Raw genomic sequence first — 282,363 nt, 5'->3', positions numbered from 1 at the left:
ACAAAGTGTGATGGTGCCTATTTTTAAGAATAAAGGGGATGTGCAGAATTGTGGAAACTATAGAGAGATAAAGTCAATGAATCATACAATGAAGTTAGAGGAAAGAGTAGTGAAAACTAGACTGAGAGCAGAAGTCAGCATTTCTGAACAACAGTATGGCTTCATGCCTAGGAAGAATACTACAGATGCAGTATTTGCGTTGAGAATGCTAATAGAGAAGTATAGAGAAGGCCAGAGGGAGCTGCATTGTGTTTTGTAGACCTAGAAAAAGTATATGACAGGGTGCCATGAGAGGAGCTCTGGTGTTGTATGAGGAAGTCTGGAGTGGCAGAGAGGTATGTTAGACTGGTGCAGGACATGTATGCTAGCTGTGAGACACTGGTACGGTGTGCTGTAGGGGTAACAGAGAAGTTCAAGGTGGAGGTGGGACTCCATCAGGGATCAGCTCTGAGGCTCTTCTTGTTAGCAATGGTGATGGACAGGCTGACAGATGAGGTTAGAGAGGAATCTCCATGGACCATGATGTTTGCAGACATTGTGATCTGTAGTTAGAGCAGGGAACAGGTTGAGGAAAATCTAGAGAGGGGGAAGTATGCTCTAGAAAAGAGAGGATGAAAGTCAGTCACTGCAAGACAGAATATATGTGTGTGAATGAGAGGAACTCAGGTGGAACGGTGAGGCTACAGGGAGTGGAGATCAAGAAGCTGGAGGATTTTAGGTACTTAGGGTCAACAGTCCAGAGCAACGGAGAGTGTGGAAAAGAGGTGAAGAGACGGGTCCAAGCTGGTTGGAATGGGTGGAGAAAAGTGTCAGGGGTACTATGTGATAGAAGACTTTCAGCCAGAATAAAAGGAAAGGTGTACAAGACAGTGGTGAGACCAGCGATGATGTATGGACTAGAAACTGTTACAATGACCAAAAGACAGCAGGCAGAACTAGAGGTTGCAGAGATGAAGATGTTGAGGTTCTCTTTGGGAGTGACCAGGATGGATAGGATCAGGAATGAGTCGATCAGAGGAACAGCACATGTTAGATGTTTTGGAGAGATGGTCAGAGAAGCCAGACTGAGATGGTTCGGTCATGTACAGAGAAGAGATAGTGAATATATTGGTAGACGGATGCTGGAATTGGAGCTGCCAGGCAAGAGGTCTCGAGGAAGACCAAAGAGAAGATTTATGGACGTAGTGAGAGAGGATATGAAGGTAGTTGGTGTGAGAGGGGAAGATGCAGAGAATAGGGTTAGATGGAGAAAGATGACTTGCTGTGGCGACCTCTGACGGGAAAAGCCGAAAGAAGAAGAAGAAGAAGGCTTCCTATTGGTCGGCCGTGCACCACGTGACCGGGGAGATGCGGAAGATGCATCAGCGATGTCGTTTGAAGTGAAGCTGACGGTGCACCCTCTCAAATTGCAAATAATAACAAATTCGATGGGAGACATCTCAAAGATCGTGGAGACGAATGTTTAACGTGCCATTTGGTGCGTCTACTTTATTATGTTGGTAGATGATAATGCAAAGAGGCAGGAGGGTTGTGGGTGACATGTGACATAAGTTTGTTAAATGGACAACCTGTCTCTACGCCTTGCTTCCGTGTACCGAAGTAAATTCCCACCAAGGAATCTGATCTTGGCGCAAATGGATTGTGTTTGACGACAAAAGACGACAGCCCCGATCCGTCCACCACACTGGTCGCGTTTAAAGACTGTCAGACCGGGATCGTGGCAAAGTTCTCCCGTTTGTAAAACAATAGAAACCAATTGTGGCATCAGGAGGATGGACGGAATGTGTTCTGTGTTCTGACTTCTTCATGAAAAATGAAGCGTCTGTGTCGTTTCGGTCATTCCGGCCCATCGGAACTCAGAGTTTTTCTTGTCGTTGAATGGCTGCGAGCAATGCATGACTCAAAAACGAGTCATGTTCTCTTACTTTTGTATTAGTGGCTGTATTTGTACTAAGGAATCAATTACATGCTTGTGGTCATGTGGCACTCTCGTCCGTTTTTTGTACACATTTTCATCTGCTTGTTCATATGGGAAACGAAAACATTATTATTGAAAATCTCTGGTAAAACTGTTAATTTTTTTTTTTTATTTTACTGAGTTCTAAATTCACCTTTCTGTGAAAAGGATTTTTTAATCATCTCTGAACAAGCAAGGCTGATTTATAGCAACTTGCACGAAGATCTACAGACACATTTTTAATTGCGTATTGTAAATGTGTAATACTGAAACACATCTCTTGTGTGTTTTGTAATAAATTTCAGGATGAGTAGAAAAGTCTGATGTTTACTACCTTTCAGGGGAGATCCTGCTTTTCCAATCCAATCTGTATCCTGTCCTACAACCCACTGAAGGGATTCAATGCAGCGTTGGTCTGTTCTGCATCTGAGGCTTCCACCATCCAAGGCTGGACCTGCAGCTCTGATATCAAAGGAATGGCTGTTTCAACGAGGTGGAACCGTGGCCAGTAAGCTTTCCTTTCACAATGGAAATGCTCCCTTACTTGTTGGCTTCCAACTTCTTCTTCCCCAGGTAGTGTTGGAGTGAAGCTTCTCCAGCTGGCATTTGGTAGAGGTGATGGTGGGGATCTAGGTGGTCATTTCGTGTTCTTTCACTGTTGTACTGGGGGGCTTTTCCAATAATTATTTGGAGGCACGAATCGGAGGCAGCCGCTGTCAAGCCTGCAGTAGCTCCCCTCCGTCGTTCCACCGAGATGCACCGATGATCATCTCCATTGCCATGGTAAAGGCTAGAGGGGATGTGGCGCAGCCTGCCCTGAAGCCCACTTCCAATGATCACCATATTTTGTACTCTGTGGTTGTTTTACAGAATAAGACATGCTGGAGGAAGCTTCTGACCAGGTTTGTGGTGGTTTCATGCACTTGGAAGAGGTTGAAGGCCTCCCAGAGGACAGATGTAGGGATGGATTAAGAAGCCTTGGCTCGGTTGAGGAATAAAACATGCAGGTCTCTTCTGTACCCTTTGAAGATTTTATTTGTTATTGTGTTTCAGGTAAGTTTGGAGTGAGAAGTTATGACTTGTTGTCACAAAGACATGCACCGGGGGTTCAAGATATGTTTAAAGAGGACAGAATTCACGCAGAGGTGCACTGTTTGTCATAGCTTCATTTTGACATTGATTTTCAGTCCAGTCAAGGTGCTGTGAGACTTCAGTGTGTTGTTGGTGCTGATTGCCATCACCCTGTTCATAGGTGAAACTAAAAACTTGAATGTCGTATTTGAATATTTGACAATTTGATTAAAATAAGCTCAAAATGATCATTACAGTCTAAATCAGCTCATTTTAAAATGTTGATTTGAATAGGTGTCAGTGCCCAGTATCCAGATAAAGTGGGGCAAAACAGTATTTAGTCAGCCAACAATTGTGCAAGTTCTCCCACTTAAAAACATGATGGAGGTCTTTCATTTTCATTATTGGTATACTTCAACTATGAGAGACAGAAAATCTCATTGTCTAATTTTTAACAAACTTATTTGGACATAATGATGGAGAATAAGTAGTTGGTCAGGAATAAACATTCATTGCAATACTTTCTGATATACCTTTTGCTGGCGATGACAGGTCAAAGGTTTTCTGAAAAGTCTTCATAAGGTATTCCAGGGGCGGGCAAACTTTTTGGCTCAGGGGCCGGATTGACTTTTAAAATTTGACAATACGATACATGTAAAACAAAAAATTGATTTGTGAACAGTACATATCAGACTCTTTTGATATTTGCTTTGAAAATAAAACCAACTTGGTTTTGAAGGCTCTGACATTTGCTTGCATTTCATTCGCAAACCGTTTTTTTGGTTGGATCTTCACATCCAGCTCATTCATGTGTGTCAGTAGGTCCACAGTAAATGTTAAATAACAGAGCCAATCCATGTCATTCAGGTCAGGATAAATTCTCAAGAGTTCTGAAGTAGCTCCAAAAATTGATAATCTCCACTTTGAGCTCCCACATTCATTGATCCAATCATACATATCAAGCATGAATTCTGTACCAATCTTTGATGGGCCAGATGTGGCCTGTTTAAGAATAAGAACAACTTTATTTATCCCAAAGGAAATGGTTGTGCCAGAGTTTCAAGTAAAACATGACAATAATAAATAAAGCGGGGATAAAAAATGGATGAACTTTTCCTTGTTTCATTCATAATGAACATTTTCCATCACCCGTGTTACAGGCACTGCTTTTCCAGGACATATTTGCAAATGTTAACAGTATGTATTTAATTAAAAGTAAAAAAAAAAAAAGGTTAATGTGTAAATATCTCGTTACAATGTGAACACCTGCAGTTCACAGACAAGTGCAGCTTATGTGTTTGTGTTTTTACCCGCTGTGGTTTATATTCACATGAGCTCCAGATGTCCAGATGTCATTTTCTAGGACTTTCAAGTTGCACAACAGTGCTCATTATCACAGCATCTCCTCTGGTCCTGCTCACTCTAGGTGAACAGCAGGGGGTCCAGGGCGGGTCGGTGTTGGATCTCAGGTAAGACAGAACAACAAGGTGCTCAGAGGACGTCAGTCACTCCTACAGAGCCAGGATGGGAGATCTGTACCCAGGGTCCTGTGGTTCTTTGTTTTCCTGCAGACGGGGATGATGTTGGAGGTCTTGGAGCAGACCGGCGCACAGAAGGAGACTCCTGGGCTGCTGGGTGACTGGACTTGGACCTGATTCATCAACAGTGTGTCAGAACTTCTCTCCATTCAGTGCATTTAAAAACGTCTGCATGTCATCGATGGTGGTCTGGCATCAGTTAAGCCACAGAATGCCAGTATAAGAGTACAGAGAAGCGGGACTCGGGATGAAAGTGTCCACGGAGGGGATTCCACAGGTCCCACATCTCTTTTCTTAATTCATAATTTAAAGTACAGTTAATTCATATTGTTAGAATTAGAATTAATTCATATAGTTTGAAGTAGAATTAATTTATGTAGTTCGAAGTAGAATTGAACCGAAGAGTTTATGGCCGTTTTCCGAACATACCCCGTTCACGGAAGTGAAGAAGGGAGCTGTCGGTCCCTGAAGGCTCCGGGGTTCCGCGATTTGTTCCCGGTCAAAAGCGCCGTCCAGCCCCGCGACGTAAGTTCACTTTTACAGAGAATAGTGACGATTTCTCGACCTACAATCGGATTGACCGTGTTTATAACAACCGCGAAGCAACTCCCGGTGATTTTTGACGGTAATTGAGGGCCTTTCGGCCTAGAAATCTTGACAACGTCACAGATTTCGTGAGCTGAGGTAAGGCTAGCTAACAACCTAGCTAGCGGCCTTCCGCCATCTTGCCTCGGAGAGCGTCGGTAATTGAGTGTTGGCGACTCAAACGACAACGATAAAGCGGTGGTCTAGCCGAGCGCGATCGGCTCCGTCCGACCAGCAGTCGTTGTAACAGCCGGTATTAGCTGGTGCGGGGCGGGGTTAGCGTTCAAGGCCGTCGAAGGCTGTTTGGGGTGCCGGGGTCCAGTGGGTGTTCGCCACGGGACGAGATGATTTACCGTCGTGTTTAGAAATTGTTCTGCTGGTAGTGACGAAAACATGAATATAATTAAATGTAAATGTGGATTTAAAACCATTTGCTGTTGTCTTGTGTTCGTGCCGTTTTTTGAATTGTGTTTCCCGGCGATGAGCAACGAGTCTCTGTGAGAGCTGGTCGCATCGATACGGTAACCAGACGGGTTCACAAGATGGCGCCCGTTTGCCGCGCTGTGTATCGTGAGCGGTTCAAACGTCCTGTTTCCACCTGTGTCTTTTCTCCTCACGGGCGACTTTTTCCCATATTCCAGGTTGATTTGAAGGGGACACGATTCCTAGGAGTCTGCTTGTTGAAGTCCTGGGTTTACTTTGATGCTTTGGCGTCCTGTAGGGGGGCCGTGCACCACGTGACCGGGCAGATGCGGAAGATGCTTTAGCCATGTTGTTTCTTGTCAAGCAGGAGCATCGGCCTCCACCGGGACCTCCGTCTCCGGGGCGATGGGGGCGATGGGGGAGATGCGCCGTCGCTCCGGGCCGAGCGGCTTAGACGGGGTGGGGGTTTATTTGGGAATGAAGTCGTGAGTGAAGCTGACGGTGCGGGGAATGCGCTGGCGTCGAGCGAGGGCGCGGGGCTATCGCTTCTCGGCCTTTTGGCTAAGATCAAGTGTAGTATCTGTTCTTATCAGTTTAATATCTGATACGTCCCCTATCCGGGGACCAAATATTAAATTGATTTTTGGAACAGGGAGATCCACTCCCTGTTCCCTGAGCCGTCCACTCCACGCATCGACCCGGTATTGCAGTGCCTCTGGGAACGGTGCACCCCCTGCTTTTGTGTCCGATGTCAAGGTTGCCATGTCCTCCAACAACGTCATACGTAACCAACATACACGGGACCCAGATCTTGTCTGTGCCCTGTGTGACCAGCGACACTGTCCCCGTTGTTTCTGCCGGTAGGGAACGGTAGATAGCGACACACGAGCGTGTCAGCCTGAAACCCTGTCCCTACCATTCGCCCCGTGCAGCCCGATAAAATCCCACTATGGACCAGAATTGAGCCTAAATGGATCGCATTTGAAACGGATGGATTGCCTTGTATAGACTGTGTCAGACTGGGCTCAGGGGGAAGTTCTCCCGGCCGTAGAGCGGCAGAAACCCCTCGCGGCATCAGGAAGACGGACGGAACGTGTTCCGGTTGTCCTCTGACTTCTTCGTGAAAATTGAAGCGTCCGTGTCGTTTTCGGCGTCCCGGCCCGTCAGAACTCAGAGTTGACGTTTTTTGGACGGAGTGTGTGTGTGTGAGAGATTCACGCGGGGCGGTGTGTGTGTGTGTGTGCGAGACGGATGGTGTGTGAGCTCCCGGATCCTGCAGTATTTGTGAAGAGTCCGCGTGGGTTCCCCCCCCCGATTGAGTACGCGGTGCATACCCCCACTTCTCTAGATTGACCTCCACCTGTTTTCTGCTCTCACTACAGATCACAACGGCATCCGCAAAGGTCACGGTCCGTGGAGATTCATGTCTACCCTCATCCGTCAGCCCGTCCGTCACCATTGCGACCAAGAAGGGGCTCAGGGCCTATCCCCGACGGAGTCCCGCTTCCACCTTGAACTTTTCTGCTATGGCCTTTGCTAGCTCCCTTTTTACCTTAGGCTGTAGCCTAAGGAGTGTCTGATGATTTTCGGTTCGAGTAGCCTCGGGCGCCACTGGCTGTAATCATGGAGACTAAATAGAAGGAGCTCCTGACAGATGTGGAAATGACTGGAGGTGGAAAAGACAGAGGACGGCTGCTTATAAAATGCCCTTCCGCGCGGGTCTCCCTCGTTTACGGCCATACCACCCTGAACACGCCCGATCTCGTCTGATCTCGGAAGCCAACCAGGGTCGGGCCTGGTTAGTACTTGGATGGGAGACCGCCTTGGAATACCAGGTGCCGTAAGCTTTTTCATGTTCGTCCTCTCTGTCCCCAGCAGGGGGTGCTGTCTCTCAAGAGCGCCAACATTTCACACACGGACACCCGCACTCATTCCCTTGTGTCTGTCCCACCGGAGTCACAGTGAAGCGCTCAGTCATAGTTCCTCGCCTTACCTTTCGGGTCACTTTCCGTTGTCTCGCCGTCTCTGTCTGTCGCTCGTCGCCTTTCTTGTCATCCCTGTACAGTATTTTTCCATGTGTGCTGTATTTCTTTTTCTTTTGAATCATCCAGTCGCTGACCTCCGTACCGCTGGCTCTCCTAGACACTTCCATGCCTCCACATGTACGGCATGTCATCAGGACCCACTGCCTTTGAACCCCTCATCCTCTTCGTTGCCTTCCTCGCTTCTTTTCTTAAGAATAAGAATAAGAATAAGAACAACTTTATTAATCCCAAAGGAAATTGCAGTGCCAGAGTTACAGAAAATATAACAGTAATAAATCATAAAAGAAAGGCAGAATTAGAAATAAAAATAAACTATAAACTATAAAGTGTCTCAGTGAAACTATAAAGTGTCTTAGTAAGCAGTGATAAAACTATAAGTGTCTTAGTAACAAGTGAGGTAAGGAGTGCACAATAGTATGATAGAAGGGAACATTGTAGTGTAGCTGTTATGAGATGAGATGAAATATGATGAAATATTGCACAGTGTAGCTGTTATGAGATGAAATATTGCACAGTTTCTGAATATTGCACAGAAATGAGATATTGCATATTTTTGTTTGTTTTTAAGTTAAAGATAGGTTGTTATGGTTGCCGGCGGCAGAATGGAGAGGAGTTAGAGGAGAGGAGTCTGATCGCCTCAGGAGGAAAGACCTCCTGTGGCGTTCAGTGGAGCTCCTCGGTGGTATCAGTCTACGGCTGAAAGAGCTCTGACAGGACGTCAGTGTGGCATGCAGGGCGTGATGGATGTTGTCCATGATGCTGAGGAGCTTCTTCAGCATCCTCCTCTCTGACACCTGCACCACAGACTCCTGCTCCACGCCCAGGACAGATCCAGCTCTCCTGATGAGCTTGTTGAGTCTGTTAGCATCAGCTGTCTTGAGCCTGCTGCCCCAGCACACAACAGCGTAGAAGATGACGCTGGACACCACCGAGAGGTAGAACATCTGCAGCATGGTCCTGCAGACATTGAAAGATCTGAGCCTCCTGAGGAAGAACAGGCGGCTCTGACCCTTTCTGAAGATGGCGTTTGTGTTAATAGTTGTAAAGTTGTAAATAGTTGACAAGTTGTAAATTACTTTGGAATTCTTTAAAGCTGGTGTCTGTTGCTGAAATATTACTGAACTGGACGTGAATTTATATTATATATGTCACATTTACTGAAATCCAGCCGCAAGTTAAAAAGATAAAGCCCTTTGGTTATTTTTTTTTTTTTTATCCCACCAAGTTGAAGCTTTTTGGAACAACTTTTAAATAAAAAGGGGATTTTTTTAAAATTGTGACCTTTGCAGAGATATGTTGAATAGGACGTGATCCTACATAATATATGTCACATTTACTAATCTCCAGCCGCAGGTTTAGACGATAAAGCCCAATGGACACAGAGTATTTATCCCACCGAGTTGAAGGTTTTTGGCAAAAGTTGTATATAACTTTGTAATTCTTTAGAGTTAGTGTCCGGTACTTAGATAGGATGTGAATATACACTATATATGTCACATTTACTGAAATCTCGCTGCATGTTTAAGGGATAAAGCCAGCGGGTTATATTTTTATCTTATGAAGTTGAAGCTTTTTGAATAAGTTTTAAGTAACAAGGGAATTCTTTAAAACTGGTGTCTGGTATTAAAATATGTCTAATATTACATGGTTCTTCAGAATATAGGTCACATTTACTTCAATCCAGACGCAGGTTTAAACTAGAGGGACTAAGGAGGGATCATTTGATCCCTAACCTTTGGAGACTACAGAGGGGTCATTTGATCCCCCTGCCATGGAATGTGGTCTGTCCAGTATGCTAATAATGTGGCAGCCCTCCTGCTGGGAGTTGAATGCAGTTTATCAGAGGAGCAGCTCTGGGAGGAGGGGGGAGAAAGAAGTGCGAATCAGTTTTACATGGATTTCACCTAATCAAGGGTAATTGTAACTTCATTGCTTCTGACTCTGATCTTTCTCTTGAAAGCTTGAATGTGCTTGTTTTTTTTTTTTGGAAATATTCTGCATTGCTTGATGCTGGATAACCACTTCTTGTGCAGGCTTGATACAGCACATGGGTGTTCAGGGTTGCCATGTCGACCATGTTATGGAACACAGTGCCTGGCCATTTTCGTGTTCCTGCCCGCAGGCTGTACTCGCGCACCATCTGATCCAAGGCAACGACACCGGATTTTGTGGAATGTTACTGGGTGATGGTGCTTGGCTTTCTTTTGTGGCTTTCCTCAGTCTGAACCACACCGTGTATACTGCTCATTACGTAGACAGTCTTCTTCCAGCTGGCTGCATACACTGTCAGGGTGGCGTCAGTCGTTGAAAACACCTGAGTGCTGAACTCATTGCATTTCATCTCCTGAGCCGAAGGGGGAATATCTCTGCAAATCTTATTGAGTGGCCCAAGACGGGTAGTTTTCCCGGTGAGCAACTTTTTGCAAGTGAAATTGAGGTGAAAAAAGTGTCCGTTGTGACAGTTCTGCCCTGGTTCAGAAATGGTCCCATCAACTTCATTACCACACTCTTGGACAGTCTCTCCTCTTTGGGACGACCAGGTTCTTTGCAAACATATGGAAAGACATTGCAGATATATTTTGATGTCAAATCACAAGCCACCCAGAACTTGATGCCAAACTTATCTGGTTTTGTAGCAATATATTGAATCAAAGGGCAACGTTTCTGATGGGTAAAGCTGTTCATCAATTGTGATGGGACGACCAGGTCTGTACAGTCATGGCCAAAAGTTTGGAGAATGACACAACAATAGAACCATCTGGCAAACACCTAAAAACCATGAAGGAACAGACATTGGGAAAGTGGCAATCTCAAAACTTTTGGCCATGACTGTAGAATGTGAAGACCACGGCCTCAGCTACATTTCACACCTTGCATTGTACTCCCAGCAAGTGGCTGCCTGCCATTAGTGCCATATTAGAATAAAAGCAGGTGGTCATCAGAAGGAAACCCCAAGGCTCAGGAATCTCATATCAGTTTCGAGCTGGTAAAGGGCAGTGTTTCCTCAAAGCGTCTCCGAGTGCTTGTTTATTCGGGAATGTGGGTATTTTGTAAGTCTTTCCAAAGAGTGTGGTTCAGTCCTGCTCTATATTTGTACAGCATCATGGAAACGCTGTGTTGGTGTTTGGTGCTATATGAATAATCAAATTTGATTGCTCGTGACTCAACTAAGCAAGCTTTTGTGGCTCGTTGGTCTAGGGGTATGATTCTCGCTTTGGGTGCGAGAGGTCCTGGGTTCAAATCTCGGACGAGCCCGAGCCCTTCCAATGCTACATTCTGCTGTGTCATACGGACGTATCCGGTCTACTCTTCGCACACACCTTGCATACTCTGCTTCAGCAGCGATGTTCAACCATCACAGACCTTTCCACCCAATGATTACCTATATAGAAGAAAAAACTCCCAAGTGTCAGCTTCACAAGGAAGACACCTTTGTAGTATTTGGTTCTCAGGACCACCTCGCTATAATGTCATCCAGAATGGTGAGACTGAAAATAGAGTCTACTCGTAAGCCCTTTAGTACCAGGGCTTACAATGGGCCCATGGCATTGCTGGCTACCTTCTCGTTTTCCATTGCAGTAACCAGGCACTTCACCGTTTGCTTGGGGCAACAGGTGAATCTGCCTTCAGATTTAGCATGCAGGCTCTGATTATTCTTCAGGGGAGCCTGGTCTTACAGCCCTCAAGGATTTTCTTTGGGATTGCTTCGGCAGGACACTGGAAACAGGCTGGATCCTCTCCAAAATACTTTTGTACTTTGGCAGGAGGGGGCAGGACATCATATATGTATCTGATGGTCAAGCTCAGCTTGTGGCCTCCATGTTCCACTGCCGCTCCAAAAGATCATACTACTTTTTACACCATCTCAGCTCACCCAGCGGCCATGCTTGGTGAGGGACAAAGCTCTGGCAATTCAGTCTGCTTCTTCCTGGTGGTGCATGTCCAGTACCACCAGCTGGTGCTGCTCAGCGGGAGAAGCCCTCCGTCATGTGGGATATTTTTGTTTTCCTGCACCTCTTGCCATGTTGAATTGGCCCACAATGTCCCTTTGTCTCACGGCAGACTTTGCCTTTGCTTTACTTTTCATTTTCTCCCAGTCTCTACGGTAGAAGCAGCACTGCCGCTGAAGAGCTGTTGGGACTCTTTGACATTGTCTCATGTCTTGCTTAGTAATACTTGTATTTCTCCACCAGGCCCAATTATGGTGGGGATAGGGCTCCATTGATTGTGATCAGCGTTGCAGAGAAAATCAAGTCACATCTCATTTGCCATTAGGTTTTCTCACATTCAATACCTTTTCAAGGGTGACATTTTACCAGTTCTTCGGTCTTCCCTGTCCGGTCAACGTCAAGGTACGCTCTCACCTATCAGTTGTCTTCAACGTAGGTATCCTGTGCAACAAAGGAGTCGGAGCTAATATCCCGGTTCAAATGACAACAAAACAAAACAAACTTACTTGCTCACATTACAGCGCTGTGAAAAAGTAGGAGCAAAGGAGATGAGAGTCAGGGAATCATCAGTGATATGAATCCGGGACCTCTCGCACCCTAAGCGAGAATCATACCCCAAGACCAACGAGCCACGCCCACTGCTTGCATGTTGACTGTTTTTCGCGCTTTATTAAATCTCTATTTTAGTTTGTTTTCTTTATTTATATTCCCTTCATCCACCTGGATGAGCCCATGAGGCGGGGCAGCTAAATGACTCTGGTGACAAGGAAGATGAAGAGGACAAAGGCAGAGCAGAGGACAAAGTGGTGGGAGCTGAAAAGGGAGGAGTGTTGCATGGTTTTAAGGGAGGAGTTGAGAAAGGGTCTGGGTGGTCACGGTGAGCTTACAGATGATTGGACAACAGCAGCTCGTGTTATCAGGGAGACAGATAGGAGAGTACTCGGTGTGTCATCTGGAAGAAAAGTAGACAAGGAGACTTGGTGGTGGAATGAGGAAGTGCAGGAGTGTATACAGAGAAAGCGGTTAGCGACGAAGAAGTGGGATACTGAGAGGACTGAAGAGAACAGACAGGAATTCAGAGAGATATAGCGAAAGGTAAAGATAGAGGTAGCAAAGGCAAAACAAAAAGCGTACGATGACTTGTATGCTCGGATGGATAGAAAAGAGGGTGAGAATGATCTATACAGGTTGGTGAAAACAGAGAGATAAAGATGGAAAGGATGTACAACAGGTCCGGGTGATTAAGGACAGAGAAGGAAATGCATTGACAGATGCTAGAAGAGTGATGGGAAGATGGAAAGAGTACTTTGAAGAGCTGATGAATGTGGAAAATGAAAGAGAGGCAAGGGTAGAAGAGGAGACTATTGTAGACCACAAAGTAGCACAAATTAGTAAAAGTGAAGTGAGGAAGGCATTGAAGAGGATGAAGAGGGGAAAAGCAGTTGGTCCTGATGATATACCTGTGGAGGTGTGGAAGTGTCTAGGAAAGGGAGCAGTAGATTTTCTGACTAGATTATTCAACAGGATCTTAGAGGGTGAGAAGATGCCTGAAGAATGGAGACAAAGTGTGATGGTGCCTATTTTTAAGAATAAAGGGGATGTGCACAATTGCGGCAACTATAGAGGGATAAAGTTGATGAGCCGTACAATGAAGTTATGGTAAAGAGTAGTGGAAACTAGACTGAGAGCAGAAGTCAGCATTTGTGAAAAGCAGTATGGCTTCATGCCGAGGAAGAGTACTACAGATGCAGTATTTGCGTTGAGAAAGCTAATAGAGAAGTACAGAGAAGGCCAGAGGGAGCTGCATTGTGTTTTTGTAGACCGAGAAAAAGCATATGACAGGGTGCCAAGAGAGGAGCTCTGGTATTATATGAGGAAATCTGGAATGGCAGAGAAGTATGTTAAACTGGTGCGCGACATGTATGCTAGCTGTGAGACATTGGTACGGTGCGCTGTAGGGGTAACAGAGAAGTTCAAGGTGGAGGAGGGACTCAACCAGGGATCAGCTCTGAGCCCGTTCTAGTACGCAATGGTGATAGACAGATGAGGTTAGACAGGAAACCCCTTGATGTTTGCGGATGACATTGTGATCTGTAGTGAGAGCAGAAAACAGGTAGAGGAAAATCTAGAGAGGTGGAGGTGTGCCCTGGAAGGGAGAGGAATGAAAGTTAGTTGCAGCAAGACAGAATATATGTGTGTGAATGAGAGGAACTCGGGTGGAACGGTGAGGCTACAGGGAGTGGAGATCAAGAAGTTGGAGGATTTCAGGTACTTGGGGTCAAAAGTCCAGAGTAACGGAGAGTGTGGAAAAGAGGTGAAGAGACGGGTCCAAGCAGGTTGGGATGGGATTGAGAAAAGTGTCAGGGGTACTATGTGATAGAAGACTATGGGCCAGAATGAAAGGAAAGGTGTACAAGACTGTGGTGAGACCAGCGATGCTGTATGGCCTAGAAATGTTTGGAACAAGGTGTAAATTACTTTGGAGTTCTTTAAAGAATTCTAAAATAATTTTAAACTTGTTCCATTAACCTTCAACTTGTTGAGATTAACGCTTTTTGACCAAATGGCTTAATCTTTTATCCCTGCGACTGGATTTCAGTAAATGTGACATATTGTAATAGAATTATGTCTTACTCAAAACATTCTAACTCCAGACACTAGTTTTAAAGACTTCCATTGTTATTTAAACTTGCTCAGAAAAGATTCAACTTGGTGAGATAAACACTTGCTGACTAATTTCCTTTATCTTTAATCCTGTTGCTGGTTTTCAGTAAATATGACATTTAATCTGTAGAATCACATTCTATTCATCATATATCAGCACCAGACACCAGCTATAAAAGAAGTACAAAATTAAAAAATGCTAAAAAAAAATGTGATGCTCAACAATATATAGTTTATATTTAATGAAATCCAGCCACATGTTTAAATGGTAAAGCAATTTGTTCAGGAAGTATTTATCTCACCAAATTGAAGGTTTTTGGCACAAGTTAAAAATAATTTTGGAAGTCTTTCAAGCTGGTGTCTGTTGCTGAAATATGCGTAATAGGACATGATTCAACACAATATATTTCATATTTACTAAAATCCAGCCGCAGGATTAAAGGATAAAGCCATTTGGTCAAAATTGTTTTTCTCATCAAGTTGATGGTTTTCGTGTCATTCTTTAGAGCTTGTGTCTGTTGATGAAATATGCAGATTTGGATGTGATTCTACACAATACAGAATCTACGCAATGTATGAATTCACTCTAATTTAGCCGCAAGAAGGAAAGATGAAGCCATTTGGTCAAAAATGTTTATCTCGCCAAATTTAAGGTTTTTTGAACAAGGTGTAAATTATTTCAGAATTCTTTAAAGGTAGTTACTCTTGTTGAAAAATTTTGAATAGGATGTAATTCTACACAATAAAAAATCTACACATTATATAAATTCACTAGAATCCAGCAGCAAGAATGAAATATAAAGCCATTTGTCCAATTATGTGTACCCTGCAAAGTGTAAGCTCTTTGGAACAAGTTGTAAATAACATTGGAATTCCTTAAAGCTGGTGTCTGGCGCTAAAATATGCTGATTAAGATGTGATTCTAGACAATATAAAATCTACAAAATGTATACATTCACTGAAATCCAGACGCAAGAAGGGAAGAGAAACCCATTTGATCAAAAATGTTTATTTCGCCAAATTGAAGGCATTTGGAACAAGTTGTAAATTGCTTTGGAATTCTTAAAAGCTGGTGTCTGTTGCTGAAAATTGTTGAATGTGATGTGAATTTGCACTCTATTGGTCAACTGTATTGAAATCCAGGCGGAAGTTTGAAAATAAAGGCATTTGGACCTAAAATGTTTATTTCACTAAGTTGAAGGTTGTTTGGCACAAGTTGTAAATATCTCTAATTCTTTAAAGCTGGTGACCGGTGATGAAATATGCTGATCTGGATGTGATGCTACACATGACAGAATCTACACAATGTATTAATTCCCTCAAATCCAGCCACAAGAAAGATGAAGCCATTTGGTCAAAAATGTTTTTCTTTTTTTTTTTGAACATTTATTAGAACAGGTTCCTTAACAGAGTTTTATACATTCTTACAAAACCTCATAACAAGATATACATTATACAATAATCTTTATAGGTCACTTATTTCCTCAATAGCAAGTGAAAAATAAAATAAAACTAAAAAAAAACAGAAAAAAAAAACAAAAAAAAAACAAAACCCAAACACCAAGAAAAGCATCTAACTCAGTCAAATAGAGATAATATCTTCAACTCTCCAAATATTTTTTAATGGGTGCCCATTTGTCAAGATATAGGTCTGTCTGAAGTCGTAAGTTTGCTGTTATGCGTTCCATGCAGTTTACATCCTTAAGTCTCTGACGCCACTGGTCCAGGGTAGGTGGGTGGGGTTTGAGCCAATTTACTGTGATCATTTTATGTGCAATTAATAGAAGAACTCTAAGCGTAAACACCTGTTTTTTCCTTAGGCCGCTTGTTGATGCTGTACCCATAATAAATTGCTGTGGATCAATTGGTCTGTTTAATTTTAAAATCTCACTTATTTGTTTTTTTACCTCTTCCCAGAATTTCATCAGTTTAGGGCAGTCCCAAAAACTGTGGGAAAAGTCCTCCGTTATGCCACAGCCACTCCAACACAGGGGAGAACAGTTATTATCATACGAAGCTATTATCAAGGGAGATTTAAAATACCTTATTCTTAACTTCCAGCTGAACTCCCTCCATGTTGGGCTGCTTAAACATTGTTGCCAGGGCAACCAAGAACTCTCCCGTTCTCCATCAGCAATCATGGCATTAGATTGCAGTTCCCACTTAGCTTTCACATCCAGTGTGTCTACTGAAGTGTCCATATGTATCCTGCCATATATATCTGATATTGTATTTTTAATGTTCATTTTGTTCTCAACTATCTCAGTCCAATATTGTTCAAAATTAGTTGAAGCTTCTTTAATATTGTCCCATTCTTTGTGTGTCATCAAATAATGTCGAATTTGAAAATATCAAAATAAATCCTTAGAATCAATGTCGTATTTTGCCTGAAGTTGTGAAAAAGCCCTCAGAGTTCTTCCTTCAAATAACTGATTTATTGTGATTAAACCTTTCCCTGCCCATCTAATGAAACCACCGTCCATCTTTGCTGGCAGAAAGTCACCTGCTGCTGTTATTTTTGCTGCCCTCGATAGAGCTAGAGGTAGATTCAGGAATCGTCTTGTCTTTTCCCAAACCTTAAGTGTATGGTTGACATATTCATTTTGTATCTTAAGTCCACGTCTTGCTTTTGAATTTAGAAAGGGGAGAGTTGAAAGCGAAACATTTTTAACTGAACCTTGCTCTATATGCACCCATCTTGTGTCCATATCTAGTTTTATCCATGAGACCATTTTTCCAAGTTGTGCTGCCAGGTAGTAACTTCTTAAGTGTGGCAAGGCCAATCCGCCCTTATCTCTGGGTGCACAGAGTATTTTCAATCTCACTCTGGGCCTCTTGTTCTGCCATATATATTTGGAAATGAGCTTATCCAGTAATGTAAAGGTAGATACAGGAACAGTGATAGGCAGAGCATTGAACAGAAACAGCATTCTAGGTAGGACATTCATCCTGATACTTTCTATCCTCCCAACTAAGGACAAAGGAAGCACCTCCCATCTTTCCATGTCATTTTTGATCTGAGAAATTAGTTTACCATAATTTGACTTATATAGCTGACTTGTGTCGTGTGTGAGAATGATTCCCAGGTATCTAAAGCCCCCTTTTGACCACTTGAATTTCACCTGTCCGTCCAAGCATGTCGGCCAGCATCCTGTTATCATCATTGCTTCTGATTTCCCCTCATTCACCTTGTACCCTGACACCTCCCCATAGTCCCTCAGGCATTGCATAAGGGCCGGTATAGATGACTGAGGGTTTCTTATAAACAAAAGAACGTCATCCGCGAACAATGAAATTTTGTGCATCTCCCCTTCTTCATCTACTATTCCCTCGATCTGATCGTTTGTCCTTATCAATTCAGCAAGCGGTTCGATACACAATGCGAAAAAATAGGCGAGATTGGGTTCCCCTGCCTAACTCCTTTTTTAAGGTGGAAAAATTGGGAGCGGTACCCATTCACCCTGACCCTTGATATTGGGTCTTTATTCAGTGCTTCAATCCATTTATAAATGTCATATTAAATCCCATTTGTTCGATAGTAAATTTCAGATATGTCCAGTCCACTCTGTCGAACGCCTTCTCAGCATCTAGACTGAGAAGCATTGACGGATGAACTGAATGTCTTGCCACTAATTGTACATTTAATGCTCTTCTAATATTTGCTCCTTGTCGACCTGGTATGAAACCAGTCTGGTCTGGATTAATCAATTCACCTAAATACTTCTGCATTCTATTTGCTAATATGGCACTAATAATCTTTACGTCATTCCCCAACAAACTGATTGGCCTATAGGCACCACAATCTAATGGATCTTTCCCCTCTTTGTGTATAACCGCTATTACTGCCTCAGACCAGGTCTTAGGTGGGTCAGATAGGTGGGTTTTCTCAGATAGGAGCTATTAATTCGTCCGCCTCAGATGCAGAGAGTTTTCTTAAATCAAGATTTTTGAATATATCTTCTAATTTCCTTTTGTCTTGTGTTTCTCCTGATGTATCATAAAGATTTTTATAGTAAGTTTGGAATGCCTCAGCTATCTCCTCTGGGTGGGAGACCTCGGTCAGAGAGGAGGGGTGTTTTATCTTAGGGACAATACGGCTTGATTGTTGTTTCCTCAGTTGAAAGGCAAGTAGCCGGCTTGCCCTATTTCCCTTTTCATAGTACCTTTGGCTTGTATATCAAAGTGCTCCCTCTGCTTTTTGTGTGAGAAGTTCATCCAAGGAGGTTTTACTTTCTTGTATTTGTTTAAAGACATTTTTGTCCCTTGTCATTTTGTGTTCATGTACTAGTCTTTGTATGTCACTTTCCAGCTGTTTTTCCTTTTCCATTCTCTGTCTGTTTAATCTAATCGCAATTTCAATACATTTCCCTCTCAGCACCACCTTTGCCCCCTCCCAAAGAGTCAAGGGGGATACTGATCCATTATCATTAATTTTGAAGTATTCATCAATTGTTTTTTTTATGTTTTCCTTTATACTTGAATCTGTCAACAATGAAATATTTAGTCTCCAGTATTTGAAGTGCCAACCAAAGCCTAAATTTAATTTCATATATACAGGACCATGATCAGATAGGGTACCAGGTTCAATAACATATTCTCTGACTTTATAGAAGCTTTGTTTTGAAATGCAAATCAAATCAATTCTTGAGTATGACCCATGTACCATGGACAGAAAGGTGAAATCTCTCGTGGTCGGGTTCTTAGCCCTCCAAACATCCACAAGTCCTAATTCTTCCAACATATGTTTTGCTGCCCTGGATTTCCTGCTAATGGGCCCATAATCATAAGGAGTTTTATCCAATTTTACATTTAAAACACAATTGAAGTCTCCTCCTAAAATTATAGTACCTCTGGCTTCTCTTGCCATTACAGTTGCCACTTCTTTAAAGAAATTGGGGTCATCTTCATTAGGGGCATAGATATTCATGATAGTTAGCTCTACTCCACCTACTGTTCCCATAATAAGTATATATCTCCCCACTTTATCCTTCACTTCTCTCTGAATTGCAAAACTAATTGAATGACTAATTAAAATTGCTACTCCCCTCTTTCTGCTGTTTGAACAAAAAGCATAGAATACCTGTGCAACCCAGTCTCTCAATTTCTTATGTTCTACCTCATTTAAGTGAGTTTCCTGTTGTAACACTATTGAGCAATTACATTTCTTCAACTGAGTCAGCATTTTCTTTCTTTTTATAGGATTATTTAATCCTTTGACATTATAACTGACAATCCCTACCTCTGACATAAATCGGCATTTCTTATTTTCATTTTACCCTCCCCAGATTCACCTTTGCATAAAGTAACTATCCTGCCCTCGTAGTAACAAAAATCACTTGTGCCGACATGTCAAGGAAATAAGAACTCTTAAAACACAGAACAGAAAAAATAAAGTAAACATATGTGACTTCCAATAGTCCAGCTGAGTACAGAGATCTGTCCAGCTCCTGTTGTAATGCAGGCAGAGGGTTGTGATTTAAGATTCCCTCTGGGCAAAGTGCACTGAGTGCTGTCCAAACCACAGACCAAAGAAAAAAAACAAAATCTTTGGTGAGGCGGTGATCCCAACACGGGTCTCATCGTAAAAAAATATTAATTGAAAATAATAGCAAAGTTAACTCTCCTCTCCTCTCAATAACTTTACAATATGATTCACTTAACTTCAGCATATTTGGCTGTTTAAACTATGAACAGTAATACACATAGAACTTTAAGATTGACAGTAATAACGTTATCTAATTATCTTAACATTACCCGGGCACAGTACTCCTCATCATTTTAGTCCAGCAAAACAGCCCGCAGGTCTGCGGCGGACAGTGATGTGTCCTTTCTTTCTCTCTTCCCACCATCCTGTCTTGTATGTATCATGTATCTTTTGAGAGTTCCCATTCCAGTCTCTCTCTCTTGCGAACCTGCAACTCGATGCCGAGCTTCTTCAACGTTGGCACAGCATCCACCAGCGGAGGAAATGTTTTCACTCCCGACTCCAAGTTGATTCTCAGCTGCGCCGGATAGCGGCACATTGCCCGGATCTCCTTCTCCTTCAGCTGCTTGATCACTCATCGGACCCGCGTTCTCTTCCTCTGTATTTCTGGAGAGTAATCCTGGTTAAAGTAAATCACTCCCTTCTGGAACTTCACTCGTTTTTGGGCCCATGCTTGTCGCAGCACTGCTTCCTTTACTGTATAATCCAGAAACCTCACGATAATGGAGCGCGGCGGCGCTGAACTCGCAGGCTTTAGCCCCAGTGATCTGTGTGCCCTCTCGATTTTTATATTTAGCTCGAGCGGGAGTTGTAGCGCCGTCTCAATTAAGTTCCTCACAAAACCAATCATGCCACCTTTCTCACTTTCCTCGGGGACTTGATAAATTCTCAGATTGTTGCGGCGCATCCGGTTCTGTAGATCATCGCACATGTTCTTCAGGGCCGCCTCCCGTTTCAACAGGTGCCTCAGCATCCTCTCATGGCGCTGGCTTGTGTCTTCCACCTGGCATACCCTGGTCTCCGCTTCCTCAGTTCTCTGCTCTAGCTTCTCCATCCTTTGAATCAAGTCCGTGACCGACACCTCCAGTCTAGTTAATTGTTCCTTAGTGTCTGCAAATGCTTGCTTATTTTCTTTCCTCAACTCTTTCAACTCGCGAAGAATGTTCTCCATGTTCTGTTCATCCGTTTTTCCACTCACCTGGCTTGGGGAAGATGGCGGCCGATTTTTTCCTTTCGCTTCTTCTTGCTGTTTTTGCTGTTTTGCTGTGTTCCGTGTGTCTCTGACCGTGCTCATCCCAATCTGCAATGCTTCAGACTCACTTTTCCACCATTAAACTGTCAAGTATTTTTTCATAAACAGCCGAATACTACCAATTTTCGGGAGAGCTCAACTCCGTGCCTGTGTCTCAGTACATTGCGTCACCGGAAGCCCCATGTGGAGGATTTTTGCTACAAGTCTCACTAGTGTTTGGCTTGCAGCCGATGACCTACAAGACAGACGAACGGAAGATAGCATATACCATCAGTCTACTCTCCGGAGCTGCACTACGCTGGGGGTCGGCGGTGTGGCGGAGAGACGGACTGCCGTGCCGGTCCTATGCCGCTTTCACCGGCGAGATGAGAGAAGTTTTCGACCACCCTCTCCAGGGAGACGACGCAGCGAAACGCTTGGGCGACCTCACCCAAGGGGGACAGAGTGTGGCTGAGTATGCTGTTGAGTTTCAGACCCTGGCGGCAGCGTGTGACTGGAACGACCTGGCACTACGATACGCCTTTCAGAGAGGACTCAATGATGAGCTGAAGGACGAGTTGGCGGGGAGGGACGGACCTCCGGACCTGCATGCACTGATCAACCTCGCAATCCGGATAGACAATCGGCTCCGTGAGAGGCGGCGGGAGAAGAAAGCCCCGGGACCCCCTTCGTACCGAACCTCAGCCCTGCCTCGCCCCTATCCCGGCTCCCGTAACCCCACTTCACCACTCCGCCCGAATTCCAGCCCCGGGTCCCGCCGCGTCAGGGGAGGAGCCCATGCAGCTGGGCCGAGCTGGATAATAATGAATTTATGCATTGTGTGGATTTAAGATTGTGTATAATCACATCCATTTCAACATATTTCAACAAAAGAAATGGGCCTCAAAGAATTCCAAAGTAATTAACAACTTGTTCCAAAACCTTTCAATTGTGAGATATTTTTTTTTTTAAATAATGGCTTTATCTTTCATTCTTGCAACTGGATTTTAGTGATTTTATACATTGTGTGGATTTGATGTTGTGAAGAATCAGCATATTTAATCCCCAGACACCAGGTTTAATGAATTACAAATTTATTGACAGCTTCTGCCAAAAACCTTCATGTTGGTGAGATAAACACTTACCGTCCAACTGGCTCTTTATTTTAAACCTGAGGCTGGATTTAAGTAAATATAATATATATAGTGTAGATTCACGTCCTATCCAGTATATGTCAGCAACAGACACCAGCTTTAAAGAATCCAAAAGTTATTTACAGTTTGTGCCAAAAATCTTCATCTTGGTAAGATAAACACTCTTGACCAAATGGCTATTTCTTTCATTCATATGGCTAGATTTGAGTGAATTTATACATTGTGTTTATTTTGTATTGTGTAGAACCACATCCTTATCAGCAAATTTCATTACCAGACACCAGCTTAAAAGAATGAAAAAATGATTACAACTTATTCCAAATGACTTCAATTTGGTGAGATAAATACTTGATGTCCAACTGGCTTTATCATTTAAACCTGCGGCTGGATTATTGTAAATTCAACATATATTGTGTAGAATCACGTTCAATTCGACATATTTAACCACCAGACACCAGTTTTAAAGAATTCCCTTGATATTTAAAACATTTCCCAAGATGCTTCAACTTGGTGAGATAAATAATTTTGACCAAATGGTTCTATCTTTTAAAACACAGGGCTGGATTTCAGTAAATGTAAAATATATAATGCAAAGTCCCGTCCAATCCAGCATATGTCAGCAACAAACACCAGATTTAAAGAATGCCTTCAACTTGGCAAGATAAACATTTTTTACCAAATGGCTTTATCTTCCATTCTTGGGACTGAATTTGAGTGAATTTATACAATATGTGGTTTTAATATTGTGTAGTCATTCCTAATCAGCATATTCGTTCACCAGATCTTCTTCTTCTTCTTCTTTTGGCTTTTCCCTTCAGGGGTCGCCACAGCGGGTCAACTTTCTCCATCTAACTCTATTCTCTTATCCTCCTCTCTCACACCAACTACCTTCATATCCTCTCTCACTACGTCCATAAATCATTACATTACATTACATTACATTGCATTTGGCAGACGCTTTTATCCAAAGCGACTTACAATAGAGGACATAGGGACTGCAAATACACTTGCAAATACACCTGCAAAATACACGATGCACATGAAATATACAGAACAGTAAGCTTGGGTTAGTGAGCTTTTTTTTTTTGTTTTTTTTTTGACAAAGACATACACATACGTACACACACACACACACACACACACACTGCATAGCCTAACTTGCTGCCTAACCTGACTTGGGGCATCAGCGCAGTAAAAAGTCCTGAAAGAGAACAGTTTTTACCTGTTTCTTGAAGGTTGAGAGAGATGATGCTAGTCTTGTTGCTTCTGGAAGTTTGTTCCACCACTGAGGTAGTAGAACTGAGAACAGTTTTGCCTGAGATCGCTTAGAGCGAGCAAAAGGTACTGCTAGTAGGTTTGTATTAGAGGAACGCAGCTCTCTGCCGGGAGCATAAGGTCTTATCATTTCGTTCAGATATGCTGGACCTGTTCCTGAGGTGGTTTTGAATGCCAGGGTCAGGGCCTTATGCTTGACACTTGGTGGCTTCCAACTTCTTCTTCCCCAGGTAGTGTTGGAGTGAAGCTTCTCCAGCTGGCATTTGGTAGAGGTGATGGTGGGGATCTAGGTGGTCATTTCATGTTCTTTGACTGTTGTACTGGGGGGCTTTTCCAATAATTATTTGGAGGCACGAAACGGAGGCAGCCGCTGTCAAGCCTGCAGTAGCTCCCCCCCGTCGTTCCACCGAGATGCACCGATGATCATCTCCATTGCCATGGTAAAGGCTAGAGGGGATGTGGCGCAGCCTGCCCTGAAGCCCACTTCCAATGATCACCATGTTTTGTACTCTGTGGTTGTTTTACAGAATAAGAAATGCTGGAGGAAGCTTCTGACCAGGTTTGTGGTGGTTTCATGCACTTGGAAGAGGTTGAAGGCCTCCCAGATGACAGATGTGGGGATGGATTAAGAAGCCTTGGTTCGGTTGAGGAATAAAACATGCAGGTCTCTTCTGTACCCTTTGAGGATTTGATTTGTTATTGTGTTTCAGGTAAGTTTGGAGTGAGAAGTTATGACTTCTTATCGCAAAGACATGCACCGGGGGTTCAAGATATGTTTAAAGAGGAAAGAATTCACGCAGAGGTGCACTGTTTGTCAAAGCTTAATTTTGACATTGATTTTCAGTCCAGTCAAGGTGCTGTGAGACTTCAGTGTGTTGTTGGTGCTGATTGCCATCACCCTGTTCATAGGTGAAACTAAAAACTTGAATGTTGTATTTGAATATTTGACAATTTGATTAAAATAAGCTCAAAATGATCATTACAGTCTAAATCAGCTCATTTTAAAATGTTGATTTGAATAGGTGTCAGTGCCCAGTATCCAGATAAAGTGGGGCAAAACAGTATTTAGTCAGCCAACAATTGTGCAAGTTCTCCCACTTAAAAACATGATGGAGGTCTTTCATTTTCATCATTGGCACACTTCAACTATGAGAGACAGAAAATCACATTGTCTGATTTTTAACAAACTTATTTGGACATAATGATGGAGAATAAGGAGTTGGTCAGGAACAAACATTCATTGCAATACTTTCTTATATACCTTTTGCTGGCAATGACAGGTCAAAGGTTTTCTGAAAAGTCTTCATAAGGTATTCCAAGGGCGGGCAAACTTTTTGGCTCAGGGGCCGGATTGACTTTTAAAATTTGACAATATGATACATGTAAAACAAAAAATGTATTTGTGAACAGTACATATCAGACTCTTTTGATATTCGCTTTGAAAATAAAACCGACTTGGTTTTGAAGGCTCTGACATTTGCTTGCATTTCATTCACAAACCGTTTTTTCGGTTGGATCTTCACGTCCAGCTCATTCATGTGTGTCAGTAGGTCCACAGTAAATGTTAAATAACAAAGCCAATCCGTGTCATTCAGTTCAGGATAAATTCTCAAGAGTTCTGAAGTAGCTCCAAAAATTGATAATCTCCAGTTTGAGCTCCCACATTCGTTGATCCAACCATACATATCAAGCATGAATTCTGTACCAATCTTTGATGGGCAAGATGTGGCCTGTTTAAGAATAAGAATAAGAATAAGAACACCTTTATTTATCCCAAAGGAAATTGTTATGCCAGAGTTTCAAGTAAAACATAACAATAATAAATAATAGTCGGAAGGAGGGAGAATAAGAAATACAAATAAAACCATAAAGTGTCAAAGGCAAGGCTATAAAGTGTTTTAAGGTCTTAAAACGTACAAAGATTTGAATATCCCCTTCGGCTGAAGGGTTTGCCTACCCTTGATGTATTCACAGGGTTTTTACACACTGTTGCTGGTAGTTTGGCCCATTCCTCCATGCAGACCTCTTACCTCTTGTAGATCCTGCCTACAAAGCCACTCCTTCATTGCCCGGGCGGTGTGTTTGGGATCATTGTCATGCTGAAACCCAGCCACGTTTCATCTTCAATGCTCCTGCAAATGGAAGGAGATTTTCACTCCAAATCTCAGAATCCATGGCCACATTAATTCTTTCCTTTCAGCCTTTCTGATCAGTCGTTTGGTCCCTTTGTAGAAAAACAGCCCCAAAGCAATACTTCACACTGGCAATGGTGTTATTTTGAATGTGATTCAGCATTCCTTCCCCCAGCTACGACACACTTAGCTTTTACTAAAAAGTTGTATTTTGGTTTCATCTGACCATAGGACATTCATAGTCCTCTTTTGGATCATCCAAATGCCCTCCAGTAAATTTAGATGACGCGATGGGACACATGCTATCTCAGTAGAGGGACACATCTGGCACTTCAGGGTTTGAGTACCTGGCAGCGTAGTGTGTTACTGATGGTAGCCTTTATTACTTTGGTCCCAGCTCTCTGCAGCTTATTCTCTAGGTCCCCCTGTGGGCGTCTCATCATTTTGAGCCCTCGGGGTGAGCTCTTGTGTGGAGCCCAAGATGGAGGGAGATTATCAGTGGTCTTGTATGTCTTCCATTTTCTAATAATTGCTCTCACAGTTGATGTCTTCACACCAAGCTGCTTTCCTAGTCCAGATTCAGTCTTCCCAGCCTGGTGCCGGTTTACATTTTTGTTTATGGTGTCCTTAGACAGCTCTTTGGTCTTGGCCTGATTGAGTTTGGAGTGTGACGGTTTGAGGTTGTGGACAGGTGTCTTCTATCCTGGTAACCAGTTCAAACAGGTGCCATTAATACAGGTAAGGTGTGGAGAACAGAGGGGCATCTTAAAAAAGAAGTTACAGGTCTGTGGGAGCTCTGTGATATCTTGTTTATTGGTAACCAAATACTTATTTTACTGAAGAATTTACCAGTTAATTTATTAAATCTCTTTAACCCCAGCACTGTCTCTCATAGTTGAATAGCAACAGAGAGTGAAATGTTCAAAGCCAAAAATGACTCGGATTGGGACAAAGTGGGGATAAAAAATGGATGAACTTTTCCTTGTTTTATTCATTATGAACATTTTCCATCAGCCGTGTTACAGGCACTGCTTTTCCAGGACATATTTGCAAATGTTAACAGTATGTATCTAATTAAAAGTTTAAAAAAAAAGGGTTAATGTGTAAATATCTCGTTACAATGTGAACACCTGCAGTTTACAGACAAGTGCAGCTTATGTGTTTGTGTTTTTACCCACTGTGGTTTATATTCAGATGAGCTCCAGATGTCCAGATGTCACTTTCTAGGACTTTCAAGTTGCACAACAGTGCTCATTATCACGGCATCTCCTCTGGTCCTGCTCACTCTAGGTGAACAGCAGGGGGTCCAGGGCGGGTCGGTGTTGGATCTCAGGTAAGACAGAACAACAAGGTGCTCAGAGGACGTCAGTCACTCCTACAGAGCCAGGATGGAAGATCTGTACCCAGGGTCCTGTGGTTCTTTGTTTTCCTGCAGACGGGGATGATGTTGGAGGTCTTGGAGCAGACCGGCGCACAGAAGGAGACTCCTGGGCTGCTGGGTGACTGGACTTGGACCTGATTCATCAACAGTGTGTCAGAACTTCTCTCCATTCCTCTCTTGGTATTGCAGTATCTCTGGGAACGGTGCACCCCCCGCTTTTGTGTCCGATGTCAAGGTTGCCGTGGCCTCCAACAACGTCATACGTAACCAACACACACGGGATCCAGATCTTGTCTGTGCCCTGCGGGACCAGCGACACTGTCCCCGTTGTTTCTGCCGGTAGGGAGCGGTAGATAGCGACACAAGAGCGTGTCTGCCTGAAACCCTGTCCCTACCATTCGCCCCGTGCAGCCCGATAAAATCCCACTATGGACCAGAACTGAGCCTAAATGGATCGCATTTGAAAGGGATGGATTGCCCCCGATAGACTGTGTCAGACTGGGCTCAGGGGGAAGTTCTCCCGGCCGTAGAGCGGCAGAAACCCCTCGCGGCATCAGGAGGACGGACGGAACGTGTTCCGGTTGTCCTCTGACTTCTTCGTGAAAATTGAAGCGTCCGTGTCGTTTTCGGCGTCCCGGCCCGTCAGAACTCAGAGTTGACGGTTTTTTGACGGAGTGTGTGTGTGCGTGTGTGCGCGTGCGTGTGTGTGTGTGTGTGTGTGTGTGTGTGTGTGTGTGTGTGTGTGCGCGCGCGAGAGGGATCGCGTGTGAGCTCCCGGAAGAGTCCGCGTGGGTTCCCCCCCGACTGAGAACGGCGTGCGTGTGAAAGCGGTCCGTGCGCGGGATGCGTGCGACTCATACTTACCTGGCAGGGGAGATACCGTGATCAAGAAGGTGGTTCACCCAGGGCGAGGCTCAGCCATTGCACTGCGGCTGTGCTGACCCCTGCGAATTCCCCAAATGTGGGAATCTCGACTGCATAATTTCTGGTAGTGGGGGACTGCGTCCGCGCTCTCCCCTGTCGTGCTGTTCAAGAGCAAGTCTGTGTCGCTGGAGGCCGGGTTCACTGTTTATGGTCGCGCGCGTCCACCCTCCCTGGCCGGGCTGTGACCCAACCAGGGAGTTGTCGTTGCACATGGCAGGTGCACCGCGAAAGCGTGGATTTACGATCGGGCCAGAAAACAATCCAGAGTGTCCAAGTCCCTGAAATGCTCCTGCTTCTTGATCTCCACTCCCTGTAGCCTCACCGTTCCACCCGAGTTCCTCTCATCCCCACACATGTATGCTGTCTTGCTGCGACTAACTTTCGTTCCTCTCCTTTCCAGAGCATACCCCCACCTCTCTATAGTTTCACCGAGACACTTTACAGTTTATAGTTTATTTTGATTTCTAATTCTGCCTTTTATTATTTATTACTGTTATATTTTCTGGAACTCTGGCACAACAGTTTCCTTCGGGATTAATAAAGTTGTTCTTATCTTATCTTATCTTATCTTATCTTATCTTATCTTATCTTATCTCGACCTCCACCTGTTTTCTGCTCTCACTACAGATCACAACGGCATCTGCGAAGGTCACGGTCCATGGAGATTCATGTCTACCCTCATCCGTCTGCCCGCCCGTCCGTCACCATTGCGAACAAGAAGGGGCTCAGGGCCTATCCCCGATGGAGTCCCGCTTCCACCTTGAATTTCTCTGGTACCGTCTTACAGCACACCGCACGCACCACTGTCTCCCAGCTAGCATACATGTCCTGCACCAGTGTAACACACTTCTCTGCCGCTCCAGACTTCCTCATTGGGATACCAGAGCTCCTCTCTTGGCAACCTGTCGTACGCCTTTTCGAGGTGTACAAAAAGGCAATGCGGCTCCCGCCGGCCCCCTCTGTACTTGTCTATGAGCATTCTGGGCGCAAATACTGCATCTGTGGTACTCTTCCCTTTTTCCATGTGTATTTTATTTAATTTTCTCTTTCTCTTGTCATGAACTGTCCCGCCGTACATACCAGTCCTGGTATGGCCTTTGGCAGCTCCCCCTTTACCTGAGGCTGCAGCCGAAGATAAAGAGTGTCTGATGATTTTTGGTTAGAGTAGCCTTGGGCGCCACTGGCTGTAATCATGGCGACTAAATAGAAGGAGCTCCTGGCAGATGTGGAAATGAAAGGAGGTGGACGGCTGCTTATAAAATGCCCTTCCGCGCGGTCATCTCTCGTTTACGGCCATACCACCCTGAACACGCCCGATCTCGTCTGATCTCGGAAGCCAAGCAGGGTCGGGCCTGGTTAGTACTTGGATGGGAGACTGCCTGGGAATACCAGGTGCTGTAAGCTTTTTTATGTTCGTCCTCTCTGTCCCCAGCAGGGGGCGCTGTCTCCCAAGAGCGCCAACATTTCACACACGGACACACGCCGCTCATTCCCTTGTGTCTGTCCCACCGGAGTCACCGTGAAGCCCGGCGCCACACGCGCTCGCTCAGTCATAGTTCCCCGCCTTACCTTCTTCGGTCACTTTCCGTTGTCTCGCCGCCTGCCTCCGTCCGTCGCTCGCCGCCTTTCTCGTCATCCCCTTACAGTATTTCTCCATGTGTGCTGAATTTCTTTTTCTCTCGTTTGTGCCTCTCGCTGTTGAATAATCCAGCCGCTGACCTCCGTACCGCTGGCTCTCCTAGACACTTCCATGCCTCCACCTGTACGCTACGTCATCGGGACCCACTGCCTTTGAACTCCTCATCCTCTTCGATGCCCTCCTCGCTTCTTTTTACACTTGTCTCTTCTCCTTTTGCGATCGCCAGTAATCAGCGCTTCTACCCTTGGCTCTCTTTCATTTTTCCCCATTCATTCATCAGATTCCTAGGAGTCTGGTTGTTGAAGTCCTGGGTTTACTTTGATGCTTTGGCGTCCTGTCGTGGGGCCGTGCACCACGTGACCGGGCAGATGCGGAAGATGCATCAGCCATGTTTTTTTTTTGTAAAGCAGGAACATCGGCCTCCACGGGGACCTCCGTCTCCGGGGCGAGACGGAGGTCTTATCTTATCTTATCTTGACCTCCACCTGTGTTCTGCTCTCACTGCAGATCACAACGGCATCTGCAAAGGTCACGGTCCGTGGAGATTCACGTCTACCCTCATCCGTCACCGTTGGGAACAAGAAGGGGCTCAGGGCCTATCCCCAACAGAGTCCCGCTTCCACCTTGAACTTCTCTGGTCCCGTCTTACAGCACACCGCACCACTGTCTCCCAGCTAGCATACATGTCCTGCACCAGTGTAACACACTTCTCTGCCATAGGATACCAGAGCTTCTCTCTTGGCAACCTGTCGTACGACTTTTCAAGGTGTACAAAAAGGCAATGGGGCTCCCACGGGCCTTCTCTGTACTTCTTTATGAGCATTCTCGGCGCAAATACTGCATCTGTAGTACTCTTCCTTTTTCCATGTGTATTTTATTTAATTTTCTCTTTCTCTTGTCATTAACTGTCCCGCCGTGCATACGAGTCCTGGTATGGCCTTTGATAGATCCCTCTTTACCTTAGGCTTTAGCCTTAGGCTGTAGCCTAAGGTAGAGAGTGTGTGATGATTTATGGTTAGAGCAGTGTAGCACCCAACCTCTCAGTTAATGTAGTGATAGTACAATGGTTACGGCCCTGGGAACGTTACTTAGATGAAATTTGTAATGGTAAATAGGAGAAACAATAATACCTAATTCTTTGATAACTTAAACTTATTTATGCTTTTTGATTATAGCGGTGCCTCCCTCTCCTAAGGATAAAATATGAATTAAGACAAACACAGATCTCTTTAAGTACAAATTTAAAGTTTAGTTTCACAAAATTAAAAGAAAGAAAAATGAAATAAAATTGGTAGTGCGTTCATTTGAGATTTTGTCGCTTTGCAACTACATAAACATATTCAAAAACCATGTACATCCCTTCAAGTTCAGTCCAGTTCAAAAACCATAACCTTAAAGTCCTTTTTGTTTTTCTCAGAAAGTTCAATCGTGGTAGGCCTGATTCGATGCTCGGGATCGTTGGACCAGAAAAACAGAAAATGTCCGTTTCACTTGTTCACAAGCCCCAAAATAAAATGCATGTGCTTTGATGTACTCACTAATCCTTTTGGTGTCGAAGCAATGGATAGTCAAATGTTGTCCATCACCATGCGATTCCCTCTCGGCAAACGGGTTAGCAATGACTTGGCATCACGGCATCACGAAGTGCACTCGGTGAAACTCATCGGTTAAGCCTCAGCAGAAACGTCCAGAGAATTCCTCTCGGTCCACTGAGCATCAAAGGTCTCCAATTCCAAGCTCATATACTTTACATACAGAGTATGAAATTAACTCGCGGTAAAATGCTAACAATGCTAACGCTCGATTAGCATCGCATATGTGCACTTAAACATATCGTCTAAGCATAAAAATCATATACATCGAGTACTCACTCATCACAGGGTTAAATAGTCGAAAACAGCAACGTAGACTCTGCATCCACAATGTTTTATGACCATTCTCCTTTCAGCTTAGCTTCACAAACTTCCCTCGGCAAACGCAGCAGTCGAATGCCTCGCGCCTAGATGTTCTATTGCCTTCCTCATTCAGATCCCGCCCTCACGCATGGAATTGGACACTAAGTGTACATCAACCAATACAATTCAAGAAAATACCATACTGACACTTAACAAGTTCGGATGCAAACAAAAGCACATGTTGAGCTGTACGTTTCACACAAGCTTGTGGCGATTAAAAGCACGATTCCCAAATAAATGACAAAAACCTTAGATAAGATTAAACCTTGTTTTTAACCATTTATGAACACATTTTAAACATGAAATATGAAATGTTTTACAGCCATTTCAGTCTTATTTAATTTTACTTAAATGTTAAAACATCTTTACATTTTAGCCTGTATGGTCTGTAATGAAATTTTAGACGGGCTACATCCTCCCCCTTCTAAAAGGTGTAGATGTCCTCATCTAACTGTACTGTTTAGACTTAGATCTGTAGGGGCATGTTTTAGGATGTTTCACAAGATCAGGGTTTCCTCTGGCACTGAGGTTCAAGTGAATGACCATGCTCTGGTGCACAATAGTCACAGGTTCCCCAGCTTGAGTTCCAGGTTTATCATAGGTCAAGCGGATCACTGGTTTTACTTCACGCATTGACTTTCTGCTTCTAGGGCTCGTTTGAGTTCTCAACTCCACATTAGTGTCTTCAGCTGTATCATTAGTATCTGCGTCCTCGTTGGAGGACTGATATTCCTCTTCCTGTGAACTGACAGAATGTACTTTCTCCACCTCCGGTTCACTCTCAGATGAGGGGAAATTTTCAAAGGGAGTATGCTCTGGGGTGGTTCGGTCTGGTATGGACAGTGGTTTCCTGACCTTATCATAGGTTGGGCACTCGTAGACACACTCATACTCAGATTCAGAGTTTGAAGAGATGTCAGATGTCTGATCATTTTGGTGATGTGTTTGATGTCTTAGAGTATGTTGTCTCCTGGTAACTGGTGTTCTGACTCTTTTAGTTTGTTCAGAGTTATCGGGAATCCTGACAAGATAACCAATTTGTAGAAGGTGGTCTCTGTGTTGAGTTTTGACACTTCCAGTTCCTTGTTCGGGTTTGACTCTGTCTACAGGTAAGTTGGAAAACTTTTTAATCACAATATAGGGTGTGGATTTCCATCTATCTTGTAGTTTATGTTTCCCAGTGAGGCCAACATTTCTTACGAGGACTCGGTCTCCTTTTTTTAGAGGTTGGTCTCTTACTGGTTGATCATAACAGGTTTTGTTTCTCAGATGGCTCTTGGTTGCACACTCTGCAGCTAAATGGTAAGCTTTTTGGAGTTCTTTTCTCATTTTGTCCACATACCGTAGGTGCGACGTCTCTGAATTACCGTCGAGAGTTGTACCAAAACAGAGGTCAACAGGCAATCTGGCATTGCGCCCGAACATTAAGTAGTATGGGGAATATCCAGTGGACTAATTTTTAGTGCAGTTATACGCATGTACTAACTGACTGATATGTTGACTCCAGTTTTGTTTCTGCACATTTTCAAGAGTTCCAAGCATTGAGAGAAGTGTTCTGTTGAAATGTTCTGGTTGAGCATCACCTTGCGGATGATAAGGTGAGGTGCGCGACTTTCTTACTCCAAGCATGGATAAGAGTTCTTTTATAAGGCGGCTTTCAAAATCTCTTCCTTGGTCTGAATGTATTCTAGCGGGTAGTCCATAATGAACAAAGTACTTTCCCACAATACTTTGGCAACTGTAACTGACTTTTGGTCCTTTGTAGGAAATGCCTGAGCATACCTTGTATAACAGACTTGGGCATTGTACGGCCCACGGGCCACATCCGGCCTGCGGGATGGCACTGACGGGCCTGTATGACAGACCTGGGCAATGTATGGCCCGGGCCACATACCTTTGGTTGACTCTGACCGCCAGTGTAAGGTTAATTGGAAATTACAAAATAAACATACTTTCTAATTTCACCTCATTCATGGGCTAAAGCTGCACTGCTTTTATTCTGAAGTTGTTGTTTTTTTAATTCACGCACATAATGACGTAATGCGTATATCAAGACATGCGCGCGATTGAATCACAAGACAACTTTCACCCTCGAAAATGTCCGCTCAGGCTAAAAAAAGAAAGGTAGATGCCGAATGTAGGATTTTCACCAAAAATTGGACAGCTAAGTATTTATTTACTGAAGTTGGAGGTAAAGCTGTGTGTTTAGTTTGCGGGGAGTAGATCGCCGTGTTTAAGGACTACAATTTGAGTCGGCATTACCAGACGAAACATGCAGAGAAATATAAAAACCTGACTGATGACGAAAGAACGCGGACATCGGAAGCTTTGCTAGCTAAGCTGCAAACGCAGCAAGACTTTTTTACCAAGCTTCATACATCCAGGGATGCAGCAACCAAGACCAGCTTCGTGATATCCCACAAAATAGCCAAAAACAGCAAGCCATTCGCAGAGGGGGAGTTTGTGAAAGAGTGCTTGGTAGACTCTGCAGCACTAATATGCCCTGAAAAAAAAGCGGCATTTGAGCAAGTCCCGCTGTCCAGGCGAACTGTGGCGAGAAGGATCGAGGACATTGCGGGGAATCTGGAGCTACAGCTGCAACGTGAAGTGCCAAGTTTTGACTTTTTCTCCTTGGCTTTGAACGAGAGTTGTGATGTCCGCGACACAGCCCAGCTACTCGTATTTGTCCGTGGGATAGCGCCGGACTTCAAGATTACGGAGGAGCTGGCAGCAATGCGGTCGTTAAAAGGGATGACGACAGGGAGCGATCTCTTCACTGAGGTAAATGCTTGTATGGACACGTTGGGACTGAAATGGGACAGACTGGCAGGTGTCACCAAGGACGGTTGTCCAAATCTTACAGGGAAAAATGTCGGACTTTTAAAACGCATGCAGGATAAAGTGACTGAAATTGACCCTGATCAGAAATTGGTATTTTTACATTGCATTTTACACCAACATGTGTTGTGCACATCAGTGCTAAAAATTAACCATGTTATCGATGTTGTTACTATAATAGTTAACTTCATCAGGGCGCGGGCACTGAATCACAGACAGTTTATAACACTTCTGGAGGAGCATGAGAGTGAGCACAGTGACATTGGCTACCACACTTCTGTGAGATGGCTCAGCCTGGGCAAAGTGCTAAAAAGAGTCTGGGATCTGAAAGCAGAAATCCAGGAGTTTTGTGAGACAAAAGGCAAGGCCATCCCAGAGCTTGCAGATGAGGACAGGATGGCAGATTTGCATTTGCTGTTGACGTGACTGCACTGATGAATGAACTGAACACCAAGCTGCAAGGCAAGGGCCTTTTTGTGCATGAAATGCACAGCCTGGTGAAGGCTTTCATGAGAAAGATACAGTTTCTTTCAAGACAACAGGAGAGCAACACTCTCACTCACATGCAAACCCTGAAAGAAGTCACACCATCAGCTGATAACCTCTGCAGGTACTCATCCATGTGAGGAGCATTGTATGGTGAGTTTTCAAGGCGATTTGAGGATCTTAGAACAATGAAGGATGAAACGCACATGATTTCCTCTCGCTTCCGTATGGATGATGCACCCAGTGATATTCAGCTGGAACTCATCGACCTGCAGTCTGATGTAGTACTGGCAGAGCACTTTAAGTCAGGATCTCTGCTGGATTTCTACTCTTCTCTCAAGGAGGAGAACTTTCCAAACATTAGGAGACATGCTCAGAAGATGTTTGTTCTCTTTGGCTCTACCTACATTTGTGAACAAACATTTTCAATGATGAAGTTTACAAAATCCAGGTATAGATCCTCTCTCACTGATGATCATCTGTCAGCTGTGCTTCACATCTCCACTTCAGACATTGAACCTGACTTAGATGCACTCGTTAAAGCCCAGCAGAGATTAGATTTCTCTCACTGAACAAGAAAGAAGAACTTTAAAACACCAAATGAGGTAGTTAGACCACAAATGTAGGCATGTTAAGGCACCAGATAACAGTGAACTGGGACACTTTTTCTCAAAATCACATTTCAGTGACAGTCAATATGGAACTCATAATGTGTTTTGAAGTGAATGTGACTGAAAATGTTCACTAATATGAGTCACAAATAGTAAAAAATGTTAAAATTTTGTCTACCATTGTGCTGAGAAATTTGAATGAATAAATTTTTGTAAGGCAACCTCATTTTTTCATTGCTTAACTTTAACATATACTCTTGCCAGCTTGTCAAAACAGTGCTATTTACTGCTTTTTATAGAGAAATACAATTAATATTATGCAGAATTGAGTTCAGCCTTTTGGCCCGGCCCTCCACAATATTTTATGTTTCTTATGTGGCCCCATGGAAAAAAATAATTGCCCACCCCTGGCCTAATGGGCTGTATGCCATGAGTCATGTTATGCTCTGGTATAAAAGTCATGGCGCTTCCTAATCGGCCCAAATTGCATGTGCCACACCAGTGTTGGGGCAGATACAGAAATGCTCATCTGCCACAAATCCATACATGTGTTTTTGGGCATGGATAACCGTATTTATGTGGGAATGCGAAAATCCTCCATGGCGGAATACCAAATTTGGTGAGGTTTGTTTCAATACCCAATAATGGTTTGAGGGCAGTCATATTCATGGCGCACGCATCCATTCTCCACTTTCCAACCTCACATATACTATTACTATAGTAGTCATAAGTTTTCCTAACTAGTCTATCCGTTTCCATATTTAGCACACTTAAGTTGGCCCAGATAATGATCCTTTTTACCACACTGTCGTTTCATGCAAAATGGTGGTGTCTTTTTCATTTTAATTAGAATGAATCCCTCAATAACAGCTCTGTTGGTTGCCATAGAATAATTAGCTGGCAATCGCCAATTTGATGGATTGTAAGGCAGAAAGGGAAGGACTGAGGTATTTGTTATATTCTGAAAAATTCAAAATCTCTGATTCAGTCCTTGGGAATACACCCATATTATGGACAAGGTTTCACGTTCATTAATTGGATGAGGTTGTATAGTCGGGTTAGGAGACACTGATATTGGCATTACAGTACAAACATAACAATCAGTTTGGTCTCCTGCTGTTATATTTATCAATCGCCACCAGAGACTGTCACGATGTGGAGCATTGTTCTCATTTCATAGTTCTTTATAAGTTTGAGATAGGCCCTTCTTTACTCATCAGACTTGTCATTGTTTGTCTCTGCCTTCTCCTGCTGGGTTGGGTGCTCCTGTTTTGGCTGGCTCATCCTGGATCCTTCCAACCTAAACGGTTAGGGATCTGGTGGTTTCTTCACTAATGCAGCCGATGCCTTGAGACGAGTAAGACTATCCTTCTTACTCCCCTTTGTAGTCAGCCTTCCCCTCTAGCCAGTGTTAGTAGGATCAACAGGGAGTACCTTACAGTGTGATTATGAATCCAAGTGGATCGTTCCGCAGTTTTCACTGCAGTCGGCGTGGTCAGAAGTACTTGGAATGGTCCTTCCCAGCGTGCTGAACTCCAACAGCTTCTCTTTATGACTTTCACGAAGATCCAATCACCAACTCGGACCTTCACCTGTGGAGCAGATTGAGATTCAGGCAGATCATTTGTGTCTGTTACATCTCGTTGCCTTAGTGTATTTCTAATGTATTCCACTAAGTTTCTTCTGTGTGGGCCTTCTCTAGGTCTGGATGTGTCATCGGTAACCTGAATGGTCCACCATGTATTATCTATAATGGTGTCAAACCATTCACAATGGTAACTATGTGCATAGACATTTTTATCATATATATGCACTCGTGCCATGTCTTTCCTGTATGTTCCATACATTTTCTTAGTATGTTTTTTACTGTTTCATTTGTTCTTTCCACTAACCCTGCAGTTTGTGGATGATAAGAACAATGTCTCTTTAAGTCAATATCCATAACTTGAGGTTAATGGTGTAGAAGTGTTTTGACATAAGTACCTCCAGCCCTCCTGTTGACACATGGGAAGGCCCATGAGTCAAAAGAGCTGCTGCTCTAAATAATGATTTGGGTAGGTTCAGTTTTGCATTTGTCACCAAATTCCAGAGAAGTTTGTTGCTTCCCGGAATTGTCTTTCAGCAGCTGACTAGTTTTCTTGTGCACCCATTAGTACATAATTGTCAGAAATGATAGTGTAGAAGCCAGTGTTTCAGCATGCATGCTGTATTTTTCTGTCTCCTTAGCTATTTTGTCAGCAAGGGCATTTCCTTTTGAAAAATTATCTGTTCTACAAACCACACACAACCATTAGGTAGTGGTGTGTCTTGCAAATCTGGTCTCGGTAGAACTACTTGTGATGTTTCTGTTATGCAATCATGAGGTGTGCCATCTATTGGTAAAGGTAAAAATGTAGCTGGATTGAGTTGTGTACATTGTTTGATGGTAAGATGTGGTTGACTTAGCAGCACCGCTGTAAAATTGATTTGTCAATTTGAGACAATTTGCTTGCAGTAGGAGAACATCAACTGCATGTGATATTGATAGTTCAAATGGATGAACTACATCAGCCGAATTTTCTACAGCTAGAGCGGCTGCTGCTACTGCTTGTACATATGGTGGGAAAGCCCTAGCGACACTGTCCAACTGTTTTGAGTGGTAAGCTACTGGTCTAAATTTATCCCCACATTTCTGTAAGAGTAAGAACATCATGTGTGACTGTTTACAGTCCACAGTTAGGATACATGGGTTCTTGTTGTGTAGATGTGCAAGTACGGATACACTACAAAGTTGTTGTTTGATTTCCGCAAACACTCCATCTGCTTCTGGTGTCCAGGTGAGAAAACATCATTCATAGCCAATGGGTTTTCACATACCACTTTCAAAAGCGGTGATGATTGCAAATTCTGCGATGAATGCTGTACAATAATTACATAAACCAAGGACAGACACCATTTCTTTCTTTGTTCTTGGTTTAGGAGCTTTCTTCACAGCGTTTTTTCCTGCTTCAGGCCGTAAATCAGCAATGACCTTTTGAATTTCTGCTGCAAAAATTAATGGACTTTCTACATACCCCTGTGGCATTCAGGTGTCCCGTGGCGGAAGCCACAAAAACGGACAGAAGCCACAATAAATGCCTTTATAGCAAATGTATGCGACACATGCAAAAAACCCAACCTTATAAGCTTTCCGTATTATTAAGGAAAATAGCAGTATTTTACTCACTCAAATTCTGATGATTTGTAGACAAAATCCATCCTCCTTCCTTTCCTCAAATAAAGTTCTATTATCCTGTCGCACAGATCATCCCTGCGCTTCGTCTCCAAGCACTCCCAGCAATACAATTTGCAGTGTACCTCGGAGCCTGTGACCCAGGGGTACCGGTCGTAGTTCGTGGCTTGGAAATGTTGGACAAATCCTTTTCCTGTTTGTGACAGGTTCACGAGCCTAGGAGTTGCCCGACCTTTCTTTACTATGTCCAGCTTTTCTTCAAAAAGAAAATCACTTTAACAATATGTTAGTAACTAAATCTGTTTCTTCTCCTCCTGCAGCCATTGTGGGTTGAAAAAAAACAAATTAAACAAACACAACTATATTTCTGTTCACAACTCGCTAGTACGCTTCTCCTCAAAATCTACGCCAGCTCAAAATCTGATTGGTTGAAGCAACAGCATCATCAACACTTTTTTTGCGTAAAGGGCTTGCAGAACCGATTGTGCAGGCCCCCCCCCAGGCAGACTCCTTTGACTATGACCCTGCCTAGCAACAGATTATGGCTGAAAAGTGTTTGGTTAAAAGCTTTAGTATGAAAATGCTTGTCTGGAAGCGGCACAACCAGGAGAAAAGCTATGAATGGAAGTGAACAGACCGTTTGGAATTATTTAATAAGTATTCATGGACAAATTTTAATTAACGTTTGTGATTCAGGTATTTTTTTAGGCCAGCAGAGAAGGCCTTGCAGGCCCTGACAGCCCACCACTGGTATATGGTTTAGAAATCCCTTTCTTTACAAGTCTCATTTAATCTTGAAGTTCTTTTCTATATTTTTCAATACCAATTACTTGTTAAAGTTTTGTGCCTTTGTAAGATCAGTGGGATCAGTTGCAATGCATACATGTGAATGATAAAAGTAAATTACACGTTTGTCCAAGGAAATATTTGGTGTTTCATGAAATGTTTTGTAAAAGGATTGTTCATTAAATTCCAAGATTTTCCAAATGTCCTTGTACTTCTTCACACCGAAACAGAGAAAAGATATGACATTATGATTATCTATTGCTGAGTATGCTATTTTTTCAATGTTCCGGCCCACTTGAGTTTGACCCTCCTGGTCTAAGGGCAGTTTTGATGTAGGGTTGATTAACACCCCGCCGTTCAAGCTTGCATTTAAACAAGAAATAATTATAACCCACAATATCCGTTTAAATCAGATGCAGCAGAGGGCATCCGTGAGACCATAGCCGGTTTGATAGAAGCTGGTGTGTTGCTTCCCACTAATTTGATATCAAACACCCCATTGCTGCCAGTTAGAAAACCCGATGGATTCTGGCGAACGGTACACGGCTTGAGGGAAGTCAATGCTCAGTGTATGACGGCTTTAGATGCCGTTACTAATCCACTGCTTATTCTTGGCACAATAACGCCAGCTCAAACATGGTTTAAGGCGCTCGATTTATCCAATGCTTTTTTGTATCCCACTGCATGACAACAGCCGAGACCAACTCACGTTTACGTGTTACAGAAACAAGTATATGTACACTCGTCTCCCTCAGGGCTTGGCTAATTCTCCAGGTATATTCAGTCATTGCCTGCGTGCTTTGTTGGATGACGTACAAATCCCTAATGAGGTTGAGGTCATCCAATATGTCGATGAGATCCTAATTGCAGCTACGAATCCCCAATAATGTCTCGAAGCCACCAGAAATATCCTACTGCCCCTAGCGGCCCATGGCTACAAGGTGTCTAGGAAAAGACTTTAATGTGTGCGTCAATCAGTGGTATTCCTCGGACGCCTACTTTCCCCAGCAGGGCTATCCCTTACAACCATCCAAATGACCTCGATTCTGCAATATGCTAAGCCAGAAACTGTACGTGATATGATGGGATTTCTTGGACTTCTGAACTATCACAGCCACCACATCCCTAATTTCGTGGACCAGACGGCTCCCATGAGACAGATGATGGCCAAGGCAGGATACTCTAACCTCCCAGCTCCCCTTTCGTGGACTACACAAATGGAGGTGCATTTCATCAAAAATTAAAGGCCTGATTAGCCAAGCAATCGCCCTTGCCGTGCCAGATTACTCTAAACCCTTTTGTTTGCTGAAAAAGAACGGCGTTGACAGCCACTTCCAGAGAGGGAGTGGACAGGCAAAGGATCAAAAAGAAGTGTTGATGTACTACAGCTCAAAATTGGACCCCACTGAAATGTCGCAGTGACAATGCATTACCCAGTGACACATGACAATGCATCACCCATTAATAGTGTATACAACACATGGGGTGCAAGCGTTCTTGGAGTCCACAGCCTTCTCCATGACATCGTTAAGGTGTCAAAGCAAAATATTGCTGAGGCCAAACGTCTCATTCCAAACACCTGACGTTCTGCTGGCAGATGAGATCTTGCTGTTTCCATTGCACAAGTGCACCCCAATTGTGCGCCAAGACGTGAAGTTCCGAACCGACCTCCGAGCTGACTCGCTACAAGGCGATAGAAGAGTACTGTACATCAATGGCTGTTGCCACGGCACAATGTGTGGCACGTATGAATTGAGAGCAGGCTACGCAATTGTGGAGAGAAGAGAAGGAACATGGCAGGTGTTTAAAGCGAAAACGCTGGAAGAGGATGAGAAACTTTCAGCCCAGAGAGCTGAACTACAGGTCATGGTGGGAGCACTCATAGAGCTCAAAGGTCAGAGAGGAGAGATCTGAACAGACTCCCAATATTTATATGGTTTATGCCATATAGGATCGGCAGGAATGTCCAGGTCTGGACGGACTATATCAGCAGGAACACCATGTAAGCACAGAGACCTGGTGATACGACTGGCACGAGAAATCCTGGAACCAGATGAACTGGCAGTCAGAAATATAACAGCACGCTCCGGGGGCCTGGATGAAGATTCACAAGGGAACGAACAAGCAGACAGATATGCGAAATTAGTTGCAGGATTTCCAGCGGATGGTGAACTACCGCTAATGCTAAATGAGATGGAGCAGGAAGCCTCCCAAGCGGAAATAGAACAAAGCGCCTGGACAAGCATGAACCCTGACTAACTAAAGCAGCTGCAAGAACCAGGCACCCCATGGGAAAAGTCTGTCTGGACGGGGCAAGAAAGAACAACGAAGGGTTCTGGCAGACACCGACGGGAGAAATGGTGCCCCCTTTGGAAGGCGCACATGGTGCATTTCGAGAAGCACACGGCCCAACTCACAATACAATAAAACAATAAGGTGGCTCAGGGGTTGGCGGTTGCCATATTTCAAACAAAAGATAAAGGAAACATTGGATGGTTGTACAGTATGTAACCAACGCAACCCCAAACCAGGACTAAGGACAAAGAAAGATCTGTTCCCACTACAAATTGACATGGCTTGAAGCATTAGTCATCGCACTGCATAATATCAGAAATAAAGCCCAGAATGATTGATATTGGTACACGCCGCACCAGCTTCCTACCAGAAGAGGGTATGAACATCCTGTTGGTGGGGTCCGGACAATGTCAGGACCCCTCCCGCTGTTAAAAAAAGCATATTGGGCTGCACTAACAGAATCTGTAGTGTTTCTGTCTTCTCCCAGGCCTGGACCAGACTGTCACGGGCTGGAGGCGGACTCAGGCAGGGTACCACACCACCAAGGCTGAAATCAGGGTAGGACCTCTTTTATTTAGGTAGGCAGGGTGTCGCAGGCAGAGTTACAGGAAGGGTCACAAGACAGGGTCTCGTAAGCAGGCTCACAGGCAAGATATCAATACAGAATCCCGATATATTTGCAATTCTCTGGTGCCAGAGCAGTGCGTGCCACTGCTCTTTATGGAGATTTTGATTAGCGGCAGCTGGCCGCTGCTGCAGCTGGCACTGATTTTTAATTGAACTCAGCTGTGTCTCCTCTCGGCTGCCGAGAGGAGATCCTGACAGTAGCCCCCCTCAACGGGCGCCTCCCGGCACCCCACGGAGCCGGCCTGGGTGGTCGCGGTGGAATTGCCGGATCAACGAGGGGGCCAGAATCTGCCGAGCCGGAACCCAGGATCTCTCCTCCAGACCATAGCCCTCCTAGTCCACCGGATATTGCAGCCCCCTACCCCGCCGGCGAACATCCAGGAGGCTGGAGATGGTGTAAATGGGATCACCATCTAGAACGCGAGGAGGAGGGGGAGTGGAAATGGGAGGGGCCAGGGGATCTTTACGGACCGGTTTGACCTGGGAAACGTGAAACGTGGGGTGGAGCTTTAGTGAAGGCGGGAGTCGGAGACGGATAGAAGACGGATTGATAATAGCAGTGATCTCAAATGGGCCAATGAATTGCGGGGAGAGTTTTTTGGGGGATGCCTTCAGAGGAAGGTCCCAGGTGGAGAGCCAGACTTTGTGACCGGGGGCGTAGATTGGCGCCTCGGATCGGCGGCGGTTAGCCTGGGTCTGAGTTCGCCGGGAAGCACGGAGGAGGGCGGCGCGTGCCTGGCGCCAGGTCCGAGCGCACCTGCGAAGATGGACGCCGACCGAGGGAACCAATCTCTCATTCGTGTTCGGGAAACAAGGGAGGCTGGTAACCGTACGCGCAATGGAAAGGCGAGGGCTGGGTAGCAGCGCTGGGGAGGGTGTTGTGCACGTACTCCACCCAGGGAAGGTGATCACTCCAGGAGCTGGGGTTTCTAGAGGTGACGCAGCGGAGGGCCACCTCCATCTCCTGGTTCAGCCGCTCCGTCTGGCCGTTACTTTGGGGGTGGAACCCGGACGACAGGCTGACCTTGGCCCCAATTGCTAAACAAAAGACCTTCCAAACGCTGGACGTGAACTGGGGACCTCTATCGGAAACGATGTCTACGGGGATGCCATGAGCGCGGAAAACGTGAGAAACTAATAATTTAGCCGTGTCTAGTGCAGAGGGAAGTTTGGGAAGTCGAATAAAGTGCGTGAATTTAGAAAAACGATCAATGATGGACAGGATAACTGTGTGCCCCTTAGAGGGGGGTAAACCTGTAACGAAATCTATGGCAATATGGGACCAAGGTCGCCAGAGAATCGGGAGGGGCAGTAGCCTCCCCGAGGTAGGTTGAGTAGAGGACTTAGACTGCTCTTAGACTGAGCAGGCTGAAATGTACCGGCACAAGGACATGGAGGGCCACCAGAATCTCTGCCGCGCCACCCTCAGAGTTCTGTACCTCCCTGGGTGGCATGATAGCTGGCTGGAGTGGGCCCACCGGAGGACGTCGGCCCGGGCTGTCTCCGGGACGAACGTCGTCCCCAGAGGACCGGCCTCCGGAAATACCTGGTTCTGTTGAGCCTGTCGAACCGCGGTTTCTACATCCCAGACCAAGCAGGCCAGGTGGCATGGAGACAGGATGGGCTCGGGGGGCTCGGAACCCCCCTCTTTAGAGTGGACACGGGACAGGGCATCAGGCTTAATGTTTCGATTACCAGGTCGGTATGACAAAGAGAAACTAAAACGATCGAAGAAGAGTGCCCACCTGGCCTGTCTGGGGTTCAATCTTTTGGCGGTCCGCAGGTACTCCAGGTTCCAGTGGTCGGTCCAGACCAGGAACAGCATCTCCGCCCCCTCCAGCCAGTGTCTCCACTCCTCCAGCGCCAGCTTGACGGCCAGCAGCTCCCTGCTTCCCAAGTCATAGTTCCGCTCAGCCGGCGACGGCTTTTTTGAAAAAAAAGGCACAGGGATGGAGCTTGCTGTCCCCGCCGGAGCGCTGAGACAGCACCGCCCCCACTCCGGTATCCGAGGCGTCGACCTCCATGATAAACTGATGTGAGGCGTCGGGTTGAGTGAGGATTCGGGCGGTGGTGAACTGAGTTTTGAGGGCCAGGAATGCGTTGCGGGCGGCCGGGGTCCATGAGAAGCGAATCTTGCTGGAGGTGAGTGCGGTGAGGGGTGCGGCAATTTGGCTGTAGTTCTGAATGAAGCGGAGGTAGAAATTGGCGAAGCCCAGGAACCGCTGTCACTGCTTGCGGTCCCCGGGCTCCAGCCAGTCCCTCACCGCCGCTATCTTGGAGGGGTCCATCCCGATCTTTCCCGCAGTGATGATGTAACCCAAGAAGGACACCGACGGCACGTGGAACGCACACCTCTCCACCTTTACGAAGAGGTGGTTCTCTAGAAGGCATTCCAACACCTGTCTCACGTGCCACCGGTGCTCTTCCTCGCCGCGGGAAAAGATCAGGATGTCATCTAGGTAAACAAAAACAAACCAGTCCAAGAAGTCCCGCAGGATGTCATTGACGAGATGCTGGAAGACGGCGGGGGCGTTGGTTTAGCCAAAGGGCACTACTAGATACTCAAAATGCCCCAGGGGCGTATTAAAGGCCGTCTTCCATTCCTTAAATCCAATTTTGTGAAAATCTGGGCTCCGTGGAGGGGGGTAAAAGCCGAATCGATAAGGGGAAGAGGGTACTTGTTCCGGATGGTGATCCTGTTCAGACCCCGGTAGTCCACGCAGGGTCTGAGGCCCCCATCCTTCTTCCCCACGAAGAAGAATCCCGCCCCGGCCAGAGAGGTGGATGGTCGAATCAAGCCCGTCGCCAGGGAATCTCTAATATACTCTTCCATGGCGGTTCTCTCGGGTCTTGACAGATTATATAATCGACCTCTGGGTAGAACTGCGTCCTGCTGGAGGTCTATGGCGCAGTCATAAGGCCGGTGAGGGGGGAGGGCCGGGGCATTATCCTTGTCAAGGACCGGAGCGAGGTCATGATACTCGGAAGGGACGCAGGATAGGTGTGGGGTTGACGGTCGATCTGGGGCTGCGGAACTACCGGGGGTGGGGCGGAGGTCAGGCAGGTTGCATGGCATGATGTGCTCCAGGTCCGGATTTTGCCAGCGGCCCAGTCGATGTGGGGATTGTGTAGTTGCAGCCAGGGGAACCCGAGCACCAGGGGGGAGTGAAGTCCAGACAGGATGGCGAAGGAGATTGATTTGGAATGGTTACCGGAAATCCGGATGCGGACGGGTGCGGTCTGGCGCTGTACATGGGCCAGCCGGCGGTTGTTCAATGACAGGGCGCAGCGGGGCGGTTGGATAGCTGTGGTGGGGATGAGGAGCTCTTTAACCAGGGCCTCGTCTATGAAGTTGCCCTCTGCCCCTGAGTCTACCAGCACCGAGACTGAGTGCTGGTGCATGCCCCACTCCAGCGAGGTTGACACCCGTAGGTGGGCCAGCGGGGGGAATCACCGTATGACTCACCAGGACCCTCCCAGTCACTGGCGAGCCTCGGCTCTTCCCAGCTTGGCCGAGCAGGTGGCGGCGTAGCGGCCCACCTCACTGCAGTAGAGACAGGCGTTCCGGCGCCACAGGGCAGTCTTCTCCTCAGCGGTGAGGTGCGCTCGGCCCAGCTGCATGGGCTCCTCCCCTGACGCGGCACGACCTGAGGCTGAGGGCAAAGGACGGGCAAATGAACTCGGGCGGAGTGGAGAAGTGGGGTTACGGGAGCCGGGATAGGGGCGAGGCAGGACTGGGGTTCGGGCTCGGTCCGAAGGGGGTCCCTGGGCTTTCTTCTCCCGCCGCCTCTCGCGGAGACGATTGTCTATCCAGATTGCGAGGTTGATCAATGCATGCAGGTCCGGAGGTCCATCCCTCGCCGCCAGCTCGTCCTTCAGCTCCTCATTGATTCCCCTCAGAAAGGCGTATTGTAGTGCTGGGTCGTTCCAGTCACAAGCTGCCGCCAGGGTCCAAAACTCAACAGCATACTCAGCGACACTCCGCCCCCCTTGGGTGAGGTCGCCCAAGCATTTCACTGTGTCGTCTCCCTGGAGAGGGTGGTCGAACACTTCTCTCATCTCGGCGGTGAAAGCGGCATAGGACCGACATGGCAGTCCGCCTCACCGCCGACCCCCAGCGTAGTGCAGCTCCGGTAAGTAAACTGATGGTGTAAGCTATTTTCTGTTCATCCCTCTGGTAGGTCATTGGCTGCAAGCCAAACACTAGTGAGACCTGTAGCAAAAATCCTCCACATTCAACTTGGTCTCGCGGGGGGTCTGGTACATGCGGTTCCTTTGCGGGTTGATGTCGAGGGGCGGGGGCTGGTTCCGGACCGGGGGTCGACGGAGTGGAAGGATTCTGCTGCAACGATCTCTGGGCTAGGACAGAGGAGATCTGGCTCAACCGGGCGAAGATGTTTTCCACTTGCCCCTGAGTCTGGTGTAGAGAGGCAGCCAGGTCGCGTAGTGTCTGGCTGTGCCTATCTAAGGTGTCCGGGGTGGTGGCTAGCTGCGCAAGCCTGTTGGAGATGGACTCCAACCTGCCATGGGCCTGACGTCCGGCATCTGCTAACTCTCCCAGAATACTCACGTGTTGTCCAAGCACTTGGCCTTGTATGGTCAGGGCGGCTTGGAGATCCATTTCGGGGCTGAGACCGGGTCCCAGTGGTGGGCTCCCCGAGTCCATATTGGCCAGAGAGTTCTGTCACAGGGCGGGGGTGGACTCGGGCCGGGAACCACACCACCAAGGCTGAAATCAGGGTAGGAACTCTTTTATTTAGGTAGGCAGGGTGTCTCAGGCAGGCAAGCAGGCAGGGTGTCTCAGGCAGGCAAGCAGGCAGGGTGTCTCAGGCAGGCAAGCAGGCAGGCAAGCAAGCGGGGTGTCTCAGGAAGAGTTACAGGACGGGTCCCAGGCAGAGTTATAGGAAGGGTCCCAGGCAGAGTTACAGAAAGGGTCCCAGGCAGAGTTACAGAAAGAGTGTTGCAAGACAGCATAGGATGGTGGTTTGTAGGATGACTCTGGTGACAAGGAACATGAAGAGGACAAAGGCAGAGCAGAGGACAAAGTGGTGGGAGCTGAAAAGGGAGGAGTGTTGCATGGTTTTCAGGGAGGAGTTGAGAAAGGGTCTGAGTGGTCAGGGTGAGCTTCCAGATGATTAAACAATTACAGCTAGTGTTATCAGGGAGAGAGGTAGAAGAGTACTTGGTGTGTCATCTGGAAGGAAAGTAGATAAGGAGACTTGGTGGTGGAATGAGGAAGTGCAGGAGTATATACAGAGACAGCGGTAAGCAAATAAGAAGTGGGATACTGAGAGGACTGAAGAGAACAGACAGGAGTTCAGGGAGATATAGCGAAAGGTAGAGATAGAGGTAGCAAAGGCAAAACAAAAAGCGTACGATGACTTGTATGCTCGGTTGATAGTAAGGAGGGTGAGAATGATCGATACAGGTTGGCGAAACAGAGTGATGATGATGGAAAGGATGTACAACAGGTCCAGGTGATTAAGGACAGAGAGGGAAATGTATTGACAGATGCTAGAAGAGTGATGGGAAGATGGAAAGAGTACTTTGAAGAGCTGATGAATGTGGAAAATGAAAGAGAGGCAAGGGTAGATGCCACAATTCCTCACATCCCCTTTATTCTTAAAAATAGGCACCATCACACTTTGTCTCCATTCTTCAGGCATCTTCTCACTCTCTAAGATCACATTACATCACATTGCATTTGGCAGACGCTTTTATCCAAAGCGACTTACAATAGAGGAAATAGGGACTGCAAATACACTTGCAAATACACGATGCACAGGAAATATACAGAACAGTAAGCTTGGGTTAGTGAGTTTTGTTTTTTTTTTGACAAAGACATACACAAACGTACACACACACACACACTGCATAGCCTAACTTGCTGCCTAACCTGATCTGGGGCATCAGCGCAGTAAAAAGTCCTGAAAGAGAACAGTTTTTACCTGTTTCTTGAAGGTTGAGATAGATGACGCTAGTCTTCTTGCTTCTGGAAGTTTGTTCCACCGCTGAGGTAGTAGAACTGAGAACAGTTTTGCCTGAGATCGCTTAGGGCGAGCAAAAGGTACTGCTAGTAGGTTTGTATTAGAGGAACGCAGCTCTCTGCCGGGAGCATAAGGTCTTATCATTTCGTTCAGATATGCTGGACCTGTTCCTGAGGTGGTTTTGAATGCCAGGGTCAGGGCCTTATGCTTGACACTTGTTGGCTTCCAACTTCTTCTTCCCCAGGTAGTGTTGGAATGAAGCTTCTCCAGCTGGCATTTGGTAGAGGTGATGGTGGGGATCTAGGTGGTCATTTCATGTTCTTTGACTGTTGTACTGGAGGGCTTTTCCAATAATTATTTGGAGGCACGAATCGGAGGCAGCCGCTGTCAAGCCTGCAGTAGCTCCCCTCCGTCGTTCCACCGAGATGCACCGGTGATCATCTCCATTGGCATAGTAAAGGCTAGAGGGGATGTGGCGCAGCCTGCCCTGAAGCCCACTTCCAATGATCACCATGTTTTGTACTCTGTGGTTGTTTACAGAATAAGAAATGCCGGAGGAAGCTTCTGACCACGTTAGTTGTGGTTTCATGCACTTGGAAGAGGTTGAAGGCCTCCCAGATGACAGATGTGGGGATGGATTAAGACGCCTTGGCTCGGTTGAGGAATAAAACATGCAGGTCTCTTCTGTACCCTTTGAAGATTTTATTTGTTATTGTGTTTCAGGTAAGTTTGGAGTGAGAAGTTATGACTTGTTATCGCAGAGACATGCACCGGGGGTTCAAGATATGTTTAAAGAGGACAGAATTCACGCAGAGGTTCACTGTTTGTCATAGCTTCATTTTGACATTGATTTTCAGTCCAGTCAAGGTGGTGTGAGACTTCAGTGTGTTGTTGGTGCTGATTGCCATCACCCTGTTCATAGGTGAAACTAAAAACTTGAATGTTGTATTTGAATATTTGACAATTTGATGAAAATAAGCTCAAAATGATCATTACAGTCTAAATCAGCTCATTTTAAAATGTTGAATTTTAAACCGTTTTTTCGGTTGGATCTTCACGTCCAGCTCATTCACGTGTGTCAGTAGGTCCACAGTAAATGTTAAATAATAAAGCCAATCCGTGTCATTCAGTTCAGGATAAATTCTCAAGAGTTCTGAAGTAGCTCCAAAAATTGATAATCTCCAGTTTGAGCTCCCACATTCGTTGATCCAATCATACATATCAAGCATGAATTCTGTACCAATCTTTGATGGGCCAGATGTGGCCTGTTTAAGAATAAGAATAAGAATAAGAACAACTGTATTTATCCTAAAGGAAATTGTTGTGCCAGAGTTTCAAGTAAAACATAACAATAATAAATAATAGTCGGAAGGAGGGAGAATAAGAAATACAAATAAAACCATAAAGTGTCAAAGGCAAGGCTATAAAGTGTTTTAAGGTCTTAAAAAGTACGAAGATTTGAATATCCCCTTCGGCTGAAGGGTTTGCCTACCCTTGATGTATTCACAGGGTTTTTACACACTGTTGCTGGTAGTTTGGCCCATTCCTCCATGCAGACCTCTTACCTCTTGTAGATCCTGCCTACAAAGCCACTCCTTCATTGCCCGGGCGGTGTGTTTGGGATCATTGTCATACTGAAACCCAGCCACGTTTCATCTTCAATGCTCCTGCAAATGGAAGGAGATTTTCACTCCAAATCTCAGAATCCATGGCCGTATTAATTCTTTCCTTTCAGCCTTTCTGATCAGTCGTTTGGTCCCTTTGTAGAAAAACAGCCCCAAAGCAATGCTTCACACTGGCAATGGTGTTATTTTGAATGTGATTCAGCATTCCTTCCCCCAGCTACGACACACTTAGCTTTTACTAAAAAGTTGTATTTTGGTTTCATCTGACCATAGGACATTCATAGTCCTCTTTTGGATCATCCAAATGCCCTCCAGTAAATTTTGATGATGTGATGGAACACATACTATCTCAGTAGAGGGACACATCTGGCACTTCAGGGTTTGAGTACCTGGCGGCGTAGTGTGTTACTGATGGTAGCCTTTATTACTTTGGTCCCAGCTCTCTGCAGCTCATTCTCTAGGTCCCCCTGTGGGTGTCTCATCATTTTGAGCCCTCGGGGTGAGCTCTTGTGTGGAGCCCAAGATGGAGGGAGATTATCAGTGGTCTTGTATGTCTTCCATTTTCTAATAATTGCTCCCACAGTTGATGTCTTCACACCAAGCTGCTTTCCTAGTCCAGATTCAGTCTTCCCAGCCTGGTGCCGGTTTACATTTTTGTTTATGGTGTCCTTAGACAGCTCTTTGGTCTTGGCCTGATTGAGTTTGGAGTGTGACGGTTTGAGGTTGTGGACAGGTGTCTTCTATCCTGGTAACCAGTTCAAACAGGTGCCATTAATACAGGTAAGGTGTGGAGAACAGAGGGGCATCTTAAAAAAGAAGTTACAGGTCTGTGGGAGCTCTGTGATATCTTGTTTATTGGTAACCAAATACTTATTTTACTGAAGAATTTACCAGTTAATTTATTAAATCTCTTTAACCCCAGCACTGTCTCTCATAGTTGAATAGCAACAGAGAGTGAAATGTGCAAAGCCAAAAATGACTCGGATTGGGACAAAGTGGGGATAAAAAATGGATGAACTTTTCCTTGTTTTATTCATTATGAACATTTTCCATCAGCCGTGTTACAGGCACTGCTTTTCCAGGACATATTTGCAAATGTTAACAGTATGTATCTAATTAAAAGTAAAAAAAAAAAGGTTAATGTGTAAATATCTCGTTACAATGTGAACACCTGCAGTTTACAGACAAGTGCAGCTTATGTGTTTGTGTTTTTACCCGCTGTGGTTTATATTCAGATGAGCTCCAGATGTCCAGATGTCACTTTCTAGGACTTTCAAGTTGCACAACAGTGCTCATTATCACGGCATCTCCTCTGGTCCTGCTCACTCTAGATGAACAGCAGGGGGCCCAGGGCGGGTCGGTGTTGGATCTCAGGTAAGACAGAACAACAAGGTGCTCAGAGGACGTCAGTCACTCCTACAGAGCCAGGATGGAAGATCTGTACCCAGGGTCCTGTGGTTCTTTGTTTTCCTGCAGACGGGGATGATGTTGGAGGTCTTGGAGCAGACCGGCGCACAGAAGGAGACTCCTGGGCTGCTGGGTGACTGGACTTGGACCTGATTCATCAACAGTGTGTCAGAACTTCTCTCCATTCAGTGCATTTAAAAACCTCTGCATGTCATCGATGGTGGTCTGGCATCAGTTAAGCCACAGAATGCCAGTATAAGAGTTCAGAGAAGCGGGACTCGGGATGAAAGTGTCCACGGAGGGGATTCCACAGGTCCCACATCTCTTTTCTTAATTCATAATTTAAAGTACAGTTAATTCATATGGTTAGAATTAGAATTAATTCATATAGTTTGAAGTAGAATTAATTTAAATAGTTCGAAGTAGAATTGAACCGAAGAGTTTATGACCGTTTATGTCGGTCACTGAAGGCTCCGGGGTTCCACGATGTGTTTCCGGTCAAGAGCGCTGTCTAGCCCCGCGACGTAAGTTCACTTTTACAGAGAATAGTGACGATTTCTCGACCTACAACCGAATTGACCGTGTTTATAACAACCGCGAAGCAACTCCCGGTGATTTTTGACGGTAATTTAGGTCCTTTCGGCCGAGAAATCTCGACGACGTCACAGATTTCGTGAGCTGAGGTAAGGCTAACTAAGCCGCTCCGCTAGCCAAACAGACTAGCTCGCGGCCTTCCGCCATCTTGCCTCGGAGCGCGTCGGTAATTGAGTGTTGGCGACTCAAATGACAACGAAAAAGCGGTGGTCTAACCGAGCGCGATCGGCTCCGTCCGGACCAGCAGTCGTCGTAACAGCCGGTATTAGCCGGTGCGGGGCGGGGTTAGTGTTCAAGGCCGTCGAAGGCTGTTTGGGGTGCCAGGGTCCAGTGGGTGTTCGCCACGGGACGAGATGATTTACCGTCGTGTTTAGAAATTGTTCTGCTGGTAGTGACGAAAACATGAATGTAATTAAATGTAAATGTGGATTTAAATCCATTTTACTGTTGTCTTGTGTTCGTGACGTTTTTTGAATTGTGTTTCCCGGCGATGAGCAACGAGTCTCTGTGAGAGCTGGTCGCAACGATGCGGTAACCAGACGGGTTCACAAGATGGCGCCCGTTTGCAGCCCAGTGTATCGTGAGCGGTGCAAACGTCCCGTTTCCACCTGTGTCTTTTCTCCTCACGGGCGACTTTTTGCCACATTCCAGGTGGATTTGAAGGGGACACGATTCCAAGAGTCTGGTTGTTGATGTCCTGGGTTTACTTTGATGCTTCGGCGTCCTGTCGGGGGGGCGTGCACCACGTGACCGGGCAAATGCGGAAGATGCTTCAGCCATGTTGTTTCTTGTATGAAGTCGTGAGTGAAGCTGACGGTGCGGGGAATGCGGTGGCATCGAGCGAGGGCGCGGGGCTATTGCTTCTCGGCCTTTTGGCTAAGTTTAAGTGTAGTATGTGTTCTTAGCAGTTAGATATCTGATATGTCCCCTGTCTGGGGACCAAATATTAAATTGATGTTTGGAACAGGGAGATGGAATAGGGGCTTGCTCTGTCCACTCTGCGCATTGACCCGGTATTGCAGTATCTCCGGGAACGGTGCACCCCCCGCTTTTGTGTCCGATGTCAAGGTTGCCGTGGCCTCCAATAACGTCATACGTAACCGACACACACGGGATCCAGATCTTGTCTGTGCCCTGCGTGACCAGCGACACTGTCCCCGTTGTTTCTGCCGGTAGGGAGCGGTAGATAGCGACACACGAGTGTGTCTGCCTGAAACCCTGTCCCTACCATTCGCCCCGTGCAGCCCGATAAAATCCCACTATGGACCAGAACTGAGCCTAAATGGATCGCATTTGAAACGGATGGATTGCCCCCGATAGACTGTGTCAGACTGGGCTCAGGGGGAAGTTCTCCCGGCCGTAGAGCGGCAGAAACCCCTCGCGGCATCAGGAGGACGGACGGAACGTGTTCCGGTTGTCCTCTGACTTCTTCGTGAAAATTGAAGCGTCCGTGTCGTTTTCGGCGTCCCGGCCCGTCAGAACTCAGAGTTGACGGTTTTTTGACGGAGTGTGTGTGTGTGCGTGTGTGCGCGTGTGCGTGTGTGCGTGTGTGTGTGTGTGTGTGTGTGTGTGTGTGTGTGTGTGTGTGTGTGTGTGTGTGTGTGTGTGTGTGTGCGCGCGCGAGAGGGATCGCGTGTGAGCTCCCGGAAGAGTCCGCGTGGGTTCCCCCCCGACTGAGAACGGTGTGCGTGTGAAAGCGGTCCGTGCGCGGGACGCGTGCGACTCATACTTACCTGGCAGGGGAGATACCATGATCAAGAAGGTGGTTCACCCAGGGCGAGGCTCAGCCATTGCACTGCGGCTGTGCTGACCCCTGCGAATTCCCCAAATGTGGGAATCTCGACTGCATAATTTCTGGTAGTGGGGGACTGCGTCCGCGCTCTCCCCTGTTGTGCTGTTCAAGAGCAAGTCTGTGTCGCTGGAGGCCGGGTTCACTGTTTATGGTCACACGCGCCGACCCTCCCTGGCCGGGCTGTGACCCAACCAGGGAGTTTTCGTTGCACATGGTAGGTGCACCGCGAAAGCGTGGATTTACGATCGGGCCAGAAAACAATCCAGAGTGTCCAAGTCCCTGAAATGCTCCTGCTTCTTGATCTCCACTCCCTGTAGCCTCACCGTTCCACCCGAGTTCCTCTCATCCCCACACATGTATGCTGTCTTGCTGCGACTAACTTTCGTTCCTCTCCTTTCCAGAGCATACCCCCACCTCTCTATAGTTTCACCGAGACACTTTACAGTTTATAGTTTATTTTGATTTCTAATTCTGCCTTTTATTATTTATTACTGTTATATTTTCTGGAACTCTGGCACAACAGTTTCCTTCGGGATTAATAAAGTTGTTCTTATCTTATCTTATCTTATCTTATCTTATCTTATCTTATCTTATCTTATCTCGACCTCCACCTGTTTTCTGCTCTCACTACAGATCACAACGGCATCTGCGAAGGTCACGGTCCGTGGAGATTCATGTCTACCCTCATCCGTCAGCCCGCCCGTGCGTCACCATTGCGAACAAGAAGGGGCTCAGGGCCTATCCCCGACGGAGTCCCGCTTCCACCTTGAACTTCTCTGGTACCGTCTTACAGCACACCGCACGCACCACTGTCTCCCAGCTAGCATACATGTCCTGCACCAGTGTAACACACTTCTCTGCCGCTCCAGACTTCCTCATAGGATACCAGAGCTCCTCTCTTGGCAACCTGTCGTAGGCCTTTTCTAGGTGTACAAAAAGGCAATGCGGCTCCCGCCGGCCCCCTCTGCATTTGTCTATGAGCATTCTGGGCGCAAATACTGCATCTGTAGTACTCGTCCTTTTTTCCATGTGTATTTTATTTATTTTTCTCTTTCTCTTGTCATGAACTGTCCCGCCGTGCATACCAGTCCTGGTATGGCCTTTGGCAGCTCCCCCTTTACCTTAGGCTGCAGCCGAAGGTAAAGAGTGTCTGATGATGTTCGTTTCGAGTAGCCTTGGGCGCCACTGGCTGTAATCATGGCGACTAAATAGAAGGAGCTCCTGACAGATGTGGAGATGACTGGAGGTGGAAAAGACAGCACACCGCACCCACCACTGTCTCCCAGCTAGCATACATGTCCTGCACCAGTGTAACACACTTCTCTGCCGCTCCAGACTTCCTCATAGGATACCAGAGCTCCTGTCGTAGGCCTTTTTTCCATGTGTATTTTATTTATTTTTCTCTTTCTCTTGTCATGAAGTGTCCCGCCGTGCATACCAGTCCTGGTATGGCCTTTGGCAGCTCCCCCTTTACCTTAGGCTGCAGCCGAAGGTAAAGAGTGTCTGATGATGTTGGGTTCGAGTAGCCTTGGGCGCCACTGGCTGTAATCATGGCGACTAAATAGAAGGAGCTCCTGACAGATGTGGAGATGACTGGAGGTGGAAAAGACAGAGGACGGCTGCTTATGAAATGTCCTTCCGCGTAGACTAGTCTGGTTTACGGCCATACCAACCAGAACACGCCCGATCTAGTCTGATCTCGGAAGCCAAGCAGGGTCGGGCCTGGTTAGTACTTGGATGGGAGACAGCCTGGGAATACCATGTGCCGTAAGCCTTTTTTATGTTCGTCCCCTCTGTCAACAGCAGGAGGTGCTGTCTCTCAAGAGCGCCAACATTTCACACAAGGACACACGCCGCTCATTCCCTTGTGTCTGTCCCACCGGAGTCACCGTGAAGCCCGGCGCGACACGCGCTCTGTCATAGTTCCCCGCCTTACCTTCTTCGGTCACTTTCCGTTGTCTCGCCGCCTGCCTCCGTCCGTCGCTCGCCGTCTTTCTCGTCATCCCCGTACAGTATTTCTCCATGTGTGCTGAATTTCTTTTTCTCTCGTTTGTGCCTCTCGCTGTTGAATAATCCAGCCGCTGACCTCCGTACCGCTGGCTCTCCTAGGCACTTCCAGGCCTCCACATGTACGGTACGTCATCAGGACCCCCTGCCTTTGAACTCCTCCTCCTCTTCGATGCCCTCCTCGCTTCTTTTTACACTCGTTTCTGATCCTTTTGCGATCGCCAGTAATCAGCGCTTCTACCCTTGGCTCTCTTTCATTTTTCCCCATTCATTCATCATATTCCTAGAAGTCTGGTTGTTGAAGTCCTGGGTTTACTTTGATGCTTTGGCGTCCTGTCGGGGGGCCGTGCACCACGTGACCGGGCAGATGCGGAAGATGCATCAGCCATGTTGTTTTTTTGTAAAGCAGGAACATCGGCCTCCACCGGGACCTCCGTCTCCGGGGCGAGACGGAGGTCTTATCTTATCTTATCTTGACCTCCACCTGTTTTCTGCTCTCACTACAGATCACAACGGCATCTATAAAGGTCACGGTCCGTGGAGATTCACGTCTACCCTCATCCGTCAGGCCGTCCGTCACCGTTGCGAACTAGAAGGGGCTCAGGGCCTATCCCCAACAGAGTCCCGTTTCCACCTTGAACTTCTCTGGTCCCGTCTTACAGCACACCGCACAACTGTCTCCCAGCTAGCATACATGTCCTGCACCAGTGCAACACACTTCTCTGCCATAGGATACCAGAGCTCCTCTCTTTGCAACCTGTCGTATGACTTTTCAAGGTGTACAAAAAGGCAATGCGGCTCCCACCGGCCTTCTCTGTACTTCTCTATGAGCATTCTCGGCGCAAATACTGCATCTGTAGTACTCTTCCTTTTTCCATGTGTATTTTATTTAATTTTCTCTTTCTCTTGTCATTAACTGTCCCGCCGTGCATACGAGTCCTGGTATGGCCTTTGATAGCTCCCTCTTTACCTTAGGCTTTAGCCTTAGGCTGTAGCCTAAGGTAAAGAGTGTCTGATGGTTTTTTGTTAGAGCAGTGTAGCACCCAACCTCTTAGTTATTGAAGTGATAGTACAATGGTTTGGGCCCTGGGAACGTTACTTAGATGAAATTTTCAATGGTAAACAGGAGAAACAATAATACCTAATTTTTTGATAACTTAAACGTATCTATGCTTTTTGATTATAGCGGTACCTCCATCTCCTCAGGATAAAATATGAATTAAGACAAACACAGATCTCTTTAAGTACAAATTTAAAGTTTAGTTTCACAAAATTAAAAGAAAGAAAAATGAAATAAAATTGGTAGTGCGTTCATTTGAGATTTTGTCGCTTTGCAACTACATAAACATATTCAAAAACCATGTACATCCCTTCAAGTTCAGTCCAGTTCAAAAACCATAACCTTAAAGTCCGTTTTGTTTTTCTCAGAAAGTTCAATCGTGGCAGGCCTGATTCGATGCTCGGGATCGTTGGACCAGAAAAACAGAAAATGTCCGTTTCACTTGTTCACAAGCCCCAAAATAAAATGCATGTGCTTTGATGTACTCACTAATCCTTTTGGTGTTGAAGCAATGGATAGTCAAATGTTGTCCATCACCATGCGATTCCCTCTCGGCAAACGGGTTAGCAATGACTTGGCATCACGGCATCACGAAGTGCACTCGGTGAAACTCATCGGTTAAGCCTCAGCAGAAACGTCCAGAGAATTCCTCTCGGTCCACTGAGCGTCAAAGGTCTCCAATTCCAAGCTCATATACTTTACATACAGAGTATGAAATTAACTCGCGGTAAAATGCTAACAATGCTAACGCTCGATTAGCATCGCATATGTGCACTTAAACATATCGTCTTAGCATAAAAATCATATACATCGAGTACTCACTCATCACAGGGTTAAATAGTCGAAAACAGCAACGTAGACTCTGCATCCACAATGTTTTATGACCATTCTCCTTTCAGCTTAGCTTCACAAACTTCCCTCGGCAAACGCAGCAGTCGAATGCCTCGCGCCTAGATGTTCTATTGCCTTCCTCATTCAGATCCCGCCCTCACGCATTGGATTGGACACTAAGTGTACATCAACCAATACAATTCAAGAAAATACCATATTGACACTTAACAAGTTCGGATGCAAGCAAAAGCACATGTTGAGCTGTACGTTTCACACAAGCTTGCGGCGATTAAAAGCACGATTCCCAAATAAATAACAAAAACCTTAGATAAGATTAAACCTTGTTTTTAACCATTTATGAACACATTTTAAACATGAAATATTAAATGTTTTACAGCCATTTCAGTCTTATTTAATTTTACTTAAATGTTAAAACATCTTTACATTTTAGCCTGTATGGTCTGTAATGAAATTTTAGACGGGCTACATCCTCCCCCTTCTAAAATATACATATACTGTAGATGTCCTCAACTAACTGTACTGTTTAGACTTAGATCTGTAGGGGCATGTTTTAGGATGTTTCACAAGATCAGGGTTTCCTCTGGCACTGAGGTTCAAGTGAATGACCATGCTCTGGTGCACAATAGTCACAGGTTCCCCAGCTTGAGTTCCAGGTTTATCATAGGTCAAGCGGATCACTGGTTTTACTTCACGCGTTGACTTTCTGCTTCTAGGGCTGGTTTGAGTTCTCAACTCCACATCAGTGTCTTCAGCTGTATCATTAGTATCTGCTTCCTCGTTGGAGGACTGATATTCCTCTTCCTGTGAACTGACAGAATGTACTTTCTCCACCTCCGGTTCACTCTCAGATGAGGGGAAATTTTCAAAGGGAGTATGCTCTGGGGTGGTTCGGTCTGGTATGGACAGTGGTTTCCTGACCTTATCATAGGTTGGACACTCGTAGACACGCTCATACTCAGATTCAGAGTTTGAAGAGATGTCAGATGTCTGATCATTTGGTGATGTGTTTGATGTCTTAGAGTATGTTGTCTCCTGGTAACTGGTGTTCTGACTCTTTCAGTTTGTTCAGAATTATCGGGAATCCTGACAAGATAACCAATTTGTAGAAGGTGGTCTCTGTGTTGAGTTTTGACACTTCCAGTTCCTTGTTCGGGTTTGACTCTGTCTACAGGTAAGTTGGAAAACTTTTTAATCACAATATAGGGTGTGGATTTCCATCTATCTTGTAGTTTATGTTTCCCAGTGAGGCCAACATTTCTTACGAGGACTCGGTCTCCTTCTTGTAGAGGTTGGTCTCTTACTCGGTGATCATAACAGGTTTTGTTTCTCAGATGGCTCTTAGTTGCACACTCTGCAGCTAAATGGTAAGCTTTTTGGAGTTCTTTTCTCATTTTGTCCACATACCGTAGGTGAGACGTCTCTGAATTACCGTCGAGAGCTGTACCAAAACAGAGGTCAACAGGCAATCTGGCATTGCGCCCGAACATTAAGTAGTATGGGGAATATCCAGTGGACTAATTTTTAGTGCAGTCATACGCATGTACTAACTGACTGATATGTTGACTCCAGTTTTGTTTCTGCACATTTTCAAGAGTTCCAAGCATTGAGAGAAGTGTTCTGTTGAAATGTTCTGGTTGAGCATCACCTTGCGGATGATAAGGTGAGGTGCGCGACTTTCTTACTCCAAGCATGGATAAGAGTTCTTTTATAAGGCGCCTTTCAAAATCTCTACCTTGGTCTGAATGTATTCTAGCGGGTAGTCCATAATGAACAAAGTACTTTCCCACAATACTTTGGCAACTGTAACTGACTTTTGGTCCTTTGTAGGAAATGCCTGAGCATACCTTGTATAACAGACCTGGGCATTGTACGGCCCACGGGCCACATCCGGCCTGCGGGATGGCACTGACGGGCCTGTATGACAGACCTGGGCAATGTATGGCCCGGGCCACATACCTTTGGTTGACTCTGACCGCCAGTGTAAGGTTAATTGGAAATTACAAAATAAACATACTTTCTAATTTCACCTCATTCATGGGCTAAAGCTGCACTGCTTTTATTCTGAAGTTGTTTTTTTTTTAATTCACGCACATAATGACGTAATGCGTATATCAAGACATGCGCGTGATTGAATCACAAGACAACTTTCACCCTCAAAAATGTCCGCTCAGGCTAAAAAAAGAAAGGTAGATGCCGAATGTAGGATTTTCAACAAAAATTGGACAGCTAAGTATTTATTTACTGAGGTTGGAGGTAAAGCTGTGTGTTTAGTTTGCGGGGAGCAGATCGCCGTGTTTAAGGACTACAATTTGAGTCGGCATTACCAGACGAAACATGCAGAGAAATATAAAAATCTGACTGATGACGAAAGAACACGGACATTGGAAGCTTTGCTAGCTAAGCTGCAAACGCAGCAAGGCTTTTTTACCAAGCTTCATACATCCAGGGATGCAGCAACAAAGACCAGCTTCGTGATATCCCACAAAATAGCCAAAAACAGCAAGCCATTCGCAGAGGGGGAGTTTGTGAAAAAGTGCTTGGTAGACTCTGCAGCACTAATATGCCCTGAAAAAAAGCGGCATTTGAGCAAGTCCCGCTGTCCAGGCGAACCTTGGCGAGAAGGATCGAGGACATTGCGGGGAATCTGGAGCTACAGCTGCAACGTGAAGTGCCAAGTTTTGACTTTTTCTCCTTGGCTTTGAACGAGAGTTGTGATGTCCGCGACACAGCCCAGCTACTCGTATTTGTCCGTGGGATAGCGCCGGACTTCAAGATTACGGAGGAGCTGGCAGCAATGCGGTCGTTAAAAGGGATGACGACAGGGAGCGATCTCTTCACTGAGGTAAATGCTTGTATGGACACGTTGGGACTGAAATGGGACAGACTGGCAGGTGTCACCAAGGACGGTTGTCCAAATCTTACAGGGAAAAATGTCGGACTTTTAAAACGCTTGCAGGATAAAGTGACTGAAATTGACCCTGATCAGAATTTGGTATTTTTACATTATATTTTACACCAACATGTGTTGTGCACATCAGTGCTAAAAATTAACCATGTTATCGATGTTGTTACTATAATAGTTAACTTCATCAGGGCGCGGGCACTGAATCACAGACAGTTTATAACACTTCTGGAGGTCCATGAGAGTGAGCACAGTGACATTGGCTACCACACTTCTGTGAGATGGCTCAGCCTGGGCAAAGTGCTAAAAAGAGTCTGGGATCTGAAAGCAGAAATCCAGGAGTTTTGTGAGACAAAAGGCAAGGCCATCCCAGAGCTTGCAGATGAGGACAGGATGGCAGATTTTGCATTTGCTGTTGATGTGACTGCACTGATAAATGAACTGAACACCAAGCTGCAAGGCAAGGGCCTTTTTGTGCATGAAATGCACAGCCCGGTGAAGGCTTTCATGAGAAAGATACAGCAAGACAAGACAACAGGAGAGCAACTCTCTCACTCACATGCTGACCCTGAAAGAAGTCACACCATCAGCTGATAACCTCTGCAGGTACTCATCCATGTGGGGAGCATCGTATGGTGAGTTTTCAAGGTGATTTGAGGATCTTACAGCAATGGAGGATGACATGCACATGATTTCTTCTCCCTTTACCTTCCGTGTGGATGATGCACCCAGTAATTTTCAGCTGGAACTCATTGACCTGCAGTCTGATGTCGTACTGGCAGAGCACTTTAAGTCAGGATCTCTGCTGGATTTCTACTCTTCTCTCAAGGAGGAGAACTTTCCAAACATTAGGAGACATGCTCAGAAGATGTTTGTTCTATTTGGCTCTACCTACATTTGTGAACAAACATTTTCAATGATGAAGTTTACAAAATCCAGGTATAGATCCTCTCACTGATGATCATCTGTCAGCTGTGCTTCACATCTCCACTTCAGAAATTCAACCTGACTTAGATGCACTTGTTAAAGCCTAGCAGAGATTAGATTTCTCTCACTGAACAAGAAAGAAGAACTTTAAAACACCATATGAGGTAGCTAGAGCTCCTCTCTTGGCAACCAGTCGTACGTCTTTTCTAGGTGTACAAAAAGGCAATGCGGCTCCCACCGGCCTTCTCTGTACTTCTCTATGAGCATTCTCGGCGCAAATACTGCATCTGTAGTACTCTTCCTTTTTCCATGTGTATTTTATTTAATTTTCTCTTTCTCTTGTCATTTACTGTCCCGCCGTGAATTCGAGTCCTGGTATGGCCTTTGCTAGCTCCCTCTTTACCTTAGGCTGCAGCCTAAGGTAAAGTGTGTCTGATGATTTTTGGTTATAGTAACCTTGGGTGCCACTGGCTGTAATCATGGAAACGCAATAGAAGGAGCTCCAGACAGATCTGGAAATGACTGGAGGTGGAAAAGACGGAGGACGGCTGCTTATATAATGCCCTTCCGCGTAAGCTAGTCTCGTTTACGGACATACCACCCTGAACACGCCCGATCTCGTCTGATCTCGGAAGCCAAGCAGCGTCGGGCCTGGTTAGTACTTGGATGGGAGACCGCCTGGGAATACCAGGTGCCGTAAGCTTTTTCATGTTCGTCCTCTCTGTCAACAGCAGGAGGTGCTGTCTCTCAAGAGCGCCAACATTTCACACACGGACACACGCCGCTCATGCCCTTGTGTCTGTCCCACCGGAGTCACCGTGAAGCCCGGCGCGACACGCGCTCAGTCATAGTTCCCCGCCTTACTTTCGGGTCACTTTCCGTTGTCTCGCCGCCTCGGTCCGTCGCTCGCCGCCTTTCTTGTCATCCCCGTTCAGTATTTCTCCAAGCATGCTGAATTTCTTTTTCTCTCGTTTGTGCCTCTCGCTGTTGAATAATCCAGCCGCTGACCTCCGTACCGCTTGCTCTCCCAGGCACTTCCAGGCCTCCACATGTACGGTACGTCATCAGGACCCACTGCCTTTGAACTCCTCATCCTCTTCGATGCCCTCCTCGCTTCTTTTTACACTTGTCTCTGCTCCTTTTGCGATCGCCAGTAATCAGCGCTTCTACCCTTGGCTCTCTTTCATTTTTCCCCATTCATTCATCATATTCCTAGGAGTCTGGTTGTTGAAGTCCTGGGTTTACTTTGATGCTTTGGCGTCCTGTCGGGGGGCCGTGCACCACGTGACCGGGCAGATGCGGAAGATGCATCAGCCATGTTTTTTTTTTGTAAAGCAGGAACATCGGCCTCCACCGGGACCTCCGTCTCCGGGGCGAGACGGAAGTCTTATCTTATCTTATCTTGACCTCCACCTGTTTTCTGCTCTCACTACAGATCACAACGGCATCTGCAAAGGTCACGGTCCATGGAGATTCACGTCTACCCTCATCCGTCAGGCCGTCCGTCACCGTTGCGAACAAGAAGGGGCTCAGGGCCTATCCCCAACAGAGTCCCGCTTCCACCTTGAACTTCTCTGGTCCCGTCTTACAGCACACCGCACAACTGTCTCCCAGCTAACATACATGTCCTGCACCAGTGCAACACACTTCTCTGCCATAGGATACCAGCGCTCCTCTCTTGGCAACCTGTTGTATGACTTTTCAAGGTGTACAAAAAGGCAATGCGGCTCCCACCGGCCTTCTCTGTACTTCTCTATGAGCATTCTCGGCGCAAATACTGCATCTGTAGTACTCTTCCTTTTTCCATGTGTATTTTATTTAATTTTCTCTTTCTCTTGTCATTAACTGTCCCGCCGTGCATTTGAGTCCTGGTATGGCCTTTGCTAGCTCCCTCTTTACCTTAGGCTGCAGTCTAAGGTGCAGTGTGTCTGATGATTTTTGGTTATAGTAACCTTGGGTGCCACTGGCTGTAATCATGGAAACGCAATAGAAGGAGCTCCTGACAGATGTGGAAATGACTGGAGGTGGAAAAGACGGAGGACAGCTGCTTATAAAATGCCCTTCCGCGTAGGCTAGTCTCGTTTACGGCCATACCACCCTGAACACGCCCGATCTCGTCTGATCTCGGAAGCCAAGCAGCGTCGGGCCTGGTTAGTACTTGGTTGGGAGGCCGCCTGGGAATACCAGGTGCCGTAAGCTTTTTCATGTTCGTTCCCTCTGTCAACAGCAGGAGGTGCTGTCTCTCAAGAGCGCCAACATTTCACACACGGACACACGCCGCTCATTCCCTTGTGTCTGTCCCACCGGAGTCACCGTGAAGCCCGGCGCGACACGCGCTCAGTCATAGTTCCCCGCCTTACTTTCGGGTCACTTTCCGTTGTCTCGCCGCCTCGGTCCGTCGCTCGCCGCCTTTCTTGTCATCCCCGTTCAGTATTTCTCATAGTATGCTGAATTTCTTTTTCTCTCGTTTGTGCCTCTCGCTGTTGAATAATCCAGCCGCTGACCTCCGTACCGCTTGCTCTCCCAGGCACTTCCAGGCCTCCACATGTACGGTACGTCATCAGGACCCACTGCCTTTGAACTCCTCATCCTCTTCGATGCCCTCCTCGCTTCTTTTTACACTTGTCTCTGCTCCTTTTGCGATCGCCAGTAATCAGCGCTTCTACCCTTGGCTCTCTTTCATTTTTCCCCATTCATTCATCATATTCCTAGGAGTCTGGTTGTTGAAGTCCTGGGTTTACTTTGATGCTTTGGCGTCCTGTCGGGGGGCCGTGCACCACGTGACCGGGCAGATGCGGAAGATGCATCAGCCATGTTTTTTTTTTGTAAAGCAGGAACATCGGCCTCCACCGGGACCTCCGTCTCCGGGGCGAGACGGAAGTCTTATCTTATCTTATCTTGACCTCCACCTGTTTTCTGCTCTCACTACAGATCACAACGGCATCTGCAAAGGTCACGGTCCATGGAGATTCACGTCTACCCTCATCCGTCAGGCCGTCCGTCACCGTTGCGAACAAGAAGGGGCTCAGGGCCTATCCCCAACAGAGTCCCGCTTCCACCTTGAACTTCTCTGGTCCCGTCTTACAGCACACCGCACAACTGTCTCCCAGCTAACATACATGTCTTGCACCAGTGCAACACACTTCTCTGCCATAGGATACCAGCGCTCCTCTCTTGGCAACCTGTCGTATGACTTTTCAAGGTGTACAAAAAGGCAATGCGGCTCCCACCGGCCTTCTCTGTACTTCTCTATGAGCATTCTCGGCGCAAATACTGCATCTGTAGTACTCTTCCTTTTTCCATGTGTATTTTATTTAATTTTCTCTTTCTCTTGTCATTAACTGTCCCGCCGTGCATTTGAGTCCTTGTATGGCTTTTGCTAGCTCCCTCTTTACCTTAGGCTGCAGCCTAAGGTGCAGTGTGTCTGATTATTTTTGGTTATAGTAACCTTGGGTGCCACTGGCTGTAATCATGGAAACGCAATAGAAGGAGCTCCTGACAGATGTGGAAATGACTGGAGGTGGAAAAGACGGAGGACGGCTGCTTATAAAATGCCCTTCCGCGTAGGCTAGTCTCGTTTACGGCCATACCACCCTGAACACGCCCGATCTCGTCTGATCTCGGAAGCCAAGCAGCGTCGGGCCTGGTTAGTACTTGGATGGGAGACCGCCTGGGAATACCAGGTGCCGTAAGCTTTTTCATGTTCGTTCCCTCTGTCAACAGCAGGAGGTGCTGTCTCTCAAGAGCGCCAACATTTCACACACGGACACACGCCGCTCATTCCCTTGTGTCTGTCCCACCGGAGTCACCGTGAAGCCTGGCGCGACACGCGCTCAGTCATAGTTCCCCGCATTACTTTCGGGTCACTTTCCGTTGTCTCGCCGCCTCGGTCCGTCGCTCGCCGCCTTTCTTGTCATCCCCGTACAGTATTTCTCCATGTGTGCTGAATTTCTTTTTCTCTCGTTTGTACCTGTCGCTGTTGAATAATCCAACCGCTGACCTCCGTACCGCTGGCTCTCCTAGGCACTTCCAGGACTCCACATGTACAGTACGTCATCAGGACCCCCTGCCTTTGAACTCCTCCTCCTCTTCGATGCCCTCCTCGCTTCTTTTTACATTTGTCTCTGCTCCTTTTGCGATCGCCAGTAATCAGCGCTTCTACCCTTGGCTCTCTTTCATTTTTCCCCATTCATTCATCATATTACTAGGAGTCTGGTTGTTGAAGTCCTGGGTTTACTTTGATGCTTTGGCGTCCTGTCGGGGGGCCGTGCACCACGTGACCGGGCAGATGCGGAAGATGCATCAGCCATGTTTTTTTTTTGTAAAGCAGGAACATCGGCCTCCACCGGGACCTCTGTCTCCGGGGCGAGACGGAGGTCTTATCTTATCTTATCTTGACCTCCACCTGTTTTCTGCTCTCACTACAGATCACAACGGCATCTGCAAAGGTCACGGTCCGTGGAGATTCACGTCTACCCTCATCCGTCAGGCCGTCCGTCACCGTTGCGAACAAGAAGGGGCTCAGGGCCTATCCCCAACAGAGTCCCGCTTCCACCTTGAACTTCTCTGGTCCCGTCTTACAGCACACCGCACAACTGTCTCCCAGCTAACATACATGTCTTGCACCAGTGCAACACACTTCTCTGCCATAGGATACCAGCGCTCCTCTCTTGGCAACCTGTCGTATGACTTTTCAAGGTGTACAAAAAGGCAATGCGGCTCCCACCGGCCTTCTCTGTACTTCTCTATGAGCATTCTCGGCGCAAATACTGCATCTGTAGTACTCTTCCTTTTTCCATGTGTATTTTATTTAATTTTCTCTTTCTCTTGTCATTAACTGTCCCGCCGTGCATTTGAGTCCTTGTATGGCTTTTGCTAGCTCCCTCTTTACCTTAGGCTGCAGCCTAAGGTGCAGTGTGTCTGATTATTTTTGGTTATAGTAACCTTGGGTGCCACTGGCTGTAATCATGGAAACGCAATAGAAGGAGCTCCTGACAGATGTGGAAATGACTGGAGGTGGAAAAGACGGAGGACGGCTGCTTATAAAATGCCCTTCCGCGTAGGCTAGTCTCGTTTACGGCCATACCACCCTGAACACGCCCGATCTCGTCTGATCTCGGAAGCCAAGCAGCGTCGGGCCTGGTTAGTACTTGGATGGGAGACCGCCTGGGAATACCAGGTGCCGTAAGCTTTTTCATGTTCGTTCCCTCTGTCAACAGCAGGAGGTGCTGTCTCTCAAGAGCGCCAACATTTCACACACGGACACACGCCGCTCATTCCCTTGTGTCTGTCCCACCGGAGTCACCGTGAAGCCTGGCGCGACACGCGCTCAGTCATAGTTCCCCGCATTACTTTCGGGTCACTTTCCGTTGTCTCGCCGCCTCGGTCCGTCGCTCGCCGCCTTTCTTGTCATCCCCGTACAGTATTTCTCCATGTGTGCTGAATTTCTTTTTCTCTCGTTTGTACCTGTCGCTGTTGAATAATCCAACCGCTGACCTCCGTACCGCTGGCTCTCCTAGGCACTTCCAGGACTCCACATGTACAGTACGTCATCAGGACCCCCTGCCTTTGAACTCCTCCTCCTCTTCGATGCCCTCCTCGCTTCTTTTTACATTTGTCTCTGCTCCTTTTGCGATCGCCAGTAATCAGCGCTTCTACCCTTGGCTCTCTTTCATTTTTCCCCATTCATTCATCATATTACTAGGAGTCTGGTTGTTGAAGTCCTGGGTTTACTTTGATGCTTTGGCGTCCTGTCGGGGGGCCGTGCACCACGTGACCGGGCAGATGCGGAAGATGCATCAGCCATGTTTTTTTTTTGTAAAGCAGGAACATCGGCCTCCACCGGGACCTCTGTCTCCGGGGCGAGACGGAGGTCTTATCTTATCTTATCTTGACCTCCACCTGTTTTCTGCTCTCACTACAGATCACAACGGCATCTGCAAAGGTCACGGTCCGTGGAGATTCACGTCTACCCTCATCCGTCAGGCCGTCCGTCACCGTTGCGAACAAGAAGGGGCTCAGGGCCTATCCCCGACGGAGTCCCGCTTCCACCTTGAACTTCTCTGGTCCAGTCTTACAGCACACCGCACCACTGTCTCCCAGCTAGCATACATGTCCTGCACCAGTGTAACACACTTCTCTGCCGCTCCAGACTTCCTCATAGGATACCAGAGCTCCTCTCTTGGCAACCTGTCGTAGGCCTTTTCTAGGTGTACAAAAAGGCAATGCGGCTCCCGCCGGCCCCCTCTGTACTTGTCTATGAGCATTCTGGGCGCCAATACTGCATCTGTGGTACTCGTCCTTTTTTCCATGTGTATTTTATTTATTTTTCTCTTTCTCTTGTCATGAACTGTCCCCGCGTGCATACCAGTCCTGATATGGCCTTTGGCAGCTCCCCCTTTACCTTAGGCTGCAGCCGAAGGTAAAGAGTGTCTGATGATTTTCGGTTCGCCGCCTTTCTTGTCATCCCTGTACAATGTTTCTCCATGTGCGCTGTATTTCTTTTTCTCTCGTTTGTGTCTCTCGCTGTTGAATAATCCAGCCGCTGACCTCCTTACCGCTGGCTCTCCTAGACACTTCCATTCCTTCACCTGTACGGTACGTCATCGGGACCCACTGCCTTTGAACACCTCATCCTCTTCGATGCCCTCCTCGCTTCTTTTTATGCTGGTCTCTGCTCCTTTGCGGTCGCCAGTAGTCACCGCTTCTACCCCTGGCTCTCTATCATTTTTCCCCATTCATTCATCAGGTTCCGAGGAGTCTGCTTGTTGAAGTCCTGGGTTTACTTTGATGCTTCGGCGTCCTGTCGGGGGGCCGTGCACCACGTGACCGGGCAGATGCGGAAGATGCATCAGCCATGTTGTTTCTTGTAAAGCAGGAACGTCGGCCTCCACCGGGACCTCCGTCTCCGGGGCGATGGGGGCGATGGGGGCGATGCGCCGTCGCTCCGGGCCGAGCGGCGGAGACGGCGTGGGGGTTTATTTGTGAATGAAGTCGTGAGTGAAGCTGACGGTGCGGGGAATGCGTTGGTGTCGAGCGAGGGCGCGGGGCTATCGCTCCTCGCCCTTTTGGCTCAGATCAAGTGTAGTATCTGTTTTTATCAGTTTAACATCTGGTACGTCCTCTATCCTTGGACCTAATATTAAATTGATTTTTGGAACAGGGAGATGGAATAGGGGCTTGCTCCGTCCACTCCGCGCATCGACCTGGTATTGCAGTATCTCCGGGAACGGTGCACCCCCCGCTTTTGTGTCCGGTGTCAAGGTTGCCGTGGCCTCCAACAACGTCATACGTAACCAACACACACGGGATCCAGATCTCGTCTGTGCCCTGCGTGACCAGCGACACTGTCCCCGTTGTTTCTGCCGGTAGGGAGCGGTAGATAGCGACACACGAGCGTGTCTGCCTGAAACCCTGTCCCTACCATTCGCCCCGTGCAGCCCAATAAAATCCCACTATGGACCAGAACTGAGCTTAAATGAATCGCATTTGAAACGGATGGATTGCCCCCGATAGACTGTGTCAGACTGGGCTCAGGGGGAAGTTCTCCCGGCCGTAGAGCGGCAGAAACCCCTGGCAGCATCAGGAGGACGGACGGAACGTGTTCCGGTTGTCCTCTGACTTCTTCGTGAAAATTGAAGCGTCCGTGTCGTTTTCGGCGTCCCGGCCCGTCAGAACTCAGAGTTGACGTTTTTTTGACGGAGCGTGTGTGTGTGAGAGATTCACGCAGGGCGGTGTGTGTGTGTGTGTGTGCGAGACGGATGGTGTTTGAGCTCCCGGATCCTGCAGTATTTGTGAAGAGTCCGCGTGGGTTCCCCCCCCCGATTGAGTACGCGGTGCATACCCCCACTTCTCTAGATTGACCTCCACCTGTTTTCTGCTCTCACTACAGATCACAACGGCATCCGCAAAGGTCACGGTCCGTGGAGATTCATGTCTACCCTCATCCGTCAGCCCGTCCGTCACCATTGCGACCAAGAAGGGGCTCAGGGCCTATCCCCGACAAAGTCCCGCTTCCACCTTGAACTTTTATGCTATGGCCTTTGCTAGCTCCCTTTTTACCTTAGGCTGTAGCCTAAGGAGTGTCTGATGATTTTCGGTTAGAGTAGCCTCGGGCGCCACTGGCTGTAATCATGGAGACGCAATAGAAGGAGCTCCTGACAGATGTGGAAATGACTGGAGGTGGAAAAGACAGAGGACGGCTGCTTATAAAATGCCCTTCCGCGCGGGTCTCCCTCGTTTACGGCCATACCACCCTGAACACGCCCGATCTCGTCTGATCTCGGAAGCCAACCAGGGTCGGGCCTGGTTAGTACTTGGATGGGAGACCGCCTTGGAATACCAGGTGCCGTAAGCTTTTTCATGTTCGTCCTCTCTTTCCCCAGCAGGGGGTGCTGTCTCTCAAGAGCGCCAACATTTCACATACGGACACCCGCGCTCATTCCCTTGTGTCTGTCCCACCGGAGTCACAGTGAAGCGCTCAGTCATAGTTCCTCGCCTTACCTTTCGGGTCACTTTCCGTTGTCTCGCCGTCTCTGTCTGTCGCTCGTCGCCTTTCTTGTCATCCCTGTACAGTATTTTTCCATGTGTGCTGTATTTCTTTTTCTTTTGAATCATCCAGTCGCTGACCTCCGTACCGCTGGCTCTCCTAGACACTTCCATGCCTCCACATGTACGGCATGTCATCAGGACCCACTGCCTTTGAACTCCTCATCCTCTTCGTTGCCTTCCTCGCTTCTTTTCTTAAGAATAAGAATAAGAATAAGAACAACTTTATTAATCCCGAAGGAAATTGCAGTGCCAGAGTTACAGAAAATATAACAGTAATAAATCATAAAAGAAAGGCAGAATTAGAAATAAAAATAAACTATAAACTATAAAGTGTCTCAGTGAAACTATAAAGTGTCTTAGTAAGCAGTGATAAAACTATAAGTGTCTTAGTAACAAGTGAGGTAAGGAGTGCACAATAGTATGATAGAAGGGAACATTGTAGTGTAGCTGTTATGAGATGAGATGAAATATGATGAAATATTGCACAGTGTGACTGTTATGAGATGAAAGATTGCACAGTTTCTGAATATTGCACAGAAATGAGATATTGCACATTTTTGTTTGTTTTTAAGTTAAAGATAGGTTGTTATGGTTGCCGGCGGCAGAATGGAGAGGAGTTAGAGGAGAGGAGTCTGATCGCCTCAGGAGGAAAGACCTCCTGTGGCGTTCAGTGGAGCTCCTCGGTGGTATCAGTCTACGGCTGAAAGAGCTCTGACAGGACGTCAGTGTGGCATGCAGGGCGTGATGGATGTTGTCCATGATGCTGAGGAGCTTCTTCAGCATCCTCCTCTCTGACACCTGCACCACAGACTCCTGCTCCACGCCCAGGACAGATCCAGCTCTCCTGATGAGCTTGTTGAGTCTGTTAGCATCAGCTGTCTTGAGCCTGCTGCCCCAGCACACAACAGCGTAGAAGATGACGCTGGACACCACCGACAGGTAGAACATCTGCAGCATGGTCCTGCAGACATTGAAAGATCTGAGCCTCCTGAGGAAGAACAGGCGGCTCTGACCCTTTCTGAAGATGGCGTTTGTGTTAATAGTTGTAAAGTTGTAAATAGTTGACAAGTTGTAAATTACTTTGGAATTCTTTAAAGCTGGTGTCTGTTGCTGAAATATTACTGAACTGGACGTGAATTTATATTATATATGTCACATTTACTGAAATCCAGCCGCAAGTTAAAAAGATAAAGCCCTTTGGTTATTCTTTTTTTTTTTATCCCACCAAGTTGAAGCTTTTTGGAACAACTTTTAAATAAAAAGGGGATTTTTTTAAAATTGTGACCTTTGCAGAGATATGTTGAATAGGACGTGATCCTACATAATATATGTCACATTTACTAATCTCCAGCCGCAGGTTTAGACGATAAAGCCCAATGGACACAGAGTATTTATCCCACCGAGTTGAAGGTTTTTGGCAAAAGTTGTATATAACTTTGTAATTCTTTAGAGTTAGTGTCCGGTACTTAGATAGGATGTGAATATACACTATATATGTCACATTTACTGAAATCTCGCTGCATGTTTAAGGGATAAAGCCAGCGGGTTATATTTTTATCTTATGAAGTTGGAGCTTTTTGAATAAGTTTTAAGTAACAAGGGAATTCTTTAAAACTGGTGCCTGGTATTAAAATATGTCTAATATTACATGGTTCTTCAGAATATAGGTCACATTTACTTCAATCCAGACGCAGGTTTAAACTAGAGGGACTAAGGAGGGATCATTTGATCCCTAATCTTTGGAGACTACAGAGGGGTCATTTGATCCCCCTGCCATGGAATGTGGTCTGTCCAGTATGCTAATAATGTGGCAGCCCTCCTGCTGGGAGTTGAATGCAGTTTATCAGAGGAGCAGCTCTGGGAGGAGGGGGGAGAAAGAAGTGCGAATCAGTTTTACATGGATTTCACCTAATCAAGGGTAATTGTAACTTCATTGCTTCTGACTCTGATCTTTCTCTTGAAAGCTTGAATGTGCTTGTTTTTTTTTGTTGGAAATATTCTGCATTGCTTGATGCTGAATAACCACTTCTTGTGCAGGCTTGATACAGCACATGGGTGTTCAGGGTTGCCATGTCGACCATGTTATGGAACACAGTGCCTGGCCATTTTCGTGTTCCTGCCCGCAGGCTGTACTCGCGCATCATCTGATCCAAGGCAACGACACCGGATTTTGTGGAATGTTACTGGGTGATGGTGCTTGGCTTTCTTTTGTGGCTGTCCTCAGTCTGAACCACACCGTGTATACTGCTCATTACGGAGACAGTCTTCTTCCAGCTGGCTGCATACACTGTCAGGGTGGCGTCAGTCGTTGAAAACACCTGAGTGCTGAACTCATTGCATTTCATCTCCTGAGCCGAAGGGGGAATATCTCTGCAAATCTTATTGAGTGGCCCAAGACGGGTAGTTTTCCCGGTGAGCAACTTTTTGCAAGTGAAATTGAGGTGAAAAAAGTGTCCGTTGTGACAGTTCTGCCTTGGTTCAGAAATGGTCCCATCAACTTCATTACCACACTCTCGGACAGTCTCTCCTCTTTGGGACGACCAGGTTCTTTGCAAACATATGGAAATACATTGCAGATATATTTAATGTCAAATCACAAGCCACCCAGAACTTGATGCCAAACTTATCTGGTTTTGTAGCAATATATTGAATCAAAGGGCAACGTTTCTGATGGGTAAAGCTGTTCATCAATTGTGATGTGACGACCAGGTCTGTACAGTCATGGCCAAAAGTTTGGAGAATGACACAACAATAGAACCATCTGGCAAACACCTAAAAACCATGAAGGAACAGACATTGTGAAAGTGGCAATCTCAAAACTTTTGGCCATGACTGTAGAATGTGAAGACCAAGGCCTCAGCTACATTTCACACCTTGCATTGTACTCCCAGCAAGTGGCTGCCTGCCATTAGTGCCATATTAGAATAAAAGCAGGTGGTCATCAGAAGGAAACCCCAAGGCTCAGGAATCTCATATCAGTTTCGAGCTGGTAAAGGGCAGTGTTTCCTCAAAGCGTCTCCAAGTGCTTGTTTATTCGGGAATGTGGGTATTCTGTAAGTCTTTCCAAAGAGTGTGGTTCAGTCCTGCTCTATATTTGTACAGCATCATGGAAACGCTGTGTTGGTGTTTGGTGCTATATGAATAATCAAATTTGATTGGTCGTGACTCAACTCAGCAAGCTTTTGTGGCTCGTTGGTCTAGGGGTATGATTCTCGCTTTGGGTGCGAGAGGTCCCGGGTTCAAATCCCGGACGAGCCCGAGCCCTTCCAATGCTACATTCTGCTGTGTCATACGGACGGATCCGGTCTACTCTTCGCACACACCTTGCATACTCTGCTTCAGCAGTGATGTTCAACCATCACAGACTTTTCCACCCAATGATTACTTATATAGAAGAAAAAACTCCCAAGTGTCAGCTTCACAAGGAAGACACCTTTGTAGTATTTGGTTCTCAGGACCACCTCGCTATAATGTCATCCAGAATGGTGAGACTGAAAATAGAGTCTACTCGTAAGCCCTTTAGTACCAGGGCTTACAATGGGCCCATGGCATTGCTGGCTACCTTCTCGTTTTCCATTGCAGTAACCAGGCACTTCACCGTTTGCTTGGGGCAACAGGTGAATCTGCCTTCAGATTTAGCATGCAGGCTCTGATTATTCTTCAGGGGAGCCTGGTCTTACAGCCCTCAAGGATTTTCTTTGGGATTGCTTCGGCAGGACACTGGAAACAGGCTGGATCCTCTCCAAAATACTTTTGTACTTTGGCAGGAGGGGGCAGGACATCATACATGGATCTGATGGTCAAGCTCAGCTTGTGGCCTCCATGTTCCACCGCCGCTCCAAAAGATCATACTACTTTTTACACCATCTCAGCTCACCCAGCGGCCATGCTTGGCGAGGGACAAAGCTCTGGCAATTCAGTCTGCTTCTTCCTGGTGGTGCATGTCCAGTACCACCAGCTGGTGCTGCTCAGCGGGAGAAGCCTTCCGTCATGTGGGATATTTTTGTTTTCCTGCACCTCTTGCCATGTTGAATTGGCCCACAATGTCCCTTTGTCTCACGGCAGACTTTGCCTTTGCTTTACTTTTCATTTTCTCCCAGTCTCTACGGTGGAAGCAGCACTGCCGCTGAAGAGATGTTGGGACTCTTTGACATTGTCTCATGTCTTGCTTAGTAATACTTGTATTTCTCCACCAGGCCCAATTATGGTGGGGATAGGGCTCCATTGATTGTGATCAGCGTTGCAGAGAAAATCAAGTCACATCTCATTTGCCATTAGGTTTTCTCACATTCAATACCTTTTCAAGGGTGACATTTTACCAGTTCTTCGGTCTTCCCTGTCCGGTCAACGTCAAGGTACGCTCTCACCTATCAGTTGTCTTCAACGTAGGTATCCTGTGCAACAAAGGAGTCGGAGCTAATATCCCGGTTCAAATGACAACAAAACAAAACAAACTTACTTGCTCACATTACAGCGCTGTGAAAAAGTAGGAACAAACAAGATGAGAGTCAGGGAATCATCAGTGCTTTGAATCCGGGACCTCTCGCACCCTAAGCGAGAATCATACCCCAAGACCAACGAGCCACGCCCACTGCTTGCATGTTGACTGTTTTTCGCGCTTTATTAAATCTCTATTATAGTTTGTTTTCTTTATTTATATTCCCTTCATCCACCTGGATGAGCCCATGAGGTGGGGCAGCTAAATGACTCTGGTGACAAGGAAGATGAAGAGGACAAAGGCAGAGCAGAGGACAAAGTGGTGGGAGCTGAAAAGGGAGGAGTGTTGCATGGTTTTAAGGGAGGAGTTGAGAAAGGGTCTGGGTGGTCACGGTGAGCTTACAGATGATTGGACAACAGCAGCTCGAGTTATCAGGGAGACAGATAGGAGAGTACTCGGTGTGTCATCTGGAAGAAAAGTAGACAAGGAGACTTGGTGGTGGAATGAGGAAGTGCAGGAGTGTATACAGAGAAAGCGGTTAGCAAAGAAGAAGTGGGATACTGAGAGGACTGAAGAGAACAGACAGGAATTCAGGGAGATATAGCGAAAGGTAAAGATAGAGGTAGCAAATGCAAAACAAAAAGCGTACGGTGACTTGTATGCTCGGATGGATAGAAAGGAGGGTGAGAATGATCTATACAGGTTGGCGAAAACAGAGAGATAAATATGGAAAGGATGTACAACAGGTCCGGGTGATTAAGGACAGAGAAGGAAATGCATTGACAGATGCTAGAAGAGTGATGAGAAGATGGAAAGAGTACTTTGAAGAGCTGATGAATGTGGAAAATGAAAGAGAGGCAAGGGTAGAAGAGGGGACTATTGTAGACCACAAAGTAGCACAAATTAGTAAAAGTGAAGTGAGGAAGGCATTGAAGAGGATGAAGAGGGGAAAAGCAGTTGGTCCTGATGATATACCTGTGGAGGTGTGGAAGTGTCTAGGAAAGGGAGCAGTAGATTTTCTGACTAGATTATTCAACAGGATCTTAGAGGGTGAGAAGATGCCTGAAGAATGGAGACAAAGTGTGATGGTGCCTATTTTTAAGAATATAGGGGATGTGCACAATTGCGGCAACTATAGAGGGATAAAGTTGATGAGCCGTACAATGAAGTTATGGTAAAGAGTAGTGGAAACTAGACTGAGAGCAGAAGTCAGCATTTGTGAAAAGCAGTATGGCTTCATGCCGAGGAAGAGTACTACAGATGCAGTATTTGCGTTGAGAATGCTAATAGAGAAGTACAGAGAAGGCCAGAGGGAGCTGCATTGTGTTTTTGTAGACCGAGAAAAAGCATATGACAGGGTGCCAAGAGAGGAGCTCTGGTATTATATGAGGAAATCTGGAGTGGCAGAGAAGTATGTTAAACTGGTGCGCGACATGTATGCTAGCTGTGAGACATTGGTACGGTGCGCTGTAGGGGTAACAGAGAAGTTCAAGGTGGAGGAGGGACTCAACCAGGGATCAGCTCTGAGCCCGTTCTAGTACGCAATGGTGATGGACAGATGAGGTTAGACAGGAAACCCCTTGATGTTTGCGGATGACATTGTGATCTGTAGTGAGAGCAGAAAACAGGTAGAGGAAAATCTAGAGAGGTGGAGGTATGCTCTGGAAGGGAGAGGAATGAAAGTTAGTTGCAGCAAGACAGAATATATGTGTGTGAATGAGAGGAACTCGGCTGGAACGGTGAGGCTACAGGGAGTGGAGATCAAGAAGTTTGAGGATTTCAGGTACTTGGGGTCAAAAGTCCAGAGTAACGGAGAGTGTGGAAAAGAGGTGAAGAGACGGGTCCAAGCAGGTTGGGATGGGATTGAGAAAAGTGTCAGGGGTACTATGTGATAGAAGACTATGGGCCAGAATGAAAGGAAAGGTGTACAAGACTGTGGTGAGACCAGCGATGCTGTATGGCCTAGAAATGTTTGGAACAAGGTGTAAATTACTTTGGAGTTCTTTAAAGAATTCTAAAATAATTTTAAACTTGTTCCATTAACCTTCAACTTGTTGAGATTAACGCTTTTTGACCAAATGGCTTAATCTTTTATCCCTGCGACTGGATTTCAGTAAATGTGACATATTGTAATAGAATTACGTCTTACTCAAAACATTCTAACTCCAGACACTAGTTTTAAAGACTTCCATTGTTATTTAAACTTGCTCAGAAAAGATTCAACTTGGTGAGATAAACACTTGCTGACTAATTTCCTTTATCTTTAATCCTGTTGCTGGTTTTCAGTAAATATGACATTTAATCTGTAGAGTCACATTCTATTCATCATATATCAGCACCAGACACCAGCTATAAAAGAAGTACAAAATTAAAAAATGCTAAAAAAAAATGTGATGCTCAACAATATATAGTTTATATTTAATGAAATCCAGCCACATGTTTAAATGGTAAAGCAATTTGTTCAGGAAGTATTTATCTCACCAAATTGAAGGTTTTTGGCACAAGTTGAAAATAATTTTGGAAGTCTTTCAAGCTGGTGTCTGTTGCTGAAATATGCGTAATAGGACATGATTCAACACAATATATTTCATATTTACTAAAATCCAGCCGCAGGATTAAAGGATAAAGCCATTTGGTCAAAATTGTTTTTCTCATCAAGTTGATGGTTTTCGTGTCATTCTTTAGAGCTTGTGTCTGTTGATGAAATATGCAGATTTGGATGTGATTCTACACAATACAGAATCTACGCAATGTATGAATTCACTCTAATTTAGCCGCAAGAAGGAAAGATGAAGCCATTTGGTCAAAAATGTTTATCTCGCCAAATTTAAGGTTTTTTGAACAAGGTGTAAATTATTTCAGAATTCTTTAAAGGTAGTTACTCTTGTTGAAAAATGTTGAATAGGATGTGATTCTACACAATAAAAAATCTACACATTATATAAATTCACTAGAATCCAGCAGCAAGAATGAAATATAAAGCCATTTGTCCAATTATGTGTACCCTGCAAAGTGTAAGCTCTTTGGAACAAGTTGTAAATAACATTGGAATTCCTTAAAGCTGGTGTCTGGCGCTAAAATATGCTGATTAAGATGTGATTCTAGACAATATAAAATCTACAAAATGTATACATTCACTGAAATCCAGACGCAAGAAGGGAAGAGAAACCCATTTGATCAAAAATGTTTATTTCGCCAAATTGAAGGCATTTGGAACAAGTTGTAAATTGCTTTGGAATTCTTAAAAGCTGGTGTCTGTTGCTGAAAATTGTTGAATGTGATGTGAATTTGCACTCTATTGGTCAACTGTATTGAAATCCAGGCGGAAGTTTGAAAATAAAGGCATTTGGACCTAAAATGTTTATTTCACTAAGTTGAAGGTTGTTTGGCACAAGTTGTAAATATCTCTAATTCTTTAAAGCTGGTGACCGGTGATGAAACATGCTGATCTGGATGTGATGCTACACATGACAGAATCTACACAATGTATTAATTCCCTCAAATCCAGCCACAAGAAAGATGAAGCCATTTGGTCAAAAATGTTTTTCTTTTTTTTTTTGAACATTTATTAGAACAGGTTCCTTAACAGAGTTTTATACATTCTTACAAAACCTCATAACAAGATATACATTATACAATACTCTTTATAGGTCACTTATTTCCTCAATAGCAAGTGAAAAATAAAATAAAACTAAAAAAAAAAACAGAAAAAAAAAAACAAAAAAAAAACAAAACACAAACACCAAGAAAAGCATCTAACTCAGTCAAATAGAGATAATATCTTCAACTCTCCAAATATTTTTTAATGGGTGCCCATTTGTCAAGATATAGGTCTGTCTGAAGTCGTAAGTTTGCTGTTATGCGTTCCATGCAGTTTACATCCTTAAGCCTCTGACGCCACTGGTCCAGGGTAGGTGGGTGGGGTTTGAGCCAATTTACTGTGATCATTTTATGTGCAATTAATAGAAGAACTCTAAGCGTAAACACCTGTTTTTTCCTTAGGCCGCTTGTTGATGCTGTACCCATAATAAATTGCTGTGGATCAATTGGTCTGTTTAATTTTAAAATCTCACTTATTTGTTTTTTTTATCTCTTCCCAGAATTTCATCAGTTTAGGGCAGTCCCAAAAAATGTGGGAAAAGTCCCCCGTTATGCCACAGCCCCTCCAACACAGGGGAGAACAGTTATTATCATACGAAGCTATTATCAAGGGAGATTTAAAATACCTTATTCTTAACTTCCAGCTGAACTCCCTCCATGTTGGGCTGCTTAAACATTGTTGCCAGGGCAACCAAGAACTCTCCCGTTCTCCATCAGCAATCATGGCATTAGATTGCAGTTCCCACTTAGCTTTCACATCCAGTGTGTCAACTGAAGTGTCCATATGTATCCTGCCATATATATCTGATATTGTATTTTTAATGTTCATTTTGTTCTCAACTATCTCAGTCCAATATTGTTCAAAATTAGTTGAAGCTTCTTTAATATTGTCCCATTCTTTGTGTGTCATCAAATAATGTCGAATTTGAAAATATCAAAATAAATCCTTAGAATCAATGTCGTATTTTGCCTGAAGTTGTGAAAAAGCCCTCAGAGTTCTTCCTTCAAATAACTGATTTATTGTGATTAAACCTTTCCCTGCCCATCTAATGAAACCACCGTCCATCTTTGCTGGCAGAAAGTCACCTGCTGCTGTTATTTTTGCTGCCCTCGATAGAGCTAGAGGTAGATTCAGGAATCGTCTTGTCTTTTCCCAAACCTTAAGTGTATGGTTGACATATTCATTTTGTATCTTAAGTCCACGTCTTGCTTTTGAATTTAGAAAGGGGAGAGTTGAAAGCGAAACATTTTTATCTGAACCTTGCTCTATATGCACCCATCTTGTGTCCATATCTAGTTTTATCCATGAGACCATTTTTCCAAGTTGTGCTGCCAGGTAGTAACTTCTTAAGTGTGGCAAGGCCAATCCGCCCTTATCTCTGGGTGCACAGAGTATTTTCAATCTCACTCTGGGCCTCTTGTTCTGCCATATATATTTGGAAATGAGCTTATCCAGTAATGTAAAGGTAGATACAGGAACAGTGATAGGCAGAGCATTGAACAGAAACAGCATTCTAGGTAGGACATTCATCCTGATACTTTCTATCCTCCCAACTAAGGACAAAGGAAGCACCTCCCATCTTTCCATGTCATTTTTGATCTGAGAAATTAGTTTGCCATAATTTGCCTTATATAGCTGACTTGTGTCGTGTGTGAGAATGATTCCCAGGTATCTAAAGCCCCCTTTTGACCACTTGAATTTCACCTGTCCGTCCAAGCATGTCGGCCAGCATCCTGTTATCATCATTGCTTCTGATTTCCCCTCATTCACCTTGTACCCTGACACCTCCCCATAGTCCCTCAGTCATCTATACCGGCCCTTATGCAATGCCTGAGGATTTCTTATAAACAAAAGAACGTCATCCGCGAACAACGAAATTCTGTGCATCTCCCCTCCTTCATCTACTATTCCCTCGATCTGATCGTTTGTCCTTATCAATTCAGCAAGCGGTTCGATACACAATGTGAGCAAAATAGGCGAGATTGGGTTCCCCTGCCTAACTCCATTTTAAGGTGAAAAAATTGGGAGCAGTACCCATTCACCCTGACCTTTGATATTGAGTCTTTATTCAGTGCTTCAATCCATTTTATAAATGTCATATTAAATCCCATTTGTTCCATAGTAAATTTCAGATATGTCCAGTCGAACGCCTTCTCAGCATCTAGACCAGTGGTTCTTAACCTTGTTGGAGGTACTGAACCCCACCTGTTTTACATGCGCATTCACCGAACCCTTCTTTATTGGATCGAGGATCGTTTCGTTGATGGGTACAAAGAACAGGCAGAGTAGCCTTTTCATCGAATCTGGCTCCCTTCACCTTGAATTCAGCAAGTGCTATGTTCTTGTAGTTCCCATCTCCATGCAGCTTAAGGAAGCTGTCCCTTAGTTTTGCCGGTGCTGGACTAGAATTGCTCATCTTGTCTTTGCAAATCATGCAGTTAGGACATCGATTCCAATCACGTTCCGTCATACATGTGAATACGTATTGTACGTGTTCTTCCGACCGCTTTCTTTTTTTGCCCGACATAATTAGTATGAAGGGATTAAAATATTAAGAAAGAAATCACATGACGTACCATCACGACAGTCACAAGTTACTACAACTGAGCGCGCCAAAATCCCTGCAGCACGGATAGGCCAAGCTATGTTGCGTGATCACCTGCAGCCAGTGATGTCATCACCAATGTGTGTCTTGACCTCCGCCGAACCCCTGAGACTGACCCACCGAACCCCTGGGGTTCGATCGAACCCAGGTTAAGAACCACTGGTTTAATCTAATCGCAATTTCAATACATTTCCCTCTCAGCACCACCTTTGCCCCCTCCCAAAGAGTCGAGGGGGATACTGATCCATTATCATTAATTTTGAAGTACTCATCAATTGTTTTTTTTATGTTTTCCTTTATATTTGGATCCGTCAACAATGAGATATTTAGTCTCCAGTATTTGAAGTGCCAACCAAAGCCTAAATTTAATTTCATATATACAGGACCATGATCAGATAGGGTACCAGGTTCAATAACACATTCTCTGACTTTATATAAGCTTTGTTTTGAAATGCAAATCAAATCAATTCTTGGGTATGACCCATGTACCATGGACAGAAAGGTGAAATCCCTCGTGGTCGGGTTCTTAGCCCTCCAAACATCCACAAGTCCTAATTCTTCCAACATATGTTTTGCTGCCCTGGATTTCCTGCTAATGGGCCCATAATCATAAGGAGTTTTATCCAATTTTACATTTAAAACACAATTGAAATCTCCTCCTAAAATTATAGTACCTCTGGCTTCTCTTGCCATTACAGTTGCCACTTCTTTAAATAAATTGGGGTCATCTTCATCAGGGGCATAGATATTCATGATAGTTAGCTCTACTCCACCCAAGGTTCCCATAATAAGTATATATCTCCCCGCTTTATCCTTCACTTCTGTCTGAATTGCAAAACTAATTGAATGACTAATTAAAATTGCTACTCCTCTTTCTGCTGTTTGAACAAAAAGCATAGAATACCTGTGCAACCCAGTCTCTCCTCAATTTCTTATGTTCTACCTAATTTAAGTGAGTTTCCTGTAGTAACGCTATTGAGCAATTAAATTTCTTCAACTGAGTCAGCATTTTCTTTCTTTTTATAGGATTATTTAATCCTTTGACATTATAACTGACAATCCCTACCTCTGACATAAATCGGTATTTCCTATTTTCATTTTACTCTCCCCAGATTCACCTTTGCATAAAGTAACTATCCTTGCCCTAGTAGTAACAAAAATCACTTGTGCCGACCTAACCGACATGTCAAGGAAATAAGAACTCTTAAAACACAGCTGGACGATTGGAAGTCACATATGTTTACTTTATTTTTTCTGTTCTGAGTACAGAGATCTGTCCAGCTCCTGTTGTAATGCAGGCAGAGGGTTGTGATTTAAGATTCCCTCTGGGCAAAGTGCACTGAGTGCTGTCCAAACCACAGACCAAAGAAAAAAACAAAATCTTTGGTGAGGCGGTGATCCCAACACGGGTCTCATTGTAGAAAAATATAAATTGAAAATAATAACAGAGTTAACTCTCCTCTCCTCTCAATAACTTTACAATATGATTCACTTAACTTCAGCATATTTGGCTGTTTAAACTATGAACAGTAATACACATAGAACTTCAAGATTGACAGTAATAATGTTATCTAATTATTTTAACATTACCCGGGCACAGTACTCCTCATCATTTTAGTCCAGCAAAACAGCCCGCAGGTCTGCGGCGGACATTGATGTGTCCTTTCTTTCTCTCTTCCCACCATCCTGTCTTGTATGTATCATGTATCTTTTGAGAGTTCCCATTCCAGTCTCTCTCTCTTGCTAACCTGCAACTCGATGCCCAGCTTCTTCAACGTTGGCACAGCATCCACCAGCGTAGGAAATGTTTTCACTCCCGACTCCAAGTTGATTCTCAGCTGCGCCGGATAGCGGCACATTGCCCGGATCTCCTTCTCCTTCAGCTGCTTGATCACTCCTCGGACCCGCGTTCTCTTCCTCTGTATTTCTGGAGAGTAATCCTGGTTAAAGTAAATCACTCCCTTTTGGAACTTCACTCGTTTTTGGGCCCATGCTTGTCGCAGCACTGCTTCCTTTACTGTATAATCAAAACCTCACGATAATGGAGCGCGGAGGCGCTGAACTCGCAGGCTTTAGCCCCAGTGATCTGTGTGCCCTCTCGATTTTTATATTTAGCTCGGGCGGGAGTTGTAGCGCCGTCTCAATTAAGTTCCTCACAAAACCAATCATGCCACCTTTCTCACTTTCCTCGGGGACTTGATAAATTCTCAGATTGTTGCGGCGCATCCGATTCTGTAGATCATCGCACATGTTCTTCAGGGCCGCCTCCCGTTTCAACAGGTGCCTCAGCATCCTCTCATGGCGCTGGCTTGTGTCCTCCACCTGGCATACCCTGGTCTCCGCTTCCTCAGTTCTCTGCTCTAGCTTCTCCATCCTTTGAATCAAGTCCGTGACTGACACCTCCAGTCTAGTTAATTGTTCCTTAGTGTCTGCAAATGCTTGCTTATTTTCTTTCCTCAACTCTTTCAACTCGCGAAGAATGTTCTCCATGTTCTGTTCATCCGTTTTTCCGCTCACCTGGCTTGGGGAAGATGGCGGCCGATGTTTTCCTTTCGCTTCTTCTTGCTGTTTTTGCTATTTTGCTGCGTTCCGTGTGTCTCTGACCGTGCTCATCCCAATCTGCAATGCTTCAGACTCACTTTTCCACCATTAAACTGTCAAGTATTTTTTCATAAACAGCCGAATACTACCAATTTTCGGGAGAGCTCAACTCCCTGCGTGTGTCTCAGTACATTGCGTCACCGGAAGCCCCATGTGGAGGATTTTTGCTACAAGTCTCACTAGTGTTTGGCTTGCAGCCGATGACCTACAAGACAGACGAACGGAAGATAGCATATACCATCAGTCTACTCTCCGGAGCTGCACTACGCTGGGGGTCGGCGGTGTGGCGGAGAGACGGACTGCCGTGCCGGTCCTATGCCGCTTTCACCGCAGAGATGAGAGAAGTTTTCGACCACCCTCTCCAGGGAGACGACGCAGCGAAACGCTTGGGCGACCTCACCCAAGGGGGACAGAGTGTGGCTGAGTATGCTGTTGAGTTTCAGACCCTGGCGGCAGCGTGTGACTGGAACGACCCGGCACTACGATACGCCTTTCAGAGGGGGCTCAATGATGAGCTGAAGGACGAGCTGGCGGGGAGGGACGGACCTCCGGACCTGCATGCACTGATCAACCTCGCAATCCGGATAGACAATCGGCTCCGCGAGAGGCGGCGGGAGAAGAAAGCCCCGGGACCCCCTTCGTACCGAACCCCAGCCCTGCCTCGCCCCTATCCCGGCTCCCGTAACCCCACTTCACCACTCCGCCCGAATTCCAGCCCCGGGTCCCGCCGCGTCAGGGGAGGAGCCCATGCAGCTGGGCCGAGCGCACCTCACCGCTGAGGAGAAGACTGCCCGGCGGCACCGGAACGCCTGTCTCTACTACGGTGAGGTGGGCCACTACACCGCCACCTGCTCGGCCAAGCTGGGAAAAGCCAAGGCTCGCCAGTGACTCGCCAGTGATCTCCTCCCCGCTGGCTCACCTACGGGTGCCAACCTCGCTGGAGTGGGGCATGCACCAGCGCTCGGTCTCGGCGCTGGTAGACTCAGGGGCAGAGGGCAACTTCATAGACGAGGCCCTGGTTAAAGAGCTCCTCATCCCCACCACAGCTATCCAACCACCCCGCTGCGCCCTGTCATTGAACAACCACCGGCTGGCCCATGTACAGCGCCAGACCGTCCCCGTTCGTATCCGGATTTCTGGTAACCATTCCGAATCAATCTCCTTCGCCATCCTGTCTGGACTTCACTCCCCCCCTGGTGCTCAGGTTCCCCTGGCTGCAACTACAAAATCCCCACATTGACTGGGCTGCCGGCAAAATCCGGACCTGGAGCACATCATGCCATGCAACCTGCCTGACCTCCGCCCCAACCCCCGGTAGTCCCGCTGCCCCAGGTCGACCATTAAACCCGGACCTATCCTGCGTCCCTTCCGAGTATCATGACCTCACCCGGGTCTTCGACGAGGACAAAGCCCTGACCCTCCCCCCTCACCGGCCTTATGACTGCGCCATAGACCTCCAGCAGGACGCAGTTCTACCCAGAGGTCGACTACATAATCTGTCAAGACCCGAGAGAACCGCCATGGAAGAGTATATCAGAGATTCCCTGGCGACGACCATCCACCTCTCCGGCCGGGGCGGGGTTCGTCTTCGTGGGGAAGAAGGATGGGGGCCTCAGATCCTGCGTGGACTACCGGGGTCTGAACAGGATCACCATCCGGAACAAGTACCCACTTCCCCTTATTGACTTGGCTTTTACTCTGCTCCACGGGGCCCAGATTTTCACGAAATTGGATTTAAGAAATGTGTATCATTTGCAATATCTGGTGGACTGGAAGGGCTATGGTCAGGAGGGAAGATCCTGGGTTCCGGCTCGGCGGATCCTGGACCCCTCGTTAATACGGCAATTCCACCCCGACCGCCCAGGCCGGCTCCGTGGGGCGCCGGGAGGCGCCCGTTGAGACACTATCCTCGGCAGCCGAGAGGAGACACGGCCGGGTCCAATTGAGAATCAGCGCCCAGCTGCAGCAGCGGCCAGCTGCCGCTAATCAACATCCCCATAAAGAGCAGCGGCACGCTCTGCCTGGCGCCAGAGAATTGTAACTCTGCTATAACTCTACTGAGACTCTGCTCTAAATAAAGAGATCGGATTCCAGCCCTGTTGGTGTGGTTCCCTGCCCGAGTCCGCCCCCGACCCGTGACACTATCCTTTCAACATATAGCATGATTTCAGTAAATGTGAAAGATAGCGTATAGAATCACATCCTATTCAGCATAATTCAGCACCAGACACCAGCATTAACCATTTCCAAAGTTATTTACAACTTGTGCCAAAATCTTTCAAATTCGTGAGACAAACACTTCTGGACCATATAGCTTTATCTCTGAAACCTGCGGATTGATTTCATTAAATCTGACAAAAATTTTGTAGAATCATATCTTGCTCAGCATATTTAAGCACCAGACACCAGCTTTAGAGAATTATCTTGTGATTTAAAAGGTGTTCCAATAAGCTTAAACTTGGTTAGATAAGCTATTTAACCAAATGGCTTTATCTTTTGAACCTGCGTCTGGATTTTGGGAATTGTGAAGTATTTTATGTAGTATCACATGCCATTAAGCATATTTCAGCACCAGACATCAGTTTTAATGATTTCCAAAGTTATTTTCAACTTGCGTGAAAAAGCTTCAAACTGTGGAGGTAAACACTTGTTTACCAAATGGGCTTATCCTTTAAACCTGATGCATGGTTTCAGTAAATGTGACATATATTTTATGGAATGATATTCTTTTAAACGTTTTTGACAACCACATACCTGCTTTAACGAATCGCGTAGTTATTTCCAACTTGTGCCAAAGTCTTTCAACTTTGTATGTTTAACACTTTTTGACCAAATGGCTTTATCTCTGAAACTTGCGGCTTGATTTCAGTTAATGTGACATAAATTGTGTAGAATCACATTCTATTCAGCATATTTCATCACCAGACACCAGCTTTAAAGAATTCCAAAGTTATTTACAACTTCTGCCTAAAACCTCAAACCTCTTGAGATAAACACATTTATTTTCCAAATGGCTTTATCCTCTTAACCTTCGGCTGGATTTAAGAATAAGAATAAGAATAAGAATAAGAACAACCTTATTAATCCCGAAGGAAATTGCTGTGCCAGAGTTACAGAAAAATATAACAGTAATAAATAATAAAGAAAGGCAGAATTAGAAATAAAAATAAACTATAAACTATAAAGTGTCTCAGTGAAACTATAAAGTGTCTTAGTAAGCAGTGATAAAACTATAAGTGTCTTAGTAACAAGTGAGGTAAGGAGTGCACAATAGTATGATAGAAGGGAACGTTGTAGTGTAGCTGTTATGAGATGAGATGAAATGTTGCACAGTGTAGCTGTTATGAGATGAGATGAAATATTGCACAGTGTAGCTGTTATGAGATGAAATATTGCACAGTTTCTGAATATTGCACAGAAATTAGATATTGCACATTTTTGTTTGTTTTTAGGTTAAAGATAGGATGTCTGATTTCAGTAAATGTGACATTAAGTGTGTAAAATCACTTCCTATCTAGCACATTTCAGAAACCGACACTTGCTTTAAAGAATCCAAAAGTAATTTACAACTTGTTCCAAATTCATTCAATTTGGCAAGATGAACATTTTTTACCAAATGGCTTTATCTTTCATTCTTCGGCTGGATAATAATGAATTTATGCATTGTGTGGATTTAAGATTGTGTATAATCACATCCATTTCAACATATTTCAACAAAAGAAACGAGCCTCAAAGAATTCCAAAGTAATTAACAACTTGTTCCAAAACCTTTCAATTGTGAGATAATTTTTTTGGAAATAATGGCTTTATCTTTCATTCTTGCAACTGGATTTTAGTGATTTTATACATTGTGTGGATTTGATGTTGTGAAGAATCAGATAAAATTCAGCATATCTAATCCCCAGACACCAGGTTTAATGAATTACAAATTTATTGACAGCTTCTGCCAAAAACCTTCATGTTGGGGAGATAAACACTTACCGTCCAACTGGCTCTTTATTTTAAACCTGAGGCTGGATTTAAGTAAATATAATATATATAGTGTAGATTCACATCCTATCCAGTATATGTCAGCAACAGACACCAGCTTTAAAGAATCCAAAAGTTATTTACAGTTTGTGCCAAAAATCTTCATCTTGGTAAGATAAACACTCTTGACCAAATGGCTATTTCTTTCATTCATATGGCTAGATTTGAGTGAATTTATACATTGTGTTTATTCTGTATTGTGTAGAACCACATCCTTATCAGCAAATTTCATTACCAGACACCAGCTTAAAAGAATGAAAAAATAATTACAACTTATTCCAAATGACTTCAATTTGGTGAGATATATACTTGATGTCCAACTGGCTTTATCATTTAAACCTGCGGCTGGATTATTGTAAATTCAACATACATTGTGTAGAATCACGTTCAATTCGACATATTTAACCACCAGACACCAGTTTTAAAGAATTCCCTTGATATTTAAAACATTTCCCAAGATGCTTCAACTTGGTGAGATAAATAATTTTGACCAAATGGTTCTATCTTTTAAAACACAGGGCTGGATTTCAGTAAATGTAAAATATATAATGCGAAGTCCCGTCCAATCCAGCATATGTCAGCAACAAACACCAGATTTAAAGAATGCCTTCAACTTGGCAAGATAAACATTTTTTACCAAATGGCTTTATCTTCCATTCTTGGGACTGAATTTGAGTGAATTTATACAGTATGTGGTTTTAATATTGTGCAGTCATTCCTGATCAGCATATTCGTTCACCAGATCTTCTTCTTCTTCTTCTTCTTTTGGCTTTTCCCTTCAGGGGTCGCCACAGCGGGTCAACTTTCTCCATCTAACTCTATTCTCTTATCCTCCTCTCTCACACCAACTACCTTCATATCCTCTCTCACTACGTCCATAAATCATTACATTACATTACATTACATTGCATTTGGCAGACGCTTTTATCCAAAGCGACTTACAATAGAGGACATAGGGACTGCAAATACACTTGCAAATACACCTGCAAAATACACGATGCACATGAAATATAAAGAACAGTAAGCTTGGGTTAGTGAGCTTTTTTTTTTTTGTTTTTTTTTTTTGACATAGACATACACAAACGTACACACACACACACACACACACTGCATAGCCTAACTTGCTGCCTAACCTGACTTGGGGCATCAGCGCAGTAAAAAGTCCTGAAAGAGAACAGTTTTTACCTGTTTCTTGAAGGTTGAGATAGATGATGCTAGTCTTGTTGCTTCTGGAAGTTTGTTCCACCACTGAGGTAGTAGAACTGAGAACAGTTTTGCCTGAGATCGCTTAGAGCGAGCAAAAGGTACTGCTAGTAGGTTTGTATTAGAGGAACGCAGCTCTCTGCCGGGAGCATAAGGTCTTATCATTTCGTTCAGATATGCTGGACCTGTTCCTGAGGTGGTTTTGAATGCCAGGGTCAGGGCCTTATGCTTGACACTTGTTGGCTTCCAACTTCTTCTTCCCCAGGTAGTGTTGGAGTGAAGCTTCTCCAGCTGGCATTTGGTAGAGGTGATGGTGGGGATCCAGGTGGTCATTTCATGTTCTTTGACTGTTGTACTGGGGGGCTTTTCCAATAATTATTTGGAGGCACGGATCGGAGGCAGCTGCTGTCAAGCCTGCAGTAGCTCCCCTCCGTCGTTCAACCGAGATGCACCGATGATCATCTCCATTGCCATGGTAAAGGCTAGAGGGGATGTGGCGCAGCCTGCCCTGAAGCCCACTTCCAATGATCACCATGTTTTATACTCTGTGGATATTTTACAGAAGAAGAAATGCTGGAGGAAGCTTCTGACCAGGTTTGTGGTGGTTTCATGCACTTGGAAGAGGTTGAAGGCCTCCCAGATGACAGATGTGGGGATGGATTAAGAAGCCTTGGCTCGGTTGAGGAATAAAACATGCAGGTCTCTTCTGTACCCTTTGAAGATTTTATTTGTTATTGTGTTTCAGGTAAGTTTGGAGTGAGAAGTTATGACTTGTTATCACAAAGACATGCACCGGGGGTTCAAGATATGTTTAAAGAGGACAGAATTCACGCAGAGGTGCACTGTTTGTCATAGCTTCATTTTGACATTGATTTTCAGTCCAGACAAGGTGCTGTGAGACTTCAGTGTGTTGTTGGTGCTGATTGCCATCACCCTGTTCATAGGTGAAACTAAAAACTTGAACGTTGTATTTGAATATTTGACAATTTGATTAAAATAAGCTCAAAATGATCATTACAGTCTAAATCAGCTCATTTTAAAATGTTGATTTGAATAGGTGTCAGTACCCAGTATCCAGATAAAGTGGGGCAAAACAGTATTTAGTCAGCCAACAATTGTGCAAGTTCTCCCACTTAAAAACATGATCGAGGTCTTTCATTTTCATCATTGGTATACTTCAACTATGAGAGACAGAAAATCACATTGTCTGATTTTTAACAAACTTATTTGGACATAATGATGGAGAATAAGTAGTTGGTCAGGAACAAACATTCATTGCAATACTTTCTTATGTACCTTTTGCTGGCAATGACAGGTCAAAGGTTTTCTGAAAGGCTTCATAAGGTATTCCAGGGGCGGGCAAACTTTTTGGCTCAGGGGCCGGATTGACTTTTAAAATTTGACAATATGATACATGTAAAACAAAAAATGGATTTGTGAACAGTACATATCAGACTCTTTTGATATTCGCTTTGAAAATAAAACCGACTTGGTTTTGAAGGCTCTGACATTTGCTTGCATTTCATTCACAAACCGTTTTTTCGGTTGGATCTTCACGTCCAGCTCATTCATGTGTGTCAGTAGGTCCACAGTAAATGTGAAATAACAAAGCCAATCCGTGTCATTCAGTTCAGGATAAATTCTCAAGAGTTCTGAAGTAGCTCCAAAAATTGATAATCTCCAGTTTGAGCTCCCACATTCGTTGATCCAATCATACATATCAAGCATGAATTCTGTACCAATCTTTGATGGGCCAGATGTGGCCTGTTTAAGAATAAGAATAAGAACAACTTTATTTATCCCAAAGGAAATTGTTGTGCCAGAGTTTCAAGTAAAACATAACAATAATAAATAATAGTCGGAAGGAGGGAGAATAAGAAATACAAATAAAACCATAAAGTGTCAAAGGCAAGGCTATAAAGTGTTTTAAGGTCTTAAAAAGTACAAAGATTTGAATATCCCCTTCGGCTGAAGGGTTTGCCTACCCTTGATGTATTCACAGGGTTTTTACACACTGCTGCTGGTAGTTTGGCCCATTCCTCCATGCAGACCTCTTACCTCTTGTAGATCCTGCCTACAAAGCCACTCCTTCATTGCCCGGGCGGTGTGTTTGGGATCATTGTCATGCTGAAACCCAGCCACGTTTCATCTTCAATGCTCCTGCAAATGGAAGGAGATTTTCACTCCAAATCTCAGAATCCATGGCCGCATTAATTCTTTCCTTTCAGCCTTTCTGATCAGTCGTTTGGTCCCTTTGTAGAAAAACAGCCCCAAAGCAATGCTTCACACTGGCAATGGTGTTATTTTGAATGTGATTCAGCATTCCTTCCCCCAGCTACAACACACTTAGCTTTTACTAAAAAGTTGTATTTTGGTTTCATCTGACCATAGGACATTCATAGTCCTCTTTTGGATCATCCAAATGCCCTCCAGTAAATTTAGATGACGCGATGGGACACATGCTATCTTAGTAGAGGGACACATCTGGCACTTCAGGGTTTGAGTACCTGGCGGCGTAGTGTGTTACTGATGGTAGCCTTTATTACTTTGGTCCCAGCTCTCTGCAGCTTATTCTCTAGGTCCCCCTGTGGGCGTCTCATCATTTTGAGCCCTCGGGGTGAGCTCTTGTGTGGAGCCCAAGATGGAGGGAGATTATCAGTGGTCTTGTATGTCTTCCATTTTCTAATAATTGCTCTCACAGTTGATGTCTTCACACCAAGCTGCTTTCCTAGTCCAGATTCAGTCTTCCCAGCCTGGTGCCGGTTTACATTTTTGTTTATGGTGTCCTTAGACAGCTCTTTGGTCTTGGCCTGATTGAGTTTGGAGTGTGACGGTTTGAGGTTGTGGACAGGTGTCTTCTATCCTGGTAACCAGTTCAAACAGGTGCCATTAATACAGGTAAGGTGTGGAGAACAGAGGGGCATCTTAAAAAAGAAGTTACAGGTCTGTGGGAGCTCTGTGATATCTTGTTTATTGGTATTTTACTGAAGAATTTACCAGTTAATTTATTAAAGATCTTTAACCCCAGCACTGTCTCTCATAGTTAAATAGCAACAGAGGGTCAAATGTGCAAAGCCAAAAATGACTCGGATTGGGACAAAGTGGGGATAAAAAATGGATGAACTTTTCCTTGTTTTATTCATTATGAACATTTTCCATCAGCCGTGTTACAGGCACTGCTTTTCCAGGACATATTTGCAAATGTTACCAGTATGTATTTAATTAAAAGTTAAAAAAAAAAAAGGTTAATGGGTAAATACCTCATTACAATGTGAACACCTGCAGTTCACAGACAAGTGCAGCTTATGTGTTTGTGTTTTTACCCGCTGTGGTTTATAATCAGATGAGCTCCAGATGTCCAGATGTCACTTTCTAGGACTTTCAAGTTGCTCAACAGTGCTCATTATCACGGCATCTCCTCTGGTCCTGCTCACTGTAGGTGAACAGCAGGGGGTCCAAGGCGGGTCGGTGTTGGATCTCAGGTAAGACAGAACAACAAGGTGCTCAGAGGACGTCAGTCACTCCTACAGAGCCAGGATGGGAGATCTGTACCCAGGGTCCTGTGGTTCTTTGTTTTCCTGCAGACGGGGATGATGTTGGAGGTCTTGGAGCAGACCGGCGCACAGAAGGAGACTCCTGGGCTGCTGGGTGACTGGACTTGGACCTGATTCATCAACAGTGTGTCAGAACTTCTCTCCATTCAGTGCATTTAAAAACCTCTGCATGTCAACGATGGTGGTCTGGCATCAGTTAAGCCACAGAATGCCAGTATAAGAGTACAGAGAAGCGGGACTCGGGATGAAAGTGTCCACGGAGGGGATTCCACAGGTCCCACATCTCTTTTCTGAATTCATAATTTAAAGTACAGTTAATTCATATGGTTAGAATTAGAATTAATTCATATAGTTTGAAGTAGAATTAATTTAAATAGTTCGAAGTAGAATTGAACCGAAGAGTTTATGACCGTTTATGTCGGTCCCTGAAGGCTCCGGGGTTCCACGATGTGTTTCCGGTCAAGAGCGCTGTCCAGCCCCGCGACGTAAGTTCACTTTTACAGAGAATAGTGACGATTTCTCGACCTACAACCGAATTGACCGTGTTTATAACAACCGCGAAGCAACTCCCGGTGATTTTTGACGGTAATTTAGGTCCTTTCGGCCGAGAAATCTCGACGACGTCACAGATTTCGTGAGCTGAGGTAAGGCTAACTAAGCCGCTCCGCTAGCCAAACAGACTAGCTCGCGGCCTTCCGCCATCTTGCCTCGGAGCGCGTCTGTAATTGAATGTCGGCAACTCAAACGACAACGAAAAAGCGGCGGTCTAACCGAGCGCGATCGGCTCCGTCCGGACCAGCAGTCGTCGTAACAGCCGGTATTAGCCGGTGCGGGGCGGGGTTAGCGTTCAAGGCCGTCGAAGGCTGTTTGGGGTGCCGGGGTCCAGTGGGTGTTCGCCACGGGACGAGATGATTTACCGTCGTGTTTAAAAATTGTTCTGCTGGTAGTGACGAAAACATGAATGTAATTAAATGTAAATGTGGATTTAAATCCATTTTACTGTTGTCTTGTGTTCGTGACGTTTTTTGAATTGTGTTTCCCGGCGATGAGCAACGAGTCTCTGTGAGAGCTGGTCGCAACGATGCGGTAACCAGACGGGTTCACAAGATGGCGCCCGTTTGCAGCCCAGTGTATCGTGAGCGGTGCAAACGTCCCTTTTCCACCTGTGTCTTTTCTCCTCACGGGCGACTTTTTGCCACATTCCAGGTGGATTTGAAGGGGACACGATTCCAAGAGTCTGGTTGTTGATGTCCTGGGTTTACTTTGATGCTTCGGCGTCCTGTCGGGGGGCGTGCACCACGTGACCGGGCAAATGCGGAAGATGCTTCAGCCATGTTGTTTCTTGTATGAAGTCGTGAGTGAAGCTGACGGTGCGGGGAATGCGGTGGCGTCGAGCGAGGGCGCGGTGTTAACGGTTCTCGCCCTTTTGGCTAAGATCAAGTGTAGTATCTGTTCTTATGAGTTTAATATCTGATACATCCCCTATCCGGGGACCAAATATAAAATTGGAACAGGGAGATGGAATAGGGGCTTGCTCCGTCCACTCCGCGCATCGACCCGGTATTGCAGTATCTGTGGGAATGGTGCACCACCCGCTTTTGTGTCCAATATCAAAGTTACCGTGGTTCCCAACAACGTTGTACGTAACCAACACACACGGGATCCAGATCTTGTCTGTGCCCTGCGTGACCAGCGACACTGTCCCCGTTGTTTCTGCCGGTAGGGAGCGGTAGATAGCGACACACGAGCGTGTCTGCCTGAAACCCTGTCCCTACCATTCGCCCCGTGCAGCCCAATAAAATCCCACTATGGACCAGAACTGAGCCTAAATGGATCGCATTTGAAAGGGATGGATTGCCCCCGATAGACTGTGTCAGACTGGGCTCAGGGGGAAGTTCTCCCGGCCGTAGAGCGGCAGAAACCCCTCGCGGCATCAGGAGGACGGACGGAACGTGTTCCGGTTGTCCTCTGACTTCTTCGTGAAAATTGAAGCGTCCGTGTCGTTTTCGGCGTCCCGGCCTGTCAGAACTCAGAGTTGACGGTTTTTTGACGGAGTGTGTGTGTGTGTGTGTGCGTGTGTGCGTGTGTGCGTGTGTGCGTGTGTGTGTGTGTGTGCGTGTGTGTGTGTGCGCGCGCGAGAGGGATCGCGTGTGAGCTCCCGGAAGAGTCCGCGTGGGTTCCCCCCCGACTGAGAACGGCGTGCGTGTGAAAGCGCTCCGTGCGCGGGACGCGTGCGACTCATACTTACCTGGCAGGGGAGATACCATGATCAAGAAGGTGGTTCACCCAGGGCGAGGCTCAGCCATTGCACTGCGGCTGTGCTGACCCCTGCGAATTCCCCAAATGTGGGAATCTCGACTGCATAATTTCTGGTAGTGGGGGACTGCGTCCGCGCTCTCCCCTGTCGTGCTGTTCAAGAGCAAGTCTGTGTCGCTGGAGGCCGGGTTCACTGTTTATGGTCGCGCGCGCCCACCCTCCCTGGCCGGGCTGTGACCCAACCAGGGAGTTGTCGTTGCACATGGCAGGTGCACCGCGAAAGCGTGGATTTACGATCGGGCCAGAAAACAATCCAGAGTGTCCAAGTCCCTGAAATGCTCCTGCTTCTTGATCTCCACTCCCTGTAGCCTCACCGTTCCACCCGAGTTCCTCTCATCCCCACACATGTATGCTGTCTTGCTGCGACTAACTTTCGTTCCTCTCCTTTCCAGAGCATACCCCCACCTCTCTATAGTTTCACCGAGACACTTTACAGTTTATAGTTTATTTTGATTTCTAATTCTGCCTTTTATTATTTATTACTGTTATATTTTCTGGAACTCTGGCACAACAGTTTCCTTCGGGATTAATAAAGTTGTTCTTATCTTATCTTATCTTATCTTATCTTATCTTATCTTATCTTATCTTATCTTATCTTATCTCGACCTCCACCTGTTTTCTGCTCTCACTACAGATCACAACGGCATCTGCGAAGGTCACGGTCCGTGGAGATTCATGTCTACCCTCATCCGTCAGCCCGCCCGTCCGTCACCATTGCGAACAAGAAGGGGCTCAGGGCCTATCCCCGACGGAGTCCCGCTTCCACCTTGAACTTCTCTGGTACCGTCTTACAGCACACCGCACGCAGCACTGTCTCCCAGCTAGCATACATGTCCTGCACCGGTGTAACACACTTCTCTGCCGCTCCAGACTTCCTCATAGGATACCAGAGCTCCTCTCTTGGCAACCTGTCGTAGGCCTTTTCTAGGTGTACAAAAAGGCAATGCGGCTCCCGCCGGCCCCCTCTGTACTTGTCTATGAGCATTCTGGGCGCAAATACTGCATCTGTGGTACTCGTCCTTTTTTCCATTTGTATTTTATTTATTTTTCTCTTTCTCTTGTCATGAAGTGTCCCACCGTGCATACCAGTCCTGATATGGCCTTTGGCAGCTCCCCCTTTACCTTAGGCTGCAGCCGAAGGTAAAGAGTGTCTGATGATTTTCGGTTCGCTGCCTTTCTTGTCATCTCTGTACAGTGGTTCTCCATGTGCGCTGTATTTCTTTTTCTCTCGTTTGTGTCTCTCGCTGTTGAATAATCCAGCCGCTGACCTCCGTACCGCTGGCTCTCCTAGACACTTCCATGCCTCCACCTGTACGCTACGTCATCGGGACCCACTGCCTTTGAACTCCTCATCCTCTTCGATGCCCTCCTCGCTTCTTTTTACGCTGGTCTCTGCTCCTTTGCGGTCGCCAGTAGTCACAGCTTCTACCCCTGGCTCTCTATCATTTTTCCCCATTCATTCATCAGGTTCCGAGGAGTCTGCTTGTTGAAGTCCTGGGTTTACTTTGATGCTCCGGCGTCCTGTCGGGGGGCCGCGCGCCACGTGAGCAGGCAGATGCGGAAGATGCATCAGCCATGTTGTTTCTTGTAAAGCAGGAACGTCGGCCTCCAACGTGACCTCCGTCTCCGGGGCGATGGGGGCGATGGGGGAGATGCGCCGTCGCTCCGGGCCGAGCGGCGGAGACGCGGTGCATACCCCCACTTCTCTAGATTGACCTCCACCTGTTTTCTGCTCTCACTACAGATCACAACGGCATCCGCAAAGGTCACGGTCCGTGGAGATTCATGTCTACCCTCATCCGTCAGCCCGTCCGTCACCATTGCGACCAAGAAGGGGCTCAGGGCCTATCCCCGACGGAGTCCCGCTTCCACCTTGAACTTTTCTGCTATGGCCTTTGCTCGCTCCCTTTTTACCTTAGGCTGTAGCGTAAGGAGTGTCTGATGATTTTCGGTTCGAGTAGCCTCGGGCGCCACTGGCTGTAGTCATGGAGACTAAATAGAAGGAGCTCCTGACAGATGTGGAAATGACTGGAGGTGGAAAAGACAGAGGACGGCTGCTTATAAAGAGCCCTTCCGCGCGGGCCTCCCTCGTTTACGGCCATACCACCCTGAACACGCCCGATCTCGTCTGATCTCGGAAGCCAACCAGGGTCGGGCCTGGTTAGTACTTGGATGGGAGACCGCCTTGGAATACCAGGTGCCGCAAGCTTTTTCATGTTCGTCCTCTCTGTCCCCAGCAGGGGGTGCTGTCTCTCAAGAGCGCCAACATTTCACACACGGACACCCGCGCTCATTCCCTTGTGTCTGTCCCACCGGAGTCACAGTGAAGCGCTCAGTCATAGTTCCTCGCCTTACCTTTGTCTCAGTCATAGTTGTCTCGCCGTCTCTGTCTGTCGCTCGTCGCCTTTCTTGTCATCCCTGTACAGTATTTTTCCATGTGTGCTGTATTTCTTTTTCTTTTGAATCATCCAGTCGCTGACCTCCGTACCGCTGGCTCTCCTAGACACTTCCATGCCTCCACATGTACGGCATGTCATCAGGACCCACTGCCTTTGAACTCCTCATCCTCTTCGTTGCCTTCCTCGCTTCTTTTCTTAAGAATAAGAATAAGAATAAGAACAACTTTATTAATCCCGAAGGAAATTGCAGTGCCAGAGTTACAGAAAATATAACAGTAATAAATCATAAAAGAAAGGCAGAATTAGAAATAAAAATAAACTATAAAGTGTCTCAGTGAAACTATAAAGTGTCTTAGTAAGCAGTGATAAAACTATAAGTGTCTTAGTAACAAGTGAGGTAAGGAGTGCACAATAGTATGATAGAAGGGAACATTGTAGTGTAGCTGTTACGAGATGAGATGAAATATGATGAAATATTGCACAGTTTCTGAATATTGCACAGAAATGAGATATTGCACATTTTTGTTTGTTTTTAGGTTAAAGATAGGTTGTTATGGTTGCCGGCGGCTGAATGGAGAGGAGTTAAAAAGTCTGATCGCCTCAGGAGGAAAGACCTCCTGTGGCGTTCATTGGAGCTCCTCGGTGGTATCAGTCTACGGCTGAAAGAGCTCTGACAGGACGTCAGTGTGGCATGCAGGGGGTGATGGATGTTGTCCATGATGCTGAGGAGCTTCTTCAGCATCCTCCTCTCTGACACCTGCACCACAGACTCCTGCTCCACGCCCAGGACAGATCCAGCTCTCCTGATGAGCTTGTTGAGTCTGTTAGCGTCAGCTGTCTTGAGCCTGCTGCCCCAGCACACAACAGCGTAGAAGATGACGCCGGACACCACCGAGTGGTAGAACATCTGCAGCATGGTCCTGCAGACATTGAAAGATCTGAGCCTCCTGAGGAAGAACAGGCGGCTCTGACCCTTTCTGAAGATGGCGTTTGTGTTAATAGTTGTAAAGTTGTAAATAGTTGACAAGTTGTAAATTACTTTGGAATTCTTTAAAGCTGGTGTTTGGTGGTTTGATGCCAAACTTATCTGGTTTTGTAGCAATATATTGAATCAAAGGGCAACGTTTCTGATGGGTAAAGCTGTTCATCAATTGTGATGTGACGACCAGGTCTGTACAGTCATGGCCAAAAGTTTGGAGAATGACACAACAATAGAACCATCTGGCAAACACCTAAAAACCATGAAGGAACAGACATTGTGAAAGTGGCAATCTCAAAACTTTTGGCCATGACTGTAGAATGTGAAGACCACGGCCTCAGCTACATTTCACACCTTGCATTGTACTCCCAGCAAGTGGCTGCCTGCCATTAGTGCCATATTAGAATAAAAGCAGGTGGTCATCAGAAGGAAACCCCAAGGCTCAGGAATCTCATATCAGTTTCGAGCTGGTAAAGGGCAGTGTTTCCTCAAAGCGTCTCCAAGTGCTTGTTTATTCGGGAATGTGGGTATTCTGTAAGTCTTTCCAAAGAGTGTGGTTCAGTCCTGCTCTATATTTGTACAGCATCATGGAAACGCTGTGTTGGTGTTTGGTGCTATATGAATAATCAAATTTGATTGGTCGTGACTCAACTCAGCAAGCTTTTGTGGCTCGTTGGTCTAGGGGTATGATTCTCGCTTTGGGTGCAAGAGGTCCCGGGTTCAAATCCCGGATGAGCCCGAGCCCTTCCAATGCTACATTCTGCTGTGTCATACGGACGTATCCGGTCTACTCTTCGCACACACCTTGCATCCTCTGCTTCAGCAGCGATGTTCAACCATCACAGACTTTTCCACCCAATGATTACTTATATAGAAGAAAAAACTCCCAAGTGTCAGCTTCACAAGGAAGACACCTTTGTAGTATTTGGTTTTCAGGACCACCTCGCTATAATGTCATCCAGAATGGTGAGACTGAAAATAGAGTCTACTCGTAAGCCCTTTAGTACCAGGGCTTACAATGGGCCCATGGCATTGCTGGCTACCTTCTCGTTTTCCATTGCAGTAACCAGGCACTTCACCGTTTGCTTGGGGCAACAGGTGAATCTGCCTTCAGATTAGCATGCAGGCTCTGATTATTCTTCAGGGGAGCCTGGTCTTACAGCCCTCAAGGATTTTCTTTGGGATTGCTTCGGCAGGACACTGGAAACAGGCTGGATCCTCTCCAAAATACTTTTGTACTTTGGCAGGAGGGGGCAGGACATCATACATGGATCTGATGGTCAAGCTCAGCTTGTGGCCTCCATGTTCCACTGCTGCTCCAAAAGATCATACTACTTTTTACACCATCTCAGCTCACCCAGCGGCCATGCTTGGCGAGGGACAAAGCTCTGGCAATTCAGTCTGCTTCTTCCTGGTGGTGCATGTCCAGTACCACCAGCTGGTGCTGCTCAGCGGGAGAAGCCTTCCGTCATGTGGGATATTTTTGTTTTCCTGCACCTCTTGCCATGTTGAATTGGCCCACAATGTCCCTTTGTCTCACGGCAGACTTTGCCTTTGCTTTACTTTTCATTTTCTCCCAGTCTCTACGGTAGAAGCAGCACTGCCGCTGAAGAGATGTTGGGACTCTTTGACATTGTCTTATGTCTTGCTTAGTAATACTTGTATTTCTCCACCAGGCCCAATTATGGTGGGGATAGGGCTCCATTGATTGTGATCAGCGTTGCAGAGAAAATCAAGTCACATCTCATTTGCCATTAGGTTTTCTCACATTCAATACCTTTTCAAGGGTGACATTTTACCAGTTCTTCGGTCTTCCCTGTCCGGTCAACGTCAAGGTACGCTCTCACCTATCAGTTGTCTTCAACGTAGGTATCCTGTGCAAAAAAGGAGTCGGAGCTAATATCCCGGTTCAAATGACAACAAAACAAAACAAACTTACTTGCTCACATTACAGCGCTGTGAAAAAGTAGGAGCAAACAAGATGAGAGTCAGGGAATCATCAGTGATTTGAATCCGGGACCTCTCGCACCCTAAGCGAGAATCATACCCCAAGACCAAAGAGCCACGCCCACTGCTTGCATGTTGACTGTTTTTCGCGCTTTATTAAATCTCTATTATAGTTTGTTTTCTTTATTTATATTCCCTTCATCCACCTGGATGAGCCCATGAGGTGGGGCAGCTAAATGACTCTGGTGACAAGGAAGATGAAGAGGACAAAGGCAGAGCAGAGGACAAAGTGGTGGGAGCTGAAAAGGGAGGAGTGTTGCATGGTTTTAAGGGAGGAGTTGAGAAAGGGTCTGGGTGGTCACGGTGAGCTTACAGATGATTGGACAACAGCAGCTCGAGTTATCAGGGAGACAGATAGGAGAGTACTCGGTGTGTCATCTGGAAGAAAAGTAGACAAGGAGACTTGGTGGTGGAATGAGGAAGTGCAGGAGTGTATACAGAGAAAGCGGTTAGCAAAGAAGAAGTGGGATACTGAGAGGACTGAAGAGAACAGACAGGAATTCAGGGAGATATAGCGAAAGGTAAAGATAGAGGTAGCAAATGCAAAACAAAAAGCGTACGGTGACTTGTATGCTCGGATGGATAGAAAGGAGGGTGAGAATGATCTATACAGGTTGGCGAAAACAGAGAGATAAATATGGAAAGGATGTACAACAGGTCCGGGTGATTAAGGACAGAGAAGGAAATGCATTGACAGATGCTAGAAGAGTGATGAGAAGATGGAAAGAGTACTTTGAAGAGCTGATGAATGGGGAAAATGAAAGAGGCAAGGGTAGAAGAGGGGACTATTGTAGACCACAAAGTAGCACAAATTAGTAAAAGTGAAGTGAGGAAGGCATTGAAGAGGATGAAGAGGGGAAAAGCAGTTGGTCCTGATGATATACCTGTGGAGGAGCTTGTGTCTGTTGATGAAATATGCAGATATGCATGTGATTCTACACAATACAGAATCTACGCAATGTATGAATTCACTCTAATTTAGCCTCAAGAAGGAAAGATGAAGCCATTTGGTCAAAAATGTTTATCTCGCCAAATTTAAGGTTTTTTGAACAAGGTGTAAATTATTTCAGAATTCTTTAAAGGTAGTTACTCTTGTTGAAAAATGTTGAATAGGATGTGATTCTACACAATAAAAAATCGACACATTATATAAATTCACTAGAATCCAGCAGCAAGAATGAAATATAAAGCCATTTGTCCAATTATGTGTACCCTGCAAAGTGTAAGCTCTTTGGAACAAGTTGTAAATAACATTGGAATTCCTTAAAGCTGGTGTCTGGCGCTGAAATATGCTGATTAAGATGTGATTCTAGACAATATAAAATCTACAAAATGTATACATTCACTGAAATCCAGACGCAAGAAGGGAAGAGAAACCCATTTGATCAAAAATGTTTATTTCGCCAAATTGAAGGCATTTGGAACAAGTTGTAAATTGCTTTCGAATTCTTAAAAGCTGGTGTCTGTTGCTGAAAATTGTTGAATGTGATGTGAATTTGCACTCTATTGGTCAACTGTAACGAAATCCAGGCGGAAGTTTGAAAATAAAGGCATTTGGACCTAAAATGTTTATTTCACTAAGTTGAAGGTTGTTTGGCACAAGTTGTAAATATCTCTAATTCTTTAAAGCTGGTGACCGGTGATGAAATATGCTGATCTGGATGTGATGCTACACATGACAGAATCTACACAATGTATTAATTCCCTCAAATCCAGCCACAAGAAAGATGAAGCCATTTGGTCAAAAATGTTTTTCTTTTTTTTTTTGAACATTTATTAGAACAGGTTCCTTAACAGAGTTTTATACATTCTTACAAAACCTCATAACAAGATATACATTATACAATAATCTTTATAGGTCACTTATTTCCTCAATAGCAAGTGAAAAATAAAATAAAACTAAAAAAAAAACAGAAAAAAAAACAAAAAAAAAACAAAACACAAACACCAAGAAAAGCATCTAACTCAGTCAAATAGAGATAATATCTTCAACTCTCCAAATATTTTTTAATGGGTGCCCATTTGTCAAGATATAGGTCTGTCTGAAGTCGTAAGTTTGCTGTTATGCGTTCCATGCAGTTTACATCCTTAAGCCTCTGACGCCACTGGTCCAGGGTAGGTGGGTGGGGTTTGAGCCAATTTACTGTGATCATTTTATGTGCAATTAATAGAAGAACTCTAAGCGTAAACACCTGTTTTTTCCTTAGGCCGCTTGTTGATGCTGTACCCATAATAAATTGCTGTGGATCAATTGGTCTGTTTAATTTTAAAATCTCACTTATTTGTTTTTTTTATCTCTTCCCAGAATTTCATCAGTTTAGGGCAGTCCCAAAAAATGTGGGAAAAGTCCCCCGTTATGCCACAGCCCCTCCAACACAGGGGAGAACAGTTATTATCATACGAAGCTATTATCAAGGGAGATTTAAAATACCTTATTCTTAACTTCCAGCTGAACTCCCTCCATGTTGGGCTGCTTAAACATTGTTGCCAGGGCAACCAAGAACTCTCCCGTTCTCCATCAGCAATCATGGCATTAGATTGCAGTTCCCACTTAGCTTTCACATCCAGTGTGTCTACTGAAGTGTCCATATGTATCCTGCCATATATATCTGATATTGTATTTTTAATGTTCATTTTGTTCTCAACTATCTCAGTCCAATATTGTTCAAAATTAGTTGAAGCGTCTTTAATATTGTCCCATTCTTTGTGTGTCATCAAATAATGTCGAATTTGAAAATATCAAAATAAATCCTTAGAATCAATGTCGTATTTTGCCTGAAGTTGGGAAAAAGCCCTCAGAGTTCTTCCTTCAAATAACTGATTTATTGTGATTAAACCTTTCCCTGCCCATCTAATGAAACCACCGTCCATCTTTGCTGGCAGAAAGTCACCTGCTGCTGTTATTTTTGCTGCCCTCGATAGAGCTAGAGGTAGATTCAGGAATCGTCTTGTCTTTTCCCAAACCTTAAGTGTATGGTTGACATATTCATTTTGTATCTTAAGTCCACGTCTTGCTTTTGAATTTAGAAAGGGGAGAGTTGAAAGCGAAACATTTTTAACTGAACCTTGCTCTATATGCACCCATCTTGTGTCCATATCTAGTTTTATCCATGAGACCATTTTTCCAAGTTGTGCTGCCAGGTAGTAACTTCTTAAGTGTGGCAAGGCCAATCCGCCCTTATCTCTGGGTGCACAGAGTATTTTCAATCTCACTCTGGGCCTCTTGTTCTGCCATATATATTTGGAAATGAGCTTATCCAGTGATGTAAAGGTAGATACAGGAACAGTGATAGGCAGAGCATTGAACAGAAACAGCATTCTAGGTAGGACATTCATCCTGATACTTTCTATCCTCCCAACTAAGGACAAAGGAAGCACCTCCCATCTTTCCATGTCATTTTTGATCTGAGAAATTAGTTTGCCATAATTTGCCTTATATAGCTGACTTGTGTCGTGTGTGAGAATGATTCCCAGGTATCTAAAGCCCCCTTTTGACCACTTGAATTTCACCTGTCCGTCCAAGCATGTCGGCCAGCATCCTGTTATCATCATTGCTTCTGATTTCCCCTCATTCACCTTGTACCCTGACACCTCCCCATAGTCCCTCAGGCATTGCATAAGGGCCGGTATAGATGACTGAGGGTTTCTTATAAACAAAAGAACGTCATCCGCGAACAACGAAATTTTGTGCATCTCCCCTTCTTCATCTACTATTCCCTCGATCTGATCGTTTGTCCTTATCAATTCAGCAAGCGGTTCGATACACAATGCGAAAAAATAGGCGAGATTGGGTTCCCCTGCCTGACTCCTTTTTTAAGGTGAAAAAATTGGGAGCGGTACCCATTCACCCTGACCCTTGATATTGGGTCTTTATTCAGTGCTTCAATCCATTTATAAATGTCATATTAAATCCCATTTGTTCCATAGTAAATTTCAGATATGTCCAGTCCACTCTGTCGAACGCCTTCTCAGCATCTAGACTGAGAAGCATTGACGGATGAACTGAATGTCTTGCCACTAATTGTACATTTAATGCTCTTCTAATATTTGCTCCTTGTCGACCTGGTATGAAACCAGTCTGGTCTGGATTAATCAATTCACCTAAATACTTCTGCATTCTATTTGCTAATATGGCACTAATAATCTTTACGTCATTCCCCAACAAACTGATTGGCCTATAGGCACCACAATCTAATGGATCTTTCCCCTCTTTGTGTATAACCGCTATTACTGCCTCAGACCAGGTCTTAGGTGGGTCAGATAGGTGGGTTTTCTCAGATAGGAGCTATTGATTCGTCCGCCTCAGATGCAGAGAGTTTTCTTAAATCAAGATTTTTGAATATATCTTCTAATTTCCTTTTGTCTTGTGTTTCTCCTGATGTATCATAAAGGTTTTTATAGTAAGTTTGGAATGCCTCAGCTATCTCCTCTGGGTGGGAGACCTCGGTCAGAGAGGAGGGGTGTTTTATCTTAGGGACAATACGGCTTGATTGTTGTTTCCTCAGTTGAAAGGCAAGTAGCCGGCTCGCCCTATTTCCCTTTTCATAGTACCTTTGGCTTGTGTATCGAAGTGCTCCCTCTGCTTTTTGTGTGAGAAGTTCATCCAAGGAGGTTTTACTTTCTTGTATTTGTTTAAAGACATTTTTGTCCCTTGTCATTTTGTGTTCATGTACTAGTCTTTTTATGTCACTTTCCAGCTGTTTTTCCTTTTCCATTCTCTGTCGGTTTAATCTAATCACAATTTCAATACATTTCCCTCTCAGCACCACCTTTGCCCCCTCCCAAAGAGTCGAGGGGGATACTGATCCATTATCATTAATTTTGAAGTACTCATCAATTGCTTTTTTTATGTTTTCCTTTATACTTGAATCTGTCAACAATGAAATATTTAGTCTCCAGTATTTGAAGTGCCAACCAAAGCCTAAATTTAATTTCATATATACAGGACCATGATCAGATAGGGTACCAGGTTCAATAACACATTCTCTGACTTTATATAAGCTTTGTTTTGAAATGCAAATCAAATCAATTCTTGGGTATGACCCATGGACCCATGGACAGAAAGGTGAAATCTCTCGTGGTCGGGTTCTTAGCCCTCCAAACATCCACAAGTCCTAATTCTTCCAACATATGTTTTGCTGCCCTGGATTTCCTGCTAATGGGCCCATAATCATAAGGAGTTTTATCCAATTTTACATTTAAAACACAACTGAAATCTCCTCCTAAAATTATAGTACCTCTGGCTTCTCTTGCCATTACAGTTGCCACTTCTTTAAAGAAATTGGGGTCATCTTCATTAGGGGCATAGATATTCATGATAGTTAGCTCTACTCCACCCAAGGTTCCCATAATAAGTATATATCTCCCCGCTTTATCCTTCACTTCTCTCTGAATTGCAAAACTAATTGAATGACTAATTAAAATTGCTACTCCTCTCTTTCTGCTGTTTGAACAAAAAGCATAGAATACCTGTGCAACCCAGTCTCTCCTCAATTTCTTATGTTCTACCTCATTTAAGTGAGTTTCCTGTAGTAACGCTATTGAGCAATTACATTTCTTCAACCGAGTCAGAATTTTCTTTCTTTTTATAGGATTATTTATTCCTTTGACATTATAACTGGCAATCCCTACCTCTGACATAAATCGGCATTTCTTATTTTCATTTTACTCTCCCCAGATTCACCTTTGCATAAAGTAACTATCCTTGCCCTCGTAGTAACAAAAATCACTTGTGCCGACCTAACCGACATGTCAAGGAAATAAGAACTCTTAAAACACAGAACAGAAAAAATAAAGTAAACATATGTGACTTCCAATAGTCCAGCTGAGTACAGAGATCTGTCCAGCTCCTGTTGTAATGCAGGCAGAGGGTTGTGATTTAAGATTCCCTCTGGGCAAAGTGCACTGAGTGCTGTCCAAACCACAGACCAAAGAAAAAAACAAAATCTTTGGTGAGGCGGTGATCCCAACACGGGTCTCATCGTAAAAAAATATTAATTGAAAATAATAGCAGAGTTAACTCTCCTCTCCTCTCAATAACTTTACAATATGATTCACTTAACTTCAGCATATTTGGCTGTTTAAACTATGAACAGTAATACACATAGAACTTTAAGATTGACAGTAATAACGTTATCTAATTATTTTAACATTACCCGGGCACAGTACTCCTCATCATTTTAGTCCAGCAAAACAGCCCGCAGGTCTGCGGCGGACAGTGATGTGTCCTTTCTTTCTCTCTTCCCACCATCCTGTCTTGTATGTATCATGTATCTTTTGAGAGTTCCCATTCCAGTCTCTCTCTCTTGCTAACCTGCAACTCGATGCCCAGCTTCTTCAACGTTGGCACAGCATCCACCAGCGTAGGAAATATTTTCACTCCCGACTCCAAGTTGATTCTCAGCTGCGCCGGATAGCGGCACATTGCCCGGATCTCCTTCTCCTTCAGCTGCTTGATCACTCCTCGGACCCGCGTTCTCTTCCTCTGTATTTCTGGAGAGTAATCCTGGTTAAAGTAAATCACTCCCTTTTGGAACTTCACTCGTTTTTGGGCCCATGCTTGTCGCAGCACTGCTTCCTTTACTGTATAATCCAGAAACCTCACGATAATGGAGCGCGGAGGCGCTGAACTCACAGGCTTTAGCCCCAGTGATCTGTGTGCCCTCTTGATTTTTATATTTAGCTCGGGCGGGAGTTGTAGCGCCGTCTCAATTAAGTTCCTCACAAAACCAATCATGCCACCTTTCTCACTTTCCTCGGGGACTTGATAAATTCTCAGATTGTTGCGGCGCATCCGATTCTGTAGATCGTCGCACATGTTCGTCAGGGACGCCTCCCGTTTCAACAGGTGCCTCAGCATCCTCTCATGGCGCTGGCTTGTGTCTTCCACCTGGCATACCCTGGTCTCCGCTTCCTCAGTTCTCCGCTCTAGCTTCTCCATCCTTTGAATCAAGTCCGTGACCGACACCTCCAGTCTAGTTAATTGTTCCTTAGTGTCTGCAAATGCTTGCTTATTTTCTTTCCTCAACTCTTTCAACTCGCGAAGAATGTTCTCCATGTTCTGTTCATCCGTTTTTCCGCTCACCTGGCTTGGGGAAGATGGCGGCCGATTTTTTCCTTTCGTTTCTTCTTGCTGTTTTTGCTGTTTTGCTGCGTTCCGTGTGTCTCTGACCGTGCTCATCCCAATCTGCAATGCTTCAGACTCACTTTTCCACCATTAAACTGTCAAGTATTTTTTCATAAACAGCCGAATACTACCAATTTTCGGGAGAGCTCAACTCCGTGCGTGTGTCTCAGTACATTGCGTCACCGGAAGCCCCATGTGGAGGATTTTTGCTACAAGTCTCACTAGTGTTTGGCTTGCAGCCGATGACCTACAAGACAGACGAACAGAAGATAGCATATACCATCAGTCTACTCACCGGTGCTGCACTATGCTGGGGGTCGGCGGTGTGGCGGAGAGACGGACTGCCGTGCCGGTCCTATGCCGCTTTCACCGCCGAGATGAGAGAAGTTTTCGACCACCCTCTCCAGGGAGACGACGCAGCGAAACGCTTGGGCGACCTCACCCAAGGGGGACAGAGTGTGGCTGAGTATGCTGTTGAGTTTCAGACCCTGGCGGCAGCGTGTGACTGGAACGACCCGGCACTACGATACGCCTTTCAGAGAGGACTCAATGATGAGCTGAAGGACGAGCTGGCGGGGAGGGACGGACCTCCGGACCTGCATGCACTGATCAACCTCGCAATCCGGATAGACAATCGGCTCCGCGAGAGGCGGCGGGAGAAGAAAGCCCCGGGACCCCCTTCGTACCGAACCTCAGCCCCGCCTCGCCCCTATCCCGGCTCCCGTAACCCCACTTCACCACTCCGCCCGAATTCCAGCCCCGGGTCCCGCCGCGTCAGGGGAGGAGCCCATGCAGCTGGGCCGAGCGCACCTCACCGCTGAGGAGAAGACTGCCCGGCGGCACCGGAACGCCTGTCTCTACTACGGTGAGGTGGGCCACTACACCGCCACCTGCTCGGCCAAGCTGGGAAAAGCCAAGGCTCGCCAGTGACTCGCCAGTGATCTCCTCCCCACTGGCTCACCTACGGGTGCCAACCTCGCTGGAGTGGGGCATGCACCAGCGCTCGGTCTCGGCGCTGGCAGACTCAGGGGCAGAGGGCAACTTCATAGACGAGGCCCTGGTTAAAGAGCTCCTCATCCCCACCACAGCTATCCAACCACCCCGCTGCGCCCTGTCATTGAACAACCGCCGGCTGGCCCATGTACAGCGCCAGACCGTCCCCGTTCGTATCCAGATTTCTGGTAACCATAACGAATCAATCTCCTTCGCCATCCTGTCTGGACTTCACTCCCCCCCCTGGTGCTCAGGTTCCCCTGGCTGCAACTACAAAATCCCCACATCAACTGGGCTGCCGGCAAAATCCGGACCTGGAGCACATCATGCCATGCAACCTGCCTGACCTCCGCCCCAACCCCCGGTAGTTCCGCAGCCCCAGATCGACCATTAACCCCGGACCTATCCTGCGTCCCTTCTGAGTATCATGATCTCGCCCAGGTCCTCGACAAGGATAAAGCCCTGACCCTCCCCCCTAACCGGCCTTATGACTGCGCCATAGACCTCCAGCAGGACGCAGTTCTACCCAGAGGTCGACTATATAATCTGTCAAGACCCGAGAGAACCGCCATAGAAGAGTATATCAGAGATTCCCTGGCGACGACCATCCACCTCTCCGGCCGGGGCGGGGTTCTTCTTCGTGGGGAAGAAGGATGGGGGCCTCAGACCCTGCGTGGACTACCGGGGTCTGAACAGGATCACCATCCGGAACAAGTACCCACTTCCCCTTATTGACTTGGTTTTTACTCTGCTCCACGGGGCCCAGATTTTCACGAAATTGGATTTAAGAAATGTGTATCATTTGCAATATCTGGTGGACTGGAAGGGCTACGGTCAGGAGGGAAGATCCTGGGTTTCGGCTCGGCGGATCCTGGACCCCTCGTTAATACGGCAATTCCACCCCTACCGCCCAGGCCGGCTCCGTGGGATACTATCCTCGGCAGCCGCGAGGAGACACGGCACGGTCCAATTGAGAATCAGCGGCCAGCTGCAGCAGCGGCCAGCTGCCGCTAATCAACATCCCCATAAAGAGCAGCGGCACGCACTGCCTGGCGCCAGAGAATTGTAACTCTGCTATAACTCTACTGAGACCCTGCCTAAATAAAGAGATCGGATTCCAGCCCTGTTGGTGTGGTTCCCTGCCCGAGTCCGCCCCCGACCCGTGACACTATCCTTTCAACATATAGCATGATTTCAGTAAATGTGAAATATAGCGTATAGAATCACATCCTATTCAGCATAATTCAGCACCAGACACCAGCATTAACCATTTCCAAAGTTATTTACAACTTGTGCCAAAATCTTTCAAATTCGTGAGACAAACACTTTTGGACCATATAGCTTTATCTCTGAAACCTGCGGATTGATTTCATTAAATCTGACAAAAATTTTGTAGAATCATATCTTGCTCAGCATATTTAAGCACCAGACACCAGCTTTAGAGAATTATCTTGTGATTTAAAAGGTGTTCCAATAAGCTTAAACTTGGTTAGATAAACTATTTAACCAAATGGCTTTATCTTTTGAACCTGCGTCTGGATTTTGGGAATTGTGAAGTATTTTACGTAGTATCACATGCCATTAAGCATATTTCAGCACCAGACATCATTTTAATGATTTCCAAAGTTATTTTCAACTTGCGTGAAAAAGCTTCAAACTGTGGAGGTAAACACTTGTTTACCAAATGGGCTTATCCTTTAAACCTGATGCATGGTTTCAGTAAATGCGACATATATTTTATGGAATGATATTCTTTTAAACGTTTTTGACCACCACATACCTGCTTTAACGAATCGCGTAGTTATTTCCAACTTGTGCCAAAGTCTTTCAACTTCATGTGTTTAACACTTTTTGACCAAATGCCTTTATCTCTGAAACTTGCGGCTTGATTTCAGTTAATGTGACATAAATTGTGTAGAATCACATTCTATTCAGCATATTTCATCACCAGACACCAGCTTTAAAGAATTCCAAAGTTATTTACAACTTCTGCCTAAAACCTCAAACCTCTTGAGATAAACACATTTTTTTTCCAAATGGCTTTATCCTCTTAACCTTCGGCTGGATTTAAGAATAAGAATAAGAATAAGAATAAGAACAACCTTATAAATCCCGAAGGAAATTGCTGTGCCAGAGTTACAGAAAAATATAACAGTAATAAATAATAAAGAAAGGCAGAATTAGAAATAAAAATAAACTATAAACTATAAAGTGTCTCAGTGAAACTATAAAGTGTCTTAGTAAGCAGTGATAAAACTATAAGTGTCTTAGTAACAAGTGAGGTAAGGAGTGCACAATAGTATGATAGAAGGGAACGTTGTAGTGTAGCTGTTATGAGATGAGATGAAATATTGCACAGTGTAGCTGTTATGAGATGAAATATTGCACAGTTTCTGAATATTGCACAGAAATGAGATATTGCACATTTTTGTTTGTTTTTAGGTTAAAGATAGGATGTCAGATTTCAGTAAATGTGACATTAAGTGTGTAAAATCACTTCCTATCTAGCACATTTCAGAAACCGACACTTGCTTTAAAGAATTCCAAAGTAATTTACAAATCATTTCAAATGCCTTTAATTTGGTGAGATAATCATTTTTGATCAAACGGCTTTATCTTTCATTCTTGTGGCTGAATTGAAGTGAATTATTACATTATGTAGATTCTGAATTGTGTATTGTGTATGAATTGTTGAGATTAACACTTGATGTCCAGCTGGCTTTATCTTTTAAACCTACGGCTGGATTTAATTAAATGTGACATGAAATGTGTCAATTCACAAGCTACTCAAAAATTTCAGCAACAGCTACCAGTTTTAAAGAATTCCAAAGTGATTTACAACTTGTTCCAAACAACTTGAACTTGACGCGATAATCATTTTTGATCCAATGGCTTTATCTTTCATTCTCACGGCTGAAATGGAGTGAAAGTATACATTGCGTAGATTCTGAATTGTATAGAATCACATCTTAATCAGCATTTTCATCACCAGACACCAGCTTTAAACAATTAAAAAGGTATTTACAACTCTTTCCAAATGTCTTCTACTTGTTGGAATAAATACTTTATGTCCAGCTGTCTTTATCTTTTAAACCTGCGACTGGATTACAGTAAATGTGACATATATTGTGTAGAACCACATTATTGTTTAAACCTAGGGTTGGATTACAGTAAATGTGTAGAATCATGTCCTATCCAGCATAGGTCAGCAACAGACACCAGCTTTAAAGAATCCCAAAGATGTGCCAAAAACCTTCAACTTGGTGAGTTAAACAGTCTTGACCAAATGGCTTTGTCTTCCATTCATGTGGCTACATTTGAGTGAATTTATAATTTATTGCATAGATTCTGTATTGTGTAGAATCACATCCTTAGCAGCATATGTCATCACCAGAAACCATCTTTAAAGAATTATAAAAATATTTCTAACTCTTTCCTAAAAGCTTCATCTTGGTGAGTGAAATACTTGATGTCCAACTGGCTTTATGGTTTAAACCTGCGGCTGGATTATAGTAAATGTGGCTTTTATTTTGTAGAATCACATCCATTTCAACATATTTTACCACCAGACACCAGTTTTAAAGAATTCTCTTGTAATTCAAAACCCTTTTCCGAAAATCTTCAACTACTTTAGATACATAATTTTGACCAAATGGCTCTATCTTTTAAACCTGCTGCTGGATTTCAGTGAATATAACATATATAATGTAGATTCACGTCTTATCCAGCACATGTCAGCAACAAACACCAGCTTTAAAGAATCCAAAAGTAATTTACAACTTGTTCCAAATTCATTCAATTTGGCAAGATGAACATTTTTTACCAAATGGCTTTATCTTTAATTCTTCGGCTGGATAATAATGAATTTATGCATTGTGTGGATTTAAGATTGTGTATAATCACATCCATTTCAACATATTTCAACAAAAGAAATGGGCCTCAAAGAATTCCAAAGTAATTAACAACTTGTTCCAAAACCTTTCAATTGTGAGATAATTTTTTTTGAAATAATGGCTTTATCTTTCATTCTTGCAACTGGATTTTAGTGATTTTATACATTGTGTGGATTTGATGTTGTGAAGAATCAGATAAAATTCAGCATATTTAATCCCCAGACACCAGGTTTAATGAATTACAAATTTATTGACAGCTTCTGCCAAAAACCTTCATGTTGGTGAGATAAACACTTACCGTCCAACTGGCTCTTTATTTTATACCTGAGGCTGGATTTAAGTAAATATAATATGCATAGTGTAGATTCACGTCCTATCCAGTATATGTCAGCAACAGACACCAGCTTTAAAGAATCCAAAAGTTATTTACAGTTTGTGCCAAAAATCTTCATCTTGGTAAGATAAACACTCTTGACCAAATGGCTATTTCTTTCATTCATATGGCTAGATTTGAGTGAATTTATACATTGTGTTTATTCTGTATTGTGTAGAACCACATCCTTATCAGCAAATTTCATTACCAGACACCAGCTTAAAAGAATGAAAAAATAATTACAACTTATTCCAAATGACTTCAATTTGGTGAGATAAATACTTGATGTCCAACTGGCTTTATCATTTAAACCTGCGGCTGGATTATTGTAAATTCAACATATATTGTGTAGAATCACGTTCAATTCGACATATTTAACCACCAGACACCAGTTTTAAAGAATTCCCTTGATATTTAAAACATTTCCCAAGATGCTTCAACTTGGTGAGATAAATAATTTTGACCAAATGGTTCTATCTTTTAAAACACAGGGCTGGATTTCAGTAAATGTAAAATATATAATGCGAAGTCCCGTCCAATCCAGCATATGTCAGCAACAAACACCAGATTTAAAGAATGCCTTCAACTTGGCAAGATAAACATTTTTTACCAAATGGCTTTATCTTCCATTCTTGGGACTGAATTTGAGTGAATTTATACAGTATGTGGTTTTAATATTGTGTAGTCATTCCTAATCAGCATATTCGTTCACCAGATCTTCTTCTTCTTCTTCTTCTTTCGGCTTTTCCCTTCAGGGGTCGCCACAGCGGGTCAACTTTCTTCATCTAACTCTATTCTCTTATCCTCCTCTCTCACACCAACTACCTTCATATCCTCTCTCACTACGTCCATAAATCATTACATTACATTACATTACATTGCATTTGGCAGACGCTTTTATCCAAAGCGACTTACAATAGAGGACATAGGGACTGCAAATACACTTGCAAATACACCTGCAAAATACACGATGCACATGAAATATACAGAACAGTAAGCTTGGGTTAGTGAGCTTTTTTTTTTTTGTTTTTTTTTTGACAAAGACATACACAAACGTACACACACACACACACACTGCATAGCCTAACTTGCTGCCTAACCTGACTTGGGGCATCAGCGCAGTAAAAAGTCCTGAAAGAGAAGAGTTTTTACCTGTTTCTTGAAGGTTGAGAGAGATGATGCTAGTCTTGTTGCTTCTGGAAGTTTGTTCCACCACTGAGGTAGTAGAACTGAGAACAGTTTTGCCTGAGATCGCTTAGAGCGAGCAAAAGGTACTGCTAGTAGGTTTGTATTAGAGGAACGCAGCTCTCTGCCGGGAGCATAAGGTCTTATCATTTCATTCAGATATGCTGGATCTGTTCCTGAGGTGGTTTTGAATGCCAGGGTCAGGGCCTTATGCTTGACACTTGGTGGCTTCCAACTTCTTCTTCCCCAGGTAGTGTTGGAGTGAAGCTTCTCCAGCTGGCATTTGGTAGAGGTGATGGTGGGGATCCAGGTGGTCATTTCATGTTCTTTGACTGTTGTACTGGGGGGCTTTTCCAATAATTATTTGGAGGCACGGATCGGAGGCAGCTGCTGTCAAGCCTGCAGTAGCTCCCCTCCGTCGTTCAACCGAGATGCACCGATGATCATCTCCATTGCCATGGTAAAGGCTAGAGGGGATGTGGCGCAGCCTGCCCTGAAGCCCACTTCCAATGATCACCATGTTTTGTACTCTGTGGATATTTTACAGAAGAAGAAATGCTGGAGGAAGCTTCTGACCAGGTTTGTGGTGGTTTCATGCACTTGGAAGAGGTTGAAGGCCTCCCAGATGACAGATGTGGGGATGGATTAAGAAGCCTTGGCTCGGTTGAGGAATAAAACATGCAGGTCTCTTCTGTGCCCTTTGAAGATTTTATTTGTTATTGTGTTTCAGGTAAGTTTGGAGTGAGAAGTTATGACTTGTTGTCACAAAGACATGCACCGGGGGTTCAAGATATGTTTAAAGAGGACAGAATTCACGCAGAGGTGCACTGTTTGTCATAGCTTCAGTTTGACATTGATTTTCAGTCCAGTCAAGGTGCTGTGAGACTTCAGTGTGTTGTTGGTGCTGATTGCCATCACCCTGTTCTTAGGTGAAACTAAAAACTTGAATGTTGTATTTGAATATTTGACAATTTGGTTAAAATAAGCTCAAAATGATCATAACAGTCTAAATCAGCTCATTTTAAAATGTTGATTTGAATAGGTGTCAGTGCCCAGTATCCAGATAAAGTGGGGCAAAACAGTATTTAGTCAGCCAACAATTGTGCAAGTTCTCCCACTTAAAAACATGATCGAGGTCTTTCATTTTCATCATTGGTATACTTCAACTGTGAGAGACAGAAAATCACCTTGTCTGATTTTTAACAAACTTATTTGGACATAATGATGGAGAATAAGTAGTTGGTCAGGAACAAACATTCATTGCAATACTTTCTTATATACCTTTTGCTGGCGATGACAGGTCAAAGGTTTTCTGAAAAGTCTTCATAAGGTATTCCAGGGGCGGGCAAACTTTTTGGCTCAGGGGCCGGATTGACTTTTAAAATTTGACAATATGATACATGTAAAACAAAAAATGTATTTGTGAACAGTACATATCAGACTCTTTTGATATTCGCTTTGAAAATAAAACCAACTTGGTTTTGAAGGCTCTGACATTTGCTTGCATTTCATTCACAAACCGTTTTTTTGGTTGGATCTTCACGTCCAGCTCATTCATGTGTGTCAGTAGGTCCACAGTAAATGTTAAATAACAAAGCCAATCCGTGTTATTCAGTTCAGGATAAATTCTCAAGAGTTCTGAAGTAGCTCCAAAAATTGATCATCTCCAGTTTGAGCTCCCACATTCGTTGATCCAATCATACATATCAAGCATGAATTCTGTACCAATCTTTGATGGGCCAGATGTGGCCTGTTTAAGAATAAGAATAAGAACAACTTTATTTATCCCAAAGGAAATTGTTGTGCCAGAGTTTCAAGTAAAACATAACAATAATAAATAATAGTCGGAAGGAGGGAGAATAAGAAATACATATATATTATATACAGGACATTCATAGTCCTCTTTTGGATCATCCAAATGCCCTCCAGTAAATTTAGATGACGCGATGGGACACATACTATCTCAGTAGAGACACCTTCGGCACTTCAGGGTTTGAGTACCTGGCGGCGTAGTGTGTTACTGATGGTAGCCTTTATTACTTTGGTCCCAGCTCTCTGCAGCTTATTCTCTAGGTCCCCCTGTGGGCGTCTCATCATTTTGAGCCCTCGGGGTGAGCTCTTGTGTGGAGCCCAAGATGGAGGGAGATTATCAGTGGTCTTGTATGTCTTCCATTTTCTAATAATTGCTCTCACAGTTGATGTCTTCACACCAAGCTGCTTTCCTAGTCCAGATTCAGTCTTCCCAGCCTGGAGCCGGTTTACATTTTTGTTTATGGTGTCCTTAGACAGTTCTTTGGTCTTGGCCTGATTGAGTTTGGAGTGTGACGGTTTGAGGTTGTGGACAGGTGTCTTCTATCCTGGTAACCAGTTCAAACAGGTGCCATTAATACAAGTAAGGTGTGGAGAACAGAGGGGCATCTTAAAAAAGAAGTTACAGGTCTGTGGGAGCTCTGTGATATCTTGTTTATTGGTAACCAAATACTTATTTTACTGAAGAATTTACCAGTTAATTTATTAAATATCTTTAACCCCAGCACTGTTTCTCATAGTTGAATAGCAACAGAGGTCAAATGTGCAAAGCCAAAAATGACTCGGATTGGGACAAAGCGGGGATAAAAAATGGATGAACTTTTCCTTGTTTTATTCATTATGAACATTTTCCATCAGCCGTGTTACAGGCACTGCTTTTCCAGGACATATTTGCAAATGTTAACAGTATGTATTTAATTAAAAGTAAAAAAAAAAAGGTTAATGTGTAAATATCTCGTTACAATGTGAACACCTGCAGTTTACAGACAAGTGCAGCTTATGTGTTTGTGTTTTTACCCACTGTGGTTTATATTCAGATGAGCTCCAGATGTCCAGATGTCACTTTCTAGGACTTTCAAGTTGCACAACAGTGCTCATTATCACGGCATCTCCTCTGGTCCTGCTCACTCTAGGTGAACAGCAGGGGGTCCAGGGCGGGCCGGTGTTGGATCTCAGGTAAGACAGAACAACAAGGTGCTCAGAGGACGTCAGTCACTCCTACAGAGCCAGGATGGGAGATCTGTACCCAGGGTCCTGTGGTTCTTTGTTTTCCTGCAGACGGGGATGATGTTGGAGGTTTTGGAGCAGACCGGCGCACAGAAGGAGACTCCTGGGCTGCTGGGTGACTGGACTTGGACCTGATTCATCAACAGTGTGTCAGAACTTCTCTCCATTCAGTGCATTTAAAAACCTCTGCATGTCATCGATGGTGGTCTGGCATCAGCTAAGCCACAGAATGCCAGTATAAGAGTACAGAGAAGCGGGACTCGGGATGAAAGTGTCCACGGAGGGGATTCCACAGGTCCCACATCTCTTTTCTTAATTCATAATTTAAAGTACAGTTAATTCATATGGTTAGAATTAGAATTAATTCATATAGTTTGAAGTAGAATTAATTTAAATAGTTCGAAGTAGAATTGAACCGAAGAGTTTATGACCGTTTATGTCGGTCACTGAAGGCTCCGGGGTTCCACGATGTGTTTCCGGTCAAGAGCGCTGTCCAGCCCCGCGACGTAAGTTCACTTTTACAGAGAATAGTGACGATTTCTCGACCTACAACCGAATTGACCGTGTTTATAACAACCGCGAAGCAACTCCCGGTGATTTTTGACGGTAATTTAGGTCCTTTCGGCCGAGAAATCTCGACGACGTCACAGATTTCATGAGCTGAGGTAAGGCTAACTAAGCCGCTCAGCTAGCCAAACAGACTAGCTCGCGGCCTTCCGCCATCTTGCCTCGGAGCGCGTCGGTAATTGAATGTTGGCGACTCAAACGACAACGAAAAAGCGGTGGTCTAACCGAGCGCGATCGGCTCCGTCCGGGCCAGCAGTCGTCGTAACAGCCGGTATTAGCCGGTGCGGGGCGGGGTTAGCGTTCAAGGCCGTCGAAGGCTGTTTGGGGTGCCGGGGTCCAGTGGGTGTTCGCCACGGGACGAGATGATTTACCGTCGTGTTTAAAAATTGTTCTGCTGGTAGTGACGAAAACATGAATGTAATTAAATGTAAATGTGGATTTAAATCCATTTTACTGTTGTCTTGTGTTCGTGACGTTTTTTGAATTGTGTTTCCCGGCGATGAGCAACGAGTCTCTGTGAGAGCTGGTCGCAACGATGCGGTAACCAGACGGGTTCACAAGATGGCGCCCGTTTGCAGCCCAGTGTATCGTGAGCGGTGCAAACGTCCCTTTTCCACCTGTGTCTTTTCTCCTCACGGGCGACTTTTTGCCACATTCCAGGTGGATTTGAAGGGGACACGATTCCAAGAGTCTGGTTGTTGATGTCCTGGGTTTACTTTGATGCTTCGGCGTCCTGTCGGGGGGCGTGCACCACGTGACCGGGCAAATGCGGAAGATGCTTCAGCCATGTTGTTTCTTGTATGAAGTCGTGAGTGAAGCTGACGGTGCGGGGGATGCGCTGGCGTCGAGCGAGGGCGCGGGGCTATCGCTTCTCGGCCTTTTGGCTAAGATCAAGTGTAGTATCTGTTCTTATCAGTTTAATATCTGATACGTCCCCTATCCGGGGACCAAATATTAAATTGATTTTTGGAACAGGGAGATGGAATAGGGGCTTGCTCCGTCCACTCCGCGCATCGACCCGGTATTGCAGTATCTCCGGGAACGGTGCACCCCCCGCTTTTGTGTCCGATGTCAAGGTTGCCGTGGCCTCCAACAACGTCATACACACGGGATCCAACACACACGGGATCCAGATCTTGTCTGTGCCCTGCGTGACCAGCGACACTGTCCCCGTTGTTTCTGCCGGTAGGGAGCGGTAGATAGCGACACACGAGCGTGTCTGCCTGAAACCCTGTCCCTACCATTCGCCCCGTGCAGCCCGATACTATGGACCAGAACTGAGCCTAAATGGATCGCATTTGAAAGGGATGGATTGCCCCCGATAGACTGTGTCAGACTGGGCTCAGGGGGAAGTTCTCCCGGCCGTAGAGCGGCAGAAACCCCTCGCGGCATCAGGAGGACGGACGGAACGTGTTCCGGTTGTCCTCTGACTTCTTCGTGAAAATTGAAGCGTCCGTGTCGTTTTCGGCGTCCCGGCCCGTCAGAACTCAAAGTTGACGGTTTTTTGACGGAGTGTGTGTGTGCGCGTGTGCGTGTGTGCGCGTGTACGTGTGTGTGTGCGTGCGCGCGCGCGCGAGAGGGATCGCGTGTGAGCTCCCGGAAGAGTCCGCGTGGGTTCCCCCCCGACTGAGAACGGCGTGCGTGTGAAAGCGGTCCGTGCGCGGGACGCGTGCGACTCATACTTACCTGGCAGGGGAGATACCATGATCAAGAAGGTGGTTCACCCAGGGCGAGGCTCAGCCATTGCACTGCGGCTGTGCTGACCCCTGCGAATTCCCCAAATGTGGGAATCTCGACTGCATAATTTCTGGTAGTGGGGGACTGCGTCCGCGCTCTCCCCTGTCGTGCTGTTCAAGAGCAAGTCTGTGTCGCCGGAGGCCGGGTTCACTGTTTATGGTCGCGCGCGCCCACCCTCCCTGGCCGGGCTGTGACCCAACCAGGGAGTTGTCGTTGCACATGGCAGGTGCACCGCGAAAGCGTGGATTTACGATCGGGCCAGAAAACAATCCAGAGTGTCCAAGTCCCTGAAATGCTCCTGCTTCTTGATCTCCACTCCCTGTAGCCTCACCGTTCCACCCGAGTTCCTCTCATCCCCACACATGTATGCTGTCTTGCTGCGACTAACTTTCGTTCCTCTCCTTTCCAGAGCATACCCCCACCTCTCTATAGTTTCACCGAGACACTTTACAGTTTATAGTTTATTTTGATTTCTAATTCTGCCTTTTATTATTTATTACTGTTATATTTTCTGGAACTCTGGCACAAGGAACAGTTTCCTTCGGGATTAATAAAGTTGTTCTTATCTTATCTTATCTTATCTTATCTTATCTTATCTTATCTTATCTTATCTCGACCTCCACCTGTTTTCTGCTCTCACTACAGATCACAACGGCATCTGCGAAGGTCACGGTCCGTGGAGATTCATGTCTACCCTCATCGGTCAGCCCGCCCGTGCGTCACCATTGCGAACAAGAAGGGGCTCAGGGCCCATCCCCGACGGAGTCCCGCTTCCACCTCGAACTTCTCTGGTACCGTCTTACAGCACACCGCACGCACCACTGTCTCCCAGCTAGCATACATGTCCTGCACCAGTGTAACACACTTCTCTGCCGCTCCAGACTTCCTCATAGGATACCAGAGCTCCTCTCTTGGCAACCTGTCGTAGGCCTTTTCTAGGTGTACAAAAAGGCAATGCGGCTCCCGCCGGCCCCCTCTGTACTTGTCTATGAGCATTCTGGGCGCAAATACTGCATCTGTGGTACTCGTCCTTTTTTTCCATGTGTATTTTATTTATTTTTCTCTTTCTCTTGTCATGAAGTGTCCCGCCGTGCATACCAGTCCTGGTATGGCCTTTGGCAGCTCCCCCTTTACCTTAGGCTGCAGCCGAAGGTAAAGAGTGTCTGATGATGTTCGGTTCGAGTAGCCTCGGGCGCCACTGGCTGTAATCATGGCGACTAAATAGAAGGAGCTCCTGACAGACGTGGAGATGACTGGAGGTGGAAAAGACAGAGGACGGCTGCTTATAAAGAGCCCTTCCGCGCGGGCCTCCCTCGTTTACGGCCATACCACCCTGAACACGCCCGATCTCGTCTGATCTCGGAAGCCAAGCAGGGTCGGGCCTGGTTAGTACTTGGATGGGAGACCGCCTGGGAATACCAGGTGCCGTAAGCTTTTTCATGGTCGTCCTCTCTGTCCCCAGCAGGGGGTGCTGTCTCTCAAGAGCGCCAACATTTCACACACGGACACACGCCGCTCATTCCCTTGTGTCTGTCCCACCGGAGTCACCGTGAAGCCCGGCGCCACACGCGCTCGCTCAGTCATAGTTCCCCGCCTTACCTTTCGGGTCACTTTCCGTTGTCTCGCCGCCTGCCTCCGTCCGTCGCTCGCCGCCTTTCTTCTCATCCCTGTACAGTGTTTCTCCATGTGCGCTGTATTTCTTTTTCTCTCGTTCGTGTCTCTCGCTGTTGAATAATCCAGCCGCCGACCTCCGTACCGCTGGCTCTCCTAGACACTTCCATGCCTCCACCTGTACGCTACGTCATCGGGACCCACTGCCTTTGAACTCCTCATCCTCTTCGATGCCCCCCTCGCTTCTTTTTACGCTGGTCTCTGCTCCTTTGCGGTCGCCAGTAGTCACCGCTTCTACCCCTGGCTCTCTTTCATTTTTCCCCATTCATTCATCAGGTTCCGAGGAGTCTGCTTGTTGAAGTCCTGGGTTTACTTTGATGCGCCACGTGACCGGGCAGATGCGGAAGATGCATCGGCCATGTTGTTTCTTGTAAAGCAGGAACGTCGGCCTCCACCGGGACCTCCGTCTCCGGGGCGATGGGGGCGATGGGGGAGATGCGCCGTCGCTCCGGGCCGAGCGGCGGAGACGGGGTGGGGGTTGATTTGTGAATGAAGTCGTGAGTGAAGCTGACGGTGCGGGGGATGCGCTGGCGTCGAGCGAGGGCGCGGGGCCATCGCTTCTCGGCCTTTTGGCTAAGATCAAGTGTAGTATCTGTTCTTATCAGTTTAATATCTGATACGTCCCCTATCCGGGGACCAAATATTAAATTGATTTTTGGAACAGGGAGATGGAATAGGGGCTTGCTCCGTCCACTCCGCGCATCGACCCGGTATTGCAGTATCTCCGGGAACGGTGCACCCCCCGCTTTTGTGTCCGATGTCAAGGTTGCCGTGGCCTCCAACAACGTCATACACACGGGATCCAACACACACGGGATCCAGATCTTGTCTGTGCCCTGCGTGACCAGCGACACTGTCCCCGTTGTTTCTGCCGGTAGGGAGCGGTAGATAGCGACACACGAGCGTGTCTGCCTGAAACCCTGTCCCTACCATTCGCCCCGTGCAGCCCGATACTATGGACCAGAACTGAGCCTAAATGGATCGCATTTGAAAGGGATGGATTGCCCCCGATAGACTGTGTCAGACTGGGCTCAGGGGGAAGTTCTCCCGGCCGTAGAGCGGCAGAAACCCCTCGCGGCATCAGGAGGACGGACGGAACGTGTTCCGGTTGTCCTCTGACTTCTTCGTGAAAATTGAAGCGTCCGTGTCGTTTTCGGCGTCCCGGCCCGTCAGAACTCAAAGTTGACGGTTTTTTGACGGAGTGTGTGTGTGCGCGTGTGCGTGTGTGCGCGTGTACGTGTGTGTGTGCGTGCGCGCGCGCGCGAGAGGGATCGCGTGTGAGCTCCCGGAAGAGTCCGCGTGGGTTCCCCCCCGACTGAGAACGGCGTGCGTGTGAAAGCGGTCCGTGCGCGGGACGCGTGCGACTCATACTTACCTGGCAGGGGAGATACCATGATCAAGAAGGTGGTTCACCCAGGGCGAGGCTCAGCCATTGCACTGCGGCTGTGCTGACCCCTGCGAATTCCCCAAATGTGGGAATCTCGACTGCATAATTTCTGGTAGTGGGGGACTGCGTCCGCGCTCTCCCCTGTCGTGCTGTTCAAGAGCAAGTCTGTGTCGCCGGAGGCCGGGTTCACTGTTTATGGTCGCGCGCGCCCACCCTCCCTGGCCGGGCTGTGACCCAACCAGGGAGTTGTCGTTGCACATGGCAGGTGCACCGCGAAAGCGTGGATTTACGATCGGGCCAGAAAACAATCCAGAGTGTCCAAGTCCCTGAAATGCTCCTGCTTCTTGATCTCCACTCCCTGTAGCCTCACCGTTCCACCCGAGTTCCTCTCATCCCCACACATGTATGCTGTCTTGCTGCGACTAACTTTCGTTCCTCTCCTTTCCAGAGCATACCCCCACCTCTCTATAGTTTCACCGAGACACTTTACAGTTTATAGTTTATTTTGATTTCTAATTCTGCCTTTTATTATTTATTACTGTTATATTTTCTGGAACTCTGGCACAAGGAACAGTTTCCTTCGGGATTAATAAAGTTGTTCTTATCTTATCTTATCTTATCTTATCTTATCTTATCTTATCTTATCTTATCTTATCTCGACCTCCACCTGTTTTCTGCTCTCACTACAGATCACAACGGCATCTGCGAAGGTCACGGTCCGTGGAGATTCATGTCTACCCTCATCGGTCAGCCCGCCCGTGCGTCACCATTGCGAACAAGAAGGGGCTCAGGGCCCATCCCCGACGGAGTCCCGCTTCCACCTCGAACTTCTCTGGTACCGTCTTACAGCACACCGCACGCACCACTGTCTCCCAGCTAGCATACATGTCCTGCACCAGTGTAACACACTTCTCTGCCGCTCCAGACTTCCTCATAGGATACCAGAGCTCCTCTCTTGGCAACCTGTCGTAGGCCTTTTCTAGGTGTACAAAAAGGCAATGCGGCTCCCGCCGGCCCCCTCTGTACTTGTCTATGAGCATTCTGGGCGCAAATACTGCATCTGTGGTACTCGTCCTTTTTTTCCATGTGTATTTTATTTATTTTTCTCTTTCTCTTGTCATGAAGTGTCCCGCCGTGCATACCAGTCCTGGTATGGCCTTTGGCAGCTCCCCCTTTACCTTAGGCTGCAGCCGAAGGTAAAGAGTGTCTGATGATGTTCGGTTCGAGTAGCCTCGGGCGCCACTGGCTGTAATCATGGCGACTAAATAGAAGGAGCTCCTGACAGACGTGGAGATGACTGGAGGTGGAAAAGACAGAGGACGGCTGCTTATAAAGAGCCCTTCCGCGCGGGCCTCCCTCGTTTACGGCCATACCACCCTGAACACGCCCGATCTCGTCTGATCTCGGAAGCCAAGCAGGGTCGGGCCTGGTTAGTACTTGGATGGGAGACCGCCTGGGAATACCAGGTGCCGTAAGCTTTTTCATGGTCGTCCTCTCTGTCCCCAGCAGGGGGTGCTGTCTCTCAAGAGCGCCAACATTTCACACACGGACACACGCCGCTCATTCCCTTGTGTCTGTCCCACCGGAGTCACCGTGAAGCCCGGCGCCACACGCGCTCGCTCAGTCATAGTTCCCCGCCTTACCTTTCGGGTCACTTTCCGTTGTCTCGCCGCCTGCCTCCGTCCGTCGCTCGCCGCCTTTCTTCTCATCCCTGTACAGTGTTTCTCCATGTGCGCTGTATTTCTTTTTCTCTCGTTCGTGTCTCTCGCTGTTGAATAATCCAGCCGCCGACCTCCGTACCGCTGGCTCTCCTAGACACTTCCATGCCTCCACCTGTACGCTACGTCATCGGGACCCACTGCCTTTGAACTCCTCATCCTCTTCGATGCCCCCCTCGCTTCTTTTTACGCTGGTCTCTGCTCCTTTGCGGTCGCCAGTAGTCACCGCTTCTACCCCTGGCTCTCTTTCATTTTTCCCCATTCATTCATCAGGTTCCGAGGAGTCTGCTTGTTGAAGTCCTGGGTTTACTTTGATGCGCCACGTGACCGGGCAGATGCGGAAGATGCATCGGCCATGTTGTTTCTTGTAAAGCAGGAACGTCGGCCTCCACCGGGACCTCCGTCTCCGGGGCGATGGGGGCGATGGGGGAGATGCGCCGTCGCTCCGGGCCGAGCGGCGGAGACGGGGTGGGGGTTGATTTGTGAATGAAGTCGTGAGTGAAGCTGACGGTGCGGGGGATGCGCTGGCGTCGAGCGAGGGCGCGGGGCCATCGCTTCTCGGCCTTTTGGCTAAGATCAAGTGTAGTATCTGTTCTTATCAGTTTAATATCTGATACGTCCCCTATCCGGGGACCAAATATTAAATTGATTTTTGGAACAGGGAGATGGAATAGGGGCTTGCTCCGTCCACTCCGCGCATCGACCCGGTATTGCAGTATCTCCGGGAACGGTGCACCCCCCGCTTTTGTGTCCGATGTCAAGGTTGCCGTGGCCTCCAACAACGTCATACACACGGGATCCAACACACACGGGATCCAGATCTTGTCTGTGCCCTGCGTGACCAGCGACACTGTCCCCGTTGTTTCTGCCGGTAGGGAGCGGTAGATAGCGACACACGAGCGTGTCTGCCTGAAACCCTGTCCCTACCATTCGCCCCGTGCAGCCCGATACTATGGACCAGAACTGAGCCTAAATGGATCGCATTTGAAAGGGATGGATTGCCCCCGATAGACTGTGTCAGACTGGGCTCAGGGGGAAGTTCTCCCGGCCGTAGAGCGGCAGAAACCCCTCGCGGCATCAGGAGGACGGACGGAACGTGTTCCGGTTGTCCTCTGACTTCTTCGTGAAAATTGAAGCGTCCGTGTCGTTTTCGGCGTCCCGGCCCGTCAGAACTCAAAGTTGACGGTTTTTTGACGGAGTGTGTGTGTGCGCGTGTGCGTGTGTGCGCGTGTACGTGTGTGTGTGCGTGCGCGCGCGCGCGAGAGGGATCGCGTGTGAGCTCCCGGAAGAGTCCGCGTGGGTTCCCCCCCGACTGAGAACGGCGTGCGTGTGAAAGCGGTCCGTGCGCGGGACGCGTGCGACTCATACTTACCTGGCAGGGGAGATACCATGATCAAGAAGGTGGTTCACCCAGGGCGAGGCTCAGCCATTGCACTGCGGCTGTGCTGACCCCTGCGAATTCCCCAAATGTGGGAATCTCGACTGCATAATTTCTGGTAGTGGGGGACTGCGTCCGCGCTCTCCCCTGTCGTGCTGTTCAAGAGCAAGTCTGTGTCGCCGGAGGCCGGGTTCACTGTTTATGGTCGCGCGCGCCCACCCTCCCTGGCCGGGCTGTGACCCAACCAGGGAGTTGTCGTTGCACATGGCAGGTGCACCGCGAAAGCGTGGATTTACGATCGGGCCAGAAAACAATCCAGAGTGTCCAAGTCCCTGAAATGCTCCTGCTTCTTGATCTCCACTCCCTGTAGCCTCACCGTTCCACCCGAGTTCCTCTCATCCCCACACATGTATGCTGTCTTGCTGCGACTAACTTTCGTTCCTCTCCTTTCCAGAGCATACCCCCACCTCTCTATAGTTTCACCGAGACACTTTACAGTTTATAGTTTATTTTGATTTCTAATTCTGCCTTTTATTATTTATTACTGTTATATTTTCTGGAACTCTGGCACAAGGAACAGTTTCCTTCGGGATTAATAAAGTTGTTCTTATCTTATCTTATCTTATCTTATCTTATCTTATCTTATCTTATCTTATCTCGACCTCCACCTGTTTTCTGCTCTCACTACAGATCACAACGGCATCTGCGAAGGTCACGGTCCGTGGAGATTCATGTCTACCCTCATCGGTCAGCCCGCCCGTGCGTCACCATTGCGAACAAGAAGGGGCTCAGGGCCCATCCCCGACGGAGTCCCGCTTCCACCTCGAACTTCTCTGGTACCGTCTTACAGCACACCGCACGCACCACTGTCTCCCAGCTAGCATACATGTCCTGCACCAGTGTAACACACTTCTCTGCCGCTCCAGACTTCCTCATAGGATACCAGAGCTCCTCTCTTGGCAACCTGTCGTAGGCCTTTTCTAGGTGTACAAAAAGGCAATGCGGCTCCCGCCGGCCCCCTCTGTACTTGTCTATGAGCATTCTGGGCGCAAATACTGCATCTGTGGTACTCGTCCTTTTTTTCCATGTGTATTTTATTTATTTTTCTCTTTCTCTTGTCATGAAGTGTCCCGCCGTGCATACCAGTCCTGGTATGGCCTTTGGCAGCTCCCCCTTTACCTTAGGCTGCAGCCGAAGGTAAAGAGTGTCTGATGATGTTCGGTTCGAGTAGCCTCGGGCGCCACTGGCTGTAATCATGGCGACTAAATAGAAGGAGCTCCTGACAGACGTGGAGATGACTGGAGGTGGAAAAGACAGAGGACGGCTGCTTATAAAGAGCCCTTCCGCGCGGGCCTCCCTCGTTTACGGCCATACCACCCTGAACACGCCCGATCTCGTCTGATCTCGGAAGCCAAGCAGGGTCGGGCCTGGTTAGTACTTGGATGGGAGACCGCCTGGGAATACCAGGTGCCGTAAGCTTTTTCATGGTCGTCCTCTCTGTCCCCAGCAGGGGGTGCTGTCTCTCAAGAGCGCCAACATTTCACACACGGACACACGCCGCTCATTCCCTTGTGTCTGTCCCACCGGAGTCACCGTGAAGCCCGGCGCCACACGCGCTCGCTCAGTCATAGTTCCCCGCCTTACCTTTCGGGTCACTTTCCGTTGTCTCGCCGCCTGCCTCCGTCCGTCGCTCGCCGCCTTTCTTCTCATCCCTGTACAGTGTTTCTCCATGTGCGCTGTATTTCTTTTTCTCTCGTTCGTGTCTCTCGCTGTTGAATAATCCAGCCGCCGACCTCCGTACCGCTGGCTCTCCTAGACACTTCCATGCCTCCACCTGTACGCTACGTCATCGGGACCCACTGCCTTTGAACTCCTCATCCTCTTCGATGCCCCCCTCGCTTCTTTTTACGCTGGTCTCTGCTCCTTTGCGGTCGCCAGTAGTCACCGCTTCTACCCCTGGCTCTCTTTCATTTTTCCCCATTCATTCATCAGGTTCCGAGGAGTCTGCTTGTTGAAGTCCTGGGTTTACTTTGATGCGCCACGTGACCGGGCAGATGCGGAAGATGCATCGGCCATGTTGTTTCTTGTAAAGCAGGAACGTCGGCCTCCACCGGGACCTCCGTCTCCGGGGCGATGGGGGCGATGGGGGAGATGCGCCGTCGCTCCGGGCCGAGCGGCGGAGACGGGGTGGGGGTTGATTTGTGAATGAAGTCGTGAGTGAAGCTGACGGTGCGGGGGATGCGCTGGCGTCGAGCGAGGGCGCGGGGCCATCGCTTCTCGGCCTTTTGGCTAAGATCAAGTGTAGTATCTGTTCTTATCAGTTTAATATCTGATACGTCCCCTATCCGGGGACCAAATATTAAATTGATTTTTGGAACAGGGAGATGGAATAGGGGCTTGCTCCGTCCACTCCGCGCATCGACCCGGTATTGCAGTATCTCCGGGAACGGTGCACCCCCCGCTTTTGTGTCCGATGTCAAGGTTGCCGTGGCCTCCAACAACGTCATACACACGGGATCCAACACACACGGGATCCAGATCTTGTCTGTGCCCTGCGTGACCAGCGACACTGTCCCCGTTGTTTCTGCCGGTAGGGAGCGGTAGATAGCGACACACGAGCGTGTCTGCCTGAAACCCTGTCCCTACCATTCGCCCCGTGCAGCCCGATACTATGGACCAGAACTGAGCCTAAATGGATCGCATTTGAAAGGGATGGATTGCCCCCGATAGACTGTGTCAGACTGGGCTCAGGGGGAAGTTCTCCCGGCCGTAGAGCGGCAGAAACCCCTCGCGGCATCAGGAGGACGGACGGAACGTGTTCCGGTTGTCCTCTGACTTCTTCGTGAAAATTGAAGCGTCCGTGTCGTTTTCGGCGTCCCGGCCCGTCAGAACTCAAAGTTGACGGTTTTTTGACGGAGTGTGTGTGTGCGCGTGTGCGTGTGTGCGCGTGTACGTGTGTGTGTGCGTGCGCGCGCGCGCGAGAGGGATCGCGTGTGAGCTCCCGGAAGAGTCCGCGTGGGTTCCCCCCCGACTGAGAACGGCGTGCGTGTGAAAGCGGTCCGTGCGCGGGACGCGTGCGACTCATACTTACCTGGCAGGGGAGATACCATGATCAAGAAGGTGGTTCACCCAGGGCGAGGCTCAGCCATTGCACTGCGGCTGTGCTGACCCCTGCGAATTCCCCAAATGTGGGAATCTCGACTGCATAATTTCTGGTAGTGGGGGACTGCGTCCGCGCTCTCCCCTGTCGTGCTGTTCAAGAGCAAGTCTGTGTCGCCGGAGGCCGGGTTCACTGTTTATGGTCGCGCGCGCCCACCCTCCCTGGCCGGGCTGTGACCCAACCAGGGAGTTGTCGTTGCACATGGCAGGTGCACCGCGAAAGCGTGGATTTACGATCGGGCCAGAAAACAATCCAGAGTGTCCAAGTCCCTGAAATGCTCCTGCTTCTTGATCTCCACTCCCTGTAGCCTCACCGTTCCACCCGAGTTCCTCTCATCCCCACACATGTATGCTGTCTTGCTGCGACTAACTTTCGTTCCTCTCCTTTCCAGAGCATACCCCCACCTCTCTATAGTTTCACCGAGACACTTTACAGTTTATAGTTTATTTTGATTTCTAATTCTGCCTTTTATTATTTATTACTGTTATATTTTCTGGAACTCTGGCACAAGGAACAGTTTCCTTCGGGATTAATAAAGTTGTTCTTATCTTATCTTATCTTATCTTATCTTATCTTATCTTATCTTATCTTATCTTATCTTATCTTATCTTATCTCGACCTCCACCTGTTTTCTGCTCTCACTACAGATCACAACGGCATCTGCGAAGGTCACGGTCCGTGGAGATTCATGTCTACCCTCATCGGTCAGCCCGCCCGTGCGTCACCATTGCGAACAAGAAGGGGCTCAGGGCCCATCCCCGACGGAGTCCCGCTTCCACCTCGAACTTCTCTGGTACCGTCTTACAGCACACCGCACGCACCACTGTCTCCCAGCTAGCATACATGTCCTGCACCAGTGTAACACACTTCTCTGCCGCTCCAGACTTCCTCATAGGATACCAGAGCTCCTCTCTTGGCAACCTGTCGTAGGCCTTTTCTAGGTGTACAAAAAGGCAATGCGGCTCCCGCCGGCCCCCTCTGTACTTGTCTATGAGCATTCTGGGCGCAAATACTGCATCTGTGGTACTCGTCCTTTTTTTCCATGTGTATTTTATTTATTTTTCTCTTTCTCTTGTCATGAAGTGTCCCGCCGTGCATACCAGTCCTGGTATGGCCTTTGGCAGCTCCCCCTTTACCTTAGGCTGCAGCCGAAGGTAAAGAGTGTCTGATGATGTTCGGTTCGAGTAGCCTCGGGCGCCACTGGCTGTAATCATGGCGACTAAATAGAAGGAGCTCCTGACAGACGTGGAGATGACTGGAGGTGGAAAAGACAGAGGACGGCTGCTTATAAAGAGCCCTTCCGCGCGGGCCTCCCTCGTTTACGGCCATACCACCCTGAACACGCCCGATCTCGTCTGATCTCGGAAGCCAAGCAGGGTCGGGCCTGGTTAGTACTTGGATGGGAGACCGCCTGGGAATACCAGGTGCCGTAAGCTTTTTCATGGTCGTCCTCTCTGTCCCCAGCAGGGGGTGCTGTCTCTCAAGAGCGCCAACATTTCACACACGGACACACGCCGCTCATTCCCTTGTGTCTGTCCCACCGGAGTCACCGTGAAGCCCGGCGCCACACGCGCTCGCTCAGTCATAGTTCCCCGCCTTACCTTTCGGGTCACTTTCCGTTGTCTCGCCGCCTGCCTCCGTCCGTCGCTCGCCGCCTTTCTTCTCATCCCTGTACAGTGTTTCTCCATGTGCGCTGTATTTCTTTTTCTCTCGTTCGTGTCTCTCGCTGTTGAATAATCCAGCCGCCGACCTCCGTACCGCTGGCTCTCCTAGACACTTCCATGCCTCCACCTGTACGCTACGTCATCGGGACCCACTGCCTTTGAACTCCTCATCCTCTTCGATGCCCCCCTCGCTTCTTTTTACGCTGGTCTCTGCTCCTTTGCGGTCGCCAGTAGTCACCGCTTCTACCCCTGGCTCTCTTTCATTTTTCCCCATTCATTCATCAGGTTCCGAGGAGTCTGCTTGTTGAAGTCCTGGGTTTACTTTGATGCGCCACGTGACCGGGCAGATGCGGAAGATGCATCGGCCATGTTGTTTCTTGTAAAGCAGGAACGTCGGCCTCCACCGGGACCTCCGTCTCCGGGGCGATGGGGGCGATGGGGGAGATGCGCCGTCGCTCCGGGCCGAGCGGCGGAGACGGGGTGGGGGTTGATTTGTGAATGAAGTCGTGAGTGAAGCTGACGGTGCGGGGGATGCGCTGGCGTCGAGCGAGGGCGCGGGGCCATCGCTTCTCGGCCTTTTGGCTAAGATCAAGTGTAGTATCTGTTCTTATCAGTTTAATATCTGATACGTCCCCTATCCGGGGACCAAATATTAAATTGATTTTTGGAACAGGGAGATGGAATAGGGGCTTGCTCCGTCCACTCCGCGCATCGACCCGGTATTGCAGTATCTCCGGGAACGGTGCACCCCCCGCTTTTGTGTCCGATGTCAAGGTTGCCGTGGCCTCCAACAACGTCATACACACGGGATCCAACACACACGGGATCCAGATCTTGTCTGTGCCCTGCGTGACCAGCGACACTGTCCCCGTTGTTTCTGCCGGTAGGGAGCGGTAGATAGCGACACACGAGCGTGTCTGCCTGAAACCCTGTCCCTACCATTCGCCCCGTGCAGCCCGATACTATGGACCAGAACTGAGCCTAAATGGATCGCATTTGAAAGGGATGGATTGCCCCCGATAGACTGTGTCAGACTGGGCTCAGGGGGAAGTTCTCCCGGCCGTAGAGCGGCAGAAACCCCTCGCGGCATCAGGAGGACGGACGGAACGTGTTCCGGTTGTCCTCTGACTTCTTCGTGAAAATTGAAGCGTCCGTGTCGTTTTCGGCGTCCCGGCCCGTCAGAACTCAAAGTTGACGGTTTTTTGACGGAGTGTGTGTGTGCGCGTGTGCGTGTGTGCGCGTGTACGTGTGTGTGTGCGTGCGCGCGCGCGCGAGAGGGATCGCGTGTGAGCTCCCGGAAGAGTCCGCGTGGGTTCCCCCCCGACTGAGAACGGCGTGCGTGTGAAAGCGGTCCGTGCGCGGGACGCGTGCGACTCATACTTACCTGGCAGGGGAGATACCATGATCAAGAAGGTGGTTCACCCAGGGCGAGGCTCAGCCATTGCACTGCGGCTGTGCTGACCCCTGCGAATTCCCCAAATGTGGGAATCTCGACTGCATAATTTCTGGTAGTGGGGGACTGCGTCCGCGCTCTCCCCTGTCGTGCTGTTCAAGAGCAAGTCTGTGTCGCCGGAGGCCGGGTTCACTGTTTATGGTCGCGCGCGCCCACCCTCCCTGGCCGGGCTGTGACCCAACCAGGGAGTTGTCGTTGCACATGGCAGGTGCACCGCGAAAGCGTGGATTTACGATCGGGCCAGAAAACAATCCAGAGTGTCCAAGTCCCTGAAATGCTCCTGCTTCTTGATCTCCACTCCCTGTAGCCTCACCGTTCCACCCGAGTTCCTCTCATCCCCACACATGTATGCTGTCTTGCTGCGACTAACTTTCGTTCCTCTCCTTTCCAGAGCATACCCCCACCTCTCTATAGTTTCACCGAGACACTTTACAGTTTATAGTTTATTTTGATTTCTAATTCTGCCTTTTATTATTTATTACTGTTATATTTTCTGGAACTCTGGCACAAGGAACAGTTTCCTTCGGGATTAATAAAGTTGTTCTTATCTTATCTTATCTTATCTTATCTTATCTTATCTTATCTTATCTTATCTTATCTTATCTTATCTCGACCTCCACCTGTTTTCTGCTCTCACTACAGATCACAACGGCATCTGCGAAGGTCACGGTCCGTGGAGATTCATGTCTACCCTCATCGGTCAGCCCGCCCGTGCGTCACCATTGCGAACAAGAAGGGGCTCAGGGCCCATCCCCGACGGAGTCCCGCTTCCACCTCGAACTTCTCTGGTACCGTCTTACAGCACACCGCACGCACCACTGTCTCCCAGCTAGCATACATGTCCTGCACCAGTGTAACACACTTCTCTGCCGCTCCAGACTTCCTCATAGGATACCAGAGCTCCTCTCTTGGCAACCTGTCGTCGGCCTTTTCTAGATGTACAAAAAGGCAATGCGGCTCCCGCCGGCCCCCTCTGTCTATGAGCATTCTGGGCGCATTCTGGGAGCATTCTGGGCGCACTTCCGGCGCTGCCTCGGGCGGCTGCCTGCCAGAGTTGCTCCTCACCGAGCGTCTCTCTCGTAAATCTTCTACTTTTCTTTTTAATTTTTATCCACTCTTCTCCTCAGTGACAATTTAGTTAAGGTTTTTGCCTCAGCACTAGATGATGTTCCATTCGCTCTTTCTTGTTTTCGCGGTGTTTGGAGCACTTTCTTCGAGCCGGATCCCGGTCCTGGCGGAGCGGCGCCATGGCGCAATGGCGCAATGGCTCAATTGTTTACACCCGGGACCAGCTGATGGAGCTTCGACACAGCGGCGAGATGGGGGAGAGGCACGAAATCCCTAAGGAGCTACGGAGGAAATACCGGGGTTGCAGGGCCGGGAGGAGACGGTGGGTGAGGAAGAGGAGATACAGACCGTATATCCCCTCCATTGTGATGGGAAACGTGAGATCGCTGGGCAACAAGTTGGAGGAGCTTACAGCGCTCACACGGAGCGACGGTGTGTTTCGTGAGGCCTCGGTGTTGTCCTTCACTGAGACTTGGCTAAACAACAACATACCGGACTCTGTGGTGAGTTTACCCGGCTTTCAGTTGGTGCGAGGGGACCGGAGTTGTGCCGGCAGCGGCAAGAAGAAGGGAGGAGGTGTCGCTGTGTTTGTAAACAACAAGTGGTGCAACCCCGGACACGTTACGGTGAAGGAGCGTGTTTGCTGCCCGGACATCGAACTGTTGGCGGTGAGTCTCCGGCCGTACTATCTGCCCAGAGAGTTTTCCCACGCAATCATGATCACTGTTTACATCCCACCGTCTGCCGATGCACCGCGGGCTAATGACGTCATCAGCTCCGCGGTCGCGAGACTCCAGACCCGGCACCCCAGTGCCTTCATAGCCATCTCTGGGGATTTCAACCACGCCACCCTGTCATCATCTCTGCCCACTTTCAAACAGTTTGTGGACTGCAAGACAAGAGACAATAAAACTCTGGACCTGCTGTATGCCAATGCCAAGGACGCATACAGCTGTACAGCTCTCCCTGCTCTGGGCAGGGCAGACCACAACCTGGTCCACTTGAAGCCTCGCTATGTCCCTGAGGTCCAGTGGCAACCTGTGATCACCAGAACTGTCCGGAGGTGGTCACAGGAGGCAGAACTGACTCTTCAGGGATGCTTCGAGACGACGGACTGGGATGTGCTCTGCGAAGACCAGGGAGACGACGTCAGGAAACTCTCCGACTGTATAACTGACTATGTTAACTTCTGCACGGACAACATCATCCCCACCAAGACTGTGCGTTGTTTCTCAAACAACAAACCCTGGGTGACTAAGGACATTAAGGACACGCTGAACAGGAAGAAGGCAGCATTCATGAGTGGAGACAAAGAGGAACTGAAGAAGGTGCAGACGGAGCTGAGGGAGAAGATCGCAGAGGGAAAGGACAGTTACAGGAGGAAGCTGGAGAGCAAACTCCAGCAGAACAACATGAGGGAGGTGTGGAGTGGGTTGAAAACCATCACTGGCCATGGAAAACAAGCAAGCCAGATGATGATGGAAGGAGACCTGCAGGAGGCAAACAAACTAAACCTGTTTTTTAACAGATTTGATGAAGGTGCCTCCGCCCACCCTCCCCCCAGCTCCTCTCAGGACTTTCCTTCCCCTGGGCCCTCACCCCTCACTCTAAGGAGCTTTCCCCCTCCCCCACGCACCTCTTCTGCTTCCCTGGACGATGTCTCGTTAACACCTCAGCCCTCCTGCCCCCCAATAGGACTCTCTCCACCCCCTCCTGTTGCCTTCACCGCTGAGGAGGTGAGAAAAGAGTTCAGCCGCCTCCGTCCCAGGAAAGCCGCCGGCCCTGACGGCCTTAGCCCCAGAGTGCTGAAAGGATGTGCCTCTCAGCTGTGTGGGATCTTCTCACATCTCTTCAACCTGAGCCTGACCCAGATGGTTGTCCCCGACCGGTGGAAAACCTCATGCCTGGTTCCAGTGCCCAAGGTGAAGCATCCCAGCACACACAGCGACTACAGACCGGTGGCCCTGACATCACACGTCATGAAGTCGCTGGAGAGGCTCGTCCTGAGGCACCTTCGCACAGTCGTCGGACCTTCGCTGGACCCCCTGCAGTTCGCATACCAGCCCCGGATAGGAGTGGAAGACGCCATCATCTATCTGCTGCACAGAATCTACACACACCTGGAGGAGGCAGGAAGAATTGTGAGAGTCATGTTCTTTGACTTCTCCAGTGCTTTTAACACCATTCGACCTGCCCTGCTGAACAGGAAGCTTCTGGACATGCAGGTAGATGCTCCACTCGCGGCCTGGATCAACAACTACCTCACAGGCCGGCCGCAGTACGTGAGGCTGGGGAACATCGCATCGGACACCATTGTGAGCAGCACGGGGGCTCCACAGGGGACAGTCCTGTCTCCCTTCCTGTTCACGCTCTACACCTCAGACTTCAGGTTCTCCTCGCAGTCCTGCCACCTGCAGAAATTCTCAGATGACTCTGCCATCGTGGGCTGCATCAACAGAGACCAGGAGGAGGAGTACAGGAGCGTGGTGGACAGGTTTGTGGAGTGGTGTAGACTGAACCACCTCCAGCTCAATGTCACAAAGACAAAGGAGCTGGTGGTGGATTTCAGGAAACAGAGGACCCATCCGACCCCAGTCACCATCAGGGGTACAGAGGTGGACATTGTGGACAGTTACAAGTACCTGGGTGTCCACTTGGACAATAAACTGGACTGGACTATTAACACCAACGCCATCTTCAAGAAGGGTCAGAGCCGCCTGTTCTTCCTCAGGAGGCTCAGATCTTTCAATGTCTGCAGGACCATGCTGCAGATGTTCTACCACTCGGTGGTGTCCGGCGTCATCTTCTACGCTGTTGTGTGCTGGGGCAGCAGGCTCAAGACAGCTGACGCTAACAGACTCAACAAGCTCATCAGGAGAGCTGGATCTGTCCTGGGCGTGGAGCTGGAGTCTGTGGTGCAGGTGTCAGAGAGGAGGATGCTGAAGAAGCTCCTCAGCATCATGGACAACATCCATCACCCCCTGCATGCCACACTGACGTCCTGTCAGAGCTCTTTCAGCCGTAGACTGATACCACCGAGGAGCTCCACTGAACGCCACAGGGGTCTTTCCTCCCTGAGGCGATCAGACTTTTTAATTCCTCTCCATTCAGCCGCCGGCAACCATAAAAACCTATCTTTAACCTAAAAACAAACAAAAATGTACAATATCTCATTTCTGTGCAATATTCAGAAACTGTGCAATATTTCATCTCATCTCAGAACAGCTACACTACAATGTTCCCTTCTATCATACTATTGTGCACTCCTTACCTCACTTGTTACTAAGACACTTATAGTTTTATCACTGCTTACTAAGACACTTTATAGTTTCACTGAGACACTTTATAGTTTATAGTTTATTTTATTTCTAATTCTGCCTTCTTTTATCATTTATTACTGTTATATTTTCTGTAACTCTGGCACAGCAATTTCCTTCGGGATTAATAAAGTTGTTCTTATTCTTATTCTTATTTTTAAAAGTTCCAAATAACTTTGTAATTCTTTAAAGCTGGTGTCAGGAGAAGATATATGCTGATTAGGATGTGATTTTACACAAAAAATATGTCATTATGCTGAAATCTAGCTGCAGGTTAAAAACGATAATTCCATTTGGCCAAAAAAGTTTATCTTACAAATTTGAAGGTTTTTAGATAAAGTTGTAAATAACTTTGTAATTCTTTAAAGCTTTAAAGTCATTTTACAGAACACAGAATCTTTACGATGTTTAAATTCACTCAAATCCAGCCGCAAGAATGAAAGATAGAGCCATTTGGTGAAAAATGTTTATTTCACCGTATGCCTTAAACTTGGTGAGATAAACATTTTTTACTAAACGGCTTTAAAAAGCTTGTGTCTGTTGATGAAATATGCATATTAGGATGTGATTCTACACAATGTAGAATCTACAAAATGTATAAGTTCAGTCAAAGCCAGCCACAAAAATGAAAGATAAAGCCATTTGGTCAAAAGTGTTTATATCGCCAAATCAAAGTTTTTTGGAACAAGTCGTAAATAACTAAGGAATTCTTTAAAGTTGGTGTTCAGTATTGAAATATGATTAGATATGATTCTATACAATTTAAATCTACACAATATTTAAAGTCACTCAAATCCAGCTGCAGGTTTGTAAGGTAAAGTCGTTTGGTAAATAAAATGTTTATCTCACCAAGTTTAAGGCATTTGGAACGAGTTGAAAATTACTTGGAATTCTTTAAAGCTGGTGTCTGTTGCTCAAATATGCTGAATAGGATGTGATTATACAAAATAAATGTCATATATACTGAAAACCAGCCGCACGTTTAAAAATAAAGCCATTGGAAACGGAGTGTTTATCTCACCAAGTAGAAGGATTTTGGATAAGATAAAGATAAAGCCATTTTGGTTTAAATTGTTCATTCCACCAATTTGAAGGATTTTGGCACAAGTTCTAAATAACATTGTAATTCTTTAAAGCTGGTGTCTGGAGAAGAAATATGCTGATTAGGATGTGATTTTTCATTAAATATGTTGTTATACTGAAATCTAGCTGCGGGTCAAAAAGATAATTCCAATTGGTCAAAAATTTTTATATTACCAATTTGAAGGTTTTTGGATCAAGTGGTAAATAAATTTGTAATTCTTTAAAGCTTTGGTCTGTTGCCGAAATTTGTTGAATAGGAGGTGATTCTACGCAATATATTTCACATGTGCTGAAATCCAGCTGCAGATTAAAACAATAAACCATTGAGAAATACAGTTTTTATCACACCAAGTTGAAGGTTTTTGGGCACAAGTTGTAAATAATTTTGTAATTCTTTAAAGCTGGTGTCTGGAAATGAAATATACTGATTAGGGTGTGATTCTATACAATGTAGAATCTACAAAAAGCATAAGTCAGTCAAATCCAGCCACAAAAATGAAAGATAAAGCCACATGGTCAAAAATGTTCATATCACTAAATTGAAATTTTTTGGAACACGTTGTAAATAACTAAGGAATTCTTTAAAGCTGATATCTGGTATTGAAATAAACTAAATTAGATATGATTTTATGCAATAAAAATATATGCGATATTTAAATTAACTCAAATCCAGCTGTAAGTTTGAAAAATTAAGCTGTTTGGTAAAAAATGTTCATCTCACCAAATTCGGGCATTTGGTTGAAAGTTGAAAATTACTTTGGAATTTTTTAAAGCTGGTGTCTGTTGCTGAAATATGTTCAATAGGATGCGATTCTACACAAAAAATGTCACATTTACTGAAATCTAGCCGCAGGTAGCTCCTCAGCATCATCGACAATGTTCATCACCCCCTGCATGCCACTGATGTCCTGTCAAAGCTCGATCAGCCGCAGAGTGATACCACCGAGAAGCTCCACTGAACGCCACAGGAGGTCTTTCCTACCTGAAGCTATCAGACTTTCTAATTCATCTCTCTTCAGCCGCAGGGAATCTCAAAATCTTAAACCTAAAAAACATAATAATAATTCTCACCCACTTCCTGTAAATTGTAATCATTTATCTGTATATACATTCCTAACTATGAAATATTTCATTTCATTACAGCTTCATGTACAATATTCTTTCATACTCTTGTGCACTCCTTATCTTTTACTTGGTACTTAAGACCTTAAGACACTTTATCATCTTCACTTGTTACTTAAGATACTTTATAGTTTATTTGTATTTCTTATTCTCCCCTTTTTTTCTATAACTGTTTATACAATTTTCTACTATTATTTATTATTGTTATGTTTTTCTTGTAACTCTGGCACAACAAATTCCTTCGGGATAAGTAAAGTTGTTCCTATTCTAATGCTAATTCTTACATTTACTTAAATCCAGCCGCAGGTTTAAAAGATAAAGCCATTTGGTCAAAATTGTTTATTGCACCATGTTTAACCTTTTTGAACACATTTCAAATAACAAGGGAATTCTTTAAAACTGATTTCTGGTGGTAAAATATGTTGAATAGAATGTGATTCTACACAATTACAGTATGTCACATTTACTGAAATGCAGCTGCAGGTTTCAGAGATAAAGCCTATTGGTCAAGAAGTGTTTATCTCACGAAGTTGAAAGATTTTGGCACAAGTTGTAAATAACTTGCTGGTGCCTGGTTGTGAAATATGTTGAATAGGATGTGATCCTACACAATATATGTAGCATTTATTGAAATCGTGCCGCATGTTTAAAGGATAAAGCCATTTGGTAAAAAAGTGTTTATCTCAAAGTTGAAGCTTTTTGGCACAAGTTGTACATAACTTTGGAATTCATTAAAGCTGGTGTCTGGTGCTGAAATTTGCTGAATAGGATGTGATTCTACACAATATATGTCACATTTACTGAAATCCAGCCACAGGATTAAAAGATAAAGCCATTTGGTCAAAATTGTTTACACTAGAACACTAATGTTGGGTTATTTTCACCCACACAATTTTCATCATATGATTTTCATTGTGTTGCCATTGCCCGAGTTTTGAGGGTCCTTGGGAGGCTTCAGGCTGCTCACTGATGTTATTAAGTGTATGATTGTGTCGCACCTCCCATCAGCCCATCTTTAAAATTGATGAAAGCTGTATTTTATCCAGGATATTGTATTGGGTAAAATATACCCAACGTTAGTGATTGTGTTACTAATTTTAACGTTCTAGGGTTAGTGTTCTAGGGTTATCTCACCAAGTTGAAGTGTTTGGAACAACTGTTAAATCAGAAGGGAATTCTTTAAAACTTGTATCTTTTGTTAAAATATGTTGAATAGGACGCAATTCCACACAATTTGTTGGAGCGTAATTCTAATTCATGCTGGTCTAAACTGAAGCCTGTAAAGAGGGACTGAGGCTATCAAATGAAATAAGCGACTATTCTTTTGAGTTCTGCAGAGGGGGAGACTTAGCGCCCTCTTTGGAGGCAAGATCCAGAGAATCCCACCGCGTTCCTCCTCGCTTGGTTTTTATTGTGTGAATGTGTTTATTTACATAACAATGTTCATTGGATACTATAGTTCATGCATATACTTATGTTGTCCAGGATGATATACAGGGGAGGGGAGGTTTCTGTCCTGAAGCATTTATGTCAATTAGAATTTACATTCAAGGGGGATAAATTCTTATCTAAATATGTTTATGACCATTGGAATCTAAGGTCATGGAAGACACAATTCCTGTTTAAGGACAAAGGTCATTTTAAGGACATAGGTCATGTGAGCAATCGAAATAACATAGTTATAAATAAAGAGAAAACTAATATATCCCTCCTGTCTATGAGATTACAAACAATGTTAGACACTTCTGCATCACCACGCCATGTTGGTACACAGTTTAAAGATAACACTTAATCCAACATCATCGTCGTCCTCCACAATCGAATCATTATAATTTTCTTTTTCTGAATCACTCATAGGCAGTCGCTCATATATTTGTCCATTGTAGTAAGTCCTTGGTTTGGTCTGCACTGCTATTATCTGTCACAGTCCAGGCGGAGTCGGGCAGGGAACCACACCACCAGGGCTGGAATCAGATCAGATCTCTTTATTTCAATGGCAAGATGGGGGGGGAGCCGATCAACAGGGTTAGGTGAAGAGTCACAGGCAGAGTCCCATGCAGGGTCCCACAATTCTCCGGACTCAGGCAGAGCGTGCCGCTGCTCTTTGAGATGTTGATTAGCGGCAGCTGGCAGCCGCATGGGAGTGGTGCCGCAGCTGGGTGCTGATTCTCAATTGGGACCCAGCCGTGTCTCCTCTCGGCAGCCGAGAGGAGATCCTGACATTATCGCCATCTGAACCAAGGCTGCGGAAGCCATTTTAGCAATCATGCATCTCAAACATGGAATAACGCACATAGTAAACAGACAAAACAGAATAAGAATCACAATTACAGGTGTTAGACATTTTAAAATTATTCGCTACCAAGTTCCGTTCACAATCCATCCAAGAGGGTCAAACTGTGAAAATGGCATTAAAGTGTCACTGTCCTCTTTACCCTCTAGCTCAGGCATGTCAAACATACGGCCCGCGGGCCGGACGCAGCCCGTTGGATGATTTAATCCGGCCCGGCATAAATTTCTGAGTATGTCAAAAACAGAAGCGAGTCTCTAGCTCATTTCTATCAAAAGTTGTGATTTTTTTTTTAAAATAAATACAAACCAAATGCTCCCTCCGGCCGCTAGAGGGCAGTAAATGTGTAAAAGCGCTCACGTCCAGCATGCGGCACTGACACAAGTTAGTCACAGGACATAAACATTCGCAACGTGATGTGTCCAAGTAAAATAAACCAGCAATCTTGCTTCACCATTCACCACTACTAAACAAGTTATCGGTCAACACACCCTTCCCAAAATGGCACTGTCAAAAAAAAGAAAAGTGGACACAGAGTGCAGAGTTTTCCAGGAAAAATGGACTGAGAAGTAGTTGTTCACAGAAGTGAATGCAAAACCAGTGTGCTTGGTATGTAATCAGCAAGTTGCAGTGTTCAAAGAGTTTAATATTCGGCGCCACTATGAGACTCATCATAAAGACAAGTATGACCACTTGAAAGGACAAATAAAGAAAGACGAGATAAACAAATTGGTCGCTGGTCTGAAGAAACAGCAGTCTGCTTTTAAGCGCAGCCGCGATATTGCTGATGCTGCTGTAAAAGTTAGCTACATCATTGCCAACGAGCTGGTGCAGGCATCCAAGCCATTTTCTGATGGGGAGTTTGTAAAAACATGCATGCTGAAGGCTGCAGAAGTCGTGTGCCCTGAAAAGCGACCTGCCTTTGCCAATATTAGTCTAACGAGGAACACTGTCGCAGATCGGGTGACAGAACTCTCAAGTGACTTGAGCAGCCAACTGAAAGAGAAAATCAAGTCATTTATCGCATTTTCAATTGCAATAGATGAGAGCAGCGATGTCACAGATATTGCTCAACTGTCCATATTCATTAGAGGTGTTGATGAAACTTTGACCATCACCGAGGAGCTGCTTGAATTGGTGCCCATGAATGACACCACAACAGCAGATGACATTTTCAGTGCTCTCGTTGGGGCGCTGGACAAGGTGGGAGCGGACTGGTCCCGTGCCGTGAGCCTGGCTACTGACGGTGCGCCATCAATGGTCGGAAGAAAGGCAGGCGTTGCCACAAAATTACGTGACAAAGTACAGACTGCAAATGGAGGACAAGAGTTTTGGACATTTCACTGTATTTTGCACCAGGAGGCGTTATGTTGCAAAACACTGCAAATGGACCATGTTATGAGTGTGGTTGTGAAAACTGTCAATTTCATCAGAGCACGCGGGCTAAATCACCGTCAGTTTGACGCATTTCTCAGTGACAATGACATTCATGCCGTCCTTCCATACCACACTGACGTGCGGTGGTTAAGCAGAGGTGCAGTACTCAAGCGCTTCTTTGAGCGACGAGGGGAAATTGGACAGTTCATGGAGAAGAAGGGACGCCCAGTAAAGGAACTTAAATGCAAGGAATGGGTGCAGGATCTCGGGTTTATGGTTGATATTACACAACACTGGAATATACTTAACACTACATTGCAGGGCCGTAACAGAGTTGTCACTCAATATTACGACAGCATAACTGCGTTCAAGATGAAACTGTCACTGTGGGAGTCGCAGCTATCCAACGGTGACACCGCGCATTTCTCTTGTCTCACAGCTGTGCATCCGAAGGCACCGGACCGTCCCGATAATGATTTGGAGAAATATAAAGACAACATAACAGATTTGCTGCAAGAGTTTGAGCAGAGGTTTCAGGTATTCAATGAACTTGAGAACAAATTTGGCTTTTTTCGCTCGCCATTTACAGTGAAGCCTTCTGATATGCCAGCTGACATTCAGCTCGAGCTTATTGACTTGCAGTGCGATTCCGCTATGAAGGATATATTTGGGTCCGTGGGATTGGGTACGTTTCATCAATATCTTGTGCCAGGTTACCCCAAATTAACAGCCATGGCTGCAAAGGTTCTATCCATGTTTGGGACTACTTATCTTTGTGGACAGGTGTTCTCTGTAATGAACAATAATAAAACAAAGCAGCGCTCAAGGTTAACAAATAAACACTTGAATGACATTGTTAAATGTGCTGCTACTCAGGATTTCACACCTAATATCAATGCACTTGTGAAGGCAAAAAGATGCCAAGTTTCAGGAGCCAGCAGCAGCAAGTAGACTGCAGGAGTGCAGTGAGAGAGAGAGAAAAAAAGTGTGATGACACAAAATTTGTTTGCACTCATAAATACAGATCATTAAGAATAAGATTAATCTGGTTTCTTATTAAAGACAATTAATATTGTGCAGTACATTCTCAGCTTCACTAAGCCCAGCCTAGTAGTTCGATCTGATGTAGTCTAATCTTATTGCCCATGCACTGCTATAACTTTTTATTTTATTTATTTATTTAATTTTATTTTGTAATTCTTTTTTTATTTATTTCAAAGCAGTATGACAAGGCAAAATTTTTTTTTTTTCATAGCTCCCACTTGAGTTTGTTTAGTGTGGTGAGTTGGTTCAGGTGTAAAACTACATTCACTCAAATGTTAAAATAAACCAGTTGTTAACACATTCACCGCCAAACATGAAAATATTTTTTTTCCATTGTTTGTGAATAAATGTGTTGTGCTTAGAAAAGATCCCTTGTCTTCCGTGATTATAATATGTAGGGTAGGCTACAAATGTAGGCTGAATGATAAAGCATAGTACAGAAAAACAAAGCTAAATATTTGGAGTTGACACTCTTTTATTGATCCGGCCCACCTGAGAACAGAAAGTCTGGATCCGGCCCCAGAGCCAAACTGAGTTTGACATGCCTGCTTTAGCTGGTTCTTTAATGTGGTCAATTTGTCATGAATAGCTGTGAAAATTATCTCGCATGTCTCGCCTTCCTTGGCTAGGATAATGTCTAAGGCCATACGATTTTGTAGAAGCATTTCTTTCATAGCCATAGTCTCTGGATTTTTTCATCACAGTCCATTCAATTCTTGAACAGTTGACGTTAGGTTCTCTAAGGTTGCCCAGATCTCATTCATTCGATGTCCCAGGTAGGCTACACCATAGTTAGGGAACATTGTCATAAGTTTTCCTCTAGTCACTTATCAAGGCTCTTCGACTACATCCATGTCCCGTCGGCCTAATGGGTTGTATGCCATGAGTCATGTTATGCTCTGGTATAAAAGTCATGGCACTTCCTAATCAGCCCAAATAGCATGTGCCACACCAGTGTTGGGGCAGATACAGAAATGCTCGTCTGCCACAAATCAATACATGTGTTTTTGGCATGGATAACCGTATTTATGTGGGAATGCGAAAATCCTCCATGGTGGAATACCAAATTTGGTGAGATTTGTTTCAGTACCCAACAATGGCTTGAGGGCAGTCAGATTCATGGCGCACGCATCCATTCCCCACTTTCCAACCTCACATATACTATTACTATAGGAGTCTATCCGTTTCCATATTTAGCACAGTGTCACACTTCAGTTGGCCCAGATAATGATCCTTTTTACCACACTGTCGTTTCATGCAAAATGGTGGTGTCTTTTTCATTTTAATCAGAATGAATCCCTCAATGACAGTTCTGTCGGTTGCCATAGAATAATTGCTGGTAATCGCCAATTTGATGGATTGTAAGGCAGAAAGGGAAGGACTGAGGTATTTGTTATATTCTGAAAAATTCAAAATCTCTGATTCAGTCCTCGGGAATACACTCATATTATGGACAAGGTTTCACGTTCATTAATTGGATGAGGTTGTATAGTCGGGTTAGGAGACACTGATATTGGCATTACAGTACAAACATAGCAATCAGTTTGGTCTCCTGCTGTTATATTTATCAATCGCCACCAGAGACTGTCACGGTGTGGAGCATTGTTCTCATTTCATAGTTCTTTATAAGTTTGAGATAGGCCCTTCTTTACTCATCAGACTTGTCATTGTTTGTCTCTGCCTTCTCCTGCTGGGTTGGGTGCTCCTGTTTTGGAGGGCTCATCCTGGATCCTTCCAACCTAAACGGTTAGGGACCTGGTGGTTTCTTCACAAATGCAGCTGATGCCTTGAGATGAGTAAGACTATCCTTCTTACTCCCCTTTGTAGTCAGCCTTCCCCTCTAGCCAGTGTTAGTAGGATCAACAGGGAGTACCTTACGGTGTGATTATGAATCCAAGTGGATCGTCCCGCAGTTTTCACTGCAGTCGGCGTGGTCAGAAGTACTTGGAATGGTCCTTCCCAGCGTGCTGAACTCCAACAGCTTCTCTTTATGACTTTCACGAAGATCCAATCGCCAACTTGGACCTTCACCTGTGGAGCAGATTGAGATTCGGGCAGATCATTTGCGTCTGTTACATCTCATTGCCTTAGTGTATTTCTAATGTATTCCACTAAGTTTCTTCTGTGTGGGCCTTCTCTAGGTCTGGATGTGTCATCGGTAACCTGAATGGTCCACCATGTATTATCTATAATGGTGTCAAACCATTCACTGTGGTAACTATGTGCATATACATTTTTACCATATATATGCACTCTCGCCATGTCTTTCCTGTATGTTCCATACATTTTCTTAGTCTGTTTTTTACTGTTTCATTTGTTCTTTCCACTAACCCTGCAGTTTGTGGATGATAAGAACAATGTCTCTTTAAGTCAACGTCCATAACTTGACCCATTGTATACAACTTCATTTATTCTCTGGGGTATGCCATGGGTTGACAGAATGTATTTACAGATAGGTTTAACTACAGCTTCTGCATCAGCTTTTGTAGTGGTTGTGTTGGACACGTGAATGATGATGATTCAGTGTGTAGGTTTTGCGGGTTTTGTTGTCGGCTGTAACACAGACATTAGCCACATTACTGGCGTCCAACACAGCACTGAACTAATGCTGTGACCGCGTCTCGGCAAACTAATCACAGTTGGTTTCACGCCATCCTGTGGTGGAATGTGGTACTCCATACTTACGAACAGTGAATGTGAGGAAAGGAGCAAGATGCTAACTCAGGAAATAAAATACATCAATATCCAAAAAAAGGGAGGGGGATGTCTGGTCTTTGCGCTCTCATAGTTGCAATTTGGATATAATATCTTTATCTCACCAAGTTGACAGTTTTTGGCACAAGTTGTAATTCTTAAGAGCTGGTGTCCGAAGCTCAAATTTCCCGATAAGGATGTGATTATACACAATACAGAATCTAAACAATGTATAAATTCACTCAAATCCAGCCGCAAGAATGAAAGATAAAGCCATTTATTCAAAAATGTTCATCACCCAAACTGAAGGTGTTTGGAACAAGTTGTAAATTACTTTGGAATTCTTTAAAGCTGGTTTCTGTTGTTGAAATATGTTAAATAGGATTTGAACTTACACAAAATATATCAAATGTATAAATATCACGTTGCAGGTTTAGTAGGTTTTAACAAGTTGTAAATTACTTTGGAATTCCTTAAAGCTGGCACCTGTTGTTGAAAATTATTGAATAGGATGTGATTCTGCACAGTATATATCATCTTTACTTAAATGCAGCTGACAGTTAGAAATATGAAGCCGTTTGGTCAATTTTTTATCTCAGCCAGTTGAGGGTTTTTTTGCAAAAGTTGTAAATAACTTTGTAATTCTTCAAAACTGGTGTCTGTTTTTGAAATATGCTGAATAGGATGTGATTCTAAACAATTAATGTCTGATCCACTAGCATCCAGCCAGATGTTTAAATGACAAAGGCATTTGGTTGAAAAGTTCTTACCTCACCAAGTTGAAGATTTTTGAAAAAAGTTTTGAATAAGAAGTGAATTGTTAAAAACTGGTGTTTGGTGCTGCAATATGTTAAATATGAAGTGATACTACACAATGTACAGTATGTTACATTTACTGAAATCCAGCTGCAGGTTTAAAACACACCCATTTGGACATAAAGTGTTTATCTCACCAGTTGAAGCTTTTTCCAAGTTTAAGGTTTTTGGCAAAGGTATTAAAAAACTTTGGAATTCTTTAAAGCTGGTGTCTGGTGCTGAAATTTCCCGATTAGGATGTGATAATACACTATCGAAACAATGTATAAATTCACTCAATCCCAGCCGAAAGAATGAAAGACAAAGCTATTTATTCAAAAATGTTTCACACCAAAATGAATTTTTTGGAACAAGTTGTAAATTACTTTGGAATTCTTTAAATCTGGTGTCTGTTTTTGGAATATGCTGAATAGGGCGTAATTCTACACAATATATGTCACATTTACTGAAATCCAGCCATTTGGACATCAAGTGTTTATCTTACCAATTGAAGCTTTTTAGAACAAGTTTTAAACAAGAAAAGAATTATTGAAAACTGGTGTCTGGTGCTAAAATATGTTGAAAAGGACATGATTCTACACAATATCTGCGACAGTTACTGATATGGAGCCACATCTTTAAAAGATAAACCCATTTGGTCAAAAAGTGTTTATCTTCCAAGTTTTAGATTTTTGGCACAGGTTGTAAATAACTTTAGAATTCTTAATGCTGGTGCCTGGTGCTGAATATGATGTGATTCTACACAAAGTATGTCATCTTTACCTAAATCTACCCAAAGGTTTAAACCATAAACCTATCTGGTCAAAACTCTTCATGTCATGATGTTGAAGCTTTTTGGACCAAGTTATAAATAACAAGTGAATTCTTAAAACTGGTGTCTGGTGATAAAATATGTTGAATAGGCCATGATTCTACACAATATACGTCACATTTATTGAAATCCAGCAGCAGGTTTAAAAGATAAAGCCATTTGGTCAAAAATGTTTATCTCACCAAGTTGAATGTTTATGGCACAAGTTGTAAATAACTTTGGAATTCTTAAAAGGTTGTGTCTTGTGCTGAAATATGCTGAATATTAAGGAATTCTACAAAATATAGAATCTACAAAATGAATAAATTCACTCAAATCCAGACTCAACAATGAAAGATAAAGGCATTTGGTCAAAAAGTTTTTATCTTCCAAGTTCAAGATTTTTGGCACATATTGAAAATAACCATGGTATTCTTAATGCTGGTATCTGGTGCTGAAATATGCTGAATATGACGTGATTCTACACAATGCCTTCACCTACTGCTGAAGGTTTTAACAATAAAGCCATCTAGTCAAAATTGTTTTGACTAGATGGCTTTATTGTGGTTTTATTGGCTTTATTGGGTCGAAGAACAAGAACGAGAAGAAGAGGAGTGCGTGTTCAGAAGCAGTGAGAGAGGAGGAAAGGAAAGAGCCTGGGAGTAGGGAGTAGGGAGAGTAGGGACTTTGAATATTGGGACTATGACAGGAAAAGGTAGAGAGTTGGTCGACATGATGCAGAGAAGGAAGGTGGATATACTGTTTGTCCAGGAGACCAGGTGGAAAGGTAGTAAGGCTAGAAGTTCAGGAGCAGGCTTTAAGTTGTACTATTATGGTATTGACAAGAAGAGAAGTGGAGTAGGAGTTATCTTGAAGGAGTTTGTTAGGAACGTCCTAGAGGTGAAAAGAATGTCAGATAGACTTATGAGTCTGAAATTGGAAATTGAAGGTGTGATGCTCAATGTTGTTAGTGTCTATGCCCCGCAGGTGGGATGTGAATCTGAAGAGAAGGAGAAGTTCTGGAATGAGGTGGATGAAGTGATGCAGAATATTCCCAGAAATGAGAGAGTGGTAATAGGTGCAGACTTCAATGGACATGTTGGCGAAGGCAATAGAGGGGATGAAGAAGTGATGGGCAGATTTGGTATCCAGGACAGGAATGCCGAGGGACAGATGGCGGTAAATTTTGCAAAAAGGATGGAAATGGCTGTAGTGAACACCTTTTTCCAGAAAAAACAGGAACATAGGGTAACTTATAAGAGTGGGGGTAGGAGCACGCAGGTAGACTACATCTTGTATAGATGCGGTAACCTGAAAGAGATCAGTGACTGCAAAGTAGTTGTAGTTGAGAGTGTTGCCAGACAGCATAGGATGATGGTTTGTAGGATGACTCTGGTGACAAGGAAGATGAAGAGGACAAAGGCAGAGCACAGGACAAAATGGTGGAAGCTGAAAAGGGAGGAGTGTTGCATGGTTTTCAGGGAGGAGTTGAGAAAGGGTCTGGGTGGTCACGGTGAGCTTCCAGATGATTGGACAACAGCAGCTCGTATTATCAAGGAGACAGATAGGAGAGTACTTGGTGTGTCATCTGGAAGGAAAATAGATAAGGAGACTTGGTGGTGGAATGAGGAAGTGCAGGAGTATATGCAGAGAAAGCGGTTAGCAAAGACGAAGTGGGATACTGAGAGGACTGAAGAGAACAGACAGGAGTTCAGGGAGATGTGGCGAAAGGTAAAGATACAGGTAGCAAAGGCAAAACAAAAAGCGTACGATGACTTGTATGCTCGGAGGGATAGAAAGGAGGGTGAGAATGATCTATACAGGTTGGCGAAACAGAGAGATAAAGATGGAATGGATGTACAACAGGTCCGGGTGATTAAGGACAGAGAGGGAAATGTATTGACAGATGCTAGAAGAGTGATGGGAAGATGGAAAGAGTACTTTGAAGAACTGATGAATGTGGAAAATGAAAGAGAGGCAAGGGTAGAAGAGGTGACTATTGTAGACCACAAAGTAGCAAAAATTAGTAAGAGTGAAGTGAGGAAGGCATTGAAGAAGATGAAGAGTGGAAAAGCAGTTGGCCCTGATGATATACCTGTGGAGGTATGGAAGTGTCGAGGAGAGGCAGCGGTAGATTTTCTGACTAGATTATTAAACAGGATCTTAGACAGTGAGAAGATGCCTGAAGACAAAGTGTGTTGGTGCCTATTTTTAAGAATACAGGGGATGTGCAGAATTGTGGCAACTATAGAGGGATAAAGTTGATGAGCCATACAATGAAGTTATGGGAAAGAGTAGTGGAAACTAGACTGAGAGCAGAAGTCAGCATCTGTGAACAGCAGTTTGGCTTTATGCCTAGGAAGAGTACTACAGATGCAGTATTTGCGTTGAGAATGCTAATAGAGAAGTACAGAGAAGGCCAGAGGGAGCTGCATTGTGTTTTTGTAGACCTAGAATAGGCATATGACAGGGTGCCAAGAGAGGAGCTCTGGTATTGTATGAGGAAGTCTGGAGTGGCAGAGAAGTATGTTAGACTGGTGCAGGACATGTATGCTAGCTGTGAGACACTGGTACGGTGTGCTGTAGGGGTAACAGAGAAGTTCAAGGTGGAGGTGGGACTCCATCAGGGATCAGCTCTGAGGCTCTTCTTGTTAGCAATGGTGATGGACAGGCTGACAGATGAGGCTAGACAGGAATCTCCATGGACCATGATGTTTCCAGACATTGTGATCTGTAGTTAGAGCAGGGAACAGGTTGAGGAAACTCTAGAGAGGTCGAAGTATGCTCTAGAAAAGAGAGGAATGAAAGTTAGTCGCAGCAAGACAGAATATATGTGTGTGAATGAGAGGAACTCAGGTGGAACGGTGAGGCTACAGGGAGTGGAGATCAAGAAGCTGGAGGATTTCAGGTACTTAGGGTCAACAGTCCAGAGCAACGGAGAGTGTGGAAAAGAGGTGAAGAGACGGGTCCAAGCAGATTGGAATGGGTGGAGAAAAGTGTCAGGGGTACTATGTGATAGAAGACTATCGGCCAGAATGAACGGAAAGGTGTACAAGACAGTGGTGAGACCAGCGATGATGTATGGACTAGAAACTGTTACAATGACCGAAAGATAGCAGGCAGAACTAGAAGTTGCAGAGATGAAGATGTTGAGGTTCTCTTTGGGAGTGACCAGGATGGATAGGATCAGGAATGAGTCCATCAGAGGGACGGCACATGTTCGATGTTTTGGAGAGAAGGTCAGAGAAGCCAGACTGAGATGGTTCGGTCATGTACAGAGAAGGGATAGAGAATATATTGGTAGACGCATTCTGGAATTGGAGCTGCCAGACAAGAGGTCTCGAGGAAGACTAAAGAGAAGATTTATGGATGTAGTGAGAGAGGATATGAAGGTAGTTGGTGTGAGAGAGGAAGACACAGAGAATAGGGTTAGATGGAGAAAGTTGACTCGCTGTGGCGACCCCTGACGGGAAAAGCCGAAAGAAGAAGAAGAAGAAGGCTTCCTATTGGTCGGCCGTGCACCACGTGACAGGGGAGATGCGGAAGATGCATCACCGATGTTGTTTTAAGTGAAGCTGATGGTGCACCCTCTCAAATTGCAAATAATAACAAATTTGATGGCAGACATCTCAAAGATCGTGAAGACGAATGTTTAACGTGCCATTTGGTGCGTCTACTGTATTATGTTGGTAGATGATAATGCAAAGAGGCAGGAGGGTTGTGGGTGACGTGTGACATAAGTTTGTTAAATGGACAACCTGTCTCTACGCCTTGCTTCCGTGTACCGAAGTAAATTCCCACCAAGGAATCTGATCTTAGCGCAAATGGATTGTGTTTGACGACAAAAGACGACAGCCCCGATCCGTCCACCACACTGGTCGCGTTTAAAGACTGTCAGACCGGGATCGTGGCAAAGTTCTCCCGTTTGTAAAACAATAGAAACCAATTGTGACATCAGGAGGATGGACGGAATGTGTTCTGTGTTCTGACTTCTTCATGAAAATTGAAGCGTCTGTGTCGTTTCGGTCATTCCGGCCTATCGGAACTCAGAGTTGACGTTTTTCTTGCCGTTGAATGGCTGCGATGGCTGACCCTGGATCAGCTTCTGAATGGAGCAATGCATGACTCAAAAACTTTTGTATTAGTGGTTGTATTTGTACTTAGGAATCAATTACATGCTTGTGGTCATGTGGCACTCTCGTCTGTTGTTTGTACACATTTTCATCTGCTTGTTCATATGGGAAACGAAAACATTATTATTGAAAATCTCTGGTAAAACTGTTACAATTTTTTTTTTTATTTTACTGAGTTCTAAATCCACCTTTCTGTGAAAAGGATTTTTTAATCATCTCGGAACAAGCAAGGCTGATTTGTAGCAACTTGCACAAAGATCTACAGACACATTTTTAATTGCGTATTGTAAATGTGTAATACTGAAACACATCTCTTGTGTGTTTTGTAATAAATTTCAGGATGAGTAGAAAAGTCTGATGTTTACTACCTTTCAAGGGAAATCCTGCTTTTCCAATCCAATCTGTATCCTGTCCTACAACCCACTGAAGGGATTCAATGCAGCGTTGGTCTGTTCTGCATCTGAGGCTTCCACCATCCAAGGCTGGACCTGCAGCTCTGATATCAAAGGAATGGCTGTTTCGACGAGGTGGAACCGTGGCCAGTAAGCTTTCCTTTCACGATGGAAATGCTCCCTTACTTGTTGGCTTCCAACTTCTTCTTCCCCAGGTAGTGTTGGAGTGAAGCTTCTCCAGCTGGCATTTGGTAGAGGTGATGGTGGGGATCTAGGTGGTCATTTCATGTTCTTCAACTGTTGTACTGGGGGGCTTTTCCAATAATTATTTGGAGGCACGAATCGGAGGCAGCCGCTGTCAAGCCTGCAGTAGCTCCCCTCCGTCGCTCCACCGAGATGCACCGATGATCATCTCCATTGCCATGGTAAAGGCTGGAGGGGATGTGACGCAGCCTGCCCTGAAGCCCACTTCCAATGATCACCATGTTTTGTACTCTGTGGTTGTTTTACAGAATAAGAAATGCTGGAGGAAGCTTCTGACCAGGTTTGTGGGGGGTTTCATGCACTTGGAAGAGGTTGAAGGCCTCCCAGAGGACAGATGTGGGGATGGATTAAGACGCCTTGGCTTTGTTGAGGAAAATACATGCAGGTCTCTTCTGTGCCCTTTGAAGATTTTATTTGTTTTTGTGTTTCAGGTAAGTTTGGAGTGAGAAGTTATGACTTGTTGTCACAAAGACATGCACCGGGGGTTCAAGATATGTTTAAAGAGGACAGAATTCACGCAGAGGTTCACTGTTTGTCATAGCTTAATTTTGACATTGATTTTCAGTCCAGTCAAGGTGCTGTGAGACTTCAGTGTGTTGTTGGTGCTGATTGCCATCACCCTGTTCATAGGTGAAACAAAAAACTTGAATGTCATATTTGAATATTTGACAATTTGATTAAAATAAGCTCAAAATGATCATTACAGTCTAAATCAGCTCATTTTAAAATGTTGATTTGAATAGGTGTCAGTACCCAGTATCCAGATAAAGTGGGGCAAAACAGTATTTAGTCAGCCAACAATTGTGCAAGTTCTCCCACTTAAAAACATGATAGAGGTCTTTCATTTTCATCATTGGTATACTTCAACTATGAGAGACAGAAAATATCATTGTCTGATTTTTAACAAACTTATTTGGACATAATGATGGAGAATAAGTAGTTGGTCAGGAACAAACATTCATTGCAATACTTTCTTATATACCTTTTGCTGCCAATGACAGGTCAAAGGTTTTCTGAAAAGTCTTCATAAGGTATTCCAGGGGCGGGCAAACTTTTTGGCTCAGGGGCCGGATTGACTTTTAAAATTTGACAATATGATACATGTAAAACAAAAAATGTATTTGTGAACAGTACATATCAGACTCTTTTGATATTTGCTTTGAAAATAAAACCAACTTGGTTTTGAAGGCTCTGACATTTCTTGCATTTCATTCACAAACCGTTTTTTTGGTTGGATCTTCACGTCCAGCTCATTCATGTGTGTCAGTAGGTCCACAGTAAATGTGAAATAACAAAGCCAATCCGTGTCATTCAGTTCAGGATAAATTCTCAAGAGTTCTGAAGTAGCTCCAAAAATTGCTAATCTCCAGTTTGAGCTCCCACATTCGTTGATCCAATCATACATATCAAGCATGAATTCTGTACCAATCTTTGATTGGCCAGATGTGGCCTGTTTAAGAATAAGAATATGAACAACTTTATTTATCTCAAAGGAAATGGTTGTGCCAGAGTTTCAAGTAAAACATAACAATAATAAATAAAGCGGGGATAAAAAATGGATGAACTTTTCCTTGTTTCATTCATAATGAACATTTTCCATCAGCCGTGTTACAGGCACTGCTTTTCCAGGACATATTTGCAAATGTTAACAGTATGTATTTAATTAAAAGTAAAAAAAAAAAAAGGTTAATGTGTAAATATCTGGTTACAATGTGAACACCTGCAGTTCACAGACAAGGGCAGCTTATGTGTTTGTGTTTTTACCCGCTGTGGTTTATATTCACATGAGCTCCAGATGTCCAGATGTCACTTTCTAGGACTTTCAAGTTGCACAACAGTGCTCATTATCACAGCATCTCCTCTGGTCCTGCTCACTCTAGGTGAACAGCAGGGGGTCCAGGGCGGGTCCAGCACTCCACGCATCGACCCGGTATTGCAGTGCCTCTGGGAACGGTGCACCCCCCGCTTTTGTGTCCAATGTCAAGGTTGCTGTGTCCTCCAACAACATCATACGTAACCAACATACACGGGATCCAGATCTTGTCTGTGCCCTGCGTGACCGGCGACACTGTCCCCGATGTTTCTGCCGGTAGGGAACGGTAGATAGCGACACACGAGCGTGTCTGCCTGAAACCCTGTCCCAACCATTCGCCCCGTGCAGCCCAATAAAATCCCACTATGGACTAGAATTGAGCCTAAATGGATCGCATTTGAAACGGATGGATTGCCTTGTATAGACTGTGTCAGACTGGGCTCAGGGGGAAGTTCACCCGGTCATAGAGCGGCAGAAACCCCTCGCGGCATCAGGAGGACGGACGGAACGTGTTCCGGTTGTCCTCTGACTTCTTCGTGAAAATTGAAGCGTCCGTGTCGTTTTCGGCGTCCCGGCCCGTCAGAACTCAGAGTTGACGTTTTTCTTTGACGGAGTGTGTGTGTGTGTGTGTGTTTGTGTGTGTGTGTGTGCGAGAGGGATCGTGTGTGAGCTCCCGGAACAGTCCGCGTGGGTTCCCCCCCGACTGAGAACGGCGTGCGTGTGAAAGCGGTCTGTGCGCGGGGCGCGTGCGACTCATACTTACCTGGCAGGGGAGATACCATGATCAAGAAGGTGGTTCACGCAGGGCGAGGCTCAGCCATTGCACTGCGGCTGTGCTGACCCTGCGAATTCCCCAAATGTGGTAATCTCAACTGCATAATTTCTGGTAGTGGGGGACTGCGTCCGCGCTCTCCCCTGTTGTGCTGTTCAAGAGCAAGTCTGTGTCGCCGGAGGCCGGGTTCACTGTTTATGGTCGCACGCGCCGACCCTCCCTGGCTGGGTTGTGACCCAACTAGGGAGTTGTCGTTGCACATGGCAGGTGCACCGCAAAAGCGTGGATTTACGATCGGGCCAAAAAACAATCCAGAGTGTCCAAGTCCCTGAAATGCTCCCGCTTCTTGATCTCCACTCCCTGTAGCCTCACCGTTCCACCCGAGTTCCTCTCATCCCCACACATGTATGCTGTCTTGCTGCGACTAACTTTCGTTCCTCTCCTTTCCAGAGCATACCCCCACCTCTCTATAGTTTCACCGAGACACTTTACAGTTTATAGTTTATTTTGATTTCTAATTCTGCCTTTTATTATTTATTACTGTTATATTTTCTGGAACTCTGGCACAACAGTTTCCTTCGGGATTAATAAAGTTGTTCTTATCTTATCTTATCTTATCTTATCTTATCTTATCTTATCTTATCTTATCTTATCTCGACCTCCACCTGTTTTCTGCTCTCACTACAGATCACAACGGCATCTGCGAAGGTCACGGTCCGTGGAGATTCATGTCTACCCTCATCCGTCAGCCCGCCCGTGCGTCACCATTGCGAACAAGAAGGGGCTCAGGGCCTATCCCCGACGGAGTCCCGCTTCCACCTTGAACTTCTCTGGTCCCATCTTACAGCACACCGCACAACTGTCTCCCAGCTAGCATACATCACCAGCATACAGCACCAGTGCAACACACTTCTCTGCCGCTCCAGACTTCCTCATAGGATACCAGAGCTCCTCTCTTGGCAACCTGTCGTACGACTTTTCAAGGTGTACAAAAAGGCAATGCGGCTCCCACCGGCCTTCTCTGTACTTCTCTATGAGCATTCTCGGCGCAAATACTGCATCGGTAGTACTCTTCCTTTTTCCATGTGTATTTTATTTAATTTTCTCTTTCTCTTGTCATTAACTGTCCCGCCATGCATTCGAGTCCTGGTATGGCCTTTGCTAGCTCCCTCTTTACCTTAGGCTGCAGCCTAAGGTAAAGTGTGTCTGATGATTTTTGGTTATAGTAACCTTGGGTGCCACTGGCTGTAATCATGGAAACGCAATAGAAGGAGCTCCAGACAGATCTGGAAATGACTGGAGGTGGAAAAGATGGAGGACGGCTGCTTATAAAATGCCCTTCCGCGTAGGGTAGTCTCGTTTACGGCCATACCACCCTGGACACGCCCGATCTCCTCTGATCTCGGAAGCCAAGCAGGGTTGTGCCAAGTTAGTACTTGGATGGGAGACCGCCTGGGAATACCAGGTGCCGCAAGCTTTTTTATGTTCGTCCCCTCTGTCAACAGCAGGAGGTGCTGTCTCTCAAGAGCGCCAACATTTCACACACGGACACACGCCGCTCATTCCCTTGTGTTTGTCCCACCGGAGTCACCGTGAAGCCCGGCGCGACACGCGCTCAGTCATAGTTCCCCGCCTTACCTTCTTCGGTCACTTTCCGTTGTCTCGCCGCCTCCATCCGTCGCTCGCCGCCTTTCTCGTCATCCCCGTTCAGTATTTCTCCATGTGTGCTGAATTTCTTTTTCTCTCGTTTGTGCCTCTCGCTGTTGAATAATCCAGCCGCTGACCTCCGTACCGCTGCCTCTCCTAGGCACTTCCAGGCCTCCACATGTACGGTACGTCATCAGGACCTACTGCCTTTGAACTCCTCATCCTCTTCGATGCCCTCCTCGCCTCTTTTTACACTTGTCTCTTCTCCTTTTGCGATCGCCAGTAATCAGCGCTTCTACCCTTGGTTCTCTTTCATTTTTCCCCATTCATTCATCATATTCCTAGGAGTCTGGTTGTTGAAGTCCCGGGTTTACTTTGATGCTTTGGCGTCCTGTCGGGGGGCCATGCACCACGTGACCGGACATATGCGGAAGATGCATCAGCCATGCTTTTTTTTTGTAAGGCAGGAACATCGGCCTCCACCGGGACCTCCGTCTCTGTGGCGAGACGGAGGTCTTATCTTCTCTTATCTTGACCTCCACCTGTTTTCTGCTCTCACTACAGATCACAACGGCATCTGCAAAGGTCACGGTCCGTGGAGATTCACGTCTACCCTCATCCGTCAGGCCGTCCGTCTCCGTTGCGAACAAGAAGGGGCTCAGGGCCTATCCCCAACAGAGTCCCGCTCCCACCTTGAACTTCTCTGGTCCCGTCTTACAGCACACCGCACAACTGTCTCCCAGCTAGCATACATGTCCTGCACCAGTGCAACACACTTCTCTGCCGCTCCAGACTTCCTCATAGGATACCAGAGCTCCTCTCTTGGCAACCTGTCGTATGACTTTTCAAGGTGTACAAAAAGGCAATGCGGCTCCCACCGGCCTTCTCTGTACTTCTCTATGAGCATTCTCGGCGCAAATACTGCATCGGTAGTACTCTTCCTTTTTCCATGTGTATTTTATTTAATTTTCTCTTTCTCTTGTCATTAACTGTCCCGCCGTGCATTCGAGTCCTGGTATGGCCTTTGCTAGCTCCCTCTTTACCTTAGGCTGCAGCCTAAGGTAAAGTGTGTCTGATGATGTTTGGTTATAGTAACCTTGGTTGCCACTGGCTGTAATCATGGAAACGCAATAGAAGGAGCTCCTGACAGATCTGGAAATGACTGGAGGTGGAAAAGACGGAGGACGGCTGCTTATAAAATGCCCTTCCGCGTAGGGTAGTCTTGTTTACGGCCATACCACCCTGAACACGCCCGATCTCGTTTGATCTCGGAAGCCAAGCAGGGTCGGGCCTGCTTAGTACTTGGATGGGAGACCGCCTGGGAATACCAGGTGCCGTAAGCTTTTTCATGTTCGTCCTCTCTGTCCCCAGCAGGGGGTGCTGTCTCTCAAGAGCGCCAACATTTCACACACGGACACACGCCGCTCATTCCCTTGTGTCTGTCCCACCGGAGTCACCGTGAAGCCCGGCGCGACACGCGCTCGCTCAGTCATAGTTCCCCGCCTTACCTTTCGGGTCACTTTCCGTTGTCTCGCCGCCTCCGTCCGTTGCTCGACGCCTTTCTCGTCATCCCCGTTCAGTATTTCTCCATGTGTGCTGAATTTCTTTTTCTCTTGTTTGTGCCTCTCGCTGTTGAATAATCCAGCCGCTGACCTCCGTACCGCTGGCTCTCCTAGGCACTTCCAGGCCTCCACATGTACGGTACGTCATCAGGACCCACTGCCTTTGAACTCCTCATCTACTTCGATGCCCTCCTCGCTTCTTTTTACACTTGTCTCTGCTCCTTTTGCGATCGCCAGTAATCAGCGCATCTACCCTTGGCTCTCTTTCATTTTTCCCCATTCATTCATCATATTCCTAGGAGTCTGGTTGTTGAAGTCCTGGGTTTACTTTGATGCTTCGGCGTCCTGTCGGGGGGCCGTGCAACACGTGACCGGGCAGATGCGGAAGATGCATCAGCCATGTTGTTTTTTTTTAAAGCAGGAACATCAGCCTCCACCGAGACCTCCGTGTCCGGGACGAGACGGAGGTCTTATCTTATCTTATCTTGACCTCCACCTGTTTTTTGCTCTCACTACAGATCACAACGGCATCTGCAAAGGTCACGGTCCGTTGAGATTCACGTCTATCTTCATCCGTCACCATTGCGAAAAAGAAGGATCTCAGGGCCTATCCCCGACGGAGTCCCGCTTCCACCTTTAACTTCTCTGGTCCCGTCTTACCGCACACCGCACCACTGTCTCCCAGCGAGCATACATGTCCTGCACCAGTGTAACACACTTCTCTGCCGCTCCAGACTTCCTCATAGGATACCAGAGCTCCTCTCTTGGCAACCTGTCGTACGCCTTTTCTAGGTGTACAAAAAGGCAATGGGGCTCCCACCGGCCTTCTCTGTACTTCTCTATGAGCATTCTCGGCGCAAATACTGCATCTGTAGTACTCTTCCTTTTTCCATGTGTATTTTATTTAATTTTCTCTTTCTCTTGTCGTTAACTGTCCCGCCGTGCATTCGAGTCCTGGTATGGGCTTTGCTAGCTCCCTCTTTACCTTAGGTAAAGAGTGTCTGATGATGTTTGGTTAGAGAAGCCTTGGGCGCCACTGGCTGTAATCATGGAGACTAAATAGAAGGAGCTCCTGACAGATGTGGAAATGACTGGACGTGGAAAAGATAGAGGACGGCTGCTTATAAAATGCCCTTCCGCGTAGGTTAGTCTCGTTTACGGCCATACCACCCTGAACACGCCCGCTTTCGTCTGATCTCGGAAGCCAAGCAGGGTTGCGCCAGGTTAGTACTTGGATGGGAGACCGCCTGGGAATACCAGGTGCCGTAAGCTTTTTCATGTTCGTCCTCTCTGTCTACAGCAGGGGGTGCTGTCTCTCAAGAGCGCCAACATTTCACACACGGACACACGCCGCTCATTCCCTTGTGTTTGTCCCACCGGAGTCACCGTGAAGCCCGGCGCGACATGCGCTCAGTCATAGTTCCCTGCTTACCTTTCGGGTCACTTTCCGTTGTCTCGCCGCCTCCGTCCGTCGCTTGCCGCCTTTCTTTTCTTCCCTGTACAGTATTTCTCCATGTGTGCTGAATTTCTTTTTCTCTCGTTTGTGCCTCTCGCTGTTGAATAATCCAGCCGCTGACCTCCGTACCGCTGGCTCTCCTAGGCACTTCCAAGCCTCCACATGTACGGTGAGTCATCAGGACCCACTGCCTTTGAACTCCTCATCTACTTCGATGCCCTCCTCGCTTCTTTTTACACTTGTCTCTGCTCCTTTTGCGATCGCCAGTAATCAGCGCATCTACCCTTGGCTCTCTTTCATTTTTCCCCATTCATTCATCATATTCCTAGGAGTCTGGTTGTTGAAGTCCTGGGTTTACTATGATGCTTCGGCGTCCTGTCGGAGGGCCGTGTACCACGTGACCGGGCAGATGCGGAAGATGCATCAGCCATGGTTTTTTTTTAAAGCAGGAACATCAGCCTCCACCGGGATGTCCGTGTCCGGGACGATACGGAGGTCTTATCTTATCTTATCTTGACCTCCACCTGTTTTCTGCTCTCACTACAGATCACAACGGCATCTGCAAAGGTCAGAGTCCGTGGAGATTCACGTCTACCTTCATCCGTCACCGTTGCGAACAAGAAGGGGCTCAGGGCCTATCCCCAACAGAGTCCCGCTTCCACCTTGAACTTCTCTGGTCCCGTCTTACAGCACACCGCACAACTGTCTCCCAGCTAGCATACATGTCCTGCACCAGTGCAACACACTTCTCTGCCGCTCCAGACTTCCTCATAGGATACCAGAGCTCTTCTCTTGGCAACCTGTCGTATGACTTTTCGAGTGTACAAAAAGGCAATGCGGCTCCCACCGGCCTTCTCTGTACTTCTCTATGAGCATTCTCGGCGCAAATACTGCATCTGTAGTACTCTTCCTTTTTCCATGTGTATTTTATTTAATTTTCTCTTTCTCTTGTCGTTAACTGTCCCGCCGTACATTCGAGTCCTGGTATGGGCTTTGCTAGCTCCCTCTTTACATTAGGTAAAGAGTGTCTGATGATGTTTGGTTAGAGAAGCCTTGGAGGTTGGGTGTATTTTATTTAATTTTCTCTTTCTCTTGTCATTAACTGTCCCGCCGTGCATACGAGTCCTGGTATGGCCTTTGATAGCTTCCTCTTTACCTTAGGCTTTATCCTTAGGCTGTAGCCTAAGGTAAAGAGTGTCTGATGATTTTTGGTTAGAGCAGTGTAGCACCCAACCTCTTAGTTATTGCAGTGATAGTACAATGGTTTGGGCCCTGGGAACGTTACTTCGATGAAATTTTCAATGGTAAACAGGAGAAACAATAATACCTAATTTTTTGATAACTTAAACTTATTTATGCTTTTTGATTATAGCGGTGCCTCCATCTCCTAAGGATAAAATATGAATTAAGACAAACACAGATCTCTTTAAGTACAAATTTAAAGTTTAGTTTCACAAAATTAAAAGAAAGAAAAATGAAATAGAATTGGTAGTGCGTTCATTTGAGATTTTGTCGCTTTGCAACTACATAAACATATTCAAAAACCATGTACATCCCTTCAAGTTCAGTCCTGTTCAAAAACCATAACCTTAAAGTCCTTTTTGTTTTTCTCAGAAAGTTCAATCGTGGCAGGCCTGATTCGATGCTCGGGATCGTTGGACCAGAAAAACAGAAAATGTCCGTTTCACTTGTTCACAAGCCCCAAAATAAAATGCATGTGCTTTGATGTACTCACTAATCCTTTTGGTGTTGAAGCAATGGATAGTCAAATGTTGTCCATCACCATGCGATTCCCTCTCGGCAAACAGGTTAGCAATGACTCGGCATCACGGCATCACGAAGTGCACTCGGTGAAACTCATCGGTTAAGCCTCAGCAGAAACGTCCAGAGAATTCCTCTCGGTCCACTGAGCATCAAAGGTCTCCAATTCCAAGCTCATATACTTTACATACAGAGTATGAAATTAACTTGCGGTAAAATGCTAACAATGCTAAGGCTCGATTAGCATCGCATATGTGCACTTAAACATATCGTCTAAGCATAAAAATCATATACATCGAGTACTCACTCATCACAGGGTTAAATAGTCGAAAACAGCAACGTAGGCTCTGCATCCACAATGTTTTATGACCATTCTCCTTTCAGCTTAGCTTCACAAACTTCCCTCGGCAAACGCAGCAGTCGAATGCCTCGCGCCTAGATGTTCTATTGCCTTCCTCATTCAGATCCCGCCCTCACGCATGGGTTCGGACACTAAGTGTACATCAACCAATACAATTAAAGAAAATACCATATTGACACTTAACAAGTTTGGATGCAAACAAAAGCACATGTTGAGCTGTACGTTTCACACAAGCTTGTGGCGATTAAAAGCACGATTCCCAAATAAATGACAACAACCTTAGATAAGATTAAACCTTGTTTTTAACCATTTATGAACACATTTTAAACATGAAATATTAAATGTTTTACAGCCATTTCAGTCTTATTTAATTTTACTTAAATGTTAAAACATCTTTACATTTTAGCCTGTATGGTCTGTAATGAAATTTTAGACGGGCTACATCCTCCCCCTTCTAAAAGGTGTAGATGTCCTCATCTAACTGTACTGTTTAGACTTAGATCTGTAGGGGCATGTTTTAGGATGTTTCACAAGATCAGGGTTTCCTCTGGCACTGAGGTTCAAGTGAATGACCATGCTCTGGTGCACAATAGTCACAGGTTCCCCAGCTTGAGTTCCAGGTTTATCATAGGTCAAGCGGATCACTGGTTTTACTTCACGCGTTGACTTTCTGCTTCTAGGGCTGGTTTGAGTTCTCAACTCCACATCAGTGTCTTCAGCTGTATCATTAGTATCTGCGTCCTCGTTGGAGGACTGATATTCCTCTTCCTGTGAACTGACAGAATGTACTTTCTCCACCTCCGGTTCACTCTCAGATGAGGGGAAATTTTCAAAGGGAGTATGCTCTGGGGTGGTTCGGTCTGGTATGGACAGTGGTTTCCTGACCTTATCATAGGTTGGGCACTCGTAGACACACTCATACTCAGATTCAGAGTTTGAAGAGATGTCAGATGTCTGATCATTTTGGTGATGTGTTTGATGTCTTAGAGTATGTTGTCTCCTGGTAACTGGTGTTCTGACTCTTTCAGTTTGTTCAGAATTATCTGGAATCCTGACAAGATAACCAATTTGTAGAAGGTGGTCTCTGTGTAGAGTTTTGACACTTCCAGTTCCTTGTTCGGGTTTGACTTGTCTACAGGTAAGTTTGAAAACTTTTTAATCACAATAGAGGGTGTGGATTTCCATCTATCTTGTAGTTTATGTTTCCCAGTGAGGCCAACATTTCTTACGAGGACTCGGTCTCCTTCTTGTAGAGGTTGGTCTCTTACTCGTTGATCATAACAGGTTTTGTTTCTCAGATGGCTCTTGGTTGCACACTCTGCAGCTAAATGGTAAGCTTTTTGGAGTTCTTTTCTCATTTTGTCCACATACTGTAGGTGAGACGTCTCTGAATTACCGTCGAGAGCTGTACCAAAACAGAGGTCAACAGGCAATCTGGCATTGCGCCTGAACATTAAGTAGTATGGGGAATATCCAGTGGAGTAATTTTTAGTGCAGTTATACGCATGTACTAACTGACTGATATGTTGACTCCAGTTTTGTTTCTGCACATTTCCAAGAGTTCCAAGCATTGAGAGAAGTGTTCTGTTGAAATGTTCTGGTTGAGCATCACCTTGCGGATGATAAGGTGAGGTGCGCGACTTTCTTACTCCAAGCATGGATAAGAGTTCTTTTATAAGGCGGCTTTCAAAATCTCTACCTTGGTCTGAATGTATTCTAGCGGGTAGTCCATAATGAACAAAGTACTTTCCCACAATACTTTGGCAACTGTAACTGACTTTTGGTCCTTTGTAGGAAATGCCTGAGCACACCTTGTATAACAGACCTGGGAATTGTACGGCCCACGGGCCACATCCGGCCTGCGGGATGGCACTGACGGGCCTGTATGACAGACCTGGGCAATGTATGGCCCGGGCCACATACCTTTGGTTGACTCTGACCGCCAGTGTAAGGTTAATTGGAAATTACAAAATAAACATACTTTCTAATTTCACCTCATTCATGGGCTAAAGCTGCACTGCTTTTATTCTGAAGTTGTTTTTTTTTTAATTCACGCACATAATGACGTAATGCGTATATCAAGACATGTGCGCGATTGAATCACAAGACAACTTTCACCCTCAAAAATGTCCGCTCAGGCTAAAAAAAGAAAGGTAGATGCCGAATGTAGGATTTTCAACAAAAATTGGACAGCTAAGTATTTATTTACTGAGGTTGGAGGTAAAGCTGTGTGTTTAGTTTGCGGGGAGCAGATCGCCGTGTTTAAGGACTACAATTTGAGTCGGCATTACCAGACGAAACATGCAGAGAAATATAAAAACCTGACTGATGATGAAAGAACGCGGACATTGGAAGCTTTGCTAGCTAAGCTGCAAACGCAGCAAGGCTTTTTTACCAAGCTTCATACATCCAGGGATGCAGCAACCAAGACCAGCTTCGTGATATCCCACAAAATAGCCAAAAACAGCAAGCCATTCGCAGAGGGGGAGTTCGTGAAAGAGTGCTTGGTAGACTCTGCAGCACTAATATGCCCTGAAAAAAAAGCGGCATTTGAGCAAGTCCCGCTGTCCAGGCGAACCGTGGCGAGAAGGATCGAGGACATTGCGGGGAATCTGGAGCTACAGCTGCAACGTGAAGTGCCAAGTTTTGACTTTTTCTCCTTGGCTTTGAACGAGAGTTGTGATGTCCGCGACACAGCCCAGCTACTCGTATTTGTCCGTGGGATAGCGCCGGACTTCAAGATTACGGAGGAGCTTGCAGCAATGCGGTCGTTAAAAGGGATGACGACAGGGAGCGATCTCTTCACTGAGGTAAATGCTTGTATGGACACGTTGGAACTGAAATGGGACAGACTGGCAGGTGTCACCAAGGACGGTTGTCCAAATCTTACAGGGAAAAATGTCGGGCTTTTAAAACGCATGCAGGATAAAGTGACTGAAATTGACCCTGATCAGAAATTGGTATTTTTACATTGCATTTTACACCAACATGTGTTGTGCACATCAGTGCTAAAAATTAACCATGTTATCGCTGTGTTACTATAATAGTTAACTTCATCAGGGCGCGGGCACTGAATCACAGACAGTTTATAACACTTCTGGAGGAGCATGAGAGTGAGCACAGTGACATTGGCTACCACTCTTCTGTGAGATGGCTCAGCCTGGGCAAAGTGCTAAAAAGAGTCTGGGATCTGAAAGCAGAAATCCAGGAGTTTTGTGAGACAAAAGGCAAGGCCATCCCAGAGCTTGCAGATGAGGACAGGATGGCAGATTTTGCATTTGCTGTTGATGTGACTGCACTGATGAATGAACTGAACACCAAGCTGCAAGGCAAGGGCCTTTTTGTGCATGAAATGCACAGCCCGGTGAAGGCTTTCATGAGAAAGATACAGCAAGACAAGACAACAGGAGAGCAACACTCTCACTCACATGCTGACCCTGAAAGAAGTCACACCATCAGCTGATAACCTCTGCAGGTACTCATCCATGTGGGGAGCATTGTATGGTCAGTTTTCAAGGTGATTTGAGGATCTTAGAGCAATGGAGGATGACATGCACATGATTTCTTCTCCCTTTACCTTCCGTGTGGATGATGCACCCAGTGATTTTCAGCTGGAACTCATTGACCTGCAGTCTGATGTAGTACTGGCAGAGCACTTTAAGTCAGGATCTCTGCTGGATTTCTACTCTTCTCTCAAGGAGGAGAACTTTCCAAACATTAGGAGACATGCTCAGAAGATGTTTGTTCTATTTGGCTCTACCTACATTTGTGAACAAACATTTTCAATGATGAAGTTTACAAAATCCAGGTATAGATCCTCTCACTGATGATCATCTGTCAGCTGTGCTTCGCATCTCCACTTCAGACATTCAACCTGCATTCGATGTACTCGTTAAAGCCCAGCAGAGATTAGATTTCTCTCACTGAACAAGAAAGAAGAACTTTAAAACACCAAATGAGGTAGCTAGACCACAAATGTAGGCATGTTAAGGCACCAGATAACAGTGAACTGGGACACTTTTTCTCAAAATCACAGTTCAGTGACAGTCAATATGGAACTCAAAATGTGTTTTGAAGTGAATGTGACTGAAAATGTTCACTAATATGAGTCACAAATAGTAAAAAATATTTAAATTTTGTCTACCATTGTGCTGAGAAATTTGAATGAATAAATTTTTGTAAGGCAACCTCATTTTTTCATTGCTTAACTTTAACATATACTCTTGCCAGCTTGTCAAAACAGTGCTATTTACTGCTTTTTATAAAGAAATACAATTAATATTATGCAGAATTGAGTTCAGCCTTTTGGCCCGGCCCTCCACAATATTTTATGTTTCTTATGTGGCCCCATGGAAAAAATAATTGCCCACCCCTGGCCTAATGGGTTGTATGCCATGAGTCATGTTATGCTGTGGTATAAAAGTCATGGCGCATCTTCATCGGGCCAAATTGCATGTGCCACACCAGTGTTGGGGCAGATACAGAAATGCTCATCTGCCACAAATCCATACATGTTTTTTTGGGCATGGAGAACCGTATTTATGTGGGAATGCGAAAATCCTCCATGGTGGAATACCAAATTTGGTGAGGTTTGTTTCAATACTGAATATTGTTTCAATAATGGCTTGAGGGCAGTCAGATTCATGGCGCACGCATCCATTCCCCACTTTCCAACCTCACATATACTATTACTATAGTAGTCATAAGTTTTCCTAACTAGTCTATCCGTTTCCATATTTAGCACAGTGTCACACTTAAGTTGGCCCGGATAATGATCCTTTTTACCACACTGTCGTTTCATGCAAAATGGTGGTGTCTTTTTCATTTTAATTAGAATGAATCCCTCAATGACAGTTCTGTTGGTTGCCATAGAATAATTGCTGGTAATCGCCAATTTGATGGATTGTAAGGCAGAAAGGGAAGGACTGAGGTATTTGTTATATTCTGAAAAATTCAAAATCTCTGATTCGGTCCTTGGGAATACACCCATATTATGGACAAGGTTTCACTTTCATTAATTGGATAAGGTTGTATAGTCGGGTTAGGAGACACTGATATTTGCATTACAGTACAAACATAGCAATCAGTTTGGTCTCCTGCTGTTATATTTATCAATCGCCACCAGAGACTGTCACGGTGTGGAGCATTGTTCTCATTTCATAGTTCTTTATAAGTTTGAGATAGGCCCTTCTTTACTCATCAGACTTGTCATTGTTTGTCTCTGCCTTCTCCTGCTGGGTTGGGTGCTCCTGTTTTGGAGGGCTCATCCTGGATCCTTCCAACCTAAACGGTTAGGGACCTGGTGGTTTCTTCACAAATGCAGCTGATGCCTTGAGATGAGTAAGACTATCCTTCTTACTCCCCTTTGTAGTCAGCCATCCCCTCTAGCCAGTGTTAGTAGGATCAACAGGGAGTACCTTACAGTGTGATTATGAATCCAAGTGGATCGTTCCGCAGTTTTCACTGCAGTCAGCGTGGTCAGAAGTACTTGGAATGGTCCTTCCCAGCGTGCTGAACTCCACAGCTTCTCTTTATGACTTTCACGAAGATCCAATCACCAACTCGGACCTTCACCTGTGGAGCAGATTGAGATTCAGGTAGATCATTTGCGTCTGTTACGTCTCGTTGCCTTAGTGTATTTCTAATGTATTCCACTAAATTTCTTCTGTGTGGGCCTTCTCTAGGTCTGGATGTGTCATCGGTAACCTGAATGGTCCACCATGTATTATCTATAATGGTGTCAAACCATTCACTGTGGTAACTATCTGCATATACATTTTTACCATATATATGCACTCTCGCCATGTCTTTCCTGTATGTTCCATACATTTTCTTAGTCTGTTTTTTACTGTTTCATTTGTTCTTTCCACTAACCCTGCAGTTTGTGGATGATAAGAACAATGTCTCTTTAAGTCAATGTCCATAACTTGACCCATTGTGTACAACTTCATTTATTCTCTGCAGTATGCCATGGGTTGGCAGAATATATTTACAGATAGGTTTAACTACAGCTTCTGCATCAGCTTTTGTAGTGGTTGTGTTGCACACGTGAATGATGATGATGATTCAGTGTGTAGGTTTTGCGGGTTTTGTTGTCGGCTGTAACACAGACATTAGCCACATTACTGGCTTCCAACCTCTTTGCCGCCGACACAGCACTGAACTAATGCTGTGACCGCGTCTCGGCAAACTAATCACAGTTTTCCTTATTTACAAATCCAGTATAGCAATTGCTCCCATTTCCCCTCTGCACACGTACATTTACACACATTCCAAACTGACACTCGGCTCCAATACACAGTAGTCCCGCCACGAGGCTACAGATAGCTAGCGATCGCATGCTATTAGCACTACCCAAGCTACTGCTGACCTCAACCCTACAAGTTAAACGGCCATTCACTCACTTCACCGGGACACTTTCGCTCGTTTTTACCTATTTACGTGTCGTTATAACTCTTTACCTGTAACGCAGACATTAGCCACATTACTGACGTCCAACCTCTTTGCCGCCGACACAGCACTGAACTAATGCTGTGACCGCGTCTCGGCAAACTAATCACAGTTGGTTTCACGTCATCCTGTGGTAGAATGTGGTACTACATACTTACGAACAGTGAATGTGAGGAAAGGAGCAAGTTGCTAACTCAGGAAATAAAATACATTAAATATAAAAAAAAGGGAGGGGGATGTCTGGTCTTTGCGCCGTCACAGTTGCAATTTCCACCCATTTGCTGTGGCTGTCAATCATTACCAAACAATATCTATATTTTCCTACAGAATTGAATTCAATAAAATCCATGTCCATCACTTCTAAAGGATATTGTGGATCTGGAAACCTTCCTTTCTTTGGTCTTAGTTTCCTTGAGTATTATTTTTAAAGCATGTTATACATTGTGCACACAAATTTTTTAAGTAGGAATTTAGGATAATGGTATAGAAGTGTTTTGACGTAAGTACCTCCATCCCTCCTGTTGACACATGGCAAGGCCCATGGGTCATTTTCATTTATCATCAAAATTCCATTGAAGTCTGTTGCTCCTCTCTTGAGCCAGGATTGTCTTTCAGCAGCTGACGCATTCTCCTGAGCATCTTTTAGTACATCATTGTCAATTAACGATGGTGCGGTAGATAGTTTTTCAGCATGCATGCTGTATTTTTGTTTTTCTGTTTCCTTTGCTATTTTGTCAGCAAAGGCATTTCCTTTTGTAAAATCATCTGTTCCTGAGTGATGTGCTCTGTATTTTACTACTTCTAATTTTCGTGGGAGCAGTATAACTTCTTGCAGTTTTCTTAAGAGTGCTGCATGCGTCACTGTTTTGCCTGTAGTCGTCACCATGCCTCGCTGTTGCCACATTTTTGCAAATACAAAGAGTGTGGAATAGGCATATTGGTAATCAGTGTAAATTGTTACATCAATCCCTTCTGCTACTTGGCAGGTTTCTATCAATGCTATAACTTCAGCTGCTTGGGCTGATAGTGATGTTGGTAACGCCCTCAACCCAGTGGCGCCCTTCTTCTAAAGCCAACTTGATGGCCAGGAGCTCTCTATTCCCAATATCATAGTTGCTCTCAGCTGAACTCATCTTCTTTGAAAAAAAGACACAGGCACGTAGGATTGCAGGTAGTTTAATTGGTTTTCAGTCCGGGACTTTCTACACAAGTGGAGATGAGGACAATACGAACTTCTTATCCTAATGAGATCAGACAATGACTGAACCTTTGGGTCCGCCTTTATACTCAGGCCTGTTTAGCGGGATTATTCCCTGGTGCGGTGTGGTCACCAGGTGCGGAGGATAATTGCTGTGATTGCTGTGCCGCTTGCCCGGGGACCCAATGAGTCGTGACACTCGGAGCCTGTGACCCAGGGGTACCGGTCGTAGTTTGTGGTTTGAAAATGTCGAACAAATCCTTTTCCTGGTTGTGACAGGTTCGCTAGCTTATGAGTTACCCAAGCTTTCTTTACTATGCCCAGCTTTTCTTCAAAACTCCATCTAGAAAACAGTTTTAACAATATATGAGCAACTGAATCCGTTTCTTCTCCTCCTGCAGCCATTGTGGGTTGACAATGCCAATATTAAACAAACACAACTATATTTCTGTCCGCAGCTTGCGAGTACGCTTCTCCTCGTTAATACACTTGTCCACTCTCTGACTATGCAATCAGAGGGTGTGAATATGCTGATGTTGCTATGGCCTGCTAGAAGGCTTTGATGTCGCCAACTCAAAATCTAATTGGTTGAAGCAACAGCGTCATCAACACTTATTATTTGCGTAAAGGGCTTGCAGAACTGATTGTGCAGGCCCCCCAACAGGCAGATTCCTTTGACTTTGACCCTGCCTGACAACCAATTATGGCTGGAATGTGATTGTTAATATGAAAGTATATGTCTGGAAGCGGCACAACCAGGGGGAAAGCTATGAAAGGAAGTGAACCGACCATTTGGAATTATTTAATAAAAATTCATGGACAAAATATAATTAACGTTTGTGATTCAGATATTTCTTAGGGCCAGCAGAGAAGGCCTTGCAGGCCCTGACAGCCCACCACTGCTTGGATCAATGATTATCTGTACTTGGCATGATCGGCTTGTATTTGGATGTGTCATATTAATCTTTTCAGTGAGTTTTTGTGTTTTGGTGTGTCCATGGGCACTTTGAACTTTTATCTTTGTGTTTGAATATTTTATTTTTGGAAGTGCTCTTGTCAAAACTGTTTTGCAAGCTCCTGTATCACACAGGAATTCTGTTAAGACTCCATTAACTTCCAAATTCATGTCGAGTTTTACTGTCAAATTATTCAGTAGTTCCCATGCACTTGCTATATTTATACTTTCTAGTCCTTCCTCTTCTTCATCATCATCACCTGAATGAGTTGGGGTGCGTGCACTTGGTAAGGGTGCTCTTGCCCACACTGTCGTGACCAATGGCCTGTTTTACCACAATGCCAACATGAGTCATCTCTGTCTATTTTGTCTTTTCTCAATTCCACTCTGATATCTAATTCTTCCTGTACTCCCTCTCTGGGGTCTTTGTCCTCTACGACCTCCTTGAAACATTACCAATCCTTCATCATCATCATCATCTTCCATTACATAAACTGATGTTTCTTTGGCTGTTTGTAATTCCTCCGCATGCCTTTGCATACACCATAACATTTTCTACTGTCTCTGTTTACCAATCAATCAGACATATAAGAATAAGAACTGTTGTCAGAGGTTATCTGAGCAGTAGATCTGCGTGTTACCCCTCAATACCGGCTTGGTCTTTTACGGAGGAATAATATGTGTGACACGTCTCATGCTTTGCAGAACTGGAAGAGGTTACGTTTATTTTCAAGCAAATAAAAACACAACGGACAGACCGGAAGCTGGGACTGGCCCTTCAAAATGAAACGGAAAATAATTGAGAGCATATTTCTCAGTTAACAGCACCCCCACTTGCTCTCATATTATTGGTATCTTTGCCCATTTACATCAAAATAAAATACTCATGACCCAAACAACAACTTTGAAAAATTCAACAACTTCAACTGTGATGCAGGCTTTGTCATAACATCTGCCAGCATCTCTTGTGTTGGACAATACTGTGGGGCTACCTTTCCACATATTCTCTTTGTGACATCTTAACACACTCTTCTGACTGATCAAAATCAATACCCAGAAAATATGTCAGTTTGCCCAAGTCCTTCATTTTAAATCTAGCTGTAAGCATGATTTTCACCTCTTTCATTACTTCCTCATCACTCGCAGCTATGATTAAATCATCTACCCATATTATGATGATGACTTTGTCATTTTGGTTTTTGTTGACATAGACACAATGATCTGCTTCATTCTGAATAAAGTCATTGTCAATCAAGTAAGAATGGAGCATCAGATTCCAATCACGACCTGCCTGTTTAAGGCCGTATAGTGACTTTTCGAGTTTACACATTAGCTTCTGTTTTGTATTTGTTACTTCATACCCTTCTGGTTGTTCTACATAGAGCTCACAATCTATGGGTGCATGAAGATAGGCTGTCTTTACGTCCATTTGGTGTCGTTGTCAGGGTTTCACACCTGATCCCGATTTGTAATCTGCGCCAGCTGCAGTAGATGCCGCTAATCAAGATCCCTATAAAGGGCAGCGGCACGCTCTGCCTGGCACTGGGGGATTGTGGTGCTCAGACCACTCCTTGCCTCCTTGCCTCCTTGCCTCCTTGCCTCCTTGCCTCCTTGCCTCCTTGCCTCCTTGCCTCCTTGCCTCCTTGCCTCCTTGCCTCCTTGCCTCCTTGCCTCCTTGCCTCCTTGCCTCCTTGCCTCCTTGCCTCCTTGCCTCCTTGCCTCCTTGCCTCCTTGCCTCCTTGCCTCCCGCTTTATATTTGTTTGTGCTATCTTAATTTCTTTTTAGTGCATACACCCACCTTCCCCCTACTGCACACTTGCCTTGGGGTAGCTGTGTTAGGGTGAATGTTGTTCTCTCTCAATGACGCCATCTCTTTGTCCATAGCTTTCATCCACTTGTCAGCATTAAGTGAACTCCTTGCCTCTTTAAATGTCTGTGGGACACCACACGCCAGTCTATAACAGTAGTCAATGTTAGTGAACACTTGGTCATCGTCAATAGCCCAAGTCACATAACCATTTAAGTAACTGGGCTTCTTTTTGGTTCTAGTTGATTGTCTCACATTGTCTGCACTGGTTGGCTGTGTCACATGGTCAGATACAGGGCTGCCCATTTCCATATGTTCCTGCACTCTTTCCTCTGTATGTGACTTTCTGTTTGGTCTCCCTGAGTCTAACTGATGATCATCATCCTGGTCTAAGCTCATCTCAATCTGGGTTTATTGCTCTGGAGATGACAAATTTTAGCAGTCTGTGTTTTAGTACTCTTTCACTATTTGGATAATAAACAAAATAAGCTGGACTATTTTTGTCATATCCAATGAAAATTACCTTCTCACCTCATGAGTCAAGTTTCTTTTTGTTGTGCTTGTAGGCATAGCACACAGCACCAAACTTTTGCATTTGTGACACATTTGGTTTTGTTTCCCGTCAACATAAAGTAAGCCGTCTGCTTATTGAATTATTAAAGCATCGGTTCTTGACCACTGCTGCTGTCTGCACTACATAGGTCCACAATGTTTTGGGTAGGTTGCTACCTAGTAACATGCACCACGCCATGTCGAATAAAGTCCGAATAAAGTTTCTCTCTGCTGTCCCGTTTTGGTGTGGTGAGTATGGCGCTGACGTTTCATGTCTAATACCCCGTTTAGTCATTAGTCCTTGGTACTCTTTTGACATAAACTCAGTACCATTGTCAGATCTCATACACTTAATCTTCCCATAAGGGGCAGTGTCTGCTAAGAATCTCTCTGTGGCACTCACTGTATCACTCTTTTGTTTGAGAAAGTCCACAAAAATTGTACTGGAATAATCATCAGTAAACGACAATGCAAATCTGTGTCCATCTATAGATATGGGATCTACTGGCCCTGCCAGATCTGTATGCACTAAATCAAACACCTCTGTTGCTCTTGCATCAGGCTCTCTGTTTCTGATCTGCACAAACTTCCCTTGAATACACACTTCACATGGTGATACAGGTTTTTCAGTTGTCCCTTTGATTACCATACCATCAACCACTTTTGTCAACTTTTGTACATCGCTATAATTAAAATGGCCGAAAATTTCATGCCATGTTTGTAAATCAAAACACCCTTTGCATTTGTCATTACTTTCATCTGCTGTAGATAGGTAGTAAAGTTTGTTCTGCACATTAATAGGAAATACAGTACCGTCACTCATTTTGACCATGTCTTTTCCTACATTGAAGATTACCGTTGCTCCGCTTGCTGTAGCGGCCATCACAGATAAAATGTCCTGTGGATAGGAAGGGATGAACAGCATGTTTCTCAGTGTTGCTGTGTGGTGACGTCCTCTGCTGTCTATGAGGATCACCTCTGCCTCTCCCCGCTGCTTCCCCACGCCTTGACACTTGGTCCCGTCTGCCAGCTCAACATGGTGTGTGTCAGCTCTGAAAGTCTCATCGAAGCTCTTGAACTTTGTCTCATCTGTGATGATGTGGGAAGTAGCGTCCACCATTAGGCCTTTCATCTTCACACCACGCTCTGGAACGATGTCCGCTCCCCGGTCTTCGGTCAAGAAAACATACGATGTGTTGCCCTCTCCCTCTGCGGCTTGTCTCGCTTGTTCACTTGTTAGACGACGCCTGCAGTTTGCATCTCTGTGCGTCGAGCTTTTGCAAAAACCGCACCACTGTCTTCTTTGGCATGTTCTTGCTTTGTGCCCCTTCACACCACATTTAAAGCACACCATATCCGCCATTGTGTTTTTGTCATTGCCCCTCAGAGTGTCATTTACTTTCGTGTTCACTTTCATAGCATTATCTGACACATGAGCGCAGAGTTTTTCAGTGTCTTCATGTGAACGCAATCTCCTTTTAAAATCAGCAAATTTGAGCTTTTCTTCACTTTGAGTCACATGAACTGCAAATGGTTTGAACGATTCTGGAAGTCCCTTTAGCACCATAGCTATGAGAAGATCATCACTCATGACTTCCTCTGCATTTCTTAGCGCCGTGATTATAGTCTCTGCCCTAATCACAAAGTCTGTTACGCTTTCATTGCTGCCTTTCGGCAGTTTGGTCAGGTCAGTATACAGGTTTATAATGCGAGGCTTCCCTTTACCTGCATAATACTCTCGTAGCATCTTCAGTGCCTTTCTCCCATCATCTGCAGCTCCGCGCATGACCAGGCCTAGACTTTTGTCATCTAAAAACTGGATCAGCTGGGCATAGGCCATTTCATTCTGCTCCTTGTCCTTCACCTCCTCGTCATCGTCATCAAATTCTGGAGTTTCACTCAGAATTGTGTCTTTGAGCCCCTGCAGCCGCATGTAGGCCAAGAATTTAGTCTCCCAGAGTTCATACTGCTTCTCATCTCCGGTAAAAACTAGCCGTGACCATCTACTTGGCCGCTCCATGGCTTGCTAGTTAGAGCACGTGGTAGCACTGTTAGCAGCTGCTAGCTAATCAAGCTAACCTTCACGCCGAGTTCGCAGTATCGTCGCTCTTCTCAGCGGCTCCAAACTGTCTTCAGCCGTCTTTGGGGGTTTCCTGGGCCATTAACCTGCTGTCAGAGGTTATCTGTGCAGTAGATCTGCGTGTTACCCCTCAATACCGGCTGGGTCTTTTACGGAGGAATAATATGTGTGAGACATCTCTTGCTTTGCAGAACTGGAAGAAGTTAAGTTTATTTTCAAGCAAATAAAAACACAACGGACAGACCGGAAAATAAAACGGAAAATAATTGAGAGCATATTTCTCAGTTAACAATAAGAACAACTTTATTTATCCCGAAGGAAATTGTTGTGCCAGAGTTTCAAGTAAAACATAACAATAATAAATACTAGTAGGAAATTGTGTAAACAGTATAAAAAAAAAAAAAAGGTGGGGAGAGTAAGAAACTATAACCATAAAGTGTCTAAGTTGCAAGTCAAGTCTATAAAGTGTCTTAAGGTCTTAAGTACAAAGATTTTGAGATTCCCTGTGGCTGAAGGGAGAGGAATTAAAAAGTCTGATCGCCTCAGGTAGGAAAGACCTCCTGTGGCATTCAGTGGAGCTCCTCGGTGGTCCTCTCAGCAGACCAAGTTTCAGATGTAGTTGGTAAGGAGAATTATCCTGCTCATTGAATTCTAATCCACTATGGTTTCCAAATTTCCCTTCATTGCGGAATTGAAACTGTGTAACAGTTTCTCCTGTTTCTTGTTTGCATGCTGCTTACTGTGCATGGGCTGCGGTGGCTGCATGCAGTGGTCTTGCTCTATTTAATACTGCTTGTACAGCAGCCAGATAATTTCCAACCATAGGACCATCTGTTGGATTTTGACAAATCTCTTGTTGGAGATTTCCTCCTTTGTAATCACCTCGATATCTTGCCCATTTTAATAGAAAGACAAGTTTGAATATTTGTTCTAACTCCAATCCAATCAAACTCTATGACTCAGCTAGATGGAAAACTGCATCTTGGAATGGCCCCCAGCCATTATCTGCAGCTTCTTTTACCTCAGTATGTGATATCTTTACACGTGGGGGTTTTCCGCATCGTGTGGATTCGGAAATTGTATGATAGGATATAATTTGGCCTCATCTACAATATAACTTTTGTTAAGGTTCTTTCTCCGTGTTTTGTATGGATGTGTTGGTTTTACTTTTACTTGTTCTTGTTTGTCTTTGTGTATGTCCTCATATGCTGGCAGCTTTTTAAGATCTGGGTATAATGGCTCTGGAACCCCTCCCACTGCGCCTTGTGGCATCTCCAGTGGTGGGGGTTGCTGCATCACAGCTTTGACGACTGTTCCATTATCCTCCTTCTGCACAAACATAGTTTCTTTACTCTGATCTTTAATTTGTTCTTTTTTTCTTCTTTTGTATACTTTGTGTTCGTTTCGTGGCTTGTGTAATCCATTTTTCAACTTTTCTCACTTCGTCAAACTTTTTGTCACTCTTTTTCTTGTTTTTGCATTTTTCATGTTCATCCATAAGTTTTTAATGATGCTAATCTTAATTTTCCATCCCAGATGTATTTCTTTTTCCATTTTCTTTAATATTTTATATCTTCTGGATCCAATTTGTGCATGAACTTCACATCCCCTTCCAAGGCTTTTTCATTTTTACTACTACAATAGTTTCCCATTTTTTTTACACTACAGGTTGTTGTGGTTAACTATCAGTCACAATGTTCACAGAGATCTTTGACCGTGCCAAGCTCCTATAGAACCTAATATTCTGCAGACACAGCTGTCACTGCAAACCAAGTTTCTCAATTTTAACCACAACCTAAAAATTACACTTACTTCAGAGACTGACTTTAGTCAGTATAAAAATCTCTTTGAAGTGACAACACACACATATATTCCAGTGCACCCTGCTGTTCTTTCTTTTCTTAGGGCTAAAAGTATAAACCTCTGTCTACTTTCTTTTGAAGGAAAAAGTATGAACCACACCTACTTTCTTTTCGCGAACAAAAGTATAAACCACATCGACTTTCTTTTAATGGACAAAACCATACTCAGTCTGTTAATTTGGTGTTTACTCCTTGGCCTTCTCGGTCCAGTCAGATCCTGTCAGTCCAGCGATGGCAGGTGTAAGGAGGAAGTTCTAACCACCGGTCTTTCTCTCAGATCACTAGATCTGGCAGTCATTTGGATATAATATCTTTATCTCACCAAGTTGACAGTTTTTGGCACAAGTTGTAATTCTTTAAAGCTGGTGTCTGAAGCTCAAATTTCCCGATAAGGATGTGATTATACACAATACAGAATCTAAACAATGTATAAATTCACTCAAATCCAGCCGCAAGAATGAAAGATAAAGCCATTTATTCAAAAATGTTCATCACCCAAATAGAAGGTTTTTGGAACAAGTTGTAAATTACTTTGGAATTCTTTGAAGCTGGTTTCTGTTTTTGAAATATGTTAAATAGGATTTGAACTTACACAAAATATGTCAAATATATAAATATCATGTTGCAGGTTTAGTAGATGAAGCAATTTGGTCTTTTTTTTTTTATTTCACCAAATTGAAGGTTTTTTAACAAGTTGTAAATTACTTTGGAATTCCTTAAAGCTGGCACCTGTGGTTGAAAATTATTGAACAGGATGTGATTCTGCACAGTATATATCATCTTTACTTAAATGCAGCCGACAGTTAGAAATATGAAGCAATTTGGTCAATTTTTTATCTCAGCCAGTCGAGGGTTTTTTTGCAAAAGTTGCAAATAACTTTGTAATTTCAAAATTGGTGTCTGTTTTTGAAATATGCTGAATAGGATGTGATTCTAAACAATTAATGTCTGATTCACTAGCATCCAGCCAGATGTTTAAACAATAAATGCATTTGGTTGAAAAGTTCTTACCTCACCAAGTTGAAGATTTTTGAAAAAAGTTTTGAATAAGAAGTGAATTGTTAAAAACTGGTGTTTGGTGCTGCAATATATTAAATATGAAGTGATACTACACAATATATGTCACATTTACTGAAATCCAGCTGCAGGTTTAAGACATAAACCCATTTGGACATAAAGTGTTTATCACACCAGTTGAGGCTTTTCAGAACAAGTTTTAAACAAGAAGGGAATTCTTTAAAACTGGTTTCTGATGCTAAAATATGTTGAAAAGGACATGATTCTACACAATACATGTGACAATTACTGATATGGAGTCGCATCTTCAAAAGATAAAGCCATTTGGTCAAAAAGTGTTTATCTTCCAAGTTTAAGGTTTTTGGCAATGGTATTAAAAAACTGGAATTCTTTAAAGCTGGTGTCTGGTGCTGAAATTTCCCGATAAGGATGTGATTATACACAATAAAGAATCTAAACAATGTATAAATTCAGTCAATCCCAGCCGAAAGAATGAAACACAAAGCTATTTATTCAAAAATGTTTATCACACCAAAATGAATTTTTTGGAACAAGTTTTAAATTACTTTGGAATTCTTTAAAGCTGGTAATTGTTGAAATATATTGAATAGGATGTGATTCTGCACAGTATATGTCATCTTTATTTAAATGCAGCCGAAGGTTAGAAAGATAAAGCAATTTGGTCAAAATGTTGTATCTCAACAAGTCGAAGGTTTTTTGCAAAAGTTATAAATAACTTTGTAATTCTTTAAATCTGGTGTCTGTTTTTGGAATATGCTGAATAGGGTGTAATTCTACACAATATATGTCACATTTACTGAAATCCAGCCATTTGGACATCAAGTGTTTATCTTACCAATTGAAGCTTTTTAGAACAAGTTTTAAACAAGAAAAGAATTATTGAAAACTGGTGTCTGGTGCTAAAATATGTTGAAAAGGACATGATTCTACACAATATCTGCGACAGTTACTGATATGGAGCCACATCTTTAAAAGATAAACCCATTTGGTCAAAAAGTGTTTATCTTCCAAGTTTAAGATGATTGGCACAGGTTGTAAATAACTTTGGAATTCTTAATGCTGGTGCCATGTGCTGAATTATGCTGAATATGATGTGATTCTACACAAAGTATGTCATCTTTACCTAAATCTACCCAAAGGTTTAAACCATAAACCTATCTGGTCAAAACTCTTCATGTCATGATGTTGAAGCTTTTTGGAACAAGTTATAAATACCAAGTGAATTCTTAAAACTGGTGTCTGGTGCTAAAATATGTTGAAAAGGCCATGATTCTACACAATATATGTCACATTTACTGAAATCCAGCAGCAGGTTTAAAAGATAAAGCCATTTGATCAAAAATGTTTATCTCACCAAGTCGAATGTTTATGGCACAAGTTGTAAATAACTTTGGAATTCTTTAGAGGTTGTGTCTTGTGCTGAAATATGCTGAATATTAAGGATTTCTACAAAATATAGAATCTACAAAATGAATAAATTCACTCAAATCCAGACTCAACAATGAAAGATAAAGGCATTTGGTCAAAAAGTTTTTATCTTCCAAGTTAAAGATTTTTGGCACATATTGTAAATAACCATGGAATTCTTAATCCTGGTATCTGGTGCTAAAATATGCTGAATAGGATGTGATTCTACACAATGTCTTCACCTACTGCTGAAGGTTTTAACGATAAAGCCATCTAGTCAAAATTGTTTTGATTAGATGGCTTTATTGTGGCTTTATTGGCTTTATTGGGTCGAAGAACAAGAACAAGAAGAAGAGGAGGAGTGTGTGTTCAGAAGCGGAGACAGAGGAGGAAAGAGCCTGGGAGTAGGGAGTAGGGAGAGTAGGGACTTTTATTATTGGGACTATGACAGGAAAAGGTAGAGAGTTGGTCGACATGATGCAGAGAAGGAAGGTGGATATACTGTTTGTCCAGAAGACCAGGTGGAAGGGTGGTAAGGCTAGAAGTTTAGGAGCAGGCTTTAAGTTGTACTATATGGTACTGACAAGAAGAGAAATGGAATAGGAGTTATCTTGAAGGAGGAGTTTGTTAGGAACGTCCTAGAGGTGAAAAGAATGTCAGATAGACTTATGAGTCCGAAATTGGAAATTGAAGGTGTGATGCTCAATGTTGTTAGTGGCTATGCCCCACAGGTGGGATGTGAATCTGAAGAGAAGGAGAAGTTCTGGAATGAGTTAGATGAAGTGATGCAGAATATTCCCAGAAATGAGAGAGTGGTAATTGGTGCAGACTTCAATGGACATGTTGGCAAAGGCAATAGAGGGGATGAAGAAGTGATGGGCAGATCTGGTATCCAGGATAGGAATGCAGAGGGACAGATGGTGGTAGATTTTGCTAAAAGGATGGAAATGGCTGTAGTGAACACCTTTTTCTGGAAAAAACAGGAACATAGGGTAACTTATAAGAGTGGAGGTAAGAGCACGCAGGTAGACTACATCTTGTATAGATGAGGTAACCTGAAAGAAATCAGTGACTGCAAAGTAGTTGTAGGTGGGAATGTTGCCAGACAGCAAAGGATGGTGGTTTGTAGGATGACTCTGGTGACAAGGAAGATGAAGAGGACAAAGGCAGAGCAGAGGACAAAATGGTGGAAGCTGAAAAGGGAGGAGTGTTGCATGGTTTTCAGGGAGGAGTTGAGAAAGGGTCTGGGTGGTAATGGTGAGCTTACAGATGATTGGACAACAGCAGCTCGTATTATCAGGGAGACAGATAGGAGAGTATTTGGTGTGTCATCTGGAAGGAAAGTAGATAAGGAGACTTCGTGGTGGAATGAGGAAGTGCAGGAGTATATGCAGAGAAAGTGGTTAGCAAAGACGAAGGGGGATACTGAGAGGACTGAAGAGAATAGACAGGAGTTCAGGGAGATGTGGCGAAAGGTAAAGATACAGGTAGCAAAGGCAAAACAAAGGGCGTACGATGACTTGTATGCTCGGTTGGATAGTAAGGAGGGTGAGAATGATCTATACAGGTTGGCGAAACAGAGATAAAGATGGAAAGGATGTACAACAGGTCCAGGTGATTAAGGACAGAGAGGGAAATGTATTGACAGATGCGAGAAGAGTGATGGGAAGATGGAAAGAGTACTTTGAAGAGCTGATGAATGTGGAAAACAAAAGAGAGGCAAGGGTAGAAGAGGGGACTATTGTAGGCCACAAAGTAGCACAAATTACTAAAAGGGAAGTGAGGAAGGCATTGAAGAGGATGAAGAGTGGAAAAGCAGTTGGTCCTGATGATACACCCGTGGAGGTGTGGAAGTGTCTAGGAGAGGCAGGGGTAGATTTTCTGACTAGATTATTCAATAGGATATTAGAGAGTGAGAAGATACCTGAAGAATGGAGACAAAGTGTGATGGTGCCTATTTTTAAGAATAAAGAGGATGTGCAGAATTGTGGCAACTATAGAGAGATAAAGTTGATAAATCATACAATGAAGTTAGAGGAAAGAGTAGTGGAAACTAGACTGAGAGCAGAAGTCAGCATTTGTGAACAACAGTATGGCTTCATGCCTAGGAAGAGTACTACAGATGCAGTATTTGCATTGAGAATGCTAATAGAAAAGTATAGAGAAGGCCAGAGGGAGCTGCATTGTGGTTTTGTAGACCTAGAAAAAGTATATGACAGGATGCCATGAGAGGAGCTCTGGTATTGTATGAGGAAGTCTGGAGTGGCAGAGAAGTATGTTCGACTGGTGCAGGACATGTATGCTACTTGTGAGACACTGGTATGGTGTGCTGTAGGGGTAACAGAGGAAGTTCAAGGTGGAGGTGGGACTCCATCAGGGATCAGCTCTGTGCCTCTTCTTGTTAGCAATGGTGATGGACAGGCTGACAGATGAGGCTAGACAGGAATCTCCATGGACCATGATGTTTGCAGACATTGTGATCTGTAGTGAGAGCAGACAACAGGTAGAGGAAACTCTAGAGAGGTCGAAGTATGCTCTAGAAAAGAGAGGAATGAAAGTTAGTCGCAGCAAGACAGAATATTTGTGTGTGAATGAGGGGAACTCGGGTGGAACAGTGAGGCTACAGGGAATGGAGATCAAGAAGCTGGAGGATTTCAGGTACTAAGGGTCAACAGTCCAGAGCAACGGAGAGTGTGGAAAAGCGGTGAAGAGACGGGTCAAAGCAGGTTGAAATGGGTGAAGAAAAGTGTCAGGCCTACTATGTGATAGAAGACTTTCAGCCAGAATAAAAGGAAAGGTGTACAAGACAGTGGTGAGACCAGCGATGATGTATGGACTAGAAACTGTTACAATGACCAAAAGACAGCAGGCAGAACTAGAGGTTGCAGAGATGAAGATGTTGAGGTTCTCTTTGGGAGTGACCAGGATGGATAGGATCAGGAATGAGTCTATCAGAGGGACGGCACATGTTAGATGTTTTGGAGAGAAGGTCAGAGAAGCCAGACTGAGATGGTTCGGTCATGTACAGAGAAGAGATAGTGAATATATTGGTAGACAGATGCTGGAATTGGAGCTGCCAGGCAAGAGGTCTTGAGGAAGACCAAAGAGAGGATTTATGGACGAGGTGAGAGAGGATATGAAGGTAGTTGGCGTGAGAGAGGAGGATACAGAGAATAGGGTTAGATGGAGAAAGTTGACTCGCTGTGGCGACCCCTGACGGGAAAAGCTGAACGAAGAAGAAGAAGAAGAAGAAGCCAAAATTGTTTATATCACAAAGTTGATAGCTTTTTGGAACAAGTTTTAAATGACAAGGGAATTCTTTAGGTACTGGTGTCTGGTGCTAAAATTTGTTGAATAGGACTTGACTCTACACAATATATGTCACAAAAGATAAGGATAAAGACATTTGGACATGAAGTGTTGAAGGTTATTGGCACAAGATGTTAATAACTTTGTCATTTTTTTAAAGCTGATGTATGTTGCTGAAATATGCTGAATAGGATGTGATTCTACACAATACAGAATCAACACAATATATAAACTCACTCCAATCCAGCAGCAAGAACGAAAGATATAGCCATTTGGTCAGAAAGGTTTATCTTACCAAATTGAAGGTTTTTTGAACAAGTTGTAAATCACTTTTCGAATTTGTTAAAGCTGTTTTTTTGTTGTTGAAATATGTTGAATGGATGTGATTCTACACAATATATGTCAAATTTTCATGATATCATGTTGCAGGTGAACAGATAAAGCCATTTGGTCAAAATTGTTTGTCCACAAGATAGCGCTCGTTCACCGTCCGGTGGATTTGAGGAGGATTTCCATGTGTCTGATTGTTGATTTTTTTTTTATGCTTCGGCGTCCTATTGGTTGGCCGTGCACCACATGACCGAGGAGATGCGGAAGACGCATCAGCGATGTTGTTTGAAGTGAAGATGACGGTGCACCCTCTCAAATTGCAAATAATAACATATTCGATGGGAGACATCTCAAAGATCGTGGAGACGAATGTTTAACGTACCATTTGGTGCGTCTACTGTATTATGTTGGTAGATGATAATGCAAAGAGGCAGGAGGGTTGTGGGTGACGTGTGACATAAGTTTGTTAACTGGACAACCTGTCTCTACGCCTTGCTTCCGTGTACCGAAGTAAATTCCCACCAAGGAATCCGATCTTAGCGCAAATGGATTGTGTTTGACGACCAAAGACGACAGCCCCGATCCGTCCACAACACTGGTCGCGTTTAAAGACTGTCAGACCGGGATCGTGGCAAAGTTCTCCCGTTTGTAAAACAATAGAAACCAATTGTGGCATCAGGAGGATGGACGGAATGTGTTCTGTGTTCTGACTTCTTCATGAAAATTGAAGCGTCTGTGTCGTTTCGGTCATTCCGGCCCATCGGAACTCAGAGTTTTTCTTGTCGTTGAATGGCTGCAATGGCTGACCCTGGATCAGCTTCTGAAAGGAGTCATGCATGACTCAAAAACGAGTCATGTTCTCTGACTTTTGTATTAGTGGCTGTATTTGTACTAAGGAATCAATTACATGCTTGTGGTCATGTGGCACTCTCGTCTGTTGTTTGTACACATTTTCATCTGCTTGTTCATATGGGAAACGAAAACATTATTATTGAAAATCTCTGGTCAAACTGTTATAATGTTTTTTTATTTTACTAAGTTCTAAATTCACCTTCCTGTGAAAAGGATTTTTTAATCATCTCTGAACAAGCAAGGCTGATTTGTAGCAACTTGCACAAAGATCTACAGACACATTTTTAATTGCGTATTGTAAATGTGTAATACTGAAACACATCTCTTGTGTGTTTTGTAATAAATTTCAGGATGAGTAGAAAAGTCTGATGTTTACTACCTTTCAGGGGAAATCCTGCTTTTCCAATCCAATCTGTATCCTGTCCTACAACCCACTGAAGGGATTCAATGCAGCGTTGGTCTGTTCTGCATCTGAGGCTTCCACCATCCAAGGCTGGACCTGCAGCTCTGATATCAAAGGAATGGCTGTTTCAACGAGGTGGAACCGTGGCCAGTAAGCTTTCCTTTCACGATGGAAATGCTCCCTTACTTGTTGGCTTCCAACTTCTTCTTCCCCAGGTAGTGTTGGAGTGAAGCTTCTCCAGCTGGCATTTGGTAGAGGTGATGGTGGGGATCTAGGTGGTCATTTCATGGTCTTTGACTGTTGTACTGGGGGGCTTTTCCAATAATTATTTGGAGGCAGCCGCTGTCAAGCCTGCAGTAGCTCCCCTCCGTCGTTCCACCGAGATGCACCGATGATCATCTTGATATTGATTTTCAGTCCAGTCAAGGTGCTGTGAGACTTCAGTGTGTTGTTGGTGCTGATTGCCATCACCCTGTTCATAGGTGAAACTAAAAACTTGAATGTTGTATTTGAATATTTGACAATTTGATTAAAATAAGCTCAAAATGATCATTACAGTCTAAATCAGCTCATTTTAAAATGTTGATTTGAATAGGTGTCAGTGCCCAGTATCCAGATAAAGTGGGGCAAAACAGTATTTAGTCAGCCAACAATTGTGCAAGTTCTCCCACTTAAAAACATGATAGAGGTCTTTCATTTTCATCATTGGTATACTTCAACTATGAGAGACAGAAAATCACATTGTCTGATTTTTAACAAACTTATTTGGACATAATGATGGAGAATAAGCAGTTGGTCAGGAACAAACATTCATTGCAATACTTTCTTGTATACCTTTTGCTGGAAATGACAGGTCAAAGGTTTTCTGAAAGTCTTCATAAGGTATTCCAGGGGCGGGCAAACCTTTTGGCTCAGGGGCCGGATTGACTTTTAAAATTTGACAATATGATACATGTAAAACAAAAAATGTATTTGTGAACAGTACATATCAGACTCTTTTGATATTTGCTTTGAAAATAAAACCAACTTGGTTTTGAAGGCTCTGACATTTGCTTGCATTTCATTCACAAACCGTTTTTTTGGTTGGATCTTCACGTCCAGCTCATTCATGTGTGTCAGTAGGTCCACAGTAAATGTTAAATAACAAAGCCAATCCGTGTCATTCAGTTCAGGATAAATTCTCAAGAGTTCTGAAGTAGCTCCAAAAATTGATAATCTCCAGTTTGAGCTCCCACATTCGTTGATCCAATCATACATATCAAGCATGAATTCTGTACCAATCTTTGATGGGCCAGATGTGGCCTGTTTAAGAATAAGAATAAGAATAAGAATAAAAACAACTTTATTTATCCCAAAGGAAATTGTTGTGCCAGAGTTTCAAGTAAAACATAACAATAATAAATAATAGTCGGAAGGAGGGAGAATAAGAAATACAAATAAAACCATAAAGTGTCAAAGGCAAGGCTATAAAGTGTTTTAAGGTCTTAAAAAGTACGAAGATTTGAATATCCCCTTCGGCTGAAGGGTTTGCCTACCCTTGATGTATTCACAGGGTTTTTACACACTGTTGCTGGTAGTTTGGCCCATTCCTCCATGCAGACCTCTTACCTCTTGTAGATCCTGCCTACAAAGCCACTCCTTCATTGCCCGGGCGGTGTGTTTGGGATCATTGTCATGCTGAAACCCAGCCACGTTTCATCTTCAATGCTCCTGCAAATGGAAGGAGATTTTCACTCCAAATCTCACAATCCATGGCCACATTAATTCTTTTCTTTCAGCCTTTCTGATCAGTCGTTTGGTCCCTTTGTAGAAAAACAGCCCCAAAGCAATGCTTCACACTGGCAACGGTGTTATTTTGAATGCGATTCAGCATTCCTTCCCCCAGCTACGACACACTTAGCTTTTACTAAAAAGTTGTATTTTGGTTTCATCTGACCATAGGACATTCATAGTCCTCTTTTGGATCATCCAAATGCCCTCCAGTAAATTTAGATGACGCGATGGGACACATGCTATCTCAGTAGAGGGACACATCTGGCACTTCAGGGTTTGAGTACCTGGCAGCGTAGTGTGTTACTGATGGTAGCCTTTATTACTTTGGTCCCAGCTCTCTGCAGCTTATTCTCTAGGTCCCCCTGTGGGCGTCTCATCATTTTGAGCCCTCGGGGTGAGCTCTTGTGTGGAGCCCAAGATGGAGGGAGATTATCAGTGGTCTTGTATGTCTTCCATTTTCTAATAATTGCTCTCACAGTTGATGTCTTCACACCAAGCTGCTTTCCTAGTCCAGATTCAGTCTTCCCAGCCTGGTGCCGGTTTACATTTTTGTTTATGGTGTCCTTAGACAGCTCTTTGGTCTTGGCCTGATTGAGTTTGGAGTGTGACGGTTTGAGGTTGTGGACAGGTGTCTTCTATCCTGGTAACCAGTTCAAACAGGTGCCATTAATACAGGTAAGGTGTGGAGAACAGAGGGGCATCTTAAAAAAGAAGTTACAGGTCTGTGGGAGCTCTGTGATATCTTGTTTATTGGTAACCAAATACTTATTTTACTGAAGAATTTACCAGTTAATTTATTAAATCTCTTTAACCCCAGCACTGTCTCTCATAGTTGAATAGCAACAGAGAGTGAAATGTTCAAAGCCAAAAATGACTCGGATTGGGACAAAGTGGGGATAAAAAATGGATGAACTTTTCCTTGTTTTATTCATTACGAACATTTTCCATCAGCCGTGTTACAGGCACTGCTTTTCCAGGACATATTTGCAAATGTTAACAGTATGTATCTAATTAAAAGTAAAAAAAAAAAAGGTTAATGTGTAAATATCTCGTTACAATGTGAACACCTGCAGTTTCCAGACAAGTGCAGCTTATGTGTTTGTGTTTTTACCCACTGTGGTTTATATTCACATGAGCTCCAGATGTCACTTTCTAGGACTTTCAAGTTGCACAACAGTGCTCATTATCACGGCATCTCCTCTGGTCCTGCTCACTCTAGGTGAACAGCAGGGGGTCCAGGGCGGGTCGGTGTTGGATCTCAGGTAAGACAGAACAACAAGGTGCTCAGAGGACGTCAGTCACTCCTACAGAGCCAGGATGGGAGATCTGTACCCAGGGTCCTGTGGTTCTTTGTTTTCCTGCAGACGGGAATGATGTTGGAGGTCTTGGAGCAGACCGGCGCACAGAAGGAGACTCCTGGGCTGCTGGGTGACTGGACTTGGACCTGATTCATCAACAGTGTGTCAGAACTTCTCTCCATTCAGTGCATTTAAAAACCTCTGCATGTCATCGATGGTGGTCTGGCATCAGCTAAGCCACAGAATGCCAGTATAAGAGTACAGAGAAGCGGGACTCGGGATGAAAGTGTCCACGGAGGGGATTCCACAGGTTCCACATCTCTTTTCTTAATTCATAATTTAAAGTACAGTTAATTCATATGGTTAGAATTAGAATTAATTCATATAGTTTGAAGTAGAATTAATTTAAATAGTTCGAAGTAGAATTGAACCGAAGAGTTTATGACCGTTTATGTCGGTCACTGAAGGCTCCGGGGTTCCACGATGTGTTTCCGGTCAAGAGCGCTGTCCAGCCCCGCGACGTAAGTTCACTTTTACAGAGAATAGTGACGATTTCTCGACCTACAACCGAATTGACCGTGTTTATAACAACCGCGAAGCAACTCCCGGTGATTTTTGACGGTAATTTAGGTCCTTTCGGCCGAGAAATCTCGACGACGTCACAGATTTCGTGAGCTGAGGTAAGGCTAACTAAGCCGCTCCGCTAGCCAAACAGACTAGCTCGCGGCCTTCCGCCATCTTGCCTCGGAGCGCGTCGGTAATTGAGTGTTGGCGACTCAAACGACAACGAAAAAGCGGTGGTCTAACCGAGCGCGATCGGCTCCGTCCGGACCAGCAGTCGTCGTAACAGCCGGTATTAGCCGGTGCGGGGCGGGGTTAGCGTTCAAGGCCGTCGAAGGCTGTTTGGGGTGCCGGGGTCCAGTGGGTGTTCGCCACGGGACGAGATGATTTACCGTCGTGTTTAGAAATTGTTCTGCTGGTAGTGACGAAAACATGAATGTAATTAAATGTAAATGTGGATTTAAATCCATTTTACTGTTGTCTTGTGTTCGTGACGTTTTTTGAATTGTGTTTCCCGGCGATGAGCAACGAGTCTCTGTGAGAGCTGGTCGCATCGATGCGGTAACCAGACGGGTTCACAAGATGGCGCCCGTTTGCAGCCCAGTGTATCGTGAGCGGTGCAAACGTCCCGTTTCCACCTGTGTCTTTTCTCCTCACGGGCGACTTTTTGCCACATTCCAGGTGGATTTGAAGGGGACACGATTCCAAGAGTCTGGTTGTTGAAGTCCTGGGTTTACTTTGATGCTTCGGCGTCCTGTCGGGGGGGGCGTGCACCACGTGACCGGGCAGATGCGGAAGATGCTTTAGCCATGTTGTTTCTTGTATGAAGTCGTGAGTGAAGCTGACGGTGCGGGGAATGCGGTGGCGTCGAGCGAGGGCGCGGGGCTATCGCTTCTCGGCCTATTGGCTAAGATCAAGTGTAGTATCTGTTCTTATCAGTTTAATATCTGATATCTCCCCTATCCGGGGACCAAATATTAAATAGATTTTTGGAACAGGGAGATGGAATGGGGGCTTGCTCCGTCCACTCCGCGCATCGACCCGGTATTGCAGTATCTCTGGGAACGGTGCACCCCCTGCTTTTGTGTCCGATGTCGAGGTTGCTGAGGCCTCCAACCCTAACCCATGGGATCCAGATCTTGTCTGTGCCCTGCGTGACCAGCGACACTGTCCCCGTTGTTTCTGCCGGTAGGGAGCGGTAGGGAGCGGTAGATAGCGACACACGAGCGTGTCTGCCTGAAACCCTGTCCCTACCATTCGCCCCGTGCAGCCCGATAAAATCCCACTATGGACCAGAACTGAGCCTAAATGGATCGCATTTGAAACGGATGGATTGCCCCCGATAGACTGTGTCAGACTGGGCTCAGGGGGAAGTTCTCCCGGTCGTAGAGCGGCAGAAACCCCTCGCGGCATCAGGAGGACGGACGGAACGTGTTCCGGTTTTCCTCTGACTTCTTCGTGAAAATAGAAGCGTCCGTGTTGTTTTCGGCATCCCGCCCCGTCAGAACTCAGAATTGACGTTTTTTTGACGGAGTGTGTGTGTGTTTGTGCGCGTGTGTGTGTGCGCGAGAGGGATCGTGTGTGAGCTCCCGGAAGAGTCCGCGTGGGTTCCCCCCCGACTGAGAACGGCGTGCGTGTGAAAGCGGTCCGTGCGCGGGACGCGTGCGACTCATACTTACCTGGCAGGGGAGATACCATGATCAAGAAGGTGGTTCACCCAGGGCGAGGCTCAGCCATTGCACTGCGGCTGTGCTGACCCCTGCGAATTCCCCAAATGTGGGAATCTCGACTGCATAATTTCTGGTAGTGGGGGACTGCGTCCGCGCTCTCCCCTGTCGTGCTGTTCAAGAGCAAGTCTGTGTCGCTGGAGGCCGGGTTCACTGTTTATGGTCGCGCGCGCCCACCCTCCCTGGCCGGGCTGTGACCCAACCAGGGAGTTGTCGTTGCACATGGCAGGTGCACCGCAAAAGCGTGGATTTACGATCGGGCCAAAAAACAATCCAGAGTGTCCAAGTCCCTGAAATGCTCCTGCTTCTTGATCTCCACTCCCTGTAGCCTCACCGTTCCACCCGAGTTCCTCTCATCCCCACACATGTATGCTGTCTTGCTGCGACTAACTTTCGTTCCTCTCCTTTCCAGAGCATACCCCCACCTCTCTATAGTTTCACCGAGACACTTTACAGTTTATAGTTTATTTTGATTTCTAATTCTGCCTTTTATTATTTATTACTGTTATATTTTCTGGAACTCTGGCACAACAGTTTCCTTCGGGATTAATAAAGTTGTTCTTATCTTATCTTATCTTATCTTATCTTATCTTATCTTATCTTATCTCGACCTCCACCTGTTTTCTGCTCTCACTACAGATCACAACGGCATCTGCGAAGGTCATGGTCCGTGGAGATTCATGTCTACCCTCATCCGTCAGCCCGCCCGTCCGTCACCATCGCGAACAAGAAGGGGCTCAGGCCCTATCCCCGACGGAGTCCCGCTTCCACCTTGAACTTCTCTGGTACCGTCTTACAGCACACCGCAAGCACCACTGTCTCCCAGCTAGCATACATGTCCTGCACCAGTGTAACACACTTCTCTGCCGCTCCAGACTTCCTCATAGGATACCAGAGCTCCTCTCTTGGCAACCTGTCGTACGACTTTTCAAGGTGTACAAAAAGGCAATGGGGCTCCCACGGGCCTTCTCTGTACTTCTTTATGAGCATTCTCGGCGCAAATACTGCATCTGTAGTACTCTTCCTTTTTCCATGTGTATTTTATTTAATTTTCTCTTTCTCTTGTCATTAACTGTCCCGCCGTGCATACGAGTCCTGGTATGGCCTTTGATAGCTCTCTCTTTACCTTAGGCTTCAGCCTTAGACATATATTGTCACATCCAATCTCGCATATGTCAGCAACAGGAACCAGTTTTAAAGATTTCCTGGGTTTTTTTAAAACTGGTTCCAAAAATCTACAACTTTGTGAGATAATTTTTTTTTTGACCAAATGGCTTTATCTTTCATTCTTGAGACAGGATTTGAGTGAATCTATACATTGTTTAGATTCTATATTGTGTAGAATCACATCCTATTCAACACATTTGATCCTAACAAACCAACTTTAAAGAATTCCAGTTATTTTCACTTGTGCCAAAAACCTTCAACTTTGTGAGATACATACTTTATGTCCAACTGGCTTTATGATTAAACCTGCGGCCTCGATTTCAGTAAATGTGATGTATGTGGTGTAGATTCACGTCCTAACCAACATGTTTTAGCAACAGAGGTTTAAAGAATTCTCTTTTTTTTCTAAACTTGTTCCAAAATTCTTCAACTTGGTGAGATGAAATTTTTTGACCAAATGCCATTATGCTTCATTCTTGCGTCTTGATTTGACTGAACTTATGCATTTTGCAGATTCTACATTGTATAGAATCACATCCTATTCAGCTCAATCTAATACCAGGCACCAGCTTTAAAGAATTCCAAAGTTATGGACAACTTCTGCCAAAATCCTCAAACCTCTTGAGATAAACAGTTTTTCTACAAATGGCTTTATCTTTTAAACCTGCGGCTGGATTTCAGTAAATTTGAAATTTAATTGTGTAGAATCACGTCCTAATCAATATACACTCACCGGCCACTTTATTAGGTACACCATGCTAGTGACGGGTTGGACCCCCTTTTGCCTTCAGAGCTGCCTCAATTCTTTTTGGCGTAGATTCAACAAGGTGCTGGAAGCATTCCTCAGAGAGTTTGGTCCATATTGACATGATGGCATCACACAGTTGGCGCAGATTTGACGGCTGCACATCCATGATGCGAATCTCCCGTTCCACCACATCCCAAAGATGCTCTATTGGATTAAGATCTGGTGACTGGGGAGGCCATTTGAGTACAATGAACTCATTGTCATGTTCAAGAAACCAGTCTGAGATGATTCCAGCTTTATGACATGGCACATTATCCTGCTGAAAGTAGCCATCAGAAGTTGCGTACATTGTGGTCATAAAGGGATGGACATGGGCAGCAACAATACTCAGGTAGGCTGTGGCGTTGCAACAATGCTCAATTGGTACCAAGGTGCCCAAAGAGTGCCAAGAAAATATTCCCCACACCATTACACCACCACCACCATCCTACAAAGCAGGGTGGATCCATGCTTTCATGTTGTTGACGCCAAATTCTGACCCTACCATCCGAATGTCGCAGCAGAAATCAAGACTCATCAGACCAGGCAACGTTTTTCCAAACCTCTATTGTCCAATTTCGATGAGCTTGTGCAAATTGTAGCCTCAGTTTCCTGTTCTTAGCTGAAAGGAGTGGCACCCGGCGTGGTCTTCTGCTGCTGTAGCCCATCTGCCTCAAAGTTGGACGTACTGTGCGTTCAGAGATTCTCTTCTGCCTACCTTGGTTGTAACGGGTGGTTATTTGAATCACTGTTGCCTTTCTATCAGCTCGAACCAGTCTGGCCATTCTCCTCTGACCTCTGGCATCAACAAGGCATTTCCGCCCACAGAACTGCCGCTCACTGGATATTTTTTCTTTTTCGGACCATTCTCTGTAAACCCTAAAGTCACTCAAATCATCTTTCTTCCCCATACTGATGCTCGGTTTGAACTGCAGGAGATTGTCTTGACCATGTCTACATGCCTAAATGCACTGAGTTGCCGCCATGTGATTGGCTGATAAGAAATTAAGTGTTAACAAGCAGTTGGACAGGTATACCTAATAAAGTGGCCGGTGAGTGTATGTTGAATATGATGTAATTCCTCTGAATATATGTCACATTTAGTGTAATCCAGCCGCAAGTTTAAAAATTAAGCCATTTGGATATAAAGTATTTAACTCACAACGTTGAAGTCATTTGGAACAAGTTGTAAATAACTTTTTAATTCTTTAAAGCTGGTGTCTTGAGAAGAAATATGCTGATTAGGATGTGATTCTACACAATATATGTCACCTTTACTAAAATCCAGCCACAGGTCAAAAAGATAATGCCATTTGGACAAAAATGTTTATCTTACCAATTTGTAGGTTTTTGGCACAAGTTGTAAATAACTTAGTAATTCTTTAAAGCTTTTGTTATAAATTTGTTAAATAGGATGTGAATTTACACTATATAGGTCACATTTACTGAAATCCAGCAGCAGGTTTCAAAGATAAAGCCCTTTGTTATTTTTTTTTTTTATCTCACCAAGTTGAAGTTATTTGGAAATAGTTGTAAATCACATTGGAATTCCTTCAAGCTGGTGTCTGTTGCTGAAATATGCTGAATAGCATGTGGTTCTTTGAAATAAATGTCATAATTACTGAAAATCAGCCGCACGTTTAAAAATAAAGCCATTTGGAAACAAAATGTTTATCTCCCCATGATGAAGGATATTGGGCAAAATATTGGGCGTTCTACTTCCGGCGCTGCCTCGGGCGGCTGCCTGCCAGAGTTGCTCCTCACCGAGTGTCTCTCTCGTAATACACTACAATGTTCCCTTCTATTCCCTTCTATCATACTATTGTGCACTCCTTACCTCACTTGTTACTAAGACACTTAGTTTTATCACTGCTTACTAAGACACTTTATAGTTTCACTGAGACACTTTATAGTTTATAGTTTATTTTTATTTCTAATTCTGCCTTTCTTTTATTATTTATTACTGTTATATTTTCTGTAACTCTGGCACAGCAATTTCCTTCGGGATTAATAAAGTTGTTCTTATTCTTATTCTTATTCTTAAAAGTTCCAAATAACTTTGTAATTCTTTAAAGCTGGTGTCAGGAGAAGATATATGCTGATTAGGATGTGATTTTACACAAAAAATATGTCATTATGCTGAAATCTAGCTGCAGGTTAAAAACGATAATTCCATTTGGCCAAAAAAGTTTATCTTACAAATTTGAAGGTTTTTAGATAAAGTTGTAAATAACTTTGTAATTCTTTAAAGCTTTAAAGTCATTTTACAGAACACAGAATCTTTACGATGTTTAAATTCACTCAAATCCAGCCGCAAGAATGAAAGATAGAGCCATTTGGTGAAAAATGTTTATTTCACCGTATGCCTTAAACTTGGTGAGATAAACATTTTTTACTAAACGGCTTTAAAAAGCTTGTGTCTGTTGATGAAATATGCATATTAGGATGTGATTCTACACAATGTAGAATCTACAAAATGTATAAGTTCAGTCAAAGCCAGCCACAAAAATGAAAGATAAAGCCATTTGGTCAAAAGTGTTTATATCGCCAAATCAAAGTTTTTTGGAACAAGTCGTAAATAACTAAGGAATTCTTTAAAGTTGGTGTTCAGTATTGAAATATGATTAGATATGATTCTATACAATTTAAATCTACACAATATTTAAAGTCACTCAAATCCAGCTGCAGGTTTGTAAGGTAAAGTCGTTTGGTAAAAAATGTTTATCTCACCAAGTTTAAGGCATTTGGAACAAGTTGAAAATTACTTGGAATTCTTTAAAGCTGGTGTCTGTTGCTCAAATATGCTGAATAGGATGTGATTATACAAAATAAATGTCATATATACTGAAAACCAGCCGCACGTTTAAAAATAAAGCCATTGGAAACGGAGTGTTTATCTCACCAAGTAGAAGGATTTTGGATAAGATAAAGATAAAGCCATTTTGGTTTAAATTGTTCATTCCACCAATTTGAAGGTTTTTGGCACAAGTTCTAAATAACATTGTAATTCTTTAAAGCTGGTGTCTGGAAATGAAATATACTGATTAGGGTGTGATTCTATACAATGTAGAATCTACAAAAAGCATAAGTCAGTCAAATCCAGCCACAAAAATGAAAGATAAAGCCACATGGTCAAAAATGTTCATATCACTAAATTGAAATTTTTTGGAACACGTTGTAAATAACTAAGGAATTCTTTAAAGCTGATATCTGGTATTGAAATAAACTAAATTAGATATGATTTTATGCAATAAAAATATATGCGATATTTAAATTAACTCAAATCCAGCTGTAAGTTTGAAAAATTAAGCTGTTTGGTAAAAAATGTTCATCTCACCAAATTCGGGCATTTGGTTGAAAGTTGAAAATTACTTTGGAATTTTTTAAAGCTGGTGTCTGTTGCTGAAATATGTTCAATAGGATGCGATTCTACACAAAAAATGTCACATTTACTGAAATCTAGCCGCAGGTAGCTCCTCAGCATCATCGACAATGTTCATCACCCCCTGCATGCCACTGATGTCCTGTCAAAGCTCGATCAGCCGCAGAGTGATACCACCGAGAAGCTCCACTGAACGCCACAGGAGGTCTTTCCTACCTGAAGCTATCAGACTTTCTAATTCATCTCTCTTCAGCCGCAGGGAATCTCAAAATCTTAAACCTAAAAAACATAATAATAATTCTCACCCACTTCCTGTAAATTGTAATCATTTATCTGTATATACATTCCTAACTATGAAATATTTCATTTCATTACAGCTTCATGTACAATATTCTTTCATACTCTTGTGCACTCCTTATCTTTTACTTGGTACTTAAGACCTTAAGACACTTTATCATCTTCACTTGTTACTTAAGATACTTTATAGTTTATTTGTATTTCTTATTCTCCCCTTTTTTTCTATAACTGTTTATACAATTTTCTACTATTATTTATTATTGTTATGTTTTTCTTGTAACTCTGGCACAACAAATTCCTTCGGGATAAGTAAAGTTGTTCCTATTCTAATGCTAATTCTTACATTTACTTAAATCCAGCCGCAGGTTTAAAAGATAAAGCCATTTGGTCAAAATTGTTTATTGCACCATGTTTAACCTTTTTGAACACATTTCAAATAACAAGGGAATTCTTTAAAACTGATTTCTGGTGGTAAAATATGTTGAATAGAATGTGATTCTACACAATTACAGTATGTCACATTTACTGAAATGCAGCTGCAGGTTTCAGAGATAAAGCCTATTGGTCAAGAAGTGTTTATCTCACGAAGTTGAAAGATTTTGGCACAAGTTGTAAATAACTTGCTGGTGCCTGGTTGTGAAATATGTTGAATAGGATGTGATCCTACACAATATATGTAGCATTTATTGAAATCGTGCCGCATGTTTAAAGGATAAAGCCATTTGGTAAAAAAGTGTTTATCTCAAAGTTGAAGCTTTTTGGCACAAGTTGTACATAACTTTGGAATTCATTAAAGCTGGTGTCTGGTGCTTAAATTTGCTGAATAGGATGTGATTCTACACAATATATGTCACATTTACTGAAATCCAGCCACAGGATTAAAAGATAAAGCCATTTGGTCAAAATTGTTTACACTAGAACACTAATGTTGGGTTATTTTCACCCACACAATTTTCATCATATGATTTTCATTGTGTTGCCATTGCCCGAGTTTTGAGGGTCCTTGGGAGGCTTCAGGCTGCTCACTGATGTTATTAAGTGTATGATTGTGTCGCACCTCCCATCAGCCCATCTTTAAAATTGATGAAAGCTGTATTTTATCCAGGATATTGTATTGGGTAAAATATACCCTACGTTAGTGATTGTGTTACTAATTTTAACATTAGTGTTCTAGGGTTATCTCACCAAGTTGAAGTGTTTGGAACAACTGTTAAATCAGAAGGGAATTCTTTAAAACTTGTATCTTTTGCTAAAATATGTTGAATAGGACGTATGAATTATTGTGTGAATGTGTTTATTTACATAACAACGTTCATTGGATACTATAGTTCATGCATATACTTATGTTGTCCAGGATGATATACAGGGGAGGTTTCTGTCCTGAATTGTTTATGTCCATTAGAATTTACATTCAAGGGGTATAAGTTCTTATCTAAAGATGTTTATGACCATTGGAATCTAAGGTCATGGAAGACACAATTCCTGTTAAAGGAGCAAGGTCATTTTAAGGACATAGATCATGTAAGCAATCGAAATAACAAAGTTATAAATATAGAGAAAACTAATATTTCCCTCCTGTTTATGAGATTACAAACAATGTTAGACACTTCTGCATCATCACGCCATGTTGGTACACAGTTTAAAGATAACACTTAATCCAACATCATCGTCGTCCTCCACAATCGAATCATTATAATTTTCTTTTTCTGAATCACTCATAGGCAGTCGCTCATATATTTGTCCATTGTAGTAAGTCCTTGGTTTGGTCTGCACTGCTATTATCTGTCACAGTCCAGGCGGAGTCGGGCAGGGAACCACACCACCAGGGCTGGAATCAGATCAGATCTCTTTATTTCAATGGCAAGATGGGGGGGGTGAGCCAAGCAACAGGGTTAGGTGAAGAGACACAGGTAGAGTCCCATGCAGGGTCCCACAATTCTCCGGACTCAGGCAGAGCGTGCTCTTTGAGATGTTGATTAGCGGCAGCTGGCCGCCGCTGCTGCAGCTGCCCGCCGCATGGGAGTGGTGCCGCAGCTGGGCGCTGATTCTCAATTAGGACCCAGCCGTGTCTCCTCTCGGCTACCGAGAGGAGATCCTGACAGTACCGGCGCCCCGCGGAGCCGGTCTGGGTGGGTGTAGGACAGGACGCTGACGCTCTCTCCTTGGATGCCACCATCGAAGAGTGGATGTCCCTGGTTCTGGTCGGATATCCCCATCTGACGCCGCAGGCGGCGCCGTCGATGTAGCAGGTGGTCCAGCTACTCCAATCGCCCAGCAAAGATGGGAGGCATTCCTCGATGCAGTCCATCTGGTTGGGGATGGTTCCCTCTGGGCATCGGCTCAGACACTTGCCTTTGCGAAGGTGGAAACCGGGCTTACATTTTACGCAGAAATCCTTGCTGAAGCATCGCTCGCAATCCATGGAGCGACACTTTGAGCAGCGACTGATGTCCTTCCCTCTTTGTCCATAATGTCCTGCAGGACAGGCGTGAAGACATGTCCCATGGTGAGACATCCCCTTCCTCTTCAGAAACAGGAAGAGTCACTCGGGGCAACTGTTAAAATCCCAAACCACGACCAAATTGTATTATGCTTTTGTCATTATATATGTCTCATCTCATGTAATGGCTGCCCAGGCCAGGGAGCCGAGTGGAGAATTTCCCTGCACCATTGATCAAACAAAAACATGTAACAAGGCCAGCAGGTTTTTCGCTCCACTCAAGTTTACATTTTATATGACATGTAGTTTTTCTTACTAAGTTCACATTTTATATGACATGTAGTTTATCTTAATAAGTTCACATTTTATATGACATGTAGTTTTTCTTATCACCTACTAAGTTTATATTTTTGTATAATATGAAGTCTTTCGTTCTACATACTATGTTTACATTTTGTGTGACGTGAGGATTCTCACGTCAAGAGAGGGACTTGCAAAATTCCCTAACTTAAGTCAGAATTCCTGTGTTACCAAGTGTACTTGCAAAAACTGTTAAAATCCGCACGAGATACACGCGCGGGAACGCATCACGTGATGGCAAAAGTACACACAACTTTGTATTTTTCCACTAACACCCCCAATGCACTAGCGATGACGTATCCCGAAGGCCCAATCCAAGACACAGCCTGGTAACTAGCTGCCCTCTTCTAAAAATTATGAAAAACAACTCCATATTAGGAAGTAACCTTGACCATCGAGATAGTGGTATAAATCACTGCCACTCCCTGAGATCCGGGCCGAAACCTCCTCATCTGCACATCCGACTGGACGCGCCTCAGCGGACGTCAAGAGAGGGCGAACGATCCCCTCGGGGTGACATTCATATCGGCCCGGGAATTCTCGTAAGTGTATTTCTTGACCTCTAATAAACCACTCATTGCTTAAACAGTTCCTGACAGCTCTGATGTTTTTCTTGGATCACATCTTAACACACGCCACGGTCCCGTGGCGGAGGCCGCAAAAACAGACACAACGCATGCAGCCATTGTCGCGGGAACACTCCAGGCAGCTGCGACAGTCCTGTGATGTCTCTCTTTGGGCTTAAAGCGGGAACAGGGTGGTTGTCTTGGCGGCCTTGGTCATCTCTGCAGCCTCGCAGATTCACCTCGGGGCTGAGACCGGGCCCCGGCGGTGGGCTCCCCGAGTCCATGTTGGCCGGAGAATTCGGTCACAGTCCATCCGGAGTCGGGCAGGGAACCACACCACCAGGGCTGGAATCAGATCAGATCTCTTTATTTCAATGGCAAGATGGAGGAGGGGGGGGGATGGTGAGCCGAGCGGCCGCTGCTGCAGCTGGCCGCTGCTGCAGCTGGCCGCTGATTCTCAATTGGGACGCAGCCGTGTCTCTTCTCGGCTGCCGAGAGGAGATCCTGACATTATCGCCATCTGAACCAAGGCTGCGGAAACCTTGGTTCAGATTTTAGCATGATTTTAGCAATCATGCATCTCAAACAAGGAATAACGCACATAGTAAACAAACAAAACAGAATAAGAATCACAATTACAGGTGTTAGACATTTTAAAATTATTTGCTACCAAGTTCCGTTCACAATCCATCCAAGAGGGTCAAACTGTGAAAATGGCATTAAAGTGTCACTGTCCTCTTTACCCTCTAGCTCAGGCATGTCAAACATACGGCCCGCGGGCCGGACCCGGCCCGTTGGATGATTTAATCCGGCCCGGCATGAATTTCTGAGTATGTCAAAAAAAGAAGCGAGTCTCTAGCTCATTTCTATCAAAAGTTGTGATTTTTTTTTTAAATAAATACAAACCAAATGCTCCCTCCGGCCACTGGAGGGCAGTAAATGTGTAAAAGCACTCACATCCAGCATGCGGCACTGACACAAGTTAGTCACAGGACATAAACATTTGCAACATGATGTGTCCAAGTAAAAATAAACCGGCAATCTTGCTTCACCATTCACCACTACTAAACAAGTTATCGGTCAACACACCCTTCCCAAAATGGCACTGTCAAAAAAAAGAAAAGTGGACACGGAGTGCAGAGTTTTCCAGGAAAAATGGACTGAGAAGTATTTATTCACAGAAGTGAATGCAAAACCAGTGTGCTTGGTATGTAATCAGCAAGTTGCAGTGTTCAAAGAGTTTCATATTCGCTGCCACTATGAGACTCATCATAAAGACAAGTATGACCACTTGAAAGGACAAATAAGGAAAGACCAGATAAACAAATTGGTCGCTGGTCTGAAGAAACAGCAGTCTGCTTTTACGCGCAGCCGCGATATTGCTGATGCTGCTGTAAAAGTTAGCTACATCATTGCCAACGAGCTGGTGCAGGCATCCAAGCCATTTTCTGATGGGGAGTTTGTAAAAACATGCATGCTGAAGGCTGCAGAAGTCGTGTGCCCTGAAAAGCGACCTGCCTTTGCCAATATTAGTCTAACGAGGAACACTGTCGCAGATCGGGTGACAGAACTCTCAAGTGACTTGAGCAGCCAACTGAAAGAGAAAATCAAGTCATTTATCGCATTTTCAATTGCAATAGATGAGAGCAGCGATGTCACAGATATTGCTCTACTGTCCATATTCATTAGAGGTGTTGATGAAACTTTGACCTTCTCCGAGGAGCTGCTTGAATTGGTGCCCATGAATGACACCACAACAGCAGATGACATTTTCAGTGCTCTCGTTGGGGCGCTGGACAAGGTGGGAGCGGACTGGTCCCGTGCCGTGAGCCTGGCTACTGACGGTGCGCCATCAATGGTCGGAAGAAAGGCAGGCGTTGCCACAAAATTCCCTGACAAAGTACAGACTGCAAATGGAGGACAAGAGTTTTGGACATTTCACTGTATTTTGCACCAGGAGGCGTTATGTTGCAAAACACTGCAAATGGACCATGTTATGAGTGTGGTTGTGAAAACTGTCAATTTCATCAGAGCACGCGGGCTAAATCACCGTCAGTTTGACACATTTCTCAGTGACAATGACATTCATGCTGGCCCTCCATACCACACTGACGTGCGGTGGTTAAGCAGAGGTGCAGGACTCAAGCGCTTCTTTGAGCGACAAGGGGAAATTGGACAGTTCATGGAGAAGAAGGGACGCCCAGTAAAGGAACTTAAATGCAAGGAATGGGTGCAGGATCTCGGGTTTATGGTTGATATTACACAACACTTGAATATACTTAACACTACATTGCAGGGCCGTAACAGAGTTGTCACTCAATATTACGACAGCATAACTGCGTTCAAGATGAAACTGTCACTGTGGGAGTCGCAGCTATCCAACGGTGACACCGCGCATTTCTCTTGTCTCACAGCTGTGCGTCCGAAGGCACCGGACCATCCTGATAATGATTTGGATAAATATAAAGACAACATAACAGATTTGCTGCGAGAGTTTGAGCAGAGGTTTCTGGTATTCAATGAACTTGAGAACAAATTTGGCTTTTTTCGCTCGCCATTTACAGTGAAGCCTTCTGATATGCCAGCTGACATTCAGCTCGAGCTCATTGACTTGCAGTGCGATTCCGCTATGAAGGATAAATTTGGGTCCGTGGGATTGGGTACGTTTTATCAATATCTTGTGCCAGGTTACCCCAAATTAACAGCCATGGCTGCAAAGGTTCTACCCATGTTTGGGACTACTTATCTTTGTGAACAGGTGTTCTCTGTAATGAACAATAATAAAACAAAGCAGCGCTCAAGGTTAACAAATAAACACTTGAATGACATTGTTAAATGTGCTGCTACTCAGGATTTCACACCTAATATCAATGCACTTGTGAAGGCAAAAAGATGCCAAGTTTCAGGAGCCAGCAGCAGCAAGTAGACTGCAGGAGTGCAGTGAGAGAGAAAAAAAGTGTGATGACATGAAATTTGTTTGCACTCATAAATACAGATCATTAAGAATAAGATTAATCTGGTTTCATATTAAAGACAATTAATATTGTGCAGTACATTCTCAGCTTCACTAGGCCCAGCCTAGTAGTTCGATCTGATGTAGTCTAATCTTATTGCCCATGCACTGCTATAACTTTTTATTTTATTTATTTATTTAATTTTATTTTGTAATTCTTTTTTTATTTATTTCAAAGCAGTATGACAAGGCAAAATTTTTTTTTTCATAGCTCCCACTTGAGTTTGTTTAGTGTGGTGAGTTGGTTCAGGTGTAAAACTGCATTCACTCAAATGTTAAAAATAAACCAGTTGTTAACACATTCACCGCCAAACATGACAATATTTTTTTTCCATTGTTTGTGAATAAATGTGTTGTGCTTAGAAAAGGTCCCATGTCTTCCGTGATTATGATATGTAGGGTAGGCTACAAATGTAGGCTGAATGATAAAGCATAGTACAGAAAAACAAAGCTAAATATTTGGAGTTGACACTCTTTTACTGATCCGGCCCACCTGAGAACAGAAAGTCTGGATCCGGCCCCAGAGCCAAACTGAGTTTGACATGCCTGCTTTAGCTGGTTCTTTAATGTGGTCAATTTGTCATGAATAGCTGTGAAATTGTCTTGCATGTCCGGGATGTATGTGCAACTTTATTGTCCTATTATCCTTCCTTGGCTAGGATAATGTCTAAGGCCATATGATTTTGTAGAAGCATTTCTTTCATAGCCATAGTCTCTGGATTTTTTCATCACAGTCCATTCAATTCTTGAACAGTTGACGTTAGGTTCTCTAAGGTTGCCCAGATCTCATTCATTCGATGTCCCAGGTAGGCTACACCATAGTTAGGGAACATTGTCACAAGTTTTCCTCTAGTCACTTATCAAGGCTCTTCGACTACATCCATGTCCCGTCGGCCTAATGGGTTGTATGCCATGAGTCATGTTATGCTCTGGTATAAAAGTCATGGCGCTTCCTAATCGGCCCAAATAGCATGTGTCACACCAGTGTTGGGGCAGATACAGAAATGCTCGTCTGCCACAAATCCATACATGTGTTTTTGGGCATGGATAACCGTATTTATGTGGGAATGCAAAAATCCTCCATGGTGGAATACCAAATTTGGTGAGGTTTGTTTCAGTACCCAACAATGGCTTGAGGGCAGTCAGATTCATGGCGCATGCATCCATTCCCCACTTTCCAACCTCACATATACTATTACTATAGGAGTCATAAGTTTTCCTAACTAGTCTATCCGTTTCCATATTTAGCACAGTGTCACACTTAAGTTGGCCCAGATAATGATCTTTTTTACCACACTGTCGTTTCATGCAAAATGGTGGTGTCTTTTTCATTGTAATTAGAATGAATACCTCAATGACAGTTCTGTTGGTTGCCATAGAATAATTAGCTGATAATCGCCAATTTGATGGATTGTAAGGCAGAAAGGGAAGGACTGAGGTATTTGTTATATTCTTAAAAATTCAAAATCTCTGATTCGGTCCTTGGGAATACACCCATATTATGGACAAGGTTTCACTTTCATTAATTGGATAAGGTTGTATAGTCGGGTTAGGAGACACTGATATTGGCATTACGGTACAAACATAGCAATCAGTTTGGTCTCCTGCTGTTATATTTATCAATCGCCACCAGAGACTGTCACGGTGTGGAGCATTGTTCTCATTTCATAGTTCTTTATAAGTTTGAGATAGGCCCTTCTTTACTCATCAGACTTGCCATTGTTTGTCTCTGCCTTCTCCTGCTGGGTTGGGTGCTCCTGTTTTGGCTGGCTCATCCTGGATCCTTCCAACCTAAACGGTTAGGGATCTGGTGGTTTCTTCACTAATGCAGCCGATGCCTTTAGACGAGTAAGACTATCCTTCTTACTCCCCTTTGTAGTCAGCCTTCCCCTCTAGCCAGTGTTAGTAGGATCAACAGGGAGTACCTTACAGTGTGATTATGAATCCAAGTGGATCGTTCCGCAGTTTTCACTGCAGTCGGCGTGGTCAGAAGTACTTGGAATGGTCCTTCCCAGCATGCTGAACTCCAACAGCTTCTCTTTATGACTTTCACGAAGATCCAATCACCAACTTGGACCTTCACCTGTGGAGCAGATTGAGATTCAGGCAGATCATTTGCGTCTGTTACATCTCGTTGCCTTAGTGTATTTCTAATGTATTCCACTAAGTTTCTTCTGTGTGGGCCTTCTCTATGTCTGGATGTGTCATCGGTAACCTGAATGGTCCACCATGTATTATCTATTATGGTGTCAAACCATTCACTGTGGTAACTATGTGCATATACATTTTTACCATATATATGCACTCTCGCCATGTCTTTCCTGTACGTTCCGTACATTTTCTTAGTCTGTTTTTTACTGTTTCATTTGTTCTTTCCACTAACCCTGCAGTTTGTGGATGATAAGAACAATGTCTCTTTAAGTCAACGTCCATAACTTGACCCATTGTGTACAACTTCATTTATTCTCTGCAGTATGCCATGGGTTGGAAGAATGTATTTACAGATAGGTTTAACTACAGCTTCTGCATCAGCTTTTGTAGTGGTTGTGTTGCACACGTGAATGATGATGATTCAGTGTGTAGGTTTTCGGGTTTTGTTGTCGGCTGTAACACAGACATTAGCCACATTACTGGCCTCCAACCTCTTTGCCGCCGACACAGCACTGAACTAATGCTGTGACCGCGTCTAGGCAAACTAATCAGTTTTCCTTATTTACTAAACCAGTATAGCAATTGCTCCCATTTCCCCTCTGTACACGTACATTTACACACATTCCAAACCGACACTCGGCTCCAATACACAGTAGTCCCGCCACGAGGCTACAGTTAGCTAGCGGCTAGCGATCGCATGCTATTAGCACTACCCAAGCTTCTGCTGACCTCAACCCTACAAGTTAAACGGCTATTCACTCACTTCACCGGGACTCTTTCGCTCGTTTCTACCTATTTACGTGTCATTATAAATCTTTACCTGTAACACAGACATTAGCCACATTACTGGCGTCCAACACAGCACTGAACTAATGCTGTGACCGCGTCTCGGCAAACTGGTCACAGTTGGTTTCACGCCATCCTGTGGTGGAATGTGGTACTACATACTTACGAACAGTGAATGTGAGGAAAGGAGCAAGTTGCTAACTCAGGAAATAAAATACATTAATATCAAAAAAAAAAAGGGAGGGGGATGTCTGTTCTTTGCGCTCTCATAGTTGCAATTTGGAAATAATATCTTTATCTCACCAAGTTGACAGTTTTTGGCACAAGTTGTAATTCTTAAGAACTGGTGTCCGAAGCTCAAATTTCCCGATAAGGATGTGATTATAAACAATACAGAATCTAAACAATGTGTAAATTCACTCAAATCCAGCCGCAAGAATGAAAGATAAAGCCATTTATTCAAAAATGTTTATCACCCAAACTGAAGGTTTTTGGAACAAGTTGTAAATTACTTTGGAATTCTTTAAAGCTGGTTTCTGTTGTTGAAATATGTTAAATAGGATTTGAACTTACACAAAATATGTCAAATGTATAAATATCATGTTGCAGGTTTAGTAGGTTTTAACAAGTTGTAAATTACTTTGGAATTCCTTAAAGCTGGCACCTGTTGTTGAAAATTATTGTGTAGGATGTGATTCTGCACAGTATATATCATCTTTACTTAAATGCAGCTGACAGTTAGAAATATGAAGCCGTTTGGTCAATTTTTTATCTCAGCCAGTTGAGGGTTTTTTTGCAAAAGTTGTAAATAACTTTGTAATTCTTCAAAACTGGTGTCTGTTTTTGAAATATGCTGAATAGGATGTGATTCTAAACAATTAATGTCTGATCCACTAGCATCCAGCCAGATGTTGAAATGATAAAGGCATTTGGTTGAAAAGTTCTTACCTCACCAAGTTGAAGATTTTTGAAAAAAGTTTTGAATAAGAAGTGAATTGTTAAAAACTGGTGTTTGGTGCTGCAATATGTTAAATATGAAGTGATACTACACAATATACAGTATGTCACATTTACTGAAATCCAGCTGCAGGTTTAAAACACACCCATTTGGACATAAAGTGTTTATCTCACCAGTTGAAGCTTTTTCCAAGTTTAAGGTTTTTGGCAAAGGTATTAAAAAACTTTGGAATTCTTTAAAGCTGGTGTCTGGTGCTGAAATTTCCCGATTAGGATGTGATAATACACTATCGAAACAATGTATAAATTCACTCAATCCCAGCCGAAAGAATGAAAGACAAAGCTATTTATTCAAAAATGTTTCACACCAAATTGAATTTTTTGGAACAAGTTGTAAATTACTTTGGAATTCTTTAAATCTTGTGTCTGTTTTTGGAATATGCTGAATAGGGCGTAATTCTACACAATATATGTCACATTTACTGAAATCCAGCCATTTGGACATCAAGTGTTTATCTTACCAATTGAAGCTTTTTAGAACAAGTTTTAAGAAGAAAAGAATTATTGAAAACTGGTGTCTGGTGCTAAAATATATTGAAAAGGACATGATTCTACACAATATCTGCGACAGTTACTGATATGGAGCCACATCTTTAAAAGATAAACCCATTTGGTCATAAAATGTTTATCTTCCAAGTTTTAGATTTTTGGCACAGGTTGTAAATAACTTTCGAATTCTTAATGCTGGTGCCTGGTGCTGAATATGATGTGATTCTACACAAAGTATGCCATCTTTACCTAAATCTACCCAAAGGTTTAAACCATAAACCTATCTGGTCAAAACTCTTCATGTCATGATGTTGAAGCTTTTTGGACCAAGTTATAAATAACAAATGAATTCTTAAAACTGGTGTCTGGTGCTAAAATATGTTGAATAGGCCATGATTCAAACAATATATGTCACATTTACTGAAATCCAGCAGCAGGTTTAAAAGACAAAGCCATTTGATCAAAAATGTTTATCTCACTAAGTCGAATGTTTATGGCACAAGTTGTAAATAACTTTGGAATTCTTTAAAGGTTGTGTCTTGTGCTGCAATATCCTGAATATTAAGGGATTCTACAAAATATAGAATCTACAAAATGAATAAATTCACTCAAATCCAGACTCAACAATGAAAGATAAAGGCGTTTGGTCAAAAAGTTTTTATCTTCCAAGTTAAAGATTTTTGGCACATATTGTAAATAACCATGGTATTCTTAATGCTGGTATCTGGTGCTGAAATATGCTGAATATGACGTGATTCTACACAATGTCTTCACCTACTGCTGAAGGTTTTAACAATAAAGCCATCTAGTCAAAATTGTTTTGACTAGATGGCTTTATTGTGGCTTTATTGGCTTTATTGGGTCGAAGAACAAGAACGAGAAGAAGAGGAGGAGTGCGTGTTCAGAAGCAGTGAGAGAGGAGGAAAGGAAAGAGCCTGGGAGTAGGGAGTAGGGACTTTGAATATTGGGACTATGACAGGAAAAGGTAGAGAGTTTGTCGACATGATGCAGAGAAGGAAGGTGGATATACTGTGCGTCCAGGAGACCAGGTGGAAAGGTAGTAAGGCTAGAAGTTCAGGAGCAGGCTTTAAGTTGTACTATTATGGTATTGACAAGAAGAGAAATGAAGTAGGAGTTATCTTGAAGGAGTTTGTTAGGAACGTCCTAGAGGTGAAAAGAATGTCAGATAGACTTATGAGTCTGAAATTGGAAATTGAAGGTGTGATGCTCAATGTTGTTAGTGGCTATGCCCCGCAGGTGGGATGTGAATCTGAAGAGAAGGAGAAGTTCTGGAATGAGTTGGATGAAGTGATGCAGAATATTCCCAGAAATGAGAGAGTGGTAATTGGTGCAGACTTCAATGGACATGTTGGTGAAGGCAATAGAGGGGATGAAGAAGTGATGGGCAGATTTGGTATCCAGGATAGGAATGCAGAGGGACAGATGGTGGTAGATTTTGCTAAAAGGATGGAAATGGCTGTAGTGAACACCTTTTTCCAGAAAAAAACAGGAACATAGGGTAACTTATTAGAGTGGGGGTAAGAGCACGCAGGTAGACTACATCTTGTATAGATGCGGTAACCTGAAAGAGATCAGTGACTGCAAAGTAGTTGTAGGTGAGTGTTGCCAGACAGCATAGGATGGTGGTTTGTAGGATGACTCTGGTGACAAGGAAGATGAAGAGGACAAAGGCAGAGCACAGGACAAAATGGTGGAAGCTGAAAAGGGAGGAGTGTTGCATGGTTTTCAGGGAGGAGTTGAGAAAGGGTCTGGGTGGTCAGGGTGAGCTTACAGATGATTGGACAACTACAGCTAGTGTTATCAGGGAGACAGGTAGAAGAGTACTTGGTGTGTCATCCGGAAGGAAAGTAGACAAGGAGACTTGGTGGTGGAATGAGGAAGTGCAGGAGTGTATACAGAGAAAGCGGTTAGCAAAGAAGAAATGGGGTACTGAGAGGACTGAAGAGAACAGACAGGAATTCAGGGAGATATAGCGAAAGGTAGAGATAGAGGTAGCAAAGGCAAAACAAAAAGCGTACGATGACTTGTATGCTCGGATGGATAGAAAGGAGGGTGAGAATGATCTATACAGGTTGGCGAAACAGAGAGATAAAGATGGAATGGATGTACAACAGGTCCGGGTGATTAAGGACAGAGAGGGAAATGTATTGACAGATGCTAGAAGAGTGATGGGAAGATGGAAAGAGTACTTTGAAGAGCTGATGAATGTGGAAAATGAAAGAGAGGCAAGGGTAGAAGAGGTGACTATTGTAGACCACAAAGTAGCAAAAATTAGTAAGAGTGAAGTGAGGAAGGCATTGAAGAGGATGAAGAGTGGAAAAGCAGTTGGCCCTGATGATATACCTGTGGATGTATGGAAGTGTCGAGGAGAGGCAGCGGTAGATTTTCTGACTAGATTATTCAACTGGATCTTAGAGAGTGAGAAGATGCCTGAAGAATGGAGACAAAGTGTGATGGTGCCTATTTTTAAGAATACAGGGGATGTGCAGAATTGTGGCAACTATAGAGGGATACAGTTGATGAGCCATACAATGAAGTTATGGGAAAGAGTAGTGGAAACTAGACTAAGCAGAAGTCAGCATCTGTGAACAGCTGTATGGCTTTATGCCTAGGAAGAGTACTACAGATGCAGTATTTGCATTGAGAATGCTAATAGAAAAGTACAGAGAAGGCCAGAGGGAGCTGCATTAAGTTTTTGTGGACCTAGAAAAGGCATATGACAGGGTGCCAAGAGAGGAGCTCTGGTATTGTATGAGGAAGTCTGGAGTGGCAGAGAAGTATGTTAGACTGGTGCAGGACATGTTTGCTAGCTGTGAGACACTGGTACGGTGTGCTGTAGGGGTAACAGAGAAGTTCAAGGTGGAGGTGGGACTCCATCAGGGATCAGCTCTGAGCCTCTTCTTGTTAGCAATGGTGATGGACAGGCTGACAGATGAGGCTAGACAGGAATCTCCATGGACCATGATGTTTGCAGACATTGTGATCTGTAGTTAGAGCAGGGAACAGGTTGAGGAAAATCTAGAGAGGTGGAAGTATGCTCTAGAAAAGAGATGAATGAAAGTCAGTCACAGCAAGACAGAATATATGTGTGTGAATGAGAGGAACTCAGGTGGAACGGTGAGCCTACAGGGAGTGGAGATCAAGAAGCTGGAGGATTTCAGGTACTTAGGGTCAACAGTCCAGAGCAACGGAGAGTGTGGAAAAGAGGTGAAGAGACGGGTCCAAGCAGGTTGGAATGGGTGGAGAAAAGTGTCAGGGCTACTATGTGATAGAAGACTATCGGCCAGAATGAACGGAAAGGTGTACAAGACAGTGGTGAGACCAGTGATGCTGTATGGACTAGAAACAGTGACAATGACCAAAAGACAGCAGGCAGAACTAGAGGTTGCAGAGATGAAGATGTTGAGGTTCTCTTTGGGAGTGACCAGGATGGATAGGATCAGGAATGAGTCCATCAGAGGAACAGCAAATGTTAAATGTTTTGGAGAGAAGGTCAGAGAAGCCAGACTGAGATGGTTCGGTCATGTACAGAGAAGGGGTGGAGAATATATTGTTAGACGGATGCTGGAATTGGAGCTGCCAGGCAAGAGGTCTCGAGGAAGACCAAAGAGAAGATTTATGGACGTAGTGAGAGAGGATATGAAGGTAGTTGGTGTGAGAGAGGAAGATACAGAGAATAGGGTTAGATGGAGAAAGTTGACTCGCTGTGGCGACCCCTGACGGGAAAAGCCGAAAGAAGAAGAAGAAGGCGTCCTATTGGTCGGCCGTGCACCACGTGACCGGGGAGATGCGGAAGATGCATCAGCGATGTTGTTTGAAGTGAAGCTGACGGTGCACACTCCCAAATTGCAAATAATAACATATTCGATGAGAGACATCTCAAAGATCGTGGAGACGAATGTTTAACGTGCCATTTGGTGCGTCTACTGTATTATGTTGGTAGATGATAATGCAAAGAGGCAGGAGGGTTATAGGTGACGTGTGACATAAGTTTGTTAAATGGACAACCTGTCTCTACGCCTTGCTTCCGTGTACCGAAGTAAATTCCCACCAAGGAATCTGATCTTAGCGCAAATGGATTGTGTTTGATGACAAAAGACGACAGCCCCGATCCGTCCACCACACTGGTCGCGTTTAAAGACTGTCAGACCGGGATCGTGGCAAAGTTCTCCCGTTTGTAAAACAATAGAAACCAATTGTGGCATCAGGAGGATGGACGGAATGTGTTCTGTGTTCTGACTTCTTCATGAAAAATGAAGCGACTGTGTCGTTTCGGTCATTCTGGCCCATCGGAACTCAGAGTTGACGTTTTTCTTGTTGTTGAATGGCTGCGATGGCTGACCCTGGATCAGCTTCTGAATGGAGCAATGCATGACTCAAAAACAAGTCATGTTCTCTGACTTTTGTATTATTGGCTGTATTTGTACTAAGGAATCAATTACATGCTTGTGGTCATGTGGCACTCTCGTCTGTTGTTTGTACACATTTTCATCCGCTTGTTCATATGGGAAACAAAAACATTATAATTGAAAATCTCTGGTAAAACTGTTAAAATGTTTTTTAAATGTTTTTAAAATGTTCTATTTTCACCTTTCTGTGAAAAGGATTTTTTAATCATCTCTGAACAAGCAAGGCTGATTTGTAGCAACTTGCACAAAGATCTACAGACACATTTTAATTGCGTATTGTAAATGTGTAATACTGAAACACATCTCTTGTGTATTTTGTAATAAATTTCAGGATGAGTAGAAAAGTCTGATGTTTACTACCTTTCAGGGGAAATCCTGCTTTTCCAATCCAATCTGTATCCTGTCCTACAACCCACTGAAGGGATTCAATGCAGCGTTGGTCTGTTCTGCATCTGAGGCTTCCACCATCCAAGGCTGGACCTGCAGCTCTGATATCAAAGGAATGGCTGTTTCGACGAGGTGGAACCGTGGCCAGTAAGCTTTCCTTTCACGATGGAAATGCTCCCTTACTTGTTGGCTTCCAACTTCTTCTTCCCCAGGTAGTGTTGGAGTGAAGCTTCTCCAGCTGGCATTTGGTAGAGGTGATGGTGGGGATCTAGGTGGTCATTTCATGTTCTTCAACTGTTGTACTGGGGGGCTTTTCCAATAATTATTTGGAGGCACGAATCGGAGGCAGCTGCTGTCAAGCCTGCAGTAGCTCCCCTCCGTCGCTCCACCGAGATGCACCGATGATCATCTCCATTGCCATGGTAAAGGCTAGAGGGGATGTGACGCAGCCTGCCCTGAAGCCCACTTCCAATGATCACCATGTTTTGTACTCTGTGGTTGTTTTACAGAATAAGAAATGCTGGAGGAAGCTTCTGACCAGGTTTGTGGTGGTTTCATGCACTTGGAAGAGGTTGAAGGCCTCCCAGATGACAGATGTGGGGATGGATTAAGACGCCTTGGCTTGGTTGAGGAATAAAACATGCAGGTCTCTTCTGTGCCCTTTGAAGATTTTATTTGTTATTGTGTTTCAGGTGAGTTTGGAGTGAGAAGTTATGACTTGTTATCGCGAAGACATGCACCGGGGGTTCAAGATATGTTTAAAGAGGACAGAATTCACGCAGAGGTGCACTCTTTGTCATAGCTTAATTTTGACATTGATTTTCAGTCCAGTCAAGGTGCTGTGAGACTTCAGTGTGTTGTTGGTGCTGATTGCCATCACCCTGTTCATAGGTGAAACTAAAAACTTGAATGTCGTATTTGAATATCTGACAATATGATTAAAATAAGCTCAAAATGATCATTACAGTCTAAATCAGCTCATTTTAAAATGTTGATTTGAATAGGTGTCAGTACCCAGTATCCAGATAAAGTGGGGCAAAACAGTATTTAGTCAGCCAACAATTGTGCAAGTTCTCCCACTTAAAAACATGATAGAGGTCTTTCATTTTCATCATTGGTATACTTCAACTATGAGAGACAGAAAATATCATTGTCTGATTTTTAACAAACTTATTTGGACATAATGATGGAGAATAAGTAGTTGGTCAGGAACAAACATTCATTGCAATACTTTCTTATATACCTTTTGCTGGCAATGACAGGTCAAAGGTTTTCTGAAAAGTCTTCATCAGGTATTCCAGGGGCGGGCAAACTTTTTGGCTCAGGGGCCGGATTGACTTTTAAAATTTGACAATATGATACATGTAAAACAAAAAATGTATTTGTGAACAGTACATATCAGACTCTTTTGATATTTGCTTTGAAAATAAAACCAACTTGGTTTTGAAGGCTCTGACATTTCTTGCATTTCATTCACAAACTGTTTTTTTGGTTGGATCTTCACGTCCAGCTCATTCATGTGTGTCAGTAGGTCCACAGTAAATGTTAAATAACAAAGCCAATCCGTGTTATTCAGTTCAGGATAAATTCTCAAGAGTTCTGAAGTAGCTCCAAAAATTGATCATCTCCAGTTTGAGCTCCCACATTCGTTGATCCAATCATACATATCAAGCATGAATTCTGTACCAATCTTTGATTGGCCAGATGTGGCCTGTTTAAGAATAAGAATAAGAACAACTTTATTCATCCCAAAGGAAATGGTTGTGCCAGAGTTTCAAGTAAAACATAACAATAATAAATAAAGCGGGGATAAAAAATGGATGAACTTTTCCTTGTTTCATTCATTATGAACATTTTCCATCAGCCGTGTTACAGGCACTGCTTTTCCAGGACATATTTGCAAATGTTACCAGTATGTATTTAATTAAAAGTTAAAAAAAAAAAAGGTTAATGTGTAAATATCTGGTTACAATGTGAACACCTGCAGTTCACAGACAAGTGCAGCTTATGTGTTTGTGTTTTTACCCGCTGTGGTTTATATTCACATGAGCTCCAGATGTCCAGATGTCACTTTCTAGGACTTTCAAGTTGCACAACAGTGCTCATTATCACAGCATCTCCTCTGGTCCTGCTCACTCTAGGTGAACAGCAGGGGGTCCAGGGTGGGTCTGTGTTGGATCTCAGGTAAGACAGAACAACAAGGTGCTCAGAGGACGTCAGTCACTCCTACAGAGCCAGGATGGAAGATCTGTACCCAGGGTCCTGTGGTTCTTTGTTTTACTGCAAACGGGGATGATGTTGGAGGTCTTGGAGCAGACCGGCGCACAGAAGGAGACTCCTGGGCTGCTGGGTGACTGGACTTGGACCTGATTCATCAACAGTGTGTCAGAACTTCTCTCCATTCAGTGCATTTAAAAACCTCTGCATGTCAACAATGGTGGTCTGGCATCAGTTAAGCCACAGAATGCCTGTATAAGAGTACAGAGAAGCGGGACTCGGGATGAAAGTGTCCACGGAGGGGATTCCACAGGTCCCACATCTCTTTTCTTAATTCATAATTTAAAGTACAGTTAATTCATATAGTTTGAAGTAGAATTAATTTATATAGTCAAGGTTGCCGTGGCCTCCAACAACGTCATACGTAACCAACATACACGGGATCCAGATCTTGTCTGTGCCCTGTGTGACCAGCGACACTGGCCCCGTTGTTTCTGCCGGTAGGGAACGGTAGATAGCGACACATGAGCGTGCCTGCCTGAAACCCTGAAACCCTACCATTCGCCCCGTGCAGCCCAATAAAATCCCACTATGGACCAGAACTGAGCTTAAATGAATCGCATTTGAAACGGATGGATTGCCCCCGATAGACTGTGTCAGACTGGGCTCAGGGGGAAGTTCTCCCGGTCGTAGAGCGGCAGAAACCCCTCGCGGCATTCGGAGGACGGACGGAACGTGTTCCGGTTGTCCACTGACTTCTTCGTGAAAATTGAAGCGCCCGTGTCGTTTTCAGCGTCCTGGCCCGTCAGAACTCAGAGTTGACGTTTTTTTTGACGGAGTGTGTGTGTGTGTGTGTGTGTGTGTGTGTGTGTGTGTGCGAGAGGGATCGTGTGTGAGCTCCCGCAACAGTCCGCATGGGTTCCTCCCCGACTGAGAACGGCGTGCGTGTGAAAGCGGTCCGTGCGCGGGACGCGTGCGACTCATACTTACCTGGCAGGGGAGATACCATGATCAAGAAGGTGGTTCACCCAGGGCGAGGCTCAGCCATTGCACTGCGGCTGTGCTGACCCCTGCGAATTCCCCAAATGTGGGAATCTCGACTGCATAATTTCTGGTAGTGGGGGACCGCGTCCGCGCTCTCCCCTGTTGTGCTGTTCAAGAGCAAGTCTGTGTCGCCGGAGGCCGGGTTCACTGTTTATGGTCGCACGCGCCGACCCTCCCTGGCTGGGCTGTGACCCAACCAGGGAGTTGTCGTTGCACATGGCAGGTGCACCGCAAAAGCGTGGATTTACGATCGGGCCAAAAAACAACCCAGAGTGTCCAAGTCCCTGAAATGCTCCTGCTTCTTGATCTCCACTCCCTGTAGCCTCACCGTTCCACCCGAGTTCCTCTCATCCCCACACATGTATGCTGTCTTGCTGCGACTAACTTTCGTTCCTCTCCTTTCCAGAGCATACCCCCACCTCTCTATAGTGTCACTGAGACACTTTTCAGTTTATCGTTTATTTTGATTTCCAATTCTGCCTTTTATTATTTATTACTGTTATATTTTCTGTAACTCTGGCACAACAGTTTCCTTCGGGATTAATAAAGTTGTTCTTATCTTATCTTATCTTATCTTATCTTATCTTATCTTGACCTCCACCTGTTTTCTGCTCTCACTACAGATCACAACGGCATCTGCAAAGGTCACGGTCCGTGGAGATTCACGTCTACCCTCATCCGTCAGGCCGTCCGTCACCGTTGCGAACAAGAAGGGGCTCAGGGCCTATCCCCAACAGAGTCCCGCTTCCACCTTGAACTTCTCTGGTCCCGTCTTACAGCACACTGCACAACTGTCTCCCAGCTAGCATACATGTCCTGCACCAGTGCAACACACTTCTCTGCCGCTCCAGACTTCCTCATAGGATACCAGAGCTCCTCTCTTGGCAACCTGTCGTATGACTTTTCAAGGTGTACAAAAAGGCAATGCGGCTCCAACCGGCCTTCTCTGTACTTCTCTATGAGCATTCTCGGCGCAAATACTGCATCTGTAGTACTCTTCCTTTTTCCATGTGTATTTTATTTAATTTTCTCTTTCTCTTGTCATTAACTGTCCCGCCGTGCATTTGAGTCCTGGTATGGCCTTTGCTAGCTCCCTCTTTACCTTAGGCTGCAGCCTAAGGTGCAGTGTGTCTGATGATTTTTGGTTATAGTAACCTTGGGTGCCACTGGCTGTAATCATGGAAACGCAATAGAAGGAGCTCCTGACAGATCTGGAAATGACTGGAGGTGGAAAAGACGGAGGACGGCTGCTTATAAAATGCCCTTCCGCGTAGGCTAGTCTCGTTTACGGCCATACCACCCTGAACACGCCCGATCTCGTCTGATCTCGGAAGCCAAGCGGCGTCGGGCCTGGTTAGTACTTGGATGGGAGACCGCCTGGGAATACCAGGTGCCGTAAGCTTTTTCATGGTCGTCCTCTCTGTCCCCAGCAGGGGGTGCTGTCTGTCAAGAGCGCCAACATTTCACACACGGACACACGCCGCTCATTCCCTTGTGTCTGTCCCACCGGAGTCACCGTGAAGCCCGGCGCCACACGCGCTCAGTCATAGTTCCCCGCCTTACCTTGTTCGGTCACTTTCCGTTGTCTCGCCACCTCCGTCCGTCGCTCGCCGCCTTTCTCGTCATCCCTGTACAATATTTCTCCATGTGTGCTGGATTTCTTTTTCTCTCGTTTGTACCTGTCGCTGTTGAATAATCCAACCGCTGACCTCCGTACCGCTGGCTCTCCTAGGCACTTCCAGGACTCCACATGTACGGTACGTCATCAGGACCCCCTGCCTTTGAACTCCTCCTCCTCTTCGATACCCTCCTCGCTTCTTTTTACACTCATTTCTGCTCCTTTTGCGATCGCCAGTAATCAGCGCTTCTACCCTTGGCTCTCTTTCATTTTTCCCCATTCATTCATCATTGTCCTAGGAGTCTGGTTGTTGAAGTCCTGGGTTTACTTTGATGCTTCGGCGTCCTGTCGGGGGGCCGTGCACCACGTGACCGGGCAGATGCGGAAGATGCATCAGCCATGTTGTTTTTTTTTAAAGCAGGAACATCGGCCTCCACTGAGACCTCCGTGTCCGGGACGAGACGGAGGTCTTATCTTATCTTATCTTGACCTCCACCTGTTTTCTGCTCTCACTACAGATCACAACGGCATCTGCAAAGGTCACGGTCCGTGGAGATTCACGTCTACCCTCATCCGTCAGGCCGTCCGTCACCGTTGCGAACAAGAAGGGGCTCAGGGCCTATCCCCAACAGAGTCCCGCTTCCACCTTGAACTTCTCTGGTCCCGTCTTACAGCACACTGCACAACTGTCTCCCAGCTAGCATACATGTCCTGCACCAGTGCAACACACTTCTCTGCCGCTCCAGACTTCCTCATAGGATACCAGAGCTCCTCTCTTGGCAACCTGTCGTATGACTTTTCAAGGTGTACAAAAAGGCAATGCGGCTCCAACCGGCCTTCTCTGTACTTCTCTATGAGCATTCTCGGCGCAAATACTGCATCTGTAGTACTCTTCCTTTTTCCATGTCTATTTTATTTAATTTTCTCTTTCTCTTGTCATTAACTGTCCCGCCGTGCATTTGAGTCCTGGTATGGCCTTTGCTAGCTCCCTCTTTACCTTAGGCTGCAGCCTAAGGTGCAGTGTGTCTGATGATTTTTGGTTATAGTAACCTTGGGTGCCACTGGCTGTAATCATGGAAACGCAATAGAAGGAGCTCCTGACAGATCTGGAAATGACTGGAGGTGGAAAAGACGGAGGACGGCTGCTTATAAAATGCCCTTCCGCGTAGGCTAGTCTCGTTTACGGCCATACCACCCTGAACACGCCCGATCTCGTCTGATCTCGGAAGCCAAGCGGCGTCGGGCCTGGTTAGTACTTGGATGGGAGACCGCCTGGGAATACCAGGTGCCGTAAGCTTTTTCATGTTCGTTCCCTCTGTCAACAGCAGGAGGTGCTGTCTCTCAAGAGCGCCAACATTTCACACACGGACACACGCCGCTCATTCCCTTGTGTCTGTCCCACCGGAGTCACCGTGAAGCCCGGCGCCACACGCGCTCAGTCATAGTTCCCCGCCTTACTTTCGGGTCACTTTCCGTTGTCTCGCCGCCTCCGTCCGTCGCTCGCCGCCATTCTTGTCATCCCCGTACAGTATTTCTCCATGTGTGCTGAATTTCTTTTTCTCTCGTTTGTGCCTCTCGCTGTTGAATAATCCAGCCGCTGACCTCCGTATCGCTGGCTCTCCTAGGCACTTCCAGGCCTCCACATGTACGGTATGTCATCAGGACCCACTGCCTTTGAACTCCTCATCCTCTTCGATGCCCTCCTCGCTTCTTTTTACACTTGTCTCTTCTCCTTTTGCGATCGCCAGTAATCAGCGCTTCTACCCTTGGCTCTCTTTCATTTTTCCCCATTCAGTCATCATATTCCTAGGAGTCTGGTTGTTGAAGTCCTGGGTTTACTTTGATGCTTTGGCGTCCCGTCGGGGGGCCGTGCACCACGTGACCGGGCAGATGCGGAAGATGCATCAGCCATGTTTTTTTTTTGTAAAGCAGGAACATCGGCCTCCACCGGGACCTCCGTCTCCGGGGCGAGACGGAGGTCTTATCTTATCTTATCTTGACCTCCACCTGTTTTCTGCTCTCACACCAGATCACAACGGCATCTGCAAAGGTCACGGTCCGTGGAGATTCACGTTTACCCTCATCCGTCAGGCCGTCCGTCACCGTTGCGAACAAGAAGGGGCTCAGGGCCTATCCCCAACAGAGTCCCGCTTCCACCTTGAACTTCTCTGGTCCCGTCTTACAGCACACCGCACAACTGTCTCCCAGCTAGCATACATGTTCTGCACCAGTGCAACACACTTCTCTGCCGCTCCAGACTTCCTCATAGGATACCAGAGCTCCTCTCTTGGCAACCTGTCGTATGACTTTTCAAGGTGTACAAAAAGGCAATGCGGCTCCCGCCGGCCTTCTTTGTACTTCTCTATGAGCATTCTCGGCGCAAATACTGCATCTGTAGTACTCTTCCTTTTGCCATGTGTATTTTATTTAATTTTCTCTTTCTCTTGTCATTAACTTTCCCGCCGTGCATACGAGTCCTGGTATGGCCTTTGATAGCTCCCTCTTTACCTTAGGCTTTAGCCTTAGGCTGTAGCCTAAGGTAAAGAGTGTCTGATGATTTTTGGTTAGAGCAGTGTAGCACCCAACCTCTTAGTTATTGAAGTGATAGTACAATGGTTTGGGCCCTGGGAACGTTACTTAGATGAAATTTTCAATGGTAAACAGGAGAAACAATAATACCTAATTTTTTGATAACTTAAACTTATCTATGCTTTTTGATTATAGCGGTGCCTCCATCTCCTAAGGATAAAATATGAATTAAGACAAACACAGATCACTTTAAGTACAAATTTAAAGTTTAGTTTCACAAAATTAAAAGAAAAAAAAATGAAATAAAATTGGTAGTGCGTTCATTTGAGATTTTGTCGCTTTGCAACTACATAAACATATTCAAAAACCATGTACATCCCTTCAAGTTCAGTCCAGTTCAAAAACCATAACCTTAAAGTCCTTTTTGTTTTTCTCAGAAAGTTCAATCGTGGCAGGCCTGATTCGATGCTCGGGATCGTTGGACCAGAAAAACAGAAAATGTCCGTTTCACTTGTTCACAAGCCCCAAAATAAAATGCATGTGCTTTGATGTACTCACTAATCCTTTTGGTGTCGAAGCAATGGATAGTCAAATGTTGTCCATCACCATGCGATTCCCTCTCGGCAAACGGGTTAGCAATGACTTGGCATCACGGCATCACGAAGTGCACTCGGTGAAACTCATCGGTTAAGCCTCAGCAGAAACGTCCAGAGAATTCCTCTCGGTCCACTGAGCATCAAAGGTCTCCAATTCCAAGCTCATATACTTTACATACAGAGTATGAAATTAACTCGCGGTAAAATGCTAACAATGCTAACGCTCGATTAGCATCGCATATGTGCACTTCAACATATCGTCTAAGCATAAAAATCATATACATCGAGTACTCACTCATCACAGGGTTAAATAGTCGATAACAGCAACACAGACTCTGCATCCACAATGTTTTATGACCATTCTCCTTTCAGCTTAGCTTCACAAACTTCCCTCGGCAAACGCAGCAGTCGAATGCCTCGCGCCTAGATGTTCTATTGCCTTCCTCATTCAGATCCGGCCCTCACGCATGGGATTGGACACTAAGTGTACATCAACCAATACAATTCAAGAAAATACCATATTGACACTTAACAAGTTCGGATGCAAACAAAAGCACATGTTGAGCTGTACGTTTCACACAAGCTTGCGGCGATTAAAAGCACGATTCCCAAATAATTGACAAAAACCTTAGATAAGATTAAACCTTGTTTTTAACCATTTATGAACACATTTTAAACATGAAATATTAAATGTTTTACAGCCATTTCAGTCTTATTTAATTTTACTTAAATGTTAAAACATCTTTACATTTTAGCCTGTATGGTCTGTAATGACATTTTAGACCGGGCTACATCCTCCCCCTTCTAAAAGGTGTAGATGTCCTCATCTAACTGTACTGTTTAGACTTAGATCTGTAGGGGCATGTTTTCGGATGTTTCACAAGATCAGGGTTTCCTCTGGCACTGAGGTTCAAGTGAATGACCATGCTCTGGTGCACAATAGTCACAGGTTCCCCAGCTTGAGTTCCAGGTTTATCATAGGTCAAGCGGATCACTGGTTTTACTTCACGCGTTGACTTTCTGCTTCTAGGGCTGGTTTGAGTTCTCAACTCCACATCAGTGTCTTCAGCTGTATCATTAGTATCTGCGTCCTCGTTGGAGGACTGATATTCCTCTTCCTGTGAACTGACAGAATGTACTTTCTCCACCTCCGGTTCACTCTCAGATGAGGGGAAATTTTCAAAGGGAGTATGCTCTGGGGTGGTTCGGTCTGGTATGGACAGTGGTTTCCTGACCTTATCATAGGTTGGGCACTCGTAGACACACTCATACTCAGATTCAGAGTTTGAAGAGATGTCAGATGTCTGATCATTTTGGTGATGTGTTTGATGTCTTAGAGTATGTTGTCTCCTGGTAACTGGTGTTCTGACTCTTTTAGTTTGTTCAGAATTATCGGGAATCCTGACAAGATAACCAATTTGTAGAAGGTGGTCTCTGTGTTGAGTTTTGACACTTCCAGTTCCTTGTTCGGGTTTGACTCTGTCTACAGGTAAGTTGGAAAACTTTTTAATCACAATAGAGGGTGTGGATTTCCATCTATCTTGTAGTTTATGTTTCCCAGTGAGGCCAACATTTCTTACGAGGACTCGGTCTCCTTCTTGTAGAGGTTGGTCTCTTACTCGTTGATCATAACAGGTTTTGTTTCTCAGATGGCTCTTGGTTGCACACTCTGCAGCTAAATGGTAAGCTTTTTGGAGTTCTTTTCTCATTTTGTCCACATACTGTAGGTGAGACGTCTCTGAATTACCGTCGAGAGCTGTACCAAAACAGAGGTCAACAGGCAATCTGGCATTGCGCCCGAACATTAAGTAGTATGGGGAATATCCAGTGGACTAATTTTTAGTGCAGTTATACGCATGTACTAACTGACTGATATGTTGACTCCAGTTTTGTTTCTGCACATTTTCAAGAGTTCCAAGCATTGAGAGAAGTGTTCTGTTGAAATGTTCTGGTTGAGCATCACCTTGCGGATGATAAGGTGAGGTGTGCGACTTTCTTACTCCAAGCATGGATAAGAGTTCTTTTATAAGGCGGCTTTCAAAATCTCTACCTTAGTCTGAATGTATTCTAGCGGGTAGTCCATAATGAACAAAGTACTTTCCCACAATACTTTGGCAACTGTAACTGACTTTTGGTCCTTTGTAGGAAATGCCTGAGCATACCTTGTATAACAGACCTGGGAATTGTACAGCCCACGGGCCAAATCCGGCCCGCGGGATGGCACTGACGGGCCTGTATGACAGACCTGGGCAATGTATGGCCCGGGCCACATACCTTTGGTTGACTCTGACCGCCAGTGTAAGGTTAATTGGAAATTACAAAATAAACATACTTTCTAATTTCACCTCATTCATGGGCTAAAGCTGCACTGCTTTTATTCTGAAGTTGTTGTTTTTTTTTCTAATTCACGCACATAATAACGTAATGCGTATATCAAGACATGCGCGCGATTGAATCACAAGAAGACAACTTTCACCCTCAAAAATGTCCGCTCAGGCTAAAAAAAGAAAGGTAGATGCCGAATGTAGGATTTTCAACAAAAATTGGACAGCTAAATATTTATTTACTGAAGTTGGAGGTAAAGCTGTGTGTTTAGTTTGCGGGGAGCAGATCGCCGTGTTTAAGGACTACAATTTGAGTCGGCATTACCAGACGAAACATGCAGAGAAATATAAAAACCTGACTGGTGACGAAAGAACGCGGACATTGGAAGCTTTGCTAGCTAAGCTGCAAACGCAGCAAGGCTTTTTTACCAAGCTTCATACATCCAGGGATGCAGCAACCAAGACCAGCTTCGTGATATCCCACAAAATAGCCAAAAACAGCAAGCCATTCGCAGAGGGGGAGTTTGTGAAAGAGTGCTTGGTCGACTCTGCAGCACTAATATGCCCTGAAAAAAAAGCGGCATTTGAGCAAGTCCCGCTGTCCAGGCAAACCGTGGCGACAAGGATCGAGGACATTGCGGGGAATCTGGAGCTACAGCTGCAACGTGAAGTGCCAAGTTTTGACTTTTTCTCCTTGGCTTTGAACGAGAGTTGTGATGTCCGCGACACAGCCCAGCTACTCGTATTTGTCCGTGGGATAGCGCCGGACTTCAAGATTACGGAGGAGCTGGCAGCAATGCGGTCGTTAAAAGGGATGACGACAGGGAGCGATCTCTTCACTGAGGTAAATGCTTGTATAGACACGTTAGGACTGAAATGGGACAGACTGGCAGGTGTCACCAAGGACAGTTGTCCAAATCTTACAGGGAAAAATGTCGGACTTTGAAAACGCATGCAGGATAAAGTGACTGAAATTGACCCTGATCAGAAATTGGTATTTTTACATTGTATTTTACAACAACATGTGTTGTGCACATCAGTGCTAAAAATTAACCATGTTATCGATGTTGTTACTATAATAGTTAACTTCATCAGGGCGCGGGCACTGAATCACAGACAGTTTATAACACTTCTGGAGGAGCATGAGAGTGAGCACAGTGACATTGGCTACCACACTTCTGTGAGATGGCTCAGCCTGGGCAAAGTGCTAAAAAGAGTCTGGGATCTGAAAGCAGAAATCCAGGAGTTTTGTGAGACAAAAGGCAAGGCCATCCCAGAGCTTGCAGATGAGGACAGGATGGCAGATTTTGCATTTGCTGTTGATGTGACTGCACTGATGAATGAACTGAACACCAAGCTGCAAGGCAAGGGCCTTTTTGTGCATGAAATGCACAGCCCGGTGAAGGCTTTCATGAGAAAGATACAGTTGCTTTCAAGACAACAGGAGAGCAACACTCTCACTCACATGCTGACCCTGAAAGAAGTCACACCATCAGCTGATAACCTCTGCAGGTACTCATCCATGTGAGGAGCATTGTATGGTGAGTTTTCAAGGCAATTTGAGGATCTTAGAGCAATGGAGGATGACATGCACATGATTTCTTCTCCCTTTACCTTCCGTGTGGATGATGCACCCAGTGATTTTCAGCTGGAACTCATTGACCTGCAGTCTGATGTAGTACTGGCAGAGCACTTTAAGTCAGGATCTCTGCTGGATTTCTACTCTTCTCTCAAGGAGGAGAACTTTCCAAACATTAGGAGACATGCTCAGAAGATGTTTGTTCTCTTTGGCTCTACCTACATTTGTGAACAAACATTTTCAATGATGAAGTTTACAAAATCCAGGTATAGATCCTCTCTCACTGATGATCATCTGTCAGCTGTGCTTCGCATCTGCACTTCAGACATTCAACCTGCATTCGATGCACTCGTTAAAGCCCAGCAGAGATTAGATTTCTCTCACTGAACAAGAAAGAAGAACTTTAAAACACCAAATGAGGTAGTTAGACCACAAATTTAGGCATGTTAAGGCACCAGATAACAGTGAACTGGGACACTTTTTCTCAAAATCACAGTTCAGTGACAGTCAATATGGAACCCAAAATGTGTTTTGAAGTGAATGTGACTGAAAATGTTCACTAATATGAGTCACAAATAGTAAAAAATGTTAAAAATTTGTCTACCATTGTGCTGAGAAATTTGAATGAATAAATTTTTGTAAGGCAACCTCATTTTTTCATTGCTTAACTTTAACATATACTCTTGCCAGCTTGTCAAAACAGTGCTATTTACTGCTTTTTATAAAGAAATACAATTAATATTATGCAGAATTGAGTTCAGCCTTTAGGCCCGGCCCTCCACAATATTTTATGTTTCTTATGTGGCCCCATGGAAAAAATAATTGCCCATCCCTGGCCTAATGGGCTGTATGCCATGAGTCATGTTATGCTCTGGTATAAAAGTCATGGCGCTTCCTAATCAGCCCAAATTGCATGTGCCACACCAGTGTTGGGGCAGATACAGAAATGCTCGTCTGCCACAAATCCATACATTTGTTTTTGGGCATGGATAACCGTATTTATGTGGGAATGCGAAAATCCTCCATGGTGGAATACCAAATTTGGTGAGGTTTGTTTCAATACTGAATATTGTTTCAATAATGGCTTGAGGGCAGTCAGATTCATGGCGCACGCATCCATTCCCCACCTTCCAACCTCACATATACTATTACTATAGGAGTCATAAGTTTTCCTAACTAGTCTATCCGTTTCCATATTTAGCACAGTGTCACACTTAAGTTGGCCCAGATAATGATCCTTTTTACCACACTGTTGTTTCATGCAAAGTGGTGGTGTCTTTTTCATTTTAATTAGAATGAATCCCTCAATGACAGTTCTGTTGGTTGCCATAGAATAATTAGCTGGTAATCGCCAATTTGATGGATTGTAAGGCAGAAAGAGAAGGACTGAGGTATTTGTTATATTCTGAAAAATTCAAAATCTCTGATTCGGTCCTTGGGAATACACCCATATTATGGACAAGGTTTCACGTTCATTAATTGGATGAGGTTGTATAGTCGGGTTAGGAGACACTGATATTGGCATTACAGTACAAACATAGCAATCAGTTTGGTCTCCTGCTGTTATATTCATCAATCGCCACCAGAGACTGTCACGGTGTGGAGCATTGTTCTCATTTCATAGTTCTTTATAAGTTTGAGATAGGCCCTTCTTTACTCATCAGACTTGCCATTGTTTGTCTCTGCCTTCTCCTGTTGGGTGCTCCTGTTTTGAAGGGCTCATCCTGGATCCTTCCAACCTAAACGGTTAGGGACCTGGTGGTTTCTTCACTAATGCAGCCGATGCCTTGAGACGAGTAAGACTATCCTTCTTACTCCCCTTTGTAGTCAGCCTTCCCCTCTAGCCAGTGTTAGTAGGATCAACAGGGAGTACCTTACAGTGTGATTATGAATCCAAGTGGATCGTTCCGCAGTTTTCACTGCAGTCGGCGTGGTCAGAAGTACTTGGAATGGTCCTTCCCAGCGTGCTGAACTCCAACAGCTTCTCTTTATGACTTTCACGAAGATCCAATCACCAACTCGGACCTTCACCTGTGGAGCAGATTGAGATTCAGGCAGATCATTTGCGTCTGTTACGTCTCATTGCCTTAGTGTATTTCTAATGTATTCCACTAAATTTCTTCTGTGTGGGCCTTCTCTAGGTCTGGATGTGTCATCGGTAACCTGAATGGTCCACCATGTATTATCTATAATGGTGTCAAACCATTCACTGTGGTAACTATGTGCATATACATTTTTACCATATATATGCACTCTCGCCATGTCTTTCCTGAATGTTCCACACATTTTCTTAGTCTGTCTTTTACTGTTTCATTTGTTCTTTCCACTAACCCTGCAGTTTGTGGATGATAAGAACAATGTCTCTTTAAGTCAATGTCCATAACTTGACCCATTGTGTACTACTTCATTTATTCTCTGCAGTATGCCATGGGTTGGCAGAATGTATTTACAGATAGGATTAACTACAGCTTCTGCATCAGCTTTTGTAATGCTGTGACCGTGTCTCGGCAAACTAATCACAGTTTTCCTTATTTACAAAACCAGTATAGCAATTGCTCCCATTTCCCCTCTGTACACGTACATTTACACACATTCCAAACCGACACTCGGCTCCAATACACAGTAGTCCCGCCAAGAGGCTACAGTTAGCTAGCGGCTAGCGATCGCATGCTATTAGCACTACCCAAGCTACTGTCGACCTCAACCCTACAAGTGAAACGGCCATTCACTCACTTCACCGGGACTCTTTCGCTCGTTCCTACCTATTTATGTGTCGTTATAACTCTTTACCTGTAACGCAGACATTAGCCACATTACTGGCGTCCAACCTCTTTGCCCCGACACAGCACTGAACTAACGCTGTGACCGCGTCTCGGCAAACTAATCACAGTTGGTTTCACGCCATCCTGTGGTGGAATGTGGTACTACATACTTACGAACAGTGAGTGAGAGGAAAGGAGCAAGTTGCCAACTCAGGAAATAAAATACATTAAATATCAAACAAAGGGAGGGGGATGTCTGGTCTTTGCGCTGTCATAGTTGCAATTTCCACCCATTTGCTGTGGCTGTCAATCATTACCAAACAATATCTATATTTTCCTACAGAATTGAATTCAATAAAATCCATGTCCATCACTTCTAAAGGATATTGTGGATCTGGAAACCTTCCTTTCTTTGGTCTAAGTTCCTTGAGTATTATTTTTAAAGCATGTTGTACATTGTGCACACAAATTTTTTTAAGCAGGAATTTAGGATAATGGTATAGAAGTGTTTTGACGTAAGTACCTCCATCCTTCCTGTTGACACATGGCAAGGCCCATGGGTCATTTTCATTTATCATCAAAATTCCATTGAAGTCTGTTGCTCCTCTCTTGAGCCAGGATTGTCTTTCAGCAGCTGACGCATTCTCCTGAGCATCTTTTAGTACATCATTGTCAATTAATGATGGTGCGGTAGATAGTTTTTCAGCAAGTATTTTTTTTTTTCTGCTTCCTTTGCTATTTTGTCAGCAAAGGCATTTCCTTTTGTAAAATCATCTGTTCCTGAGTGATGTGCTCTGCATTTTACTACTTCTAATTTTCGTGGGAGCGGAATATCTTCTTGTAGTTCTCTTAAGAGTGCTGCATGCGTCACTGTTTTTCCTGTAGTCGTCACCATGCCTCGCTGTTGCCACATTTTTGCAAATACAAAGAGTGTGGAATAGGCATATTGGTAATCAGTGTAAATTGTTACATCAATCCCTTCTGCTACTTGGCAGGCTTCTATCAATGCTGTAATTTCAGCTGCTTGGGCTGATAGTGATGTTGGTAACGCCCTTGAAGTTATGACCTGGTTCGGGAGTTCTACCACAGCACAGCCTGTGTGTGTGACTCCTCTGTCATCTTTAAAAGATGATCCATCTACAAACCACACACAACCATTATGTAGTGGTGTGTCTTGCAAATCTGGTCTTGGTAGAACTACTTGTGATGTTTCTGTTATGCAATCATGAGGTGTGCCATCTATTGGTAAAGGTAAAAATGTAGCTGGATTGAGTTGTGTTCATCGTTTGATGGTAAGATGTGGTTGACTTAGCAGCACCGCTGTAAAATTTATCTGTCTAGCTGGAGACAGAAAAGACAATTTACTTGCAGTAGGAGAACATCAACTGCATGTGGTACTAATGGTTCAAATGGATGAACTACATCAGCCGAATTTTCTACAGCTAGAGCGGCTGCTGCTACTGCTTGTACACATGGTGGGAAAGCCCTAGCTACACTGTCCAACTGTTTTGAGTGGTAAGCTACTGGTCTAAATTTATCCCCACATTTCTGTAAGAGTAAGAACATCATGTGTGACTGTTTACAGTCCACAGTTAGGATAAATGGCTTATTGTAGTTTAGATGTGCCAGTACAGATACACTACAAAGTTGTTGTTTGAGTTTTACAAATGCTTCATCTGCTTCCGGTGTCCGGGTGAGAGAACATCATTCATAGCCAATGGGTTTTCACATACCACTTTCAAAAGCGGTGCAGTTATGATTGCAAATTCTGCGATGAATGCTGTACAATAGTTACATAAACCAAGGACAGACAGCATTTCTGTCTTTGTTTTTGGTTTAGGAGCTTTCTTCACAGCATTTTTTTCTTGCTTCAGGCCTTAAATCAGCAATGACCTTTTGAATTTCTGCTGCAAAAATTAATGGACTTTCTACATACCCCTGTGGCATTCAGGTGTCCCGTGGCGGAAGCCACAAAAACGGACAGAAGCCACAAAAAAAATGCCCTTATAGCAAATGTATGCAACACATAAAAAAACACCAATAATAACCTTATAAACTTTCTGTATTATTAAGGAAAATTGCAGTATTTTACTCACTCAAATTCTGATGATTTGTAGACAAAATCCATCCTCCTTCCTTTCCTCAAATAGAGTTCTATTATCCTGTCGTACAGATTATCCGTGCGTTCGTCTCCGAGCACTCCCAGCAATACAATTTGCAGTGTACCTCGGTGTCACGACTCATCAGGTCCCCGGGCAAGTGGCAAAGCAATCACAGCAATTATCCTCCGGAACCTGGTGACCACGCCGCACCAGGGAATAATCCCACTGATCAGGCCTGAGTACAAAGGCAGACCCAAAGTTTCAGTCATTGTCTGATCTCGTTAGGATGAGAAGTTCGTATTGTCTTCAACTCCACTTGTGTAGAAAGTCCCAGACTGAAAACCCATTAAACTACCTGCAATCCTACGTGCCTGTGTCTGTCCTCCGGCAGTCCAAAGTTCCGAAAGACCTGGGTGAAGAGGGCCTCTGATGTCTCCAATGCTGCAGGGACTCCCCTCACTTGCATGCCTTAGAGAAGCAATCCACGACCACTAGGATGCTCGGAGGGGGGACGGTCTGTGGCATAATCAATGCCGAGATGGGACAGGGTCTATTTGGGATTGGTAAGGGTTCCAGTTTCCCTGCTGGTAGGTGACGAGGGGTTTTCGCCATGGCACAATCGGGGCATTGGCTGAAAATCTTTGGACGTCTCTCGACATACCTGGCCACCAGTACTTGCCTCGAAGAATATTCAGCGTTGCACTTATACCTGGATGCCCTGTACCTGGTGTGCAGAGGTGAGGAGAGAGTCCCGGATGGTTTGGGGTACGTAGGTACGGTCGGCAGGAGTGTTGAGTGGTGCGGGGTCGGACACTGATGCGTCCCAGATTTCCTCATCCAGGCTCCACCGGATGGGGCTCACGAGCACCCTGTCAGGCAGAATGTTCTCTGGTTCTTCCGGGGCATTTTCAGGTGAGTGAATACGTGAAAGAGCATCTGCCCGGCCATTGAGAGTACCGGGGCGATATTGGATGGTGAACTGAAATCTGGTGAAGAAGAGAGCCCATCTGGCCTGGCGGGGGTTCAACCTCTTTGCTTCGCGTAGGTATTGCAAGTTCTTGTGGTCAGAGAGCACAATGAAGGGATGTTTCCTCCCTCAACCCAGTGGCGCCCTTCTTCTAAAGCCAACTTGATGGCCAGGAGCTCTCTATCCCCAATATCATAGTTGCTCTCAGCTGAACTCATCTTCTTTGAAAAAAAGACACAGGCATGTAGGATTGCAGGTAGTTTAATTGGTTTTCAGTCCGGGACTTTCTACACAAGCGGAGATGAAGACAATACGAACTTCTCATCCTAACGAGATCAGACAATGACTGAAACTTTAGGTCCGCCTTTATACTCAGGCCTGATTAGTGGGATTATTCCCTGGTGCGGCGTGGTCACCAGGTGCGGAGGATAATTGCTGTGATTGCTGTGCCGCTTGCCCGGGGACCCGATGAGTCGTGACACTCGGAGCCTGTGATCCAGGGGTACCGGTCGTAGTTTGTGGTTTGAAAATGTTGAACAAATCCTTTTCCTGGTTGTGACAGGTTCGCTAGCTTATGAGTTATCCAACCTTTCTTTACTATGCCCAGCTTTTCCTCAAAACTCCATCTAGAAAACAGTTTTAACAATATATGAGCAACTGAATCCGTTTCTTCTCCTCCTGCAGCCATTGTGGGTTGACAATGCCAATATTAAACAAACACAACTATATTTCTGTTCGCAGCTCGCTAGTACGCTTCTCCTCGCTAATATATTTGTCCACTCTCTGACTATGCAATCAGAGGGTGTGAATATGCTGATGTTGCTATGGCCTGCTAGAAGGCTTTGATGTCACCAACTCAAAATCTGATTGGATGAAGCAACAGCGTCATCAACACTTATTATTTGCGTAAAGGGCTTGCAGAACTGATTGTGCAGGCCCCCCCCACAGGCAGATTCCTTTGACCTTGACCCTGCCTGACGACAGATTATGGCTGGAATGTGATTGTTAATATGAAAGTATATGTCTGGAAGCAGCACAACCAGGGGAAAAGCTATGAAAGGAAGTGAACCGACCATTTGGAATTATTTAATAAAAATTCATGGACAAAATATAATTAACGTTTGTGATTCAGATATTTTTTTGGGCCAGCAGAGAAGGCCTTGCAGGCCCTGACAGCCCACCACTGCTTGGATCAATGATTATCTGCACTTGGCATGATCGGCTTGTATTTGGATGTGTCATATTAATCTTTTCAGTGAGTTTTTGCGTTTTGGTGTGTCCCTGGGCACTTTGAACTTTTATCTTTGTGTTTGAATAATTTATTTTTGGAGGTGCTCTTGTCAATACTGTTTTGCATGCTCCTGTATCACACAGGAATTCTGTTAAGACTCCATTAACTTCCAAATTCATGTAGGGTTTTACTGTCAAATTATTCAGTAGTTCCCATGCACTTGCTATATTTATACTTTCAAGTCCTTCCTCTTCTTCATCATCATCATCTGAATGAGTTGGGGTGCGTGCACTTGGTAAGGGTGCACGCTCCTCACTTCACCTATCTCCCCTGTCATTTCGTCCTTGTCTCTTTTGCCCACACTGTCGTGACCAATGGCCTGTTTTACCACAATGCCAACATGAGTCATCTCTGTCTATTTTGTCTTTTCTCAATTCCACTCTGATATCTAATTCTTCCTGTACTCCCTCTCTGGGGTCTTCGTCCTCTACGACCTCCTTGAAACATTAACAATCCTTCATCATCATCATCTTCCATTTCATAAACTGATGTTTCTTTGGCTGTTTGTAATTCCTCTGCATGCCTTGCATACGCCATAACACTGTCTACTGTCGCTGTTTCCCCATCAAGCAGACATTTAAGAATAAAAATAAGAGCAACTCTGTCTCTCTGTGGCACTCACTGTATCACTCTTTTGTTTGAGAAAGTACACAAAAATTATACTGGAATAATCATCAGTAAACGACAATGCAAATCTGTGTCCATCTATAGATATGGGATCTACTGGCCCTCCCAGATCTGTATGCATTAAATCAAACACCTCTGTTGCTCTTGCATCAGGCTCTCTGTTTCTGATCTGCACAAACTTCCCTTGAATACACACTTCATATGGCGATACAGGTTTTTCAGTTTTCCCTTTGATTACCATACCATCAACCACTTTTGTCAACTTTTGTACTTCGCTATAATTACAATGGCCGAAAATTTCATGCCATGTTTGTAAATCAAAACACCCTTTGCATTTGTCATTACTTTCATCTGCTGTAGATAGGTAGTAAAGTTTGTTCTGCACATTAATAGGAAATACAGTACCGTCACTCATTTTGACCATGTCTTTTCCTTCATTGAAGATTACCGTTACTCCGCTTGCTGTGGTGGCCATCACAGATAAAATGTCCTGTGGATAGGAAGGGATGAACAGCATGTTTCTCAGTGTTGCTGTGTGGTGACGTCCTCTGCTATCTATGAGGATCACCTCTGCCTCTCCCCGCTGCTTCGCCACGCCTTGACACTTGGTCCCGTCTGCCAGCTCAACATGGTGTGTGTCAGCTCTGAAAGTCTCATCGAAGCTCTTGAACTTTGTCTCATCCGCGATGATGTGGGAAGTAGCGCCCGTGTCCACCATTAGGCCTTTCATCTTCACACCACGGTCTGGAACGATATCCGCTCCCCGGTCTTCGGTCAAGAAAACATACGATGTGTTGCCCTCTCCCTCTGCAGCTTGTCTCGCTTGTTCACTCGTTGGACGACGCCTGCAGTTTGCATCTCTGTGCGTCGAGCTTTTGCAAAAACCGCACCACTGTCTTCTTTGGCATGTTCTTGCTTTGTGCCCCTTCACACCACATTTAAAGCACACCATATCCGCCATTGTGTTTTTGTCATTGCCCCTCAGAGTGTCATTTACTTTCGTGTTCACTTTCATAACATTATCTGACGCATGAGCGCAGAGTTTTTCAGAGTCTTCATGTGAACGCAATCTCCTTTTAAAATCAGCAAATTTTAGCTTTTCTTCACTTTGAGTCACATGAACTGCAAATGGTTTGAACGATTCTGGAAGTCCCTTTAGCACCATAGCTATGAGAAGATCATCACTCATGACTTCCTCTGCATTTCTTAGCGCCGTGATTATAGTCTCTGCCCTAATCACAAAGTCTGTTACGCTTTCACTGCTTCCTTTCTGCAGTTTTGTCAGGTCAGTATACAGGTTTATAATGCGAGGCTTCCCTTTACCTGCATAATACTCTCGTAGCATCTTCAGTGCCTTTCTCCCATCATCTGCAGCTTCACACATGACCAAGCCTAGACTTTTGTCATCTGAAAACTGGATCAGCTGGGCATAGGCCATTTCATTCTGCTCCTTGTCCTTCGCCTCCTCGTCATCGTCATCAAATTCTGGAGTTTCACTCAGAATTGTGTCTTTGAGCCCCTGCAGCCGCATGTAGGCCAAGAATTTAGTCTCCCAGAGATCATACTGCTTCTCATCTCCGGTAAAAACTAGCCGTGACCATCTACTTGGCCGCTCCATGGCTTGCTAGTTAATGCACGTGGTAGCACTGTTAGCAGCTGCTAGCTAATCAAGCTAACCTTCACGCCGAGTTCACAGTATCGTCGCTCTTCTCAGCGGCTCCAAACTGTCTTCAGCCGTCTTTGGGGGTTTCCTGGGCCCGTAACCTGTTATCAGAGGTTATCTGTGCAGTAGATCTGCGTGTTACCCCTCAATACTGGCTGGGTCTTTTACGGAGGAATAATATGTGTGAGACATCTCTTGCTTTGCAGAACTGGAAGAAGTTAAGTTTATTTTCAAGCAAATAAAAACACAACGGACAGACCGGAAGCTGGGACTGGCCCTTCAAAATAAAACGGAAAATAATTGAGAGCATATTTCTCAGTTAACAATAAGAACAACTTTATTTATCCCGAAGGAAATTGTTGTGCCAGAGCTTCAAGTAAAACATAACAATAATAAATACTAGTAGGAAATTGTGTAAACAGTATAAAAAGAAAGGTGGGGAGAGTAAGAAATACAAATAAAACTATGAAGTGTCTAAGTAGCAAGTCAAGGCTATAAAGTGTCTTAAGGTCTTAAGTACAAAGATTTTGAGATTCCCTGTGGCTGAAGGGAGAGGAATTAAAAATTCTGATAGCCTCAGGTAGGAAAGACCTCCTGTGACATTCATCAGAGCTCCTCGGTGGTCCTCTCAGCAGACCAAGTTTCAGATGTAGTTGGTAAGGAGAATTATCCTGCTCATTGAATTCTAATCCACTATGGTTTCCAAATTTCCCTTCATTGCGGAATTGAAACTGTGTAACAGTTTCTCCTGTTTCTTGTTTGCATGCTGCTTACTGTGCATGGGCTGCGGTGGTGGCATGCAGTGGTCTTGCTCTATTTAATACTGCTTGTACAGCAGCCAGATAATTTCCAACAATAGGACCATTTGTTGGATGTTGACAAATCTCTTGTTGGAGATTTCCTCCTTTGTAATCACCTCGATATCTTGCCCATTTTAATAGAAAGACAAGTTTGAATATTTGTTCTAACTCCAATCCAATCAAACTCTATGACTCAGCTAGATGGAAAACTGCATCTTGGAATGGCCCCCAGCCATTATCTGCAGCTTCTTTTACCTCAGTATGTGATATCTTTACACATGGGGGTTTTCCACATCGTGTGGATTCGGAACTTGTATGATAGGATATAATTTGGCCTCATCTACAATATAACTTTTGTTAAGGTTCTTTCTCCGTGTTTTGTATGGATGTGTTGGTTTTACTTTTACTTGTTCTTGTTTGTCTTTGTGTATGTCCTCATATGCTGGCAGCTTTTTGAGATCTGGGTATAATGGCTCTGGAACCCCTCCCACTGCGCCTTGTGGCATCTCCAGTGGTGGGGGTTGCTGCATCACAGCTTTGTCGACTGTTCCATTATCCTCCTTCTGCACAAACATAGTTTCTTTACTCTGATCTTTAATTTGTTCTTTTCTTCTTCTTTTGTATACTTTGTGTTCGTTTCGTGGCTTGTTTAATCCATTTTTCAACTTTTCTCACTTCGTCTAACTTTTTGTCACTCTTTTTCTTGTTTTTGCATTTTTCGTGTTCATCCATAAGTTTTTTAATGATGCTAATCTTCATTTTCCATCCCTGCTGTATTTCTTTTTCCATTTTCTTTAATATTTTATATTATCTGGATCCAATTTGTGCATGAACTTCACATCCCCTTCCAAGGCTTTTTCATTTTTACTACTACAAGAGTTTCCCATTTTTGTACACTACAGGTTGTTGTGGTTAACTATCAGTCACAATGTTCACAGAGATCTTTGACCGTGCCAAGGTCTTATAGAACCTAGTATTCTGCAGACACAGCTGTCACTGCAAACCAACTTTCTCAATTTTAACCACAACCTAAAAATTACACTTACTTCAGAGACTGACTTTAGTCAGTATAAAAATCTCTTTGAAGTGACAACACACACATATATTCCAGTGCACCCTGCTGTTCTTTCTTTTCTTAGGGCTAAAAGTATAAACCTCTGTCTACTTTCTTTTGAAGGAAAAAGTATGAACCACACCTACTTTCTTTTCGCGAACAAAAGTATAAACCACATCTACTTTCTTTTAATGGACAAAACCATACTCAGTCTGTTAATTTGGTGTTTACTCCTTGGCCTTCTCGGTCCAGTCAGATCCTGTCAGTCCAGCGATGGCAGGTGTAAGGAGGAAGTTCTAACCACCGGTCTTTCTCTCAGATCACTAGATCTGGCAGTCATTTGGATATAATATCTTTATCTCACCAAGTTGACAGTTTTTGGCACAAGTTGTAATTCTTTAAAGCTGGTGTCTGAAGCTCAAATTTCCCGATAAGGATGTGATTATACACAATACAGAATCTAAACAATGTATAAATTCACTCAAATCCAGGCGCAAGAATGAAAGATAAAGCCATTTATTCAAAAATGTTTATCATCCAAATAGAAGGTTTTTTAACAAGTTGTAAATTACTTTGGAATTCCTTAAAGCTGGCACCTGTGGTTGAAAATTATTGAATAGGATGTGATTCTGCACAGTATATATCATCTTTACTTAAATGCAGCCGACAGTTAGAAATATGAAGCCATTTGGTCAATTTTTTTATCTCAGCCAGTCGAGGGTTTTTTTGCAAAAGTTGCAAATAACTTTGTAATTCTTCAAAATTGGTGTCTGTTTTTGAAATATGCTGAATAGGATGTGATTCTAAACAATTAATGTCTGATTCACTAGCATCCAGCCAGATGTTTAAACGATAAATGCATTTGGTTGAAAAGTTCTTAACCTCACCAAGTTGAAGATTTTTGAAAAAAGTTTTGAATAAGAAGTGAATTGTTAAAAACTTGTGTTTGGTGCTGCAATATATTAAATATGAAGTGATACTACACAATATATGTCACATTTACTGAAATCCAGCTGCAGGTTTAAAACATAAACCCATTTGGACATAAAGTGTTTATCACACCAGTTGAAGCTTTTTAGAACAAGTTTTAAACAAGAAGGGAATTCTTTAAAACTGGTGTCTGATGCTGAAATATGTTGAAAAGGACATGATTCTACACAATACATGTGACAATTACTGATATGGAGTCGCATCTTCAAAAGATAAAGTCATTTGGTCAAAAAGTGTTTATCTTCCAAGTTTAAGGTTTTTGGCAAAGGTATTAAAAAACTGGAATTCTTTAAAGCTGGTGTCTGGTGCTGAAATTTCCCGATAAGGATGTGATTATACACAATAAAGAATCTAAACAATGTATAAATTCAGTCAATCCAAGCCGAAAGAATGAAAGACAAAGCTATTTATTCAAAAATGTTTATCACACCAAATTGAATTTTTTGGAACAAGTTTTAAATTACTTTGGAATTCTTTAAAGCTGGTAATTGTTGAAATATATTGAATAGGATGTGATTCTGCACAGTATATGTCATCTTTATTTAAATGCAGCCGAAGGTTAGAAAGATAAAGCCATTTGGTCAAAATGTTGTATCTCAACAAGTCGAAGGTTTTTTGCAAAAGTTATAAATAACTTTGTAATTCTTTAAATCTGGTGTCTGTTTTTGGAATATGCTGAATAGGGTGTAATTCTACACAATATATGTCACATTTACTGAAATCCAGCCATTTGGACATCAAGTGTTTATCTTACCAATTGAAGCTTTTTAGAACAAGTTTTAAACAAGAAGAGAATTATTGAAAACTGGTGTCTGGTGCTAAAATATGTTGAAAAGGACATGATTCTACACAATATCTGCGACAATTACTGATATGGAGCCACATCTTTAAAAGATAAACCCATTTGGTCAAAAAGTGTTTATCTTCCAAGTTTAAGATTATTGGCACAGGTTGTAAATAACTTTGGAATTCTTAATGCTGGTGCCTGGTGCTGAATTATGCTGAATATGATGTGATTCTACACAAAGTATGTCATCTTTACCTAAATCTACCCAAAGGTTTAAACCATAGACCTATCTGGTCAAAACTCTTCATGTCATGATGTTGAAGCTTTTTGGACCAAGTTATAAATAACAAGTGAATTCTTAAAACTGGTGTCTGGTGCTAAAATATGTTGAAAAGGCCATGATTCTACACAATATATGTCACATTTACTGAAATCCAGCAGCAGGTTTAAAAGATAAAGCCATTTGATCAAAAATGTTTATCTCACCAAGTCGAATGTTTATGGCACAAGTTGTAAATAACTTTGGAATTCTTTAGAGGTTGTGTCTTGTGCTGAAATATGCTGAATATTAAGGATTTCTACAAAATATAGAATCTACAAAATGAATAAATTCACTCAAATCCAGACTCAACAATGAAAGATAAAGGCATTTGGTCAAAAAGTTTTTATCTTCCAAGTTCAAGATTTTTGGCACATATTGTAAATAACCATGGAATTCTTAATCCTGGTATCTGGTGCTAAAATCTGCTGAATAGGATGTGATTCTACACAATGTCTTCACCTACTGCTGAAGGTTTTAACGATAAAGCCATCTAGTCAAAATTGTTTTGATTAGATGGCTTTATTGTGGCTTTATTGGCTTTATTGGGTCGAAGAACAAGAACAAGAAGAAGAGGAGGAGTGTGTGTTCAGAAGCGGAGACAGAGGAGGAAAGAGCCTGGGAGTAGGGAGTAGGGAGAGTAGGGACTTTTATTATTGGGACTATGACAGCAAAAGGTAGAGAGTTGGTCGACATGATGCAGAGAAGGAAGGTGGATATACTGTTTGTCCAGAAGACCAGGTGGAAGGGTAGTAAGGCTAGTAGTTTAGGAGCAGGCTTTAAGTTGTACTATATGGTACTGACAAGAAGAGAAATGGAATAGGAGTTATCTTGAAGGAGGAGTTTGTTAGGAACGTCCTAGAGGTGAAAAGAATGTCAGATAGACTTATGAGTCCGAAATTGGAAATTGAAGGTGTGATGCTCAATGTTGTTAGTGGCTATGCCCCACAGGTGGGATGTGAATCTGAAGAGAAGGAGAAGTTCTGGAATGAGTTAGATGAAGTGATGCAGAATATTCCCAGAAATGAGAGAGTGGTAATTGGTGCAGACTTCAATGGACATGTTGGCGAAGGCAATAGAGGGGATGAAGAAGTGATGGGCAGATCTGGTATCCAGGATAGGAATGCAGAGGGACAGATGGTGGTAGATTTTGCTAAAAGGATGGAAATGGCTGTAGTGAACACCTTTTTCCGGAAAAAACAGGAACATAGGGTAACTTATAAGAGTGGAGGTAAGAGCACGCAGGTAGACTACATCTTGTATAGATGAGGTAACCTGAAAGAGATCAGTGACTGCAAAGTAGTTGTAGGTGGGAATGTTGCCAGACAGCAAAGGATGGTGGTTTGTAGGATGACTCTGGTGTCAAGGAAGATGAAGAGGACAAAGGCAGAGCAGAGGACAAAATGGTGGAAGCTGAAAAGGGAGGAGTGTTGCATGGTTTTCAGGGAGGAGTTGAGAAAGGGTCTGGGTCGTAATGGTGAGCTTACAGATGATTGGACAACAGCAGCTCGTATTATCAGGGAGACAGATAGGAGAGTATTTGGTGTGTCATCTGGAAGGAAAGTAGATAAGGAGACTTGGTGGTGGAATGAGGAAGTGCAGGAGTATATGCAGAGAAAGCGGTTAGCAAAGACGAAGCGGGATACTGAGAGGACTGAAGAGAACAGACAGGAGTTCAGGGAGATGTGGCGAAAGGTAAAGATACAGGTAGCAAAGGCAAAACAAAGGGCGTATGATGACTTGTATGCTCGGTTGGATAGTAAGGAGGGTGAGAATGATCTATACAGGTTGGCGAAACAGAGATAAAGATGGAAAGGATGTACAACAGGTCCAGGTGATTAAGGACAGAGAGGGAAATGTATTGACAGATGCGAGAAGAGTGATGGGAAGATGGAAAGAGTACTTTGAAGAACTCATGAATGTGGAAAACAAAAGAGAGGCAAGGGTAGAAGAGGGGACTATTGTAGGCCACAAAGTAGCACAAATTACTAAAAGGGAAGTGAGGAAGGCATTGAAGAGGATGAAGAGTGGAAAAGCAGTTGGTCCTGATGATACACCCGTGGAGGTGTGGAAGTGTCTAGGAGAGGCAGGGGTAGATTTTCTGACTAGATTATTCAATAGGATATTAGAGAGTGAGAAGATACCTGAAGAATGGAGACAAAGTGTGATGGTGCCTATTTTTAAGAGTAAAGAGGATGTGCAGAATTGTGGCAACTATAGAGAGATAAAGTTGATAAATCATACAATGAAGTTAGAGGAAAGAGTAGTGAAAACTAGACTGAGAGCAGAAGTCAGCATTTGTGAACAACAGTATGGCTTCATGCCTAGGAAGAGTACTACAGATGCAGTATTTGCATTGAGAATGCTAATAGAAAAGTATAGAGAAGGCCAGAGGGAGCTGCATTGTGGTTTTGTAGACCAAGAAAAAGTATATGACAGGATGCCATGAGAGGAGCTCTGGTATTGTATGAGGAAGTCTGGAGTGGCAGAGAAGTATGTCCGACTGGTGCAGGACATGTATGCTACTTGTGAGACACTGGTACGGTGTGCTGTAGGGGTAACAGAGGAAGTTCAAGGTGGAGGTGGGACTCCATCAGGGATCAGCTCTGAGCTCCTTCTTGATCGCAATGGTGATGGACAGGCTGACAGATGAGGTTAGACAGGAATCCCCATGGACCATGATGTTTGCGGATGACACTGTGATCTGTAGTGAGAGCAGACAACAGGTAGAGGAAAATCGAGAGAGGTCGAGGTATGCTCTGGAAAGGAGAGGAATGAAAGTTAGTCGCAGCAAGACAGAATATTTGTGTGTGAATGAGGGGAACTCGGGTGGAACAGTGAGGCTACAGGGAATGGAGATCAAGAAGCTGGAGGATTTCAGGTACTAAGGGTCAACAGTCCAGAGCAACGGAGAGTGTGGAAAAGCGGTGAAGAGACGGGTCAAAGCAGGTTGAAATGGGTGGAGAAAAGTGTCAGGCCTACTATGTGATAGAAGACTTTCAGCCAGAATAAAAGGAAAGGTGTACAAGACAGTGGTGAGACCAGCGATGATGTATGGACTAGAAACTGTTACAATGACCAAAAGACAGCAGGCAGAACTAGAGGTTGCAGAGATGAAGATGTTGAGGTTCTCTTTGGGAGTGACCAGGATGGATAGGATCAGGAATGAGTCTATCAGAGGGACGGCACATGTTAGATGTTTTGGAGAGAAGGTCAGAGAAGCCAGACTGAGATGGTTCGGTCATGTACAGAGAAGAGATAGTGAATATATTGGTAGACGGATGCTGGAATTGGAGCTGCCAGGCAAGAGGTCTTGAGGAAGACCAAAGAGAGGATTTATGGACGAGGTGAGAGAGGATATGAAGGTAGTTGGCGTGAGAGAGGAGGATACAGAGAATAGGGTTAGATGGAGAAAGTTGACTCGCTGTGGCGACCCCTGACGGGAAAAGCTGAACGAAGAAGAAGAAGAAGAAGAAGCCAAAATTGTTTATATCACAAAGTTGATAGCTTTTTGGAACAAGTTTTAAATGACAAGGGAATTCTTTAGGTACTGGTGTCTGGTGCTAAAATTTGTTGAATAGGACTTGACTCTACACAATATATGTCACAAAAGATAAGGATAAAGACATTTGGACATGAAGTGTTGAAGGTTATTGGCACAAGATGTTAATAACTTTGTCATTTTTTTAAAGCTGATGTATGTTGCTGAAATATGCTGAATAGGATGTGATTCTACACAATACAGAATCAACACAATATATAAACTCACTCCAATCCAGCAGCAAGAACGAAAGATATAGCCATTTGGTCAGAAAGGTTTATCTTACCAAATTGAAGGTTTTTTGAACAAGTTGTAAATCACTTTTCGAATTCGTTAAAGCTGTTTTTTGTTGTTGAAATATGTTGAATGGATGTGATTCTACACAATATATGTCAAATTTTCATGATATCATGTTGCAGGTGAACAGATAAAGCCATTTGGTCAAAATTGTTTGTCCACAAGATAGCGCTCGTTCACCGTCCGGTGGATTTGAGGAGGATTTCCATGTGTCTGATTGTTCATTTTTTTTTTATGCTTCGGCGTCCTATTGGTTGGCCGTGCACCACATGACCGAGGAGATGCGGAAGACGCATCAGCGATGTTGTTTGAAGTGAAGATGACGGTGCACCCTCTCAAATTGCAAATAATAACATATTCGATGGGAGACATCTCAAAGATCGTGGAGACGAATGTTTAACGTACCATTTGGTGCGTCTACTGTATTATGTTGGTAGATGATAATGCAAAGAGGCAGGAGGGTTGTGGGTGACGTGTGACATAAGTTTGTTAAATGGACAACCTGTCTCTACGCCTTGCTTCCGTGTACCGAAGTAAATTCCCACCAAGGAATCCGATCTTAGCGCAAATGGATTGTGTTTGACGACAAAAGACGACAGCCCCGATCCGTCCACCACACTGGTCGCGTTTAAAGACTGTCAGACCGGGATCGTGGCAAAAGTTCTCCCGTTTGTAAAACAATAGAAACCAATTGTGGCATCAGGAGGATGGACGGAATGTGTTCTGTGTTCTGACTTCTTCATGAAAATTGAAGCGTCTGTGTCGTTTCGGTCATTCCGGCCCATCGGAACTCAGAGTTTTTCTTGTCGTTGAATGGCTGCAATGGCTGACCCTGGATCAGCTTCTGAAAGGAGTCATGCATGACTCAAAAACGAGTCATGTTCTCTGACTTTTGTATTAGTGGCTGTATTTGTACTAAGGAATCAATTACATGCTTGTGGTCATGTGGCACTCTCGTCTGTTGTTTGTACACATTTTCATCTGCTTGTTCATATGGGAAACGAAAACATTATTATTGAAAATCTCTGGTCAAACTGTTACAATGTTTTTTTATTTTACTAAGTTCTAAATTCACCTTCCTGTGAAAAGGATTTTTTAATCATCTCTGAACAAGCAAGGCTGATTTGTAGCAACTTGCACAAAGATCTACAGACACATTTTTAATTGCGTATTGTAAATTTGTAAGACTGAAACACATCTCTTGTGTGTTTTGTAATAAATTTCAGGATGAGTAGAAAAGTCTGATGTTTACTACCTTTCAGGGGAAATCCTGCTTTTCCAATCCAATCTGTATCCTGTCCTACAACCCACTGAAGGGATTCAATGCAGCGTTGGTCTGTTCTGCATCTGAGGCTTCCACCATCCAAGGCTGGACCTGCAGCTCTGATATCAAAGGAATGGCTGTTTCGACGAGGTGGAACCGTGGCCAGTAAGCTTTCCTTTCACGATGGAAATGCTCCCTTACTTGTTGGCTTCCAACTTCTTCTTCCCCAGGTAGTGTTGGAGTGAAGCTTCTCCAGCTGGCATTTGGTAGAGGTGATGGTGGGGATCTAGGTGGTCATTTCATGTTCTTTGACTGTTGTACTGGGGGGCTTTTCCAATAATCATTTGGAGGCAGCCGCTGTCAAGCCTGCAGTAGCTCCCCTCCGTCGTTCCACCGAGATGCACCGATGATCATCTCCATTGCCATGGTAAAGGCTAGAGGGGATGTGGCGCAGCCTGCCCTGAAGCCCACTTCCAATGATCACCATGTTTTGTACTCTGTGGTTGTTTTACAGAATAAGAAATGCTGGAGGAAGCTTCTGACCAGGTTTGTGGTGGTTTCATGCACTTTGAAGAGGTTGAAGGCCTCCCAGATGACAGATGTGGGGATGGATTAAGACGCTTTGGCTTGGTTGAGGAATAAAACATGCAGGTCTCTTCTGTGCCCTTTGAAGATTTTATTTGTTTTTGTGTTTCAGGTAAGTTTGGAGTGAGAAGTTATGACTTGTTGTCACAAAGACATGCACCGGGGGTTCAAGATATGTTTAAAGAGGACAGAATTCACGCAGAGGTGCACTGTTTGTCATAGCTTCATTTTGACATTGATTTTCAGTCCAGACAAGGTGCTGTGAGACTTCAGTATGTTGTTGGTGCTGATTGCCATCACCCTGTTCATAGGTGAAACTAAAAACTTGAATGTTGTATTTGAATATTTGACAATTTGGTTAAAATAAGCTCAAAATGATCATTACAGTCTAAATCAGCTCATTTTAAAATGTTGATTTGAATAGGTGTCAGTGCCCAGTATCCAGATAAAGTGGGGCAAAACAGTATTTAGTCAGCCAACAATTGTGCAAGTTCTCCCACTTAAAAACATGATAGAGGTCTTTCATTTTCATCATTGGTATACTTCAACTATGAGAGACAGAAAATCACCTTGTCTGATTTTTAACAAACTTATTTGGACATAATGATGGAGAATAAGTAGTTGGTCAGGAACAAACATTCATTGCAATACTTTCTTATATACCTTTTGCTGGCGATGACAGGTCAAAGGTTTTCTGAAAAGTCTTCATAAGGTATTCCAGGGGCGGGCAAACTTTTTGGCTCAGGGGCCGGATTGACTTTTAAAATTTGACAATATGATACATGTAAAACAAAAAATGTATTTGTGAACAGTGCATATCAGACTCTTTTGATATTCGCTTTGAAAATAAAACCAACTTGGTTTTGAAGGCTCTGACATTTGCTTGCATTTCATTCACAAACCGTTTTTTTCGGTTGGATCTTCACGTCCAGCTCATTCATGTGTGTCAGTAGGTCCACAGTAAATGTGAAATAACAAAGCCAATCCGTGTTATTCAGTTCAGGATAAATTCTCAAGAGTTCTGAAGTAGCTCCAAAAATTGATAATCTCCAGTTTGAGCTCCCACATTCGTTGATCCAATCATACATATCAAGCATGAATTCTGTACCAATCTTTGATTGGCCAGATGTGGCCTGTTTAAGAATAAGAATAAGAACAACTTTATTTATCCCAAAGGAAATGGTTGTGCCAGAGTTTCAAGTAAAACATAACAATAATAAATAATAGTCGGAAGGAGGGAGAATAAGAAATACAAATAAAACCATAAAGTGTCAAAGGCAAGGCTATAAAGTGTTTTAAGGTCTTAAAAAGTACAAAGATTTGAATATCCCCTTCGGCTGAAGGGTTTGCCTACCCTTGATGTATTCACAGGGTTTTTACACACTGTTGCTGGTAGTTTGGCCCATTCCTCCATGCAGACCTCTTACCTCTTGTAGATCCTGCCTACAAAGCCACTCCTTCATTGTCCGGGCGGTGTGTTTGGGATCATTGTCATGCTGAAACCAGCCACGTTTCATCTTCAATGCTCCTGCAAATGGAAGGAGATTTTCACTCCAAATCTCAGAATCCATGGCCGCATTAATTCTTTCCTTTCAGCCTTTCTGATCAGTCGTTTGGTCCCTTTGTAGAAAAACAGCCCCAAAGCAATGCTTCACACTGGCAATGGTGTTATTTTGAATGCGATTCAGCATTCCTTCCCCCAGCTACGACACACTTAGCTTTTACTAAAAAGTTGTATTTTGGTTTCATCTGACCATAGGACATTCATAGTCCTCTTTTGGATCATCCAAATGCCCTCCAGTAAATTTAGATGACGCGATGGGACACATGCTATCTCAGTAGAGGGACACATCTGGCACTTCAGGGTTTGAGTACCTGGCAGCGTAGTGTGTTACTGATGGTAGCCTTTATTACTTTGGTCCCAGCTCTCTGCAGCTTATTCTCTAGGTCCCCCTGTGGGCGTCTCATCATTTTGAGCCCTCGGGGTGAGCTCTTGTGTGGAGCCCAAGATGGAGGGAGATTATCAGTGGTCTTGTATGTCTTCCATTTTCTAATAATTGCTCTCACAGTTGATGTCTTCACACCAAGCTGCTTTCCTAGTCCAGATTCAGTCTTCCCAGCCTGGTGCCGGTTTACATTTTTGTTTATGGTGTCCTTAGACAGCTCTTTGGTCTTGGCCTGATTGAGTTTGGAGTGTGACGGTTTGAGGTTGTGGACAGGTGTCTTCTATCCTGGTAACCAGTTCAAACAGGTGCCATTAATACAGGTAAGGTGTGGAGAACAGAGGGGCATCTTAAAAAAGAAGTTACAGGTCTGTGGGAGCTCTGTGATATCTTGTTTATTGGTAACCAAATACTTATTTTACTGAAGAATTTACCAGTTAATTTATTAAATCTCTTTAACCCCAGCACTGTCTCTCATAGTTGAATAGCAACAGAGAGTGAAATGTGCAAAACCAAAAATGACTTGGATTGGGACAAAGTGGGGATAAAAAATGGATGAACTTTTCCTTGTTTTATTCATTACGAACATTTTCCATCAGCCGTGTTACAGGCACTGCTTTTCCAGGACATATTTGCAAATGTTAACAGTATGTATCTAATTAAAAGTAAAAAAAAAAAAAAGGTTAATGTGTAAATATCTCGTTACAATGTGAACACCTGCAGTTTACAGACAAGTGCAGCTTATGTGTTTGTGTTTTTACCCGCTGTGGTTTATATTCAGATGAGCTCCAGATGTCCAGATGTCACTTTCTAGGACTTTCAAGTTGCACAACAGTGCTCATTATCACGGCATCTCCTCTGGTCCTGCTCACTCTAGGTGAACAGCAGGGGGTCCAGGGCGGGTCGGTGTTGGATCTCAGGTAAGACAGAACAACAAGGTGCTCAGAGGACGTCAGTCACTCCTACAGAGCCAGGATGGGAGATCTGTACCCAGGGTCCTGTGGTTCTTTGTTTTCCTGCAGACGGGGATGATGTTGGAGGTCTTGGAGCAGACCGGCGCACAGAAGGAGACTCCTGGGCTGCTGGGTGACTGGACTTGGACCTGATTCATCAACAGTGTGTCAGAACTTCTCTCCATTCAGTGCATTTAAAAACCTCTGCATGTCATCGATGGTGGTCTGGCATCAGCTAAGCCACAGAATGCCAGTATAAGAGTACAGAGAAGCGGGACTCGGGATGAAAGTGTCCACGGAGGGGATTCCACAGGTCCCACATCTCTTTTCTTAATTCATAATTTAAAGTACAGTTAATTCATATGGTTAGAATTAGAATTAATTCATATAGTTTTAAGTAGAATTAATTTAAATAGTTCGAAGTAGAATTGAACCGAAGAGTTTATGACCGTTTATGTCGGTCACTGAAGGCTCCGGGGTTCCACGATGTGTTCCCGGTCAAGAGCGCTGTCCAGCCCCGCGACGTAAGTTCACTTTTACAGAGAATAGTGACGATTTCTCGACCTACAACCGAATTGACCGTGTTTATAACAACCGCGAAGCAACTCCCGGTGATTTTTGACGGTAATTTAGGTCCTTTCGGCCGAGAAATCTCGACGACGTCACAGATTTCGTGAGCTGAGGTAAGGCTAACTAAGCCGCTCAGCTAGCCAAACAGACTAGCTCGCGGCCTTCCGCCATCTTGCCTCGGAGCGCGTCGGTAATTGAATGTTGGCGACTCAAACGACAACGAAAAAGCGGTGGTCTAACCGAGCGCGATCGGCTCCGTCCGGACCAGCAGTCGTCGTAACAGCCGGTATTAGCCGGTGCGGGGCGGGGTTAGCGTTCAAGGCCGTCGAAGGCTGTTTGGGGTGCCGGGGTCCAGTGGGTGTTCGCCACGGGACGAGATGATTTACCGTCGTGTTTAAAAATTATTCTGCTGGTAGTGACGAAAACATGAATGTAATTAAATGTAAATGTGGATTTAAATCCATTTTACTGTTGTCTTGTGTTCGTGACGTTTTTTGAATTGTGTTTCCCGGCGATGAGCAACGAGTCTCTGTGAGAGCTGGTCGCAACGATGCGGTAACCAGACGGGTTCACAAGATGGCGCCCGTTTGCAGCCCAGTGTATCGTGAGCGGTGCAAACGTCCCTTTTCCACCTGTGTCTTTTCTCCTCACGGGCGACTTTTTGCCACATTCCAGGTGGATTTGAAGGGGACACGATTCCAAGAGTCTGGTTGTTGATGTCCTGGGTTTACTTTGATGCTTCGGCGTCCTGTCGGGGGGCGTGCACCACGTGACCGGGCAAATGCGGAAGATGCTTCAGCCATGTTGTTTCTTGTATGAAGTCGTGAGTGAAGCTGACGGTGCGGGGGATGCGCTGGCGTCGAGCGAGGGCGCGGGACTATCGCTTCTCGGCCTTTTGGCTAAGATCAAGTGTAGTATCTGTTTTATCAGTTTTCTATCTGATACGTCCCCTATCCGGGGACCAAATATTAAATTGATTTTTGGAACAGGGAGATGGAATAGGGGCTTGCTCCGTCCACTCCGCGCATCGACCCGGTATTGCAGTATCTCCGGGAACGGTGCACCCCCCGCTTTTGTGTCCGATGTCAGTCACTCCAACAACGTCATACGTAACCAACACACACGGGATCCAGATCTTGTCTGTGCCCTGCGTGACCGGTGACACTGTCCCCGTTGTTTCTGCCGGTAGGGAGCGGTAGATAGCGACACACGAGCGTGTCTGCCTGAAACCCTGTCCCTACCATTCGCCCCGTGCAGCCCGATAAAATCCCACTATGGACCAGAACTGAGCCTAAATGGATCGCATTTGAAACGGATGGATTGCCCCCGATAGACTGTGTCAGACTGGGCTCAGGGGGAAGTTCTCCCGGCCGTAGAGCGGCAGAAACCCCTCGCGGCATCAGGAGGACGGACGGAACGTGTTCCGGTTGTCCTCTGACTTCTTCGTGAAAATTGAAGCGTCCGTGTCGTTTTCGGCGTCCCGGCCCGTCAGAACTCCCAGAGTTGACGGTTTTTTTGACGGAGTGTGTGTGTGTGTGTGCGTGTGTGCGCGTGTACGTGTGTGTGTGTGTGTGTGCGCGCGCGCGAGAGGGATCGCGTGTGAGCTCCCGGAAGAGTCCGCGTGGGTTCCCCCCCGACTGAGAACGGCGTGCGTGTGAAAGCGGTCCGTGCGCGGGACGCGTGCGACTCATACTTACCTGGCAGGGGAGATACCATGATCAAGAAGGTGGTTCACCCAGGGCGAGGCTCAGCCATTGCACTGCGGCTGTGCTGACCCCTGCGAATTCCCAAAATGTGGGAATCTCGACTGCATAATTTCTGGTAGTGGGGGACTGCGTCCGCGCTCTCCCCTGTCGTGCTGTTCAAGAGCAAGTCTGTGTCGCTGGAGGCCGGGTTCACTGTTTATGGTCGCGCGCGCCCACCCTCCCCGGCCGGGCTGTGACCCAACCAGGGAGCTGTCGTCGCACATGGCAGGTGCACCGCGAAAGCGTGGATTTACGATCGGGCCAGAAAACAATCCAGAGTGTCCAAGTCCCTGAAATGCTCCTGCTTCTTGATCTCCGCTCCCTGTAGCCTCACCGTTCCACCCGAGTTCCTCTCATCCCCACACATGTATGCTGTCTTGCTGCGACTGACTTTCGTTCCTCTCCTTTCCAGAGCATAGCCCCACCTCTCTATAGTTTCACCGAGACACTTTACAGTTTATAGTTTATTTTGATTTCTAATTCTGCCTTTTATTATTTATTACTGTTATATTTTCTGGAACTCTGGCACAACAGTTTCCTTCGGGATTAATAAAGTTGTTCTTATCTTATCTTATCTTATCTTATCTTATCTTATCTTATCTCGACCTCCACCTGTTTTCTGCTCTCACTACAGATCACAACGGCATCTGCGAAGGTCACGGTCCGTGGAGGTTCATGTCTACCCTCATCGGTCAGCCCGCCCGTGCGTCACCATTGCGAACAAGAAGGGGCTCAGGGCCTATCCCCGACGGAGTCCCGCTTCCACCTTGAACTTGTCTGGTACCGTCTTACAGCACACCGCACGCACCACTGTCTCCCAGCTAGCATACATGTCCTGCACCAGTGTAACACACTTCTCTGCCGCTCCAGACTTCCTCATAGGATAGCAGAGCTCCTCTTGGCAACCTGTCGTAGGCCTTTTCTAGGTGTACAAAAAGGCAATGCGGCTCCCGCCGGCCCCCTCTGTACTTGTCTATGAGCATTCTGGGCGCAAATACTGCATCTGTGGTACTCGTCCTTTTTTTCCATGTGTATTTTATTTGTTTTTCTCTTTCTCTTGTCATGAAGTGTCCCGCCGTGCATACCAGTCCTGGTATGGCCTTTGGCAGCTCCCCCTTTACCTTAGGCTGCAGCCGAAGGTAAAGAGTGTCTGATGATGTTGGGTTCGAGTAGCCTTGGGCGCCACTGGCTGTAATCATGGCGACTAAAGAGAAGGAGCTCCTGACAGATGTGGAGATGACTGGAGGTGGAAAAGACAGAGGACGGCTGCTTATAAAGAGCCCTTCCGCGCGGGCCTCTCTCGTTTACGGCCATACCACCCTGAACACGCCCGATCTCGTCTGATCTCGGAAGCTAAGCAGGGTCGGGCCTGGTTAGTACTTGGATGGGAGACCGCCTGGGAATACCAGGTGCCGTAAGCTTTTTCATGGTCGTCCTCTCTGTCCCCAGCAGGGGGTGCTGTCTCTCAAGAGCGCCAACATTTCACACACGGACACACGCCGCTCATCCCCTTGTGTCTGTCCCACCGGAGTCACCGCGAAGCCCGGCGCCACACGCGCTCGCTCAGTCATAGTTCCCCGCCTTACCTTTCGGGTCACTTTCCGTTGTCTCGCCGCCTGCCTCCGTCCGTGGCTCGCCGCCTTTCTTCTCATCCCTGTACAGTGTTTCTCCATGTGCGCTGTATTTCTTTTTCTCTCGTTCGTGTCTCTCGCTGTTGAATAATCCAGCCGCTGACCTCCGTACCGCTGGCTCTCCGAGACACTTCCATGCCTCCACCTGTACGCTACGTCATCGGGACCCACTGCCTTTGAACTCCTCATCCTCTTCGATGCCCCCCTCGCTTCTTTTTACGCTGGTCTCTGCTCCTTTGCGGTCGCCAGTAGTCACCGCTTCTACCCCTGGCTCTCTTTCATTTTTCCCCATTCATTCCTTCATCAGGTTCCGAGGAGTCTGCTTGTTGAAGTCCTGGGTTTCCTTTGATGCGCCACGTGACCGGGCAGATGCGGAAGATGCATCGGCCATGTTGTTTCTTGTAAAGCAGGAACGTCGGCCTCCACCGGGACCTCCGTCTCCGGGGCGATGGGGGCGATGGGGGAGATGCGCCGTCGCTCCGGGCCGAGCGGCGGAGACGGGGTGGGGGTTGATTTGTGAATGAAGTCGTGAGTGAAGCTGACGGTGCGGGGGATGCGCTGGCGTCGAGCGAGGGCGCGGGGCTATCGCTTCTCGGCCTTTTGGCTAAGATCAAGTGTAGTATCTGTTCTTATCAGTTTAATATCTGATACGTCCCCTATCCGGGGACCAAATATTAAATTGATTTTTGGAACAGGGAGATGGAATAGGGGCTTGCTCCGTCCACTCCGCGCATCGACCCGGTATTGCAGTATCTCCGGGAACGGTGCACCCCCCGCTTTTGTGTCCGATGTCAAGGTTGCCGTGGCCTCCAACAACGTCATACGTAACCGACACACACGGGATCCAGATCTTGTCTGTGCCCTGCGTGACCGGCGACACTGTCCCCGTTGTTTCTGCCGGTAGGGAGCGGTAGATAGCGACACACGAGCGTGTCTGCCTGAAACCCTGTCCCTACCATTCGCCCCGTGCAGCCCGATAAAATCCCACTATGGACCAGAACTGAGCCTAAATGGATCGCATTTGAAACGGATGGATTGCCCCCGATAGACTGTGTCAGACTGGGCTCAGGGGGAAGTTCTCCCGGCCGTAGAGCGGCAGAAACCCCTCGCGGCATCAGGAGGACGGACGGAACGTGTTCCGGTTGTCCTCTGACTTCTTCGTGAAAATTGAAGCGTCCGTGTCGTTTTCGGCGTCCCGGCCCGTCAGAACTCCCAGAGTTGACGGTTTTTTTGACGGAGTGTGTGTGCGTGTGTGCGTGTGTGCGCGTGTACGCGTGTACGTGTGTGTGTGTGCGCGCGCGAGAGGGATCGCGTGTGAGCTCCCGGAAGAGTCCGCGTGGGTTCCCCCCCGACTGAGAACGGCGTGCGTGTGAAAGCGGTCCGTGCGCGGGACGCGTGCGACTCATACTTACCTGGCAGGGGAGATACCATGATCAAGAAGGTGGTTCACCCAGGGCGAGGCTCAGCCATTGCACTGCGGCTGTGCTGACCCCTGCGAATTCCCCAAATGTGGGAATCTCGACTGCATAATTTCTGGTAGTGGGGGACTGCGTCCGCGCTCTCCCCTGTCGTGCTGTTCAAGAGCAAGTCTGTGTCGCTGGAGGCCGGGTTCACTGTTTATGGTCGCGCGCGCCCACCCTCCCCAGCCGGGCTGTGACCCAACCAGGGAGTTGTCGTCGCACATGGCAGGTGCACCGCGAAAGCGTGGATTTACGATCGGGCCAGAAAACAATCCAGAGTGTCCAAGTCCCTGAAATGCTCCTGCTTCTTGATCTCCGCTCCCTGTAGCCTCACCGTTCCACCCGAGTTCCTCTCATCCCCACACATGTATGCTGTCTTGCTGCGACTGACTTTCGTTCCTCTCCTTTCCAGAGCATAGCCCCACCTCTCTATAGTTTCACCGAGACACTTTACAGTTTATAGTTTATTTTGATTTCTAATTCTGCCTTTTATTATTTATTACTGTTATATTTTCTGGAACTCTGGCACAACAGTTTCCTTCGGGATTAATAAAGTTGTTCTTATCTTATCTTATCTTATCTTATCTTATCTTATCTTATCTCGACCTCCACCTGTTTTCTGCTCTCACTACAGATCACAACGGCATCTGCGAAGGTCACGGTCCGTGGAGGTTCATGTCTACCCTCATCGGTCAGCCCGCCCGTGCGTCACCATTGCGAACAAGAAGGGGCTCAGGGCCTATCCCCGACGGAGTCCCGCTTCCACCTTGAACTTGTCTGGTACCGTCTTACAGCACACCGCACGCACCACTGTCTCCCAGCTAGCATACATGTCCTGCACCAGTGTAACACACTTCTCTGCCGCTCCAGACTTCCTCATAGGATAGCAGAGCTCCTCTTGGCAACCTGTCGTAGGCCTTTTCTAGGTGTACAAAAAGGCAATGCGGCTCCCGCCGGCCCCCTCTGTACTTGTCTATGAGCATTCTGGGCGCAAATACTGCATCTGTGGTACTCGTCCTTTTTTTCCATGTGTATTTTATTTGTTTTTCTCTTTCTCTTGTCATGAAGTGTCCCGCCGTGCATACCAGTCCTGGTATGGCCTTTGGCAGCTCCCCCTTTACCTTAGGCTGCAGCCGAAGGTAAAGAGTGTCTGATGATGTTGGGTTCGAGTAGCCTTGGGCGCCACTGGCTGTAATCATGGCGACTAAAGAGAAGGAGCTCCTGACAGATGTGGAGATGACTGGAGGTGGAAAAGACAGAGGACGGCTGCTTATAAAGAGCCCTTCCGTGCGGGCCTCTCTCGTTTACGGCCATACCACCCTGAACACGCCCGATCTCGTCTGATCTCGGAAGCTAAGCAGGGTCGGGCCTGGTTAGTACTTGGATGGGAGACCGCCTGGGAATACCAGGTGCCGTAAGCTTTTTCATGGTCGTCCTCTCTGTCCCCAGCAGGGGGTGCTGTCTCTCAAGAGCGCCAACATTTCACACACGGACACACGCCGCTCATCCCCTTGTGTCTGTCCCACCGGAGTCACCGCGAAGCCCGGCGCCACACGCGCTCGCTCAGTCATAGTTCCCCGCCTTACCTTTCGGGTCACTTTCCGTTGTCTCGCCGCCTGCCTCCGTCCGTGGCTCGCCGCCTTTCTTCTCATCCCTGTACAGTGTTTCTCCATGTGCGCTGTATTTCTTTTTCTCTCGTTCGTGTCTCTCGCTGTTGAATAATCCAGCCGCTGACCTCCGTACCGCTGGCTCTCCGAGACACTTCCATGCCTCCACCTGTACGCTACGTCATCGGGACCCACTGCCTTTGAACTCCTCATCCTCTTCGATGCCCCCCTCGCTTCTTTTTACGCTGGTCTCTGCTCCTTTGCGGTCGCCAGTAGTCACCGCTTCTACCCCTGGCTCTCTTTCATTTTTCCCCATTCATTCCTTCATCAGGTTCCGAGGAGTCTGCTTGTTGAAGTCCTGGGTTTCCTTTGATGCGCCACGTGACCGGGCAGATGCGGAAGATGCATCGGCCATGTTGTTTCTTGTAAAGCAGGAACGTCGGCCTCCACCGGGACCTCCGTCTCCGGGGCGATGGGGGCGATGGGGGAGATGCGCCGTCGCTCCGGGCCGAGCGGCGGAGACGGGGTGGGGGTTGATTTGTGAATGAAGTCGTGAGTGAAGCTGACGGTGCGGGGGATGCGCTGGCGTCGAGCGAGGGCGCGGGGCTATCGCTTCTCGGCCTTTTGGCTAAGATCAAGTGTAGTATCTGTTCTTATCAGTTTAATATCTGATACGTCCCCTATCCGGGGACCAAATATTAAATTGATTTTTGGAACAGGGAGATGGAATAGGGGCTTGCTCCGTCCACTCCGCGCATCGACCCGGTATTGCAGTATCTCCGGGAACGGTGCACCCCCCGCTTTTGTGTCCGATGTCAAGGTTGCCGTGGCCTCCAACAACGTCATACGTAACCGACACACACGGGATCCAGATCTTGTCTGTGCCCTGCGTGACCGGCGACACTGTCCCCGTTGTTTCTGCCGGTAGGGAGCGGTAGATAGCGACACACGAGCGTGTCTGCCTGAAACCCTGTCCCTACCATTCGCCCCGTGCAGCCCGATAAAATCCCACTATGGACCAGAACTGAGCCTAAATGGATCGCATTTGAAACGGATGGATTGCCCCCGATAGACTGTGTCAGACTGGGCTCAGGGGGAAGTTCTCCCGGCCGTAGAGCGGCAGAAACCCCTCGCGGCATCAGGAGGACGGACGGAACGTGTTCCGGTTGTCCTCTGACTTCTTCGTGAAAATTGAAGCGTCCGTGTCGTTTTCGGCGTCCCGGCCCGTCAGAACTCCCAGAGTTGACGGTTTTTTTGACGGAGTGTGTGTGTGTGTGTGTGCGTGTGTGCGCGTGTGCGCGTGTACGTGTGTGTGTGTGTGTGTGCGCGCGCGCGAGAGGGATCGCGTGTGAGCTCCCGGAAGAGTCCGCGTGGGTTCCCCCCCGACTGAGAACGGCGTGCGTGTGAAAGCGGTCCGTGCGCGGGACGCGTGCGACTCATACTTACCTGGCAGGGGAGATACCATGATCAAGAAGGTGGTTCACCCAGGGCGAGGCTCAGCCATTGCACTGCGGCTGTGCTGACCCCTGCGAATTCCCAAAATGTGGGAATCTCGACTGCATAATTTCTGGTAGTGGGGGACTGCGTCCGCGCTCTCCCCTGTCGTGCTGTTCAAGAGCAAGTCTGTGTCGCTGGAGGCCGGGTTCACTGTTTATGGTCGCGCGCGCCCACCCTCCCCGGCCGGGCTGTGACCCAACCAGGGAGCTGTCGTCGCACATGGCAGGTGCACCGCGAAAGCGTGGATTTACGATCGGGCCAGAAAACAATCCAGAGTGTCCAAGTCCCTGAAATGCTCCTGCTTCTTGATCTCCGCTCCCTGTAGCCTCACCGTTCCACCCGAGTTCCTCTCATCCCCACACATGTATGCTGTCTTGCTGCGACTGACTTTCGTTCCTCTCCTTTCCAGAGCATAGCCCCACCTCTCTATAGTTTCACCGAGACACTTTACAGTTTATAGTTTATTTTGATTTCTAATTCTGCCTTTTATTATTTATTACTGTTATATTTTCTGGAACTCTGGCACAACAGTTTCCTTCGGGATTAATAAAGTTGTTCTTATCTTATCTTATCTTATCTCGACCTCCACCTGTTTTCTGCTCTCACTACAGATCACAACGGCATCTGCGAAGGTCACGGTCCGTGGAGGTTCATGTCTACCCTCATCGGTCAGCCCGCCCGTGCGTCACCATTGCGAACAAGAAGGGGCTCAGGGCCTATCCCCGACGGAGTCCCGCTTCCACCTTGAACTTGTCTGGTACCGTCTTACAGCACACCGCACGCACCACTGTCTCCCAGCTAGCATACATGTCCTGCACCAGTGTAACACACTTCTCTGCCGCTCCAGACTTCCTCATAGGATAGCAGAGCTCCTCTTGGCAACCTGTCGTAGGCCTTTTCTAGGTGTACAAAAAGGCAATGCGGCTCCCGCCGGCCCCCTCTGTACTTGTCTATGAGCATTCTGGGCGCAAATACTGCATCTGTGGTACTCGTCCTTTTTTTCCATGTGTATTTTATTTGTTTTTCTCTTTCTCTTGTCATGAAGTGTCCCGCCGTGCATACCAGTCCTGGTATGGCCTTTGGCAGCTCCCCCTTTACCTTAGGCTGCAGCCGAAGGTAAAGAGTGTCTGATGATGTTGGGTTCGAGTAGCCTTGGGCGCCACTGGCTGTAATCATGGCGACTAAAGAGAAGGAGCTCCTGACAGATGTGGAGATGACTGGAGGTGGAAAAGACAGAGGACGGCTGCTTATAAAGAGCCCTTCCGCGCGGGCCTCCCTCGTTTACGGCCATACCACCCTGAACACGCCCGATCTCGTCTGATCTCGGAAGCTAAGCAGGGTCGGGCCTGGTTAGTACTTGGATGGGAGACCGCCTGGGAATACCAGGTGCCGTAAGCTTTTTCATGGTCGTCCTCTCTGTCCCCAGCAGGGGGTGCTGTCTCTCAAGAGCGCCAACATTTCACACACGGACACACGCCGCTCATCCCCTTGTGTCTGTCCCACCGGAGTCACCGCGAAGCCCGGCGCCACACGCGCTCGCTCAGTCATAGTTCCCCGCCTTACCTTTCGGGTCACTTTCCGTTGTCTCGCCGCCTGCCTCCGTCCGTGGCTCGCCGCCTTTCTTCTCATCCCTGTACAGTGTTTCTCCATGTGCGCTGTATTTCTTTTTCTCTCGTTCGTGTCTCTCGCTGTTGAATAATCCAGCCGCTGACCTCCGTACCGCTGGCTCTCCGAGACACTTCCATGCCTCCACCTGTACGCTACGTCATCGGGACCCACTGCCTTTGAACTCCTCATCCTCTTCGATGCCCCCCTCGCTTCTTTTTACGCTGGTCTCTGCTCCTTTGCGGTCGCCAGTAGTCACCGCTTCTACCCCTGGCTCTCTTTCATTTTTCCCCATTCATTCCTTCATCAGGTTCCGAGGAGTCTGCTTGTTGAAGTCCTGGGTTTCCTTTGATGCGCCACGTGACCGGGCAGATGCGGAAGATGCATCGGCCATGTTGTTTCTTGTAAAGCAGGAACGTCGGCCTCCACCGGGACCTCCGTCTCCGGGGCGATGGGGGCGATGGGGGAGATGCGCCGTCGCTCCGGGCCGAGCGGCGGAGACGGGGTGGGGGTTGATTTGTGAATGAAGTCGTGAGTGAAGCTGACGGTGCGGGGGATGCGCTGGCGTCGAGCGAGGGCGCGGGGCTATCGCTTCTCGGCCTTTTGGCTAAGATCAAGTGTAGTATCTGTTCTTATCAGTTTAATATCTGATACGTCCCCTATCCGGGGACCAAATATTAAATTGATTTTTGGAACAGGGAGATGGAATAGGGGCTTGCTCCGTCCACTCCGCGCATCGACCCGGTATTGCAGTATCTCCGGGAACGGTGCACCCCCCGCTTTTGTGTCCGATGTCAAGGTTGCCGTGGCCTCCAACAACGTCATACGTAACCGACACACACGGGATCCAGATCTTGTCTGTGCCCTGCGTGACCGGCGACACTGTCCCCGTTGTTTCTGCCGGTAGGGAGCGGTAGATAGCGACACACGAGCGTGTCTGCCTGAAACCCTGTCCCTACCATTCGCCCCGTGCAGCCCGATAAAATCCCACTATGGACCAGAACTGAGCCTAAATGGATCGCATTTGAAACGGATGGATTGCCCCCGATAGACTGTGTCAGACTGGGCTCAGGGGGAAGTTCTCCCGGCCGTAGAGCGGCAGAAACCCCTCGCGGCATCAGGAGGACGGACGGAACGTGTTCCGGTTGTCCTCTGACTTCTTCGTGAAAATTGAAGCGTCCGTGTCGTTTTCGGCGTCCCGGCCCGTCAGAACTCCCAGAGTTGACGGTTTTTTTGACGGAGTGTGTGTGCGTGTGTGCGTGTGTGCGCGTGTACGCGTGTACGTGTGTGTGTGTGCGCGCGCGAGAGGGATCGCGTGTGAGCTCCCGGAAGAGTCCGCGTGGGTTCCCCCCCGACTGAGAACGGCGTGCGTGTGAAAGCGGTCCGTGCGCGGGACGCGTGCGACTCATACTTACCTGGCAGGGGAGATACCATGATCAAGAAGGTGGTTCACCCAGGGCGAGGCTCAGCCATTGCACTGCGGCTGTGCTGACCCCTGCGAATTCCCCAAATGTGGGAATCTCGACTGCATAATTTCTGGTAGTGGGGGACTGCGTCCGCGCTCTCCCCTGTCGTGCTGTTCAAGAGCAAGTCTGTGTCGCTGGAGGCCGGGTTCACTGTTTATGGTCGCGCGCGCCCACCCTCCCCAGCCGGGCTGTGACCCAACCAGGGAGCTGTCGTCGCACATGGCAGGTGCACCGCGAAAGCGTGGATTTACGATCGGGCCAGAAAACAATCCAGAGTGTCCAAGTCCCTGAAATGCTCCTGCTTCTTGATCTCCGCTCCCTGTAGCCTCACCGTTCCACCCGAGTTCCTCTCATCCCCACACATGTATGCTGTCTTGCTGCGACTGACTTTCGTTCCTCTCCTTTCCAGAGCATAGCCCCACCTCTCTATAGTTTCACCGAGACACTTTACAGTTTATAGTTTATTTTGATTTCTAATTCTGCCTTTTATTATTTATTACTGTTATATTTTCTGGAACTCTGGCACAACAGTTTCCTTCGGGATTAATAAAGTTGTTCTTATCTTATCTTATCTTATCTTATCTTATCTTATCTTATCTCGACCTCCACCTGTTTTCTGCTCTCACTACAGATCACAACGGCATCTGCGAAGGTCACGGTCCGTGGAGGTTCATGTCTACCCTCATCGGTCAGCCCGCCCGTGCGTCACCATTGCGAACAAGAAGGGGCTCAGGGCCTATCCCCGACGGAGTCCCGCTTCCACCTTGAACTTGTCTGGTACCGTCTTACAGCACACCGCACGCACCACTGTCTCCCAGCTAGCATACATGTCCTGCACCAGTGTAACACACTTCTCTGCCGCTCCAGACTTCCTCATAGGATAGCAGAGCTCCTCTTGGCAACCTGTCGTAGGCCTTTTCTAGGTGTACAAAAAGGCAATGCGGCTCCCGCCGGCCCCCTCTGTACTTGTCTATGAGCATTCTGGGCGCAAATACTGCATCTGTGGTACTCGTCCTTTTTTTCCATGTGTATTTTATTTGTTTTTCTCTTTCTCTTGTCATGAAGTGTCCCGCCGTGCATACCAGTCCTGGTATGGCCTTTGGCAGCTCCCCCTTTACCTTAGGCTGCAGCCGAAGGTAAAGAGTGTCTGATGATGTTGGGTTCGAGTAGCCTTGGGCGCCACTGGCTGTAATCATGGCGACTAAAGAGAAGGAGCTCCTGACAGATGTGGAGATGACTGGAGGTGGAAAAGACAGAGGACGGCTGCTTATAAAGAGCCCTTCCGTGCGGGCCTCTCTCGTTTACGGCCATACCACCCTGAACACGCCCGATCTCGTCTGATCTCGGAAGCTAAGCAGGGTCGGGCCTGGTTAGTACTTGGATGGGAGACCGCCTGGGAATACCAGGTGCCGTAAGCTTTTTCATGGTCGTCCTCTCTGTCCCCAGCAGGGGGTGCTGTCTCTCAAGAGCGCCAACATTTCACACACGGACACACGCCGCTCATCCCCTTGTGTCTGTCCCACCGGAGTCACCGCGAAGCCCGGCGCCACACGCGCTCGCTCAGTCATAGTTCCCCGCCTTACCTTTCGGGTCACTTTCCGTTGTCTCGCCGCCTGCCTCCGTCCGTGGCTCGCCGCCTTTCTTCTCATCCCTGTACAGTGTTTCTCCATGTGCGCTGTATTTCTTTTTCTCTCGTTCGTGTCTCTCGCTGTTGAATAATCCAGCCGCTGACCTCCGTACCGCTGGCTCTCCGAGACACTTCCATGCCTCCACCTGTACGCTACGTCATCGGGACCCACTGCCTTTGAACTCCTCATCCTCTTCGATGCCCCCCTCGCTTCTTTTTACGCTGGTCTCTGCTCCTTTGCGGTCGCCAGTAGTCACCGCTTCTACCCCTGGCTCTCTTTCATTTTTCCCCATTCATTCCTTCATCAGGTTCCGAGGAGTCTGCTTGTTGAAGTCCTGGGTTTCCTTTGATGCGCCACGTGACCGGGCAGATGCGGAAGATGCATCGGCCATGTTGTTTCTTGTAAAGCAGGAACGTCGGCCTCCACCGGGACCTCCGTCTCCGGGGCGATGGGGGCGATGGGGGAGATGCGCCGTCGCTCCGGGCCGAGCGGCGGAGACGGGGTGGGGGTTGATTTGTGAATGAAGTCGTGAGTGAAGCTGACGGTGCGGGGGATGCGCTGGCGTCGAGCGAGGGCGCGGGGCTATCGCTTCTCGGCCTTTTGGCTAAGATCAAGTGTAGTATCTGTTCTTATCAGTTTAATATCTGATACGTCCCCTATCCGGGGACCAAATATTAAATTGATTTTTGGAACAGGGAGATGGAATAGGGGCTTGCTCCGTCCACTCCGCGCATCGACCCGGTATTGCAGTATCTCCGGGAACGGTGCACCCCCCGCTTTTGTGTCCGATGTCAAGGTTGCCGTGGCCTCCAACAACGTCATACGTAACCGACACACACGGGATCCAGATCTTGTCTGTGCCCTGCGTGACCGGCGACACTGTCCCCGTTGTTTCTGCCGGTAGGGAGCGGTAGATAGCGACACACGAGCGTGTCTGCCTGAAACCCTGTCCCTACCATTCGCCCCGTGCAGCCCGATAAAATCCCACTATGGACCAGAACTGAGCCTAAATGGATCGCATTTGAAACGGATGGATTGCCCCCGATAGACTGTGTCAGACTGGGCTCAGGGGGAAGTTCTCCCGGCCGTAGAGCGGCAGAAACCCCTCGCGGCATCAGGAGGACGGACGGAACGTGTTCCGGTTGTCCTCTGACTTCTTCGTGAAAATTGAAGCGTCCGTGTCGTTTTCGGCGTCCCGGCCCGTCAGAACTCCCAGAGTTGACGTTTTTTTTGACGGAGTGTGTGTGTGTGTGTGTGCGTGTGTGCGCGTGTGCGCGTGTACGTGTGTGTGTGTGTGTGTGCGCGCGCGCGAGAGGGATCGCGTGTGAGCTCCCGGAAGAGTCCGCGTGGGTTCCCCCCCGACTGAGAACGGCGTGCGTGTGAAAGCGGTCCGTGCGCGGGACGCGTGCGACTCATACTTACCTGGCAGGGGAGATACCATGATCAAGAAGGTGGTTCACCCAGGGCGAGGCTCAGCCATTGCACTGCGGCTGTGCTGACCCCTGCGAATTCCCAAAATGTGGGAATCTCGACTGCATAATTTCTGGTAGTGGGGGACTGCGTCCGCGCTCTCCCCTGTCGTGCTGTTCAAGAGCAAGTCTGTGTCGCTGGAGGCCGGGTTCACTGTTTATGGTCGCGCGCGCCCACCCTCCCCGGCCGGGCTGTGACCCAACCAGGGAGCTGTCGTCGCACATGGCAGGTGCACCGCGAAAGCGTGGATTTACGATCGGGCCAGAAAACAATCCAGAGTGTCCAAGTCCCTGAAATGCTCCTGCTTCTTGATCTCCGCTCCCTGTAGCCTCACCGTTCCACCCGAGTTCCTCTCATCCCCACACATGTATGCTGTCTTGCTGCGACTGACTTTCGTTCCTCTCCTTTCCAGAGCATAGCCCCACCTCTCTATAGTTTCACCGAGACACTTTACAGTTTATAGTTTATTTTGATTTCTAATTCTGCCTTTTATTATTTATTACTGTTATATTTTCTGGAACTCTGGCACAACAGTTTCCTTCGGGATTAATAAAGTTGTTCTTATCTTATCTTATCTTATCTCGACCTCCACCTGTTTTCTGCTCTCACTACAGATCACAACGGCATCTGCGAAGGTCACGGTCCGTGGAGGTTCATGTCTACCCTCATCGGTCAGCCCGCCCGTGCGTCACCATTGCGAACAAGAAGGGGCTCAGGGCCTATCCCCGACGGAGTCCCGCTTCCACCTTGAACTTGTCTGGTACCGTCTTACAGCACACCGCACGCACCACTGTCTCCCAGCTAGCATACATGTCCTGCACCAGTGTAACACACTTCTCTGCCGCTCCAGACTTCCTCATAGGATAGCAGAGCTCCTCTTGGCAACCTGTCGTAGGCCTTTTCTAGGTGTACAAAAAGGCAATGCGGCTCCCGCCGGCCCCCTCTGTACTTGTCTATGAGCATTCTGGGCGCAAATACTGCATCTGTGGTACTCGTCCTTTTTTTCCATGTGTATTTTATTTGTTTTTCTCTTTCTCTTGTCATGAAGTGTCCCGCCGTGCATACCAGTCCTGGTATGGCCTTTGGCAGCTCCCCCTTTACCTTAGGCTGCAGCCGAAGGTAAAGAGTGTCTGATGATGTTGGGTTCGAGTAGCCTTGGGCGCCACTGGCTGTAATCATGGCGACTAAAGAGAAGGAGCTCCTGACAGATGTGGAGATGACTGGAGGTGGAAAAGACAGAGGACGGCTGCTTATAAAGAGCCCTTCCGCGCGGGCCTCCCTCGTTTACGGCCATACCACCCTGAACACGCCCGATCTCGTCTGATCTCGGAAGCTAAGCAGGGTCGGGCCTGGTTAGTACTTGGATGGGAGACCGCCTGGGAATACCAGGTGCCGTAAGCTTTTTCATGGTCGTCCTCTCTGTCCCCAGCAGGGGGTGCTGTCTCTCAAGAGCGCCAACATTTCACACACGGACACACGCCGCTCATCCCCTTGTGTCTGTCCCACCGGAGTCACCGCGAAGCCCGGCGCCACACGCGCTCGCTCAGTCATAGTTCCCCGCCTTACCTTTCGGGTCACTTTCCGTTGTCTCGCCGCCTGCCTCCGTCCGTGGCTCGCCGCCTTTCTTCTCATCCCTGTACAGTGTTTCTCCATGTGCGCTGTATTTCTTTTTCTCTCGTTCGTGTCTCTCGCTGTTGAATAATCCAGCCGCTGACCTCCGTACCGCTGGCTCTCCGAGACACTTCCATGCCTCCACCTGTACGCTACGTCATCGGGACCCACTGCCTTTGAACTCCTCATCCTCTTCGATGCCCCCCTCGCTTCTTTTTACGCTGGTCTCTGCTCCTTTGCGGTCGCCAGTAGTCACCGCTTCTACCCCTGGCTCTCTTTCATTTTTCCCCATTCATTCCTTCATCAGGTTCCGAGGAGTCTGCTTGTTGAAGTCCTGGGTTTCCTTTGATGCGCCACGTGACCGGGCAGATGCGGAAGATGCATCGGCCATGTTGTTTCTTGTAAAGCAGGAACGTCGGCCTCCACCGGGACCTCCGTCTCCGGGGCGATGGGGGCGATGGGGGAGATGCGCCGTCGCTCCGGGCCGAGCGGCGGAGACGGGGTGGGGGTTGATTTGTGAATGAAGTCGTGAGTGAAGCTGACGGTGCGGGGGATGCGCTGGCGTCGAGCGAGGGCGCGGGGCTATCGCTTCTCGGCCTTTTGGCTAAGATCAAGTGTAGTATCTGTTCTTATCAGTTTAATATCTGATACGTCCCCTATCCGGGGACCAAATATTAAATTGATTTTTGGAACAGGGAGATGGAATAGGGGCTTGCTCCGTCCACTCCGCGCATCGACCCGGTATTGCAGTATCTCCGGGAACGGTGCACCCCCCGCTTTTGTGTCCGATGTCAAGGTTGCCGTGGCCTCCAACAACGTCATACGTAACCGACACACACGGGATCCAGATCTTGTCTGTGCCCTGCGTGACCGGCGACACTGTCCCCGTTGTTTCTGCCGGTAGGGAGCGGTAGATAGCGACACACGAGCGTGTCTGCCTGAAACCCTGTCCCTACCATTCGCCCCGTGCAGCCCGATAAAATCCCACTATGGACCAGAACTGAGCCTAAATGGATCGCATTTGAAACGGATGGATTGCCCCCGATAGACTGTGTCAGACTGGGCTCAGGGGGAAGTTCTCCCGGCCGTAGAGCGGCAGAAACCCCTCGCGGCATCAGGAGGACGGACGGAACGTGTTCCGGTTGTCCTCTGACTTCTTCGTGAAAATTGAAGCGTCCGTGTCGTTTTCGGCGTCCCGGCCCGTCAGAACTCCCAGAGTTGACGGTTTTTTTGACGGAGTGTGTGTGCGTGTGTGCGTGTGTGCGCGTGTACGCGTGTACGTGTGTGTGTGTGCGCGCGCGAGAGGGATCGCGTGTGAGCTCCCGGAAGAGTCCGCGTGGGTTCCCCCCCGACTGAGAACGGCGTGCGTGTGAAAGCGGTCCGTGCGCGGGACGCGTGCGACTCATACTTACCTGGCAGGGGAGATACCATGATCAAGAAGGTGGTTCACCCAGGGCGAGGCTCAGCCATTGCACTGCGGCTGTGCTGACCCCTGCGAATTCCCCAAATGTGGGAATCTCGACTGCATAATTTCTGGTAGTGGGGGACTGCGTCCGCGCTCTCCCCTGTCGTGCTGTTCAAGAGCAAGTCTGTGTCGCTGGAGGCCGGGTTCACTGTTTATGGTCGCGCGCGCCCACCCTCCCCGGCCGGGCTGTGACCCAACCAGGGAGCTGTCGTCGCACATGGCAGGTGCACCGCGAAAGCGTGGATTTACGATCGGGCCAGAAAACAATCCAGAGTGTCCAAGTCCCTGAAATGCTCCTGCTTCTTGATCTCCGCTCCCTGTAGCCTCACCGTTCCACCCGAGTTCCTCTCATCCCCACACATGTATGCTGTCTTGCTGCGACTGACTTTCGTTCCTCTCCTTTCCAGAGCATAGCCCCACCTCTCTATAGTTTCACCGAGACACTTTACAGTTTATAGTTTATTTTGATTTCTAATTCTGCCTTTTATTATTTATTACTGTTATATTTTCTGGAACTCTGGCACAACAGTTTCCTTCGGGATTAATAAAGTTGTTCTTATCTTATCTTATCTTATCTTATCTTATCTTATCTTATCTTATCTTATCTTATCTCGACCTCCACCTGTTTTCTGCTCTCACTACAGATCACAACGGCATCTGCGAAGGTCACGGTCCGTGGAGGTTCATGTCTACCCTCATCGGTCAGCCCGCCCGTGCGTCACCATTGCGAACAAGAAGGGGCTCAGGGCCTATCCCCGACGGAGTCCCGCTTCCACCTTGAACTTGTCTGGTACCGTCTTACAGCACACCGCACGCACCACTGTCTCCCAGCTAGCATACATGTCCTGCACCAGTGTAACACACTTCTCTGCCGCTCCAGACTTCCTCATAGGATAGCAGAGCTCCTCTTGGCAACCTGTCGTAGGCCTTTTCTAGGTGTACAAAAAGGCAATGCGGCTCCCGCCGGCCCCCTCTGTACTTGTCTATGAGCATTCTGGGCGCAAATACTGCATCTGTGGTACTCGTCCTTTTTTTCCATGTGTATTTTATTTGTTTTTCTCTTTCTCTTGTCATGAAGTGTCCCGCCGTGCATACCAGTCCTGGTATGGCCTTTGGCAGCTCCCCCTTTACCTTAGGCTGCAGCCGAAGGTAAAGAGTGTCTGATGATGTTGGGTTCGAGTAGCCTTGGGCGCCACTGGCTGTAATCATGGCGACTAAAGAGAAGGAGCTCCTGACAGATGTGGAGATGACTGGAGGTGGAAAAGACAGAGGACGGCTGCTTATAAAGAGCCCTTCCGCGCGGGCCTCTCTCGTTTACGGCCATACCACCCTGAACACGCCCGATCTCGTCTGATCTCGGAAGCTAAGCAGGGTCGGGCCTGGTTAGTACTTGGATGGGAGACCGCCTGGGAATACCAGGTGCCGTAAGCTTTTTCATGGTCGTCCTCTCTGTCCCCAGCAGGGGGTGCTGTCTCTCAAGAGCGCCAACATTTCACACACGGACACACGCCGCTCATCCCCTTGTGTCTGTCCCACCGGAGTCACCGCGAAGCCCGGCGCCACACGCGCTCGCTCAGTCATAGTTCCCCGCCTTACCTTTCGGGTCACTTTCCGTTGTCTCGCCGCCTGCCTCCGTCCGTGGCTCGCCGCCTTTCTTCTCATCCCTGTACAGTGTTTCTCCATGTGCGCTGTATTTCTTTTTCTCTCGTTCGTGTCTCTCGCTGTTGAATAATCCAGCCGCTGACCTCCGTACCGCTGGCTCTCCGAGACACTTCCATGCCTCCACCTGTACGCTACGTCATCGGGACCCACTGCCTTTGAACTCCTCATCCTCTTCGATGCCCCCCTCGCTTCTTTTTACGCTGGTCTCTGCTCCTTTGCGGTCGCCAGTAGTCACCGCTTCTACCCCTGGCTCTCTTTCATTTTTCCCCATTCATTCCTTCATCAGGTTCCGAGGAGTCTGCTTGTTGAAGTCCTGGGTTTCCTTTGATGCGCCACGTGACCGGGCAGATGCGGAAGATGCATCGGCCATGTTGTTTCTTGTAAAGCAGGAACGTCGGCCTCCACCGGGACCTCCGTCTCCGGGGCGATGGGGGCGATGGGGGAGATGCGCCGTCGCTCCGGGCCGAGCGGCGGAGACGGGGTGGGGGTTGATTTGTGAATGAAGTCGTGAGTGAAGCTGACGGTGCGGGGGATGCGCTGGCGTCGAGCGAGGGCGCGGGGCTATCGCTTCTCGGCCTTTTGGCTAAGATCAAGTGTAGTATCTGTTCTTATCAGTTTAATATCTGATACGTCCCCTATCCGGGGACCAAATATTAAATTGATTTTTGGAACAGGGAGATGGAATAGGGGCTTGCTCCGTCCACTCCGCGCATCGACCCGGTATTGCAGTATCTCCGGGAACGGTGCACCCCCCGCTTTTGTGTCCGATGTCAAGGTTGCCGTGGCCTCCAACAACGTCATACGTAACCGACACACACGGGATCCAGATCTTGTCTGTGCCCTGCGTGACCGGCGACACTGTCCCCGTTGTTTCTGCCGGTAGGGAGCGGTAGATAGCGACACACGAGCGTGTCTGCCTGAAACCCTGTCCCTACCATTCGCCCCGTGCAGCCCGATAAAATCCCACTATGGACCAGAACTGAGCCTAAATGGATCGCATTTGAAACGGATGGATTGCCCCCGATAGACTGTGTCAGACTGGGCTCAGGGGGAAGTTCTCCCGGCCGTAGAGCGGCAGAAACCCCTCGCGGCATCAGGAGGACGGACGGAACGTGTTCCGGTTGTCCTCTGACTTCTTCGTGAAAATTGAAGCGTCCGTGTCGTTTTCGGCGTCCCGGCCCGTCAGAACTCCCAGAGTTGACGGTTTTTTTTGACGGAGTGTGTGTGTGTGTGTGTGCGTGTGTGCGCGTGTGCGCGTGTACGTGTGTGTGTGTGTGTGTGCGCGCGCGCGAGAGGGATCGCGTGTGAGCTCCCGGAAGAGTCCGCGTGGGTTCCCCCCCGACTGAGAACGGCATGCGTGTGAAAGCGGTCCGTGCGCGGGACGCGTGCGACTCATACTTACCTGGCAGGGGAGATACCATGATCAAGAAGGTGGTTCACCCAGGGCGAGGCTCAGCCATTGCACTGCGGCTGTGCTGACCCCTGCGAATTCCCAAAATGTGGGAATCTCGACTGCATAATTTCTGGTAGTGGGGGACTGCGTCCGCGCTCTCCCCTGTCGTGCTGTTCAAGAGCAAGTCTGTGTCGCTGGAGGCCGGGTTCACTGTTTATGGTCGCGCGCGCCCACCCTCCCCGGCCGGGCTGTGACCCAACCAGGGAGCTGTCGTCGCACATGGCAGGTGCACCGCGAAAGCGTGGATTTACGATCGGGCCAGAAAACAATCCAGAGTGTCCAAGTCCCTGAAATGCTCCTGCTTCTTGATCTCCGCTCCCTGTAGCCTCACCGTTCCACCCGAGTTCCTCTCATCCCCACACATGTATGCTGTCTTGCTGCGACTGACTTTCGTTCCTCTCCTTTCCAGAGCATAGCCCCACCTCTCTATAGTTTCACCGAGACACTTTACAGTTTATAGTTTATTTTGATTTCTAATTCTGCCTTTTATTATTTATTACTGTTATATTTTCTGGAACTCTGGCACAACAGTTTCCTTCGGGATTAATAAAGTTGTTCTTATCTTATCTTATCTTATCTCGACCTCCACCTGTTTTCTGCTCTCACTACAGATCACAACGGCATCTGCGAAGGTCACGGTCCGTGGAGGTTCATGTCTACCCTCATCGGTCAGCCCGCCCGTGCGTCACCATTGCGAACAAGAAGGGGCTCAGGGCCTATCCCCGACGGAGTCCCGCTTCCACCTTGAACTTGTCTGGTACCGTCTTACAGCACACCGCACGCACCACTGTCTCCCAGCTAGCATACATGTCCTGCACCAGTGTAACACACTTCTCTGCCGCTCCAGACTTCCTCATAGGATAGCAGAGCTCCTCTTGGCAACCTGTCGTAGGCCTTTTCTAGGTGTACAAAAAGGCAATGCGGCTCCCGCCGGCCCCCTCTGTACTTGTCTATGAGCATTCTGGGCGCAAATACTGCATCTGTGGTACTCGTCCTTTTTTTCCATGTGTATTTTATTTGTTTTTCTCTTTCTCTTGTCATGAAGTGTCCCGCCGTGCATACCAGTCCTGGTATGGCCTTTGGCAGCTCCCCCTTTACCTTAGGCTGCAGCCGAAGGTAAAGAGTGTCTGATGATGTTGGGTTCGAGTAGCCTTGGGCGCCACTGGCTGTAATCATGGCGACTAAAGAGAAGGAGCTCCTGACAGATGTGGAGATGACTGGAGGTGGAAAAGACAGAGGACGGCTGCTTATAAAGAGCCCTTCCGCGCGGGCCTCCCTCGTTTACGGCCATACCACCCTGAACACGCCCGATCTCGTCTGATCTCGGAAGCTAAGCAGTGTCGGGCCTGGTTAGTACTTGGATGGGAGACCGCCTGGGAATACCAGGTGCCGTAAGCTTTTTCATGGTCGTCCTCTCTGTCCCCAGCAGGGGGTGCTGTCTCTCAAGAGCGCCAACATTTCACACACGGACACACGCCGCTCATCCCCTTGTGTCTGTCCCACCGGAGTCACCGCGAAGCCCGGCGCCACACGCGCTCGCTCAGTCATAGTTCCCCGCCTTACCTTTCGGGTCACTTTCCGTTGTCTCGCCGCCTGCCTCCGTCCGTGGCTCGCCGCCTTTCTTCTCATCCCTGTACAGTGTTTCTCCATGTGCGCTGTATTTCTTTTTCTCTCGTTCGTGTCTCTCGCTGTTGAATAATCCAGCCGCTGACCTCCGTACCGCTGGCTCTCCGAGACACTTCCATGCCTCCACCTGTACGCTACGTCATCGGGACCCACTGCCTTTGAACTCCTCATCCTCTTCGATGCCCCCCTCGCTTCTTTTTACGCTGGTCTCTGCTCCTTTGCGGTCGCCAGTAGTCACCGCTTCTACCCCTGGCTCTCTTTCATTTTTCCCCATTCATTCCTTCATCAGGTTCCGAGGAGTCTGCTTGTTGAAGTCCTGGGTTTCCTTTGATGCGCCACGTGACCGGGCAGATGCGGAAGATGCATCGGCCATGTTGTTTCTTGTAAAGCAGGAACGTCGGCCTCCACCGGGACCTCCGTCTCCGGGGCGATGGGGGCGATGGGGGCGATGGGGGAGATGCGCCGTCGCTCCGGGCCGAGCGGCGGAGACGGGGTGGGGGTTGATTTGTGAATGAAGTCGTGAGTGAAGCTGACGGTGCGGGGGATGCGCTGGCGTCGAGCGAGGGCGCGGGGCTATCGCTTCTCGGCCTTTTGGCTAAGATCAAGTGTAGTATCTGTTCTTATCAGTTTAATATCTGATACGTCCCCTATCCGGGGACCAAATATTAAATTGATTTTTGGAACAGGGAGATGGAATAGGGGCTTGCTCCGTCCACTCCGCGCATCGACCCGGTATTGCAGTATCTCCGGGAACGGTGCACCCCCCGCTTTTGTATCCGATGTCAAGGTTGCCGTGGCCTCCAACAACGTCATACGTAACCGACACACACGGGATCCAGATCTTGTCTGTGCCCTGCGTGACCGGCGACACTGTCCCCGTTGTTTCTGCCGGTAGGGAGCGGTAGATAGCGACACACGAGCGTGTCTGCCTGAAACCCTGTCCCTACCATTCGCCCCGTGCAGCCCGATAAAATCCCACTATGGACCAGAACTGAGCCTAAATGGATCGCATTTGAAACGGATGGATTGCCCCCGATAGACTGTGTCAGACTGGGCTCAGGGGGAAGTTCTCCCGGCCGTAGAGCGGCAGAAACCCCTCGCGGCATCAGGAGGACGGACGGAACGTGTTCCGGTTGTCCTCTGACTTCTTCGTGAAAATTGAAGCGTCCGTGTCGTTTTCGGCGTCCCGGCCCGTCAGAACTCAGAGTTGACGGTTTTTTGACGGAGTGTGTGTGTGCGCGTGTGCGCGTGTGCGTGTGTGCGCGTGTACGTGTGTGTGTGTGTGCGCGCGCGCGAGAGGGATCGCGTGTGAGCTCCCGGAAGAGTCCGCGTGGGTTCCCCCCCGACTGAGAACGGCGTGCGTGTGAAAGCGGTCCGTGCGCGGGTCGCGTGCGACTCATACTTACCTGGCAGGGGAGATACCATGATCAAGAAGGTGGTTCACCCAGGGCGAGGCTCAGCCATAGCACTGCGGCTGTGCTGACCCCTGCGAATTCCCCAAATGTGGGAATCTCGACTGCATAATTTCTGGTAGTGGGGGACTGCGTCCGCGCTCTCCCCTGTCGTGCTGTTCAAGAGCAAGTCTGTGTCGCTGGAGGCCGGGTTCACTGTTTATGGTCGCGCGCGCCCACCCTCCCTGGCCGGGCTGTGACCCAACCAGGGAGTTGTCGTTGCACATGGCAGGTGCACCGCGAAAGCGTGGATTTACGATCGGGCCAGAAAACAATCCAGAGTGTCCAAGTCCCTGAAATGCTCCTGCTTCTTGATCTCCACTCCCTGTAGTCTCACCGTTCCACCCGAGTTCCTCTCATCCCCACACATGTATGCTGTCTTGCTGCGACTAACTTTCGTTCCTCTCCTTTCCAGAGCATACCCCCACCTCTCTATAGTTTCACCGAGACACTTTACAGTTTATAGTTTATTTTGATTTCTAATTCTGCCTTTTATTATTTATTACTGTTATATTTTCTGGAACTCTGGCACAAGGAACAGTTTCCTTCGGGATTAATAAAGTTGTTCTTATCTTATCTTATCTTATCTCTTCCTCCACCTGTTTTCTGCTCTCACTACAGATCACAACGGCATCTGCGAAGGTCACGGTCCGTGGAAATTCATGTCTACCCTCATCCGTCAGCCCGCCCGTCCGTCACCATTGCGAAAAGAAGGGGCTCAGGGCCTATCCCCGACGGAGTCCCGCTTCCACCTTGAACTTCTCTGGTACCGTCTTACAGCACACCGCACGCACCACTGTCTCCCAGCTAGCATACATGTCCTGCACCAGTGTAACACACTTCTCTGCCGCTCCAGACTTCCTCATAGGATACCAGAGCTCCTCTCTTGGCAACCTGTCGTACGACTTTTCAAGGTCTACAAAAAGGCAATGGGGCTCCCACGGGCCTTCTCTGTACTTCTTTATGAGCATTCTCTACTGCATCTGTAGTACTCTTCCTTTTTCCATGTGTATTTTATTTAATTTTCTCTTTCTCTTGTCATTAACTGTCCCGCCGTGCATACGAGTCCTGGTATGGCCTTTGATAGCTCTCTCTTTACCTTAGGCTTTAGCCTTAGACATATATTGTCACATCCAATCTCGCATATGTCAGCAACAGGAACCAGTTTTAAAGATTTCCCGGGTTTTTTTAAAACTAGTTCCAAAAATCTACAACTTTGTGAGATAATTTTTTTTTTGACCAAATGGCTTTATCTTTCATTCTTGAGACAGGATTTGAGTGAATCTATACACTGTTTAGATTCTATATTGTGTAGAATCACATCCTATTCAACACATTTGATCCTAACAAACCAACTTTAAAGAATTCCAGTTATTTTCACTTGTGCCAAAAACCTTCAACTTTGTGAGATACATACTTTATGTCCAGCTGGCTTTATGATTAAACCTGCGGCTCGATTTCAGTAAATGTGATGTATGTGGTGTAGATTCACGTCCTAACCAACATGTTTTAGCAACAGAGTTTTAAAGAATTCTCTTTTTTTTTTTAAACTTGTTCCAAAATTCTTCAACTTGGTGAGATGAAATTTTTTGATCAAATGCCATTATGCTTCATTCTTGCGTCTTGATTTGACTGAACTTATGCATTTTGCAGATTCTACATTGTATAGAATCACATCCTATTCAGCTCAATCTAATACCAGGCACCAGCTTTAAAGAATTCCAAAGTTATGGACAACTTCTGCCAAAATCCTCAAACCTCTTGAGATAAACATTTTTTCTACAAATGGCTTTATCTTTTAAACCTGCGGCTGGATTTCAGTAAATTTGAAATTTAATTGTGTAGAATCACGTCCTAGTCAATATACACTCACCGGCCACTTTATTAGGTACACCATGCTAGTGACGGGTTGGACCCTCTTTTGCCTTCAGAGCTGCCTCAATTCTTTATGGCATAGATTCAAAAAGGTGATGGAAGCATTCCTCAGAGAGTTTGGTCCATATTGACATGATGGCATCACACAGTTGGCGCAGATTTGACGGCTGCACATCCATGATGCGAATCTCCCGTTCCACCACATCCCAAAGATGCTCTATTGGATTAAGATCTGGTGACTGGGGAGGCCATTTGAGTACAATGAACTCATTGTCATGTTCAAGAAACCAGTCTGAGATGATTCCAGACATGCTGAAAGTAGCCATCAGAAGTTGGGTACATTGTGGTCATAAAGGGATGGACATGGTCAGCAACAATACTCAGGTAGGGTGTGGCGTTGCAACAATGCTCAATTGGTACCAAGGTGCCCAAAGAGTGCCAAGAAAATATTCCCCACACCATTACACCACCACCGCCATCCTACAAAGCAGGATGGATCCATGCTTTCATGTTGTTGACGCCAAATTCTGACCCGACCATCCGAATGTCGCAGCAGAAATCAAGACTCATCAGACCAGGCAACGTTTTTCCAAACCTCTATTGTCCAATTTCGATGAGCTTGTGCAAATTGTAGCCTCAGTTTCCTGTTCTTAGCTGAAAGGAGTGGCACCCGGCGTGGTCTTCTGCTGCTGGAGCCCATCTGCCTCAAAGTTGGACGTACTGTGCGTTCAGAGATGCTCTTCTGCCTACCTTGGTTGTAACGGGTGGTTATTTGAGTCACTGTTGCCTTTCTATCAGCTCGAACCAGTCTGGGCCATTCTCCTCTGACCTCTGGCATCAACAAGGTATTTCCGCCCACAGAACTGCCGCTCACTGGATATTTTTTCTTTTTCGGACCATTCTCTGTAAACCCTAAAGTCACTCAAATCATCTTTCTTCCCCAGACTGATGCTCGGTTTGAACTGCAGGAGATTGTCTTGACCATGTCTACATGCCTAAATGCACTGAGTTGCCGCCATGTGATTGGCTGATTAGAAATTAAGTGTTAACAAGCAGTTGGACAGGTATACCTAATAAAGTGGCCGGTGAGTGTATGTTGAATATGATGTAATTCTTCGTCACATTTAGTGTAATCCAGCCGCAAGTTTAAAAATTAAGCCATTTGGATATAAAGTGTTTAGCTCACAACGTTGAAGTCATTTGGAACAAGTTGTAAATAACTTTTTAATTCTTTAAAGCTGGTGTCTTGAGAAGAAATATGCTGATTAGGATGTGATTCTACACAATATATGTCACCTTTACTAAAATCCAGCCACAGGTCAAAAAGATAATGCCATTTGGACAAAAATGTTTATCTTACCAATTTGTAGGTTTTTGGCACAAGTTGTAAATAACTTAGTAATTCTTTAAAGCTTTTGTTATAATTTTTTTTAAATAGGATGTGAATTTACACTATATAGGTCACATTTACTGAAATCCAGCAGCAGGTTTCAAAGATAAAGCCCTTTGTTATTTTTTTTTTTTATATCTCACCAAGTTGAAGTTATTTGGAAATAGTTGTAAATCACATTGGAATTCCTTCAAGCTGGTGTCTGTTGCTGAAATATGCTGAATAGCATGTGGTCCTTTGAAATAAATGTCATAATTACTGAAAATCAGCCGCACGTTTAAAAATAAAGCCATTTGGAAACAAAATGTTTATCTCACCATGATGAAGGATATTGGGCAAAATATTGGGCGTTCTACTTCCGGCGCTGCCTCGGGCGGCTGCCTGCCAGAGTTGCTCCTCACCGAGTGTCTCTCTCGTAATACACTACAATGTTCCCTTCTATTCCCTTCTATCATACTATTGTGCACTCCTTACCTCACTTGTTACTAAAACACTTATAGTTTTATCACTGCTTACTAAGACACTTTATAGTTTCACTGAGACACTTTATAGTTTATAGTTTATTTTTATTTCTAATTCTGCCTTTCTTTTATTATTTATTACTGTTATATTTTCTGTAACTCTGGCACAGCAATTTCCTTCGGGATTAATAAAGTTGTTCTTATTCTTATTCTTATTCTTATTCTTAAAAGTTCCAAATAACTTTGTAATTCGTTAAAGCTGGTGTCTGGAGAAGATATATGCTGATTAGGATGCGATTTTACACAAAAAATATGTCATTATGCTAATATCTAGCTGCAGGTTAAAAACGATAATTCCATTTGGCCAAAAAAGTTTATCTTACAAATTTGAAGGTATTTGGATAAAGTTGTAAATAACTTTGTAATTCTTTAAAGCTTGTGTGTGTTGCTGAAATTTGTTGAATAGGAGGTGAATTTACACTTTGTATGTCACATTTCCTGAAATCCAGCGGCAGGTTTCAAAGATAAGGTCCGTTTTTCAAATTTTTTTATCTCACCAAGTTAAAGCTTTTTGGAACAATTTTTAAATTTCAAGAGGATTCCTAACAGCTGATGTCGAGTTCTAAATATGTTGGATTGGACGTGATTCTACACAATATATGTCACATGTGCTGAAATCCAGCCACAGGCTAAAACAATAAACCATTGGGATATAAAGTGTTTATCTCACTATATTGAAGGTTTTTTGGCACAAGTTATAAATTACTTTGGAATTCTGTAAAGCTGGTGTCTGGTGATGAAATATGTTGATTGGGATGTCATTTTACTGAACACAGAATCTTTACGATGTTTAAATTCACTCAAATCCAGCCACAAGCATGAAAGATAGAGCCATTTGGTGAAAAATGTTTATTTCACCGTATGCCTTAAACTTGGTGAGATAAACATTTTTTACCAAACGGCTTTATAAAGCTTGTGTCTGTTGATGAAATATGCATATTAGGATGTGATTCTACACAATGTAGAATCTACAAGATGTATAAGTTCAGTCAAAGCCAGCCACAAAAATGAAAGATAAAGCCATTTTGTCAAAAGTGTTTATATCGCCAAATCAAAGTTTTTTGGAACAAGTCGTAAATAACTAAGGAAATTCTTTAAAGTTGGTGTTCAGTATTGAAATATGAGTAGATATGATTCTATGCAATTTAAATCTACACAATATTTAAAGTCACTCAAATCCAGCTGCAGGTTTGAAAGGTAAAGTCCTTTGGTAAAAAATGTTTATCTCACCAAGGTTAAGGCATTTGGAACGAGTTGAAAATTAATTGGAATTCTTTAAAGCTGGTGTCTGTTGCTCAAATATGCTGAATAGGATGTGATTATACAAAATAAATGTCATATATACTGAAAACCAGCCGCACGTTTAAAAATGAAGCCATTGGAAACGGAGTGTTTATCTCACCAAGTAGAAGGATTTTGGATAAGATAAAGATAAAGCCATTTTGGTTTAAATTGTTCATTCCACCAATTTGAAGGATTTTGGCACAAGTTCTAAATAACATTGTAATTCTTTAAAGCTGGTGTCTGGAGAAGAAATATAATGATTAGGATGTGATTTTTCATTAAATATGTTGTTATACTGAAATCTAGCTGCGGGTCAAAAAGATAATTCCAATTGGTCAAAAATTTTTATATTACCAATTTGAAGGTTTTTGGATCAAGTGGTAAATAAATTTGTAATTCTTTAAAGCTTTGGTCTGTTGCCGAAATTTGTTGAATAGGAGGTGATTCTACGCAATATATTTCACATGTGCTGAAATCCAGCTGCAGATTAAAACAATAAACCATTGAGAAATACAGTTTTTATCACACCAAGTTGAAGGTTTTTCGGCACAAGTTGTAAATAATTTTGTAATTCTTTAAAGCTGGTGTCTGGAAATGAAATATACTGATTAGGGTGTGATTCTATACAATGTAGAATCTACAAAAAGCATAAGTCAGTCAAATCCAGCCACAAAAATGAAAGATAAAGCCACATGGTCAAAAATGTTCATATCACTAAATTGAAATTTTTTGGAACACGTTGTAAATAACTAAGGAATTCTTTAAAGCTGATATCTGGTATTGAAATAAACTAAATTAGATATGATTTTATGCAATAAAAATATATGCGATATTTAAATTAACTCAAATCCAGCTGTAAGTTTGAAAAATTAAGCTGTTTGGTAAAAAATGTTCATCTCACCAAATTCGGGCATTTGGTTGAAAGTTGAAAATTACTTTGGAATTTTTTAAAGCTGGTGTCTGTTGCTGAAATATGTTCAATAGGATGCGATTCTACACAAAAAATGTCACATTTACTGAAATCTAGCCGCAGGTAGCTCCTCAGCATCATCGACAATGTTCATCACCCCCTGCATGCCACTGATGTCCTGTCAAAGCTCGATCAGCCGCAGAGTGATACCACCGAGAAGCTCCACTGAACGCCACAGGAGGTCTTTCCTACCTGAAGCTATCAGACTTTCTAATTCATCTCTCTTCAGCCGCAGGGAATCTCAAAATCTTAAACCTAAAAAAAATAATAATAATTCTCACCCACTTACTGTAAATTGTAATCATTTATCTGTATATATATTCCTAACTATGAAATATTTCATTTCAAAACAGCTTCATGTACAATATTCTTTCATACTCTTGTGCACTCCTTATCTTTTACTTGGCACTTAAGACCTTAAGACACTTAATCGTCTTCACTTGTTACTTAAGATACTTTATAGTTTATTTGTATTTCTTATTCTCCCCTTTTTTTCTATCACTGTTTATACAATTTTCTACTATTATTTATTATTGTTATGTTTTTCTTGTAACTCTGGCACAACAAATTTCTTCGGGATAAGTAAAGTTGTTCCTATTCTAATTCTAATTCTTACATTTACTAGCCGCAGGTTTAAAAGATAAAGCCATCTGGTCAAAATTATTTATTGCACCATGTTTAACCTTTTTGAACACATTTCAAATAACAAGGGAATTCTTTAAAACTGATTTCTGGTGGTAAAATATGTTGAATAGAATGTGATTCTACACAATTACAGTAAGTCATATTTACTGAAATGCAGCTGCAGGTTTCAGAGATAAAGCCTGTTGGTCAAGAAGTGTTTATCTCACGAAGTTGAAAGATTTTGGCACAAGTTGTAAATAACTTCGGAATTCGTTAAAGCTGGTGCCTGGTTGTGAAATACGTTGAATAGGATGTGATCCTACACAATATATGTAGCATTTACAGAAATCATGCCGCATGTTTAAAGGATAAAGTCGTTTGGTAAAAAAGTGTTTATCTCAAAGTTGAAGCTTTTTGGCACAAGTTGTACATAACTTTGGAATTCATTAAAGCTGGTGTCTGGTGCTGAAATTTGCTGAATAGGATGTGGTTCTACACAATATATGTCACATTTACTGAAATACAGACACAGGATTAAAAGATAAAGCCATTTGGTCAAAATTGTTTACCCTAGAACACTAATGTTGGGTTATTTTCACCCACACAATTTTCATCATATAATTTTCATTGTGTTGCCATTGCCCGAGTTTTGAGGGTCCTTGGGAGGCTTCAGGCTGCTCACTGATGTTATTAATTGTATGATTGTGTCGCACCTCCCATCAGCCCATCTTTAAAATTGATGAAAGCTGTATTTTATCCAGGATATTGTATTGGGTAAAATATACCCAACGTTAGTGATTGTGTTACTAATTTTAACGTTCTAGGGTTAGTGTTCTAGGGTTATCTCACCAAGTTGAAGTGTTTGGAACAACTGTTAAATCAGAAGGGAATTCTTTAAAACTTGTATCTTTTGTTAAAATATGTTGAATAGGACGCAATTCCACACAATTTGTTGGAGCGTAATTCTAATTCATGCTGGTCTAAACTGAAGCCTGTAAAGAGGGACTGAGGCTATCAAATAAAATAAGCGACTATTCTTTTGAGTTCTGCAGAGGGGGAGACTTAGCGCCCTCTTTGGAGGCAAGATCCAGAGATCCCACCGCGTTCCTCCTCGCTTGGTTTTTATTGTGTGAATGTGTTTATTTACATAACAACGTTCATTGGATACTATAGTTCATGCATATACTTATGTTGTCCAGGATGATATACAGGGGAGGGGAGGTTTCTGTCCTGAAGTGTTTATGTCCATTAGAATTTACGTTCAAGGGGGATAAATTCTTATCTAAATATGTTTATGACCATTGGAATCTAAGGTCATGGAAGACACAATTCCTGTTTAAGGACAAAGGTCATTTTAAGGACATAGGTCATGTGAGCAATCGAAATAACATAGTTATAAATAAAGAGAAAACTAATATTTCCCTCCTGTTTATGAGATTACAAACAATGTTAGACACCTCTGCATCATCACGCCATGTTGGTACACAGTTTAAAGATAACACTTAATCCAACATCATCGTCGTCCTCCACAATCGAATCATTATAATTTTCTTTTTCTGAATCACTCATAGGCAGTCGCTCATATACTTGTCCATTGCAGTAAGTCCTTGGTTTGGTCTGCACTGCTATTATCTGTCACAGTCCAGGCGGAGTCGGGCAGGGAACCACACCACCAGGGCTGGAATCAGATCAGATCTCTTTATTTCAATGGCAAGATGGGGGGGGGAGCCGATCAACAGGGTTAGGGGAAGAGTCACAGGCAGAGTCCCATGCAGGGTCCCACAAATCTCCGGACTCAGGCAGAGCATGCCGCTGCTCTTTGAGATGTTGATTAGCGGCAGCTGGCCGCCGCATGGGAGTGGTGCCGCAGCTGGGTGCTGATTCTCAATTGGGACCCAGCCGTGTCTCCTCTCGGCAGCCGAGAGGAGATCCTGACATTATCGCCATCTGAACCAAGGCTGCGGAAGCCATTTTAGCAATCATGCATCTCAAACATGGAATAACGCACATAGTAAACAGACAAAACAGAATAAGAATCACAATTACAGGTGTTAGACATTTTAAAATTATTCGCTACCAAGTTCCGTTCACAATCCATCCAAGAGGGTCAAACTGTGAAAATGGCATTAAAGTGTCACTGTCCTCTTTACCCTCTAGCTCAGGCATGTCAAACATACGGACGCAGCCCGTTGGATGATTTAATCCGGCCCGGCATAAATTTCTGAGTATGTCAAAAACAGAAGCGAGTCTCTAGCTCATTTCTATCAAAAGTTATGATTTTTTTTTTAAATAAATACAAACCAAATGCTCCCTCCGGCCGCTAGAGGGCAGTAAATGTGTAAAAGCACTCACATCCAGCATGCGGCACTGACACAAGTTAGTCACAGGACATAAACATTCGCAACGTGATGTGTCCAAGTAAAAATAAACCAGCAATCTTGCTTCACCATTCACCACTACTAAACAAGTTATCGGTCAACACACTCTTCCCAAAATGGCACTGTCAAAAAAAAGAAAAGTGGACACGGAGTGCAGAGTTTTCCAGGAAAAATGGACCGAGAAGTATTTATTCACAGAAGTGAATGCAAAACCAGTGTGCTTGGTATGTAATCAGCAAGTTGCAGTGTTCAAAGAGTTTCATATTCGCTGCCACTATGAGACTCATCATAAAGACAAGTATGACCACTTGAAAGAACAAATAAGGAAAGACCAGATAAACAAATTGGTCGCTGGTCTGAAGAAACAGCAGTCTGCTTTTAAGCGCAGCCGCGATATTGCTGATGCTGCTGTAAAAGTTAGCTACATCATTGCCGGCTGGTGCAGGCATCCAAGCCATTTTCTGATGGAGAGTTTGTAAAAACATGCATGCTGAAGGCTGCAGAAGTCGTGTGCCCTGAAAAGCGACCCGCCTTTGCCAATATTAGTCTAACGAGTAACACTGTCGCAGATCGGGTGACAGAACTCTCAAGTGACTTGAGCAGCCAACTTAAAGAGAAAATCAAGTCATTTATCGCATTTTCAATTGCAATAGATGAGAGCAGCGATGTCACAGATATTGCTCAACTGTCCATATTCATTAGAGGTGTTGATGAAACTTTGACCATCACCGAGGAGCTGCTTGAATTGGTGCCCATGAATGACACCACAACAGCAGATGACATTTTCAGTGCTCTCGTTGGGGCGCTGGACAAGGTGGGAGCGGACTGGTCCCGTGCCGTGAGCCTGGCTACTGACGGTGCGCCATCAATGGTTGAAAGAAAGGCAGGCGTTGCCACAATATTCCCTGACAAAGTACAGACCGCAAATGGAGGACAAGAGTTTTGGACATTTCACTGTATTTTGCACCAGGAGGTGTTATGTTACAAAACACCGCAAATGGACCATGTTATGAGTGTGGTTGTGAATACTGTCAATTTCATCAGAGCACGCGGGCTAAATCACCGTCAGTTTGACACATTTCTCAGTGACAATGACATTCATGCCGTCCTTCCATACCACACTGACGTGCGGTGGTTAAGCAGAGGTGCAGTACTCAAGCGCTTCTTTGAGCGACGAGGGGAAATTGGACAGTTCATGGAGAAGAAGGGACGCCCAGTAAAGGAACTTAAATGCAAGGAATGGGTGCAGGATCTTGCGTTTATGGTTGATATTACACAACGCTTGAATATACTTAACACTACATTGCAGGGCCGTAACAGAGTTGTCACTCAATATTACGACAGCATAACTGCGTTCAAGATGAAACTGTCACTGTGGGAGTCGCAGCTATCCAACGGTGACACCGCGCATTTCTCTTGACTCACAGCTGTGCGTCCGAAGGCACCGGACCGTCCCGATAATGATTTGGATAAATATAAAGACAACATAACAGATTTGCCGCGAGAGTTTGAGCAGAGGTTTCAGGTATTCAATGAACTTGAGAACAAATTTGGCTTTTTTCGCTCACCATTTACAGTGAAGCCTTCTGATATGCCAGCTGACATTCAGCTCGAGCTTATTGACTTGCAGTGCGATTCCGCTATGAAGGATAAATTTGGGTCCGTGGGATTGGGTACGTTTTATCAATATCTCGTGCCAGGTTACCCCAAATTAACAGCCATGGCTGCAAAGGTTCTATCCATGTTTGGGACTACTTATCTTTGTGAACAGGTGTTCTCTGTAATGAACAATAATAAAACAAAGCAGCGCTCAAGGTTAACAAATAAACACTTGAATGACATTGTTAAATGTGCTGCTACTCAGGATTTCACACCTAATATCAATGCACTTGTGAAGGCAAAAAGATGCCAAGTTTCAGGAGCCAGCAGCAGCAAGCAGACTGCAGGAGTGCAGTGAGAGAGAGAAAAAAAATGTGATGACACGAAATTTGTTTGCACTCATGAATACAGATCATTAAGAATAAGATTAATCTGGTTTCATATTAAAAACAATTAATATTGTGCAGTACATTCTTAGCTTCAGTAGGCCCAGCCTAGTAGTTCAATCTGATGTAGTCTAATCTTATTGCCCATGCACTGCTATAACTTTTTATTTTATTCATTTATTTTATTTTATTTTGTAATTCTTTTTTTATTTATTTCAAAGCAGTATGACAAGGCGAAAATATTTTTTTCATAGCTCCCACTTGAGTTCGTTTAGTGTGGTGAGTTGGTTCAGGTGGAAAACTGCATTCACTCAAATGTTAAAATAAACCAGTTGTTAACACATTCACCGGCAAACATAAAAATAATTTTTTTCCATTGTTTGTGAATAAATGTGTTGTGCTTAGAAAAGGTCCCTTGTCTTCCGTGATTATAATATGTAGGGTAGGCTACAAATGTAGGCTGAATGATAAAGCATAGTACAGAAAAACAAAGCTAAATATTTGGAGTTGACACTCTTTTACTGATCCGGCCCACCTGAGAACAGAAAGTCTGGATCCGGCCCCAGAGCCAAACTGAGTTTGACATGCCTGCTTTAGCTGGTTCTTTAATGTGGTCAATTTGTCATGAATAGCTGTGAAATTGTCTTGCATGTCCGGGATGTATGTGCAACTTTATTGTCCTATTATCCTTCCTTGGCTAGGATAATGTCTAAGGCCATATGATTTTGTAGAAGCATTTCTTTCATAGCCATAGTCTCTGGATTTTTTCATCACAGTCCATTCAATTCTTGAACAGTTGACGTTAGGTTCTCTAAGGTTGCCCAGATCTCATTCATTCGATGTCCCAGGTAGGCTACACCATAGTTAGGGAACATTGTCACAAGTTTTCCTCTAGTCACTTATCAAGGCTCTTCGACTACATCCATGTCCCGTCGGCCTAATGGGTTGTATGCCATGAGTCATGTTATGCTCTGGTATAAAAGTCATGGCGCTTCCTAATCGGCCCAAATAGCATGTGCCACACCAGTGTTGGGGCAGATACAGAAATGCTCGTCTGCCACAAATCCATACATGTGTTTTTGGGCATGGATAACCGTATTTATGTGGGAATGCAAAAATCCTCCATGGTGGAATACCAAATTTGGTGAGGTTTGTTTCAATACCCAACAATGGCTTGAGGGCAGTCAGATTCATAGCGCACGCATCCATTCCCCTCTTTCCAACCTCACATATACTATTACTATAGGAGTCATAAGTTTTCCTAACTAGTCTATCCGTTTCCATATTTAGCACAGTGTCACACTTAAGTTGGCCCAGATAATGATCCTTTTTACCACACTGTCGTTTCATGCCAAATGGTGGTGTCTTTTTCATTTTAATTAGAATGAATCCCTTAATGACAGTTCTGTTGGTTGCCATAGAATAATTGCTGGTAATCGCCAATTTGATGGATTGTAAGGCAGAAAGGGAAGGACTGAGGTATTTGTTATATTCTGAAAAATTCAAAATCTCTGATTCGGTCCTTGGGAATACACCCATATTATGGACAAGGTTTCACTTTCATTAATTGGATAAGGTTGTATAGTCGGGTTAGGAGACACTGATAGTGGCATTACAGTACAAACATAGCAATCAGTTTGGTCTCCTGCTGTTATATTTATCAATCGCCACCAGAGACTGTCACGGTGTGGAGCATTGTTCTCATTTCATAGTTCTTTATAAGTTTGAGATAGGCCCTTCTTTACTCATCAGACTTGCCATTGTTTGTCTCTGCCTTCTCCTGCTGGGTTGGGTGCTCCTGTTTTGGAGGGCTCATCCTGGATCCTTCCAACCTAAATGGTTAGGGATCTGGTGGTTTCTTCACAAATGCAGCCGACGCCTTGAGACGAGTAAGACTATCCTTCTTACTCCCCTTTGTAGTCAGCCTTCCCCTCTAGCCAGTGTTAGTAGGATCAACAGGGAGTACCTTACAGTGTGATTATGAATCCAAGTGGATCGTTCCGCAGTTTTCACTGCAGTCAGCGTGGTCAGAAGTACTTGGAATGGTCCTTCCCAGCGTGCTGAACTCCAACAGCTTCTCTTCATGACTTTCACGAAGATCCAATCACCGACTCGGACCTTCACCTGTGGAGCAGATTGAGATTCAGGCAGATCATTTGTGTCTGTTACGTCTCATTGCCTTAGTGTATTTCTAATGTATTCCACTAAATTTCTTCTGTGTGGGCCTTCTCTAGGTCTGGATGTGTCATCGGTAACCTGAATGGTCCACCATGTATTATCTATAATGGTGTCAAACCATTCACCGTGGTAACTATGTGCATATACATTTTTACCATATATATGCACTCTCGCCATGTCTTTCCTGTATGTTCCATACATTTTCTTAGTCTGTTTTTTACTGTTTCATTTGTTCTTTCCACTAACCCTGCAGTTTGTGGATGATAAGAACAATGTCTCTTTAAGTCAATGTCCATAACTTGACCCATTGTGTACAACTTCATTTATTCTCTGCAGTATGCCATGGGTTGGCAGGATATATTTACAGATAGGTTTAACTACAGCTTCTGCATCAGCTTTTGTAGTGGTTGTGTTGCACACGTGAATGATGATGATTCAGTGTGTGGGTTTTGCGGGTTTTGTTGTCGGCTGTAACACAGACATTAGCCACATTACTGGCGTCCAACACAGCACTGAACTAATGCTGTGACCGCGTCTCGGCAAACTAATCACACTTGGTTTCACGCCATCCTGTGGTGGAATGTGGTACTACATACTTACGAACAGTGAATGTGAGGAAAGGAGCAAGTTGCTAACTCAGGAAATAAAATACATTAATATCAAAAAAAAAAAAAAAGGGAGGGGGATGTCTGGTCTTTGCGCTCTCATAGTTGCAATTTGGATATAATATCTTTATCTCACCAAGTTGACAGTTTTTGGCACAAGTTGCAATTCTTAAGAGCTGGTGTCCGAAGCTCAAATTTCCCGATAAGGATGTGATTATACACAATACAGAATCTAAACAATGTATAAATTCACTCAAATCCAGCCGCAAGAATGAAAGATAAAGCCATTTATTCAAAAATGTTTATCACCCAAACTGAAGGTTTTTGGAACAAGTTGTAAATTACTTTGGAATTCTTTAAAGCTGGTTTCTGTTGTTGAAATATGTTAAATAGGATTTGAACTTACACAAAATATGTCAAATGTATCAATATCATGTTGCAGGTTTGGTAGGTTTTAACAAGTTGTAAATTACTTTGGAATTCCTTAAAGCTGGCACCTGTTGTTGAAAATTATTGAATAGGATGTGATTCTGCACAGTATATATCATCTTTACTTAAATGCAGCCGACAGTTAGAAATATGAAGCCGTTTGGTCAATTTTTTATCTCAGCCAGTCGAGGGTTTTTTTGCAAAAGTTGTAAATAACTTTGTAATTCTTCAAAACTGGTGTCTGTTTTTGAAATATGCTGAATAGGATGTGATTCTAAACAATTAATGTCTGATCCACTAGCATCCAGCCAGATGTTTAAATGATAAAGGCATTTGGTTGAAAAGTTCTTACCTCACCAAGTTGAAGATTTTTGAAAAAAGTTTTGAATAAGAAGTGAATTGTTAAAAACTGGTGTTTGGTGCTGCAATATGTTAAATATGAAGTGATACTACACAATGTACAGTATGTTACATTTACTGAAATCCAGCTGCAGGTTTAAAACACACCCATTTGGACATAAAGTGTTTATCTCACCAGTTGAAGCTTTTTCCAAGTTTAAGGTTTTTGGCAAAGGCATTAAAAAACTTTGGAATTCTTTAAAGCTGGTGTCTGGTGCTGAAATTTCCCGATTAGGATGTAATAATACAC

At 45.3% G+C, this 282,363-nt stretch overlaps 1 long non-coding RNA gene, 62 other non-coding genes and 3 pseudogenes across 63 annotated transcripts; all 66 read left to right on the top strand.

Annotated features, from left to right (window-relative positions):
* Positions 1 to 6,115: 6,115 nt before the first annotated feature.
* LOC147220327 (U2 spliceosomal RNA) lies at positions 6,116 to 6,309 on the top strand. Its single transcript, XR_015108178.1, has one exon. It is a non-coding gene; the product is annotated as a U2 spliceosomal RNA (small nuclear RNA).
* A 993-nt stretch (positions 6,310 to 7,302) lies between these two features.
* LOC147220326 (5S ribosomal RNA) lies at positions 7,303 to 7,421 on the top strand. Its single transcript, XR_015108564.1, has one exon. It is a non-coding gene; the product is annotated as a 5S ribosomal RNA (ribosomal RNA).
* Positions 7,422 to 10,802: 3,381 nt separating this feature from the next.
* On the top strand, positions 10,803 to 10,874 carry trnap-ugg (transfer RNA proline (anticodon UGG)). Its single transcript has one exon. It is a non-coding gene; the product is annotated as a tRNA-Pro (tRNA).
* Positions 10,875 to 27,126: 16,252 nt separating this feature from the next.
* LOC147220322 (uncharacterized) lies at positions 27,127 to 38,709 on the top strand. Its single transcript, XR_015108051.1, has 3 exons — positions 27,127 to 27,230; positions 28,443 to 28,588; positions 38,627 to 38,709. It is a non-coding gene; the product is annotated as an uncharacterized LOC147220322 (long non-coding RNA).
* Positions 27,748 to 27,911, top strand: LOC147220324 (U1 spliceosomal RNA). Its single transcript, XR_015108164.1, has one exon. It is a non-coding gene; the product is annotated as a U1 spliceosomal RNA (small nuclear RNA).
* On the top strand, positions 29,101 to 29,219 carry LOC147220323 (5S ribosomal RNA). The gene has a single exon (XR_015108485.1). It is a non-coding gene; the product is annotated as a 5S ribosomal RNA (ribosomal RNA).
* Positions 38,710 to 52,732: 14,023 nt separating the features above from the next.
* On the top strand, positions 52,733 to 52,923 carry LOC147220321 (U2 spliceosomal RNA). The gene has a single exon (XR_015108193.1). It is a non-coding gene; the product is annotated as a U2 spliceosomal RNA (small nuclear RNA).
* A 678-nt stretch (positions 52,924 to 53,601) lies between these two features.
* On the top strand, positions 53,602 to 53,765 carry LOC147220320 (U1 spliceosomal RNA). The gene has a single exon (XR_015108523.1). It is a non-coding gene; the product is annotated as a U1 spliceosomal RNA (small nuclear RNA).
* A 1,558-nt stretch (positions 53,766 to 55,323) lies between these two features.
* Positions 55,324 to 55,442, top strand: LOC147220319 (5S ribosomal RNA; annotated as a pseudogene).
* A 6,558-nt stretch (positions 55,443 to 62,000) lies between these two features.
* LOC147220318 (5S ribosomal RNA) lies at positions 62,001 to 62,119 on the top strand. The gene has a single exon (XR_015108612.1). It is a non-coding gene; the product is annotated as a 5S ribosomal RNA (ribosomal RNA).
* A 1,377-nt stretch (positions 62,120 to 63,496) lies between these two features.
* On the top strand, positions 63,497 to 63,615 carry LOC147220317 (5S ribosomal RNA). Its single transcript, XR_015108600.1, has one exon. It is a non-coding gene; the product is annotated as a 5S ribosomal RNA (ribosomal RNA).
* Positions 63,616 to 64,992: 1,377 nt separating this feature from the next.
* LOC147220316 (5S ribosomal RNA) lies at positions 64,993 to 65,111 on the top strand. Its single transcript, XR_015108527.1, has one exon. It is a non-coding gene; the product is annotated as a 5S ribosomal RNA (ribosomal RNA).
* A 1,377-nt stretch (positions 65,112 to 66,488) lies between these two features.
* Positions 66,489 to 66,607, top strand: LOC147220315 (5S ribosomal RNA). Its single transcript, XR_015108526.1, has one exon. It is a non-coding gene; the product is annotated as a 5S ribosomal RNA (ribosomal RNA).
* A 1,860-nt stretch (positions 66,608 to 68,467) lies between these two features.
* On the top strand, positions 68,468 to 68,658 carry LOC147220314 (U2 spliceosomal RNA). Its single transcript, XR_015108189.1, has one exon. It is a non-coding gene; the product is annotated as a U2 spliceosomal RNA (small nuclear RNA).
* Positions 68,659 to 69,653: 995 nt separating this feature from the next.
* Positions 69,654 to 69,772, top strand: LOC147220313 (5S ribosomal RNA). The gene has a single exon (XR_015108563.1). It is a non-coding gene; the product is annotated as a 5S ribosomal RNA (ribosomal RNA).
* Positions 69,773 to 73,152: 3,380 nt separating this feature from the next.
* On the top strand, positions 73,153 to 73,224 carry trnap-ugg (transfer RNA proline (anticodon UGG)). The gene has a single exon. It is a non-coding gene; the product is annotated as a tRNA-Pro (tRNA).
* A 20,183-nt stretch (positions 73,225 to 93,407) lies between these two features.
* Positions 93,408 to 93,591, top strand: LOC147220311 (U2 spliceosomal RNA). Its single transcript, XR_015108196.1, has one exon. It is a non-coding gene; the product is annotated as a U2 spliceosomal RNA (small nuclear RNA).
* Positions 93,592 to 94,237: 646 nt separating this feature from the next.
* Positions 94,238 to 94,401, top strand: LOC147220310 (U1 spliceosomal RNA). Its single transcript, XR_015108511.1, has one exon. It is a non-coding gene; the product is annotated as a U1 spliceosomal RNA (small nuclear RNA).
* A 2,002-nt stretch (positions 94,402 to 96,403) lies between these two features.
* On the top strand, positions 96,404 to 96,522 carry LOC147220309 (5S ribosomal RNA). The gene has a single exon (XR_015108635.1). It is a non-coding gene; the product is annotated as a 5S ribosomal RNA (ribosomal RNA).
* Positions 96,523 to 98,358: 1,836 nt separating this feature from the next.
* Positions 98,359 to 98,430, top strand: trnap-ugg (transfer RNA proline (anticodon UGG)). The gene has a single exon. It is a non-coding gene; the product is annotated as a tRNA-Pro (tRNA).
* A 19,305-nt stretch (positions 98,431 to 117,735) lies between these two features.
* LOC147220307 (U2 spliceosomal RNA) lies at positions 117,736 to 117,926 on the top strand. Its single transcript, XR_015108089.1, has one exon. It is a non-coding gene; the product is annotated as a U2 spliceosomal RNA (small nuclear RNA).
* Positions 117,927 to 118,549: 623 nt separating this feature from the next.
* On the top strand, positions 118,550 to 118,713 carry LOC147220306 (U1 spliceosomal RNA). Its single transcript, XR_015108500.1, has one exon. It is a non-coding gene; the product is annotated as a U1 spliceosomal RNA (small nuclear RNA).
* Positions 118,714 to 119,923: 1,210 nt separating this feature from the next.
* Positions 119,924 to 120,042, top strand: LOC147220305 (5S ribosomal RNA). The gene has a single exon (XR_015108408.1). It is a non-coding gene; the product is annotated as a 5S ribosomal RNA (ribosomal RNA).
* Positions 120,043 to 120,832: 790 nt separating this feature from the next.
* LOC147220304 (U2 spliceosomal RNA) lies at positions 120,833 to 121,023 on the top strand. Its single transcript, XR_015108088.1, has one exon. It is a non-coding gene; the product is annotated as a U2 spliceosomal RNA (small nuclear RNA).
* A 623-nt stretch (positions 121,024 to 121,646) lies between these two features.
* On the top strand, positions 121,647 to 121,810 carry LOC147220303 (U1 spliceosomal RNA). Its single transcript, XR_015108489.1, has one exon. It is a non-coding gene; the product is annotated as a U1 spliceosomal RNA (small nuclear RNA).
* Positions 121,811 to 123,025: 1,215 nt separating this feature from the next.
* LOC147220302 (5S ribosomal RNA) lies at positions 123,026 to 123,144 on the top strand. The gene has a single exon (XR_015108407.1). It is a non-coding gene; the product is annotated as a 5S ribosomal RNA (ribosomal RNA).
* Positions 123,145 to 123,934: 790 nt separating this feature from the next.
* LOC147220301 (U2 spliceosomal RNA) lies at positions 123,935 to 124,125 on the top strand. The gene has a single exon (XR_015108087.1). It is a non-coding gene; the product is annotated as a U2 spliceosomal RNA (small nuclear RNA).
* Positions 124,126 to 124,748: 623 nt separating this feature from the next.
* LOC147220300 (U1 spliceosomal RNA) lies at positions 124,749 to 124,912 on the top strand. Its single transcript, XR_015108478.1, has one exon. It is a non-coding gene; the product is annotated as a U1 spliceosomal RNA (small nuclear RNA).
* Positions 124,913 to 126,122: 1,210 nt separating this feature from the next.
* Positions 126,123 to 126,241, top strand: LOC147220299 (5S ribosomal RNA). The gene has a single exon (XR_015108405.1). It is a non-coding gene; the product is annotated as a 5S ribosomal RNA (ribosomal RNA).
* A 790-nt stretch (positions 126,242 to 127,031) lies between these two features.
* LOC147220298 (U2 spliceosomal RNA) lies at positions 127,032 to 127,222 on the top strand. Its single transcript, XR_015108085.1, has one exon. It is a non-coding gene; the product is annotated as a U2 spliceosomal RNA (small nuclear RNA).
* Positions 127,223 to 127,845: 623 nt separating this feature from the next.
* Positions 127,846 to 128,009, top strand: LOC147220297 (U1 spliceosomal RNA). The gene has a single exon (XR_015108467.1). It is a non-coding gene; the product is annotated as a U1 spliceosomal RNA (small nuclear RNA).
* A 1,230-nt stretch (positions 128,010 to 129,239) lies between these two features.
* LOC147220296 (5S ribosomal RNA) lies at positions 129,240 to 129,358 on the top strand. The gene has a single exon (XR_015108404.1). It is a non-coding gene; the product is annotated as a 5S ribosomal RNA (ribosomal RNA).
* Positions 129,359 to 130,148: 790 nt separating this feature from the next.
* On the top strand, positions 130,149 to 130,339 carry LOC147220295 (U2 spliceosomal RNA). Its single transcript, XR_015108084.1, has one exon. It is a non-coding gene; the product is annotated as a U2 spliceosomal RNA (small nuclear RNA).
* A 623-nt stretch (positions 130,340 to 130,962) lies between these two features.
* On the top strand, positions 130,963 to 131,126 carry LOC147220294 (U1 spliceosomal RNA). Its single transcript, XR_015108456.1, has one exon. It is a non-coding gene; the product is annotated as a U1 spliceosomal RNA (small nuclear RNA).
* A 22,871-nt stretch (positions 131,127 to 153,997) lies between these two features.
* Positions 153,998 to 154,160, top strand: LOC147220293 (U1 spliceosomal RNA). Its single transcript, XR_015108258.1, has one exon. It is a non-coding gene; the product is annotated as a U1 spliceosomal RNA (small nuclear RNA).
* A 1,212-nt stretch (positions 154,161 to 155,372) lies between these two features.
* LOC147220292 (5S ribosomal RNA) lies at positions 155,373 to 155,491 on the top strand (annotated as a pseudogene).
* Positions 155,492 to 156,885: 1,394 nt separating this feature from the next.
* Positions 156,886 to 157,004, top strand: LOC147220291 (5S ribosomal RNA). The gene has a single exon (XR_015108538.1). It is a non-coding gene; the product is annotated as a 5S ribosomal RNA (ribosomal RNA).
* A 1,372-nt stretch (positions 157,005 to 158,376) lies between these two features.
* LOC147220290 (5S ribosomal RNA) lies at positions 158,377 to 158,495 on the top strand (annotated as a pseudogene).
* Positions 158,496 to 187,564: 29,069 nt separating this feature from the next.
* LOC147220289 (U2 spliceosomal RNA) lies at positions 187,565 to 187,755 on the top strand. Its single transcript, XR_015108155.1, has one exon. It is a non-coding gene; the product is annotated as a U2 spliceosomal RNA (small nuclear RNA).
* A 593-nt stretch (positions 187,756 to 188,348) lies between these two features.
* LOC147220288 (U1 spliceosomal RNA) lies at positions 188,349 to 188,512 on the top strand. Its single transcript, XR_015108445.1, has one exon. It is a non-coding gene; the product is annotated as a U1 spliceosomal RNA (small nuclear RNA).
* Positions 188,513 to 212,875: 24,363 nt separating this feature from the next.
* LOC147220287 (U1 spliceosomal RNA) lies at positions 212,876 to 213,039 on the top strand. The gene has a single exon (XR_015108208.1). It is a non-coding gene; the product is annotated as a U1 spliceosomal RNA (small nuclear RNA).
* A 1,181-nt stretch (positions 213,040 to 214,220) lies between these two features.
* On the top strand, positions 214,221 to 214,339 carry LOC147220286 (5S ribosomal RNA). Its single transcript, XR_015108549.1, has one exon. It is a non-coding gene; the product is annotated as a 5S ribosomal RNA (ribosomal RNA).
* A 1,394-nt stretch (positions 214,340 to 215,733) lies between these two features.
* On the top strand, positions 215,734 to 215,852 carry LOC147220285 (5S ribosomal RNA). The gene has a single exon (XR_015108546.1). It is a non-coding gene; the product is annotated as a 5S ribosomal RNA (ribosomal RNA).
* Positions 215,853 to 244,977: 29,125 nt separating this feature from the next.
* LOC147220284 (U2 spliceosomal RNA) lies at positions 244,978 to 245,167 on the top strand. Its single transcript, XR_015108171.1, has one exon. It is a non-coding gene; the product is annotated as a U2 spliceosomal RNA (small nuclear RNA).
* Positions 245,168 to 245,787: 620 nt separating this feature from the next.
* On the top strand, positions 245,788 to 245,951 carry LOC147220283 (U1 spliceosomal RNA). The gene has a single exon (XR_015108205.1). It is a non-coding gene; the product is annotated as a U1 spliceosomal RNA (small nuclear RNA).
* Positions 245,952 to 247,145: 1,194 nt separating this feature from the next.
* On the top strand, positions 247,146 to 247,264 carry LOC147220282 (5S ribosomal RNA). Its single transcript, XR_015108280.1, has one exon. It is a non-coding gene; the product is annotated as a 5S ribosomal RNA (ribosomal RNA).
* A 794-nt stretch (positions 247,265 to 248,058) lies between these two features.
* On the top strand, positions 248,059 to 248,249 carry LOC147220281 (U2 spliceosomal RNA). The gene has a single exon (XR_015108083.1). It is a non-coding gene; the product is annotated as a U2 spliceosomal RNA (small nuclear RNA).
* Positions 248,250 to 248,878: 629 nt separating this feature from the next.
* LOC147220280 (U1 spliceosomal RNA) lies at positions 248,879 to 249,042 on the top strand. Its single transcript, XR_015108434.1, has one exon. It is a non-coding gene; the product is annotated as a U1 spliceosomal RNA (small nuclear RNA).
* Positions 249,043 to 250,236: 1,194 nt separating this feature from the next.
* On the top strand, positions 250,237 to 250,355 carry LOC147220279 (5S ribosomal RNA). Its single transcript, XR_015108278.1, has one exon. It is a non-coding gene; the product is annotated as a 5S ribosomal RNA (ribosomal RNA).
* Positions 250,356 to 251,149: 794 nt separating this feature from the next.
* Positions 251,150 to 251,340, top strand: LOC147220278 (U2 spliceosomal RNA). Its single transcript, XR_015108082.1, has one exon. It is a non-coding gene; the product is annotated as a U2 spliceosomal RNA (small nuclear RNA).
* A 639-nt stretch (positions 251,341 to 251,979) lies between these two features.
* LOC147220277 (U1 spliceosomal RNA) lies at positions 251,980 to 252,143 on the top strand. Its single transcript, XR_015108204.1, has one exon. It is a non-coding gene; the product is annotated as a U1 spliceosomal RNA (small nuclear RNA).
* Positions 252,144 to 253,317: 1,174 nt separating this feature from the next.
* Positions 253,318 to 253,436, top strand: LOC147220276 (5S ribosomal RNA). Its single transcript, XR_015108277.1, has one exon. It is a non-coding gene; the product is annotated as a 5S ribosomal RNA (ribosomal RNA).
* Positions 253,437 to 254,230: 794 nt separating this feature from the next.
* LOC147220275 (U2 spliceosomal RNA) lies at positions 254,231 to 254,421 on the top strand. Its single transcript, XR_015108081.1, has one exon. It is a non-coding gene; the product is annotated as a U2 spliceosomal RNA (small nuclear RNA).
* Positions 254,422 to 255,050: 629 nt separating this feature from the next.
* On the top strand, positions 255,051 to 255,214 carry LOC147220274 (U1 spliceosomal RNA). Its single transcript, XR_015108423.1, has one exon. It is a non-coding gene; the product is annotated as a U1 spliceosomal RNA (small nuclear RNA).
* A 1,194-nt stretch (positions 255,215 to 256,408) lies between these two features.
* On the top strand, positions 256,409 to 256,527 carry LOC147220273 (5S ribosomal RNA). The gene has a single exon (XR_015108275.1). It is a non-coding gene; the product is annotated as a 5S ribosomal RNA (ribosomal RNA).
* A 794-nt stretch (positions 256,528 to 257,321) lies between these two features.
* LOC147220272 (U2 spliceosomal RNA) lies at positions 257,322 to 257,512 on the top strand. Its single transcript, XR_015108080.1, has one exon. It is a non-coding gene; the product is annotated as a U2 spliceosomal RNA (small nuclear RNA).
* A 639-nt stretch (positions 257,513 to 258,151) lies between these two features.
* Positions 258,152 to 258,315, top strand: LOC147220271 (U1 spliceosomal RNA). Its single transcript, XR_015108203.1, has one exon. It is a non-coding gene; the product is annotated as a U1 spliceosomal RNA (small nuclear RNA).
* A 1,174-nt stretch (positions 258,316 to 259,489) lies between these two features.
* On the top strand, positions 259,490 to 259,608 carry LOC147220270 (5S ribosomal RNA). The gene has a single exon (XR_015108274.1). It is a non-coding gene; the product is annotated as a 5S ribosomal RNA (ribosomal RNA).
* Positions 259,609 to 260,402: 794 nt separating this feature from the next.
* LOC147220269 (U2 spliceosomal RNA) lies at positions 260,403 to 260,593 on the top strand. Its single transcript, XR_015108079.1, has one exon. It is a non-coding gene; the product is annotated as a U2 spliceosomal RNA (small nuclear RNA).
* A 629-nt stretch (positions 260,594 to 261,222) lies between these two features.
* LOC147220268 (U1 spliceosomal RNA) lies at positions 261,223 to 261,386 on the top strand. Its single transcript, XR_015108412.1, has one exon. It is a non-coding gene; the product is annotated as a U1 spliceosomal RNA (small nuclear RNA).
* Positions 261,387 to 262,595: 1,209 nt separating this feature from the next.
* On the top strand, positions 262,596 to 262,714 carry LOC147220267 (5S ribosomal RNA). Its single transcript, XR_015108273.1, has one exon. It is a non-coding gene; the product is annotated as a 5S ribosomal RNA (ribosomal RNA).
* Positions 262,715 to 263,508: 794 nt separating this feature from the next.
* On the top strand, positions 263,509 to 263,699 carry LOC147220266 (U2 spliceosomal RNA). Its single transcript, XR_015108078.1, has one exon. It is a non-coding gene; the product is annotated as a U2 spliceosomal RNA (small nuclear RNA).
* A 640-nt stretch (positions 263,700 to 264,339) lies between these two features.
* Positions 264,340 to 264,503, top strand: LOC147220265 (U1 spliceosomal RNA). The gene has a single exon (XR_015108202.1). It is a non-coding gene; the product is annotated as a U1 spliceosomal RNA (small nuclear RNA).
* Positions 264,504 to 265,677: 1,174 nt separating this feature from the next.
* LOC147220264 (5S ribosomal RNA) lies at positions 265,678 to 265,796 on the top strand. The gene has a single exon (XR_015108431.1). It is a non-coding gene; the product is annotated as a 5S ribosomal RNA (ribosomal RNA).
* An 803-nt stretch (positions 265,797 to 266,599) lies between these two features.
* On the top strand, positions 266,600 to 266,790 carry LOC147220263 (U2 spliceosomal RNA). The gene has a single exon (XR_015108077.1). It is a non-coding gene; the product is annotated as a U2 spliceosomal RNA (small nuclear RNA).
* Positions 266,791 to 267,422: 632 nt separating this feature from the next.
* LOC147220262 (U1 spliceosomal RNA) lies at positions 267,423 to 267,586 on the top strand. The gene has a single exon (XR_015108218.1). It is a non-coding gene; the product is annotated as a U1 spliceosomal RNA (small nuclear RNA).
* The last annotated feature ends 14,777 nt before the right edge of the window (positions 267,587 to 282,363 follow it).

The sequence above is a fragment of the Fistularia commersonii genome, chromosome 24 (genome assembly GCF_037954325.1).
Source record: "Fistularia commersonii isolate RoL2024-O1a breed Wild chromosome 24, RoL_Fcom_v1.0, whole genome shotgun sequence".
In the NCBI taxonomy this organism is placed as follows: Eukaryota; Metazoa; Chordata; class Actinopteri; order Syngnathiformes; family Fistulariidae; genus Fistularia; species Fistularia commersonii.
Note: the sequence above shows the minus strand (reverse complement) of the source record. Positions and strands in the feature narration are given on the sequence as shown.